We start from the raw sequence: 288358 nt of genomic DNA, 5'->3' as shown, positions 1-288358 counted from the left end.
TAAAAGTAGTCCCAGGAAAATAAATTCAAGGCCTTTATTTCAGATTAAAGAAAACAGAAACCTCAGAATAAAATAAATAAAAAAGTGCAAACAGAGTGGAATAACTCCTTTTTCTCTTAAATTAAAGAGGTTCCTGAAGAAATTCCTGAAGAATTGAAGGCCTACACTTCAAGTAAAAAAGTCAACTCAGGAAACGTTAACTAAAAAGTGCAAACAAAGCATTGACTTCACATTTTCTCTTCTTTGTTCTTAAAATAAGGAGGTCCCAGCCTAAAAAAAAAAGAGGGCCTACTTTTCAAGAAAAAAAAGTCCACATTTTCAGAAACAAGTGGCTTTTTTGGGGGGGGGAAATGCAAACAGAACATTTTTCTTTGAACTTTTCTCAATGAGAAAAATGGGCATGTGGCTGACCTGCCAGTAATTTAAATCTTGGTTGGAATGGAGTTAGTGCCATTCTCATGCAGATATGTAGGTGTTCATTGTTGAGCCTAGAACGGTACTTGGTTTTGGCAATGTTCATAGTGGAAAAAGCTGACTCACAGCTGTAAGTCGATCCAAACATAGTCAAGGTGTGCAGTGCTCCTTTGGTTACACCAGGGAACACACTCTCAGAAACAATCTGTAACCAGAAAGTAGCAGGGTCAGTTGTCTCAAAATGCTCTCTTATGCAGCATTTCCTTGCAGATCAATGTCTCAGCAACGGCGTTTAAGCACTCCTTCACAACTGTCCCATCACTAAATGTTTTTTTTTATGTTGCCCCAAAATCCACGCTACTTTTAAGGAACATTCGTTTGCACGTTGCTGGGCTGTAAGTGTGTGTGTGATGAGTCGGGTAGACCTGTCATACTGTGCTTGCAGTTCGGTTATTTTGCGTGCCCTCAGCTCAGACTTCAGGGGATAACTTTGCTCAAAAGAGCTGTGCTTCGTTTTGTAGTGGCGCTTCACGTTGCCGCTTTTAATTAATGCCATGTTTTCGGAGCATATGAGGTACACTGGTTTTGAACTGCTCGCCGGAAGAATGAACATATATTTCTCCATCCATTCATCTTCAAAACAATGATTTTCCTTGTCTACTTTCCGCCGCCTTTTGGAGCAAGCCATGTTGTCTCGGTCGGTTGTCTCTTAACTTAACTCTCTTCCTCTCTGCTTGTTGCTCTGCTGTGGTGCGCTGGGTAAACTAACGATTTTATTGGCTCAACTGAGTGAAGCTGTTGTTGTATTAACTGGAGTAGCAGTGCCTGCTGTCAATAGCCACGACCATCCAAAATAATGCTCCATGAAAATTACTTAATCTCGTGAATTTACCATTGGTCACGGGTCCGGTCAGAACCATCACTGGGTCCGGATCCGGACCGAGGTCTGCCATTTGGTGATGCCTGGTATAGAGAGCGCTTCAGATCTTTTGAACTCGACACGCCACATGTGAGAGAGGTGTCTCTGATTGAGCATGGGGAACTACTCGATGACTATCCGTTAGCTGTCTATTCAGTGGGAGGCTTGCGTCTGGTTACACTAAAGAGACACATTACTCCCATCTTCCAATTAAGTTAATGTTTGTAAGTATTTTTTCCCACATCATGTGGCACAGTAAGTCGTAAAATCATGCAAGGTATACTTTAATGATGAATGAATGTATTCATTTATTATTTTTAAGTAATCAGTCAAGTAATCAAGTCCACACCAAAATATATTAATTAATTTACATTATAAGACAGAAAATGATCAAATTTTAGAAGCTTGGACCAGAGAATGTTCAGAATTTCTTTTGTGGAAAAACAGGTTAAATCAGAATAGCTGTTAAGCAGAGTAATACACTGTGTGCACAATTATTAGGCAAGTGAGTACTCTGACCCTACCATTATTTCTATGCATGTTTTCCAACCGCAAGCTAGATACACTTGAATGCTAATTGGATTTAAGCATTCTCAGGTGGTATTTATTTGTGTAATGAGGGAGGGTGTGACCTAAAGTCATTAATACCCTATATTAAGGTGTGCATAATTATTAGGCAGCTTCTTTATCTCAGGCAAAATGGGCCAAAAAAGAGATTTAACAGACAGTGAAAAGACAAAAATTGTAAAATGCCTATCAGAGGGATGCAGCACTCTTGAAATAGCTAAGCTATAGAAATGTGAGCACAAAACAATCAAACGTTTTGTTGCAAATAGTCAACAGGGTCGCAAAAAATGTGTGGAGAAGAAAAGACACAAATTAACCGCAAAAGACTTGAGAAGGATTAAACATGAAGCTACCAGGAACCCATTATCCTCCAGTGCCACAATATTCTAGAACTGCAACCGACCTGGAGTGTCCAGAAGGACAAGGTGTTCGGTGCTCAGAGACATGGCCAAGGTAAGGAAGGCTGAAACACGACCACCACTAAACAAGACTCACAAGTTAAAATGTCAAGATTGGGCCAAGAAATATCTGAAGACAGATTTTCCAAAGGTTTTATGGACGGATGAAATGAGAGTGACTCTGGATAGACCAGATGGATGGGCCCATAGCTGGATAACTAATGGACACAGGGCACTTTGACTCAGACACCAGCAAGGTGGTGGAGGGGTAATGGCATGGGCTGCTATTATTAAGGATGAGCTAGTTTGACCATTTCAGGTTGAAGATGGACTTAACATCAACTCCCAAACCTACTGCCAGTTTCTAAAAGATACATTCTTCAAGCAGTGGTATGGGAAGAAGTCTGCATCATTCAAGAAGGCCATGATTGTTATGCAGAACAATGCACCATCACATGCACCCAAGTACTCCACTGCTTGGCGAGCCCACAAAGGCCTTAAAGATGACAAAGTAATGACATGGCCCCCTTCCTCACCTGACTTAAACCCTATTGAGTACTTGTGGCCCCTTCTTAAGCATGAGATTTACAGCGAGGGAAGACAATACACCACTCTGAATAGCATTTGGGAGGCCATGGTTGCTCCTGCACAAAAAGTTGATCGTCAACAAATCAAAAAACTAACAGACTGGATGGAAGGCTCATGGCAGTTATTGAAAAGAAGGGTGGCTATATTGGTCACTGAATATTTTTGAAATGCTAGAAGTGTTTATTTGTTAATTCTGAGTTGTTTATTTGTTACACTGAAAATTAAAATAAACAAGTGAGATGGGAAACTTTAAGCTTTTCATTTAGTTGCATAATAATTCTGCACACTAAATGTTGCCTAATAATTCTGCACACTTGTATATTCCCCTGAGAATGCCTAAACTCCCCTTTCCTTTGTTAATCATTCTGGTTTTAGGTTTATTAACAATTTGGATTGACTGAGAGCACTGTATTTGTTCAACGATAAAATTAATCATCAGGAATACAACTTGCCTAATAATTGTGCACACAGTGTACATATCACATAAGATCCTAGTTTTGATTTAAAAAAAAAATAAAACTTGCCTAATTATAAATTATTGTAAGAGACTGTTTTTTCATTGTGAAATATTCAGCCAGTATTTTTTTGTTTTTGTTCAGGTCCACACAATGGCCCAGCCCATAAGACTGAGGGTTATCCTTGGTGAAGATGATGCCAGGAAACTAATTCTGTCAGCAGGGATATCGGACTCCATACAGGAATTGTGCCAGACAATGAAGACCAGTTTTGGATTGCAAGAAGATTTTTGGCTTCAATATCAAGATGCTGATTTTGGAAATGAGTTCGTAAACCTGTTGGTGACCTCCGAAATACATGACAAAGCAACTATAAAGGTTGTATACTTAGGTATTCACAACAATGATGACACAATGACACGTCAACCTCTAGCAGTCCAAGGATCAACAGATTCTTTGTCAGTCTCCTCGGTTGAAATGGATAATATGGAGCCCACTTCATCTTCAGGTTCATCACCATCTACAAGGCTGTCAGTTTGGCCAAGTGTCTTCACAATCCCTAGTTTCAACTATGACGCTGAACTGCAACTTGACAAGGCCGATGCTGAGTGCAGTGTTAGTGGAACTCATTTGAGCCCCTCACCGAAACTGAAATCACACATTTTGGAGAAACTGGCCAAAGAAATCATTAAATTCAAAGCCTACCCAACTGACAATGATCTGAATGATGTTGCAGAAGCTCTTGTGAAAAAGCATCCATGTCTGAAGGAGCAGGGATCCTTCAATGGCTGTTACGGGTGGAAGATTAGCCTCAAGTATAAGATGGCCAACTTCAGGACCAAACTAAGAGGCCTTGGATGTCATGAGGTGACCATAAATTCACTGAAGAACAAGGCCCAAGACAAAGCAGCCTTGAATGTGAAAAAGCCCAGAAGGGCAGAAGTCAATTACTGTCCACAGCATCCAAAAGGAGAAACGACTGACACTCTGGAAAACGAGAGAATTGCACTGCTTTCAGAGATTAAGAAGAGAAATAATGACCATGTAGTGGCACTGAAAATGGAAAAGACTTTCTCATATAGAAGGCCAGAAGTTCTTCAAGGACAGCCCCTCGTTGCAGACTTCAAAAGCAGATGGCCAGCTCTGTTCACTCAGAAAGAGGTGAATGTCCTATATGTGCTCAGGTTTTATGTATACCTCAGAGTGTATGCACACAAGTGCAGGAAGATAATGACAAATCAAATATAGTGTTGACCAGTTGTTTGTCTTCTTTTAACACCAAACCATGGAAAAAAGTGGAATGATGATGACATTATGCTATACAGGGCTGTACATTTACTTTATTATGTGGTAGCACTGCGTGATTCATATAAACTTGTTTATAATATCCAGTTTATATTTTTAATATGAAAACTAATTAACATTCTTTTCTCCTTATTGACAAGACCCTTAGGATAAGCTTTCATATTGTTGAACTGATTAATGGTTGAAGCCTCAGACTCTACTGTTTAAAAAAGCTACAGGTCTTTAAACTGGTTAACATTCATCCTCTCTCTGTCCTCCCTCTTCTCTCTCCTCCTCCCTCGTCTCTGTCCTCCTTCCTCCACTATCGTGAATCAATTTTTTTCTCCCACCCCTAATATCATGATCGAACAGCTACAGTAGTAGTTCACTGTTCATCCTTCCTGTGTTGTATCTTGTTGTGATGTTCAAATAGGATGAGTAACAAGTGTATTGTTGATGTTTTTCAGATCGACAACAAGTTCATGCGCATATCAACTGTACCTCTGATGTCTACATTCTTTGCTGAGCTCGACCAACACTCTCCACGCATGATGGAGCTCTTTCAAGGGAAAGGTGGAGCAGCTGGGAAAAAAATTAGACATATCATGGTGGCCATTTCCAAGGTTTGTATTAAAATGTGTAGACCTATGCTTAATACTTTTTATGTCCCTGTCATGACAATTGCGTGAGCATAAATCTCTATGCATGTAAGCAAAAGTTCCACAAATCCATTAATACTGTGGAGTTCTTTTTTGGAACTACTAAAATGCAGAATATTGTCAAAATTGGTTCCCTTTTTCCCTCAGGATGACACAATACATAGAAGACGAGCATGCATCCTCAAGTCCTTGTGCGTCTACCTGAACAAAGACCATGAGAAACTCATGAAGGAATATATGGTGAGTTACATACTCTAAAAAAAACTGCAGGTTAACATGGTGCTTTGGTAAAGGCTGGCCAATTTTATGCAGTGTTCTTGATGTGGTTGATTGATCCATATTTTCTCGAAGCCTGTAGCTCTTGCATAGTGATTACTGGTCTCTGTTACTTCCTTTCCCAGTTCTCAAATGAATAAAGCATTCATTTGGACATCCCTGTAAGCACTAAAGGCCGGTGCTCACAGGGATTTCCAACCTTAGAGTTCACTTTGTACCATTTCCGTAATGTACACATCTGTATTACTTCTGTACATCTCCAACTGTACGACTGAATTTGTACTTCTTTTCTTCATAAAATTCTAAGTCTATTTCCACACTGTCTAGACTCATATCAAATGTATTTATTGTCATATTTTACTCCATAGGACACAGACACTGAGGCCAACACTTCAATGGAGCAAACTGTGATGGGAGTGTACAGTGGTGCTTGAAAGTTTGTGAACCCTTTAGAATTTTCTATATTTCTGCATAAATATGACCTAAAACAACATCAGATTTTCACACAAGTCTTAAAAGTAGATAAAGAGAACCCAGTTAAATAGAGACAAAAATATTATACTTGGTCATTTATTTATTGAGGAAAATGATCCAATATTACATATCTGTGAGTGGCAAAAGTATGTGAACCTTTGCTTTCAGTATCTGGTGTGACCCCCTTGTGCAGCAATAACTGCAACTAAACATTTCCAGTAACTGTTGATCAGTCCTGCACACCAGCTTTGAGGAATTTTAGCCCATTCCTCTGTACAGAACAGCTTCAACTCTGGGATGTTGGTGGGTTTCCTCACATGAACTGCTTGCTTCAGGTCCTTCCACAACATTTCGTTTGGATTAAGGTCAGGACTTTGACTTGTCCACTCCAAAACATTAATTTATTCTTCTTTAACCATTCTTTGGTAGAGCGACTTGTGTGCTTAGGGTCGTTGTCTTGCTACATGACCCACCTTCTCTTGAGATTCAGTTCATGGACAGATGTCCTGACATTCTCCTTTAGATTTTGCTGGTATAATTCAGAATTCATTGTTCCATCAATGATGGCAAGCCATCCTGGCCCAGATGCAGCAAAACAGGCCCAAACCATGATACTACCACCACCATGTTTCACAGATGGGATAAGCTTCTTATGCTGGAATGCAGTGCTTTCCTTTCTCCAAACATAACGCTTCTCATTTAAACCAAAAAGTTCTATTTTAGTCTCATCTGTCCACAAACCATTTTTCCAATAGCCTTCTGGCTTGTCCATGTGATCTTTAACAAACTGCAGATGAGCAGAAATGTTCTTTTTGGAGAGCAGTGGCTTTCTCCTTGCAACCCTGCCATGCACACCATTGCTGTTCAGTGTTCTCCTGATGGTGGACTCATGAACATGAACATTAGCCAATGTGAGAGAGGCCTTCAGTTGCTTAGAAGTTACCCTGGGGTCCTTTGTGGCCTTGCCGACTATTACACGCCTTGCTCTTGTGGTGATCTTTGTTGGTCGACCACTCCTGGGGAGGGTAACAATGGTTTTGAATTTCCTCCATTTGTACACAGTCTGTCTGACTGTGGATTGGTGGAGTCCAAACTCTTTAGAGATGGTTTTGTAACCTATTCTAGCCTCATGAGCATCAACAACGCTTTTTCTGAGGTCCTCAGAAATCTCCTTTGTTCGTGCCATGATACACTTCCACAAACGTGTTGTGAAGATCAGACTTTGATAGATCCCTGTTCTTTAAATAAAACAGGGTGCCCACTCACACCTGATTGTCATCCCATTGACTGAAAACACCTGACTCTAATTTCACCTTCAAATTAACTGCTAATCCTAGAGGTTCACATACTTTTGCCACTCACAGATATGTAATATTGGATCATTTTCCTCAGTATATAAATGACCAGGTATAATATTTTTGTCTAATTTGTTTAACTGGGTTCTCTTTATCTACTTTTAGGACTTGTGTGAAAATCTGATGATGTTTTAGGTCATATTTATGCAGAAATATAGAAAATTCTAAAGGGTTCACAAACTTTCAAGCACCACTGTACATCATACAGAAGGAGGCAGACCCTGGAGATGATCCAGAGGACATCGGTGTCCTGATTGAAGATGTGGAGGTCCTCAGTGGTTTGGGGGACACTGCGATTGCCTGTGCTCTGTTATTTGGACTGATACACTGTCTGAACCTGAGCTACCCACCCAAGCTCAAATGTACTTTTGAAGTCCTGCAGAAGATTCTACTGAAGCTGGATGGGCAGAGGTTGTCATCCAAGGCACAGTTCCTGAAAAACAAGCTTATAGGGTGAATAAGCTTGATGAAGACTGATTTAAGCATGGCATTTGTCCACATCTCTGCCAATGCAGATTTTTGTTTTTGAAAGTTCAAAATTAGAAGAAAAATGTTCCAAAAGAAAATTTAGTTTGCACAATGGACTGAGATTAAGATTGTCATCTCATATGTTAAAAATGGAGATGACACAGAACAGTGTTTTTGAACACACATCCACACTGGTTTTACTACAGTAGATGGACAGTTGTGGCTGGAGCAGTTGTATTCATGCGGGTTTTCAAAAACAGTTTCTGTGAGTGGCGCAGTCATACTTGCACTTTGAGCTCCTAAAGTTGAGTATTATTTACAAAGATTTTCTGACATTCCTTTGACAGTAATTTTTCACCATTTCTGATTTAAAAAAAAAAAAAAACTGCGCATGTGTTGATTGTAATAATTCAGTGTTTAAAATGATAACATGCATATTTTTATAGTTATGCACACATCGTATTGCATTTTTACAAATGTTTGAAGAAGTTTAGTTGTTGCACTTAGAATTTTAAAACTTAAAATGACACCAGTCATGCACAAATCCTGGAAGATTGTTTTAAGGCTGTTTTCTTACACAGTCTCAATTATTTTGTTCATAAAATATTCTACAAGCATTTGTGACAAAGGTTGAAAAAAAATGTTGCATATTGAATGTTTAAATTTTGCAAGACTGTAAATGCTGAACTCTGAATACAGCATTCCCAAATGCATCATATGGTTAATATTTGACACAAACAACTTGAGTCTTAGAGAAAATTGGTTTAATTGATGCTGGAAGGATTTAAGACATTGTTTTAGTCAGCAGTTAAGTTGTACTGTGGCATATTGTGGAGCTGCATCAAAAAAATAAGACAATGGTAAAGATCCGGTGTCAGTTCTATGTTGCACCCAAATGTTAAATAAAAATTGTAAACGTTTTTGCATGTTCTTTATGTATGTTAGTGGATCTTTGGTAATTTAATTAAACATACTGCTTACACTAACTGTGAAAAGAACACTAAAACAAGATTTACATTAGTATAACAGACAAAACCAATATTAGTTCATCCAAAAAGATTTACATTAGTATAACAGACAAAAGCTATATTAGTTCATCCAACATGACTGAATTGATAAAAAAGATAAAACTTTATTGATCCCTTTAGGCGGGTTCCCTCAGGGAAATTAAGATAATTGTGTTGCACTAACTTAATTTACTTAAATCAGACTAACACAGTCAAGATAGACTGACTTAACATGATTTCTTTAGATGGAATATAGGTGGCAAGATAAAATTACGTTCATCCAATGAATTCTTTTTGAGTGTAGTGCCCCCTAGTGGTAAGAAATGCAGTTTTCCATTCATCACCTTCCTTTATGAGGACTAAATTGTATGCACTTCTTAAGTCACATTTTGTGAATATAGATGCTCCACGAAGTTGTTCTAGCGTTATGGGGACTAAAGGCAGCCGGTAAGAATAGGGTTTAGTGATCTGATTTAATCCACAATAATCAATGCAGGGCCCAAGTCCCCCATCTTTCTTGTTGATGAAAAAGAACCCTGCAGCTGCAGGAGAAGTAGAAGGATGGATGAAACCCTGTTCTAAAGCCTCCTGAACATACTCCTCCATCACTCTCTCCTCCGCCTGAGTGAGTGGATAAATCCTAGACTTAGGTGGAATAGCATCATCTATTTACTCAATGGAACAGTCATATTCTCTGTGAGGGGGAAGTTTGGTAGCACTTTTCTTGCTAAATACTTCTAACAGGTCACTGTATTCGGGGGGAACGGAAACTACGACATTGGCATTGGGGTTTTCTATAGTCGTTGATGATACCATAACCGTGGGAAGCGCTAGACAGTGGTCATAACAGTAACTGGACCATGAGAGTATTTCTTTATCAGACCAAGATATGATGGGGTTGTTTTCGGAGCCAGGGCAAACCTAAAATGATAGCATACAAGAATTCTCATCTCATCTCATTATCTCTAGCCGCTTTATCCTGTTCTACAGGGTTGCAGGCAAGCTGGAGCCTATCCCAGCTGACTACGGGCGAAAGGCGGGGTACACCCTGGACCAGTGGCGGCTGGTAGTCTTTCAAACAGGGGAGGCTGGTCGGTTACGATATTTCCAGATTTTAAAAGAAAAAACATCAATTTTGCCCATACTCTTGCCTCTGATCTGGCTGATTGTTGGCAGGGTCACAAACTGTGAAATAACAGGTTCTTTTGGCCCATTAGCCTACTGCCCAATATACATGATGGTGGTGTTGGGGGGGAGGGGTATATTTTAACATTTTATATTTTAAAATTGTGGCATGTTGTTTAAAAATTGATCATTATTGAAAGCAGCTCTTTGTCAGGAACCTCAGCAGTAGAGCTGGGTGCCACACATTTCATTCAATGACACTTTCCCTATATTTTACTTATTTTAACTGAGAAGTTTTATTGACAATTTTGATAACCCTTCACTTTTAATCCAGGTCTGTAGTGTGAAATGTTCTCGGCTGTGTTTTTGTTTAAAAATGTTTTCCAAATTGTAGCTGTGTTTAATTCATATCCAGAAAAATATATATTCCAATATAATATACTCAGCATAAACATTTTAAATAGATTCTATATTTTTGGTCCATCCATGACATATTACTAAAGTAGCCTATTTACTGTTGTTGATGTGGGTCACTTGCTGTTAGCCAATTCACTTTCTCATACCAGGAGAGCTGAAAGGAATGAGTATTATTCCCTACCTTTTTCACCAAGTCAATTTGAGGTGTTGGTCTACCCTGCTCTTTAATTTTAATTTTTTCCTCGAAAGGAAGACTGGCAAATGGCTTCGCCAAAATTAAATCAGCAATGCTTGGCATCCGTGTGCAGCTTTCTTGCTAGCTGACTAGCCCCCTCAAGTTCAGTCACTCAAATAAACGAAATTTCTGGAACTAAGATAGCAAACTTGACAAAACTATATTTACACTTTATTTACAATGAAAATATATACAAACTAAAAAAGCTGGTAGAAACCGTATGTAATGAATGAAATCGAAATGTAAGCTGATCTCTTACAATACACCACAGAACTTGCGAATCCGCATGGGACTGAACTGAGATTCACCACTGCCTGTCTATATTTGAAACGAGCTGTCAATCAAAGAAAATATCCGTCCGCTTTCACCAATCACCAGTCTCCTCGCGGAAACTGCCATGTCCCTCCCATGTGAGGCTGGGAGTCCGTGGGCGGGCATTTTCGCAGTATTTGTCCAATAACCGTCTTGCATTTTGAGATTGAAAAGCGCATAGCTCCCAAATGCCATTGAAGTCCACTGAGGCTGGGAGTCCGTGAGACTCCGTGGGCGGGCGTTTTTGCAGTATTTGTCCAATAATCGTCTTGCATTTTGAGATTGAAAAGCGCATAGCTCCCAAATGCCATTGAAGTCCACTGAGACTGCGCTGCATCACGCTGTCACGAGGGGGAAAAACTCACGCACACATTAAAGTTATAAGGGAATGATTTCGCACTGTAGTGGGTTGAGCACATATATTTCTATGATTCTGGATCTGAAATAGCAATGTTATAAGGTCGGCTATAACATAAGCCTAGCACAATTCATCCTACACAATGTTCGTCATTTTTAGAGGAGGCTGAGCCTCCTTCGTTGTCTTAGAGCAATCGCCCGTGCCCTAGACAAGTCGCCAGGTCATCACAGGGCTGACACATAGACACAGACAACCATTCACACTCACATTCACACCTACGGTCAATTTAGAGTCACCAGTTAACCTAACCTGCATGTCTTTGGACTGTGGGGGAAACCGGAGCACCCGGAGGAAACCCACGCGGACACGGGGAGAACATGCAAACTCCACACAGAAAGGCCCTTGCCGGCCACGGGGCTTGAACCCAGAACCTTCTTGCTGTGAGGCGACAGTGATAACCACTACACCACCGTGCCACCCACTCACAAGAATTCATTACAAAAAACGAATCTCTTCTGAATGTAAAGCACTGACCGTCATCTTAACGTGTTTCGTGACCTGGTTAACAAGTCCTTCTCCCATGGGATCCCCATCGACAGCAGTCAATCTCAGCGGCTTTTCCAGTGGCTCCACAGGAATCTGGAGTTGCTCAACCAGCTCGGCGTGAATAAAGTCCCCTTCAGCTCCGGAATCAATTAATGCTGAGAACACAAAGACAGACTGAGGGCAGTTAACGGTCACAGGTAGGAGGAAGGACTTGGAGACCAACCCCTTAGTGGGTGTACTCACCACATTAGCGCATGGAGTAGGCTCCACGTGCTTTCCCAGGGTCAGTGCCGAAGTTCTGTGTCAATGGATTTGACAGCCACATAGAATGTGACCGGCAGTTCCGCAATAGAGACACAGCCCATCATGGAGACGTCGTTGCTTTTCTTCTGCAGACAAATAGAATGAGACACACTGCATAGGTTCTAGGGATTCTGGATCTTCATGAGTCCGGGTCGGTGGATTCGAGCAGTGAGGAGTCAGTGCAGCAACTGGGACCATAGGTGATTTACGAAGACCTCTCCCATGCTTCAGTTGGTCTAGGCAAATGGGTAATGAGATCAGCTTCTCTAGTGAAAGACCGTCATCCTTACAAGCCATTTCCACTAGGATGTTGGAGTTCAGTCCATTGCAAAATGTTACTAGTAATGCTGGCTCATTCCATCCACTCCCAGCCACAAGACTGCAAAATTCCAAAGTGTAATCAGAAACTGAGCGTAGTCGGGTGAGTAATTCCCCTTGAGAGCGGCCCTCATTGGCATGATCAAAGACAGCTCTAAATTCTTTAACGAAGTGGTCATAAGTGTCAGATTGGACTATGGGCCAAACTGCAGTAGCCCAATCTAAGGCCTTGCCTGGAAGGTGAGGAATCACAAAAGAAATATGAGCCTTGTCAGTAGGGTTGGGCGGTATCCAAATTTTGATACCTTTAAACCGTCTCTGTGTTTTCCCGGGGTATACGGTATTACCGAGAAAAAAATATTTTGTTTCGGCCTACTGTGTAACGTGCGCCTATGCCTCAAATGTACTATTTAAAAGCAGCATAGCGAATTGTGTGCATTGTGGTATGGATTAAGCAGCAAAGCGAATTTTGTGCATTGATGAATGGATTAAGAGAGATTTCAAAGCATCACGCAACTCTTCCTTCATCTTGAAAATAGCATTCAACTGTCGTTTACACATGTCTGCGTTGAAACGCAATTTGCAGCACTATTTCACCTACTCCATCAAAAAAAAGTACACGATGAGCAGGATCATACCCTTTCAAGCATGGGAAATAAAAAAAAGAAAATCAACCAACACCCAAGTCCGTTTAGACTGCGCGATAAACCATATTCTTCAGCGCAAATGAGGCGAACCTAATTCAAATGCGTGATAGCTGCACAAGGCAAAATCATATGGGCCCACGTCATGCCATGGCGGGGAAATTAATAATCAAATGGCCTTACCTTGCTTAAAACGTTGTCTTGATCACATAACTCCTTACAATTATTCCACTTAAATCCATACGGTTTAACACACCCAACAAAGATAGCAAGCGCATTGCTAATTCCCACCAGAAACCTAACAGTTTACGCTACGATGTTTTCTTCCGTTTCTTCAGTAGATGACATTTCAAACGTTTATTACCCACATCCCAAATGTCATACGTTATATTATTTTACCTTGTTGTTACTCATGTAACCTACTCAAAACACAACTCATTGGAGAGATCTCGTGGAAGTGGAGTACCCCAGGCTATGGTGTGCCTTAGGGGACATAGTAGATTTTTTTCAATTTTGCGCGGTTATTTACATTATTGCTGGCTCTTCCTTTTTGTTTGGTTCGAAACCAAAATACTGCCACACTGCCGATGTTGTATTTTTTTTTTTTTTTTTTTGCCACTAACTCGTTATCTTGACTTGCCATCTTTCAACCGCGGTCTCAGTCTCTTGCGAAGCTTTCTGTCAGACTCCCAATGTCACGCAGGGTTGCCATGGTAACGACAAACAACCCTGCACGCGATGAGAACTTCTTTAGGAAATTGATAGAATTAGTGAAAATACGATCACACAGTTATTCGGGATGATCTTCAATTTATTATTTTATATTATGACCTCATGTACTCCATATTTATTTAGATATTATATATATATTTTTTAAATGACGGTAATGAGACCGATACCGTTGGTACTTTTGGATACCTCGGGATACCTTCTTACCGTAATACCGCCCAACCCTACTTGTCAGATCTCGGAGGGGAATTCATGAAAAATATCGAACATTGTAACAAAAATCCTTTACACTGATTAGGTGAGCCATCAAATGTATCAGGTTTACTGACAACAAATGAATTGGTAACATCCATGGGGGGAGCAGCTTGGTTGGTAACCATAGGCGAGCTGGAGGAGCCGAGTCGTTGGAGTTGGGTGGTTATTTCTCTCATGCTTTCAACAATCTGCACCAACTGTTTTTGCTGCTCACCTTGCTCTTGCATAAGAGTCTGGATGGACTGAGTCACTACGCTGGTGATGTTGTCCCAGCATCTGTCCTTGGCTGCTAAGCGCTACCTGTAACTCCATGTAATCCGCCGTCTGCATGATGGCACAGTATTCTGTAACGCGGCTATGACAAACCAGACACTCGTGTATTGTGAATAAATTCAAGGTTTTAATGAGTACAATGAAAAAAGACAGTGTACAAAAGCCAGGCCAGGTCAATACCGAGAGATTCAAAACAGTAATGAGGGCTCGACAAATCGTGCTCAGGAAACAGGCAATAGTCCAAGAACCAGGAATCAGTAGACATGGGCAATCTATACACAAGGGCTAGGCAAATCATAATCAGGAAACAGGTGAGGATCAAAAAAACAGGAAGCAAGAGAAACGGGCAAACAAACACAAGGGCTAGGTGAAACGGGGAAAAAACAGAAGGCAAGAAGGGTCATATACAGGTAAGCAATCAGAATAATAACGCTCAGTAGGCTCATGAAATGTAGAGGCAATACTGTGCAAGGAACAGAACAAACAAAGGGGTATAAATACAGGCATAAACAAAAAGGTACAGGTGATGGTGATTAGAACTCGGAGGAACCACTCCTAGAAAGTGACTCCGGGTTGGCTGATGGAGTGTACGTGGTAGTGACTGGGGTGTGAGGGGGATTGTGGGAAGTGGAGTCCTGAGTGTTGGGTGAGCCCAGAAGCGTGACACAGAAAATGCATTATAAAACTAAGGGAGTTAGAACAGAGCTATCAGAATACAAATGATTCAAAGATATATCAACAAATCAAGGACGTGAAAACAAAGATATGTTATCTATTATTAGATGAAGCAAAAAAAAAAAACAAAAACAGGATTTTGAAGCAAAATTACTACGAAGCTGGCTCAAAGGCCACTAAATTGCTAGCAAGGCAAATACATAAACAACAAGTATTTAACAATATACATAACATTAGAGACCCCCATACAAATGAATTAATGGACATACCAGAGAGAATTGGAGAAATCTTTAAGAGATACTATGAGGAACTATATGCCCAACCCACAGCCCCGGACGAACAAGAAATGAAAACATTCTTAGATTCACTGGATTTACCATCAATTGGTAAAATACAAAATGCCACATTAACAGCCAGTATTACACTGGAGGAGGTGAAAAATGCAATAAACACACTAAAGAATAATAAATCACCAGGTAGTAATGGATACCCAGTAGAGTGGTATAAGATATTCAAAGAAGAACTGGTACCACTATTTGTGAACTCTTAATTGGACACTTCAAAATAACAAAATACCACCATCATGGACTGAAGCTATAATCTCAGTCATTACAAAACCAGGTAGAGATGAGGAGCAATGTGGGAACTATAGGCCAATCTCAATATTAAATGTAGATTACAAGATTTATACAACAATTTTTTCTACATGATTAACTAACTTTGTTACAGAGCTAATAGAAGATCAAACAAGATTTATAAGAGGACGTCAAACACATAACATTAGAAGAACCCTATAATGGACCAAGCTCAAAGGATGAAACAAAGTACCTTATTAGTAAGCATTGATGCAGAAAAAAGCATTTGATTGGGTGAATTGGAAATTTTTTTATATCAAGTGCTAGAGCGATTGGGATTTAATAACAAATCAGTACAATGTATTAAGACATTATACCAACAGCCCACTGCCAGAATTAAAATAAATGGGAGTCTAACAGATAAATTTAGTTTACAGAGGTCAACAAGGCAAGGCTGTTACTCATCACCCACTCTATTTGCCCTCTTTATAGAGCCTTTAGCACAGGCAGTCCACCAAAGTACAGAAATTAAGGGAGCTATGGTAAATGACACGGAACATAAAATAGGACTCTTTGCAGATTATGATATAGCCTATCTTGAACAACTGAGTAAATCACTTCCTGCATTTATAAGAATACTAGAAGCATATGGGCAGCTTTCGGGATACAAAATTAACATTGCAAAAACACAGATACTAGCACTTAACTACACACCACTAAAAGAAATCCAGGAATCAATCAATCAATCAATCAATCAATCTTGATTGGAAGCTAAAAAAAAAATTTAAATATCTGGGACTTACTATCACCAAAGGACTAACAAAACTATACAAAGCAAATTATAACAAGATAAACCAAGAGATACAAAAAGATATTGAAAAATGGTCTACCCTTCTTCTAGATCTTAATTCAAGAAGTGAAATTGTTAAAATCAATGTGTTACCTGGACTTCTTTATTTATTTCAATCGCTCCCAATAGAGATCCCCCAACACAATTTATTCCATGGGACAGATGATATCAAGGTTTATATGGGGTGGCAAGAAGCCTAGAGTTAGGCTTGAAACTCTCCGGCTACCAAAAGATAGAGGAGCTGTGGGCTTACCGAAATTAAAGAATTACTTTTATGCAGCCCAATTAAGATATGTTGTGTGTTGGAGCAACCCAGATTACACAGCAAAATGGAAAGAGATGGAAAAAGAATTTGGAGAATACCCAATTCAGAATACAATTGGAGATAAAAGATACATACAAAAAAAAAAGTCAAGTGGATCCAGTTACACAGTTTTCCCTGGACCTATGGTTCAAAATATTTAAAAAATCTTAATATAAAGAAAGATAAGACTCTGCTTAAATGGGTAGCATATGACAGTAAGTTTAAACCAGCCGGACATGATAAAGGATTCAAACAGTGGATAACCAAAGGAATAATGGCTTGGTGCACTTTAGAGAAAGGAGGGGAACTGGAGAGCTTCCAAACCATGAAAGACAAATATGATTTGAACAAGCACAAATTCTATAGGTACCTGCAACTAAGGGACTACCATAAGAATTAAATTAAAAGAGACCCCTCCATGGAAATGAATGGTGTGTTACAAATTATAATAAATTCATATAAAGGAATCAAAATTAGACTTATATCTGCAATATATCGGAATTTGATGACAGATAAATGTAATACCAAATATATAAAAGAAAATGGGAATCAGAATTCAACATAAAAATCCCAGATAAAGACTGGGAAAACAAATGGAAAACACATCAAACAACCACCAATTTACAGATATGGAGGGAATTCTCATGGAAAATTTTGATCAGGTTTTTTTGATCACACCCAAGGTCAAGAGTAAATACACGAACAAAAATCTATCATGTTGGAGAGAGTGTGGTGTTTCCCGAGCAGATCACTCACATATATTCTGGAAATGTCACAAAACTGTAAAATTCTGGAAAATGGTACACAGATTGTTACAGAAGATAGAGTAGAGTGGGGGAAAAGCCCCCCTTAAGGAAAATTCAGTTTTTCTCCAAGTTGAAATGAACCATGTGTTTAGTTTTAATCATAGTTTTTGACAACAGTGACATGAACAATAATGCCACCTAAAGTTTGCCTAAAGTTAATACTTAATTTTTTTTTTTAACAAAAACAAACATTGTGCCAAGGGGGCCTTTTACCCCCCCAGTGGGGTAAAAGGCCCCCTGAGGTGGGGCAATAGGCCCCCTCACTCAAAAAAAGTTGTTTGGATAGCAAAAGTGTTTACTTAAGCCTATAATGTGAAAGAAACAAGAAAATATCCCTGAATTAATGAATAGATGCATTATTTTATTATATTTCGCATTTTAATTTCAATATAATTTTGTGTGGATTGAACATGAATTAACAAAGAACAAGTGCATCAATAAATAATGCTAATTGAATCAATTAATTCATTACGTTAACATTACAGTGAAATGTAACGCTATCTAAATAAATACCCCGCAGCTGAAAACCCCCAACTAAAACAACACATATGCCATCACACACACACACACACACACACACATATCACCATGTTATATGTAACTATAAGAATCTGATGAGCATCAATTAGCCAAACATGATGTGACTAATCTTAGGCTACTGTTCTAGCTAGCTACATAGCTATCTAGGCTAATCTGAAGTAATATTTTTAATATTAAGTTCAAATTACTTGCTTTACTCAACCAGGTAAGTGAGATGTTATTAAAAACTATGTATCTGCTATTCAGAAATGTATGAAATACAGTAATTATGATAAAAGGAAACAATGCCCCCTGGGGGCCATTTACCCTGCCATTAAGGGGGCGTTTTACCCCACAGACTACACTTTTACAAAAAAGGGTCTTACTTTCAAAATGTGATTCAACTTTTTATACCTAATGTATTTTTTTTAACGTACTGACTTGTCTACTCATACCACATACACAGCTGTGATATCTGACAAAATAGCAGCTATCTAAATACAGTTTTACTGATATCTGAAAATTATATCACTTACCATGAAATTTGATTTCTCTCCGCTGCGTTGCTGATATGCGATCCACAGTGGATATTTGTATATCCCCGTTGTCAAGCCAGTCCATAGCAACAATAGAAATGTAACTTTGCGCCATCTGGTGGTTATTTTGGGTAAAACAGGCCAGGGGCGTATTACCCCACGGGGGCTTTTTCCCCCCACTCTACTCTACTGGGATATGATATTCCTATGAATTGCTTGGTACTTTATTTGTGCAATTTCACTGACGATAATGTCCAAAGAAGAGATGGTTATCTTGTCAAAATTATGTTAATAGCCTGCAAAAAAGCTATTACTAGGAAATGGGGTAAAGTAGAATCTCCCAACCAGGAACAATGGACAGAGATTGTAGAGTAAATATATATAATGGAGAACATAACACATTAAATGATATTGCATGAGGCACAACATGAAGAAAAATGGCAGAAATGGACAACATTCAGGACCCATAACTGACAATGACTATAACATGGACAGCTAATTAATAATTTGGAACTGAAAGAACTGATGGACTGTTAGATACAGCTTCCAAAAACCTCCTCTGGTTTCTTTCTTTTTTCCCCTTTCCTTTTCTTTTTTATCATCTATTTTAGTGTCGTTTTGTTGTGTATATTTACCCATTTGTTCACATGTTCCATTGTTGGCTACTGTATAACAAAAACAGTTGTTATAGAAGGTGGAAAAATAATTCTGTATAAAAATGTAAATCAACAATAAAGATTAAAGTTAAAAATAAATAAATAAACATTTAAACCCCAGGCAATCTGTCCCCAGGATTAGTGGGTGGGTGAGGCGCAGGCTAACTGCCATCTCTACACTATGTTTTACTCCCCAAAATTGAATGTGGATGGATATTAGCGGATATTCTTGAATAAAACCTTCACCACTCGTGCTCTCCCCAGTGCTTTACCTTGAACCAGGCTTTGGTGGATTGAGGGCTGATTACAGCCAGAATCCACCAGCATGTGACATATATCCCCTTGAATACTCACCAGTATGCGATACACTCTGGCCCAATCAAGGGCAGTCTCTGACATATCAGGGATCAGGACCATGGCCCCCACCTCCATCTCTTGGCACTGGTCCTGGAAATGCCCAGGCTCACTCGCAGCACCAGCATACTGGCCCAGGCTTCACTTCTGCACTGGCATTTCAGGGATCACTCGCCTGAAGGGAATAAGATACAGAAACAGAAGGGGAACACACCATGGGCTCGACAAGCTGGCTGCAGGAGGGTCAGCGCCCATTTCCATGCTGCGGGGACAGGGTGGGGATGAGAAGAAGGGGTAGAGAGAGGGAGAGAAGAGGCAGGATATCCTTCTGCCGCTGGAACTGCCGCCAAATGGTCCTCCACCAACTCAATTGCATGATCCAGCAATGCCGGGTGGTGGCACTCGACCCACTCTGCTGTCCCTTCAGGCAGCTATGTGATGAACTGCTTCAGTGCCACCACATCGATGATCCCTTTGGCGTCATGGTCTTCTGCCCTCAGCTACCGCCAGCAGGCGTCTTGGAGCTGTTGCCCAAAAGCGACCAGTCGGCCGACTTCCTCCAGTGTCAGCATGCGGAAGTGCTGATGGTGTTCTGGGGTGTGACTGACATGCTGCAAGATGGTTCGCTTTAAGTCAGCGTAGTTGAGCTGACTGTTGAAGGGGAGTTGTTGGGTGGTGAGCTGGGCTTCTCCAGTCAGGATTGGCAAAAGATGAGCCGTGCATTGCTTGACTGACCACTCCCACACATCTGCAGCTTGCTCAAAGAGTGTGAGGAAGGCTTCTGGGTTGTTCTGCAGCCCCATCTTTGCAGGGGTGATGTGGGGGAGGTCTGCAGATGCAGCAGCTGAGGACCCCGCCGACGTGAGCAGGTGCCGGAATGCCTGGTGATCTTCCTGTTGTTCCTGCAGCAAGGCCTCAAAGCGCTGTTCCTGTTCATTGTGTGGGGCTACTAGCGCTTGGTGTTGACTTTTCTTGGCAGCGGCAAGGGCATGGACAAGGTCTTTGAAAGGGGAGACTAAGACTCGGGGCAAGGGAGAATGGAAACATAAGGAGGACCTGACACCAATTCTGCCATCTGTTTGCTACCCAGACATTGTAAACTATTTGTTGTTTACACCCAGTGCCTACACTCAGTGTTTGAACTATGCCGATATTTTCGGGGGGCCCCTTTTTTTCCCTTGGGTGTGTGTGTGCTTGCGCTTGTCTCGGAGCGCGGATCTCCAAACACATGAGAAGCCTCTCTTATGCACATATCACGCGGACTCCACACACGCATCGCGTCTGAAGTCATAACTCATCAGGGGAAATCGTGTCCGCATTGGCATGTTCAAAAAACAACCTCGCGTCAACAATGATACCACACGCAAGGAAAAAAAATAAAAAAAAAAGTCAGGCTACTCAACAACCAACCTGGCAGCAGCGAGCAAGCCCCAAACCATCCTAAATTATTATTAAATTGTAGAAGTCTGGGAGGCTTGCTCCTCATACAGTTATCAACTTGGGGCCAATTTAGCATGTTTTAAATCTGAATTTCTTGCGTTTGCTTACCTCAAAGTGTCTGCAGATCATGCACAGACTTATCCATTATATCCACAGTTTTTTGCCAAGTCTCACACAGGTTTCTTTCAAGTCTACTGTTGGGCCAATAAATCATAAATAAAACAGCTCAGATTTGTTTGTTTAAGTCGTTTACCACTCCACTTTATTCTCGTGGGTTCACATACCGCTGCCGTTATTATCCCCTAATCACGAGTTTGTTGGTCTTCCAAAATGGCGCAGGGTCTGTTTACTTCCGGTTTCGGGTGACGTCAGTGAAAGGGGTCTATACTTGGCAGCAGTACTGAAGGTTGCATTTCCGGACAACTATGAGACCCCTCCTGGTGTGTATTCCAGACACGTAAAGATGGAAAGTTGTTCAACCTCTCTCGACTGCACGCGAAGAGTAAATGCCATGAGCTAGTTGTGCCTGATCTGCTATATGCTGATGACACCGCTCTTGTGGCACAATCCCATGAAGAGCTTCAGGTAATGCTGGACCGCTTTGCCACATCATCAACAGCCTTTGGTCTCAGTATCAATACTGTGTGGCCTTGGGGAGAAAAGCGACGCGTTGACTAAATTGGACCTTAAACAGAGCCAAAGAGCAATTACTAACTACGCCACCAGGGGACTTTCACCCCAGGAATATTAACCAGAAAACACTTCACTATGTTGACACGCAAGGTTCGTTTGACTAAAGACACCAGAGACCAAAGTTATGAAAATACAAAAAGGCTATTTTATTTTGTTACAATATTTACAATGTTTACAAAATAATTCTTTCCTTTACTTCACAATCACTTTCATTCACACTTCAAAGGACTAACCAACATGCATGTGGGGCAAGGGTAAGGGAAAAATCAATATTAACAGGGCCGAGGCCTACCAGCAGGGGGCAAGATACCAGGAGACGGAGAAGAGATCCAAAGAGGCACACCATGCAAGCCCACGTGTCACACTCACTACAAACCAAATCAAAATAAATCAAATAAAATAAAAAAAAACATAAAAGGAGAATTCCACACAGGCACACGTGAACACACACACGGACAATAGGAAAACACCACCACCTAAGGAATCAACTGCCACCCCGCCTTGGGCACACAGTACCTGAAAAGTAAATAAACAAAAAAAAAAAGGTATGAAAAGAGAAAATCAAACAAAGAAATCACACAGCTAGATCACAAACTAACCAATTAAAATGCACAACCACACACGATGTAAACTAAGGGAGGGGAACTACGTGGACCACTGATGATCCACAGCTTGCAATAGCCTCCCACCAGTACTGGCATACAATCGGCAACCAAAGGCTGCTTGCCGCGACAGAAAAGGTTGGCAGACGTGGTTATTAGCCACACACAAATTCACATAAAATAAGCTCTCATGAGCATTAAACCAAATAAACAAAATAAATAAAAAAATAAAAAAGGCATTAACATAAATCAGGCCCAATAAGATAGCCCACTGGCTATCCACAGCTATAGAAAAAGAGCCTCCTGCCAGCAGATGAAGCCTGAGCAGGACTAAAACAAATAAACAAAAATACCCAATTTAACAGAAAATATCCCTCATACCACACTCCAAACACACACATTGATTATAAATGAATGATGATCAGGCACACAAACAGTCTCACACACATACACACACACACACACCCTACAAAAGTTAAAACTAGTGTTAAAGGGCTGTGGTGGTTTCGCAGCCCTCCTCATGCAGGCAGCTGCATCAATCAGAGAAAACATCACTTAATAGAAACGCGCTGGCAAGAACAGCAGCAAACCCGGACCAAAACCGGCAACACCTAAAAAAACACGCAAAATACTCAATTAACGCCACGCTTAATAAACTCAGAGTAGTAGGAATTCAAGGGGGAAGGGACACATACCACACGATCCAAAACTCCTAGCCTAATCCCAGCGAGGCTCACAGAATTCCATGGGTCATCTGCGCTTAATACAGACGCCAAGAGAACATTCGGAAGTCACTGCACACAAAATGCACAGCTGGACAAGACCGGGGGAAAGCCAAACAGTGGATACACTGAAAAGCAACCAAAGCCAGTCACAAATAAACCAAACGAAAGTTAGCCAGAGTAACAGAGTTCCAAACAAGCGTGTTTACCGGCCACAGGTAAACGGGAAGGAGTGTGACAAGAAACAGCAAGGGAGGGGGTCGTCACACCTCCAGAGTTCAAAATCACTCTACCATAAATAGGCTCGTGACGCACGCCATTGATTAATTGGACTGGCCCCTCCCAATGCAGCCAGATCCCAAGGAAACTGCGGAGCAAGAGGTAATTCCACCTGCTACATTCTATCCCCCCTTTTTAAGTCGTCGCCCCGACGATGACACACAAAAGCAGCAGGGCCACTATTCACTCGGGGGCACTAGTGGTTGATGCTAGGGAGACTTGTTCCTCCGCCTAGGTCACTACAAGCCCAAGAAGATGGTTGGCCTTGAACTCTATACTGTATACCATAGGCCGAGGGGACTGAAAAACTACGCCCCCTAGCGCCACCAGAAAACCCCTCTCGTTCCCATGTGATGGCCTCACTGCGTACCTCAAGAAGTGTGGCTTGTGGCTGCCGGCGAATGAACTGTTTCAACTCCCGTTGGAGTGCACTGTCCAGGACATGCTCCACAAACTGATTGCGGAGAAGGACATCCGCATTAGTCATACTCTCAGGGGCCCTTTGCTTAACCTGCTCCATTAAAGCCATTAAGGCTAAGGAAACTCATGCAAAGTCTCCCCTTCTTGTTATTGCCTAGAAAAGAACGATTGCTGGAGAGTCATATACGACTGTGTACAGCCATACAAATCCTTTAAGATACCCAAGATCTTTTCTGGGTCCATTCTCTCTGCTCTAGGACAGTATTTGATTTCTTCCTTCGCTTCTCCCTCCAAGTGATCAAAAATAAACAATGCTTGATCACTAACTGCTAGGTAGCGAGCACGCATACAGACCCGGACTTCTTCAATCCACTCCAACACTCTTAAACCCATTTTACCATTAAACATTGGGCACTTACGATCTCGAAGAATGACGACCAGTCACTCTGAGGCTACCACACTATTTCCAGCTCCTGGATTAAACCGGCCGTTCTCCATAACACCTGTGGATGGACCTACAGAGCCACTTACCCGACTGGCAGCCCGCTCCTATCGCAATTGCTCATTGTCAGCCTTCAGCTGTATCACCAAGTTACGGAGTTCCCGCAATTCCTCCTCCATGTATATAATCAAAATCGGCTCACTGTATCGCCAAGGGTTTCAGTCCACTGCCAAAGGAACGCAACAGCCAACTGCCACACCGGGCCCACTGCTGCTCTTGCCAACACACTCACAAACAGAAAAAGAGAAGTTAATTGAAATGCCTAAAATGAAAGCAAAACAATTTTAAGTTTTAACACCAACCACCATACAAACAACCACTTCTACAAATTCAAAACAATAGTCCCTGGTGTTTAAAAAGTCAGTCCTGCTGGCTACACCAAATGTGGCCTTGGGGAGAAAAGCGAAGCGTTGACTAAATTGGACCTTAAACAGAGCCAAAGAGCAATTACTAACTACGCCACCAGGGGACTTTCACCCCAGGAATATTAACCAGAAAACACTTCACTATGTTGACACGCAAGGTTCGTTTGACTAAAGACACCAGAGACCAAAGTTATGAAAATACAAAAAGGCTATTTTATTTTGTTACAATATTTACAATGTTTACAAAATAATTCTTTCCTTTACTTCACAATCACTTTCATTCACACTTCAAAGGACTAACCAACATGCATGTGGGGCAAGGGTAAGGGAAAAATCAATATTAACAGGGCCGAGGCCTACCAGCAGGGGGCAAGATACCAGGAGACGGAGAAGAGATCCAAAGAGGCACACCATGCAAGCCCACGTGTCACACTCACTACAAACCAAATCAAAATAAATCAAATAAATTAAAAAAAAACATAAAAGGAGAATTCCACACAGGCACACGTGAACACACACACGGACAATAGGAAAACACCACCACCTAAGGAATCAACTGCCACCCCGCCTTGGGCACACAGTACCTGAAAAGTAAATAAACAAAAAAAAAAGGTATGAAAAGAGAAAATCAAACAAAGAAATAACACAGCTAGATCACAAACTAACCAATTAAAATGCACAACCACACACGATGTAAACTAAGGGAGGGGAACTACGTGGACTACTGATGATCCACAGCTTGCAATAGCCTCCCACCAGTACTGGCATACAATCGGCAACCAAAGGCTGCTTGCCGCGACAGAAAAGGTTGGCAGACGTGGTTACTAGCCACACACAAATTCACATAAAATAAGCTCTCATGAGCATTAAACCAAATAAACAAAAATAAAAAAATAAAAAAGGCATTAACATAAATCAGGCCCAATAAGATAGCCCACTGGCTATCCACAGCTATAGAAAAAGAGCCTCCTGCCAGCAGGTGAAGCCTGAGCAGGACTAAAACAAATAAACAAAAATACCCAATTTAACAGAAAATATCCCTCATACCACACTCCAAACACACACATTGATTATAAATGAATGATGATCAGGCACACAAACAGTCTAACACACATACACACACACCCTACAAAAGTTAAAACTAGTGTTAAAGGGCTGTGGTGGTTTCGCAGCCCTCCTCATGCAGGCAGCTGCATCAATCAGAGAAAACAGCACTTAATAGAAACGCGCTGGCAAGAACAGCAGCAAACCCGGACCAAAACCGGCAACACCTAAAAAAACACGCAAAATACTCAATTAACGCCACGCTTAATAAACTCAGAGTAGTAGGAATTCAAGGGGGAAGGGACACATACCACACGATCCAAAACTGTGGTTCTCAACCGGGGGGGCGCGCCCCCCTGGTGGGGCGCGGAGGTACTCCAGGGGGGTCGCGAGTAGGCTTCATGTATGGAGGAAAAAAAAAAAATCTGGGGCTAACAGGCTATAGTAGCTAAGCAGATGCAACACATTTACCCATGTCAAAATGCAGGACATTGGACTATTACATACAAATCAATACTATTATAAAATCTATCATCAATCTATCATAAAATCTTGTGTGTGTGGCCGCATCAGTCGGGGGAACTGTGATATGTTCCCAAGCCTTGCAGACTTTATCAGTAATGCAGGCACTTCCCACGATTTCTCATCTGTCTTTCAAGCAGCGTCAGAGCACCTGTCGGTAAAGGCCCGGTCACACAGCACTCCGCGTCTATATCACGTACAAAAAGATACAAAAATCTGGTGGACGTGGTCGTAAGTGGTAATTTTTGGTCAATTTTGGCTTTGCCGTGCTTTGTACGGGGTATGGCCGTCGGCGGCTGTTTCACTGCCATAGCACTGCCAAATCACGGGTAACCGCGGCTCAGCGTCGTTGGAAGAGCGGCTTGCTGCGCATATAAAAGCGGTAGGATATGTTGAGCCTGTATCAGTTGGTTCTGTTGGTGCTGGAGCATTAAGATGAGGACATCACAGCGTTGAGGGTTCATGTTCACCCCTTGACATCTAGACTGCAAGTGCCGAGGTCTCAGAAAATTACGGTATTTATACATGCCGCAAATCAGAAGTGATGCAGAAGTGATTAGACAGTGATCAATCGAATTTAGAACTTGTTTGAGACGTCGTTTAACGGGCTTAGACAGTGCTATGTACGCGGAAAAATCCATTTCTCAGTGATAAGCCGCTAAACACACGCTATATCCCGTGATACCAACGCGTAACACCCGTCCGATGACCGTGCTCTGCCCGTGATAGACCGCCAAACTTTCGCGTCTTACCACTTCTCCCCAAGATTTAATAACGGCCGGGACACTGATTATCACGTGTTTTTCACATGTGTTGCACGTCTTTACCACGTGTGCCGGCCGTGGTTGTCCGCGGTCTAAAGTTTTGAGCAGTCCAAAACTTTTTGCCACGTCCGACGCCGTTCCGATTTTCCCCTGCGTCCTGTCACGTCTGTATATCGACTGTAACACGTCTTAACTTCGACATCAACACGAACAATATCGTCTGCTTCACGGGAGAGCACTTTTTGACGGGTTTTGGCCGTGATAAAGTCGTAAAGCGCTGTGTGACTGGGCCTTAATGAGAAAACAGTTTGCGGCATACTTCACAGAGGATTATCGCTCTTTTGCGTGGGTTCGAGATCCATTTGTGTGTACTGCTGACGAACTTCCAGTTGACATGCAGGAACAGCTTATTGAGCTGAAGAGTGACAGTAGACTTAAGGCAGTCTTCACCTCATGCCCTCTTTCGACATTCTGGGCAGCATTGATGCAGGAGTACCCGCAACTGTGTGACGTAGCCTTGAAACTGCTCATCCCATTCGCATCGACCTACTTGTGTGAGGCAGGATTTTCAAAAATGACTGCGCTCAAAACGAAATATCGCAATCGTGCGCAAATTGAGGATGACTTGAGACTGTGCTTGTCAAACATTTCGCCAAGAATCGAGGATCTTTGTAAGGCAAAGCAGGCTCAGGTCTCGCATTAACGCAAATGCAGATCACAAAGGCACAGTAAAAAGTAAAACCTAAATTCAGGCCTGGTCCCAATTCCCAATGATATCAATAGCCAGCTAATGATAAGCCTAATAAAATACCTAATAAAAACACTAATAATAATAATAATAATAATAATAATGATGATGCCTATTAATAATAATAGCATAATAATAATAATAATATCAACAACCAACAACAGCAATAATAATAATAATAATAATAATAATAATAGGCCTAATAATAATAATAATGCCTGAAAGAACATAAGTCTTGTACTACTGCCAACAGCTTAGTAATGATAATAGGCCATAATAATAATAATAATTATTATTATTATTATTATTATAATAATTATAATAATGCCCGAAAGCAGATTAGAAATGTGGTGCTACTGCCAATTATAACAATAGCCTAATAATGATAATAGGCCTATGTAATTCTATGGAATGGATAATGCTACTACTGCTGCTACTACTACTACTAATAATAATAATAATAATAATAATAATAATAATAATCTAGCCCAGGGCTAGCTATCTATCTATCTATCTATCTATCTATCTATCTATCTATCTATCTATCTATCTATCTATCTATCTATCGGTCGATATAAGGTGCTGTAGGTCGGGTGGCGTCACTGCGGGTGAGTGTGTTTGGGGGGGGGATGGGGGCAGGGCGAGAAGAGGGGCCCCCAACTGCAATGAACCAGCTTTGGTGGGGCCCAGGTTGCAAAAGGTTGAGAACCCCTGTCCTAGCCTAATCCCAGCGAGGCTCACAGAATTCCATGGGTCATCTGCGCTTAATACAGACGCCAAGAGAACATTCGGAAGTCGCTGCACACAAAATGCACAGCTGGACAAGACCGGGGGAAAGCCAAACAGTGGATACACTGAAAAGCAACCAAAGCCGGTCATAAATAAACCAAACGAAAGTTAGCCAGAGTAACAGAGTTCCAAACAAGCGTGTTTACCGGCCACAGGTAAACGGGAAGGAGTGTGACAAGAAACAGCAAGGGAGGGGGTCGTCACACCTCCAGAGTTCTTCTTCTTCTTTTGGGTTTACTGGCGGGTTACGCTTAGTTTGCGCATACCTCCACCTACTGGTTCCTGGGAGACTCTGCTACCCTCTACTACTTAAATGCGGGCATATAGCCCTGTTGTTGTTAAATATCTCAGAATTGCCCTTATATTGGCCTCCCTTCCCAGTACTGCGGCCTGATTAAAGTCAGCTCTACCCTCTCTAAGAAGCTCACCTTTCCAATGTTTCCTTTCCTGCTCATATACTAGGCATTCAAACAAAACATGTTGGACTGTTTCCTCCTCCAAGGTACAGCCTTCACACTGCCCTGATGCCACTCTTTCAAATCTGAACTGAGTGCTGTTCAGTAATGAGTGGCCTATCCGTAATCTAGTTATCACCACCTCATCTCTCCTGCTACCACTCACCTTAACTCCTTTCCCCACCTCCCTTTGGATATTGTACAAGTGCCTTCCCTTACTCTCCCTGTCCCATATCATCTGCCACTGCTTCATCACTGCCCTCTTAATTAGCACTTTCATTTCCCCCCGGCCCAAGTGGACTGTTAGGTCGGGTTCTGGTCTCTCTAGCGCTTCTTTGGCCATGTTGTCAGCCCTTTCATTGCCCCACACTCCAACATGTGCTGGAATCCACATGAATATTACAGTGATTTCATATCTTTCCAAATGGTATAAACCCATATACACTTCATACAATAAGTCCATCCTACATGACTTAGATGACTGTATGCTGTTTATCACCGCAGCAGAATCTGAACATATAACTACCTTTCCTGGCCTGGCCTCTTCCACCCACTCTAGTGCTTTAATTATTGCTGTCATTTCCGTGGCATAGACTGACAGCTCATCTGTCAGTCTCCACATCAGGCTAATTCCCCTTCTCCTGACGACCATGGAGGCCCCTGCTCGCCCTGTTACTGGGTCCTTAGAGCCATCTGTGTAGATTTCAGTGCAAGGATGGTGTGTGTCTTTAATGTACTGATTAACATATCCTGCCAAGGACCCTACTTCCATCTCTGTCCCCTCGTGCACATACTGCAGTATTGCCATGTCAACTGTTGGTTGAGGAAAGAACCATGGCGGGACTGGAGATATTGGAACAGTTGGGGCAATTATTTATCTTTGGAGCCCTGCCTCTTGTGCCCAGGATCCTATGCTCCACCCAAATCCCCAGCCCCGTTTTGCAACATACTCCCAGCACTGCTCCAGGACTGTCTGTGCAATGTGTTCCCTCTCATGGCCCCCCAGATTTGCCCAATAAGCTAGGGCTAGCTTCTTCCTTCTTAATGCCAATGGTGTTTCCCCCAGTTCCACCTGTAGGCTGACCACAGGGGAGGTCCTCAGTGCTCCACTGCAAAGCCTAAGTGCCTGAGATTGGACTCTGTCTAGTATTTTCAGCTGTGTGGTCGCTGCTGATCCATAAACCATGCACCCGTAATCAATTGTTGAATGTACCAATGCATAATACATAGTCATCAGGGAGGCTCTATTGGCCCCCCAGTCCAGTCCACTTAAACATCTGATGACATTTATTACCCTTTTGCATTTTGTCTCAACTTTCTTTATATGGATTCTCCATGTCAGCTTTTTGTCAAACCATAGCCCCAAATATCTCACAACCTCCACTCTTTCCAGTGGCTTGCCATACAAATACAGCTTCACATTGCTGCCCACCTTCTTATTGGTGAAAAATTCACAGCACGTTTTTGATATGGAGAACTTAAACCCCCATTCCCCTGCCCATTTCTCCACCTCCATTATAGCCTGTTGGATTTTGTTAACTACCAGGTTAACATTTCCTCCCCTTCTCCACAGTGCTCCATCGTCTGCGTAGAGTGAGACCACTATATCTGAACCTACATTTTTAAAAATGTCATTTATCATGATGTTGAACAATACTGGGCTAATGACGCTGCCTTGTGGAGTTCCATTTTCTACCTCTACAACCGATGATAGATCTGATCCTACCCTGACCTGTATTGTGCGTCCAAACAAAAAGTTCAGTATCCAGTTGTACATGCGCCCCCCCACCCCAAGCCTATTTAACTGCATCATGAGTCCTTCTTTCCATAGCATATCGTATGCTTTTTGTATGTCAAAGAATACTGCCACTATCACCTCTTTCATAGCCAGTGCTTTCTTAATATCGGTTTCTAGTCTTACCATTGCATCTATGGTTGACCGTCCTTTCCTGAATCCGCACTGATAGCTGGAAAACAAACCCTTACTCTCCATATAGTATGACAGCCTATTTACCAGTATCCTCTCCATAAGTTTACACAGGTTCGAAGTAAGTGCAATCGGCCTGTAGTTAGTTGCCTGAGATGGGTCCTTCCCTGGCTTGGCTATGGGCACTATCAGTGCATGTTTCCATGTTACTGGGACCCTACCCTCTACCCATACTTTGTTGTACAGCTCTAGTATCTTCCTTAGCACTGTATCAGACACATGTTTCAGCATTACATAGCACACACCATCCTGCCCTGGCGATGTCTGAGCTGTGCTAGCCAAGGCGCTTTTAAGCTTGAACAATGTTATCTTGGCATCTAAAGGGCTCTCGAACTCAGTTCGTTTCTTACAAACATCTCCCCACTGCCTTATTAGTGTCTGCCGGTGTGTTGCCCACTCAGCGCCTAAATTGGCGGAGCTATGTGCCTTCACAAAAGCATTTTTTAGCATTTCTGCTTTTTCTTTAGTGGAGCTGGCCACCCTGTCCCCTTCTACTAACACTGCCATTTTCTTTGTTTTACTTGCCCCCATCATTCTCTTGATCATGCCCCACACTTCTTGTACTTCTACCTCCTGCCCTATTTGGGAACAGTACTCTTTCCAGCATTTTCTTTTTGCATCCTTGATTACCTTCCTTGCTACTGCTCTTGTTCTTTGGTACTCTAAAACTTTCTCTGGAGTAAGTGTCCTTCGTAACACCTTGAATGCTCTGTTTCTCGTCTGTATGGCTTCGGTGCATTCTTGTGTCCACCATGGCACTGCTTTCTTCCTTTGTTTCCCTGTCGACCTTGGTACAGCAGCTGATGTGGCCGCTAGTAACATATTCGCTAAAGCCCTTGCCACTTCGTCCACCTGCTCTCCTACTGTGATATTCTCTACCTGTGCCTCACACATTTGGTTGAATTTTTCCCAGTTTGCCTTTTCCCAGCACCACCTCCCTGGGTACCAGTTGTCTTCCTTACCAACATCCACTCCTATTCTACACACTATTGGGAAGTGGTCGCTACCAACTGTAGACTCACTTAACAGCTCCCATTCACACACTCCAGCTATTGAACTTGATACACATGTGAGGTCTAAGGCTGTAAGGGCTCCAGTGCTGCTATTTATCCTTGTGCCTGTTCCATCATTCAGACATACTAGTGCCTGGTTATCCAAAAAATCTTCTACCGCCTCACCATTCTTATTAGTGGTTTCACTCCCCCACAGCGTGTTGTGAGCATTAAAATCCCCACACCACACCACCTTTTCCCTACCTGTTTCAACTATTCCTTCTAGGAGCTCCCTAGATAGTTCTTTACATGGGTTATAGAAGTTCATTACCACAATATTCACCCCCCCCCTGTCCACCCCACCTCTACAGCCACACATTCACTCTCGCCCCTCACTTGCAGTTCCCTATATACCAGTCTTTCTCCTATAAATGTGCAGCAACCACCTCCGTGCCCGTCTACTCTGTCTTTACGTACTGCCATATACCCTGGAATTTTAAACTGCAATTGCGGTGCCAGCCACGTTTCTTGTATACATAGGAGGTCAGGGAGTTCATAGACAAATTTTTTAAACTCTTGGCCGTTAGCCACCAAACTCCTTGCGTTCCACTGTAATATTGTCAATGGTTTTGATGTCATTCACCTGTCTGTGCAAGCTTCTTCTTGCCCCCCTGCAGAGCTCCTGTAACCTGTTCTACTGTCACATCAGTCATATCTAGGTATGTCTTTGCTGCAGCTACAATTGCTTCAATGCGTTCAGTACGGGTCTTTACTAGGGCTCCGACGTTAATCACATATGCAAGAAATGCAAGGAAATGTGTTTTATCCACCAACATTGTGTTTGGTCCCACCTGGCCTCTGCTCAGGGGTCCCTCTCCCCCTGATGTCCTATGCTGAGTTTCTGTCATTCCCACGGCTGTTCCAGGGCTCTGTACTTTCTTGACTTGTCGAACTGCCTCTGCGTATGATACCCCTTTAGCCACCTTAAATTTCTGTACCTCCTGCTCCTGCTGTTGAATTACGCATCCTTTATATGCTGCACTATGTGCCCCTCCACAGTTGCAGCACTTGGGTGCCACTCCCTCGCCACATTTCCCGTAATCGTGATCCCCTCCACACCGGCAGCATCTCCTCCTCCATTTACACACTGCAGCCACATGTCCTAGTCGCTGGCATTTAAAGCACCTTAACGGGTCGGGAACATACTGCCTAACAGGGTAACTAACAAATCCTATCATAACCCTCTGGGGTAGACATGAATCACTAAAGCTCAACAGTATTGTTGTTGATGGTACCTTCTTCCCCTCAATAGTAGTGTTAAATCGAGTTGCCTTCTCTAGTGTGCCACCTTCCATGTATGATTTCATTACCTCCTCCGTAATGGATAGCGGGACTCCAGTAATGACCCCTCTTACTTCTGTTCATGATCCTGGTTGTGAGCATTCAACCTCCTCCTTCCCTAACTGTGTCACTCTCAAGGCGTTTACCTGTTGCTCCTTAGTTTTACAGAACACCATCACCTTATCTGCACCTACGTAACTTGCCGATGCTATGTCACCCATAGCGTCCTTCAACACTTTCGTAAGTCTCATAGGGTTGGAGATGTCATGCTTACCGATATCTCCCTTGAACTTGATTAACACTTTAAACTCTTCCCCCTCAACCTTTCTCCCCTTACTTATGGGGCTCCCTCCTCCTCCCTCCATCCTCCTTTTTCTCCGGTCAGCGACTTGCCTGTTCCCCTCATTGCTCCAAAAGTTAGCCCGCGTATCACTCTGAGATTCAGCTCTTACCTCCCCTCCTTCCTCGTTTTCAGCCTCCTCCATAGTGAAGCGATGTGGGCAAAAGAATGAAATAAAGCAGGAGTGCAGGCCAGCCGACGGCCGTCGGACCTACACCCCCGCTCTACCAAAACAACTCAAAAAACTAATAAAGTAAACAAAAACTTGCCCACTCGTCCTCCACTTGGATTTTGGCTTTCACTTCCAGCTAATGCGCTCCAACACAAATTACCTGCACAGAAATAACGCAAAACCAGCCTTAATCTGATCAGAGAATAAATATACAGCTACACTCTCAACAGACTCTCTATCGTCTCCTCCTCCCACCCACTCCACCTCCAGAGTTCAAAATCACTCTACCATAAATAGGCTCATGACGCACGCCATTGATTAATTGTACTGGCCCCTCCCAATGCAGCCAGATCCCAAGGAAACTGCGGAGCAAGAGGTAATTCCACCTGCTACAACTGGAAAGACAAAAGTGCTGTACCAGCCACCTCTGGGTGTTTCACATGAACATCCTGAAGTGCATATAAATGGTGAGATCGTCGAATCGGTGAAAGAGCTTACATATCTTGGAAGCATCATCTCTGCAGACAACTCAATTGACTGAGAGATCTTGCAGAGAATACAGAGTGCCAGTGCAGCATACGGAGCCCTGCAGAAGCAGGAATGGGCACAAGAAGGAATTAAACTGGAGACAAAATGTAAATTATATCATGTCTTCATACTACCGTGCTTCCTGTACTCAGTTGAAATGTACACTAAGTTGCCGGCATCTGAATAAGCTCACTACTGTGCAACTGCAACATCTCCGAAGAATCATGGGCATCAAATGCTGGCAGCATATTCCTAACATGGAAGTGTTAAACTGTGCCGACATGAGAAGTGCCAAAGCAATCCTCACACAGTCACAACTACGCTGGGCCGGTCACGTCCTCCACATGCCGATTGAACGACTTCCACAAAACGTCGTCTACAGTGAGTTCAGAGATGGAACACGCCCAATCGGAAGGCCAAAGCTGCAATATAAAGACACACTGAAAGCAAACATCAAGCGTACAGACAAGCAGTTAGTCAACAACTGGGAAAAGGCAGCAATGGACTGACAGCATTGGCATGGCATCACGAAATCTGCTGCGGAGATGATTGACAAGAAAGTGCAGCAAGACATGCCAAACGGACACTCCTCCAGTCATAGTCGGCAGTGACTGATGGCCAGAGAGAGAGAGGAGAGAGTAACTTGCATTTGTGGATGCAGTAATGAACTGTTTTCATAGACAATGATTTTCTGAAGTGTTCCTGAACCCATACAGTGATTTCCACTACAGACACATCTGCTTTTAATGCAGTGTCCCCTGAGGGCCTGAAGATCACAGGCGTTCAATGTCAGTTTTCAGCTTTGTCTCTTGCATACAGAGATTTCTCCAGATTCTCTGAATCTTTTAATGATACGTACCATAGATGATGTGATCCCCAAGTTCTTTGCAGTTTTACATTGAGGAACATTATTCTTAAATTGTTGTACCGTTTGCCCATGCAGTCTTTCACAGAGCAGTGAACCCCTCCCCATCTTTACTTCTGAGAGACTCAGCCTCCCTGGAATGCTTTTTTATACTCAGTCATGTTACTGACCTGTTGCCAGTTAACCAATTTTTTGTTAGCATTACAGAACTTTTTCAGTCTTTTGCTGCCCCGTCCCAACTTTTCTGAAACATGTTACTGACATCAAATTCCAAATGAGTATATATCTTTCCAAAAAACAATAAAATTTCTCAATGTCAACATTTGATATGTTGTCTTTGTCCTTTTTTCAATTAAATATAGGGTTTCCGTGATTTGCAAATCTCCACATTCTGTTTTATCTTTTACACAGTGTCCCAAGGTGGCACAGTGGTGTAGTGGTTAGCGCTGTCGCCTCACAGCAAGAAGGTCCGGGTTCGAGCCCCGTGGCCGGTGAGGGCCTTTCTGTACGGAGTTTGCATGTTGTCCGCGTGGGTTTCCTCCGGGTGCCCCTGCAGTCCAAAGACATGCAGGTTAGGTTAACTGGTGACTCTAAATTGACCGTAGGTGTGAATGGTTGTCTGTGTCTATGTGTCGGCCCTGTGATGACCTGGTGACTTGTCCAGGGTGTACCCCACCTTTCGCCCGTAGTCAGTTGGGATAGGCTCCAGCTTGCCTGCGACCCTGTAGAATAGGATAAAGCGGCTAGAGATAACGAGATGAGACAGTGTCCCAATGTTATTGGGGTTGTATGTCACAGCCCGGCTCAGAGACTGCAACAAGAATGGGAGAAAGACGAGTAGGTGGCTAAAAAAATACTTTATTTACCAAAAGAGTAATAAAAATCAATCACAGAATAACTAGGAATCAACAAAATAAAGAAGAATAACTAAAAACACAGCAGCTACCATGGGTGCTGGTGGGGAGAGGGGAAGATTGCCCCTAAGAGAGAATCCGAGCCTAGAAAGCCACAGAATGAAGGAAGATTTAAAGAGTGGAGCACACTGGGCCCAGGTGTGACTCATTTGGCTAATAACCCTACATTCAGCTTCCTGCAAGACAAAGGAGAACAAATAATTACAGGTACACCTAGTGCCAAAGTGGACTGGTCCCCCACCCCCGGAATCCCAGTTACCATGCTGACAGCTCAGAACACACACAAAATATTTGTCAGTCTCTAAAATAGAATAAACCTAACTTTTCTGACACAACGGCTAAATTCAATCATGCTTGTACAGTTTCCATTTTACCAGCTCGTTTTACAATCATTACATTCTTGATCCATATTCACCAACTCTGGAATGACCCCCCACCCCCAGCCAGCCAACCAACCAATCCCCACCCTGCTACTCAGCAACCCCGGTGCCTGGAGAAGCAAATTTAAGAATGACAGGAGGAAGAGAGGGGAGACCAGGAAGACTACCCAGAAATTGTGAGCATCTTAAGGGCAAGGTGCTCTTGACAAAGAATTGGCCACAACATTTTCAGAGCCTTTAATGTGGCAAATATCCAAACAGTACAACTGCAAAAATAAGAACCATCGCATCAGTCTACGGTTTGGGCAACATAGGGAATGAAGAAAAACTATTGGATTGTGGTCTGTATAGACCACCAGAGGAGCACCAGAGTCAACATAAACCTCAAAATATTGCAACGCCCACACAAGAGCAAGAGACTCCTTTTCTACCACAGAATAATTCAGCTGGTATTAATTAAACTTCCTAGAGAAGAAACTCACAGGATGTTCAACACCAGATCTGTCAGTCTGGAACAACACAGCACCTGCAACTACGTCACTTGCATCTACCTGCAGCTGAAATGAACGGTCCATACAGGGTGTTGCAAGGACATGAGGTGAGCACAAGACAGCCTTAACATTATCAAAAACCTGCTGTCTGGAAACTCACCAGATGCATTTTGCCTTAGTTTTCAACAGATCAGTCAAAGGAGCCATGACTGTTTAAAAGTTCTTACAGAAACCTCAATAATAGCCCACCAAACCCAAGAAACGCATAAGCTCTTTTTTTGTGGTGGGCACTGGATATTGCTCAGCTGCAGTCACTTTCGATTGTACTGGCCACACCTGCCCCTGACCCACTACCTTACCTAGATAGGTGACCATAGCCTTGATGAACTCGCACTTTGCCAAGTAAACTGTCAGGAGTGTCTCACAGTCGATCAAACAACTTCCTGATATGATAAACATGCTCTTCCCAGGTATTACTGTTGATGACTATGTCATCCAGGTACACAGCACAGCCTTCCAGCCCAGACACAACCAAATTCATTAACCACTGGAACATTGCCGGTGCATTCCGCAACCCAAAACTCATCACAGAGTAGGAGAAGAGACCAAAGGGAGTTATGAAAGCTGAAATCTCTTTAGCTCTTTGGGACAGTGGAACTTGCCAATATCCTTTTAGTAAATCAAATTTACTAACAAAGTGGGCTGAGCTGACCTGGTCCATCCAGTCCTCTATGCGTGGCAATGGAAAAGCATCTGGTTTAGTTATGCCATTCACTTTACGATAGTCTGTACAGAACCGTGGGCTTTCATCTGCCTTGTCCACCAACAAACAGGGAGATGCCCAGCTGGAAGAGGAAGGTTCAGCATATATTTTATTTCTTTTTCCATTACCTTACGCTTGTCTTCAGACACTATAAAAATGTTGGCGGATTGGCTGCGCATCACCCAAATCAATATCATGCTCTATTAAATGTATGCATGTTGGCACATCATTAAACAAACACAAATATTCATTAATAAAAGCAGACAACTTGGCACACCGCTCCTCAGACAAATGCCCAAACCAAGATTCCAACTTACCCAGCTTTTCAGAGTTTTTTAACCGGCCCTATAACAGACTCTCATCAGGCAAAACCACCCCATTATCCTCATACCAAGACATGCTACCAGACAACTGCCTTCCTACAGTTTCTTCCACTACTACAGGTTTAACAGTTTGCTGTTACACACTCCACCCCCGCTGAAGACTGAAACACATGGGTGTAATAAGGTTTTACCAAGTGAACATAGCAAAGTTAAGTCTTCCTTTTATGTTCATGCACCTCCAAAAGATAGTCCATGTCAGAAAGCTGACACAACACTGCGTAAGGACCATGGAATTTCATCTGAAATGGAGAACCAACCAGAGGCAACAAAGCAAGCACCTGATCATCTGAGCTGAACTGATATTTTACAGCCTTGCAATCATAAAGATGTTTCATTTTTGCCTGTGACGACGCCAAGCTGTCCTTAGCCCTCTCCCCAGCCACATATAATTAATGTCGGAATCCATTGACAATGATATTTTGAGGTGGTTCAGGTTGTGCCACCTGGTCATGCAGCAAAGTTAGTGGTCCATGCATTGTATGCCCAAACACCAGCTCATTCAGTCTAAACCTAGTGCTTTCTTGTACAACCTCTTTCTCTTTTCTATTTACAATTTCTACTTTATCAATTTTATCACTGTAATTGTTTAAAAGAAAATCAGGTGTAAAATATAAATATGTATACACACTACATGTTGTTTAAGGGGGGCGGCACGGTGGTGTAGTGGTTAGCGCTGTCGCCTCACAGCAAGAAGGTCCGGGTTCGAGCCCCGTGGCCGGCGAGGGCCTTTCTGTGTGGAGTTTGCATGTTCTCCCCGTGTCCGCGTGGGTTTCCTCCGAGTGCTCCGGTTTCCCCCACAGTCCAAAGACACGCAGGTTAGGTTAACTGGTGACTCTAAATTGACCGTAGGTGTGAATGTGAGTGTGAATGGTTGTCTGTGTCTATGTGTCAGCCCTGTGATGACCTGGCAACTTGTCCAGGGTGTACCCCACCTTTCGCCTGTAGTCAGCTGGGATAGGCTGCAGCTTGCCTGCGACCCTGTAGAACAGGATAAAGCGGCTAGAGATAATGAGATGAGATGAAATGTTGTTTAGGTGGCACGGTAGTGCAGTAGTTAGCTCTGTTGCCTCACAGCAAGACAGTTCTGGGTTCGAACCTCATGGCTGATGGAGGCCTTTCTGTGTGGAGTTTGCATGTTCTCCCAGTGTCTGTGTGGGTTTCCTCCCACAGTTCAAAGACATGCAGATTAGGTAAAAACCCAGCCACTGAGGTTGTACAAGCCAGTGCATAATTAGCACTGGTCCCAAGAATGGATAGACTGAGGAGGGTTGTGTCAGGAAGGGCATCTGATGTTTAAACAAAAAAACCCCAGCTATACCAAATCAAATATGCGGCTCATGATGATCTGTTGTGGTGATCCCAAATGGGAGCAGCTGAGAGAAGATGATAATATAAATGTTTATTTGACCAATTTGATTTAAATTGCATTTTGTTCCTGAAATCAACCCTACGGCTAGGATCAGAATAACCCTGATTTTTTTGGATCAAAGTTATCCCAATACTAGTAAAAGATTTCGAACAATGCAAACAGAGGGTTTTATCCAGATTAAAACCAAGATTGGATTACATGACCTAACCCAATATCAGAATCCGTTTTTAGTTCTGAACAACCCATTTTCAAGATATGATCCAATCCATTATCTAAAATCTGATCAAATTACTTTTGAAGACCTGAGCCCTGGGTTTCAAGTACCGTCATCAAGACTTTTACCTGTTAAGCAAGTGCAACTCTTTGGTCAAACCAGTGCCTGTATACATGATATACAGTACTGTATGAGTGGACTACATTGCACCATTTACTACCATTGTGCGGTTTTAAAACTGTTTTTGGTCGAAATGGGAGTTGCCACCTGTACAGTAGATAAGGCCAGTCTTACAGTGTGTCCCTCTTGTCTGCCCATATTAGTAATGGACACGGTGCATGTTCCTGTCACGAGCGTGCAGGCAAGATGGTGCATCGGCTAACCAAAAGTGACCAATACAGCATTATTAATTACAGTTTTTCTCCATTGGTTTGGCTCATTTCTTGAAACTGAGATGACATTCTCATAACTATAAGGCAATTTGGCCAAACAGACTTACAGTTCTGCACAACACTTCAGATAACCAGCAAAATGTCATTTGTCTCCCAAAACTACTCATCCATGCTTCAAAATGAAATCCCTTTCCCATCTAAATAGTCAGTACCATAAAAATGGCATAAATCCTTCTCAATTGCTTTGGCACATTTTCATTCATTCAGTTCTTCTGTCAAAATAACTTGGATGGTACAGCACAACTACATGGATCACCTGGCAATGTTTGTACAGCTCCCAAAACAGTTTACCCATCTGTCAAAACTACATTCCCTTCTCATATAACTAGTCAGTGCCTCCAAAATGCATTGTCCCTTTGGTATTGTGTAAGTACTGCGAGTCAAAATGCTTAGACGCTTTGTCATGGCATATGTCTAACTATAGGAATACAGTTTTCACACCACACACACACGCTGCACTCATTCTGCCGAGGAATTTTCATTTTTATTCTCAGCTAACGTGAATTGTACACATTACTGTAGGTAGGGAACAATAAAAAGGAAAATGTATACGCTGTGTATACTGTGTACACAAAATACAAAAACCCACAAAAACAAACAAAAAATGAATACTGTAAATAAAGAGTCACAAATGAAGACATTTTGTTTAGTCGCGGTCACTCCCCTCTCTCGCCTGGTCACCATCCTCATCTTCCTGGCCATCCATTCTCTGTGCTCTGTTCGGCCACAGATTCTCATCAACATCACATCTGATGTTTTCTCTTGAGATGCAGCGTGGGAAGAAGCGTCATGAATGCCTGAGCCATCCTCTACACTGATCACCTGTTATATCCTCACAGGCAGCATCCATAGCATTGAGGAGAGACCTCTGGTTTTCAGCATGGTGTTCATATACTCTCCATCTCCAAGCAGAGAAAAAACTCCTCGATAGGATTCAGGAATGGAGAATATGGTGGTAACAAGACATTATGCATTCTTGGATGCATGTTGAACCATGCCCGGATGCGTGGACCACGGTGGAAATTAACATTGTCCCATACAATGACAAACTGGGGTAGGTGGGGCCCTTCGAGACCCCCCTCATTTTCTGGGACCAAATATACATATAGTTGGTCCAGGAAACGGAGGAGTTTCTCTGTGTTATAAGGGCCCAAGCTTGCAGTGTGGGTGGCCACACCATTTTCTGAAATAGCCGCGCACATGGTTATATTTCCCCCCCGCTGGCCTGGGACATCCACTGTGGCCCGCTGGCCAATGATGTTTCGGCCACGCCTGCGGCCCTTGGCCAGGTTGAAGCCTGCCTCATCAACAAACACTAGGATGTGTGGTGTTTCACTCCCCTCCAGTGCCAGGATTCTCTGGAAAAGAGATAAATAGAGTAAAAAAAATCAATCATGTAGATGGGTCATATGGTCACAGCAATGCTACACAATATGTTCTTCACAAAGTCAATATAACCCACTGTGGTTCCAATCCTAGAGTGCAGACTTATGCAGATTTTCCGGGGTAGTTTTTGATACAAAGAGAACAGAGACATACTGTTGACAGTGTTCTGTTACAGTTCAGCAAAATGCTGTGGTCATATATTGTAAAGCTGGAATCCAAAGGTAAAGAGGAGGATACTGAAACCCTCAGAAATTGGAACCTCTGCAGTGTTGGCTACTTATAGGTTACAAAATGATAGACAATGAATAATTGACTTACCTGCACATACTGGTACCACAGCTCTTTTACTCTGGCAGTGTTCCTATCAAATGGTACTCTGTATATCTGTTTCATGGTGATTAGGTTCTTCTTCAGAACCCGGTCTATTGTTGATATGCTGATGGAGTTGATGTTTTGGAAGATGCCATTGTTTTGGAGGACTGCATCCCGGATCTGTGTCAGTGTTATGGCATTATTTGCTATCACCATGTTACAGATCTCCTGTTCTTGGCGATCGGTTAGAAGTTTTCTTCTTCCACTCGCATGAGGTTGTCGGCCAATCCTGCACATAGACAACATAACTATTTGTTGTCCTTGCCTTATGTGTTTGTTACAGATTATCAATCACTGTACAGTAATGACTGCATTACACACCACTTTACAGTATTTGTAGGCTACTGTACTTACAATTGCACTGCCATTCTATTGCGAATTCTTGCTGTATTTTGTCCAATTTACAACAGTATTTCCTTTGTCATTCTACAGTAGTGAACTGTATAATACTGTGACTTCACATCGAGGTAAGATTTTCAGCCTGGGTCTAAACACACACACACACACACACACACACACACACACAGTCAAACAGTTGTCATTGCCTGAGTGCATACCTGTTTTCCCGCCGAAAGGTTTGAATGATGGAGGAAACTGTGGAGCGTGGCACGTTAGGCTGCACTCTGCGCCCTGCCTCTGCCATTGTGAGGCGATGGTTGATGACATGATCAATAATGGTGGCCCGAATTTCATCTGGGACAACATGATGTCTGCGAACTCTATTTCCTCCTATTCCACCACCACGAACCCTCACTCCTCCTCCTCCTCTTCCCTCTCCTCTACCTCCACGCACCCTCAATCCTCCACCTCCTCTTCCTCCAAGTGGAGATTGCCCTGGTTGATGCACTTGCTCTCTCTCCATGTTGACATAGGAAAAAGTACTAGCACCAGGCCAAGCTGTATATATACAGCAATGCCAGCACTCCAAAACATAGATAACACCTGTCAGGTAACTCAACAAACAGATGGATTGGTCACCTGCAAAGTGGGACACTCCTCCTTCGTTAGTCAGAAACTGATTTCACCTATTACCTACTAACCTAAATTTACTATGACATCTTACAAAATATGTACTGCATTCTATTCCAATTTCCTAACACTATTTTGACAATTGAGCAGACTATTCTGCATATGATGACTTATACGATGAAAATGTGCTGACGTGTTTTGAGGACAATGACCATTACACTGAGAACCAACCAATTGGGATAGATCAGCAAGATACATTCATTTGAAAAATGTACTAAATGTAGGCTGATTGTGTTAACTGTAGGATACTTGTACATAGCCATTTGCATGGATGTACTAAATGCTTGAGACATGTACAAAGCATTTGAAATATTGATGAAAGCAATGATAAATGCCATTCTGTTGTGAGAAACTGCAAGTTAGTTTGGGGATTTGTCCATGTTGTTTTGAGAATGTCATCTCAGTTTCAAGAAATGAGCCAAACCAATGGAGAAAAACTGTAATATGTAAAATGGCAAATAGTTGTAAACTTCCAAAGTAACACAGTCATGGGAAAAAGAAAAGTATACCCTCCTTCAGTTCTATGTTTTGTATTTATCAATAACCTCAGGTGACTACAAAAAAAGTTTTTAATGTTATTTCCCCAAAAATAAACTAAACCAGACGGCACGGTGGTGTAGTGGTTAGCGCTGTCGCCTCACAGCAAGAAGGTCCGGGTTCGAGCCCCGTGGCCGGCAAGGGCCTTTCTGTGTGGAGTTTGCATGTTCTCCCCGTGTCCGCGTGGGTTTCCTCCGGGTGCTCCGGTTTCCCCCACAGTCCAAAGACATGCAGGTTAGGTTAACTGGTGACTCTAAATTGACCGTAGGTGTGAATGTGAGTGTGAATGGTTGTCTGTGTCTATGTGTCAGCCCTGTGATGACCTGGCGAGTTGTCCAGGGTGTACCCCGCCTTTCGCCCGTAGTCAGCTGGGATAGACTCCAGCTTGCCTGCAGAACAGGATAAAGCGGCTAGAGATAATGAGATGAGATAAACTAAACCAACAAGTACACCCTAACATAAGAACCTGAAGTAAATGATTTCTGTAGGAGTTCACTATAGCACTCTTCTTTACAGCATTGCTTCGTTTAATTGATGTTTGAGGGCATTCACTTATGCATAGCTCTCTTTAGATACCGCCATAGCAGCTCAATGGAGTTGAGGTTTGGATTTTTTCCTTTTTAGCCATTCAGATGTTGATTTGCTGGTATTTGGGATCACTGTCCTGTTGCATGACCCAATTTCACATAGACTGATGGCCCCACATTTGCCTCAAGAATATTCTGGTATAAAGTGGAGTTCATCTTTGTCTGAATGACCCTATCGTACATCCGGTACAAAGCAGTGCCAAGTGTAATGCATGCGTCTTTACTAGCTTAAGACCGACACAGCTCTCATTTTCCTGTTGAGCCCATGTTTTAATTGCAAATGCACCTGTGCCCATGGGGATGATGGTCGTAAAATGAGGTATAGTCAAGCATATTGTTGGTGTGCTATCTTGTTTCTATCTTGAGGCAGCAGAAAACACTGCAAGACTGACCGACAAAAATCTTATGGCCTTATAACCCTTCACAGATTGATGAGCAGCAACAATTACTTCTTTAAGACTGATGTCCTTTCTTCTCAACATGATTGACATATACCTGAGTGCTGCAGAGCACCAAAATGCAAAAAATTGTGCTTTTATAGAGGTGATCACATTTATGGATGATTGACTAATCTTGTGCATTTCATTAGCAACACCTGGCTGCTAATTACTCTCTTAATGATTGTGGAAGTATTTAAGGCATACTTCATCTTTCCCACCTCATTTCTACTGGTGCAGCATTTACACTCAGCACAACCTTTAATTTTTTTATTTTGGAGGGGGGTGTTCCTATTATTTTCATTAAACTGAGACCTGGAGCAAGTTACTCATCTGATTGGAGAAGTGCTCTCATGCTCTGCTTCCTCTGCTGAAGTTTGCTTTAAAAAAAAAAGTACACTGGCTAACCTTTTCAAACTACAAGTATTTGCTAAGGTCACTTATGCAATTTAGCCAGTGTCAGCTGCCTTGATTCATGCATTTGCTTTGTTCATTTGTTTGTGATCTCAGCGGATGTATTGAAACAGCTTCCTGGTCTGCATTAAACCTTAGATATGTATCCATACTCCACCATGAAGTCAGCTGTGTACTGTAATGTAAATAACTCCTATACTTTAGAGGGGGTTTGTTGTAATATGCTATGCCTTTTCTATTAAAGGCATTTTCAGTCGAAGTGAAGTAATGGGCCTTCATAACAGTCCAACTAATTATTAAGGAAATCAATTGCCAACTATTAAGTTTTATTGATTAGCTGTTGCAGCCATACTTGATTGTGGCTAGCATCATTCTCATTGGTCATCATGCTAATCGGGACCATGAGAAATTCCAAAAAACTAGGCTTTTATACCACAATCAAAACTACAAAACGAGTGTGAAGCTATGTCTGTGAAGATTCTCAGTCATCCAGGTCATGGTAAACTGTAGGTGGTAAAAGAGAGCAACTGGACTTGCTTGAAGATTCTTGACGTTTCACCTCTCATCCGAAAGGCTTCTTCAGATCTGTCCGATGCCCCTTTTCCACCAAAGCAGTTCCAGGGCTGGTTCAGGGCCAGTGCTTAGTTTGGAACCGGGTTTTCTGTTTCCACTGACACAGAACTGGCTCTGGGGCCAGAAAAACCGGTTCCAGGCTAGCACCAACTCTCTGCTGGGCCAGAGGAAAGAGCCGCTTACGTCAGCGGGGGGGCGGAGTTGTTAAGACCAACAACAATAACAAGACCGCGAAAGATCGCCATTTTTAAGCGACGAGAAGCAGCAGCTGTACAAACTCGAAGTCATCCATTATTATTATTATTATTGTTGTTGCTGTTTCTTCTTCGGTGTTGTTTTTGCTTTGATATTCGTGCCAAGGTTTATGCAAATGTAGCGACGTAACTGACGTATACAGCGACGTAATGACGTGGCTTCCCTTAGCACCGCAAGCTATGGAAAAGCAAACTGGTTCTCAGCTGGCTCGCAAGTTGAACGAGTTGTGAACCAGCACCGGCCCCGAACCAGCCCTGGAACTGATTTGGTGGAAAAGGGGTATGACTGGTAGGGAGCATCGGGTATTTATCCTCTCATGGATGAAAAGCTCATCTAAGGTGTCACTCATCACGTTTACATGCACATAGAGAAAATCGAATTTCTGCCGTAGCTCGACTGAAATCGAAGTTCTAAATGCCATGGAAACACCTTAGCTCGGCTGAAATCGAACCAAACTGGATTTCTCGTAATCGAGCTACGCGACCTAGATTATGCGATTGTAGCCGAGCTACTTACTTCAGCACTGCCCCTTCCGGGAGTGACGAGACCACAAGCGGGAAACAACAGCCTCGGTCGGCATGACACTTCACCTTAGCCGCCACTTTATTAGGAACACTTGTGTCTGGGCATGTACACACCCATTTCCAATTAGTTGGTAAGTTATTAGCATGTTAACAGTTAATATGTTCACCATTACAGATCAACTTCAACTTAGTGGCCATTTTATTAGGAATACTTCTGTTCATACATACAAACACTCTTCTTGTGAACACGGAACTGATAACTTTGTTTATACTAGGGTTGGGCGGTATCCAAATTTTGATACCTTTAAACTGTCTCTGTGTTTTCCCGGGGTATACGGTATTACCGAGAAAAAAAAAATATTTTGTTTCGGCCTACTGTGTAACGTGCGCCTATGCCTCAAATGTACTATTTAAAAGCAGCATAGCGAATTGTGTGCATTGTGGTATGGATTAAGCAGCAAAGCGAATTTTGTGCATTGATGAATGGATTAAGAGATATTTCAAAGCATCACGCAACTCTTCCTTCATCTTGAAAATAGCATTCAACTGTCGTTTACACATGTCTGCGTTGAAACGCAATTTGCAGCACTATTTCACCTACTCCATCAAAAAAAAGTACACGATGAGCAGGATCATACCCTTTCAAGCATGGGAAATAAAAAAAAAGAAAAAGAAATCAACCAACACCCAAGTCCATTTAGACTGCGCGATAAACCATATTCTTCAGCGCAAATGAGGCGAACCTAATTCAAATGTGTGATAGCTGCACAAGGCAAAATCATATGGGCCCACGTCATGCCATGGCGGGGAAATTAATAATCAAATGGCCTTACCTTGCTTAAAACGTTGTCTTGATCACATAACTCCTTACAATTATTCCACTTAAATCCATACGGTTTAACACACCCAACAAAGATAGCAAGCGCATTGCTAATTCCCACCAGAAACCTAACAGTTTACGCTACGATGTTTTCTTCCGTTTCTTCAGTAGATGACATTTCAAACGTTTATTACCCACATCCCAAATGTCATACGTTATATTATTTTACCTTGTTGTTACTCATGTAACCTACTCAAAACACAACTCATTGGAGAGATCTCGTGGAAGTGGAGTACCCCAGGCTATGGTGTGCCTTAGGGGACATACTAGATTTTTCGTTTGGTTTGAAACCAAAATACTGCCACACTGCCAATGTTGTATTTTTTTTTGCCACTAACTCGTTATCTTGACTTGCCATCTTTCAACCGCGGTCTCAGTCTCTTTTTTTTTTTTTTTTTTAGATAGGACAGTATAGAGAGACAGGAAATGAGCGGGGGAGAGAGAGACGGGATCGGGAAATAACCTCGGGTCGGAATCGAACCCGGGTCCCCGGATTTATGGTACGGTGCCTTAGCCATCTGAGCCATGACACCCCCGGTCTCAATCTCTTGCGAAGCTTTCTGTCAGACTCCAAATGTCACGCAGGGTTGCCATGGTAACGACATAAACAACCCTGCACGCGATGAAAACTTCTTTAGGAAATTGATAGAATTAGTGAAAATACGATCACACAGTTATTCGGGATGATCTTCAATTTATTATTTTATATTATGACCTCATGTACTCCATATTTATTTAGATATTATATATTTTTTTAAAATGACGGTAATGAGACCGATACCGTTGGTACTTTTGGATACCTCGGGATACCTTCTTACCGTAATACCGCCCAACCCTAGTTTATACTCTTGAATAGCTCTTCTTCATGACGACAACTGGAAGTGTACCAACACGATGGGGCGTGTAGCGCCACCTGTGGGTCGGGTACACAATGTACCTCACACAATAGCTCGATTTCCTTGTGTGCATGTAGGATTGGATTTCTCTGGCACCCCTGCTGGGACCCTTAGCTCGATTACCGACAGTAGCTCGATTTGGATGTGCATGTAAACGCACTGACTGAAGCCCTGTCCACACGGCAACGGATTCAGGTGACTCCGATACAATTGCTTATCGTTTAGGCCTGGCGTCCACACGGCACCGGCGTTTTGGGTGCCCAAAACGCAATCTTTTTGAGAACGGGTTCCAGAGTGGAAAGATCTGGCAACGTTGCCGTTGCGAAGTCGTCTGGATGAGAAGAACGGATTTGTTTACGATGACGTCACAACCACGACTGTCAGTGCTTCACGCCGGGTAGAAGTGTAACGAACTCGATGCGAGTTGTCAACAAATCCTATAACTTGGTTCATGAAACGCGCTTACAAAATATTTTCACTGTGAATATTTGTGTAATGGTGCAAAGTGTGTGAGAGAGAGAGAGAGAGAGAGAGAGAGAGAGAGAGAGTGTCAATCCCGCCAGCAAAAATAGGGAAAAAAAGGAGCGATCTCACCTCTTCAGATGTTGGTTTAAGTCCTACAATACATTCCTCAAAAAGGGCGTAGAAGAACAAATTAATCCATCAACGTGTAGCATTCAATTTATTCCGGACCATTAAAGACGCTGCCTTCCGCGTAGAATCATACGTCATCCTCACCGCCATATTGGATGGGTCAAAGCGGAGAATAAAGATTCATGTGCTGCGTTTAACTGTACCAACAGGTTTACCATCCAAACAAGGTCACATGGGATTACCTTTCACAGATGAGACTGGAAAAATACTTTTCATTGTATTTGGTCATTATAACAACTTTACGAACAGATTTTCCTGACCCTTGTGGCTAATATGAAGTCTCGCGCATAATAGTTTATGCGCATGTGTCCTTACTTCTATTGTCCTGGTGTCTCCCATGGGACCGTCTTACAGCGCACCTAGAGGTGTGGCATGTGTATTGCATTGTTTTCAGCAAGCGTTGCGTTGCCATATGTACCTGATATTTTACTGATCCGTTGCCCATGTGGACGCGATATTTTTTTTAATAACATCTCGTTGCCGTTGTCGTGTGGATGTAACCTGAGTCATCCTGTTGGTGTGGGTCACTGGGGGCTGGTTGTGAACGGCCTCGAGAGTCGTTAGGATGATCAATGGATTGCCCGCGGGCAATCCATTGACATACCTGCAAACTCGTCAGAGAAAAAAAGGTGTGGGGGGGGGGGGGGGGGGGGTGCGGATAATGGTGATGCCGACGCCGACACTGAACTCAAGTAAGTGTTAAGAAATAAGAAAACAATAAAAGAACCAAAACACAAATTATATTATACTGAAAAACATTTATTTTTTCCTTCTCTAGCCTGGACAAGGGCTTCACAAACACTCTTACGCACGCAAACACCATGGAGGGAAACTGAAAAACACTATTTTTCAGTATGTTTTGCATGAATAATGAAAATGAATGAATACTGATGCACGAGTTTTAAAGATCATAGGATGAATCGCAGCTCCCTGTGCGTCTGTTTTGCAACAATGAGACTGTTGCGCAACATTTTATGTAATCTTGCAATGTTTTACTATCAGTGCGCGATTTATCAGCTTCAATTTGCCACGCTTTGTCACTAGTATATAAACTCTGTATAGTCAGCTGCTTCAGACCACCACTGACCATGGATGCTGCTGCACCAATACCTCCTCGCCGTCTATTGGGATTGCTGAATGTCCGAGTACAACTCCAAGAACTCCAGCAAAGACGTTTGGGCGTGCTGGCATTACTTATCTGTCGTCGACTCTAACCTGACTCGTACGTGCACTCGTACCATGGATTCGTTAACTGCACGAGCGCCGCGCGTTCAATTGTCCAATTACCAGATGATTCGCGCCACCCTATCGCACTATCTTACAACACCTGCTTTCATTATATAACAGTCGCAAGATATATCGCAAGATTTCATGCTTTTACATTGCACAACGGTCGCTTTAGACGTGCAGGTTTTGTACGACTACTTTTTCATATGCGATTATTTCGGCAACAGTTAACGATCAATATGAAAATGTATCGGTCGCACGAATGTTTGGTGGCTTCTGATCGTGATCCAATTGTGAAACATGCTTTAGCAAACAAATATCTGTTGTTTTAGCTCCAAAAAGGCTGACTTACCTTCAATTACCATCAGAGTTTCCACATTAGGTTCAGGGGTCTCTTAACAAGCGCGAATATAGATGGCAGTGTGTTTCAAGATCCTGAGGCAAAGGCTGAGATTCCGATTGGTCCAGAAAAAATGTCAATTATAAGAATTGTCCAATAATGGCCTATAACCAGGGTCTCTGCACATTTCTGACCAGCAAAAATAATACTTTTTAAGACCATTTTAAGACCACTGAGTATAAAAAATAAGACCACTACCGCGGAACAAATACGTACAGTAAAAAAAAAAAGCACACTCTAGGTTAAGTTCAAAGAATTTTTTTTAAATAAATAAGTGCATCTTCTGCAGAACCCACAGTATTTCTGCCTTCAGCGTAGCGGTTGGGGCGAATGCCGCGAAAGCACTTGTGCTGGGACCCGGAGACGCTAAAGCTGGCGTTGCACTTTTTGTGACCGTAGAGGCGAACATTGGCATGGGGACTGTTGTTGCCCGACTAGCAGCATAGCGCATATGCTTTTCCCCTTTCGAGTGAGCGTCAAGGGCTTTACAGCCCATTGTTGTTAACTTGATGTCTTTCCGACATACCTTACATCTCGCTTCATATTCTGAAGTTGCTGTTGTTAGCCAACTTTTGTATTTTGGCTCCTCAAGCCACTTGTTACTAAACTTACACTTCCCCATCTCCGTTCATGTTCAAGTTCAACCACTTCTTCCTCGTCTGCTCTACTCTCAATGGTTCTACTACATGGATAAAAGAACACACTGCCCCCTGTGGCGTGGTTCCTGCGCTATTAGAACTAGTGCTAGACACACAACGGCTCTTGTGCTACTTGTTCAGCATCTTGATAACAAACGACGCTGGTTGAATAAATAACGTTAGCGCGGAAAAAAAATCCAGACATATGTTTGTTTTTTTTCCATTTACCGTAGGCTACCCGGATGAAATTTAATACCTCCCATGTGAAATTTAATACCATAGCTCAAAAAATAGCGAAATATAATGCTTTTTAAGACCTTAAAAAACACATATTAAAAATAAGACTTTTTAAGACTTTTTAAGGATCCGCGGAGACCCTGTATAACATGGCAGCAAGCCCACCCCCCCTCTCTTGACAGGCGCGAGCTGAGTTGAGATTACGATCGGCCCAGATGCCGCCCCCCCCCCCAAAAAAAAACTCTGGTTCTACACGATTCACGTGAATGACCCAATTGACAATGAAAAAGGTGACTGTCGCCAAAAAGCGACAAGTTTGCAGGTATGCATTGATCATCCTAACGACTCTCGAGGCCGTTCACAACCAGCCCCCAGTGACCCACACCAACAGGATGACTCAATTGCACCTTTTCCACCAAAGCAGTTCCAGGGCTGGTTCGGGGCCAGTGCTTAGTTTGGAACTGGGTTTTCTGTTTCCACTGACAAAGAACTGGCTCTGGGGCCAGAAAAACCGGTTCCAGGCTAGCACCAGCTCTTTGCTGGGCCAGAGGAAAGAACCGCTTACGTCAGCGGGGGGGGGGGGCGCCGGAGTTGTTAAGACCAACAACAATAACAAGACCGCGAAAGATCGCCATTTTTAAGCGACGAGAAGCAGCAGCTGTACAAACGCGAAGTCATTCATTATTGTTGTTGTTGTCGCTGCTGCTTCTTCCATGTTGTTTTTGCTTTGATATTTGCGCCAAGGTTTATGTAAACATAGCGACATAACTGACGTGGCTCCCCTTAGCACCGCGAGCTATGGAAAAGCAAACTGGTTCTCAGCTGGCTCACAAGTTGAACAAGTTGTGAACCAGCACCAGCACCGGCCCCGAACCAGCCCTGGAACTGATTTGGTGGAAAAGGGGTAAATGACACCTTAATCCATGAGAGGATAAATACCTGATGCTCCCTACCAGTCAGACAGAACTGAAGAAGCCTTTCGGATGAGAGGTGAAACGTCTTCAAGAATCTTCAAGCAAGTCCAGTTGCTCTCTTTTACCACCCACAGTTTAGTGTGAAGCTATTTAGGCAAGCGATGGTCAATAAATACAGAAAAGGTTCATACTTGAATTTATTTTCTGGACATCTGGAAACAAAAGTTAACAAGATGAATGAGTCTTCTGAAAAAGTAATTTCTGAAACAAACAAAAAAATTGCAACCTAATCCAAACTATAACTGATGGGGAGGAGGAGGGGTGGAAAGAACCAATGCAAAAACATTTCCAGTCCTTCACAGTACACAACAGTGATTTAACAAAAAAAAAATCCATGAGCGTTTGTTTGTCCCCAACCGGGATCTGTAATAATATTAATATCAACATCAATAAAAAATAATTACAGGTTAAAAAGTGAGGCCTGCACCACTGGGAATAGTGGTCAGCAGCTGTAAGTGTGTGTGTGTGTGAGGAAAAACAAGGAAACTGGGCACTGAAGAAAGGGGTTGGATTTTCTTTCCCCCCCAGTCTATGCCGAGAGATCGCTGTTGTCAAACCGCTCCTGATCATAAACCTCAGCAATGACCTTTCGACCTCCAAACCAGCGGTTGTTAAGGGCCTGAATGGCCTTGTTCATCTCGGATGCTGCTGAAAACTCCACAAATATCTTAACGATGACCTCTGCGTCCTCCTCTTCACCCTGTTTCTCCTGGTAAATAATCACTCTGTTGACAGCACCAAACTTTCCACATTCTTCCGTTACCTCACCTTCCAGGTCATCATCTATATCTTCAGGGCCGACCATGTTCCTGAGCACCATAACCGTTGACTGTGGGTAGAGAGGAGCAGAGTTTTAACATGACAATGACAAGCGTGTGCTGTTAGCGCTCACTGAAAGCCCATTCCTGTCAACATTAACACAAAGGTCATTTAAGTCAACATTAAATAAACAAACATGTCTGTGAAAGAAAGAAATATGGATAGGAAATAAATCCTTCAATAAAATGTCACTATAGATAAATAAAATAGATTTTGATTTCAAAAGGACAGTCAGAAGCACATTTATTTCAGGGGAATTTAACTTTCTAAAAAGTAGCCAGTTATAGACGTTTGAAGGGAAAGGCATGACAGCTTAAAGTCGCAGCCGGTAACCCGTATAAAAATAACGGTCATATCTGCTAAAACTGTCAGAGTGTCCTGACAGGTGGACATGAGACAGATAATCAAGAGGGGGAAGGGGGTTATCTATTAGACACTAGATAAACAGTCAGGAAGAGTGTCTGATGGAGTCGATCACTGCTCATACCGTCCCACCCCCATGCATGCTCTCACTTGGTCAAGCTCAATAAAGCGAATTGCGAATCTCGGCCCGTGCAGTGCATTATGGGATCACTAATTTTTTTGGCTACCAAACAGCACTTCAAAAATGGCGGAAAGCAGTATTGACAACTACGATTTAGATCAGTTTAAACTTCGGAAAGTTGACGATTTGAAACGGTTTTGCAGTCGTCGTGGACCGCCTGTGACAACCAAGACCACGACTGGCACTAGGGCAAAACGTAAAGAAGAACTTGTTGCCCTTGCCTATGCAGCATCAGTCCAGAACTTACCATACGTTTTAACGAAGGATGAGGAGAGACAAACTGTCAAAAACGACTACAAGTCCTTGCTGACAGTTGAAGGCAAACAAATTCCCGACCCTCTGCAGACAACCGACGGGTGGTTGGACGAAGCCCAGGGGCTTAAGCTGTGGCCACCATGCATGTCAGTCGATATTGCCGAACATCTACTTGACAGGGACGAAAAAGCGCTACTCCATCGGCTTCGAAATGACTACAAGGAAGGCGAGTTGTTTTGATACGTAATATTTTTTTTAGAATTGCCAAAAATAAATGACAAACTAAATATCTGAACAAACTTACAACTGTTTGCCATCTCTTACGTCCTTCTGGGTCTTTTTTTTCGATTGGAAATGTAATCAAAACAAACGGAGGTTCACATTTACATGACCCGTCTTCAGATGTAGGCCCAGTACAATTGTGTTTTCTTCCACCGCTCAAGTTTATAACTTCCGTTAGTACATTGGTAAAAAGCAGTGTGCACCGGTCATAGTTTTACAATTCACTTAAGGCTTAAGGTCTTTAAGCCAATCGCTATAAAAGCTTTAAAGTTCACGGTCCGCTACCTGTCTTCCTATAGTAACTTCAGCGCCTCGGTAGTTCGTTTGGTAGCCGAAATAGTTGACCTAGAAAAGCCGCGCATGCGTACAAGCATTGCGCACTTTGCTTATACCTACAGTGAGCGGGGAGGGGCTTCGGAGGCAGGGATGGAGTGCAGCAGAGGGGGAGGGACCTGGAAGTTGTACTTGTTCAAATTTTCAAACTCAAACCACTCCTCAAATTCTACTGACTTATACTTTCAAGCACACTCGACTGCATTAGTGCAGGTGGTGAAACTTTGCAACTTGGCAAAAACTTTTCTCCACTCCTTTATAGTTTACTTTTCTATGCATTATATGGTGTTGAATACTTTTTTTCCCTTCAAAACAAGTACAAACTAGGATCGACATCAAAACTGGTAATAAAATGACTAATTGGCTTAATATCAATCAGGGACATCATGGACTATTTTATTTAGCTCCGTGTATGTTGACTGCTGCCATCTGCTGCTAGCAACAAACAATACGTTTAGAGAATGCGAGGGAAATCGACCTCAGCAAGCTGAGCCTGATCAACAAGCGTGCTCCTTTATATTTAAAAATAAATAAATAAAATTTTAAAAATTTTAAACCAAGGCACTTTGAGAAGAATGTGTCTTAGGGCTTGCAGAACATCCAATGGTTTCTGAAACACTGGAGGAATCGGCCTCTACTGGGGTAACGATGAAACTTTAGCAAAGGGGAGATTTAGAATCCTCAGAGACACTCAGGTTACTTGCATGTGCATTGAACGAAGTTAAATCCATAACACTGTCTCCAATTAACCTAATGCTCCGATGAGAAGTATGGTTGGTTGTTTTATCAATAGCAAATTAACACTTTCACCACTGCAAACGTCTGGAAAACGTGGAACCTTTCAACATGACAGATTGTGAAAATGAGCTCACGTATTAAAAATCACCATTATCACGGCAGACCGCTATTCCACTCTCAGTGTAGTAGGGAAACCCGTGTGCATTGCATATGCTGACTGGATGAGAAGTCAGATTCGCCAGGATTTCCTATGATGTAATTTAGATAAGCAATGTTATTTTATGTTAATTAAGGTTACGCATCTTTCTTTCAGTAAATATTAGTGGATAAAACACGACTTTGCACGTGCGCCGTTTGTCGTAAGTGTTACGTATTCTCAAAAGAGAATTCCTCCAGTTTGTAAGAGTACCAAATGTCACTGTGGCAGTGGGGGCGTGGTCAAGCGTCGGTCTGTGACCGGAGGGCGGAGTCAGGGAAGGTAAGTGGCAGAATCACTACACCTGATGTGAATTAACCTTTGTTTTTGTGTCTTCCCAGCAACCACGCCCTATATAAGGAGAGAGAGAGCAGAGGAAGAGAGCTCTCCCGAACCAGATGACTTATGTGTGTGTGTATGCGTGTGGCTGGGAGAGTGCATGTTTGTCACTGAAAACTGCAGAAATACTGAGTTTTGGAAACTCGGTTCTGGCCTGCCGTACCTCTGTGCTCGGATTCCCGGGTTTCGGCACCACTGTGGAACTTTGAACGGGTGGGTGGAGCACAGAGGTACGGCAGGCCAGAACTGAGTTTCCAAAACTCAGTATTTCTGCACTTTTCAGTGACAAACATACACTCTCCCAGCCACACACACACACACACGTCATCTGGTTCGGGAGAGCTCTCTTCCTCTGCTCTCTCTCTCCTTATATAGGGCGTGGTTGCTGGGAAGACACACAAACACAGGTTAATTCACATCAGGTGTAGTGATTCTGCCACTTACCTTCCCTGACTCCGCCCTCCGGTCACAGACCGCCGCTTGACCATGCCCCCACTGCCACAGTCACTATTGTGCACTAGTTTATATTACATTTATCCCAAAGTTACTTAGTGTTAATGGCATTTATCGTGTATATAACCGTCTGCATGTGAAGTTACACAGTGGTGAAAGAGTTAATAATCGTTCATTTTGTGTTTATCGGTCATCCCCTCACTGAAAGCCATGATTATGAAGAATCGTATTTTAACAAAATGTGGTCATGAACAAACATTTAGCAGCACCCAAAGCCCCACCTCCTGTTTCCTCAGCAGTTTCTGCATGACCATGTGTCTGGCACTGCTGCCCGAGATGCTCATGTGCTCCTGTTCGCTGAGCATCTCCTGGCCCGTTCCATCTAATGCGGCTTCCTCCTCTTCCTTCTCCTTCTTCTCCTTGGCCTCCTGCGCGGCAGCCACAGCAGCAGAGATCACTGGTGGAGAGGCCAGAACAGGGTTCACCAGGCCCACCTGGGGTATCACAGGCCGTGCTGGAGTCACGCCTGCAGAGGAGGTGCAGTTAGAACATTTGCTGTTGACACCAAGTACAATACAGAGCCCCAGGATGCCTACAAAAGCCCTCTGAAATGTGTGTAAAAATCAGGGATTTTTTTTTTTTTAAACCTGGGGAGCTCCAATACAAGCCTAATCACCATCCTGCCTTAAAATATTTCCTTTACACTTTTACACCATTTTAAAAAATTATTAAAAGCATTAAAATGAAAAGGTCCTCAAAAAGAAGGGCAGCTGGTGACTTATTTAGTGTTAGCTACTTGCCTCTGAATACATTTGCTGACTAACAGTAAGCAAGTAAATACTCAAAAATATTGCAAAAAAGAGGGACATTAGATGTAGATTTACAAACGGGGTCAGTCTTCCTCCTCATGGACCGACGAACGCCACACAACCCTGTACCATTAAGAGTTCCCCCCCACCATGTCAGTCAGTTCAGATGAAATGTTACCTAGAGCAACTCCATAAAATATACAGCACTCACTGGCCAATGAGAATGAGAGATTTGATTATGAGGGGAAGGGCTAGAAACAATCCTCTTCACACTTGGTTGGTGGGGGGGGATAAGAGGCCACAGTCAGGGTGATTGTGGAGAGTAAAGACAGGGAAGGGAATAGAGAGAGAGAGAGACAGAGAGAGAGAAAGAAAAAAGGAGACAGAGAGAGAGAGAGAAGAGAAAATAAAACAGAATCTATTAGTGGACAGGTCCTATGACAGACCATATTCAACTATGTAACTGTGTAGAAAACTAAAACCTGGGGAAGAGAGTGGTCTGAACACAAGTTAGCTAGCATGTTTTAACAAGATATTAAATAACTACAGAAGAAACAATACAAAACAAGGTCTGCTTGAAACTGGGTACCACCAGTTTCACATCATGAGATCACTGCACACCAATACTTTCATTATAATATCAGTGTAAAGATAATTACACCCAAAAAAAAAAAAAAAGTGTTTGAAATTTGTTTGTAGAGTGGCAAGGATTAAAGAAAGTTTCTGGAATTATGTGCAAGTCTGCCTCCTAAAATACGATTAGACGTCATAATTAACAAACCAACAGAACACTGAGGTTGTTTGTTTTTTTTTAAACAGGAAGTAGTTAAAATATAAAAATAAAAGATGACAGATCACTAGAGACCATTCATGCAGATAATTCCAAAGGGTCCACAACTTTTTGAACACATATCAGGCATACACGATACAATGATATAACGTCGAGCCTAATTTTCTTGCCAGTCTTCAAAATCAGGCGAGATGAAAATCACTTTGTTTTAATGTTCTGCAATGCATGATTAGTTGGCCAAACATCCTTGGATTAGGTTGTTGGAAGAAGAGATGAATTTGTGTAACTAAATGACAGTTCAAGTCGTCTTGCTGATCGATTTCTCAGAAAGTCGGGAAACTTTGCATGCACCCGTGTCTGGCATCAGTAACAGAATGCTATAAATAGAGCACGCGTTATGAAGCGCACGCCAGGGCCATGTAGGCAGAGCCGTAACACTAACAGTCCTTTGTTTAATGCCCTAGCATTCATAGATGTAACTGAAAAACATACAACTACTGTACTGTCCTTATAATTGAGTGTTGAGCATGTGCACGTTTCTCTTTCAGTCCAACAAGGCTGAGAGAGAAATGCTGCAGTTTTTAAACAGGCAGAATAAGGGTCATGTCTCACATGTAGTGTGAATTCAGACCATGGGTTTGGGGGTTTTTTTTTGGTACAATATAAATGCATAAATCACAGGCTGTGGCTGTACGTACGATTCGTCAGGAAAGATTACACATTTAAAAACTGTACAGTGTATGCCTGGGTAGCACCATTGGACCTGCAAAGAACTAACACCAATTTGATTTCCTACTTTGCAGCTGAATAACTGTAGGACCCCATTCACACACAAACACACCACGTGAACAACATGCTGAGACTCCATGCATACAAAAGGCATGCTAGATGTGAGATACAATAAGTGACAAAGCTAGAAGCATGATTATGCTTCTGTCATGTACACTAAGACAGGAGAATTGTGAGACCCAAGCCTACCTGTGATGACCCCTGGGGCCTGGGCTGCCATAACGGCCTGGGGGAGCTGTGGCAGGTTCACCGAGCCGGCTGACATTGCCCCCAGGATGGACGCACCAGCCACCGCTTCCTGGAACAAGAGGGGGACATATAGGAACACCGCCCAGACAGCGCCCGTTAACCAGCACACACAGGGTACGGACAAGATATGACGAGACAGGACAAGGAAAGGACAGACAAATTCACATGGACAAGACCTGGGCCTGCTGCATGTAAGGAGTCATGGAGGGAAAAAAAAAAAGTCTGTCAACACTTCACTTGAACCTTTCTCTTCCAGATCTTTATACACCGAATAAGGTACCCAAAAGCTGCAGAAGTCTTGATTGCCTGACTAAAGCCTAGGTCACAACCGGACGTACGATTTTTTGGTGTTTCCCAAATCGCTGCGTTTTTTTTTTTTGTTCGTGGAGAAAGACGCATGTTGGCCGCAAGTTTGTCTTGCAACCTGAAAAAAAACGTAAGCGCCTGTAGAGTTTGTTTGACATGACAAAGAACCTCTGCGGCCAGTCTATGGCTCGAAAATCAGCACGTCACACGCGCGCCCTCCGTGCATTTCTTGCACGTAGACCGGCTGTAGGAGCACGTACGGCTGGTTGTGACCGAGGCATAAGGTGTGTTACAATATACATATGTGCGTGCAGGAGGAGCAAGCAGTAACTTTCATCAGTCAATATCCCACGTTACATTGCACTGCCAACACTGGGGCCTGCATTATACTCATTTTTGTGACAACATGCATGTGTGCATCTGCAGTTTTATGCAGAAAACAAACATCAAATTCTGTTTCAAACTCAGGAAATCAGCAACAGTGACCCTTGAAACGCTTCAGCAAGCCAACAACAGTGAAGCAATGAACCAGGCAAGGTGTTTTGAGCAGCATTCATGCAAGAGGGGCAGAAATCAGGAAGATCTGATGTGCTCAGTTTCTTGGGCGTTTTCAAGGGTCGTACTCATGAAGCTTTTCAAGGGTCTTCGTTGCTGATTTCCTGAGTTTAACACAGAATTCGATGTTTCCACAGTTCAAAGACATGCAGTTAGGTAAGGCCAAAAAAAAAAAAAAAAAAAAAAAAAAAAGATAGTGTGTTTCAGGTTACATGAAATACTAAAATAAGGTCGGTAGGTAGGAAAAATTTTTTTTCTCTTAATTTTTTTTATTTTGTTCGAAAAAATTAACACAAGTAAACATCTTACAAAATAGTATTTTGGCACAGAATCCTTTATACCACACATCATAATAAAATATAAGTGTTTTAAATCTTTAAACGAATAAAAAAAATATCGCAAGAGTTCGAGTTATGATCTACGGAAGCGTATTGCTGCCACACAAAAAAATTGGCTTAGAATCAAGTAATTACGTGAAAAGATATTGTTAAAGTTATCACGTTTTTACAACATATTTATTATGTAATAACATCACGTAATTTCATGATACGAAATTATCACATTATTTCATGATATTTTTATGTAATAACATGAAAACACCTTATCAAGAAATAACGTGAAAATAACGTCCTAGGCTAGGCTACTTCCATTAAAAGCAGACGGCCTCGCCTAGCCTACTGTAGAACTTGGGTCGAGCAAAAACACCGAGCAAAAACATGGCTGAATCCTGAATGACTCCTATTTGTATAAATAGGGGACTACATAGGCAGCAAAATGTAGTGTTTTTCCCTGCCATGGAAGTGCACTTGTATACTGAAGAGGAAGCAATTTGCATTACAGCCTTGAATGAAGATTCAAAATGGCGGCTTGGCTCAGTTTTCCCTTCCTCCTTCAGTATACAAGTGCGCTTCCATGCTTATGCAGGAGGGCTGATAGAAGTGGCGAAACATTTTACTTTTTATCGTTTCTTTCACAACTTGAATGCATTGAAACAAAAAATTATGACAAACTAACGCCGCTTACACTAAAATATCGAGGGAAATTTGTAATAAAAACTTTACGGTCGGCAATTTCGCCGCCGAAATTCTCGGTCAGTCGGGTTACCGGAAACACACTATTTTTTTTTTTTTATTTGGCCTAATATGGGACGGCCTTGGGATGAGGTGCCCTTGAGCAAGGCACCTAACTCCCAACTGCTCCCTGGGTGCTGTTAGCATGGCTGCCCACTGCTCTGGGTGTGTTTTTTTTTCCACTGCTTCGGACGGGTTAAATGCAGAGAGGAATTTCACAAGCGTGTGATGAATAAAGTTCTTCTTCTCTCTGCTCAAGTTTAAGGTCCATAGCAAAACTGCATTGCACGTGTGCACGTTGCTACAAATGTGCAACACAGGTAGTAACACGCAGCATAATGACTCATGAAAGTTACTGCTCGCTCCTGCATGACTGCGCTGCGCTCTGTTCGTTTACGACAGGAAGTGTCTCTGAACTTTTTGATCGCACCTTGTATATACAGGACCAGTCAAAAGTTTGGACACACCTAGTCATTCAGAGGTTTTTCTGGATTTTAACTATTTTCGACATTGCAGAACAATACTGAAGACATGAAGCATCTTAATAAAAATAAATAAGATACGCTGAATTAGAAGCTGCGTCTGAACTTTTGACTAGTACTATCAAAAGTCTGAGACCACTAGTGAAAGTGTTTATTTTGCATTCTTTTCCAATTTAATACAGCTACAACTTGAGAGAAAAGTACAATCGCAGATATATTTACATGAACATCAGGCTCTTGTTTTGGCATGCTTTCATGACAGTGTGCACTGGAGCTGGCAAGGACTTGTAATTTGTGTAAAATCTGATCCATGTTAAGTCAAATCCATTTGGCATGTAGTCTGAATGTCCACACTTCAACGGAAGGGATAAGGCTTAAGAAACCCTGACCTTTGGTACAAACATGGTCAGTATCACAAGTTCGCCTTCATTTAAATCATGTGACTTAGAAATAATGCAGAATCTTGAATATTAAATGCTCATGATATTCAACATTTTAAATTTTTCAAAAATGATACTTTAAATTTGCAGTTTAAAAAAAAAAAAAAAAATTATTTTCATGGTGATCTCAGACTTTTGAACTCCACTCTAAGTACCGTATGTGAGAGAGAGATTTGATTGGAAGCATCTGATTGGAGGTCAGTTTTTACCTCCGCCAAGGAGGTTATGTTTTCGGTAGCGTTGGTCTGTTTGTTTGTTTTGTCTGTTAGCAACATTACGGAAAAAGTAATGAACGGGTTGCTCTGAAATTTTTTCCAGAGGTGTGACTGGGCACAAGTAACAATCCATTAAATTTTGACGGTGATCCAGATCACCTTCTGGATCCCGGAATATTTTTAAAGGATTCTTGACGGAGGTCTGCGCTCTCCAAGTGCTTTTCTAGTTTTTAGTTGCATTTTAGTTTTAAAACCGAAAAACGTAAACGTATTTGATTTTTGCAGATGCGTCATTTTGATTAATTTGTTAACAAGCCTATATATTGTGATATTATGCACTGTACAAATGTTTACAAGTGCAGTGATGCATTTTATCACCTCCCAGATCTACTGGCAATGGAACTCTATTACATAAGATGCCTTTTACAAGGTCTCCACTGCAGCAGCATCGCAAACAAACCCAGCATACTTTTACTTCCAAAGGTAGATTTATGCCTCGTTTTGTGATATTTTGGAAAGAGATCCAGTTCCTTGGCTACCTTTTTTTTTTCTCTCCGTGCTTCCACAGAAGGCGGTCACATTTTCTGCTCTCCCTCGCCCTCCTTTTTTTCCCCTGCTCGTGCTTCTGTGTCTTGTCTCATCTGCTGTACTTTTTGAAGAGACTCTCCCTGCATTACTTTCTAAACTAAAAAAAAGCATGGAATTGATAAACTGGTCTCCTAACGAAATTGACAGTTTTCTCGACGAGAAGCCTGGGTTCGGGGGAACCTATCTGTCCTGCTGGAACGTTTGAGGCTGGTTACACAATGGACGCGTGGGAGCGGTGGCGGGTCGTGTGCCTGGCGATTCTTTCTGTGGAGGACATTGAAGATATCTACCTATTCGGAACCATGATTACAGGACTTTTGCTGGTTGGATTAGGCATTGTCCTGGTATATCGAGGAAATCACACAACGGTGACAGTTGTTCAAAGCCCCACAAAGCTGCCCGATATGATTGGAGTGGTGGGCAAAGCTGTTGGCACTCGGACTGTGGACATTCAGAACTTTAAATCACAAAATGGTTGTTATCTCGGAGCAGCTTTCAGCTTTGCAAGGAATACATTTTTCAGAGATCAATTTGAATAGAATGGACAGATATGGACGAGCGGTGTGGACGTGCAAAGCCTGCGTCTGGAAAGACCAAACAATTTATATCTTATCGACATTCGGCTCCCTGAGACAGCACTGGCCTCGGTTCAGGCCGTTGCTGAGGCAACATTTCCCCCTGAAGGTCACTGCCGGGAGACACTCTCGCATTCCTTCTCTAACTCTCCGCGGTCGCCATTTTTACCCCCAGTGTGACAAGCGGGTGCGTGACCACCGCCTTCATGGCTGCAGGAGCGGACGGCTGCTTGCTTGCGCTGGATTACCTCCCCCCCTCACCCCTGATTCCCCCCTCAAGTCCCGTGTTTAAAGTGTACTTGTGTTGTTGTGTGCTTATGCAAAGGTTTTTTAAAATGTTCCCACACTGTACTCCTGACAGGAGCATAGTGTGGGGGTGTTCTTTTTTTCCTTATCTCTCCTCATGTTGTGTTTCCTTTTTCTCTTTATCCCTGTCTTCCTGTCCTGTCTACCCTCTGTCAATTGTATGTTGTATATGTACGGACAGGTTAACGGCTAATTTCGCTGGTACATGTGACTAGTGACAATAAAGGGCATCATCATCATACCTGCCACCATACATCACTAAGGATGGTGCTTAGCCAAGCATCCCAAGAAAATATGCTTTTGCCTTTACTTGTCATTAGGCAAGTCAAACAGCGTGTTAAGCCTGATAATTTACCAAATGGTCAGACTTGCAAATTTTGATCTGGAAGAAGAAAAGGACTACGATAAATTTAGTTCCATCGGTGTATGGAAAGCAAGTTTAGGCTCCAATAAGGTAGGACGTTCAACTAAGAAGCCAACATAACGTCCTGCAGCAAGCAGTTTGGCATCACCACAACAAGCCAAATTAAAAACACTTACAGTGTTCTATCTGAAAGATGTTTAAGCACTACTGCCTGTATATACAATGCAATCAGGCCCAAGCCAAAAAAAACACAGAACACCATCATGACAAGACAAAACTAGCTAATCACAATGCTTAAAACTACTCATTTTAAGTATTATACAATTACATTACAGGTACTATTCTTTTGTGTGTATATAATCTATACATGAGAAGTATATAGCAACATAGGACAGATTCTGGGTTTTCACTGGCTAGGTAAAGTGTTTTAAAAGATGTCTATAGGTCAATGATTTATGCTCTAGCATAGACTTGGTAAAAGTACATGTTATAAAATGGACTGACAATCCAGAAAAGGAAATGCAAAACAATTAAGTTATTAAAGCATTAAAAAAAAAGTCACACTCGTGATTAAATGGCTATTATTGAAAACTACAGATAAAGTGGATATCCTGATACATCCACTTAAATGTTAATTAGGCCTAAACACATGCATATCTGTATTTGCCAAACTGAAATAAAGAGATGCAGGTAATAACTCAAGGGCCAAGGTACCCGGTTGGATAGAAGGCATAATGCTGCCTTTGTATTATAGCAGTGTGGGCTACTTGGGATCTTGAGTCACCTGACACTACAGCTGCCCAAATCAGCATCCTGAATTTACATGACTGTTCAATTAACATTCTCTATCTAGCAGACATCTATGGCACAATGATTACCAGCATTACTGGGAGGTCCTGAAGACAAGTCTCTCCGCACACTTATAAATCTACACAAAACAAAGAAGCACCAGCGTGCTTGGAACAGAATTGCCTGAAGGATTTACCAGACAGTTGAGGAAGTCTTCTGTCCGATTCTCCGGAGTGGAAAGATTCCATGCCATCTGTTTTTGGAGTTTACACGCTATGTTATCTTTCTGCATGTAAAAAGCTCTGTCTCATATAAGTAATGCTGTCTTCATGCCAGTCAAAAGCTAAACTGACAAAGCAAGCCCTCACATACAGCACCATGTATCTCCTCTAGCCTTGCTAAGCCCATTACAAAAATAAAAATTCACGCTGCCTTACTTTAAAATCAAGGAACCATTCTAGTGCCAAATGGAAGCAGCTGATCTCACACACACACACACTCACTCACTCACACACACACTCTCCTGACTAACAATAGATGGTAAAGAAGTAAAAGGGGCTCACCTGGGCGGTGATTTTGGCAGTGGCTGCGGCAGCAGCCACAGCAGCAGCAGGGGGCAGGCCCCCAGGTGCGGTGGGCGTCAGCATCGGGATGGGCGGGGTCACTGCCTTGCCCACGCGCAGATATTGACCACCCAAATCAAACAGGTTCATAGAGGACACTGCGTCCTGCGCTGACTGGGCCTTGTCATACTCTAGAGAAGAAGGGAATCACAATATAAGACCCAAAAGGCCCAGGAGAAAGGTTCAACTTAAATCTTCTGGCAGAGCACTGTGTCATTTACTGTGTAATTACCAGAGGGCACTTATGGCAAATTGTCCGCAACTGAGCCTAAGGAAAATAACGACAACAACAAAAAAACAAAAACTTACTATGAAAGCATGTGAGGAACCTGCCCCCACCCCTCCTCTATCCCCTGCGAGACATATGTAGAGAACAGCATTCCGCTATGACTGACCGCTCACGGCCGCATACACAGTATTTACAACCGAACAAAAGCGGAGGCCTAGTTCTCACCTATGAAGCCATAGCCCTTGTGTTTCCCTGTCGTGGGCTCCCGCGCCAGCATACAAGACTTGATTCTCCCAAAGGCCTCAAAGACGCTCTTGATGTCATCGTCTGACAGGTCAGGATGTACGGACGCTACGTAGATTCTGTTAAACGCGCGGGCTTCTTCGGCTAACTGGTCTATGATTGGCTGCGCCTGACCAATGTTGCTTGGCCGTCCCACCTTCGAGAAAACATAAAAAAAAAACAATGGAATATCTCTAGCTATTTTTAATCTGTTGCAATTATTTTATCCATCATCTCAGTAAATCTACATTAACACAATCTGATTCGTTATAACAAATGTAATAGTCATAGTATAAAAGACCAACTTACTTTAATGTTTCTCCCCCCTAACATGACAGAGTTCATCTGCTCTAAAGCCAGCTGTGCTGCCTCCGGTACCTCATACTCTACAAACGCAAAACCCTGCAGAGAGAGAGAGAGAGAGAGAGAGAGAGAGAGAGAGAGAGAGAGAGAGAGAGATGGACACCTTCTGGTCACACTTTGGGGGAGGAAAAAAAAACATCACTCAATCAGGTACACTGAACATGCATGGATTCATACCTTGTGCTTAAGCGTAACTGAGTCCCAGGACATGTCGATGCTCTTGATTGGCCCAAAAGGCGCAAATGCTTGTCTAATAGTATCCTCTCCAAGCTCATAGTAAATCGAGCCCACGTAAACACGGCACATTATAGCAAGTGCCCGCTGCCGCTGTGCAGCAACCTGAAAGGAGAAAAGAAAAACACCCCACACCTCAAACTACTCGCAAAGAACAAATAAAACTTACGAATTTAAGAAAGTATGTACTTCAAGAGTGTTTCAGTGATTGAGGATAGAACCAGCATACTCTCAACATGTTGGCACCGAAGACATAGCACTGGTTCTGCTTTACCTCCTGTCATTACACACACGAGTACTGAGCAACCACATGTATGCCAAGAAATGGAGGGAGACTACGTTCCTGCCTTATTAATAGTCCATGTGTCTGTTTATAAACCCCTAAGAAAAGTGCTAAATATTTGCTTTTGCTTACCGACTGTAAGGGTGAAAGCGGGTCACCGAAGCCAGCCATGCTCAGTGAGGCCATCTGTAAGGAATTGGGGAGCTGGTTGGGAAAAAGTAGAGTGAGCGAGAACTGCAATGATTAATCTAGTTTGAGATTTCTCACAAACGGCTCAGCAATTCAACCAACTTACTTCATAGCAGAACAATGAGATTTTCACAAAAGACATGCAAGTTAACTACAGGTACCTGGAGGTTGTTGATTGGCTGTTGCTGGGCAAGGTTCTGCTTGACCAGCACGCTTTTGATGCTCTGCTCCATGGCATACTTCTTTGCCTGCGATAAAGCCAGAATAATTCAAGACAAAAATCAGTAAAAATTGAGATAAACCCCTTCACAGCTTGAAGATGCTTCCTGTGTTGGTCACTATACACTGTTAAACATCAGCGACTCATTGAGAATGTACAGCGACGAGCCACCAAGTTCGTCCTTAACTATCCCAAGGACTTGACATATAACGATAGGCTGTTCATACTGGAACACAGACGTCAGATATTTGACTTGGTCCAACTATACAAGTTTAAGAACGCACAAGCTATCACGGAAGAAGGAAATCATCTCCTGGTTCCCAATAAAACAAGGTACCAAACAAGAAATTGACAAGAACAATCTTGTTCCAATGGTGAAGTTCAAGCAGAATTACTACAGGTCTTCATTCTTTCCAAGATCGATCGATCGATCTGTGGAGCAGCCTCCCAAGCGAAATGACATGTCGAAAGTCTCTGTACAAAATAAAAACCTGCATTAACTCTTTCTGCTACACAAAACAAGCATTTAACCAAGCTCCATAAACTGTATTAGTTATATGTAGATTGTTTAGACATTTTATATCTCTCATTATTATTTAGACACCCAAATTAAGATTGACTTTTTTTTTAGCCTAAATGAACTCCTTTTAAAGTACAAATTTTTCCTTTAAATTCGGGGAAGGGTTGTCAATTGGGACGAGAATCCTGTTTCCTTTTCCAGTCACAAATTTTTTTGTTTAGTTTTGTTTCATAGCATTTTTACCTCCACCAAGGAGGTTATGTTTTCGGTAGTGTTGGTTTGTTTGCAACATTATGGAAAAAGTTATGAACGGATTGCTCTGAAATTTTTTCCAGGTGTGAGACTGGGCACAAGTAACAATGCATTAAATTTTGGTGGTGATCCGGATCACCGTCTGGATCCTGGAATTTTTTAAAGGATTCTTGGCGGAGGTCTGCGCTCTCCGAGTGCTTTTCTAGTTTTCTGTTTGAATTTTGCTTGCGTGTATAGATCTTTTTGGTCTGTAATATTTTGCAACCGTAACAAATAAACTAAACTTCACCTCAGAAGAGATCTACATTATTAATAATCCAAAACATGTGCCAGCAGGTGAGAATAGTACTAGCAGACAAAATCACACACACTAGTACTGAAGGCATAGCTCTGGCTTTTCTCTTTCTCCACTGAACACGTACATATGCACTCAACAAGCATAGGAACGCCCAGCAGTAGAGAACAAGTCCTCAATTATCAACTCAGCCAAACTGACAGGAACATCACTTTAGGCGACTCATTTTAGATTTTTCGGATCACGGATCCGCCAACGGCAGTTAAATACTACCGCTAGAAAAATAAGTCTGTGCGTATTTTTATTTTAACCGCCGAAACGTACAAAAAGACATGTAAAAAAAAAAGTCACATATTTTTCTTGTAACAGCACTGTATCCCTGGTACTAGGTCATATTTCTTTAAGTAAAAAGTATTAGAATCGCAAATACAAACGACAATGTGCGTTGTAGATATCCACTTCAGCCGAGTCCGAAAACGAAACTATTTACGACATTGAGTATTCACTTGAATGTTTTTATGGTATTTACGACCGCGTCAACCTCGTGCTGACCATGGCCGACGCTGACAGCATGGATTCCGAGCTATCGCCTCAACTGTACGTAAGCATAAAGTGTGGTAAAGAAAAGTCTTTTCACTGTCTCACTAACCAAAACGTGGGCGATTTCGTCTCTCAAGCGTTGAAAGTAAACAATGAAAAGATCAAAACGATCTTTGGTTCTCAGAAAGAAGGTGGTGATGTAACGAGCGCGATGCCGAATATGCCTGCCATAACGTTAGTTCGCGATTTTGGCTGCAAGTATCTGACTGTGGAATTAGAAGAGGATGGTGCCGCAGAGAGTCCTATCGAATCAAGTAGCACGAACGTATCAGCCTTCGATGTGCTCATGAGAGCTCAACGGTCATATGACCACATACCTTCAGAGAAGTAAGTACTGGAATGCTAGTCCGTGTTATAAACTTATACACAAGAACACACACGTGTATGTGTGTATATATGTGTGTATGTAAAGTGTGTCTCTTGAATTTAAATTATTTTATCATCTTAATCCGACATTGGAATTTTGCCACGCAAAAAAAAAATTGGACAAGGACACTTATTTTTATTTCGAGCGACATCATCAAAAATATGTTGAAAAAAATCTGTGAACCTAAAGATAAAAAATGGGTGGCCTTACAGAGGTACTGTTGTGAACGTTAGATTGCACATGTATGTGTATAAAGAAGTGGTCACCTTCTGCAGGGCCTCCTGCTGTTCAGGGGTGAGGGGCGGCAGGCCAAGCTTCGAGGCTGTGCTCTGTCCATTCTCCATCATCAGAGCCTTGCCTCCCTGTGGAGAGTACAACTGTGAGACCCAAAGCTTGGCTTACGTAACCCTTAATTTCATCATCATTTAGTCTCAGAGCAAACACAGCCTTACATTTGGGGGGAAAAAAGGGACAATTCAGGTGACGGTACATTTTTATACTCAAATGTGAATCTAATGAATTTGAACACATGCATGTATTGCTTCTTGCTTTTCAAGCTGCTGTACATGCTCTGAAAGGGCTCAACATTTTCAAGATACTGTTTCCATGACTAAAACAAGAGTGCTCTGAGAGCACAATATCCCCTGCTGGCAACTATAGCATAACTCTGGTAAAATGCGACTGAATTGAACGAAACTACAATGTGTGCATCACTGACATACAACAAAGAATCATGTCAAGTTTTGTGAAATTCCTCCAAAAATTGCGAGAGGAGTTGATTTCAGAAGGCGAGTACCCTTCCCGGGACGGACATCACCACGACATAATCCCCCTTCGGGCCTTTCAGCCAGCGGGGGAAAAAAATTGTGAGGGAAGTTGAGTTCAGAAAGCAAGCACACCTTGATGAAATTGCCAAAGTACAAGTTTGTTAATAAATCAAGGGCATAACTCTGGTAAAATATGCTCAAATTAAACAAATTTTCAATGTGTGTATAACTGTCATATAACAAGGCCTTTTGCCAAGTTTGGTGAAATTCCTCCAAAAATTGGGAGAGGAGTTGATTTCAGAAGGAAAAGACACTCATGAAACTGTCAAAGTATAATTCTGTTAATCAAGGGCTGTAACTCTGGTAAAACGTGACTGAATTTAACGAAATTACAACATGTATATTACCGACACATAACAGGATCCTGCCAAGTTTTGTGAAATTCCTCCAAAAAATTGTGAGGAGTTGATTTCAGAAAGTGAGCACCCTTCCTGGGACGGACGGACGTCGCCACGACATAATCCCCCTTTGGGCCTTTCGGCCAGCAGGGGCTCTCTCCAAAGACATTACACTGAACAGCTATGCTCATCAGTTTGGTAAAGTAAAACTGCAACACACTGCAGTTCTCTGGAATGTCGCTTATAAAGATTACAAAAGGCTGCAATTTTTTCCTTCCAGCAAAAGTTCAAAGCATACTGGCGTTCAGTAGAGGATGCTACCCACTTTTCCTTAAAAGTGGGAATGCTACAGTGATACCCCTTTTCCACCAAATCAGTTCCAGGGCTGGTTCGGGGCCAGTGCTGGTTCACAACTCGTTCAACTTGCGAGCCAGCTGAGAACCAGTTTGCTTTTCCATAGCTCGCGGTGCTAAGGGAAGCCATGTCATTATGTCGCTGTATATGTCAGTTACGTCGCTACGTTTGCATAAACCTTGGCACGAATATCGAAGCAAAAACAGCACGGAAGAAGCAGCAGCAACAATAATAATAATAACGGATGACTTCGCGTTTGTACAGCTGCTGCTTCTCGTCGCTTAAAAATGGCGATCTTTCGCGGTCTTATTGTTGTTGGTCTTAACAACTCCGCCCCCTGCTGACATAAGCGGTTCTTTCCTCTAGCCCAGCAGAGAGTTGGTGCTAGCCTGGAACCGGTTTTTCTGGCCCCAGAGCCAGTTCTTTGTCAGTGGAAACAGAAAACCCGGTTCCAAACTAAGCACTGGCCCCGAACCAGCCCTGGAACTGCTTTGGTGGAAAAGGGGCATAAGTGTGATGGTGAGCTGCCTGATTCAGTACTACACAGAAGAAAGCTGAAGTACCTTTGCTCAAATGAACTCCAGTGATGCAGAGCCCCCCTTAAGGAGGTTTGAACCCAATTTGTTCTGCCATTGGTTTTGGAATTATAGTACAGTCAAGAGATATGCTCTACAGCACAGACGACACAGAGAGAAACGACATAAAAAAAAGGAAAAGAAAATCACAAACCTACTTAGAACAGGAGATACTTAATAGCGACAGAACAGACTGAGAACACACATCAGAAATCAGGGAAAGCTCTTCTCCAAACTCTCCTACCATGTGTTGGACTTCATGATGACCTACATGTTTACTGATTGACTTCCTATCTTTTATTACATGCAAACTTACATTCGTGTCAGACTGATTGGTTTCTCTTATGACCTGACGAACAGCTTGAATGGAGGAAAAAAAAAAAGGAAAAAAAAAAAACTTTGTGGAAGTGATGTGGGTACAGGCCACATCTCTGTGATGAGACTCAGTGGGAAAACTCATGATGTCCATAGAAAACGTACACTTTAAAATGACAATGAAAATTTGGATCACTTACTTAGCGCCTGCTCTCTTCTGAGGTATCCTAATGCACGGTACTTGTAAAGAAATATCCAGGGAAGCCTTTTGTTGGTTATTTATTGTTCAGAATCTAGAAAAAATAAAACAAAAAAGACCTCATACAACATTCTACAAAGAAGCACAATGTAGATTAAAAACCTTCTTAAATTATGATTTTTTTTTTAAAGTGGGAGGATATTTAAAGCAGCCAAGACACATTTAAAACAATATCCCCCCCCCAAAACAAACAAACAAACAAACAAACAAACCCCAACCCCTGATGCATTAAAAAAAGTGAAATGCTTTATATATGCTTGTGAGAATAGATCGAACACCATATCCAGGCAGGATTACATTAATATGGGGTGCTGGTGTAATTTCCTATTTTACAGGTACAGATTTTATTTCCATCCAGATCTAGATCTGCCATATCAAAGTTTTTCTCTGCCCTCCTCTGAGAAAACTCACAAACCAAACTACCTATTGTTTTTCAACAAACTCAACAATCATCTAATAAATTCTGGTACAGTCGGGATTGCACGTCTTATTTTCTTGCAAGCATCACCTTGCATTGGAGGAGGGGGGGGGGGGGGGGGGGAGGTTGACTGCAGCCACTTGTATAAAAAGTGTGTGTGTACCAATGACTGTTCCTCGGATACCAAGACACCGAGTCACAAAATCAAAAATGGACACTTCTTGTATTCTTTGTCATTCTTGTTTTATTGGATTTTCAGTTTGTTGCTGGAAATTTGGCCGAAATAAGAGCGAGCATTTCTTCTCTAACCCAGTCACATGGTCGTATGATCTTGCTCCAAACATTTGAGTTTGTAGACACTCGCTCCTCCTGTGGAAATGTTATTGCTGTCCTCTCGATAAACTAATCCAGTTCAAATAGGGATTAAGACAATAAAAACGGTTCCTGAAACACCGATGTGGAAGAAATCAAGTCAAATCTTTTGATGGAACACAAATTGAGACAGCAAACAGAGACAAATATTTAGGTACTTGGCTGGACAGCAAAAGTTCCTTACAAACCCACCGCTGGCTTACTTAAATTTGGGTTACTGTCCAGCAATAAGGCTTGTTTTTCCTTCTTCTGTGCTGGATTGTAATACTATCTACACTCGGGTCATTCAATCCATCATAGTGCCTGGTGTTTTATTACCGATGTTAAATTCAGATCTCACTGTGATGTTATATATGGAAATATTTAGCTGGCTCTCCTTGATAAATCAATGAAACACAGTTCTGTTTATACCACGTCTCAGGATCACCTATTTTTACAGACACTCCCATGTTAAATGTGGGATTTTTTGCTTGTTTTATATGGAACAACCTGAAAGTCAGCGAAATTCAGTAATTTCACGTCATTAAATGATTTATCAAGCTGATTGTTCTCATGATAAGAGCTTGTATTCTGTGTTCAACAGTAGGTCTCAAATTATACGAATTACATGATACATAACTATCGTTATATTATAATCATAATATATTCTATTGTATATTATTTATATAGTTTATGCATAGATATTGCATATTATAGATTTTAGATTACAGATAGACATTGTGTACAATATAGGTATTTATACTGTATATATATTTACACTAGTTATTGTAGATTGTATATTGTGTAACGCCTATATTGTACATTACATAGACATTTTTCTTACGTGACACACAAAGTGCATATTCTGGACCAATTTCATGTTTTGTTTTGTATATGAAAGTATGTCCCTTTACACACTCATCCAGAAGGGTAATTTTGCACAAGGCCATCTGTCTACAGCAGAAAAAAATAAAATAAAACGCGTCTGGAAAAATCCCAAGCGAGTCTGGAGCCAGATTCGTGATGTCACCTGCGGAAGCGCCAGCAGGCTGCGCGAGCTTGTGCAGTTTCGGTGCACAGCCTGTGTAGACCAAGCGCTCCCATTTCTCTCTCATTGTCCGGTCTTTTGGGAAACGATGAGTACTAATCCCATCAAGATTGGTGTTGCTACACCCTCCTACGATACATCTGTTAACCATTTTAATAATTACACGATAACGTTGAAGAAATTTGCAGAAAACCACCAGGTCGTTTTATCATAAACAAACTAGCGTCCCGCACGCGATGTCACGAAAATCAATGTTTGCCGAGAAATCCAAATGCCAAGTTTTTTCAGAGGCGGACCAATTCGCCTCAAATGGCTTGATTTCAACTGAATTTTTCTGGTATTGCGCAAGGTAAAAAATTTGCAGAGAATGTAGAATGTGACAGATATTTGACCAAAGTTTAATATAAAATAGGAGAATTACATTGATCTCGCTCCTGAATTTACCTGTGATATGCACTTTAAGGTATGTATCTTTAGACAGACTGTATCTATAGATACCTGTATCTCTAGAGAGACACCAACTGCCAGAACCAAATTCCTTGTGTGTGACGACACACTTGGCCGATAGATGACTTGCAACCACGCGATCAAAATGTGCGATGTCATGAGCGTCCGCCATGTTGGTGGATATACAAAGTAACTAGGATGGCAGCCGCTGAAAGCGTGTCTGTAAACAATGCTAAATTTTTTCAGCATTACCACGATTTGAACGGTCCAGCGAAGAGCCGATACAAAGAGAAGATAGATGTGTGTGGTTTTGACCCATATTATTTTTAAAAAAAAGTCAACCTTTTCTGGAGATAAGAGTTCTAAGTGGTCGCTTCTACCAACCATCGAGTACCCAGATATCACGTTTTATCTGGTTTGGCTGCCAAAGAATCAAGTCCGACCTTGGACGAAACATTGCCCATTTTCTGAGTGGGTGCCCAGTCTGGATTGTTCCTATCGTGCAATTTTGCTAGCGCTCCTAGAAGTGAAATGGTAATACACGCATTAAAAGTATAACAACGACCGAGTGAACCATGACGAGAGAACTCATTTAAGAGCAAAATTCTAGCAAACATGAAATAAAGTGATATGATATTATTGAGAAAGCTTTTAAATCTCACCTGAGATAAAATGATTACTGCAAACACAAGCTGTTTTGGTTTTAGTCTCTGTTAGATCAGCCCTGCCGATGTTGTTCAGCCCTGCTCGTCTCCTCTCTGTACTAAGCTTCAGAGTTTCCTCGCCCTCTTTCCGAATCACGGACAGAATTCTTAAAAAAAAAAAAAAAAAATCGGTCCATGTCACAATCACATGACCACAAGCATATACGGCACAAAGATATGGCATAGCTAAAATAACACTTAAAGCATATATGCAGAGCCATGGCCTCACTCTCGTTTATAAATGCCTTGAGACCTCAAGAATGGCACAGGAATAGTTAAGCGTTAACAATAAATCTAATATAGTAATTTTTACAATTAAAGTGATTTATATAGGTAGCGGTCTGACTGAATGATCTTGACGTCCGTAACATCACAACAGGAAGTCTATCGGTCTCATCGCTATTTACGCTATACTAAAAAAAAAAAAAAAGAGCTGACTGCAGCTCCGATCCTCCATTTTGAGCTAATTTATCGCCATGCCACGTAAATGTGCCAGCAAAACGACAGAAGGTGGATTTACGTTGCATTCATGGCCCAAGAATGTTCAAACTGCAAAGATTTGGACGCGCTTTGCGAGAAGTTCACGGGCACACTGGGCGCCTACGAAGTGGTCTCTCCTCTGCTCTGCACATTTTACTGAAGACTCGTACGAAACCTCTGATCTGTTGAGGAGCGTTGGCTATAAGCCCGTATTGAAAGAGGGTGCAGCATCAACAATTAAATAAAACTACAAGAAAACGAAAGCATTTATTTAATTTATTTTTTAAAAGGAAACTAAGTTCAGTTGCACCAGTTCTTCAGGAGTGAGAGCTGAGAGTTGTTGGTAAAAACCCGGGACGGAACAGGACGGGACATATCACTCGGGCAGTGACCTCCCAGCGGTTGCTGCTAAAACCAGTGACATTCCGTTCTGTCCCAGGTTTTAGTAATTGCCTGAGCTGAGCATTAATGGCAGAGTACACAGTATGGGCAAAATATAGAATGAGTGGAGCAACCATCTGATTTCTAAACTGGATATCACTGCCATCTCGCCCTTATGTGGAAGGAGCGAATGAATGGAGAACTGGACAAACAACTGAAAGTCAGATTGTTTCAAAACAATCGGCCACAAGGTCGGCCTTCAAGAAGCGAGAACGCAGACGGGTAAGCTCCGACTCTCATTTGGAAGCAAAACAACAAAAACATGACTCGTTGTTTACCTGCATTTAGATTAATCCATGTAACTTGTATTGTGTGTTTAATTTGCTTCAGAAATGTGATCGTCTCAGTTCATCTGATTATTTAATCAGCCTTTTACGTTTTCTCAGTGAAAACACATGCAACATACATGTGCATGCATAAGTTATAACACCCATCCTGTTTTAATGAGGGTCAACCCACAATCAATGAAGTCAAATCCGTCTTAGTTGAGCGAGTCAGTAATGCTATTTCTTACTTTCACCATACATTTTTATTTATATGACTTTGGTCTATAGCTGTCAAAGGCCTCGGCCTTAAAGTGCATATCCTGGACCAATTTCGGGGGGCTTTTTATATGAAAGTATGTCCCTTTACACACTCATCCAGAAGGGTAATTTTGCACAAGGCCATCTGTCTATAGCATAAAAAAAATTAAATAAAATGCTTCTGGAAAAATCCCAAGGGAGTCTGGAGCCAGATTCGTGATGTCACCTGCGGAAGCGCCAGCAGGCTGCGCGAGCTTTGCATGGTTTCAGTGCACAGCCTGTGTAGACCAAGCGCTCCCATTTCTCTCTCATTGTCCGGTCTTTTGGGAAACGATGAGTACTAATCCCATCAAGATTGGTGTTGCTACACCCTCCTACGATACATCTGTTAACCATTTTAATAATTACACGATAACGTTGAAGAAATTTGCAGAAAACCACCAGGTCGTTTTATCATAAACAAACCAGTGCTGACGTAGGATTCAGAGGAAGGCGTCCCGCACGACGTCACAAAAATCACTGTTTCCCGGGAAATCCAAATGCCAAGTTTTTTCAGAGGCGGACCAATTCGCCTCAAATGGCTTGATTTCAACTGAATTTTTCTGGTATTGCGCAAGGTAAAAAAAAATTGCACAAAATGCAAACTGTGACGGATATTTGACCAAAGTTTAATATAAAATAGGAGAATTACATTGGTCTTGCTCCTGAATTTACCCGTGATATGCACTTTAAAACCGGTTACCACTGATACCCCTTTTCCACCAAATCAGTTCCAGGGCTGGTTCAGGGCCAGTGCTGGCACTGGCTCACAACTCGTTCAACTTGCGAGCCAGCTGAGAACCAGTTTGCTTTTCCATAGCTCGTGGTACTAAGGGAAGCCACGTCATTATGTCGCTGTATATGTCAGTTACATCGCTACGTTTGCATAAACCTTGGCGCGAATATCGAAGCAAAAACACGGAAGAAGCAGCAGCAGCAGCAACAACAACAATAATGGATGACTTCGCGTTTGTACAGCTGCTGCTTCTCGTCGCTTAAAAATGGCGATCTTTCGCGGTCTTGTTATTGTTGTTGGTCTTAACAACTCCGTCCCCCCGCTGACGTAAGCGGTTCTTTCCTCTGGTCCAGCAGAGAGTTGGTGCTAGCCTGGAACCGGGTTTTTCTGGCCCCAGAGCCAGTTCTTTGTCAGTGGAAACAGAAAACCCGGTTCCAAACTAAGCACTGGCCCCGAACCAGCCCTGGAACTGCTTTGGTGGAAAAGGGGCATGTGATGTCACGCACTCAGGGCTGGCTCAGCTCGAATCCCAATTTTGCGGTCGATTTTAACTCTCAAAAATATATATATTTTTAATTCCCATTTATGCAGCATACAAGAGTCAAGGATGGAGATACTATCCACTCAGAAATGTATTTAAAAATAAAGGTTCTGCGTATCTGCTTTAAAGCAGTGGAAAAACAGGAGTTGCACACGTGTGACTGTTTTGTATGGAATATCGCTTGATCCCGCATTTGTATATACACCAACATGGCCGACATCCAGGTTTCTATTTTGTTTTGACGTCACTTGCAAATATATTATAATATGACCAATTATTTAACCAAAATTATTTTGGCTCATATAAACAAGCAGACACATTCCCACCAAATCCTGTATTAAAGGCAGTGCTGTGGTTTGTATCCACCAACCATGTAACGACTCCTTCAATTTATCATCTTACTATAAAAAACTAGTAAAGTGAAAGTGTGCAGCGATTTTACTCGACATTTGTGCCTAAATACAGCCCATGAGTGAAAATCAAGAAAGTCAGCTACAAAAGTTGGCGCAACTAGCTAAATTTTATTCCCACTCGTATTCCGACATTTTTCGTCCAATACGTTATGATTGGCCAGGTGACTCCCACCTCCTGCCTTAACATTGGTGGAGCACTCGCAAGTTGACATAAGAGCCAATCACCGAGCAGGGGCGGGACTTGGCAGAATTGAAGCGTGTTTAAAAAAAGCAGCCACGCTAGCATGAAATCTAACAATATGAAGGCGCGTTATATTAGCTAGCTAAAGAAGTACCTCAGCATAGGACTGATTTTAAAGGACTGAACTTAACCAGATAGCTTTGTTATCGAAGATAAACCTTAATTTTAAAAGTTATTCTAAAGAGTAGACAAGAATTTCTGAAACTCCAGCGACCTTTAGCTTTGAATGTTAAGCCCGCTCGGCAGCAACAGGCCATGACCAGAATCCCGCTCACAGCGAGCTAGCAAGATTAGCTAACACCGCGCATGCTAAATTAAACCTAAACCTTATTATATAGCCGTCTATAGAAACATAACCATAGATGAATGTACAACATGTATTTCTACACTCCATAGCAAATAAATAACTCTGAAAACACGAAGGACGGTTGTTAATTTACCGCAAAAGCCGCTACCGCCATGAAGCACACTGTCCCACTCGGCCGCCCACAGTGGCGATGAAGACTACGAAATATCGCGAGATGGTGAGCTAACGCGCCTACAGTAGCTTACATGAATCTCGCGAGACTTCACCCCTAAAAGCGATTTGCTGCTGCATCGTGTTTCTAGACCATTCCCTCTGCTTCCAGAAGAGCAGAGAATGTGCTCGTTAGAGTGGCCGAAAAAAATCATTTTATAGATATTGTTCAAGACACCCCCTAATTATTTTCCTTTTCCCACAAAAAGTTTCAGGTTTTTAAACAGTGGATGCTCACTGATGCTCCGATTTTGCTGATTTAGCTCATAGACAGCAATGCTTACTGGCAACTCCACACTCATATCCAAAGAAGTTTTTAGTAGGAAACAGGAGGACTGACTTCAGTGACTTGCACATAAACTGTGTAGTGTAACAACAGCTCAGTTTTCTTGTCCACAATTGATATTACTGAATACTAAGACCTTTGGTGGTGTAGTGGTTAGCACGGTCGCCTCACAGCAAGAAGGTTCTGGGTTCGAACCCAGTGGCCGGCGAGGGCCTTTCTGTTTGTAGTTTGCGTGTTCTCCCCTTGTCTGCATGGGTTTCCTCTGGGTGCTCAAAGACATGATGTTGACGTGGGGCGGCCTTGAGCAAGGTACCTAACCCCCTGGGTGCTCTAGTGTGGCTGCCCACTGCTCTGGGTGAATTTCAATGTGACAAATAAAGGTTTCTTTAGGTACTTTTCTGTGTGGAGTTTGTGGGTTTCCTCCGGGTGCTCCGGTTTCCCCTACAGTCCAAAGACATGCAATTAGGTTAACGTGGGGCGGCCTTGGGCTGAGGTGCCCTTGAGCAAGGTACCTAACCCCCTGACTGCTCCCCGGGCGCTCTAGTGTGGCTGCCCACTGCTCTGTGTGTGTGTGTGTGTGTGTTCACTGCTTCAGATGGGTTAAATGCAGAGGATGAATTTCACTGTGCTTGAAGTATGCATGTGACAAATAAAGGTTTCTTCTTCTAAAGCATGCTACAAGACACTGCCAAAGATAACATAGACAGTGTTTTGGTGGACAAGTTAGGATGGCCACTACAAGACTAAGTAGGGACATTTTTCTGATTGGTTTATGTGAGCTAAATGCACTTACATGCCTAAGACAGCTGCCAACAACAAGACAGGTTCTAGAGAGATTTCATCAGCACCTAAAGGATAAAAGGGATGTAAGAAATGCCAGCCTGGCAACATCAGTAGAATTGCTTGGCATTTGGGAAAAGGCAGCCATACCAACAATGCTTAAGAACCATGTCATTGAAAAAGCGGAGAACATTCACAAGAACTGGCTTCTGCTGAAAAAGAACATCTCATTATCTCTAGCCGCTTTATCCTGTTCTACAGGGTCACAGGCAAGCTGGAGCCTATCACAGCTGACTACGGGAGAAAGGCGGGGTACACCCTGGACAAGTCGCCAGGTCATCACAGGGCTGACACATAGACACAGACAACCATTCACACCTACGGTCAATTTAGAGTCACCAGTTAACCTAACCTGCATGTCTTTGGACTGTGGGGGAAACCGGAGCACCCGGAGGAAACCCACGCGGACACGGGGAGAACATGCAAACTCCGCACAGAAAGGCCCTCGCCGGCCACGGGGCTCGAACCCGGACCTTCTTGCTGTGAGGCAACAGCGCTAACCACTACACCACTGTGCCGCCTGAAAAAGAACAAAGGAAGAAAATCAGAAACCCAGCAAAGACAATGAAAGCTACTGCCAAGGTCAGGACCGACTAAAGAAACTGTGCGTTGTGAATGACACTGCCGAACGAGGTGTCAAACTCTTCTAGGAATACAACACAATGCTTACAAATGACGAGGAAGAAAAGCAGATTGTGTTACAAGTTGTGGAAGCGCATCGCAAAATAGTCCCCACACAAACCACTAGTTCTGCTTTGCAGAAACTGTAACTGTATTAGACATTTATTCAAATATGGACCATTTTATTCATCACTGTTTCTGATGTTACAAATTTTACAAAGTAACTTTATTCAAATGTATATTTTAGATTTAGTTCATGTTTAAGAAAGCTGTTTCAATAAAACAATGTATATAAACTTTCATTGCCAGTGAGTACTCACTTCTATTAAGAATAAAAAGCTGAAAATTTGCCTACATATTTGTGGTAACAAATTTGGGGGGTGTCTTGCACTTTAGCAGAATTTTTATTTTTTCACATACATACATGGTGCTCAGTCATTTTACTGATTAAACTTGTGAAGCGAATATACCAAGACAGATATATTCATGTTTTTTTTTATAACTTTAAAAAAAATATAACACAATATAAACAGTTTCATGGGCGGCACGGTGGTGTAGTGGTTAGCGCTGTCGCCTCACAGCAAGAAGGTCCAGGTTCGAGCCCCGTGGCCGGCGAGGGCCTTTCTGTGCGGAGTTTGCATGTTCTCCCCGTGTCCGCGTGGGTTTCCTCCGGGTGCTCCGGTTTCCCCCACAATCCAAAGACATGCAGGTTAGGTTAACTGGTGACTCTAAATTGACCGTAGGTGTGAGTGTGAATGGTTGTCTGTGTCTATGTGTCAGCCCTGTGATGACCTGGCGACTTGTCCAGGGTGTACCCCGCCTTTCGCCCGTAGTCAGCTGGGATAGGCTCCAGCTCGCCTGCAACCCTGTAGAACGGGATAAAGCGGCTAGAGATAATGAGATGAGATGAGATGCGATATTTGTGGTAACAAATTTGGGGGGTGTCTTGCACTGTAGCATAATTTTTATTTTTTCACATACATACATGGGCCAACCTAATGCTCAGCCATTTTACTGATTAAGCTTGTGAAGTGAATATACCAAGACAGATATATTCGTGTTTTTTTTTTTATAACTTTTAAAAAATATAACACAATATAAACAGTTTCATATCAGGAACTAGAATGTAGGTTTGAATCTAAAGAGAGAGCTAATGATGAAGGTGTATAATTTAGTTTCTCATTCTTATGTTATTCCATTTAACCTCTAAACGTAAAATCACAGAGTATGGTGCTGTGATAGCTCGACGTGGTTTTATTATTTACTGGGGTAAAAAGGGTTGGGTTGAACGTGGACAAAACTAAAGAGATCATTGTTGACCTGAGGAAAAACCAACCCAGCCACGCTCTACTTCTCATCAACAACACGGCCGTGGAGGTGGTCAATAGCACCAAGTGCCTGGGGGTGCACATCACAGACAACTTCACCTGGTCTGTGAACACTGCGTCACTGGTCAAGAAGGCACAGCAACGTCTGCACTTCCTGCATAGGATGAGGAAAGCCCACCTGCCCCCGCCCATCCTCACTACATTCTACAGAAGCACCACAGAGAGCGTTCTAACCAGCTGCATCTCTGTGTGGTGTGGAGGCTGCAGTGCCTCTGACTGGAAGAATGTGAGGAGAGTGGTGAGGACAGCAGAGAAAATCATTGGGACTTCTCTTCCCTCCATTCAGGACATTGCACCAAGGCGTTGCATGTCTCGAGCCAGTAACATCATCAGTGACCCCTCACACCCTCACTATAGTCTGTTTTCCCCTCTGGCCTCTGGAAAGAGGTTCCGCAGCATTCGATGCAGGACCACCAGGTTCTGTAACAGCTTTTTCCCCCAGGTCACCAGACTGTTGAACTCCAAATCCAAACTTCTATTTATAACTTGAACATTTCCTAATTCCACAGGTCACTTTATACGATTGCACTTTATAATATTTTTGCTGCTGCATAAGTTAATTTAACACACTTCATATTTAATTCTGTGCTGAGCCAAATTGCAACGAAATTTTGTTCGGTGTACACCTGTTGCATACTGAATGACAATAAAGGTTGTTTAAGTCTAAAGGTGCCATAGAGTGGAAATCTGTATTTACCTTGGTATAGTTGAAAAAGGAACTGATGTTCTGTGAAACTGAAATGCTTGTCTCCTTCAGATGCATATCCCACATATGAAGAAGACGACAGTAAAACGGGTCAATTCCAAAATCCTGGAGTGTTTCATAACAGTTGAGACTCAGTAATATTCACACTCCAAAATTTGCATACACCAGCCCACGATTTAGCCCAGGGTATATTACTCCTGCTTCTGCCACCAATGCCAGTGGCTGCCTAGCCAGTTGCTCCCATACCTATCAACCTATAAGGAATATCTGTAAAGCTTACAGATTTTTCGATTTTTGTCAGGCTTACAGGTGTATTCTTATAGTCTTACTGATTCCTAGTTTTTTGCCAAAATGTTTTTATTCTGCAAGTATTTATTAGTGGTCACAGTGCGCATTACAAGTGAAACAAGCAATAGACCGGAACTGGAAACCATCATGTTCTGCAAGTGCAGAACCTCTCTGCATTTAACATTTTCACACCATTGGATCATGAGTTGAACAAAAGGGCCCAGAGCCATACTGTTTTTCCAGTCAAGTAATTTTGAAAGATTATTCAACACAGAGAGAGAAGTAATGGGAAACCCAGTAAAAAGAATGACGTACAGCGGGAGGTTTCTTCCTGAATGGTTTGCCCTATTGAAAGGGCACATTGTTCCCGCAAAAGATGAACATTATGCTCACTGCACAGTGTGTAATTGTGAGGTGAAAGCAGCAGTGTCTGGGGTTTATGATATCAAGGAACACATGAAATCAAATCTCCACCAGAGAAATCAACACCATTGCCCGAACCAGCCAAAGATGACTATGTTTGTGAAGAAAATGACTTACAAATGCACCAGAACCGCACAAATAATCAAGAGATGCCTGGCATGGGATGCAACACAGAGAGATCCGTGTTATCTAGAGCAGCGTTTCTCAACCTTTTTTCAGTCACGGCACCCTTCAGAAGTATGTAAATCCTCAAGGCACCCCCATATAAAATATACGCAGTCACGTTGACCATACACTGACCCCGGCAGTGACATTGTGACATGGGAAAGGGGGCCGTGAGACAAATTTTTGATGATGCATGAGGCAGCAATGATCTGCATTAGTGTAACTATCGTTTTTTGGAATTTTAATTCATTTTATTTATTTCAATGTTAGAATATATAATTTTTTGACGGCACTCCTAACGAAGCCAGACAGCACCCCAGGGTGCCGCAGCACCCTGGCTGAGAAAGGCTGATCTAGAGACCCACTGACCCATCTTTTTGACGGCCAATACTAGAAGTCGACGGGTAATTTTCTGCAACGAGAGGCTTCAAAAGTCCTATTAGAGAAAATTATGATGAAACAAAAACAAGCAACATTAGTTGCACTGGCAGATCAAAATAAATGCCAGTGGATAAGTGGGGAACCCAAACAACACAATAAATCTGCATCCCACGTGCGTGTTTCTCCAGTACAATGTTTGCTTGATCTCCCTTATTTCTGAAGTGGGATGTGATTTGCTGCTCAGAACCAATAGCATGCTCCCATTGGCCAGCATCTGGCATGGCAACCGACCATAGTCCTTGTTTGATACTACAGCCAGGTTCAGCTGTAGCAAAAGAATAAAGGTTGGCCTCCACAACCAACTTAGCATGATCTGTACGTTGGACTGCCTTGTTTGTCTAAGCTATGCCAAGATAGCCATTGAGGACTTCACATTTGAAGAAGCTGCAGAACTTTTCATGCAACCTCATCTGAGGCGCGTGTGAAATCTCTAATCAGAGATGTCTAGAAGTGCTGGCGACCGGCGGTTTTTCCACCTACACAGATGGTCTGTGCAGCTACTCGAGCCCAGAAAAAAATAAACACTTGCCTTTCAATGTTCAAGCAATTTGTATAATCTCCGCTGCCCATAATTTGCTGCAAATCCAATGATTTCACCACAAAATTGTCTTCAATTCAGGTCATGACTGGAAGCAGTGCCATACTTGTTGATCGATTCTTGTGCATGCTCTGATTGGCTGAGCTGGACCATGTGATCACACTGTAGCATATGTAGTTATGTTACAGAGCCAGGCAGAATGGTTAGTAATTTAACTGAAAGTGCACCAAAAGCCACCAGAATGTATGTAAATTTCAAAATTTTCTAGAGGAGCATGCCCCCAGCACCCCCCCCCCCCCAGCATTAGCGCATTAGCATTAGCCACCTACTACTTTTTTTTTTAAACAGCTACTTCAGGTTTTCTGGAGAACCCTGTCTGTTTCCACACACGCGATATGTACATGTAAAGGTTACTGTAGCTTCTGTGGTTGGGACAGCCATTACCAATTTACCACACCGTGCTAATCAGAACCGACCATTGCAAAATTAGGCACAAAGGCTATGTGTGCAATAAAATGGCATAAAATAAAGGATTTTCTTGAAATGATTTGACTTGACTGATTCCTTTTTCAGAAATTCACTACCTAAAACACCTTATTTTAAGAACTTCTCCCAACTGCTTTTTCATGGCAAGATTGCACCAGAGGGCCCCAAATTTGGACTTCCATCTTCCACTGAGGGTGCTGAGGAACTTTTACTCCTGCACCACTGAGAACATCCTGATGGGAAATATTTCCACCTGGTTTGGGAACAGCACCAAGCAGGACAGACGGGTTCTCCAGAGAGCGGTGCGATCAGCCTAACACATCACCCACACTGAACTCCCTGACCTACAATCTATTTACACCAAGCAGTGCTGGACCAAAGCCAGGAAGATAATGAAGGATCTCAGCCATCCCACCTATGGAATCTTCTCTTTGTTGAGGTCAGGGAACTGCTTTCGCTCCCTTAAGGCTAACATGGAGAGAATGAGGAGGAGCTTCTTCCCTCAGGCCATTTGGGCTCTTAGCCAGGACAATAATGAACAATAACTGATGATAACTAGGTCTCATCACCACTTAAAGCTGTCTAGCCTTTTGATTTCATAAAATCAGTGAAATTTAGTTCCCTTTGAAATTTGGTCATTGTAATATATGTTTATTTCTGTAATATCTAAAAAAAAGGCCATTCTGTGGCTGGGAAGTTATTTAATTTGAGGGGATTCCCTAGCAAATAATGTGCATGAAATCACTTGCTTTGTGCAGTCAAGCAGACAAAGGAAGTCCATGTGTGCATGCGCAGGTTTACCACCTTCTTCTTCTTGAAGAATAAGATGGCGGCACCCTGTTTGGCTGTGGCTACACTGGCTTACAATAGAAACAAACTTTTGATAAACCACTCAAACCGATGAGACCAACTGCTTATGTTCAGCGCAGAAATGCTGAACTAGTGTACGATCATCAGGTAATGTTGGAATTACATACAGCCACTAGTTTAGGGACTGTAAATGTGAACACTTTGGATGCGCTATATAGTCTCAGACTGCAAAGCCGATGAGACCCAGTGGCCCAGTAAGCAGCGGAGTCTCCCACCAGTACTGGCTGTTCCTGAAGGAGATAGAAGAGGTGTGATAGAAAGAGGAAGCGCGGCAGTGGAGGTGGGCTAACAGCCAAGCAAAAGGCTAACCCTTTTTGGATGGTGCTTCCATCCATTCTGCTCGCAAACATCTGCTCCTTAAAGAATAAATTGGACTATCTGAGGTTGAATTTAACAACAAAATGGGAGATGAGGGACTGCTGTGCTATAATTCTGACAGAGACATGGCTAAACTCATCCATTCCAGATGTTGCTGCTAACATGGAGGGGCTAACAACATTCCGATGGCACAGGAACTGCGCTCTCAGTGGTAAATCCTGGGTGAAGTGCATCTACACAAATAACAACTGGTGTAATAATGCAACAGTGGTCACAAGTCATTGCTCTCCAGACACTGAGTTTCTGACTGTTAAATGCAGACCATTTGATCTGCCCAGGGAATTTACAACTATTATCATTACAGCTGTGTAGAGTCCCCCCCCAGTGCAAACACCAAAGAGGCCCTAAATGTGCTTTACCACTCCATCAGTGATCTATAAACCACAAACCCGGAGGGTTTTTCATTGTAGCCATGGGCGCTGCCAGGGGGGGAAAGGTTAGAACAATTCTAGGGGCCCAGCACTGCCATGGGGCCCTTTAAGAGACTGATAATATGCTTTTAATGATTTTAATAAGACTTTTGAAATAGCAACAATGCAATATTCCATCTGGTAAAATGAGCTAATTGAACAAGGTTGTCTATTTCTTGAGTTCTTCAACATATTGTCATTTAACCCTCCCCCTTTTGCAAAATGGTATGGTCCAGTTCTGGTAGAAGCATGATGCGTTAAATCTGTGTGCTGATCAGTGCAATGCTACTTGCTGCTGTGTCGCAGTGCAGCAGCCAGCCAGCCAGCAGTGGAGTGCGTACAGTCTATGATCGCTAAATATGAAGAGTGGCTGTCAAAAACGTAAAGAAAGGCAGCTGAAAGCTGAGAGGGACCGGAGAGGCAGGCAACTGGTCACTCAGTTTTTCCCAAAGAAAGGTAGCTATCGCTCACGTGTGTTCTAAATATTAGCAAATGGTAAATGAACAGTATGAACGTGGTTGGATTAGCCTATCAAGAGAACACTTTTACAGTTTGTACAGTGACATTTTTTCCATTTTAATAACTGAACTGACTTGTGTGATAAACAAGATGAAATATTACGTTATGCTGGTGCTAATAACTAGTGCTAATAACCAGTTTCATAACTAATGGGGTGCCCTAAATATGCACAGATTCAGCCTCAGGGGGACCTCCGCCCTACCAAATCACTGAACCCCCCTTTGGAGAAGGAGGTAAGCAGCAATACAACCCATAAATGCTTTAGGATTGCTACTTTTGTTGAAAGTTGGGGGGCCCAAAATTCTAATCTTTCATGGGGCCCAAAATTTCTGGTGGCGCCCCTGATTGTAGCACAGGATTTTAACCAGGCCAACATGAAGACAGTCCTCCCTCATTTCCATCAATATGTAGATTTTGCAACTAAAGGCACAAGCACACTGGACTTAGCCTACAGAAACGTTAAGGAAGCATTTAAGGCAGCCTCCATCTTGGCTCCTCAGACCATCTTTCTGTGATGTTGATCCCCGCATACAGGCTCATGCTCACCAGGAAAAAACCCCACCAGGAAGCAGGTGAGGGTCTGGCCCAAGGGTGCTATGTCAGCATTACAGGACTGTTTTGAGTGCATGGATTGGTACATGTTTGGGGAGGCAACGACTGAAAATCAATGCATCAATGTGGAGGAGTATGCTGAATCTGTGTGTGTGCATACATTTGGAAGTGCATGGAGGATGTCTGTGTCATGAAGTACATCACCACATGAGCCAATCAGAAATCATGGATGACCAGCGAGGTACATGAAATGCTGAAGGTGCATAATGCCGCATTCAAAGCAGAGGATATGGTAGCACTCAGATCAGCAAGAGCCAATCTGAACTGTACCATCAGAGGTGCAAAGTGTGCCTGTAGCCAGAAAATCAAGAGCTTCTTCCATGACTCTATGAATGCCAGGCGCATGTGGCAGGGCATACAGTCTATCACAGATTATAAGGCTGATCCACCACTCTGTGAGGATAACATAGACTTCTTAAGTGAACTCAACAAACATTTTGCATGTTTTGAGGCACAAAATAGCATTCCTGCAAGAAAAACTGTCCCTAATTTAGATGAGCAGGCATTTAGTCTTGACACAGCTGATGTACGCAAGATCCTGAGAGGAGTTAACGTCCAGAAGGCAGTGGGTCCCAATAACATTCCAGGACGGGTGCTCAAGGAACGTGCAGATCAGCTGGCTCCGGTCTTCACAGACATCTTTAACACCTCGCTGAGCCAGGCTGTAGTTCCATCATGCTTTAAGGGCGGCTACTATAACCTCAGTGCCAATAAGACCCACAATTACATGTTTAAATGATTACCGTCCAGTTGCACTCACACCCGTAATGATGAAGTACTTTGAGAGACTGGTTAAAGCCCACATCATCTCCAGGCTCCCCCCCACACACACACACACACACATTTGATCCATTCCAGTTTGCCTACCATCCCAACCACTCCACGGAGGACACTACATCCACTGTACTCCACCTGAGCCTGGCACATCTGGAGGGGAACACCTATGTGCAAATGCTGTTTCTGGACTTCAGTTCAGCATTCAACATGATTATCCCCCAGCATCTGGTAGGAAAACTAGGCCTCTTGGGTCTCAGCACGCCCCTGTGTAACTGGCTACTGAACTTCCTAACAAACAGACCCCAATTTGTACAGGTTGGAAACAACATCTCCAACGCCATCGCCCTGAGTACCAGCTCCCCTCAGGGCTGTGTCCTGAGTCCATTCCTGTTCACCCTGATGATCCACGACTGCTGTGCCAGGTTCAGTACAAATCACATTGTGAAGTATCCAGATGGCACAACAGTGGTGGGCCTCATTCAGGATGAGAACAAACAGGCCTACAGAGAGAAGGTGAGACAGCTGGTGGACTGGTGCAATGGAAACAATCTGGTCCTGAATGTAAAAAAACTAAAGAGATCATTGTGGACTTAAGAAGAAATAGGCACAGTCACACACCACTTCTCATCAATGACACTGTAGTGGAGTTAGCCAGCAGCACCAAGTTCCTGGAGGTGCAAATCACAGACAGTCTGACTTGGTCCCTCAACATTGCCTCTCTTGCGAAGAGAGTATGGAAGTGCCAGACGAGATGATCATACCTCTCCCCTCCCATCCTCACCACTTTCTATAGGAGCACTATAGAGAGCATACTGACAAGCTGTATCTCTGTCTGGTTTGGGGACTGCACAGCCTCAGACTGGAAGATCATGCGAAGAGTGGTGAGAACAGTGGAAAAGATCATCGGGATGTCTCTGCCTTCCATCCAAGACATTGCAGTTGAATACTGTCTGACCAGGGCTCAGAACATTATAAAAGTCAAGTCAAGATTATTTGTTTAGCGCTTTTAACAATAAACATTGTCGCAAAGCAGCTTTACAGAATTTGAACGACTTAAAACATGAGCTAATTTTATCCCTAATCTATCCCCAATGAGCAAGCCTGTGGTGATGTTGGCAAGGAAAAACTCCCCCAGACGACACAAGGAAGAAACCCCAAGAGGAACCAGACCCAAAAGGGAACCTATCCCCATCTGGGCAACAACAGATAACATGATTATAACATTAACAGTTTTAACATTAAGTCAGTTTTGTTGATGTTTGTGGCAGCGGGGGCGTGGTCAAGCGCTGGTCTGTGACAGGAGGGCGGAGTTGGGGAAGGTAAGTGGCAGAATCGCTACACCTGAGTGTAATTAACCTATGTTTTGTGTGTGTTCTCCCCAGTAAACCGCGCCCTATTTAAGGAGGGAGAGTGAGAGCGGAGGGGAGGATTGCCGAGAGGAGACTACAGTCTGTGTATGCGCGAGTCAGTCTCCGAGTGATTGGTTTAAGTGTTAGACTGAAAAGTTTGGCAATAAAAGCCAGTTTTGCATCCTGATCTCTGTCCTGCCGTCTTCTGTGCTCCACCCACACATTATACCCGCTACAGTGGTGCCGAAACCCGGGAAGGTGGAGCACCTGTCCTGCAGCCCCATGGAATCCTCCCCATTCGCGGACTTGGTCCACGCCCTCGCCACAGCTCAGCAGAGCCAGCACCAGGCACTCGTCACACTCTGGAAGGAGCAGGAGCGCCGCTTCGAAGCCCTGGTGCTGGCTCAGCAGGAAGACCGAGAGGCATTCCGGCGCCTCCTCACGTCGGCGGGGTCCACCAGCGCCCCAGCCGCGGGCCCATCTCCCATCACCTTGACTAAGATGGGCCCGCAGGACGACCCCGAGGCGTTCATCGCGTTGTTCGAGCAGGTCGCCGAAGCCTCGGGGTGGCCGATGGAGCAGCGCGCGGCGCGCCTCCTCCCCCTCCTGACAGGAGAGGCGCAGTTAGCCGCACTACAGCTCTCCGCCGACCACCGGCTGGCCTACGCCGACCTTCGCCGGGCTGTCCTCCAACGTGTGGGGCGCACACCGGAGCAGCAGCACCAGCGCTTCCGCGCGCTGTGGATGGAGGAAGTCGGCAGCCCGTTCGCGTTCGGCCAGCAGCTCCGGGACGTCTGCTGGCGGTGGCTGAGGGCCGAAGATCGCGACGCCGAGGGAATCATCGACCAGGTGGCGCTGGAACAGTTAATCGCCCGCCTACCCACCGGAACCGCGGAGTGGGTCCAGTGCCACCACCCGGCGTCGCTGGATCAGGCCGTAGGACTGGTGGAGGATCATCTGGCAGCTGTCCCGGCGGCAGGACAACGGATGACATCATCTTCTCTCTCCTCTTCTCTCTCTCTCTCTCTTCCCCCTCCTCCCGTGTCCCGTTCTCGCCCCATTCCCCCACCACGGAGGCGGGGGCCGGCGCCACCCCAGCCGGCCCGCTGCACCCATGGTGCCCTCCCGTTTCTCCCTTCTGTGTCTGTCTCTCCCCCCCCTCAGGTGAGTGACCCTCAAACCACAGCTGCAGAGGGGAGGCCCGGGCCGGTTTGCTGGTGCTGCGGGGAACCGGGCCACCTGCAGCAACAGTGTGCCACGATGGAGGTGGGGGCGGTGGTGCGGATCCCTGATGCGCCAGAGGCTGCCCTCGATCAGGCCGGAGCGTATCGCATACCGGTAAGTGTACAAGGGGCGACATATCAGGCGTTGGTGGATTCGGGTTGCAATCAGACCTCGATCCGCCAAAGCCTGGTGCAAGACAAGGCATTGGGGGGAGCACAAGGGGTGAAGGTGTTGTGTGTGCACAGGGATATTCACTGCTACCCGTTGGTGTCTGTCCACATACATTTCAGAGGGGACAAATCCATAGTGAAGGCGGCGGTTAATCCTCGCCTTACCCACTCTTTGATCTTGGGGACTGATTGGCCGGGATTTCGGGGGTTGATGGCACGCCTAGTAAAGAGTGGGTCCTGACGGTTATCAGGGGAGGGTCCCGGTGTCGCTTTGGCTGGAGCTGCAGTCGCAGAGCCGTCTACGTCATCTCCACGACAGAGTGAGGAGCCCCCCGGCCCCTCCTCTTTCTATTGGGGAATCCCTCACGGATTTCCCACTGGAACAGTCACGAGACGAAACTCTGTGACACGCGTTTGACCAAGTGAGAGTAATCGATGGTCAAACGCTCCAGCCGAACGCCACCCCGTCCTTCCCCTATTTTTCCATTTTAAAGGATAGGTTATACCGAGTGATGCAGGACACTCAGACGAAGGAGCGAGTCACCCAGTTGTTAATTCCAAAGAGCCGCCGGGAATTGGTATTCCAGGCGGCTCACTTTAATCCCATGGCAGGACACCTCGGGCAGGATAAAACACTCGCCCGGATAATGGCCCGATTCTATTGGCCGGGGATTCGCGGCGACGTCTGTAAGTGGTGTACGGCATGCCGCGAATGCCAGTTAGTAAATCCAGCGGCCATTCCAAAAGCGCCCTTGCGCCCCCTACCATTAATCGAGACCCTGTTTGAAAGAATTGGGATGGATCTCGTCGGGCCATTAGATCGGTCAACACGAGGGTACCGCTTTATATTGGTTCTGGTGGACTATGCAACGCGATACCTGGAAGCGGTGCCTCTTCGCAATATTTCCGCACGTAGTATTGCAGAGGCCCTCTTCCACGTCATTTCCCGGGTCGGAATCCCGAAAGAGATTCTGACTGGCCAAGGCACCTCGTTTATGTCACGAACACTGGCCGAACTGTATGGGCTACTGGGTATTAAGCCGATCCGCACCAGCGTGTATCACCCACAGACGGCCGGTTTAGTCGAACGGTTCAATCGCACCCTCAAGAATATTATCAAAAAATTCGTAAGTGAGGACGCACGTAACTGGGATAAGTGGCTCGAACCCTTGTTGTTTGCAGTGCGAGAGGTCCCCCAAGCCTCCACGGGGTTCTCCCCATTTGAATTATTGTATGGGCGTAAGCCGCGCGGCATCTTAGATGTACTGCGGGAAAATTGGGAGGAGGGACCTTCACAAAGCAAAAATGAAATTCAATACATTATGGATCTGCGCGCAAAACTCCACACGCTCACCCACCTAACTCAGGAGAATTTGCGGCAGGCCCAGGAACGGCAAACCCGCCTGTACAACAAGAGGACGCGCCTTAGAGAGTTCACTCCGGGAGATAAGGTACTCATCCTGTTGCCCACGTCGAGCTCCAAATTAATCGCCAAGTGGCAAGGGCCCTTTGAGGTCACACGGCGAGTCGGGGACGTCGATTATTAGGTTAGGCGAATGGACAGGGAGGGGGCGCTACAGATCTACCACCTCAATCTGCTGAAGCTCTGGAACGAGGAGGTCCCCGTGGCGTTGGTGTCGGTAGTTCCGGAGAAGGCGGAGCTGGGGCCGGAGGTCCAAAAAGGGTCATTGGCATCTCGCACCTCTCCAGTCCCCTGTGGAGACCGCCTCTCCCCGACCCAACTCACGGAGGTCGACCAGTTGCAGGCTGAGTTTTCGGATGTGTTCTCGCCCCTGCCCGGTCGTACCAACCTCATAGAACACCACATAGAGACGCCCCCGGGGGTGGTAGTGCGTAGCTGTCATTATAGATTACCCGAACACAAAAAAAAGGTGGTTCGGGAAGAACTTCAGGCCATGCTCGAAATGGGCATCATCGAGGAGTCCCACAGTGACTGGAGCAGCCCGGTGGTCTTGGTTCCCAAGGCCGATGGCTCGGTCCGGTTCTGTGTGGACTATAGAAAAGTCAACGCGGTGTCTAAATTCGACGCGTACCCAATGCCTCATATTGATGAGCTGCTCGATCGACTAGGCACGGCTCGCTTTTATTCGACACTGGATTTGACGAAGGGATATTGGCAGATCCCCTTGACTCCATTATCCTGGGAAAAAACGGCCTTTTCCACACCGTTCGGCTTACACCAGTTCGTCACACTTCCGTTTGGGCTGTTTGGGGCGCCCGCTACGTTTCAGCGGCTGATGGACCGGGTCCTCCGGCCCCACGCCACCTATGCGGCCGCTTACTTAGACGACATCATCATTTATAGTAATGACTGGCAGTGGCACCTGCAACACCTGAGGGCCGTCCTTAGGTCGCTGAGGCGGGCGGGGCTCACTGCCAACCCGAAGAAGTGTGCGATTGGGCGGGTGGAAGTACGGTATGGACTTCCACTTGGGTAACGGGCAGGTGCGTCCCCAAATTAAAAAGACAGCAGCGATTGCGGCCTGCCCGAGGCCCAAGACCAAAAAGGGGGTGAGAGAGTTCCTGGGGCTGGCTGGCTATTATCGTAGGTTTATACCTAATTATTCGGACGTCACCAGCCCGCTGACTGACCTCACTAAAAAGGGGGCACCAGATCCGGTCCAGTGGACGGAGCAGTGCCAGCGGGCTTTCTCTGAGGTAAAGGCTGCACTGTGTGGGGGGCCACTTTTGCACTCCCCTGACTTCTCTCTCCCTTTTTTGTTACAGACAGATGCGTCGGACAGAGGGCTGGGGGCCGTTTTGTCCCAGCAGGTGAGGGGAGAGGATCACCCAGTATTATACATCAACCGAAAGCTGTCAGTGCGTGAGGGGCGCTACAGCACCATCGAGAAAGAGTGCCTGGCGATCAAGTGGGCGGTCCTCGCCCTCCGTTACTACCTGCTGGGGCGTTCTTTCACCCTCTGTTCGGACCACGCGCCCCTCCAGTGGCTCCACCGCATGAAAGATGCCAACGTGCGGATCACCCATTGGTATCTGGCGCTCCAACCTTTCAACTTCAAGGTGGTCCACAGGCCGGGGGTGCAGATGGTCGTGGCTGTTAGGGTTTTGCTGGGATTCGAACCTGGTTCGTTGGTGTGATGATCCAGCAAACCCCCACTAGGCCACCAGGGGAATGACTCAAATGCAGAGGCGTGAGGCGGAAGTAGAAAAAGTAACAAAAGGTTTATTTATACTATGTACACTATATACAATCCAGGGCAAAACAAAAAAAACAAAAACAAAGAGTATAATTCAAAAAGAAAAAGGCAAAAATGCAAAAGCTCAGAAGATCCACAAAACACAGTACAAAGGAAACTGGAGATAAACATAACAGCACAAAGACTCCGTGACAAGAGGACTGAACTCAGGGGTATAAATACACAAACTAATTAAGGACACAGGTGAAGATAATTAGGACTAACAGGCAATTAACAAAAAAAAACACAAAACACAGGAACAGTGGCGGCCTCTAGAGGCCAAAATAAATATGACACGAAAAGGAAATAACAGCGGCCTCTAGAGGCCAAAACAGTCCAAGTCCTAACAGGACCCCCCCCTCTAGGAGCGTCTCCTGACGTTCCCAGGGCGATCCGGATGGGCCGAATGGAAGTCCCGACACAGTTCTTTATCCAGGACATCCCGAGCAGGAACCCAGCAGCGCTCCTCAGGACCATAGCCCTCCCAGTCCACCAGATATTGCAACCCGCCGCGGACCCGGCGGGAGTCAAGCAGGCGATGCACAGTGAACACAGCCTGCCCCTGGAAGATGCGGGGGGGTGGGGGGTTCCTAGGGGCAGGGGCATATGTAGACGTCAGTACAGGCCGCAACAGGGAAACATGGAAAGTGGGGTTGATCCTCAGAGTCCGGGGCAACTGGAGCCGGTAGGAGACAGGGTTCACCCTGCGCACCACCTTGAAGGGGCCAATGTAGCGAGGAGCAAGCTTGCGGTTCTCCACCCGCAGCGGAAGGTCCTTAGTGGACAACCAAACCCGCTGCCCAGGGCGGAAAGTGTGTGCAGGTCTTCTATGGCGGTTGGTCTGAGTCTGGTTGGTTCTGGAGGTCTGTATGAGGGTCTTCCTGACCTTGCTCCAGGTCTTGCGACACCGTCTCACATAGTGGTTGACCGAGGGCACCCCCGCGTCCTCCTCCTGGTCCGGGAACAGAGGTGGCTGGAACCCGAATTGGCACTGGAATGGCGACAGCTTGGTGGCCGATGACTGCAGGGTGTTGTGGGCGTACTCTGCCCATGGCAGCCAGGTGCTCCACGATGTCGGGTTATCCATAGCCAGGCCTCGCAGGGTGGTTTCCAGGTCCTGGTTGAGCCTCTCCGTCTGACCATTGGACTGTGGGTGAAACCCAGAGGAGAGGCTGGCAGTGGCTCCGATGACCTTGCAGAACCCATGCCACACTCGGGAGGAGAACTGGGGCCCTCGGTCTGAGACGATGTCCTGTGGAAGACCAAAGACTCGGAAGACATGATTAAATATAAGTTTCGCTGTTTCAAGAGCAGAGGGGAGTTTGCACAGAGGTATGAAGCGGCAGGCCTTGGAGAATCTGTCAACAATGACCAAAATGACCATGTTACCTTGTGACTCAGGGAGACCCGTGATGAAGTCGACTGCCACGTGGGACCAGGGACGCCGGGGAATGGTCAGAGGATGCAGGAGACCCTGGGGACGCTGTCGTGGGTTCTTGGTTCTGGTGCAAACCTCACAGGACAGGACAAATGACCTTACTTCCTGGTCCATGTTAGGCCACCAGAAGCGTCTTTTCAGGAAGTCCAGGGTCCTCCGAGCTCCCGGGTGGGCAGTGAGAGGGGAAGAGTGACCCCACTGGAGAACCTTGGCCTGGGCTTGATGTGGGACGTACAAGAGGCCCGGTGGCCCCGTCCCAGGACCGGGGTCCTGGCGTTGGGCTCGTCGAACAGCCTCCTCAATACCCCAGCGGACAGGGGCCACAATCCGGGACACCGGGATAATAGGCCCGACTTCATTCTCCCTGTTAGTGGCAGAGAACAGCCTGGACAGTGCGTCAGGTTTGGTGTTCTTGGAGCCGGGATGGTACGAGAGGGTGAAGTCAAACCGACTGAAAAACAGGGCCCACCTAGCCTGTCGAGGGTTCAGTCTCTTGGCTTGCTGGAGGTACTCCAGGTTCTTGTGGTCAGTCCAAACCAGGAATGGATGTTGCGCTCCCTCCAGCCAGTGCCTCCACTCCTCAAGGGCCAGTTTGACCGCTAGCAGTTCTCGATCCCCCACATCGTACCGGGACTCCGCAGGACTCAGGCGGTGGGAGAAGTAAGCGCAGGGGTGCAGCTTTCCTTCCGAACGTTGAGAGAGTACCGCGCCGACACCACTGTCCGAGGCGTCCACCTCCACGATGAATGGTTGGGAGGTGTCCGGGAGGACCAGAATGGGTGCCGTGCAGAAGCGGGCCTTGAGGTCTTTGAACGCCTTTTCTGCCTGAGGAGACCAGCCATAAGATCCACCTGTCCCTTTGGTGAGGTCTGACATGGGTGCTGCCACAGAACTGAAGTTCCTGATGAACTTGCGGTAGAAGTTAGCGAATCCTAAGAACCGCTGAACCTCCTTAACGGACTTGGGAGTAGGCCAGTCCCGGACGGCCAGGGTCTTGGCAGGGTCCATTTGGAGTTGGCCTGTCCGTACAATAAATCCCAGAAAGGAGACCTCGGGAACATGAAATTCGCATTTCTGGGCCTTGGCGAACAGATTGTTCTGTAGCAGCCTCTGGAGAACCTGGCGGACATGGTGGCGGTGCTCCTGCACGGTCTTGGAAAAGATAAGGATGTCATCGAGGTAGACAAAGACGTACAGGTTAATCATGTCCCTTAAGACGTCGTTGATTAGGGCCTGAAAAACAGCTGGTGCGTTGGTGAGTCCGAAGGGCATCACCTGGTATTCGTAGTGCCCAGACGGGGTGTTAAAGGCAGTCTTCCACTCGTCTCCCTGTCGGATACGGATGAGGTGGTATGCGTTCCGTAGGTCCAACTTGGTGAAGACGGTGGCGCCTTGGAGCAGGTCGAAAGCAGTGGACATCAGCAGAAGGGGATATCGGTTGCGCACAGTGATCTTGTTCAGGCCCCTGTAGTCAATACATGGTCGAAGCCCCCCATCCTTCTTGCCGACAAAGAAGAAGCCGGCACCAGCAGGTGAGGTGGAGGGTCGAATGAACCCAGAGACCAGGGCGTCTTTGAGGTATTCCTCCATAGCCTTGCGTTCTGGCTGAGAGAGGGAAAACAGTCTGCCATGAGGAGGGGTAGTCCCAGGGAGCAAGTCGATGGCACAGTCGTAGGCCCGGTGCGGAGGAAGAACGGTGGCCCTGCTCTTGCTGAATACCTCCTTGAGATCCCAGTACTCTGTGGGAACTTGAGATAACTCGGTGAGATCAGGGGGCTCGGCAGGAGACACAGGAGAGCTAGAGAGCAGACAAGAGGCATGGCATGCAGGGCCCCATTCCACAACCTGGCTTGTTACCCAGTCTATGCGAGGGTTGTGGCGAGTAAGCCAAGGAAGGCCTAGAATAACTGGGAACTCAGGTGAAGGAATCAGGTGCAGGGATATTTCTTCCTTGTGACCTTGAGACTGGAGGAAGACTGGAGAAGTAACTTGAGTGACTCTTCCATCACCTAACGCTTGGCCATTGAGGGCAGACACAGACAGAGGGACTTCAAGAGGTGCAGTAGGTATATTGATGCTTTGGGCGAAGTGAATATTCATAAAGTTCCCAGCCGCCCCTGAGTCTATCAAAGCTTGACAAGAGTGGACAGACTCACCCCAGGAGATGGAGACCGGGATGTAGATTCCTTGGCCAGGGAGTCCGGGAGAGAGGGTAGGCCCCGTCACAACCCTCCCTCGGCTGGACGGGGTGGTCCTTTTCCCAAGAGTTCGGGACATGATGCTCGGAAGTGACCAGGCTTGCCACAGTAGATGCAGCACTTGTCCCTCCTTCTGCGCTCCCTCTCAGATGCGGAGAGGCGAGTACGACCCACTTGCATGGGTTCTGGACAGTCACTGAAGGAGGTAGACGGTCTCCAGGTAGAGGTAGGGAGGCTGGGGGGGCTCAAGGCTTGGTGGCGTTCTCTCATCCTGTTGTCCAGACGAATAGCATGTGAGATGAGGGTTTCGAGGTCACTTGGGCATCCAATAGAGGCCAGACCGTCCTTGATGGGGTCAGACAGACCATGGTGGAAGGCTGACACCAGGGCAGTCTCGTTCCATCCACTTACTGCTGCGAGTGTTCGGAACAAGATGGCGTAATCTGCGACGCTTCCTCCTTGCCGGATGGACATGAGCTTTCGGGCTGCGTCGGTACTGATGTCTGCCTGATCGAAGACCCGAAGCATCTCTTCAGAAAACAGCTGGAAATCAAAGCACTCAGGTCCCTGTCTTTGCCAGATAGCAGTAGCCCAGGCTCGCGCCTTACCAGCTAAAAAGGTGATCACAAAGGCAATCTTGCGGCGATCCGTAGTGTAGGTGGTAGGCTGAAGCTCAAAGGTGAGTTGACACTGGGTAAGGAACTCTCGGCACTCACTGTGCTTGCCGTCATACCTCTGTGGTGCAGGAAGGCTGGGTTCGCGAGGTGAAGAAGGCAGCATGGCAGGAGGCACTGGAGCAGGAGTGGGAGCTGGATCAGGAGCAGGAACTGGATCAGGAGCAGGAGATGCAGGCAGAGATGTCAGGTGTGCCAGGGCTTTCCCAATTTGCTGAAGTAGTTCCTCGTGGCGAGCAAGGGCCTCACGTTGGCTGGTGAGCGTACGTCCATGAGCGTCCATGGTCGCTCCGAAGCGTGTCAAAGCTGCCATAATTCCCTGAAGGTTGGCCAGGTAGACAGTTGAAGCAGCCTCTGCTGAGTCGGTCATGACGGAGTCTTTCTGTTAGGGTTTTGCTGGGATTCGAACCTGGTTCGTTGGTGTGATGATCCAGCAAACCCCCACTAGGCCACCAGGGGAATGACTCAAATGCAGAGGCGTGAGGCAGAAGTAGAAAAAGTAACAAAAGGTTTATTTATACTATGTACACTATATACAATCCAGGGCAAAACAAAAAAAACAAAAACAAAGAGTATAATTCAAAAAGAAAAAGGCAAAAATGCAAAAGCTCAGAAGATCCACAAAACACAGTACAAAGGAAACTGGAGATAAACATAACAGCACAAAGACTCCGTGACAAGAGGACTGAACTCAGGGGTATAAATACACAAACTAATTAAGGACACAGGTGAAGATAATTAGGACTAACAGGCAATTAACAAAAAAAAACACAAAACACAGGAACAGTGGCGGCCTCTAGAGGCCAAAATAAATATGACACGAAAAGGAAATAACAGCGGCCTCTAGAGGCCAAAACAGTCCAAGTCCTAACAGTGGCGGACTTCCTCTCCCGTCAAGGGGGGGTGGAGTCGGCTGCGGGCCGGACGGGCGCCCGGCCTGAGTCGGGCGGTGGGGGTATGTGGCAGCGGGGGCGTGGTCAAGCGCCGGTCTGTGACAGGAGGGCGGAGTTGGGGAAGGTAAGTGGCAGAATCGCTACACCTGAGTGTAATTAACCTATGTTTTGTGTGTGTTCTCCCCAGTAAACTGCGCCCTATTTAAGGAGGGAGAGTGAGAGCGGAGGGGAGGATTGCCAAGAGGAGACTACAGTCTGTGTGTGCGCGAGTCAGTCTCCGAGTGATTGGTTTAAGTGTTAGACTGAAAAGTTTGGCAATAAAAGCCGGTTTTGCATCCTGATCTCTGTCCTGCCGTCTTCTGTGCTCCACCCACACATTATGGACCCTTTTCACGTGACGTCACGACAAACGCGGCCGCCATTTTGGACGTGTACTGCCAGTAGTTTACCACAGCCAGCAATGAGGAACGGCAGCAAAGAAAGTGTTTATTTTCAGCAAGACTTCCATCATGCCACTATATTGTTGTGCACCTGGATGTAGTAACCATCAACAAACAAGGCAAGGTTTATCATTTTATCGGATCCCGACGGAGAAGACGGATAGCGGCCATAAACAGGAAAGATTGGCAGCCCTCGGCATACCAGCGCTTGTGTAGTGACCACTTTGTTGGAGGTAAGACGAATAAAATTAGCCAGAAAAGGCATTACATTGCTGTTAACATTCTGTGGCGGCGAGTGTGTAACCAAATAGGCTAAAATAACCCATTGTAACCTCTTTGTTCTTCTGTAGTAGCTATTAGCTAACGACATTAGCTAGCGTTGTGTTCCTTTGCTGTTGGTAGACTGTAGGACAGATCAGAGGCAGTGTCCTACAAACAGCGCTTAATTTGAGGGGGAGCAAGCCGGAGCGCGCTCCGGAACCTCGGGCGTTGACTCCGGCAGCTATTTACACTGGATCCGGTGATCTGACACCTCTTTTGACTATGTAACAAAAAACAAACAAATAATTAAATAAATAAATGCAAGTTTATTTAGTGTTAATGTCTGATTTTGATATCTGTCTTGTTGGTGATTTCTCTCATGAAATGACATCCACAAAATATCTGCAGATGAACTTAATTTGCAGTGTTATTACAAAACATTCCCAGAAGCGCAGCGCCGCGCCCCCCCCCCCCTCTTTTTTTCCACACCGGAGCCGCTCATCCTCTGCGCTCCGGGACCTCCCACTTTACAAATTAAGCACTGCCTACAAATAAGTGTTCAAAACAATAGGAGCATGTATTTGTCTCTTAAATCCAGGCCGTTCCCTGTAATCTGTAACAACGGTTGGAGAAAGTAATGGCAAATAGTGAGTGCACAAACCATAGAAGGTAAACTGTACACAGCGCCAGGGCAGTGTGATGGTATGTCTACTTTTAGATTGTGTTAGCTGATCAATGAACACACTCGTCACTCGACGAGTTTCACGTCTTTATGACGGATACTTAAATGTGTGTTAGGTATTATTGTTGCAGTCTAAGCAGTCATTGTAGCAGCTAGATGAGCGAGAACTGAAAGGGTCTGTGCCATAAACCGTTATTTCTGTACGGCGTTGCTAATGTGTCGTTACTGTTGTTATTTCTCCCTCTGCTCGCCCTGTAAATGCCCTATGTCGCTGGATGGCGAAGGTGTTTTCTGTATCTTGCTCCTTTTTCTTGTATGTTCTCCGTTTGTCGCCTTCCTCGCATTCAAACCAATTCGAGCCGAAGTCCGTTACATGTCCAAAATGGTGGTCGCGTTTACGAAGGTCACGTGACTGAAAAGGGTCTATACCCGCTACAATGTTATAAACTCTTCATTGATGGAAACTTGAGTGCAAAACTGTTCATGACAACTGCAGTCCTAAAGTTAGCAAGTCAACCATAGTCCTCAGCCATAAAAGCATTACTGTATTGCCGCTTTTCCACTACAAACGCGGCTGAGTTGGGCTGAGCCATGCCGTGCTGAGTCGAGCTGAGCGGGGCTGTTGGAGTTGCATTTCGACTACAACCGCGCTGAACCGTGCTGGCTGGAAGTGGGTGGACACATTGGGTGGAGTTAGCGAAAGTGGGTGGACGTCACGTGATGTCGTTAAGCAGCGCAAACAGTGACATCAGTGAGCTTTTAAGCGGTAGTCTCACGACCCGGATAGTAAACAATAAACATGGAGGACATGGAGTCGTTAGTGTTGCTGGTCTTGGTGCTGTGGCTTGTTGTCACCGACAACGCCAACAGATACTGGCAAGAGCGTATAGATGAGGCGAGGCGCATAAGGCTTCATAATTCTCGTAATTCGTAATTCTTCTCCTTCCGGGTTTACGGTGTTTACAGATCCCAGCGTGCTCGCGGGGCGTGTGTGGGCATGTGAGGACACTCCTCCTCACCAATCAGTGTACAGGGGAGTGTCTGCTCACGCCCCCAGCCTCACTCGGCACGGTTTGGCTCGCTTCAGCCCCACTCCAAAACGGTGCGAGTTTTAGGGGCTAAGCAGGGCTGAAGCGAGCTGAGTCGTGCTGTTTTTTGGTAGTCGAAACGCGAGCCGTGTCGGGCTGAAGTGAGCTGAAGCGAGCTGAAGTGAGCTGAAAAAGGGTAGTGGAAAAGGGCCATAAGAGTCCAGAGCGTCCTCCAAGTGTGACTTTCAACTGTCCACATGGGGCCATCCTCCATAGGAGCGATGTGATGAGACTCCAACCAGACACAGGGTACCAGGATGGATCAGGCAGGTCTGAGGAGCAGAAGAGGTCAACATCTCGATCTCAGGACCGACATGTAACTCAGAGGGACAGATTTTGGGGGGAGGGAAGAGGGAGAAAACACAGGTTGTTAGGTATGCCCAATGTCACCTGAATAAGTAGGAACAGTATACATATTGCACTGAGTACAAGCAGGGACTCTGGCAAAACTAACTATGACAGCATAACTAAAAGGGGAGAGCCAGAAGGTAACACAGGCATGAGGGAGCCCCGGGACATAAAGCAGCCAGCCACTACACCATCAACAAACTCGAGTGAGCAAGCGAGTGGGGGACTGACAGCATCCATACATCCCAGTTTACCAAAACACACTATGTCTGAGGACCCTCCAGATCTACTCCTTTACCTCATAAACACCATTAACACAAGGCTTGACTAAACAGATATGTTTTCAGCCTAGACTTAAACGCTGAGACTGTGTCTGATTCCCGAACATTACTTGGAAGGCTGTTCCATAACTGTGGGGCTTTGTAAGAAAAGGCTCTGCCCCCTGATGTAGCCTTCACTATATAAGGTACTAGCAGATAGCCTGCACCTTTTGATCTAAGTAGGCATGGCGGGTTATAGAGGAGCAGAAGTTCACTCAGGTGCTGTGGAGTGAGACCATTCAGTGCTTTAAAGTTCAATAGTAGTATTTTGTAATCAATACAAAATTTGATTGGGAGCCAATGCAGTGTGGATAAGACAGGGGTGATGTGGTCATATTTTCTAGTTCTAGTAAGGACTCTTGCTGCTGCATTTTGAACTAACTGGAGCTTGTTTATGCACTTATTGGAACATCCAGACAGTAAGGCATTACCATAATCCAACTTGGAGGTAACAAACGCATGAACTAGGTTTTCCGTGTTACGTAGTAATTTCTTATCTTAGCAATATTTCTGAGATGAAAGAAAGCTATCCGGGTAATGTTATCAATGTGATTTTCGAATGAAAGACTGGGGTCAATAATCACTCCGAGGTCTTTTACTGCTGCACGTGAAGAAACAGAAAGGCCATCCATAGTTACTGTGTAATCAGAAAACTTACTTCTAGCTGCATGTGGTCCTAGTACAAGTACTTCAGTCTTGTCAGAGTTAAGCAGAAGGAAGTTAATAAGCATCCAGTGTCTAATGTCCTTCACACATTCCTCAATTCTATTAAGCTGGTGTCTCTCATCAGGTTTTGCAGAAACATACAACTGAGTGTCATCAGCATAACAGTGGAAAGTAATACAATGTTTACGAATAATATCACCCAGAGTTAACACATTGTGGCAGCGGGGGTGTGGTCAAGCGCCGGTCTGTGACAGGAGGGCAGAGTCAGGGAAGGTAAGTGGCAGAATCACTACACCTGAGGTCAATTAACCTGTGTTTGTGTGTCTTCCCAGTGACCGAGCCCTATTTAAGGAGGGAGAGTGTAGAGCAGAGGAGCTCATCCCCGAACCAGACGCCAGTCGTGTGTGTGTCTGTCTAGTTAAGAGTTGTTCACTGAAAAGTGTGGCAATAAAACCCCTATTTCAGAACCTGATCTCTGTCCTGCCATCCTCTGTGCTCCACCCACCCATACGAACCATTACACATAAAGAAAAAAGCAGTGGGCTCAAGACAGAACCTTGTGGAACACCAAACTTTACCTCAGTATGTCTAGAAAAATCACCATTTACATCAACATACTGATAGTGATCAGTTAAATAAGACCTGAGCCAGGAGAGGGCTGTTCCCTTAAGCCGAGGTCACAACCGGACATACGATTTTTTGGCCATGCGATTTTTGGCGTTTCCCAAATCGCTGCGTTTTTTTTGTTCGTGGAGAAAGACACACGTTGGCTGTAAGTTTGTCTTGCAACCTGAAAAAAACATAAGCGCCCGTAGAGTTTGACATGACAAAGAACCTCTGCGGCCGGTCTGCGGCCAGTCTACGGCTCGAAAATCAGCACGTCACACGCGCACCCTCCGTGCGTTTCATGCGCGCCCTCCATGCATTTCTTGCGTTTTTTGCACGTAGACTGGCCGTAGGGGCAGCACGGTGGCGTAGTGGTTAGCACTGTCGCCTCACAGCAAGAAGGTCCTGGGTTCGAGCCCCGTGGCCGGCGAGGGCCTTTCTGTGCGGAGTTTGCATGTTCTCCCCGTGTCCGCGTGGGTTTCCTCCGGGTGCTCCGGTTTCCCCCACAGTCCAAATACATGCAGGTTAGGTTAACTGGTGACTCTAAATTGACCGTAGGTGTGAATGTGAGTGTGAATGGTTGTCTGTGTCTATGTGTCAGCCCTGTGATGACCTGGCGACTTGTCCAGGGTGTAACCCGCCTTTCGCCCGTAGTCGGCTGGGATAGGCTCCAGCTTGCCTGCGACCCTGTAGAAGGATAAAGCGGCTAGAGATAATGAGATGAGATGAGATGACGTCGTTGCTACTACATACTACAGGTGTGCGTGTGTCTACAGTGGACTTATTCCTGGTTAATTTTGCTACAGTACTAAATAGGAATCTAGGATTATTTTTATTATCTTCTATTAGGGGGGAGAGATATGTTGATCTAGCAGCACTAAGAGCTTTTCTATACTTCAGGAAGCTCTCCTTCCATGCTAATTTGAATGCTACCAATTTTGTTTGATGCCATTTACGTTCCAATTTTTGAGTGGTCTTTTTTAAAGTGCGAGTGTCATCATTATACCAGGGTGCTAATTTTTTGTCTCTGACCATTTTCCTTTTAAGAGGAGCTACATTATCTAAAGCAGGGGTCACCAAACTTTTTTCTCTGGGGGCCACATTGTCGTTCCTGACTGTGATGGGGGGCCGGGGTCGGGTCAGCTATATAACATAGAATTGTATGACCCAGACAAATATGACCACCAGCAGGCCTCATTGTGTAGTAGAGATTACTAGCCTGGCACAGCCATCCCCACTACTATATCCCCACTACTATATCCACACTACTATATCAACACTACTATATCAATACTACTATATCCCCACTACTATATCAACACTTGATTCCTGGCACATTTGTTTATCTTTACTAGTGGTTTGCAAAGTAGTAATTGAGTCTTCACATTTTGTTTTAATTTGAAATACCATAGATATTCCATTTATTTATTTTCTAATAAAAATAACATCAAAGCTGTCAAGGTAAGAAACATCTGCCTAGTTGAGGTGATTGACACTGGCAAAGGTGAGTGGAAAATTATAAATTGTAGGTAGGCCTGTTGATATTATTAATAATATTAATAATAATTGTGTGCAGCACTTAATAAAGGTCAAATAAATAGGCCTATAAAATAAACACATTTTAAAAAACAGTGAAATTATAATAATATGAGCAATAGATTAATAGATCACAGCAGTTGTGCTGTGTCCTGCACGTCATTGCTCTCATCCATGGCCAAAGCAAAAAACTCGAATTCTGACGCTTTCTCATTCAGCTGGTCATACACATTGTCCCCCAAATCTTCGGTTCGCCTGGTCATAGTAGGTGCGGAGAGACTCACCGGGTTGAGCGCATCCTTCTTGTCGGGACACACCTCCCCGGCCACAGCAAGCATGCATACTTTAACAAAGTCCCCATCAGTAAACGGCTTTCCATGGGTAGCTAGTAGGTGAGCTACCTTATAGCTAGCTCGGACAGCAGCCTGGTTGATCTGGGTTTGGTGAAGGAATACATTCTGTTGTGCAGCCAGTCTGCATTTCATCCTCCGAATCCTGTCTTCTCTTGTTTGCCCTCGCAAACTAGCATACTCTTTGTGGCGGGTTTCGTAGTGACGACGCAGATTATATTCTTTGAAAACCAACACACTTTCTTTACATACAAGACAAACTGCATGGTCCTTACACTGAACGAAAAAATAATCGGTGGTCCACTGTTCTTTAAAAACTCTGCACTCTCTGTCAGCTTTTCGCTTACCGCTCGCCATTTTGCTGTCCTGAACACTGACAGTTCTCTGCGCGTGCGCTGCCTGTCACTGCTTGATCGCGAGCATATGACAAAAATTCGGAAAATATGAACAGTTCATTTTATAACTAAATATCAATTTTAATTGATAAAATCAACAAAATACAAGATGCAGACATGTTATTATTTGCTAAAAAGCAATTTTAAAAAATAGGTCATGACCACTTTTGGGGATTGCCTCATAGGGCCGGTTCAAGTGGTGGGGGGCAGAGGGGCTGGGGGGCCGGTCAAAGGGGGGTGGTGGGCTGGAGTCAGCCCGCGGGCCGTAGTCAGCCCGCGGGCCGTAGTTTGATGACCCCTGATCTAAAGTATGGCGGAACGTTGACTCTAAGCATTCATTTGCCTGATCAAGTTCTGCAGTGACCCAATCAAAGTTGATAACTCTGGGAGATCATTTATAAAGCTCTGTTCAGTAGTTGACGTGAATGTACGTTTCATACAGTAGCGTGGTGAGGTGCATATATTATTACTCAGACATATTTTGAATGAGATGAGATAATAATCTGAGATAACTTCAGACTGTGGAAGTATGACTATATTTTCTAAGTTTAACCCGAATGTTAGTATTAGATCGAGGGTGTGACCACCATTATGGGTCGGTCCTATGACATTATGATTAATCCCTACTGAATCTAAAATGGACACAAACGCTGTTTTCAAAGGGTCTTCTGGGCTATTGAAGTGAATATTAAAATCTCTGACAGCTAAAGCTTTGTCTAAGGAAATAACCAGATCTGAGATAAAATCTGCAAATTCAGAAAGAAACTCAGAATATGGCCCCGGGGGCCTGTAAATAATAAGTAATGGAATTAACTGGGTAGACCTATTTTTTGAGGCTACGTACATTATATGAGTATGAAGAACTTCAAATGTATTAAATTTATAACCAGGGTTTTTTTTTAAAGACCCCACCCATCTGCACCATAGACTGTTCTCCCTGCTGCCCTCTGGCAAGAGGTTCCACAGTATCTGGAGCAGAACAACCAGGCTCTGTAACAGCTTTTCCCCCCAAGCCATCAGACTCCTGAACTCTAAATAATCACCGACCATATATATCTGGACAAGTACCTCACTATCTGGAATATGTGCAATATCCTACATGCTACTATAAATCCTTTATTGTGCAATATATTTAATATTTAATATATATAGCATAGTTAGTATATTTTATTCAAGTTTTTTTTTTAATTTTTAAAGTATCTAAACATAAAATTTGATAGTGTGTTTACTGGACTATGTGCAATAGTTATATGCAGCAGTTTTATGATGTAAGTCAGTGGAACGAAATTCCGTTCAAATGTGCATTCTGAATTTACAGGTGAATGACAAAGTTATCTATCTATCTTCTTTTGGGTTTTCCGGCAGCTGGTATCCACAGTGTTATATTACTGCCATCAACAGGTTTACCTTGATTGTGCAGTGACAGTTAGATCATTCTTTCGCTAAACGAACAACTGATCACGCCGAGGTGCTCGCGGACTGCCGATATTTATTAGTTTGTTCCTGCGTTTCCTTTCCTTTGAAACATAACATCTTTTCTTCTCACTTTCCATTACTGTAGTCGGTCTTTCATATTTCATTTGCACACATCCTCCATTTTTCTCTCCCATTTAAAATTTGTATCCCACAATGCCTTGGACAAATAGGGATAGCCCACCATGTGATGCATGGTGTAGTATTTTGAATTGGGTCATGGTGAAGCAGGAAAAAACAGCAGAGAATTTAAGGCCATGTGGCCCTAAATTCATTAATTGTTCTATTAAAAAAACTAATAAAATTGGAAGTCTGTGATTCAAATCCAGTAGCTTTCAGTCCACTAAACAAAAATAATTGGGTGTCAGAGAAAATTCTTTTTATGACCTACACTTGAAAAATTTGAAAGGCAGTCTACCTTTAACCCTCATTCCCCAATCTCTTACACGTCTTCATGCAATTCCAGCTCACAAAAGTGCAATATATAAAGTACATTTGTATTGACGTTGTACCTCTTTGTGCCACTTCAGTCATTACAGTGCAATATATATTAAAATTTTTTTCTTTAGTGCAATATATTTATACATATTCTGTATATTGTGTATATTCTGCAGAGCATCATTCTTATTTTCTATTCTATGTATTACTCCCCCCTCAAAAAAAATCTCTACTACTTACAAAGCATTGCAATAAACATTTCACTGCTTGTTGTACTTTCGATGATTGTGTATGTGACAAATAAAATTTGTATTTGAATAATTCCCTGCCAAGTTAACCGTATACAAAACAGCTCATTTATGATGTAATTTTTTCATGTTAAATCACAAAATTGGTTCAGAAGATTACTTCATAATGTCAATATACCTGACCATGGAACATGAAAAAGATACACCAATGAGCCATAACATTATGATCACTGACAGATGAAGTGAATAACATTAATTATCTCATTACAATGGCACCTGTCAAGGGATGGGATATATTAGGCAGCAAGAGAACAGTCAGTTCTTGAAGTTGGAGTGTTAGAAGCAGGAAAAATGGGCAAGCATAAGGACCTGAGCAACTTTGACAAGGCCAAATTGTGATGGCTAGATGACTGGGTGGAAGGCAACTGGAAACCACTACTGGAATTCTTCCGTAGAAACTTTGATGGCTGAAGCCATCAGAGCAGACCTGCCACCAGGCAGAATACTAAAGATGACGATGACTGGGTCAGAGCATCTGCAAAATCTTGTGGGTGTTCCTGGTATGCAGTTGTTAGAAGTCTGTGTTCAAATAAAGAAAAGTCCTTTTACAATGATTTTAATAGGAGCTGCCATTTTGTTTTGGGGTGATTCTAGGATGAGTCCCTTGTTGCAAGACAGTTTAAAAATTAACAATATCCTGGGTATTGCTCAGTGCTTGGATTGTTAATGCAATAAAAGCATTTCAGAAGAACAACTTTATTCATCACACGTACACTTGTGAAATTTAACCAGTCTGAAGCAGTGAACACACACATGCACATAGATGTGAGCAATGAGCACACACACATACCCAGAGTAGTGGGCAGCCATGCTAACAGTGCCCAGGGAGCAGTTGGGAGGTAGGTACCTCGCTCAAGGGCACCTCAGCTTAAGGCCACCCCCATGTTAACCTAACCGCATATCTTTGAACTGTGGGGGAAACCAGAGCACCCAAAGAAAACCCACACAGACACAAGGAGAATATGCAAACTCCATACAGAAAGGCCCCCGTCAGCTGCTGGGCTTGAACCCAGAACCTTCTTGCTGTGAGGCGACAGTGCTAACCACTACACCACCATGCTGCCCAAGGTGACTTCTTTTGTGCAAGTTTGGCTACTTTTGAGGCTCAGACGTCTACGCCATCCTGGACCCTGCCAAGAGGACTCATTTGCAGTATGCACTTATTATTGTACAACCCCGATTCCAAAAAAGTTGGGACAAAGTACAAATTGTAAATAAAAACGGAATGCAATGATGTGGAAGTTTCAAAATTCCATATTTTATTCAGAATAGAACATAGATGACATATCAAATGTTTAAACTGAGAAAATGTATCATTTAAAGAGAAAAATTAGGTGATTTTAAATTTCATGACAACAACACATCTCAAAAAAGTTGGGACAAGGCCATGTTTACCACTGTGAGACATCCCCTTTTCTCTTTACAACAGTCTGTAAACGTCTGGGGACTGAGGAGACAAGTTGCTCAAGTTTAGGGATAGGAATGTTAACCCATTCTTGTCTAATGTAGGATTCTAGTTGCTCAACTGTCTTAGGTCTTTTTTGACGTATCTTCCGTTTTATGATGCGCCAAATGTTTTCTATGGGTGAAAGATCTGGACTGCAGGCTGGCCAGTTCAGTACCCGGACCCTTCTTCTACGCAGCCATGATGCTGTAATTGATGCAGTATGTGGTTTGGCATTGTCATGTTGGAAAATGCAAGGTCTTCCCTGAAAGAGACGTCGTCTGGATGGGCGCATATGTTGCTCTAGAACCTGGATATACCTTTCAGCATTGATGGGGTCTTTCCAGATGTGTAAGCTGCCCATGCCACACGCACTAATGCAACCCCATACCATCAGAGATGCAGGCTTCTGAACTGAGCGCTGATAACAACTTGGGTCGTCCTTCTCCTCTTTGGTCTGAATGACACAGCGTCCCTGATTTCCATAAAGAACTTCAAATTTTGATTCGTCTGACCACAGAACAGTTTTCCACTTTGCCACAGTCCATTTTAAATGAGCCTTGGCCCAGAGAAGACATCTGCACTTCTGGATCATGTTTACGGTAGATACGGCTTCTTCTTTGAACTATCAAGATTTAGCTGGCAACGGCGGATGGCACGGTGAATTGTGTTCACAGATAATGTTCTCTGGAAATATTCCTGAGCCCATTTTGTGATTTCCAATACAGACGCATGCCTGTATGTGATGCAGTGCCGTCTAAGGGCCCGAAGATACATATTACTTGGTGACTTTAACATCAACTGGGACATCAAGTCAGACCGAAAGAAAATTAAACAACTTATGGATAAATTCAATATGACACAAATTATAAAAGGACCAACAAGAATAACAAATACGTCAAAAACAACGATTGATCTAATATTTACTAACAAACCAGACAGGATCTATAAGACTTTTAATCTACTATCTGGTCTGTCAGACCACAATTTTATTCTGTGTATGAGGAAAATTTCAAGGAAGTACTTAGCAGCATCTACCAGGGGTCATGATTACTATTTCATACCCAAAGGCCAACAGCATATCCTGAAGGAGGAGATAAAACACACAGATTGGTCTAATATTCTTGAAAATAACAACATTGAGACTAGCTCAGATAGTTTTATCAAGAAAGTCAATGACATTATAACACACTTTACAAAAAAAGGTAAATCTAAGAAACAGAGAAATAATCTGCCTTGGCTGAATAGTGAGATTTTAAAATTAATGAAAAGTAGAGATAGTGCTTTAAAGCAATCTCTAAAAACAAAAACTACGAGTGACAGACAGATCTTCACATCATTACGAAATAAAGTCCTAAGGATGACCCGTAAATCAAAAGCAGAATTTTACATTGAGACAATTAAAGAGGCAAATGGTAATGGAAAGCTAATATGGAACAATCTAAATAAGCTATTGGGAAGGGACAACTCTAATTATCTTAGTGATTTACAACTCCAAGTACATGGTAAGCTAACCGACAACCTAGACATCATTGTGAATGACCTTAACAGATTTTTTATTGAGTCAATACAGGAACTCACAAAACACTTAAAATGCTCACACATTCCTCATAATCCTGTCGATGCAAGTAAACCAGTATTTATCATAGAAGAAGTAACTGTCCCAGAGGTAATAAAAATAATATCATCTTTTAAAAGTTCAAAGGCCAAAGACACATTTGGTCTTACTAGTGATTTTTTAAAGACCCACAAGGAGGCACTTGCTGACCCAATTGCACATTTTGTAAATCTATCCATAAAGCATGGTATAGTACCATCAACATGGAAGATTGCTAGGGTCACCCCAGTCTTTAAGTTGGAGGACAAGACTAAATCTGAGAACTACCGACCAATAAGTATTTTACCCATCATTTCCAAAGTAGCGGAGAGATGGGTTACTACAAAACTGACAGAACATTTAAATAAAGATTATGCCACTCTCCATCCAATGCAATTTGGGTTTAGGAAATTCCATTCCACAGAGACAGCTACCTGCTATTTCCTAGAAAACTTAAAGAGCATGTTGGATCAGGGTGGCTATGTTGCCAGAGTATTTCTTGATTTAAAACGTGCTTTTGACACAATTAATCATGATTTGCTTATTGCAAAATTAACATATTTCAATTTCTCAAATAGCGCCCTCTACTGGATGAAGTCATACTTGTCAGACAGAAAACAGGCAGTTCAAATTGGTGACTCATTGTCTTCATACCTCACTTGTTCTGCTGGAGTTCTGCAGGGCTCAATACTGGGTCCTATTTTATTTAGCTTATATGTCAATGATCTACCTGATGTCTGTAGAAACATAAAAATACAACTATATGCTGATGACACTGTACTATACTGTCATGCAAACACTATGCAAGAAGCTGCTACAAGACTCTCAGGAGCCATGGTGCCGGTGTCCCATTGGCTCCAAAACTGTTGCCTACATCTGAATACAAAAAAAACTGTATGTATGTTTTTTTCACGACAACCAACAGGGGGGCAGCAACCATCAGTTATGGTAGATGGAGAGAGACTTGATGTGGTTGATCATTTTAAATATCTTGGGGTAACCTTTGACTCTTCTCTTAATTTTAAGCAACATGTTAAAAAAGTAATACATAAAGTTAAAGCTAGTTTATCTAATTTTAAACACATAAGACCTTTCCTACCCATGGAGGCTGCAAAGACCTATATGCATGCAATGATATTTACTCACATTTCCTACTGTTACACTACATGGTCACATACATCAGAGAACATTTTAAAACCAATTAAGTCTCTCTTCAAGAGAACACTTAAAGTTCTTGATAAAAAGCCCATATATCACCACTACTGTAACATTGTTAAGAAATACCAAATATTGGACTTTGATAGTTACCAGTTGTTTTTAGATGTCTGTCTCATTTTTAAGGTTTTGAATGGACTAGCCCCTCCACCATTACAGGATTTCATAAAGAAAAAATCTTCACGAGTAAACACAAGAGCACTGACAAAAGGGGACTGTGAAGTGAAATGGCATAGAACTAAATTCAGCCAAATGGTGGTGTCCATTAGAGGAACGCAGTCCTGGAATACACACTGCCAGCTCATATCAGACTGTGTGACATCAACACCTTCAAAATGACCCTTAAACAGTGGCTGAAGATAAGTCAGACCTGCTCCCATTAATGATCTTAATTTCCAGGTGTATATTGTGAACTTGGTTTTACTTTCTGTACTTTTATATGTATTTTGTGTTTGTGATGTATGAGTATAGTGTCTGCATGTTCTGTGATGTTGTATTATTTGTTTTATTGTTGTTTGGTTTATGATACCTGCCTTAGGACAACGGATGAAATTTAGCAATTATGCTAACTCCGGCATATTTATATTGATGTTTTTTACTGATGTATTGATTAATGTGCAATGTCCTAATCAAATAAATGGAATGAAATGAAATGAAATGATGATCACGGGCACCCAGTATGGTTTTCCGGCCTTGACCCTTATGCACAGAGATTCTTCCAGATTCTCTGAATCTTTTGATGATATTATGCACTGTAGATGATGATATGTTCAAACTCTTTGCAATTTTACACTGTCGAACTCCTTTCTGATATTGCTCCACTATTTGTCGGCGCAGAATTAGGGGGATTGGTGATCCTCTTCCCATCTTTACTTCTGAGAGCCGCTGCCACTCCAAGATGCTCTTTTTATACCCAGTCATGTTAATGACCTATTGCCAATTGACCTAATGAGTTGCAATTTGGTCCTCCAGCTGTTCCTTTTTTGTACCTTTAACTTTTCCAGCCTCTTATTGCCCCTGTCCCAACTTTTTTGAGATGTGTTGCTGTCATGAAATTTCAAATGAGCCAATATTTGGCATGAAATTTCAAAATGTCTCACTTTCAACATTTGATATGTTGTCTATGTTCTATTGTGACTACAATATCAGTTTTTGAGATTTGTAAATTATTGCATTCCGTTTTTATTTACAATTTGTACTTTGTCCCAACTTTTTTGGAATCGGGGTTGTACAATATTATACAAGTTACACAAATTCCCTCATAAATATGTGTATTCTATGCAGTCAGTGAGCAAGCATTGTCTGATCTCTGCTTCCCCCCCCACCTAAGAGACAGAGGAAAACTAATTCCCCCCGAGTTATCAGGCTGCCTTCCAAATTCACACCCAAGTAGACCAGGAGAAGCTCAAGGATGAATTTGAAGATTTGTTCCTTGATGACACCTGCATCAACCTGATGGACAAGGAGGGAAAGTCAAGGAGTATAGCTAACTAGACAGTATGACAACCTAAGCTTATATGAATGGAAGATCATTTTATTTTCCTGCCTGTGTCTAATTCAAAGATATAGCCTGTATCATGTTAGCACCTGGTTGCAATTCTGGACCGCATTTTCCAGAGTGCACTGCAGCGGCCATGTCCATCATCACATGCTAATGATACAAACCTGCTGCAAACCAGCCAATCCATGTAGAGCTCATCAACATACTGTATTAATGATCCCACCAAAAAAGCAGCTTGTTTAATTCTAGGGCCAGGTTATATGGTCTTAAATAGGCATGTAAAACCACATCTGAGCATTTTTTGCACTGACCAAAGACACACAAATTCTATTTAGACATAAGAGAATAATTTAAATACTACACATTCTATGGCACCTTTAAGTGCATGGAAAAATCAATCAATAGTTTTATTCTGGTCTATCTCAGAAAGGCAGGAATATTCAACTCAGTTGGGTGGCAGTCCATCTCACACACCCACATGTTTACACACTCATTCAAACCTACTGTAGGGGCAGTTTAGCATAGCCAGTCCACCTACTGACATTTTTGCACAGTGAGAACATGCAAAACTCCACTCAGAGCTCCAGCTCAGTAGAGCTGTGAGGCATGAGCTCGACACCCTGCATCACTGTGACACCTTGTGTTTCGAGATGTAAAAGCCATTATTTGGGGAAAAAATTAAAAGAGTACAAATAAATGGAAATCCCTTCTAAAGATGCACTCTCCTGAATATAACCTAGCTTGTGTATGATGAACACTGTTTCTAAGGCAGTGACATCACCACAGTTAAAATTTTGTGCTAATGACCAGAGACCTCAACTCTCATTTGTTCAGCCATGTGCTTGGCTTGTAATTCTTCCTTACTTGTAAGTTGCACTGGTAAATAATGTTCATCTTGTGAATAATTGTCAGATGCATATGACCTTGCGTCCACATTCTCAAATATTTTATAGCTTTTAAGTTCAAATAAATTACATAAACCCCTTAAAACATTTTTATATTATGAACATTTTATAAATTTGTATAATATTTTGTCTTTTTTTTTTAAGAGCAGTAGAGCTTTCTATTCCTTATATTTATACCCACAGGACACATTAGGTCCATCTCATCTCATTATCTCTAGCCGCTTTATCCTGTTCTACAGGGTCACAGGCAAGCTGGAGCCTATCCCAGCTGACTACGGGCAAAAGGTGGGGTACACCCTGGACAAGTCGCCAGGTCATCACAGGGCTGACACATAGACACAGACAACCATTCACACCTACAGTCAATTTAGAGCACCCGGAGGAAACCCACACGGACAACATGCAAACTCCACGCAGAAGGGCCCTTGCCAGCCACGGGGCTCGAAGCTGGACCTTCTTGCTGGGAGGCGATAGCACTAACCACTACACCACCATGCCGCCCCATTAGGTCCATGTTAAAGTGAATTATAGACTACATGTTTTTGAGTTATTGAGGTTTGTATTAAAGCTATTCATAGACCAGACAAACAGGCTAATAACTATACAAACTCAATAATAATAAATATAACATTAATAATGGTTTGCTTGTGATTTTCACGGTTGAAAGCAAAACCAAACAAAAGAAAACCCAGACCACTGGCTATGTTTCATGGACCTGGCTCATGGAGAGCCAGTGGTTTAAATGGGTGTTACAAATATATATTTGTTCCTATATACGGTATTTAGGTTACTGAACAAACTCTCTTGCCATCTTGAAAGGGGGGAAAAAAAAACTTTATGAAAATGCCACAGATGTATTTTATGATTCTTAAGATTTTATTGAGCAATTTGAATAACAGACATTATTTGACACAAATAAAAAGTTGCATAAACCAAAAAAAGCAGAATGTACAGTAAACTATCTAACCGAGGCCGTCACCAATCATTGTGCATGTTTAGATCAGCCATAAAATTAATGCTGAGAGGTAAAGTGAATTACATGGATTATGTTGTTACAATGGCACCTGTCAAGGGGTGGGATATATTAGGCAGCAAGACAACAGTCAGCGCTTGAAGTTGTGCTGGAAGCAGAAAAATGGACAAACGTAAGGATCTGAGTGACTTTGATGAGGACCAAATTGTGATGGCTAGATGACGGAGTCTGAGCATCTCCAAAATGGCAGGTCTTGTGGGGTGTTCCTGGTATGCAGTGGTTAGTACCTACCAAAAGTGGTCCAAGGAAGGACAACGAGTGAACCGGCGACAAGGTCAAAAAAGTTAATGCTGGCTAAAACAGAAAGGTGTCAGCATTACCTTTTCAATAGTTTGTGCCACAGTAGTTCTTCTGTGAGATTGGACCAGATGGGCTAGCCTGTGTGCCCCATGCAAATCAATGAGTCTTCGACACCCATGACCCTGTCGCTGGTTCACTTGTTGTCCTTCCTTGGACCACTTTTGGTAGGTACTAACCGCTGCATACCGGGAACACTCCACAAGATGTGACATTTTGGAGATGTTCAGACCTAGCCATCACAATTTGGTGCTCGTCAAAGTCACTCAGATCCTTACACTTGTCCATTTTTCCTGCTTCCAACACATCAACTTTAAGAGCTAACTGTTCTCTTGCTGCCTAATATATCCCACCCCTTGACCAGGTGCCACTGTAACAACATAATCCATGTAATTCACTTTACCTCTCAGCTTTTTTAATTTTATGGCTGATCGGTGTATGTGGTAATTTCTTCCTTTATCTATATATTGTCCTGTATCTACTTTACACAATGTCCAACATATCAGGATGACACTAAATGATTCAGTATATAATTGAGAACATATTTCCATGTGTGACTCCATTGGTATTTTAAATCACCTGTCCTACAGGAAAATGATCAGCTGTCACAAGTATTTCAGAAGGATGTGGTGGCTGCTCATATACTACACTTTACCAAAAAATCCTGGTAATAACATTCATGTTCTGACATATAAAATCATTTCTATTGAGATAATCTGAAACCTTTCAGAGCCAAAGCCATTCACAAATGTGGTACCATCACTGAAATCTCCCTGGAGTCCAAATGAGTGCAGTCATTGCTGGATTAACCAGGTTTAGCTTGTACAGTTTGAACTGTTTATATACCGTAACTCTACATTTTAGCAGGGGTAATATTGTTGTACTTGGCCTAAAACTAAAAAAAAGCTGGTCTGGGGGCGTCATGGCTCAGGTGGCTAAGGCGCCATACCATAAATCTGGGGACCCGGGTTCGATTCCGACCCGAGGTCATTTCCCGATCCCTCTCCGTCTCTCTCTCCTGCTCATTTCCTGTCTCTACACTGTTCTATCCAAATAAAAAGGTGAAAAAAGCGCCCAAAAAATATCTTTAAAAAAAAAAGCTGGTCTTCTAGCTAAAACAATTCATGGCCAGCACTTTAAATTTTTGATAGTGTTGGCATAAACAGCATGAGAGAGAAAAAGAAACAGAATATTGAATTACAATTATACGACAAAACAAGCCCTAAACCAAGAGTCATAGTAAGATTTTCCAGAGACAACGTGTTAAATTTCTCCATTCATCTGACCCAACCCAAGCTGCCAGCACTGATTCCAGTGTTCTTCAGTGTTTATTTGGCATGTATCTCACTTGGTTTTTATACGTGCATGTAAACGGCTCTTTAACGGAACATCAAACATTGCAAATACTGCTGCATATGGTGCAAACTCAAAACTAAGAACAGCCCTTTTAACCTTGATGGAGGGATTCCTTCTCATCCAACATGTTAAATATCACAACTTGGAGTTTTGTTAATTATTAAGAATTAAGGGTCTATATTTCATATTATTAAAGTGCCTGTAGGCTTGGACTGGAAAGTCCAGTATACAGAAAAACTGTCACTTTGGTCACGTCTGATAGTGCGTGGTAAGTGTTTCTAAGTCAAAATGTTCCATTTACAGTTGCAGAAATAATTTACTAGATCATAAAGGTTGCTACAAAACCATTCTTTCATCCAGTAACATCTAAGAATAGAGCCGAACAGTTGGGGTTAAAGGTCTTACTCTGCTACCCCTGGGTTTTAACCCCAGAAGCCATTAGTTAGTTAGTAGTGCAGAAGTAATTAACCTGGTAATTATCCAATGAATTGATCTACACTCACCATTGACTATAATAGGAACACCTGTACCCCTGCTCATTCAAGCATTTATCCAAATCAGCCAATCGTGGCAGTAGGACAATTCATAAAATCATGTAGATACAGAGCTTCAGTTCATGTCCACATCAAACATCAGAATGGGGGGGGACAATGATCTTAGTGACTCTGATCATGGAATGTTGTTGGTGCCATGCCAGATGGGCTGGTTTGAGTATTTCAGAAACAGCTGCTCTGATTGTTTGACAATGATGGTTGATGTGAGAAGTCAGAAGAGAAAAGCCAGACTTGTTTAAGCTAAGAGGAAGGCGAAGGTAACTCAAATAACCACTCTTTACAACAGTAGTGAGCAGGAAAGCACTTAAGAATGTACAAAATGCTGTTATTTGAATTACCATAGCCTTCCTGTCAGTTTCAACCTGGCCTTTTCTCCTCTGAGCTCTCTCATCAACAAGGCATTTCCACCCACAGAACATAGTGGGTTCTCCCACTATTCTGTGGAAACTCTACAGACTGTCGTGTGAAAATTTGCAGGAGATCAGCAGTTTCTTAAATATTCTTCAATCCACCCAGTCTTGAATGAGCGTCAACGAGCAAGGTACTCCTATTAAAATGGCTAGTGAGTGTAAGGGTGATTACGTAGCAGAACCTTTGTTCTAAGGATATTACACAAATAGTATTAAGAATATTTAGCATACGTTACATGCAGATAAAATCATGCTCGCTAAATTTCACAAGTCCAAGGTTATTGCAAGTGAACCACCAATCTGTATAACTCAAGCTCATGGATTAATGGCAATACCATTCCATGTACTTTTGACATTCATTTCTTACTTAGGCACTTTGTGCTTTGTAAGAACCAGTCTTTTGCGATATTTTAGGTCTCACTTTGGGAGAAGTACTCTAACCATAACAAAACTAAAGGGCACTTTGCTACAGTACATTCATCAGCTCCTGGTCACTCATTTATTTATTCAATCAGTTTTTTTTTTTGCAGGGAATAAAACATTTCACATATTTGGAAATGGGAATTTGAAGTGTCATACTTTTTTCATGTTTAATTCTTAAACAATAAATAAATACACACTGTAGTTATCTTTTATATTTAAAACAAAAAAAAAAAAAAAAAAACACCCAACCTTGACACTTCAAGAGACATGGGCTGGCAGACCCATGAGAACCAACTATTTGTTCTTATAGTATCCTTTCTTGTTTCCTCCCCAAGTTCTTTTCCCCCCCCAAGACTTTACTTCTGTGGCATTTTCCTTTGCCAAAAACTTCTTGGATGGAAGATGGACATTACCATCCAGCATGGTAAAACGGCATTGAGAATGTCCACAAAAATCCATCAAACATATAAAGGAATACATGGTGGATTCATCACCGGTGAAAGAGCAACATGCCTGTTGTGGGTTTTTTGGATAATGTTAACGGTCAGTTCTTTACAGCCTTGCTACCATGGAGCTATTCAATTCTATCACTTCAAGGCATGTCGTGCCCTTTCCCATTTAGAAAGTGTTGCACTTTTGGTAACTCGTCAGCTCCCTGTTTCCTTTCTCTTAGACCGGCTCCAGCCAACTTCTCTGCTTCACAACAGCATTCCAGTGTGACTCAGTGCATTAGCACGATGGATGAAGGAGACGTGGAAGCCCCACCCCAGTGTTTCCCTAGTGCCTCTTCCAAAAAGCATGCCAACTTCTCACAGTCATCCTGTCCAAAATCACCACATAAGCAGATTATCATTAATGAAATCATGAAATAGAAATTAAACAGAGCACATGCACAAAACTGCCTGCTGGTTTTAATGATGTCAGACATCTGTGTTGTAGAAAAGGCTATTCAACCCACCTCGCTGATAAATGCATGGTGAACCAGCTCACTGGCCAGATCTCTGGGGTGGTCAGCTAAAAAACAAAATAATTAGATTGTATTTAGTCTCTAATTAAAGAGTTAGCTAAAGATATGAAGACCATGCTGCCCAATAGTGTGGTCTTTTGTATATCACGCTATCTGTTTGCAGCTTTGCTTTTTCAAAGCCCTAACAGTCATAGGTGTGCATTTTAATTAAAATTATTAGTTTTACCTTTAAAAATTATATAGTCTACAGCTGGGCAATAGAATGAAAAAGTAATTTTATAAAGATTTTCTATTTTATATAGCTGAAATAAACCTTTTATTTCCTGTTATTACTGTTTTGCAGGTAGAAATGTTTTACATGATCGTAATTTTTTTTTTTGTCATATCGCCCACCGATTACCCCATTCGCACACAATTCACACATCAGCTTAGCAGAACCGTCTCCGTCCTATTAAAGATTTCCCAGTTTAGTGTTCAAGTCTTAAGCACCAAGATTAGTCAATATGTATGGCACGTGTTGATGATGAAAATAAATGGTTCCGAATTGTCTAAATACAATACATTAACAGATTCCTTTGTCGAATAAGATGCACAATATTACAATCATGCCTTACAAATAACACAAAAATGTTTACATTGCATGTTGCATGCATCATGTAGCAGTAATGTGAATAGAGTTTAGCACTAAATTTGAACTATAATAAAACTTAAGTCCTTGTTAGTGTAGTGAAATACAGTTTGCCTCATTATTCTCTGGTATGTACTGTATACATGCATGCATGTTCTAGAAAACGTCTTTGGAAAGTTATAATATTTAGAAAAATCTCATAGCATCTTTTAACACTAGCTCAAAGCTAAATATACAACCCCGATTCCAAAAAAGTTGGGACAAAGTACAAATTGTAAATAAAAACGGAATGCAATAATTTACAAATCTCAAAAACTGATATTGTATTCACAATAGAACATAGACAACATATCAAATGTCGAAAGTGAGACATTTTGAAATTTCATGCCAAATATTGGCTCATTTGAAATTTCATGACGGCAACACATCTCAAAAAAGTTGGGACGGGGCAATAAGAGGCTGGAAAAGTAAAAGGTACAAAAAAGGAACAGCTGGAGGACCAAATTGCAGCTCATTAGGTCAATTGGCAATAGGTCATTAACATGACTGAGTATAAAAAGAGCATCTTGGAGTGGCAGCGGCTCTCAGAAGTAAAGATGGGAAGAGGATCACCAATTCCCCTCATTCTGCGCCGACAAATAGTGGAGCAATATCAGAAAGGAGTTCGACAATGTAAAATTGCAAAGAGTTTGAACATATCATCTACCGTGCATAATATCATCAAAAGATTCAGAGAATCTGGAAGAATCTCTGTGCGTAAGGGTCAAGGCCGGAAAACCATACTGGGTGCCCGTGATCTTCGGGCCCTTAGACGGCACTGCATCACATACAGGCATGCTTCTGTTTTGGAAATCACAAAATGGGCTCAGGAATATTTCCAGAGAACATTATCTGTGAACACAATTCACCGTGCCATCTGCCGTTGCCAGCTAAAACTCTATAGTTCAAAGAAGAAGCCGTATCTAAACATGATCCAGAAGCGCATACGTCTTCTCTGGGCCAAGGCTCATTTAAAATGGACTGTGGCAAAGTGGAAAACTGTTCTGTGGTCAGACGAATCAAAATTGAAGTTCTTTATGGAAATCGGGGACGCCGTGTCATTCGGACTAAAGAGGAGAAGGACGACCCAACTTATCAGCACTCAGTTCAGAAGCCTGCATCTCTGATAGTATGGGGTTGCATTAGTGCGTGTGGCATGGGCAGCTTACACATCTGGAAAGACACCATCAATGCTGAAAGGTATATCCAGGTTCTAGAGCAACATATGCTCCCATCCAGACGACGTCTCTTTCAGGGAAGACCTTGCATTTTCCAACATGACGATGCCAAACCACATACTGCATCAATTACAGCATCATGGCTGCGTAGAAGAAGGGTCCGGGTACTGAACTGGCCAGCCTGCAGTCCAGATCTTTCACCCATAGAAAACATTTGGCGCATCATAAAACGGAAGATACGACAAAAAATACCTAAGACAGTCGAGCAACTAGAATCCTACATTAGACAAGAATGGGTTAACATTCCTATCCCTAAACTTGAGCAACTTGTCTCCTCAGTCCCCAGACGTTTACAGACTGTTGTAAAGAGAAAAGGGGATGTCTCACAGTGGTAAACATGGCCTTGTCCCAACTTTTTTGAGATGTGTTGTCATAAAATTGAAAATCACCTAATTTTTCTCTTTAAATGATACATTTTCTCAGTTTAAACATTTGATATGTCATCTCTGTTCTATTCTGAATAAAATATGGAATTTTGAAACTTCCACATCATTGCATTCCATTTTTACGTACCATTTGTACTTTGTCCCAACTTTTTTGGAATCAAGGTTGTATAAAACTGTTAACTTTTTCATAGATAACCATCTGTATGACATGCTTTAATCAAGAATTCTTGAATACAAAATTGTGAAAGAATACTTTTAACCGAGGCTGAATAAGGCTACTGAAGGTGGTGATGTAGGTTGACTTACTTGGAAGAACATCGCAGCTAAGCTGGCGGTGAAGTTTATCGTCCATCTTCAAAAACAGAGAAAGCTGAAGAGACAGAAAACAATGTTTCAGGTAATGTGGGTAAAATAAAGCAGTCACGGAGGTATGTGTTCAACTTACATGACTCCTGGTACCTTCCTCATTAGCCTCTAAATTACAGTGCATCTGGATAACCTGCATAAAATAGTTCAATTCATGAACACTCAATAGAATGTGGCAATATAAGGGCTTTAAGTGCATATTAGAAAACCATTTAACTCTCAAAATATAAACCCTCCCAGAAAACCAGATCCAGTTTACATATCGGTTACTATTTTCTGCCTCTCTTGAGTAATTTGCAACCAAGAATTTACAAACTGCAAATTTTTGCCTACCTTCCTAGTCTCTGTTTCTTGAGGCTCTGGAGTTGGTGTTTTCACTGTCTCCATGTGCTCCTGGGACAGAGAGAGGGCACGTGGAATAGGATGCGGCCTCTGTGAGGCAAAGTTCATTAGGGGGTAGATCCCATTCCTGACAAACGTATGAGAAAAGGTCATGAAACACATTCAAATGCATATAATAATGGATTAAAAGCAAAAGCATATCTTTAATTATCTCCAGACTCACTTAACATCTTCAAGGAACTTGTCTAGCTCCAGTGGAGAGACATGAGAGTACCTTTCAGATAAAAGAGAAAGCAGTGAGCAAGAGAAGTCAAGTGCGATGAGCAGAAATGTGGCACAGAGACATGAGTAACGTACTTTAGCTGGATTCCCGGCCGGTCGCTGTGGTTTATCTCTGCCATGATGCCATTTGGGTCTATAGCCTTGGTCTTCTCCTCTACACAGTTCTCAGGAAGCAGATCTGTTTCATAGGGGATAAGGAATCTGTTTCATAATCAGACAGTTCTTAAATAATTATACCAATATTTTTGCATAAAGAAAAAACAACTATGTTTTCTAAAGACCTTCTACAACTTCACGTTCCCTATTTATTTATTTATGCTTACACAAGATCTTACAAGCTACGACCCTAAGTGTTGGCAGATAGACTCACGATTCAGATCAATCTTATGGGTTTATAGAGGCTTTGCACAGTCACGTGACCCCATAGCAACGGTAAATACGCCGCCATGACGGGGGCACGCTTGTAGCACTTCATTTAGCTGAGTTAGTTGTTATTGATTAGTATGGGAAGGTTTTGCTGCATTTTTGGATTGAAACAAAAACATCAGATTTTTTTTATTTACCAAATGTAATTCATTATTGGGGGGAAAAAAAACCTAGAGAAATTTCTTAAAGTATGGGGGGGAAAAAAACATTTAGCTGGACTCTGTGTCGAAAGGAAAGGTCAAAAACCCTATGGTATGCTCACTTCATGTCCACGAAGGTAAGAATTCAAAATAAAAAAATAAGTTAAAAAATTTCACAACTGCAGCGCGGTGCTCATTCTTATACAGTGAAGTGAACATGAGCCCTCAACACAGCGGCTCTGCACAGCCCAACCTTCACCGAGATTTAAAGTGCATTTACATTCGGGGATCCTTCAGAGCGCGTTGTGCACATGCTTGAGACCCAGTCATTATGGGAAACAAACACCTGATGCTGATTTGCACGCAATCAGCATGCGGTTTTCAAAGAGACTTTCAAGTCTTCTGTTGGGCATGTGACGGTAGGCGGGTCCAAGTGCAGGAAGGATGTTTACAACCCCGATTCCAAAAAAGTTGGGACAAAGTACAAATTGTAAATAAAAATGGAATGCAATAATTTACAAATCTCAAAAACTGATATTGTATTCACAATAGAACATAGACAACATATCAAATGTCGAAAGTGAGACATTTTGAAATTTCATGCCAAATATTGGCTCATTTGAAATTTCATGACGGCAACACATTTCAAAAAAGTTGGGACAGGGGCAATAAGAGGCTGGAAAAGTTAAAGGTACAAAAAAGGAACAGCTGGAGGACCAAATTGCAACTCATTAGGTCAGTTGGCAATAGGTCATTAACATGACTGGGTATAAAAAGAACATCTTGGAGTGGCAGCGGCTCTCAGAAGTAAAGATGGGAAGAGGATCACCAATCCCCCTAATTCTGTGCCGACAAATAGTGGAGCAATATCAGAAAGGAGTTCGACAGTGTAAAATTGCAAAGAGTTTGAACATATCATCATCTACAGTGCATAATATCATCAAAAGATTCAGAGAATCTGGAAGAATCTCTGTGCGTAAGGGTCAAGGCCGGAAAACCATACTGGGCGCCCGTGATCTTCGGGCCCTTAGACGGCACTGCATCACATACAGGCATGCTTCTGTATTGGAAATCACAAAATGGGCTCAGGAATATTTCCAGAGAACATTATCTGTGAACACAATTCACCGTGCCATCCGCCGTTGCCAGCTAAAACTCTATAGTTCAAAGAAGAAGCCGTATCTAAACGTGATCCAGAAGCGCAGATGTCTTCTCTGGGCCAAGGCTCATTTAAAATGGACTGTGGCAAAGTGGAAAACTGTTCTGTGGTCAGATGAATCAAAATTTGAAGTTCTTTATGGAAATCAGGGACGCCGTGTCATTCAGACTAAAGAGGAGAAGGACGGCCCAAGTTGTTATCAGCGCTCAGTTCAGAAGCCTGCATCTCTGATGGTACGGGGTTGCATTAGTGCGTGTGGCATGGGCAGCTTACACATCTGGAAAGACACCATCAATGCTGAAAGGTATATCCAGGTTCTAGAGCAACATATGCTCCCATCCAGACGACGTCTCTTTCAGGGAAGACCTTGCATTTTCCAACATGACAATGCCAAACCACATACTGCATCAATTACAGAATCATGGCTGCGTAGAAGAAGGGTCCGGGTACTGAACTGGCCAGCCTGCAGTCCAGATCTTTCACCCATAGAAAACATTTGGCGCATCATAAAATGGAAGATACGACAAAAAAGACCTAAGGCAGTCAAGCAACTAGAATCCTACATTAGACAAGAATGGGTTAACATTCCTATCCCTAAACTTGAGCAACTTGTCTCCTCAGTCCCCAGACGTTTACAGACTGTTGTAAAGAGAAAAGCGGATGTCTCACAGTGGTAAACATGGCCTTGTCCCAACTTTTTTGAGATGTGTTATGAAATTTAAAAATCACCTAATTTTTCTCTTTAAATGATACATTTTCTCAGTTTAAACATTTGATATGTCATCTATGTTCTATTCTGAATAAAATATGGAACTTTGAAACTTCCACATCATTGCATTCCGTTTTTATTTACAATTTGTACTTTGTCCCAACTTTTTTGGAATCGGGGTTGTATTAGCAGGTGTGATATTTACAAAAACAAAACACAAACAAAACCGAAAGCAAAAAGTCATAACATGGCTAGAAACAAACGTGACCGTGATAACGATAATACTTCCCGAAGCCTCTGTGTCCTTGAACACGCGTGCTGATTGTGCTCAAATCATCAGGTGTTTCCCATAATGACTGGGTCCAAAGCACGCACACAATGTGCTCAGAAGGATCCCTAAATGTAAATGCACTTTAAGTCTCAGTGAAGCTGTGCCGAGCCATTGTGTTGAGGCTCATGTTCACTTCACTGTACAAGAATGAGCACCATGCTGCAGTAGTGATGATTTTTTTTTTTAAAATTCTTACCTTTGTGGAAGTCAAGTGAGCAGACCATAGGGTTTTGGACCTCTTTATTCAACACAGAGTCCCGCTGAATGCCCCCCCCCCCCCCCTCTATGTTAAGAAATTTCTCTTGTCTTCCCCCGATAATGAATTACTTTTGGTAAATTAAAAAAAATCTGAATCCTTTTTTCATTCAAAAATGATTTGCGTATCCAAAAACGCAGCAAAACCTTTCCATGCTCATCAATAACAACTAACTTGTCTGAATGAAGTACTATACAAGCATGCTCCCTGTCATGGCACCCTAATTACTATTGCTATGGGGTCACATGACTGTGCAAAGCCTCTATATGAACATGTTTTGCTCTAGCACTTTAAGTGAATTTGCTGTGCAAACATGAACTACAGACAGGTGACAAAGGGGAAAAAAAGAAAACACTAAACAGTTTTTGATAAGGTTTGGGCTGCTACGAGCAGCCAGAACAATGTCTATGCATCTTGGAAAAGATCTTACAAGTCTCTGGAATTGCACTGTTAGAAGAACAACTTTCTTCCAAAAGATATTTTCTCAATTGGTGTTTTGATGATGGAGGTGGAGAGCAGAGTAACCCTTCACTCCAAGAGCTCCCGTAGGTTTTCAACTGGGCTGATGAAGACCTTTTAATATGATTTACATCACGTTCATCTTCATCAAATCATTCAGTTAGCCTGCATGCTATTTGGATGGTGGTGGAGTCATCCTAGAAGGGACCACTCCCATCAGGAGCAAAATGTTTCACATGGACAAGTGGACCGAACCCAGGCCAGCAAAATGTCCTTCACAACACGACAAAGTCACTAGGTTTTCCTTTCATTTATCACCCGTCTGCCTCGCTTGCATCTTTGTGGTGTACTTTAAAAGTTGCAATTTAATTTATATGTATAAATAAGTAACTTAAAGTTATAGCACCTGTACAAAATATCAAACAAATAAATGTATACAAACGGGGGGGGGGGGGGGGGGGGGACTTATGTACTTTTCCCACGAATGCAATTCAGTATTAAAACATGCAGTGAGGGAGCAACAGCGCATTCTTCGATGCTTAGCCACAGCAAACAGGTCTGTAACTTCCCAACAGCTCCGACAAAGACCAGTTTTACTACACAGTAGTGTTAATGATCAGGCCAATTTATCTGATGATGGAATGATCTTTAAAAGAAGTAAATGCTAAAATCTCAATGGTCATTCACATACTTGTACAACCTCTGCCCATTTTTATAGTTATATAAATATTTTCCTCAACCACTCCCTGAAATTAATTCCCGTAACCCTATTCAGATTATCTTGTGAAATCCAGAGACATATCTACACTACCGTTCAAAAGTTTGGGGTCACCCAGACAATTTAGTGTTTTCCATGAAAAGTCACACTTTTATTTACCACCATAAGTTGTAAAATGAATAGAAAATATAGTCAAGACGTTTTTCTGGCCATTTTGAGCATTTAATCGACCCCACAAATGTGATGCTCCAGAAACTCAATCTGCTCAAAGGAAGGTCAGTTTTATAGCTTCTCTAAAGAGCTCAACTGTTTTCAGCTGTGCTAACATGATTGTACAAGGGTTTTCTAATCATCCATTAGCCTTCTGAGGCAATGAGCAAACACATTGTACCATTAGAACACTGGAGTGAGAGTTGCTGGAAATGGGCCTCTATACACCTATGGAGATATTGCACCAAAAACCACACATTTGCAGCTAGAATAGTCATTTACCACATTAGCAATGTATAGAGTGCATTTCTGATTAGTTTAAAGTGATCTTCATTGAAAAGAACAGTGCTTTTCTTTCAAAAATAAGGACATTTCAAAGTGACCCCAAACTTTTGAACGGTAGTGTACATGAATTTTTCAAATCACAAGAACATGAACTGGTGCCCAATTAGAAGAAATTCTCCCACTGTCAAACGCGAATCAATCATTCTTTGACTGCGTGTCTACGTACACTGGTTGCTGATGAAGCAGTGAGCAGCGAGCAGCTTCAAGGAGTGGACTTCGAACAGTACTCTGTGGAAGAGCAGGTCATGAGCTGTCGGCCTCATCTTGGCTTCTGTGCACACACACGACTGCGTAAACTCCTGAGTAAGCACAACAGTGAATATGTTTCAATCGATCGTTACTCATTATATTCATCATCATATAAAACAAACATATTATAAATAACAGAAATATTTATATTTATGAATGCTTTGTTCAATAACCTTTTCGGTTTATAATATATGCGCCCCCTTTGACAAACCTGTGCAATGGATGACTGTTTTAAAGGGGACATATTATGAAGAACTCACTTTTTCCAGTGCTTATGCACATACCTTTGGATATCTAAAGCCTACCAAGCAACAAACTCTGAAATAAGACTCCCAGCCAGCTTTTGTTCTGGCTACTTCAGAAAACATGCCGTTCAGATTTGGCTCCACTTTCTATGTCACAAGGGGAGCTCATTAGAATTATCCCGCCCCCTCATCTGAGCATCTCTACTCATGGTTTGAAAACTGCCTTTGTGAATGTTTATTCATGAGGACAGTGCTACCTGATTGGCTGACAGAAGAAGGGGGTGGGGTGAGCAGAGGCTCACTATCATTTAAAGGAACAGTTTCTCAAATCGGCTGTTTTGAACAGGGCTGCTTAAGGGGTGTTCACACGGCACATATTTGCATCGATGCTGCACCGATGTATTTTGTTGCGATCTATCTTACACCGGTGTAAATTTTGTGGAGCGTTCACACGTCACAAACCTACTTACTAGAGAGAAGCGTGTTAGCACCGGTGCAGCCCCACTTGCGTTCACACGGCAGTTTTTGCGACCGTGTTATACGATAGTAATAAATGTAAAATGCGGAAATGAAATATGCGCATGCGTGAAAATGTACTTCCTTTTCCCGGTTGTCATGGCATCACCAAGCGCCGGGAAAATAACGTGGATGAAGACACGCAGTAGAGGTCTGCACGGGACAGAATTTTCAGTCCCGCTCCCGCATTGTGCAGTCCCGCTCCCACAAAGAATTATGATTTTCAGTCCTGCTCCCGCCCGCGCCTGCCATATTTTGTCCCGCTCCTGCCCGCAAATCCCGCATGATGCAGACGTTCGCGTTATTTCTCACGAAAGTTCTTGTCATTGGCTTGGGGAATTAAACATGCTGAGCTTAGCTGAGCTCTCCACTGACCGATCCTTCATTTATTGTAAGTTTATTGTTTAGACTCTGACATTCTGCTGACACATTCCAAATTGAGTGCTGCATGCGCTCATGATTGACAGCTCTCGCTTTGCGCACTCGCACTCCCAAGTCTGTGGCGTTATGATTCCAACCGCGATTTCATTCTTCTCTCATATGAAGTGCTGCGCAACCACAACCAGCTCCTCAGATTATACACTGTCTATTTCTAGCTTTAAATTGAACAATCTGTGCGATACACAGTCCTTTTTAATACTAGTTAATACTTTTTAATACTTAGGACTAATACTCGACTTAACGGTAAATGTACCTCTTTTTAAAGCAGCACTTGCTTCTGAAGCACTGTGAGCTTCACTAGAGGAGCTCTGCTCTTCTGTCATGATCGGAGATCTCAAACACGGAAGAGCGGAAAGGAATCGGAAACGTACGTGAGATTAGACCACATCCGCAAATTTAGGCATCTTAAAATATTTTTATTAATGCCAAATAAAATATCCAGCACAAATTATATACGATAGACATAAATTAATAATTTATAAATTTTATTTTAAACACGTTTTTAGTTAGCGGGACTGCAGCTTATCACCTTTCCCGCCTGCGCCTGCATTGTGCACTCCCCCTCCCGCCCGCAATGAGCTTTCAAAATTTGTTCCGCGCCGCACTGCTTTGCGTCGGGTCCCGCGGGAGTGCAGGGCTCTAACACGCAGTTCTGTTGTTGATATTCGCCATTTTGGAAGCGCAAAATACCAGGATACAAATTATGCAATGCCCGTATGTAATGAACTCTCTTGACGCGTAGTGAGTCTACCCCTGTAGCGTTCAGATGTCCCATTTTATATCGGTGCTGCCCCGCAAACTAGCATTTACTCCGGAGTAAATTTCTTAAACCACCTCCCGAGCAGGGTTAGATTTGCACCGGTTTAAGCAGCTTTCAGGGGCTACACCAGTATAACTTTGTACCGTGTGAACACACTACCGGGGCAGCCCCGGTGCTACACCGGAGTAAAAGTTGCCGTGTGAACACCCCTTTAGACAGGTGGAGAAGGGAGCTGTGGTGCTTTATCCTTGTGGTATTTTGATCAAAGCATGCCATAGATATTTCATTAAGACCTCAGGGAACTGTGTAAACTTGTGGAAAAGGGGTATAATATGCCACCTTTAAAAGGCATACATGTTTTAAGGAATAGAAACTTTAATTTCCTGAAGTCTATTAAGACAGAAGGACTAAAATGTGACCAAGTCTGTCCATAGTGAGTTTACCGATTTTACCCTACACTCTCCTGTAAGTTTACCAAGGCGACGAGATTATCATTTCAATCAAAAAAGTGTCTAGAATAAGGCACAAGCTAGCCCGGCATCTACTGAGAACCTAGTGTGATACTGAGAAAAACAATTTGCTTTCATAACCTCTAGACTGACCTCTTAATGTTTGGCCAGCTGGCTGTTTTGTTTTTCCTAGTTCAGAATGCATATTATCTTATTCAAGCTATACTGGCTGCATGTTAGGTTTTCCACATCATGTTTATGATTTTAAAGCTCTAAATTGTCAGCTATGGGATGATATCCTAGTCTCTTGGAGTATAGTCCATCCCAAGCACTTCAGAGGCAAGTCTATTGGTCTATTTTTTTTTTTTAAATTAAACAATACGTATTTTCCTTATATCATCCCTAATCTCTTGTTCCAGAGAATGTGAAATCCATATAATGTGTAAATAAAACTAGCTGCGTTTATTATGCACTTATTTTCCTCACACAATTTTTATTAATAGCATTTATAAGTGTGTCACAGTGGTTTGCAACCAGATAACAGGTTTACATATACAAATGCATCTTAAAAAAAGTAGAATGTCGTGAAAAAAAAATAACTGTTGTCGTAATTTAATCCAAAAAGGTAAACTTTCAGATGTTCATTACATGTAAAGTGAACTAATTCCAAACCTTTTTGTTTTAATATTATGGTTTATAGGTCATGAGAACCAGAAATCCAGTTTCTCAGATTAATAGAATATTTCCTAAGATCAATCAAAAAGGAGTTACAATACAGAAATGTCCAAGTATGTTCATTTATACACTCAATACTTGGTTGGGGCGCCTTTACCACAAATTACTACATCAATGCAGCGTGGCATGGAGGTGATCAGTCTGTGGCACTGCTGAGGTGATATTGAAGCCCAGGTTGCTTTGATAGCAGCCTTCAGCTCGTCTGTATTTTTGGGTCGGGTGTTTCTCATCTTCCTCTTGACGATATCCCATAGATTCTCTATGGGGTTCAGGTCAGGCGAGTTGGCTGGCCAATCAAGCACAGCAATATCATGGTCAGCAAACCATTTGGTAGTAGTTTTGGCACTGTGGGCAGGTGCTAAGTCCTGCTGGAAAAGGAAATCGGCATCTCCATAAAGCTTGTCAGCAAATGGAAGCATGAAGTGCTCTAAAATCTCCTGGTAGACGGCTGCGTTGACTTTGGACCTGATAAAACACAGTGGGCCAACAGCAGCAGATGACATGGCAACCCAAATCACCACAGACTGCAGAAACTTCACCTTGGACTTCAAACACCTTCTATGCCTCTCCACTTTTCCTCCAGACTCTAGGACCTTGATTTCCAAATAAAATGCAAACTAACTTTCATCTGAAAAGAGGACTTTGGATTACTGAGCAACAGTCCAGTTCTTTCTCTCCTTAGCCCAGGTAAGACTTCTGATGTTGTCTCTGGTTCAGGAGTGGCTTGACATTAGGAATGTGACAGTTGTAGCCCCTTTCCTGGAGATGTCGGTGCATGGTGGCTCTTGATGCACTAACACCAGCCTCAGTCCACTCCTTGTGAAACTCTCCCAAATTCCTGAATCAACCTTTCTTGACAATCCTCTCAAAGCTGCAGTCCTCCCTGTAGCTTGTGCACCTTTTCCAACCAGCCTTTTCAGCAACAACCCTCTGTGCCTTACCCTTCTTGTGGGGGGTGTCCGTGATCGTCTTCTGGACAACTGTCAAGTCAGCAGTCTTCCCCATGATTGTGGTTGTGTGTACTCAACTAGACCAAGAGACACATGGTATTTCTATTGTTTTACTCAAACTTGAAATGAAATATTCTAATATTTCGATATGCACTTTTTTTTTGCACTGTCTGCCATAATTATCAAAATTAAAACAGAAAAATGCTTGAAACATTTTAGTTTACATGTAATGAGTCAAGAATGTATTAAATTTTCCACTTAAATAACTGATAGAAAATATTGAACTTTTTCACAATGTTCCTTTTTTTGAGACGCAACTGTATTATGTAGGTGTTTAACTAACTCTTTTCAACTAGTGTTTTTTTTCCCCCAAGTTGTGAGAATTTCTCGCAGTTGTTTCCTGTAGTAGATGCACATACTGCTTTTAATAAAATGATGAGCATGCTGTTTACCCTCATGAGAGGGTCCTCCAGTGACTGTCCAGCATGTGCTATGGCCTCTTTAGAAACAGCAGTGTCACCATTGGCCTGAATCTCCAAAACTGCCATCTTGAGCGGAGTGAAAAAACAAAACAAAACAACAACAAAAAAAACAGATCATCATCAGCCACTGCACTCGAGTTGTGACTGCGCAACACAATTTTCATTTTTCAAGTCAGATTTAAGTTTTGTACCTCCAAAGCACAGATACCAAAAGAATAGATATCAATAGAGTAGTCGTCCTCAGCAACTGCAGGAAAAAATAAAGGCAAAAAGGAGAAATGAAATACTGGAATGGGGTAGAACTAAAGAGATAAATACAGGAGAGAGAGCGCTACAGATCTCGAGGGACACTTACAGCCGTACTCTGGAGCAAAGTAGTGCTGATTACGTGCCTCGTCCCGGTGCTGGTGTACATTCCCATGGATGGCCTCTGGGAATACTGGGAAAGGCATACAGATGGACAGCCTCATCAAACAAGACTGTCTGCTTGTTTGTGCATAGATATAAAGGCAGGAAGTCTATGTAAACTGCAGATGGTAATCATTTGTGAGGACTAAGACGTACTAAGCCACGAGGCATCACACTGCTGAAATGTTTACAGTACTCTAGCCCTATTTACAGCAATTCAAGTAAAATAATAGGGTACACAAATTATGCAAAATACTGAGGTAAAATTACAGTATAAATGTAAATGCATGCATATACATGTCAGATTTAAGTTTTGTACACATGCACTTCTTAACTGTGCATCATTGATGATTTTGTTGTGAATTAATGTTATGATGAGGTATGAATACACACTAAATGACTGGGTTTTAACTCTGATCTTTTTCAGAGAATAGACATTGGATGGAGCAACACTATAAGAAAAGGAAAAAAAAATGGCAGTGAGCGCAGCATATTTGAACCCAGGACAAATATCTCATACATCTGCCAGCCAGTATCACAGAAAACACTGCATATTCATGTAATTATCCAATCAAATCAGCCACTTAGCTGGCAGCAGTACAAAGCGCAAAATCATGCAGATACAGATCAAGAGCTTCAGTCAAAGTGCAAAGAGCACATCTGCATTAATGAATATGCAATGAGAGGCGTTTCTACCCAAGGCTGAAAAAAAAAAAAAAAAAATACAGGGTGTACAGCAGGGCTATTCAAATACATTTGCAGGGGGGCCAAACTAGAAAATTACAAAATTTGTGAGGGCCGGACAGACAATTGACATAAAATTGATATCAGCTAAAGGCAATTGAAATATACTACAGTATACTAAGGTACATAATATATGAAATAAAATAAGGTACATTATTCTTTTCCTTTATTATGAAATATAATGAAAAATGTTACTTTTTTTTAATAGATGAGGACACGTTGTCTTTCATTTTTTGGTCAACAATCATTTTGTCAACAACCGCCAGCATGCAGTCTTTAATAGTTTCCGACTTGGTGAAGGGTCTTTTTTTTTTCCTTGTCAGTATCCACGCCGGCGGCACGGTGGTGTAGTGGTTAGCGCTGTCACCTCACAGCAAGAAGGTCCAGGTTCGAGCCCCATGGCCGCTGAGGGCCTTTCTGTGCGGAGTTTGCATGTTCTCCCCGTGTCCGCGTGGGTTTCCTCCGGGTGCTCCGGTTTCCCCCACAGTCCAAAGACATGCAGGTTAGGTTAACTGGTGACTCTAAATTGAGCGTAGGTGTGAATGTGAGTGTGAATGGTTGTCTGTGTCTATGTGTCAGCCCTGTGATGACCTGGCGACTTGTCCAGGGTGTACCCCGCCTTTCGCCCGTAGTCAGCTGGGGTAGGCTCCAGCTCGCCTGCGACCCTGTAGAACAGGATAAAGCGGCTACAGATAATGAGATGAGATGAGTATCCACGCCACTCATAGAGATGCAATAAAAGCTCTCTCTTGTTCTGTGCAAAAGCCACCAATTGCACGCTGACTTTGTTCAAAAGAAGTTAGCAGTCTGTCTATTTTCCTTCGTCTCTCCTTGGAGCTCTCTCAGTATTGCTCAGAAAATGAAGCATGTTTTGTTGTAAAACGTCTCTTCACGTTGTACTCTTTGGCCACAGCTACAGATTCGTTGCACAATAAACACAGGTCTATCGCTTGCCGTAGTTGGCAAAGTAAATAAGTACTTTTCAGTCCATTCGCTTTGAAATTTACGGTTTTCTCTGTCAACTTTGTGATGTTGCTTGGACAGTGCCATGTTGCCACTGCTGCAGCTGCATGGAGTGTGTCATTGCGAGAATCGGCGAGAATGAGTGTTTGTCGCCATGGACATGACCTGTATTCTGGTCTGTGCCAGAGCGGTAGAGAAAACTGTGCACCCTGGCAGATACGTGGATATGTTTTTTGTTTTGTTTTAAAAAAATCTGCCGCGGGCCGGATTAAATTTCAAATCGGGCCAATTTCACCCCCGGGCCGCTATTTGAATAGGCCTGGTGTACAGAGTCAATGCAGTGAGTGAGTGACTTATTTTTATTTTGTTTTTTAAAAAAATTCCATGTCAGCACCTGAGGCTATATCATGGCAAACATTTTTTTAGCATATATTACAATTACTTTATAAATAAATAATTAAAACAAAATTATATAAAATGTATAAAAATAAAACGTGACAGAAACTAACACTTCTGGTGGTGGTACATTCTTAAAAAACATCATCCAAGGTATTTTGCGAATAAAAAAAAAGTTCTTTTGTGTCATTTAGCCCAGGGCAACAAAGTAAAATATGCTTGACTGGCAACAATGTCTTGCAAAGATGGCATGTTGGCGGTTCTTCACCTTTTAAAACCGTGGGCGAGCCTTGTATATCCAATCCGACACCTGGCGTATACCACTTGGTCATGTCTATTTTGGAATGGGGATAAAAGTGTCTTTTTAATAACAGGGTTAATTTCGTGCAATTTGTTTCAGGACATCTATCCCATTCAATTTGCCATATCTTGAAAATATACACTACCGTTCAAAAGTTTGGGGTCACCCAGACAATTTTGTGTCTTCCATGAAAAGTCACACTTCTATTTCACAACATAAGTTGTAAAATGAATAGAAAATATAGTCGAGACATTTTTCTGGCCATTTTGAGCATTTAATCGACCCCACAAATGTGATGCTCCAGAAACTCAATCTGCTCAAAGGAAGGTCAGTTTTATAGCTTCTCTAAAGAGCTCAACTGTTTTCAGCTGTGCTAACATGATTGTACAAGGGTTTTCTAATCATCCATTAGCCTTCTGAGGCAATGAGCAAACACATTGTACCATTAGAACACTGGAGTGAGAGTTGCTGGAAATGGGCCTCTATACACCTATGGAGATATTGCACCAAAAACCACACATTTGCAGCTAGAATAGTCATTTAGCACATTAGCAATGTATAGAGTGGATTTCTGATTAGTTTAAAGTGATCTTCATTGAAAAGAACAGTGCTTTTCTTTCAAAAATAAGGACATTTCAAAGTGACCCCAAACTTTTGAACGGTAGTGTAGGACGGTAGTGCAGGTCCGAGAATCGAAGCTGGGATTCTGCATTCAGTGATTTCTCCGGTGAGGGCTACGGAGTCTAATTCTGATTAGATTAATTTTGCATCGTACGTTATGATTGATTCAGCCGAAAAGGCACTTTGGGAAAGTTTTCTTCAATTTGTGGAAGATCATTTCAGCCAGTTGAAGACAAAATCTTACCATTTATTAATGAGAAAGTTTCATAAAGTGGGTGTGGTAAAATTTTATATTAGAGATTTGTTGCGCATTTGTTAATGCAGATTCACAATTACCTGAACAAAATTCACTCAAAGTTGACATGCTATTATTTTACAATTATGGTGTATTTTGAACAGATTTTGTATGTATGCATCACGATCAGCGTTATCCAAGGCTGTGTTCGAAATCACTCTCATTCACTACTCCCTACTCACTATCTAGGGAATTCTATTTAAAGGACTATATCGTGAGCTCATTGGTAAAATGGAGAAAAAAAAACAACTTTCAGACACTACGGAAGCCGCGAGAGGCGCTTCATATAATCTTTTATTATTCACCTTGTTATCCCGAGATAACGACATAATTAATTCAGGATGTCGAGAAAACACAACTAATTCGAGATCTCGAGAAAACAAAATTATTTCATGATCTCGAGAAAACAGCTGAGATTTCTAGCAGTCTTCTGAGGGGGTGCCGCGGACTAATTTTGAAATTATCCCTTATTAAAAGGCTTGATGCAATCTCTCCCTGTGTCAACCCCTGATCAAAATATTGCCTTATTAGGTGATCGATTATTCCAGACATTCTAATGACCAAAGTTGCGTCTATACAGAATGAGAAATAGCCCCGAAGTCAGCATATCACAAGTCTCTTGGCGCACCTGAATGAACCATTTCTCACCTGTTTACTCGAGATCATGAAATAATTGCTTTGTTTTCTCGAGATCACGGAATAATTTTGTTTTCTTGAGCTCTTGAATTAGTTGTGTTGTTTTCTCGAGATCCTGAATTAATTATGTCGTTATCTCGGGATAACAAGGTGAATAAAAAAAAGGATTATATGAAGGGCCTCTCTCGGCTTCCGTACAGACACTACTCCACCGCGCCGTTATTAACGTCATTACTGTCGCACAATTAAAATGTGCCAGATCAGTCGGCTGGTGGGTTTTCAAAATAATAAATACATGCATGTATTTTTGTGATAAATCCATATTATACTGAGCGCATTTCTGACATTAATAAATACAAAAGTACTTGTGTTCGCTGCATCTTTCAGTTCTTTTAAATCAAGGCTGAATCCTTCCTTCTTTGTCGCTGTCTTTTATTCAATCAAATTTAAGGCTTTTGATTAATTCCTCGCTCTGCACTCGAACTTTTATTCTTGTATTTTATCTTTCTATTCTCTTACTATTTTTAATTGTACTTGAATGTCCGTTTATAATGTGTTTCTTCCTCTGTCCGTTCAACCCAACACACTTTTTTTTTTTTTTTCCCCTTTCAGCGCGACCGCAATGCATGATGGTATATATATTTCTTGGTTAGTGACAATCGATTGTCCACTACTTTTCACGATGCATTGTGGGATACTACAAGTGCACTATGTAGGGTGTGATAATTCTCACTATACATTCGGACAGCACTACAAAATGGCGAACTCACGATATAGTCCACTATACAGGAGTAGTGAGTGATTTTGGACACGGGGCACGAGTTTCCGTTATCAAGAAGATTTTGTGCATGCAAAAAACTCATTCCCGTATTGTTTCCTCCCATTTCATCATTCACACAGTTATTCTTTACGAGTCAACTGCAACACATCCACTGACCGCAGATTGCTCATTATTTAGGTTCTTAGTAAATCAGGGCCATAATGTATAATGGCAAGCAAACGAAGACTTACCATTGACGAAAAGCCTGTGCCACACTGTGGAGGAAGACAGAAAGAAAGATTAACCACAAACATGGAATTCTGTTTCAAAATGACACAGCGAGGAAGCTCTACTGCACCTGAGCCGATCTTTATGAGGCCATTGTGCTGGATGAAGATGGTGTCGCAGGTCAGGTTACCGTGGACGATGGGTGGATCACATGAGTGCAGGTAACTGTGTAAAAGTATAAAAGTGATAGAATCACTGTACCGTCCACAGCTGAACAGCAGTAATAAATAATTATGATCATTCTTAGGGTGCTTCCACATATGCAGGATTTGGTCCACCCGAATCAAAGCGTGATGCGTTTTCCCTTTTAGTGCAAACTGCCGGAACAGGTGAGAACACCGTAATAGCACTCGAATGTGGGCTTACTTAACTGAACTAAAAACATTTCGTACAACCCCGATTCCAAAAAAGTTGGGACAAAAGTACAAATTGTAAATAAAAACGGAATGCAATGATGTGGAAGTTTCAAAATTCCATATTTTATTCAGAATAGAACATAGATGACATATCAAATGTTTAAACTGAGAAAATGTATCATTTAAAGAGAAAAATTAGGTGATTTTAAATTTCATGACAACAACACATCTCAAAAAAGTTGGGACAAGGCCATGTTTACCACTGTGAGACATCCCCTTTTCTCTTTACAACAGTCTGTAAACGTCTGGGGACTGAGGAGACAAGTTGCTCAAGTTTAGGGATAGGAATGTTAACCCATTCTTGTCTAATGTAGGATTCTAGTTGCTCAACTGTCTTAGGTCTTTTTTGTCGTATCTTCCGTTTTATGATGCGCCAAATGTTTTCTATGGGTGAAAGATCTGGACTGCAGGCTGGCCAGTTCAGTACCCGGACCCTTCTTCTACGCAGCCAGGATGCTGTAATTGATGCAGTATGTGGTTTGGCATTGTCATGTTGGAAAATGCAAGGTCTTCCCTGAAGGAGACGTCGTCTGGATGGGAGCATATGTTGCTCTAGGACCTGGATATACCTTTCAGCATTGATGCTGTCTTTCCAGATGTGTAAGCTGCCCATGCCACACGCACTAATGCAACCCCATACCATCAGAGATGCAGGCTTCTGAACTGAGCGCTGATAACAACTTGGGTCGTCCTTCTCCTCTTTAGTCCGAATGACACGGCGTCCCTGATTTCCATAAAGAACTTCAAATTTTGATTCGTCTGACCACAGAACAGTTTTCCACTTTGCCACAGTCCATTTTAAATGAGCCTTGGCCCAGAGAAGACGTCTGCGCTTCTGGATCATGGTTAGATACGGCTTCTTCTTTGAACTATAGAGTTTTAGCTGGCAACGGTGGATGGCACGGTGAATTGTGTTCACAGATAATGTTCTCTGGAAATATTCCTGAGCCCATTTTGTGATTTCCAATACAGAAGCATGCCTGTATGTGATGCAGTGCCGTCTAAGGGCCCGAAGAGCACGGGCACCCAGTATGGTTTTCCGACCTTGACCCTTACGCACAGAGATTCTTCCAGATTCTCTGAATCTTTTGATGATATTATGCACTGTAGATGATGATATGTTCAAACTCTTTGCAATTTTACACTGTCAAACTCCTTTCTGATATTGCTCCACTATCTGTCGGCGCAGAATTAGGGGGATTGGTGATCCTCTTCCCATCTTTACTTCTGAGAGCTTCTGCCACTCAAAGATGCTCTTTTTATACCCAGTCATGTTAATGACCTATTGCCAATTGACCTAATGAGCTGCAATTTGGTCCTCCAGCTGTTCCTTTTTCGTACCTTTAACTTTTCCAGCCTCTTATTGCCCCTGTCCCAACTTTTTTGAGATGTGTTGCTGTCATGAAGTTTCAAATGAACCAATATTTGGCATGAAATTTCAAAATGTCTCACTTTTGACATTTGATATGTTGTCTATGTTCTATTGTGAATACAATATCAGTTTGTGAGATTTGTAAATTATTGCATTCCGTTTTTGTTTACAATTTGTATTTTGTCCCAACTTTTTTGGAATCGGGGTTGTATATTTTCTGGGTGTAGTTCTTTATGAATCAGTGATTTAGCCCTGGCTCGGTGTTCTCTAATGCTCCAGTAGGTTTTATGATTTCTATATACACTTGGTTTTGCCATATTTCTAACCAATGAATGACTTTATTAAGGTTTTCAACCCTTTATACCTCTCACCCACTTTTCTCTTTTTGGTTTGTTTAAATCATATTAAAAGAAAAAAAAATCTGGGATTTTATTTATTTATTTTTACCTGGGTCCTATTTCCTCATTTCTTTGTGGAAAACATTTACGAGAGAGAAAAAGGATTGAAATTGGTCCAGTATTGAGTTAGAACAGTATAACTGGCAACCGCAAAGCAGCTATACAATATAAATCAATCCATCAATGTAAAATTGGAGAAGCCATGGCTTAAAGGTTAAGCTGGGCATACACTGTGCGATTTTTGGCCCGATTTTTTTCACTCGTGTGACTATTTTGGAGATCGAGCCGAGTTTTGGCTCAATCGTGCGTCTCGGATCGTGTAGTATACATGGGGTAACGACAAGCGATTAACACCTCACGACCTCCTCCCGATCGATCGGATGAAAATCAAACCTGTTTGAAATCCTGAGCATCGCATCCGAGCATTGGATCGTATAGTGTGAGAACAGGAATCGTAAACTGCGTGCTGTTTACCCCTGCGATTCACTCGTACAGTGTGAGCAGCAGCTGAATACCACGACTGAAAAAAAAAAAGAAAAAAAAAAAAAATCGCACAGTGTATGCCCAGCTTTAGAGAAGCAGCTTTGGGACCAAAAGGTCGCTGGTTTGATTCCTTGGACCAGCAGGAACAGTTAAAGGGCCCTTGAGCAAGGCACCTAACCCCCATCTGCCCCCCCAGGCTGCTCTGGGTATGTTGTACGTCGCTCTAGATAAGAGCATCTGCTAAATGCCTGTAATGCAATCCTATGAGGCAAACATCTGCTTGTTTTCACCACTGAAAGCCTCATAAACGTTCTTATAAGTGTCGGACAACACGGAAAGGATCCCTACAGAGATGCACCTGTGTCTGTTTACCTCAATGACTGTAAAGAAACTCTAGAAAATGACTGTTTCTACACTCACTCGTTTCACCTTTCTCTTCTTCCGGTCTCTGATACAGCACCCGAGTCAGCACTCATTACTCGATTATCACACTGGGGCCGTTTTCTGTCTGATGCCTTTCTTTATAAGTTTATTCGACTCGCAATGTTCATCATGACCATGTGTGAAGCTTACAATATTGAGTCAAAGGCGATTAAAAAAACCAACCCTTTAAAAAATACTTTATAGCGTACAAATATAAAAAAATTAAATAGAAGTTTCTGCTACCTTATGGCCCTTCATATCAGTTTTAGTATGTTAAATTACTTAATTTTCTGAGTAATAAATGAATTAAACACAATTTAAATCTGTAGAGATGTTTAATGGATATGTTTCAATGTCTTCTCGTCAGAGTAATTGGACTGGCCTGGTGTTTTACCTGAGGGCAGACAAGATCTGTGTGCACCAGCGTTTCCATGCCTACAGCACAAAACACACAAAGAAAATGAGATGCGCACTCACAAAACTGTGGTTCCTTCTTTACCACTGGGTGGTGGTGTAAACCCTGCTTGAAAACGAATGTATAAAAGGAAAAACTGGGGACGGTTTCAAAAATATGTCCTACCTTAACATTCATAGTCTTGTGATTTTTCTTCGTCTTCTTCAAAAACTGCTTAAGACTTCCAGAAGACATGTACTCCGTGATGAAAATCACCTGTGACGCAAAGACTGATGTTAAAAAGCAGCCGTCTGTCTTTATAGTTAACATAAGAATGTACGTAGTTAATGTATAGAACGTAATGAAAGCAATTTGTATGCATCACTGATCACCAGAAACAAAAAAATTAGCTGTCTGATCACCATGGTGGCTACAGAAATGTGTAATTATAATATTCAAAACCTATTGATTAAAAAAAAATGAACCTTGAAAACAGCCTATGGTTTAAAGTAGTTAATTAAAATTGTACTTTTTGGTCATTTATGAATGAATATTTCCCACCCTGGCTCGGTTCTCCCTCATGTCCAGCCAGTATTTATGAAACTTGACGATGTTGGGGTGCTCCACCTGCATGAGGTTCTCGAACATTTCCCTGATTCTGTCCTACACACAAACACACACAGTACATTTATCCCATTATATACACACCTTGTCCATAACACACTGATTTTGATTTACATCCTCCTGTGTGACTGAACACGACACAGAACTTACAACTGCTGAGCAGAACAAAGCCTTCGTGAACTAAAGTACACATTGAGAAACCAGTCTAGGGATCTGATGGTATCTCATGCCCCTTTTCCACCAAAGCAGTTCCAGGGCTGGTTCGGGGCCAGTGCTTAGTTTGGAACCGGGTTTTCTGTTTCCACTGACAAAGAACTGGCTCTGGGGCCAGAAAAACCGGTTCCAGGCTAGCACCAACTCTCTGCTGGGCCAGAGGAAAGAACCGCTTACGTCAGCGGGGGGACGGAGTTGTTAAGACCAACAACAATAACAAGACCGCGAAAGATCGCCATTTTTAAGCGACGAGAAGCAGCAGCTGTACAAACGCGAAGTCATCCATTATTATTATTGTTGTTGTTGCTGCTGCTGCTTCCGTGTTGTTTTTGCGTCGATATTCGTGCCAAGGTTTATGCAAACATAGCGACGTAATGACGTGGCTTCCCTTAGCACCCCGAGCTATGGAAAAGCAAACTGGTTCTCAGCTGGCTCGCAAGTTGAACAAGTTGTGAACCAGCACCAGCACTGGCCCCGAACCAGCCCTGGAACTGATTTGGTGGAAAAGAGGTAACGGTTTCCATGTTTCAAAGACAATGTTCACTATGGTCTTTGAGGAAATGGCATCTGGTAAGACCACCACCTTCTCATATACAGTGTAAAACCGTGACAGAAAACAAGTGTTACTTTATTATCGTAGTTATAACATTTAATTATTTTGCTTTATTCCACAGCACTGTTGAATTCTCAAGTCTGATTGGTCAGATGGTGTTGATTAATTTTGTATAACAGCAACTCTAAAATTTGTAAAGTTTTTTTTTTTTAAGGGGACATATTATGAAAAATTCCTTTTTCGGTACTTTTGCACATACATTTGGGCATCTTTAGTGCCTTCAAATCCACAAACTCTGAAATAAGACTCTTAGTTTCTTTTACGCTGCCCATTTCAGAAAACAGGAGCTTCAAACAAGCCGTTCAGATTTGGCTCCACTTTCTGTCACAAGCGGAGCTCATTAGAATTATCCCACCCCCTCATCTGAGTATTTCCACTCACTGCTTGAGAACTGCCTCTACTGGTGATGATACACGGGGCAACTTTTTGGGCAATGTTGCTGGCAACGGGCAACTAGGTGAGACACAGGGCAACTTTTCAGGGCAACTAACAATGGGCAACAACAGTTAGCAACGGCAGTTTACAGTTAGCTTAAAAAAAAAAAAAAAAAAAAAAATCGATGTCTTAATTTTTGCTGTGACCATTTAATCAAGCTGTCTGTTGTTTTTTAGAGCTTTGGTGAGGTAAATTCCTCCATATAGAATATTAAAATAACAACTTACCGGCGTAAAAACAGATGAGGAGTCTCTCCATCTCTTCACTCCAGTGACACTGAGCGGCCGCCATATTTGTTTGAAATTTCTGATCCGAACCTCACCGGAGGTCACATGACTCGATACTCGTGTTCTGATTGGCTTATCTCAAAAAGTTGCCAGAGATTATCAAAACCATTCAGAAAGAAACAATGTTGCCCAATCTCAATAGAAAAGAGTCAAAACGCAATTGCCCAGCAACATTGCTCGGCAACACTGCCCAAAAAGTTGCCCCGTGTATCATCACCATATGAATGAATATTCATGATGAAAAGTGCTAGTTGACTGGCTGGTGAAAGCGTGGGTAGGGTCAGCAGTGGCTCATTACCATTTAAAGGAACAGTCCCAAATATTTCATTAAGACCTCAGGGAACTGTGTTAACTTGTGGAAAAGGGTATAATAAGTCACCTTTAAATTACTGCGCTCATTCTAATAGTAACAACTCATGTGTAGTCATCGATTATAGTCATTGATAAGTTTTCTATGACAAGATGTCGATTTCGCAGTTATAACTCCAGTAATAGCACTTTTTAACAGTCGGACGTAAAGCATTTTTTGTTTTATTTCATTCCAAGAGAGGCTTGAGATGGAATGGCTGTTTATAGCTGTTATAATGTAAGCAATAACAGGAACCAACTTGTATCGTGAATGTCCCACAACATTAAACGTAACTGTAAACCCAACATGTGTCAATCTGAAATAAATAAAACTGATAGCACTTGCAGACTGCTGCGGTACAAGAGGGAAAAAAAAAAGAAAAGGAAATAAGCAACTGGAAAGTCGTAACAGTAGCATGATTCGTGATTTATTCCTTACTCAAGGTCATTATCATAGATTAATCCCTCTGACTTGTACAGACGGGAAGATCCTGATTAACTAGTGTAGATGCTTCCAGACACATGTACTCCATGATATACAGTAATTACGCAAATAACGCAATACCACACAGTGTGCTGTTTGGCACGTATACAAATGCTGAGCAGACATAGTTGACCTTGATTTTGGATGAAAATGCCTAGAGGAAAAGGATTTACTGGAAATGACTTTGAAAGAGGGTTCATTATTAGGGCTGGTTGGCAGAAGCTTCAGGCACAAAGACTGCTGGACTGGGCATGTTTTAATAAGAACAGTGACTAAAGTGACTTCTGACGTTTAGATCTATGGGAAAGACACAATCAGTAAATAGGGTTGGAAATTGTGGTCAAAAGTGCACACCGAATCAAATGATGCTCTTGCATTAGTGTATGGTCTCTCTCCCCCCCTTCATTGTCACCAGTCTGAGAGTTTGTACCATTCACAGTCTGATGCTCTCATACCCCTTTTCAACCAACAGGGAACGGGTTCTTGAACCGGTTCCGTTCAGGATTCTTTGAACTTTGGTGCCCACCAAATTGTGATCAAGGATGCATCATGAATGGAGGGCATCGCGCAATATACGAGTAAACAGTAGTAACACAGTCCTGGGTATGACTTTAAACTGTAACTGGTGGAGAGTCTCCGGTCCAGGAGGACTTGAGTATTGGAGAAAGTGGAGTTACCCCTTAATCACCATTGCTCCCAGGTCTGCTCTGACCCGGAGTGGTAGCACCTGCCTGGGTTCCAGCTACGGGTTAAAAATAGTTCCTCACCAATAAGGCGCTGGCAGCAGGGCGCTTTTCAGCGCAATGTAGCAGATGAACCCGACAGGGTCAATGGCACACCAACAGATGGCATGTGAAAGAGCCACTCAAATGGCATCACTCAGCAAGTTGGTTGTCACTGCGGGGCAACTTCCATACCCGTCAGGTCTGTGGCACTTTTGTGCACCACTTGGCATCAGGTCTGGAGGTCCAGAGAGACAACACGATGGGGGCATGACATTATTTGTCTTACCTTACTGTGCAAGGCGCTTCGTTAGGAAAGGAGAATAGTATACGAGAGCTTGCGAGGCTGGGCATTCCGTGGCAGCTCGGCCGAGCCATTGGCTTTGGTGCGGGCCATCTGCGTTTCTGCACATCCTAATAAAGCAGTAGTCATGGCTAATGATGGACAGCCGACGAAAGAAACAGTAGTAACAAGATGGCGGTGTGCATTCATCACCTCTGAGCTTTTGTTCCATTATTGCAGATATTTGTTTTCAATCCATTTTTTCTGAAGATGTATCCTTTTTCGTTGGGTTCTCCATTCCTGCGCTCCACTTCCACTCCAAACTCATGACACGCTCATAACGGTTCACACTGGAAAAAACAGCGATATTTTGGTTCCAGCTGGGAACCAACTTTTCAGGTTCCAAACCAATTTATTTTTGGTCAAAATGCTCTGAACAGTTCAAGATTTGGTGCACAAATCAGAACGGAACCCGTTCCCTGTTGGTTAAAAAGGGGTTTGACTGACTGCTTCATGACTCATGTTTATAGAACTCCTGAGTGCCAGGATTTGTTCCAACCTTTATGTTTAAGCTGCAACACTCCCTGACCTGGGGGTGAAATGGTATGAAATTTATCAGGGAGATGAGTGAGTGAGTGAGTGAGTGAGTGAGTGAGTGAGTGAGTGACTGGTTGCACCTCATGAGCTTTGAAGACCTTCTTATCAGAGAACTGCACCTCATTCCACACCACTTCCACTCCTTCTTCTGTGTCCATAGCCAAGGAAGCACTCTCGATGCCAGGAACGTTCCCCTGACTGAGCTGAAAGAGATGAAACATTAGAAATAGAGTTAGAAAAACACATTGTTTTGAATGCACATTCTGATAGAAGACAAAATATGCAACAAGTGACTGTTGTTTTTATCCAATGCCAGTGTGGGAAATAAGGCCAGGATGGAGGACATTTACCGGTAATTTTCGCATTTGTCCATCTGCATTTCAAAAGCATCAAACCGGATGGCTCATGAAAAAATTGTAAAGATATGGGTCTAATCTACTTCCAGCTTTCTTCAAAATGGTTCACTGGGCGAATACATTCTGTTGTAACACGGCCTGTGAAATGGGGGGTCCCCGCGGGCACGAATTTAAAAATTGATAACTCAGCCACCGATGGTCCTAGTCCCGCCAAAATTTACAGGCACCTCCCTCTCCCCAAGCCCTTTTGAACCGGCACAGACTTGGCCAGCTATGACCCCGCCTCGGCCCGTTATTCACCCCCAAAACCCCCACGCGCCGAAATCTTTAATATGAGCCCTGGCTTGAGCCAACCTTTAAAAATTCATAACTCAACCACCGATAGTCCTAGCCCCGCCCAAAATTTACAGACACATCCCTCTCCATGAGACCATTTGAACCAGCCCAGGCTTGGGCCGATCCGATGTCAGGAGCGAGTGCGGCTCACGGAAAGCTTTAGCATGAGCCCTTGCTCCATCCGCTCTTGCGCATAGGGATTTAAAAATTCATAACTCGGCCACCAAAGGTCCTAGACCTGCTAAAATTTACAAGCACCTCCCTCTCCCCGAGTGGCATACTAAATAAGGCAATAATAATACACTCAAATGTTCACTGTTTTTATTGCACGATGCAGGTGAACTAATGTTTTAGGGTTGACAGTATCTCATTGATCCAGTCAGCTGATTAAGAGTTCAGCGACCAAGTTAGACTCCCTACTTTCAGAAAAACACTCCCAACCTTCCCAATCTTGACGAGGCCCCTGGGTCCCTCTGGTGTGCTATAATCACCCAAGAGAATTCAGGGACGCTAGTTGATCGCTTCCTGTGTCACAGACCCTCAACTATGAGGACGGCAGCAGACAGATGGACAGAATAATAATGAGAGGTCATATGCTTTGGAGGATGTAGCTTTATATTTGAATAGAGTTTTTATTTTCTTCTATTTTCCAAGTTCTAGTCCAGCAGATTTTAGTCTGAATGCCAAATGATATGACCATGTCTAGTTTTGAGTCATTCTGTTCCAGAGTTACTTGGAATCTTGTACTCAAAATTTTAACTCTATGTAAGAATGGTTGTATTGTTAATGACTAAATTTCTTATAAACTTACTATAAACAAAGTATAAAAAAATTCATTGTTGACATAATGTTTCATGAGGAGTGTTATTATAGTACCTATACAGGAGTCCCGGTAAGTTGTAACCAACTGGAACATCCTTGGCCCACCGTACTTTTTTCTAGACATGGAACTGACCTGTGTGCGCTACAGTTTTCTTGGGTATAACTTTAAAGGTAGACTGCCTTTCAGATTTTTCAAGTTTAGGTCATTAATAAGAAAAGAATTTCTCCTGACACACAATTATTTTTGTGTAGTGGCCCGAAAGCTACTGAATTCAAATTACAGACTTCCAATTTTATTAGGTTTAAAATAAAGCAATTAATGAATTTAGGGCCACGTGACCCTAAATTCTCCACTATTTTTTCCTGCTTCACCATGACCCAATTCAAGATACTACATCATGCATGATGTGGTGGGCTTTCCCCATTTGCGCAAGGCATTGTGGGATACAAATTTGAAACAGGAGAGAACAATGGAGGATGCGAATAAAACGTGAAACACCGACTACAGTAACGGAAAGTGAGAAGACGTCATGTTGCGAAGGAAAGGAAATGCAGGACCAAACGAATAAATATCGGCAGTCAGCGAGCACCTCGGTGTGATCAGCTGTTCGTTTAGCGACAGAATGATGGAACTGTCAGTGCACAGTCAAGGTAAACCTGTAGATGGCGATAATGCAACACCGGATGCCAGCTGCCGTAAAACCCCACAGAAGGAAGAAAAGACGACGACGAAGGTAAACCTGTCCGTGCGCACATCGGACTTCTTCGATCTGCTTGACTGCGTGATTTCATGTACATTATTTGCTTGGGAATCCCCTCAAATTAAATAAATTCCCAGCTACAGAATGGCCTGATATTTTGTGAGATATTCCAGAAATAAACATGCATCACAATGACCAAATTTCAGAGGGAACTAAATTTCACCGATTTTATGAAATCAAAAGGCCGTCTAGGTTTAAGCATGTTTTTCTTGAATCTTCTGACATTTTCTTGTAAATTATATTTTCAATTTGTAGGTGTAATTAGCAACTATGTCTAGTGTAATCTGGCCTTTAAAGATCACAAAAATGTGCCTGGAAATAGCTGAGAAGCCATCTCCAGGCATCTAAAGCCCTTCAGCTTCAGCCCCGGACCCCCGGCCGCATTGTTCTGGGCCTTTGGCCAATCATACCCCTTTTCCACCAAATCAGTTCCAGGGCTGGTTCGGGGCCGGTGCTGGTTTACAACTCGTTCAACTTGCGAGCCAGCTGAAAACCAGTTTACTTTTCCATAGCTCGCGGTGCTAAGGGAAGCCACGTCATTATGTCGCTGTATACGTCATTACGTCGTTGTATACGTCAGTTACGTCGCTACGTTTGCATAAACCTTGGCGCGAATATCGAAGCAAAAACAACACGGAAGAAGCAGCAGCAGCAATAATAATAATGGATGACTTCGCGTTTGTACAGCTGCTGCTTCTCGTCGCTTAAAAATGGCGATCTTTCGCGGTCTTGTTATTGTTGTTGGTCTTAACAACTCCGCCCCCCCCCGCTGACGTAAGCGGCTCTTTCCTCTGGCCCAGCAGAGAGTTGGTGCTAGCCTGGAACCGGCTTTTCTGGCCCCAGAGCCAGTTCTTTGTCAGTGGAAACAGAAAACCCGGTTCCAAACTAAGCACTGGCCCCGAACCAGCCCTGGAACTGCTTTGGTGGAAAAGGGGCATCATTCAGACAGACTGAAATTTGGACGGACCAACAACATTTCAGACTTGTCTGTCCTGTGACAGTCTGCTTAAAATCCCTTATTTCCCACACTGCAACGCGGTTTACAATAATGTCCATCATTATATTCAGGGCATATTTAATTTTTCTGTTTTTATTTGCATAAAAGTTTACGGCTTTATCATAGTGCTGTTAAATTCTCAAATGTGATTGGTTAGAACGACAGGGACTTATATGGCGGATGCACAACATAACCCAAGCCTAATAATAAATGGATTAAGAAAAACATATAATGATTAACATAGTGAACCGTTCTCTTGGGAGATGTTCAAACAAGTCTATGAAGGAATCTCCAGTGTCAGCTTAAAAAGTCAGTAACTATTCCGCTACTGGAAAGTCTTCAGGATAGAACGAGGACTTTGCACCTTCTGGTTCTCAGCTGCTTTTTTTGGTCTTATTAACTTTAAGTGAAAGGAAAGACCGGTATGCATGTATTTAATGCAAGTGATAACAGGAACTAACTTGTCTCATAAACATTCCAAAACAATAAATGTAGCTATAAACAGACAAAGTATGAGGAGTCATTGTTTATTGAATAAAAAAGTAAATGCTTTAGGACTGTAGTTGTCATGAACAGTTTTGCACTCAAGTTTCCATCAACGAAGAATTAGAACATCAATGAAGCTGTCTTCATGTTAAAACTGTTAATGTTATAGTCATGCTGTCTGTTGTTGCCCAAATGAGGATGGATTCCCTTTTGAGTCTGGTTCCTCTCGAGGTTTCTTCCTCATGTCGTCTGAGGGAGTTTTTCCTTGCCACCGTCGCCACAGGCTTGCTCATTGGGGATAGATTAGGGATAAAATTAGCTTGTGTTTTCAGTCGTTCAAATTCTGTAAAGCTGCTTTGCGACAAATGCTTATTGTTAAAAGTGCTATACAAAAGGGGTGTTCACACGGCAACTTTTACTCCAGTGTAGCACCGGGGCTGCCCCGGTAGAGCATTCACATGGTACAAAGTTATCCCGGTATAGCCCCTGAAAGCTGCTTAAACCGGTGCAAATCTAACCCTGCTCGGGAGGTGGTTTAAGAAATTTACTCCGGAGTAAATGCTAGTTTGCGGTGCAGCACCGATTATAAAATGGGACGTCTGAACGCTAGGGGTCGACTCGCTACGCGTGAGGAGAGTTGATTACATACGGGCATTGCATAATTCGCATCCTGGTATTTTGCGCTTCCAAAATGGCGAATATCAACAACAACAGAACTGCGTGTCTTCCAGTGTTGCCAGATTGGGCAGTTTTAAGTGCATTTTGGCGGATTTTAACATATTTTGGGCTGGAAAACGTCAGCAGTATCTGACAACACTGGTGTCTTCATCCACGTTTTTTTCCCGGCGCATGGTGATGCCATGACAACCGGGAAAAGGAAGTACATTTTCACGCATGCGCATATTTCATTTCTGCATTATTACTATCGTATAGCGCGGTCGCAAAAACTGCCGTGTGAACGCAAGTGGGGCTGCACCGGTGCTAACACGCTTCTCTCTAGTAAGCAGGTTTGTGACGTGTGAACGCTCCACAAAATTTACACGGGTGTAAGATATAACGCAACAAAATACATCGGTGCAGCATCGATGCAAATATGTGCCGTGTGAACACCCCTAAATAAAACTGACTTGACTTGAAATGCTGACAAATAGCTGTTGTGCAAGAAGAATAAAACACTCTGATTCGAGTCAATTCAACTGTCAAGATAAAATAAACGTTTTATTTTAAGAGCAAATCAATTCTGGGAAAACTGACTCCTCACATTTAGTTTTTTTGGAAACGTGTTTAAAACAGGCTATCGAAGTCTGTAAACATAAAAAGCCATCTTATTACTCATTTATAGGACACCATTTATCATCTCTACCCACCCCATGCTGTCCTTTTCTCTGCCTCACTATAACTGTGCAAATAAATTTAACGTGAAATGGGCAAGGAAACAGGTTTAACTTTTCCCAGCCCCATTTCCTTCCAGTCAGAATATAAAAAAACACACCATAATAAATACAAAAAAAAAAAAAAACTACAGAAAACAAGCCCCCCCACCCCAATGTATAAATAGTGCTCTTTTTGCAGAAGGCTACAGTATGAACCGCTCCTGCTGGGCAACATCTGCCCAGTCAAAGACCTGGAACTGTTTTTTCCTCATCAATAATCCACACTGCTTACATCTTTTTCACTTTGTGTATGTGGAAGTCTCAGGTTGGCGTGGAATGTTTGTAGAGTGACTGCTATGTGCACAAATTCGATAACGAGAGTAAACATTTGGTGAGGTCAAGCAACTGATTACAACCCAACCTTGTAAATACAGAAAGGGCCCATTGTGGATGATGAGCACTTCTGGCTGAATGGCTTGAGAAAACATAAGGAATTCCTAGAAACGCGTGTTTTCACAGCGTTTCCAGGACCTGGAGCATTTGGCGACTGGTGGATGTATAATTAGTCTACTCTTAACCTGGGAAACTTTTAAATAAATACACCCACTGTTTGCTAATAGTAGTGGTGCCCACAGGCCAGCAGTAGCCATGAGTGGAGGCCTGATTTTCAATTCCTACTGTAGAGATGCTTAAAATTCTATGACCATAATACTGAAAGGTTCGATCTGGGTTCAGCATTAATACATTACAAGTACATTTCTTCCTCCAAAGATCACACGCTCACTTGGAGACAAAATGACCACCTTCATGCAGAGCAGGGGTTTTTCGAGAAAAATTTAGTATGAGGGCGCTCACCATGGCGAGGGAGCGGGGGGGGATGGTGCCGGTTGTCCATCCCCCCCCTCCGCCGTGTGAAGCCTTTGAAAAATTGAGGCTACAATGGGACATTCTGAGGCTATCTGACAGCGAAATTGTAACAAATCTTTGGCTTTCTTCCGTTTCGTGCCACGGGATGACATCTTTAAATGCCCAAGTGTCAACAAAAACAACTTGTGAACTACTTCTGTCAAAAACTCCCGCGCCGGTGGGTGAAAGGTCATTCAGTCTCGAGAAATCTCGCTCTACAAGTCAGCTGACCTTGTATGTAACCCATGTCAAATCTCACGAGAGCAGCCACGACAAATAAACATGGCGCCTCAGTCTGGAAAACGCCAATTCGGATTGTTTTTGCACCATCTGGCGGTGTATCTACTATGATTGGAATATTTTTGGAGTAATTATAACGTATTTGATGATCAGACACATTGTCACGTGGTGTTGCTGGGATGTTTTCACGGAGAAAAGATCGTTTTGAGAAAGACTGCATGTCGTGCAGTAGCATATAAGTGCATGGCCTAAGTGTGACTTGGGGTTCAATCGGCATTTCGGTAAGGGGGCACACGCCGAGAGTAAGAGGGCGCAGCGCCCCTGTTCCCCGATTTAGACGAAAGCCTGATGCAGAGTGAGGTGATTTTAGTGCCTGATACCATTACATCATATTTCTGTTCGGTAGCATTTCTGTACTGCCAAATGCTTTTATCAAAATTGGCTTATAATTCTCTCACACACACACTGCACTTTAGGAGTTACATGTGATGCACAAGAGTAGCCCCTTGGAATTTAAACCTACAACCTTCTGGCCAGTAATGCAGAAACTGGCTGAGACATTATTGCATTACAAGAATGCCCATATGCTAGTCACATAAGCCAAGAAATAATTTATAAAGCATGAAGAAAGCATGTATTTCTTGTATCACATGTACAAGTAGAGTACAGAGAAATCCTTTTCTTTGCAAATCTAGCTGGTATTAGAGTGAAGAGATGGACATGATACAGCACCCTGGAACACCGAGGGTTAAGGAGCCCAACACCGGCAACCTGGCAGAGGCAGGTATTGAACCTTCTGATCAGCAACCTAGAACCTTGAACCACTAAGCCGCCACTTGAAATATTTCTACCATCGTGATTCATTTACATCAGGGCTTTTCAAAGTGTGGGGCGCGCCTCCCCTAGGGGGCGCCAGAGTTCTTCGGGGGGGGCAACGTGAGGAAAAATAAACCAGAATAAGTTACTATTGCAGACATTTAGTGAACTTCAGCTAGCCTTTGCCAGAGACAAAATGGATCGATTTTTGGTTCCTAAAGCTGCAGTGAGTGAGGAGACAGAGTCTGGGCCAAGCAAAAAAAGAAGGAAGTATGACCACGATTATTTAAAGTTTGGATTTTCATGGACTGGATCTGAAGATGCTCCACTGCCACAGTGTGTTGTCTGCCAAGAGGTGCTAGCTAACGATGCTATGAGATGTTTTAAAAAAGCACAGATGTTTAAAATGTGTAAAAGAGAGGTTTTAAAAAGCACAGATGTTTAAAATGTGTAAAAGAGAGGTTTTAAAAAAGCACAGATGTTTAAAATGTGTAAAAAAAAGAGGTTTTAAAAAGCACATGTTTAAAATGTGTAAAAAAGAGGTTTTAAAAAGCAGATGTTTAAAATGTGTAAAAAAGGTTTTAAAAAGCACAGATGCTTAAAATGTGTAAAAGAGAGGTTGTAAAAAAGCACAGATGTTTAAAATGTGTAAAAAAAAGGTTTTAAAAAGCACGTTTAAAATGTGTAAAAAAGAGGTTTTAAAAAGCAGATGTTTAAAATGTGTAAAAAAGAGGTTTTAAAAAGCACAGATGTTTAAAATGTGTAAAAAGAGAGGTTTTAAAAAGCACAGATGTTTAAAATGTGTAAGAGAGGTTTTAAAAAAGCACAGATGTTTAAAAAATGTGTAAAAAAAGAGGTTTTAAAAAGCACAGATGTTTAAAGTGTGTAAAAAAGATGTTTTAAAAAAGCTCATGTTTAAAATGTGTAAAAGAAAAAAATTAAAATGTGTACAACAACCATTTTTTTAAAATACGAATGGAACATTAAGTATAGCAACAATAAAAATTGTAAGGGAAGGGGGGGGTGCTGTTGTTTATTTGCTCTCTGAGGGGGGGGGGGGGGGGCTGACTCTCCCACACTTTGAAAACCCTTGATTTACATCAAAGAACCCCCTTTCAGGCATCAAGGCTAATTTTAAGTTCTTTGCGCACGCTAAGCCTTCTAACTCCTGGAATCTATGATGCACAGACATGAAGAATGATCCGATCTGCCCGTTTGTGAAGACAATGTGTTCAACTTTGCATGAAGGAAATTCAAGACCCAGTTAAAAACCGATCCAAACTCCAATGGTCCAATAACCAGGAACAGCATTCCCATAAATCCAGCCTTTTTGTACTAGGCTCTCGTAAACCCAACTACTATGAACCCATGCCGTTACTTCCTAAATGAAAACAAATAGCGCCTTTATATCCTGCCCTGACATGCTCTCTTAGTTCAGTATCACACATTACCTTGCATGGTTACACCCTGTTTTTACATTCATTCATTGTATATTATGCATTGACATTGAGCGCATGGACTTCAACAATAACCGTTTGAGAATCATTACAGACGTGGACGTGTTGAGTGCAGGTCACGGCATGTCTTCATGCTTGTGTGAGTCAGGAGTTTGTCATATGTCTCGAAAATATCAGCTTCGCTACATGTTCTAACACAGGACTTCCTTCATTCTCAAGTGATACTCCAGCCTCGCCATTTACGCATAACGTTGCACTGTTTTAGGCAGAGGCCTGAATTCTTATCCACAAAATGGCCACAACTGATTTCCATGGGTTTAATCAGTTCATCTTGGTCTCAAATCAGTTATCAAGTGTACCTCCTAATTGGGTGGCATGAAAGGGCCGGTGCAGCCGCAGGTTATGTGGATAAGATTGAAGACTCCTGGTGTAAGACATCTTTTGTATTAGTTTTCTATTACTAAAAAGGCTTACGGTATTTACTTTTTTTTTTTTCCTCAAAACATCTTGGATGTGTACCTGTTGCCTCTTTAAACTCCCAGGACCCATCCAGATGTTTCTCACATTCCTATTAGTTTTCTTGTAGTTATTTAAATATTTACAGTAGTTACTCATTTATGATGGTTACTGAGTAGCTGTGATTTTACATGGTTAAGGGAGTGTCAGTTTGTGTCTATTTTAACACCACATGAATCAGAGGCGCGTCATTATTTCTTGGACTTTCTCACCATTTTGAAAACCAAAACCTTTCCAATCTGATGTCACCTGACATGACGAGACAAAGCAACCAATCTTTGCACAATTCTTAAATGTTGCCCTAGATCGTAATCAAATATCATATATGGCTGGTATTTTAAAAGCTTGGAGTAGTAACAAGTGTCCATGTATAAATCAAAACAACTACCTATTTCCACAAAAATAACAATTCTTATTGTCAGCATCTATAATGGTGATGCCAGGGGTGTTTGGAATGTTACTAAAGGGGGTGTCTTCATGATTAGCGCTAAACCAGTCCATTTTTACTGCACAGTGGTTATGGAAAGTCCGTACACCTCTTTGATGTCTTTTGTTACCAGGTCCACCAACCTGTCATGCCGTGCTATATAGAGACCTTTATAAAAGTTGCATCCATTTAAAATGTGTGCAAATGTCTCATTATGATGGGTAGTGAAATGGAGAATGCAATGTGGATGATGTCTAGATGGACACCAGATGGCCAGATTAGATTTAGTCGGTAGCACTTGAAGACGGGCTTTGATGGTAAAAATGAGGATATCCTCACTGACTGAGGTGTTGGAGTATAGAGTATGAGACAAGGAGTGATTTGCGGATGGTAAACACGCCAGTTTCCCTTGTAGCCTGAGACCTGTCCAATGTTCTGCGCTCTGAGATCGCCAAATTTTAAGTATGGCTGCTCTCGCGCCTTCAATTGGTAGCTCTTGTAATGTGTTGGAGTTTGTAAGTGACGTGGGGGTAGGTGAGCGGGTCTGTTACAACGTTTTGAAGCGCCACTGGTGCGCTGTCTGGTCTCGCCCACTTCAGGTTTAATCCCATACGATTACATAAATCGTTTAGATCAAGCCAATCAGATCGCACCCCAAATCCCGCAGCTTTGATGTTTAGTTTGCCGTTGTTTTTAATTTGAAACCCCAAAAACTGCTCTTCACCCTCCCTGGCGACTGGAACTTTGCGCCTGTTAAAGATGTTGTATAAGAGATGCATGAGCCATCTCTCTCACTGTCAGGTCCCTATTATGTAGCATGTTCAGGAGGTGGCTGGTTCTCGTGGCCGTGTATACCTACTCAACATTCGCAATACCCAGACCACCATCCTTTTCGTGACTGAAAGATGATGTCTCTAGTTGAGTGCGTATTAAGGCCAAGCCACTTCCTTACCAGTTGCACCATTTTATTGTTTAAATCTATAAGTGTCTTCTGTAGAATATGGACATTGGCGAATAAATGATGAATTTTCGCCAAGGCAATTTCTCTGATGGCCTGAAGCTTCATGATGGGTAAGGGGCTGGAGTCAATGAGATCCAGCCTATTTGAATATTCGCTGACAGACAGACACACACACACAGAGTGAGAAATTACAGCATAATACACTACATGGTCAAAAGTATGTGGACACCTGCCCATGACACCCATATGTGCTTGTTGAAGATCCCGTTCTAGATTTAGTTCTCCTTTGCTGTTATACAGTACAGTTCTCCTACAGTGACAACAGTCACCCCAGAGGCAGGCCAAAACGTAAATTAATTAGCCTGCTGAACTCAAGGTTGGACTGCGTGAACCGTTTCGCTTGCTCAGATGTGACCCCTAATAGATTTGCAATTTTCAGCCAGTGGTTTCTTTCATATTTTCTTGCTGGCAATGCAAATAAAACCTTTTTCTTGACTTTTATATTATCCATTTCAGATACTGCACAGTGACAGTATCTCCTGATGGCCACTGTCTTATTTTCAAGATGTCTTCATTTGAATACACGAAGTGAAACGTTTCATCCTTCTCGTTGGAAACCAACCATCTATCACCATACTACGCAAGCACTGCACCCAGCACACTTCAAGCTTTGCCATTTGCTGCTCATTTGGGAAGTTGCGACTGAATGTGCTGCCATAGGTCAGTCGCGATTGAACGCGTGCTTCTGCTATCTTTCGTCTAGTGGACATGGATGCCCTACAGTCTGTTAACACATTATGTAGCTTATTGAACTTAGCTGTCACACTTGCTACACGATGTTCAGTGAAACCACCATCTTCTGTATTCGTTACAACTGCTCCCTTTAGGGGTTGCTACAGTGGATCTGTTACGTATATTTTATCTGGCATAGGTTTTTACATCGGATGCCCTTCCTGACGCAACCCTTCCCAATCTATCCAGGCTTGGGACCGGCCAAGTATGCACTGGCTTGTGCAACTGGGTATTTTACCTAACCTGCATGTCTTTGACAAGTGGAAGGAAACCCACAGGGAGATCACGCAAACTCCAGACAGAAAGACCTTCTTGCTGTGAGAAGACAGTGCTAACCACTGCACCACCGTGCTGCCCTTGCCCAAGATATCTAAATTCCCCTCACATTCTCAATGGTTTGACCATCCATACTGAACAAAACTTAGCTCCTTTGCAAGCACTTGATCGTTGAATATCTTGGGATTTGGTCTTTTTGAAAGATGATAACCTCAACTCTTCTAAGGCTTTCCACTAGATTTTGGAGCATGGCTGTGGGGATTTACTTGCTCAGCTACAAGAGAGTATTAGTTACTCATGTAGGTGAGGAGGCCTGATGTGCAACTGGCAGTTCCAGTTCATCCCAAAGGTGTTCAGTGGGGCTCTCTTCAGGACACTTGAGTTCTTTCACTCCAACTTTGCCAAAACAGTGTCTTCATGGAGCTTACTTTGTGTAGAGAGCCATCGTCATGCTGGAAATGTTTGGGCCTCTTAGGCTACATCCACACGACAACGGCAAGGAGATTTTTTTTTTTTTTAAAATATCGCGTCCACATGGGCAATGGATCAGTTACATTTCAGGTCCATATGGCAACGCAACGCTTGCTGAAAACGATGCAATACACATGCCACACCACTACGTGCGCTGTAAGACGGTCCCATCGGAGACACCAGAACAATAGAAGTAGACGCATGCGCATAACTGCGCATGCGCACAGTGACTATCCCTGTCACCGTCACACGCACACACTTTCTCACTCCCTATCCTATGGATATAGTCCCTTTAAATCACGTGATCGTTTTTTGAATGGAGACGCGGAAAGAGGAATGAACGGCCCTTTTTGAGGAATGTATTGTCGGACTTAAACCAACATCTGAAGAGGTGAGATCGCTCCTTTTTTTTCCCCTATTTTTGCTGGCGGGATTGACTCTGCCCTAAGGGCTATTCTCTCACACTCACTCTCTCTCTCACTTTGCACCATTACACAATAAATATTCACAGTGAAAATATTTTGTAAGCGCGTTTCATGAACCAAGTTATAGGATTTGTTGACAACTCGCATCGAGTTCGTTACACTTCTACCCGCCGTGAAGCACATGTGGTTGTGACGTCATCGTAAACAAATCCGTTCTACTCATCCAGACGACTTCGCAACGGCTCCGTTGCCAGATTTTTCCACTCTGGAACCCGTTCTCAAAAGATTTCGTTTTGGGGCACCCAAAACGCCGGTGCCGTGTGGACGCCAGGCCGAAACGATAAACAATTTTATCAGATTCACCTGAATCCGTTGCCGTGTGGACAGGGCCTTAGTTCCAGTGAAGGAAACCATAAAGCTACAGCATACAAAGACATTCTTGACAAGCATGTGCTTCCAGCTTTGTGGCAACAGTTTGGGAAGAATCTCACATGGGTATTATGATCAGATTTCCACATACTTTTGGCAATATAGTGTATAATTTGACACTATATCAGGCTATTTCTTGGTATGCTGTATGTTCATAGAGGGAAAAAAAAATGAACAAAGGTTGGTTGAAACTACTTTGAACTTCCTACAATAAAGAACACACAAAACTTCTTGAAATGAGGTGGCGGTCATCACAATAGAGCGGCTTCCTAGGTGTTGCCCGAAATGCAAAGCCATGGTTCTTGTTGACAGACATGACATGCTCTCTTCATACACACAATAACACAAGCTTTTCTCCGTTCAGCTTGCACCAACATTGAAACAATGCAGGTTGTGTAAGCTCTCAAGCAAGTCGGAGGGTTCGGGAGGCTGGCTCCATGATCTGAAAACAAATAACCCTTGTTAGCAAGCGTGGCAGCGTCATTTAAGCCTGGCAGAGTGGAGCAGTTTTAGTCCGGATGAGGTGCCCGGGTGCTTGGGGCAGGCACAATAAGCCTGAAAGCAGTGCCAGCAGTCACCTCACGCTTCCTGAAAATGAGCAGGATTGCAAAAGCAAAGTTGGCAGAAGTGTGGAAAGCAATCTTGCCTTTCACTTTGCTCCTTCTTGATGGCTTTAAACAGGAAACAAGGCGCCAATGATGCACAGTAGTCGTGATTGTGTTAAGCTATCTATTTCTTGGCTGAGGGTTTGGTCTTACTCTAGGCATTCAGACTAAACACTGGTGGCTGTTTTGAGATTGGTTCATCCTAGCTTCTTGTTTGTATGTGAAGACTCATCACTGCTACTGTACAAGCACAGGGTGGAGAAACAAGACTGCACCCAAGACCCATCCTACAGGGATTCACACACTTGACAGTAAGCACTCTTCGTCCTGAGACCCATTAAGCTTAAAGTGTCATTTCACAGCGTACAACTAATCAGCAGTCAGAGCACTGCATTATCCTTTCAGCTGACATTAGATGAGGATGGGCATAGGTTCAGATTTGCATGAATTTAAATATTCTGGTGACTGTGCCTGGACTTGTGCGAGTGTCTGCATAAAGCATGCTAATGGCCTTGGATGGCCAAATCCTTAATTTTACGCCACTCCAATTGCCACTTCAAGTCTGACCTCAGATCGCATCTCGGAGAGCTCTATTACACCTGTAATTCACAAAGACTTTCACACTTGCAGTTTTTTGGGACTCGCTGCCATTTGACCCCTATGTTTTTTATGATTGGTAAAGTGTGAACACAGCTTTCGAGTCTTAAGCCTAGGTCACAACCGGGCGTACGATTTTTTGGCCGTGCGATTTTTGGCGTTTCCCCAAATCGCTGCATTTTTTTTGTTCGTGGAGAAAGACGCACGTTGGCCGTAAGTTTGTCTTGCAACCTGAAAAAAACGTAAGCGCGGGGGCGTCGTGGCTCAGGTGGTTAAGGCGCCATACCATGAATGCGGGCGACCCAGGTTCGATTCCGGCCCGAGGTCATTTCCCGATCCCTTCCCGTCTCTCTCTCTCCCGCTCATTTCCTGTCTCTACACTGTCCTATCCAATAAAGGTGCAAAAAGCCCAAAAAAATATCTTTAAAAAAAAAAAAAACGTAAGCGCCCGTAGAGTTTGTTTGACATGACAAAGAACCTCTGCGGCCGGTCTACGGCTCGAAAATCAGCACGTCACACGCGCGCCCTCCATGCGTTTCTTGCACGTAGACCGACCGTAGGAGCACGTACGGCCGGTTGTGACCGAGGCTTTACCTGCATGACTAAAAATCTTGTTACACAACATGACCTATAATCTTCTTAAACGAAATACCTATGCCTTGCACAATGAATCACACACCAAGCAGCCAAAATGTGCTATTCTTTACCACTTTAGTGCTGGTACCAAAGGAAACTAATTTAAAAAAAAAACACCCCTTCCCACACAGCAAATAGTGTCTATGTGCACAAAACTCTAAGTACAAACCTAATAATCTCAGGGCCCGTTTACACGAGGACGCTGTCGGGTAAAAACGACTAAATATTTTACCAGAAGTGCCTTTCGTCTACACGGGGATGGCGTTTCCGAGGCTGAAAAACGGAAAAAAAATTGAAAACGCCTTCCAGAGTGGATAAGTTAAAAACAGCCCCCGTTGCATATCCGTCTAAACTACCCAATACGCGAAACTCTGCTCGGATCTGCTCACGTCGGGTACGCGTTTACGTCATGCATGTGTCATATACTGCACATGCCAGCCCGGGAAGTAAGAAAGTAAGTAAAAAAGTAAGAGCATGTCTGATCACATCGATCCAACGGACCTTCAAGCTGCTCTGGCAGCTTTAATAAACGTCCAGGAGTCCTTCGAACATCTATACCGAATCTGCACATATACCGTTAATGAACAGAGGCGGGTATAGTATGCTCTTACTTTTTTTTACTTACTTTCTTTCTTGAAAGGCGCTATATAAATTTAACTTTATTATTATTGCATGAAATGGACATAACATACTGTAATACTTCATCCAAAGTTTTGAAAACTGACTCCGCTGTACCAATGTTACACACTGGCATGTCCAAAATTCTGGATCGAGCCCCAACATTCACATCAAAAATTCGGACAAGCACGGCCAGTCTCTTGTCACTCTTTTTATCATTGCTTTCATCAATCATTACAGAAAAGGGCATAGTCTTACAATGATCCATCACTGGAGAAGTGGCCTCTGGTGCTAGACTTCGTTTTATAATCTGAGTCGCCTTGGTATGTTTACAGCTGAATTTCTTTGCTAGATCACCATCTGGAAATAGTGTAGGGACGAGTTCCGTGAAATGGTCTGCGACGGACATCGGGAGGTTGTGTTGAGCAATGAAATTGCAAAATGCCACTTCTGATTTTAAGATAGTGTCAGATACAACCTTTGTTGGCTTTTGCGTGAAGAAATTAATTGACGGCTGTCTCTTTTTCTGGTTTGCATTTTTCACATGCATTTGAGATTTCACGCGTTCCCTCACGTCGTAAATTCCAGAGGCAAACACTTTCACTTCTCTACAACAAATTGTGCAGTTGACATACTCAGCACCCATTTTGGAAGCGATAATTATTCCATTGAATGTTTCTGTCCATTCGGGAAGAAAGCGACCTCCAGTTTTAGATGTTTTGAGTTTTTTTCTTCGGTGGCGCTGACATCTTGACCTGTCTATTGTTACGCTACATGTGCTGTTATTTCCCACTCCGTGTGCAGGAAAATCACAATTGCGCATGCTCAGACATTCGGAATGGCTTGTTGGTACTAGCGGAAGTACCGGTTGAGTAATTCTAAATGTACAACCCCGATTCCAAAAAAGTTGGGACAAAGTACAAATTGTAAATAAAAATGGAATGCAGTGATGTGGAAGTTTCAAAATTCCATATTTTATTCAGAATAGAACATAGATGACATATCAAATGTTTAAACTGAGAAAATGTATCATTTAAAGAGAAAAATTAGGTGATTTTAAATTTCATGACAACAACACATCTCAAAAAAGTTGGGACAAGGCCATGTTTACCACTGTGAGACATCCCCTTTTCTCTTTACAACAGTCTGTAAACGTCTGGGGACTGAGGAGACAAGTTGCTCAAGTTTAGGGATAGGAATGTTAACCCATTCTTATCTAATGTAGGATTCTAGTTGCTCAACTGTCTTAGGTCTTTTTTGTCGTATCTTCCGTTTTATGATGCGCCAAATGTTTTCTATGGGTGAAAGATCTGGACTGCAGGCTGGCCAGTTCAGTACCCGGACCCTTCTTCTACGCAGCCATGATGCTGTAATTGATGCAGTATGTGGTTTGGCATTGTCATGTTGGAAAATGCAAGGTCTTCCCTGAAAGAGACGTCATCTGGATGGGAGCATATGTTGCTCTAGAACCTGGATATACCTTTCAGCATTGATGGCGTCTTTCCAGATGTGTAAGCTGCCCATGCCACACGCACTAATGCAACCCCATACCATCAGAGATGCAGGCTTCTGAACTGAGCGCTGATAACAACTTGGGTGGTCCTTCTCCTCTTTAGTCCGAATGACACGGCGTCCCTGATTTCCATAAAGAACTTCAAATTTTGATTTGTCTGACCACAGAACAGTTTTCCACTTTGCCACAGTCCATTTTAAATGAGCCTTGGCCCAGAGAAGACGTCTGCGCTTCTGGATCATGTTTAGATACGGCTTCTTCTTTGAACTATAGAGTTTTAGCTGGCAACGGCGGATGGCACGGTGAATTGTGTTCACAGATAATGTTCTCTGGAAATATTCCTGAGCCCATTTTGTGATTTTCAATACAGAAGCATACCTGTATGTGATGCAGTGCCGTCTAAGGGCCCGAAGATCACGGGCACCCAGTATGGTTTTCCGGCCTTGACCCTTACGCACAGAGATTCTTCCAGATTCTCTGAATCTTTTGATGATATTATGCACTGTAGATGATGATATGTTCAAACTCTTTGCAATTTTACACTGTCGAACTCCTTTCTGATATTGCTCCACTATTTGTCAGTGCGGAATTAGGGGGATTGGTGATCCTCTTCCCATCTTTACTTCTGAGAGCCGCTGCCACTCCAAGATGCTCTTTTTATACCCAGTCATGTTAATGACCTATTGCCAATTGACCTAATGAGTTGCAATTTGGTCCTCCAGCTGTTCCTTTTTTGTACCTTTAACTTTTCCAGCCTCTTATTGCCCCTGTCCCAACTTTTTTGAGATGTGTTGCTGTCATGAAATTTCAAATGAGCCGATATTTGGCATGAAATTTCAAAATGTCTCACTTTCGACATTTGATATGTTGCCTATGTTCTATTGTGAATACAATATCAGTTTTTGAGATTTGTAAATTATTGCATTCCGTTTTTATTTACAATTTGTACTTTGTCCCAACTTTTTTGGAATCGGGGTTGTAGAAAATGACGGCTCCCATGCATTTTCGTATTTCATGACGATTTTTTTTTGATGGTAATAAATCAAAAATAATTTTAAGGTGAAAATGTAGAAAAATCCGTAGTCGAATACCACTACGCCCGTACCATTTTTAAAATGCCAAAATCCGTAGGGAATACGGGAAATCCGTAGGGGTTGACATCTATGCTGTCTAGACGGTAGATTGTTAACAGACACACAAACAAACCGCACTGATTACAATACCTCACCCCGCTTACTCCGTCACGGGCAAGGTAATACATCATCCCAAACAAGCCCCAAATTGGTCCCGAGTGCACAATTGGACATTTGGACCAAGTGTGCTGTAAATCACTATATAATTGCAGATATTAGTATTAGGAACTCTCGAGCATCTATGAAACCATTTATGAAATAGCCAATTGATGTAATTATGTTCATTCAAATTAAACATCTGCAAATATAACCTTGCCCTGCAAATAATGATGTGGTGCCACCCTTGGCACCCTTTCACCCCATATCTGAAAACCTGGACATACCGTACCACAAGCCAGATCGTGGGGAAAAAAAAAAAAAAACGGAGAAGAATGTGCAAGAAACATGCAGATTAGTTCAACACGTGGAGGGCGATGACTCCCCATTGCTTCTTACGCTCCATGTTCATTACCCTGCTCTCAAACCTGCAGCAATATGACAAAATGGCCAAAAGTCAGTCAGTCATTCAGTGAGGGCTGGTAATTTACAGTGACAAGATGAGAAGCGACCACTGACAAAGCAAAGCTGTGTTTACTTTTAAATATGTCGACTAGCCCCAATGGTAGAGGGGACACTGGCCTGCTTGTTCTTTCCTCAGAAATCTCTCTCAGTATTTTTTTTTCCTCAGCCAGACATCTAATTTATGGTTAAACTGGTAGCCAGACACCACTAGGAAAACCATAGCAACTAGCAGTAACGAGCAACAAAAGTAATGGGACATTAAAAATAACGCTGCCAGTTTGAACACAGAGTTAATGTAATAATAAGTCTGATGAATAGATGAATAGGACGTGTATTACATTAGTTTTTAAGTATACTGCATTGTTTTTTTTCCCTCTCTCTCTCTTTTTTTTTTATATAACTGTTATACCAATGCAGTGGAGCAAATAAAAAGATGGAACAATTCCACCACACCACCAGAGATTTTCTTAAGCGCCGTACAACTCTTGCTCACACACACACACACACACACACACACACACACACACACACACACACACACACACACACAGAGAGCACGAGCACAAATTAAACACTTAAAAAAAATAACCACTACTACACTCTAAACATTACAGCTAAACCTAGAACAGCACAGTCTCAAGTGTTTTATTCCTCTTCTACTACAGCAATTTGCCCACGATTACAATTTATTTATTTATAAAGCAAAACAACATCTCATACTTTTTCTGTCATCATGTTTAATGCTGGCGGCACGGTGGTGTAGTGGTTAGCGCTGTCGCTTCACAGCAAGAAGGTCCGGGTTCGAGCCCCGTGGCCGGCGAGGGCCTTTCTGTGCGGAGTTTGCATGTTCTCCCCGTGTCCGCGTGGGTTTCCTCCGGGTGCTCCGGTTTCCCCCACAGTCCAAAGACATGCAGGTTAGGTTAACTGGTGACTCTAAATTGACCGTAGGTGTGAATGTGAGTGTGAATGGTTGTCTGTGTCTATGTGTCAGCCCTGTGATGACTTGGCGACTTGTCCAGGGTGTACCCCGCCTTTCGCCCGTAGTCAGCTGGGATAGGCTCCAGCTTGCCTGCGACCCTGTAGAACAGGATAAAGCGGCTACAGATGAGAACGAGATGAGATGTTTAATGCTGAACTGCCATTAAACGTTAGTTCGGATGATCACTTGCATTCTAACAAATCACTCCATCACCAACCTCTCTCTCACTTCTGTCTCGTTAGAAATGCACAAAACAAAAAACATGGTTAGTCACGTTGAACTGCAAAGTAAGTAGTCTTCTGTCCTAAATACTTTCCCCGCAGGGTATGGATGCACAACAACGGCACACTTTCCTTGACAAAATAACTCGCATTAGAATCACGTTTTGTAAATATCCACCATACAAGGAATAGGCTGTTACTATAGAAACAACAACGTATCAGATGAGCAACTCGCTTTGCAGCTGACATTATTTCAGTTATAGAAAATTAAATCAACACCTTCTGCCAATAAACTGGTTATACAATGTAAGTGGAATCATTAGGGTGCATCAGTTGCCCTCACTTTCATAAAATCTGATGCATTTTTGTTTGGGTGTTCCTTTTCACCAATAAAGACATCCTGTAAAATTTTGACCATATTCAAAAGTCTAATGGTGGCACCATGAGGTTCATTTTTTGCCAAAAAACGCTTATTTTATGTTTTCGCGTAAGGTTTGAATCACAATGTTGGACTCCATTTATTGATTTCTTGTAACCCAGAGATCATGTTAGGAACCTTTGCAAGGGATTGAGAAGCATTAATGTGATTCATAATACATTTGTATTGTTCAAAAGTAGTTGAACAGTGATTCAATGAACAGCTAAAACTCAAACTGTGCTTGATAATATATTTAGAATATGTACTAAAAATGTATATCTATTGCCGCTTTTCCACTACCAATGCGGCTGAGTCGGGCTGAGCCGTGCCATGCTGAGTTGGGCTGAGTCGGGCTGAGCGGGGCTGTTGGAGTTGCATTTCGACTACAACCGCGCTGAACCGTGCTGGCTGGAAGTGGGTGGACACATTGGGTGGAGTTAGCGAAAGTGGGTGGACGTCACGTGATGTCGTTAGGCGGCGCAAACCGTGACATCAGTGAGCTTTTAAGCGGTAGTCTCACGACCCGGATAGTAAACAATAAACATGGAGGACATGGAGTCGTTAGTGTTGCTGGTCTTGGTGCTGTGGCTTGTTGTCACCGACAACGCCAACAGATACTGGCAAGAGCGTATAGATGAGGCGAGGTGCATAAGGCTTCAGAAATTTTCGTAATTATTCTTCTTCCGGGTTTACGGTGTTTACAGATCCCAGCGTGCTCACGGGGCGTGTGTGGGCGTATGAGGACACTCCTCCTCACCAATCAGTGCACAGGGGAGTGTCTCCTCACGCCCCTAGCCCCACTCGGCTCGGTTTGGCTCGCTTCAGCCCCACTCCAAAACCGTGCGAGTTTTGGGTGCTGAGTAGGGCTGAAGCGAGCTGAGTCGTGCTGCTCTGAGGTAGTTGAAACGCGAGCCATGTCGGCAGGGCTCGAAATTAACTTTTTTTCTTTGTGTCCCCCAGTGGTCCCGAATTCTGTGTTGTATTGTCCCGAATGGAAGCAATAGTGTCCCCATTTTTTTCCTCTCTGAAATAACCAGTGGTTAATATTATCATATGAAGTCTCATCTCATCTCATTATCTCTAGCCGCTTTATCCTGCCCTACAGGGTCGCAGGCAAGCCGGAGCCCATCCCAGCTGACCACGGGCGAAAGGCGGGGTACACCCTGGACAAGTCGCCAGGTCATCACAGGGCTGACACATAGACACAGACAACCATTCACACTCACATTCACACCTACGCTCAATTTAGAGTCACCAGTTAACCTAACCTGCATGTCTTTGGACTGTGGGGGAAACCGGAGCACCCGGAGGAAACCCACGCGGACACGGGGAGAACATGCAAACTCCGCACAGAAGGGCCCTCGCCGGCCCCGGGGCTCGAACCCAGGACCTTCTTGCTGTGAGGCGACAGCGCTAACCACTACACCACCGTGCCGCCCATCATATGAAGTTACTATTATATTTGTAACTATGCGATTTTGAACCCTTTATATCATTTTTACAATAAGTCACAAGACACAAGCGACACATGTCCTGTACATCATCTACTTCAAAATTAGTTATTGCATTTTCAGTTTATTAAACTTTGGCGATCTCACTGTATGAATAGATACCTGTTTATTTAAAGGGGCCAACTAGCTCATTCAGAAAATGTTTCAACTCCCTACATCTGCAGTACACTTTAGTTGAAAATAAGACCCCTTTTATGTTCATTTCATCTACTTGTACCTTGAATATCTGTTGGCACTTATAAGGCCAACTTATAATTTTCACCATTACCGTTATCCATTTTTATGAACTTTCCGTTATCCATTACCGTTATCCATTTTTATGAACTTTCCGTTATCCATTTTTATGAACTTTCCGTTATCCATTTTTATGAACTTTCCGTTATCCATTTTTATGAACTTTCCGTTATCCATTTTTATGAACTTTCGCTGCCGGGTGCAAATGTTAGCAACATCAACATAGTGCCAGCAGGTCCGAGCCTAGTTGTGCTGCTGACTGACTAAACTTTCTGAACTAGAAAGACACCAAGAAAACTCACTTATTCTGTTGAACGGTATCTTCCGTCAATATCATCCACATCATTCCTGTTGTATTTTATAACGTGTCTAACAGTGTTCATTAAGTTCATTCAGTTGCTAGCGTTGCCTGCAGACCAGGCGATGACACTTTGGATCCTGAAGGTCCCGGAGACGTTATGTCTGGGCTTTCAGTTTCTTCCCCGCGGTCGGTCCGCTTCAACCACTTAAGCATTTTTGTTCTGGCGAGAGTCGGCGCAGCGTGTGCGGTAGCAATTCCATTCCAAGTCCATATAATGCGGCCTCCGGCCGGAGATTCTAGAACAGAATGCGCTGCTCTGTAGCCTACGGATGCAGGGGCATCGAAAGTGTAGCTACTATGTATTTTTCGCTGTTAACGTTTTAAAATTAAAATTGACAAATTAGGTGAATGTCTACGTATGTGTTACGGCTTTGTAAATAATATTAATGTAGAACTTTTTTCTAGATCTATTTTTTTCCATTGTCCCGGGATTGTCCCAGATATGATAATGTTGTGTCCCGATGACATTTTTTATGGTCCCCGGGACGTCGGGACACCGTTAGTTTCGAGCGCTGCATGTCGGGCTGAAGTGAGCTGAAAAAGGGTAGTGGAAAAGGGCCATAAGATATTTGGTACTCTATAAGGTGCCATAATGTTTCATGAAAAGTGATCGAAATTTTGTCATAAAAGTCATAAAATAGCAGCTTTTTCCATAACTTTGAGCTCCTGGTGCCACCATTAAACTTTTGAATTTTGTCAAAATATTTCACCCAGTGTGTTTTCTTACCAAAAGGAACATAAAAACAAAAATGCATCATGATCGGAGGAACTTTTCATTTTTAGGGGGCAACTGATGCACCCTAGTAATCATTATATATACACACAGGACACTTTTTCCATGGAATAAAAATGTGTGTTCTATTCCGTTCTAGCAGGTTTCATTCATTTGGTTTGGTAGCATGCAATATTGCTAGCATATCGCTTATCCTACATGTATTACGTCACTCTACCCAATGTACGATATTGCATGGTTGTCAAGACGTCGTCACGTCAGAGCTGATGCGAATATTCAGTGAGAAAGTTATCTGCTGCACATGCACGGAGTCTTTTTTTTTTTTTTTCCGCTGGCGGCACCTGCAGTAAACTGCTGCAATGAATTGAAAATGCCGTAAGGTACAGTGGTGCTTGAAAGTTTGTGAACACTTGAGAATTTTCTATATTTCTGCATAAATACCTAAAAGATCATCAGATTTTCACACAAGTCCTAAAAGTAGATAAAAACCCAGTTAAACAAATGATACAAAAATATTATACTTGGTCATTTATTTATTGAGGAAAATGATCCAATATTACATATCCGTGAGTGGCAAAAGTATGTGAACCTTTGCTTTCAGTATCTGGTGTGACCCCCTTGTGCAGCAATAACTGCAACTAAACGTTTGCGGTAACTGTTGATCAGTCCTGCACACCGGCTTGGAGGAATTTTAGCCCGTTCCTCCGTACAGAACAGCTTCAGCTCTGGGATGTTGGTGGGTTTCCTCACATGAACTGCTCGCTTCAGGTCCTTCCACAACATTCCGGTTGGATTAAGGTCAGGACTTTGACTTGGCCATTCCAAAACATTCACTTTATTCTTCTTTAACCATTCTTTGGTAGAACGACTTGTGTGCTTCGGGTCGTTGTCTTGCTGCATGACCCACCTTCTCTTGAGATTCAGTTCATGGACAGATGTCCTGACATTTTCCTTTAGAATTCACTGGTATAATTCAGAATTCATTGTTCCATCAATGATGGCAAGCCGTCCTGGCCAAGATGCAGCAAAACAGGCCCAAACCATGATACTACCACCACCATGTTTCACAGATGGGATAAGGTTCTTATGCTGGAATGCAGTGGTTTCCTTTCTCCAAACATAACGCTTCTCATTTAAACCAAAAAGTTCTATTTTGGTCTCATCCATCCACAAAACATTTTTCCAATAGCCTTCTGGCTTGTCCACGTGATCTTTAGCAAACTGCAGACGAGCAGCAATGTTCTTTTTAGAGAGCAGTGGCTTTCTCCTTGCAACCCTGCCATGCACACCATTGTTGTTCAGTGTTCTCATGATGATGGACTCATGAACATTAGCCAATGTGAGAGAGGCCTTCAGTTGCTTACAAGTTACCCTGGGGTCCTTTGTGACCTTGCCGACTATTACACGCCTTGCTCTTGGAGTGATCTTTGTTGGTCGACCACTCCTGGGGAGGGTAACAATGGTCTTGAATTTCCTCCATTTGTACACAGTCTGTCTGACTGTGGATTGGTGGAGTCCAAACTCTTTAGAGATGGTTTTGTAACCTTTTCCAGCCTGATGAGCATCAACGACGCTTTTTCTGAGGTCCTCAGAAATCTCCTTTGTTCGTGCCATGATACACTTCCACAAACATGTGTTGTGAAGATCAGACTTTGATAGATCCCTGTTCTTTAAATAAAACAGGGTGCCCACTCACACCTGATTGTCATCCCATTGATTGAAAACACCTGACTCTAATTTCACCTTCAGATTAACTGCTAATCCTAGAGGTTCACATACTTTTGCCACTCACAGATATGTAATATTGGATCATTTTCCTCAATAAATAAATGACCAAGTATAATATTTTTGTCTCATTTGTTTAACTGGGTTCTCTTTATCTACTTTTAGGACTTGTGTGAAAATCTGATGATGTTTTGGGTCATATTTATGCAGAAATATAGAAAATTCTAAAGGGTTCACAAACTTTCATGTACCACTGTACATGCCTTAAAATGCTCATATCCACTGTTGGGGCAATAATTACATCTTAAACATTCAGGGTAGGTTTCCCAATAACATTGCCTTTTAGGGCTAAAGAGCGAGTTAAGAGACTTCAGCGACAAACATGGTCTCTGTACGTGGTTTTCCCGAACTCACTCATAAGAAGGAGTCTTAATAGTAACGTTACGAAGAGCTTCTTTGCAATGCGTGTTACCGATCTAGGCGTTAGTAGTTCATTTTTTACCAAAAAACAAAGTGTTTAAAATATGTTAAAATATTGTATTGTCATTAAGCATTACATATATAATGTGTATCGAATATGTATAATAATAATAGCTTTTTTTTTCATGGTATATCAGATATATTCCATTCAGCTACTCGTCTTCAACTCGGTCAATATCATGCTAGCTGAATGGAAAATATCTGATACACCACCCAAAGCCAGCCAATATTATTTAAATATTCAACACTATTATTGTGGATACTCAAATGTTGCCAATTTGGCGACATTCCAGCTAGGAAGAGGTTCTTCTTGGATTTCTTATTTCGGCAAAATTAGAAACCTGCCTTCACTGAGGTGGTGATGCTCTCTCACAACTGTGGCCATGTTGTATGCCTGAATGCAGAAATAACAGTAAAACATTGTCCAGTAGGAATTTATGCAGGTGAATGTGCATCAATGCAAGATCATAATGAGACGGTAAATCAAAAAGACAAAGGGTTCAGCAATTCCTGTGCTAAGAAAAATTTATAACTGCAACCATGCACTTGGCAGTCATCTGAAAGCTGTGTGCGTGTGCGCGCGCATGCATGCATGTGTGTGTGTTAGCTCAAGATGGACTATCTGCAACTCATGTGACTCACAATCCCATCTACTTTCAGCCAGCAGGCAGACACACACAGACACACACACACACACACACAGAGAGAGAGAGAGAGCGAGAGAGAGAGCGCGAGAGCGCTCTCTTATGTGCCTTTTACATAATACCGTGATCATCACAGCAAACAGGCAGATCCTACTGCAGTCTGGCTCAGCAGATCTAACACAGCAATACAACAATATCTGGCCAGTATCACAAAAACGTGTTAAAAGCTACAGATGGATACCGATAAAGTTGTTGGTTCTGATTCAGTACCTCCTGGATACACTTATGTAAGATTACACCAAACACGTACAAGCTGCAAGCCATTTTTTTTAATACCATTTCCTGTTTCCATGTCTCTCAGACTGACTATGGATTTCTGAAATACGAGACTAAGCAGGGCGGCACGGTGGTGTAATAGTTAGCACCGTCGCCTCACAGCAAGAAGGTTCTGGTTTCGAGTCCAGTGGTTGACAGGGGCCTTTCTGTGAGGAGTTTGCAGTTCTCCCCGTGGGTTTCCTCCGGGTGCTCCGGTTTCCCCCACAGTCCAAAGACATGCAGGTTAGGTTAACTGGTGGCTCTAAATTGACCGTAGGTGTGAATGTGAATGGTTGTTTGTCTCTGTGTGTCAGCCCTGTGATAACCTGGTGACTTGTCCAGGGTGTACCCTGCGCCTCACCCATAGTCAGCTGGGATAGGCTCCAGCTTGCCTGCGACCCGGATGGATGGATGGATGGATGGATGGACGGACGGACAACATATGATTATTTTATTTTGTCTTTGGCAGTCAAATGAATTTCCAGTTGAAAAGAAAAAGAAAGACAGAATCATCATCCTAGCATCACTCAGTGCATTTACATGCACGTCCAAATCGAGCTACTGTCGGTAATCGAGCTAAGGGTCCCAGCAGGGGTGCCAGAGAAATCCAATCCTACATGCACACAAGGAAATCGAGCTATTGTGTGAGGTACATTGTGCACCCGAGCCACAGGTGGCGCTACACGCCCCATCGTGTTGGTACACTTCCGGTTGTCGTCATGAAGAAGAGCTATTCAAGAGTATAAACAAAGTTATCAGTTCCGTGTTCACAAGAAGAACGACGACGAGGACCGCAACATCAATATATATATATATATATATATATATATATATATATATATATATATTCAACTCCTTAAGCTGAATGAGCATGAACTCTATCTCCTCATTGCTCCAGAAGTGCACGTTTCTACTACTGTTGTCATGCCGACTGAAGCTGTTGTGTTTCCCGCTTGTGGTCTCGTCACTCGTCACTTCCGGAAGGGGCAGTGCTGAAGTAAGTAGCTCGACTCCGTAGCCCGATAGGGTTTACATGCACTAAGTAGCTCGGCTACAATCGCATAATCTAGGTCGCGTAGCTCGATTATGAGAAATCCAGTTCGGTTCGATTTCAGCCGAGCTAAGGTGTTTTCATGGCATTTAGAACTTCGATTTCAGTCGAGCTACGGCAGAAATTCGATTTTCTCTATGTGCATGTAAACGCACTGACTGATTTTCCCCCAATATTCAGAACGACTGTCAAATGTCAGACTCTTCAGCTGAAAAAGAACGCACCACTTTTTTATTATTATCATTATAAAAAGTGAACCATTTAAAATATTTAAACCAACCATAGGTACACCTACTGCTTTCTAATCTAATCTGCTGTGCCATTTGATTATAATTTGCATTTATATTTATTCATTAGGCAAAATGTAATCCAAACACTGAGCTGAGCAGGTCAGCAGCTCACACAGTCTTTAAAACCCCATTCTATTCAATGAGACTATTAATACAGCTCAATCCTGTATGCTGCTCTGATGAAACAAATGAAGGTGGGGAAGAGGACGAGGACGAGACGCTGAAAGCACAATGAAAACGTGACCTTATGTAATTTCATGTCCATGCTGGAGAGTGATAGCTGGCACTCTTGCAGCATGTGAATGGCTCGCATTATGGCAATGCGAGACCACTATCGCTTCCCTCATCCATCCATAACACCACCCTGCTCTACGTTCCAATTGTGTCTTAATCCAAGTTAGACTTCCCCGCAACGTTTTTCTGTTGAGTCACCATCTTAAGGAGCCTTCCAATAGTAAGGTGCTTAAACATCCCCCAATACACACACGTAATCTAACTTGGAAGATATTGTGGCCTGATGCATTTCCTTTTCAAAACAATAAACACAACAGCAAAATCGGCAGTATTGGTTACTCTCAAGTTGATTAAATGCAGATGTTGTTAAAATCTGCAAAAGATGGTGCTGGTTACAAGTGCGTCAATCTTGATTGTTTTTTTTTTTTCCAGCCTGAGAACAACAGCAATGAAAATGAGTGCTCTGAGAGCACAATATCCCCCGCTGGCAACTATGCCATAACTCTGGTAAAATGTAACTGAATTGAACGAAATTGCAATGTCTGTATTACCCACATATAACAATGGAGCCTGCCAAGTTTCATGAAATTCCTTCAATAATTGTGAGAGGAGTTGATTTCAGGAGGTGAGTACTCTTCCCGGGACGGACATCGCCATGACATAATCCCCCTTTGGAAACAAACAAAGGGAACTCGCACACCTATATGCCGATGTAATAATGTACTTTTATTGCATATTAAAACAAACAAAAAGTGCTACCCAAGTGAAAAGTGCAAATGTTTTGGTCACAATCAGACCATCCTCAGTGCAAACAATTAAAAATAAAGACACACCCATATATAGACAAGGCCACGTACATGGAAGACAGGTAGTAGACCTCCAACCAAGCTTGAATACAGGTTAGGGTGCATAGAAAAAGACATCCTCTCATCAGTACCATTCCTGTTATGATTTAACTAATGACATAATTTATAGTCATAATAAATGTCATAAGAAAAGAGAACAACAAAAACGTTTGCACTTTTCACTTGGGTAGCACTTTTTGTTTGTTTTAATATGCAATAAAAGTACATTATTACATCGGCATATAGGTGTGCGAGTTCCCTTTGTTTGTTTCTAGTTATTCTATTGGAACTTGCGCACCCACCAGGTATCAAATTTAAAGGCGCGGTACCTTCATTGGAAAGCATAATCCCCCTTTGGGCCTTTCAGCCAGTGGGGGATAAAAATTGTGAGGGAAGTTGATTTCAGAAAGCAAGCACACCTTGAATGAAATTGCCAAAGTTTGTTAATCATCAAGGGCATAACTCTGGTAAAATTTGCCCAAATTAAACGAAATCTCAATGTGTGTATAACCGTCATATAACCAAGCCTTGTGCCAAGTTTGGTGAAATTCCTCCATAAATTGTGAGGAGTTGATTTCAGAAGAACGTACATCCTCATGAAATTGTCAAAGTTATTTAATCAAGGGTCAAAACTCGTAAAAGAGCAATTCCATGTAAACGTCAACCTCACCATGCAAAAATAAAGCAACATGTAATACATCAAAACCACTCCCAGAGATATCACCTAGGCCTGTATTTTACAGATGTGAATAAGTTGAACCAATTTGTCACAAGAATTGTTCCCTTCGCTTTCACTACTTTAGCTAATGGCACTAATAACTTTGATCATGTACAATTGTATATTATTGCCACAAGCCACAGAAATGTATGCTAAAATCCACAAAACAGCAAAACAATAGCCATCCTAAATATTATTTAAGAACTGAGTTTTAGCTGATATTTAGAGAGTTTTTCAAAGGGTTATGGTGGTTAAATTGCTGATTTTCTAAACATATGCCATGTCTATTTCAGACGCGTCACATCCATAACGGAATTTCGTCACATCCATAACGCTGACTTTTCCTTCCGAAACTCTGCATGAAATACAAAATATTTTAAAGATTTTTTTTAATATTCACCTTGGACCCCTCTATCAAATGGATATCTCCATTTCGACATTAGGTTTACAATTTCACAGAGTTTGATAAAAATGTACAGTCACCCAAGAAAAGTGATACTTTTTCTGTCACATCCATAATGCATCTTTTATTGGCGTTTTCTGGCATGCCCTAAATGTACTATGGGAACTGTTCTTGTTCTATCACTTCTCCAGTATGGTACAGCCTTAAAATATGCAACACCTGTTTAAATACTGGGAGACAATAAAACATGCACTGGGTCATTTGTTGCCATTTTGAGTTCAAGTGTCACGTCCGTAACGCTGGAATTGCTCAAAATGCAACCAAATTGAACAAAATATCATCTATACTACCGACATATAACAAGGCCTTTTGCCAAGTTTCGTGAAATTCCTCCAAAAATTGTGAGAGGAGTTGATTTTAGAAGGAAAAAACACACTCATGAAATTTTCAAACTATAATTTTCTTAATCAAGGCCTGTAACTCTGGTAAAATGCGACTGAACTGAACGAAATTGCAATATGCATATTACCAACATATAACAAAGAATCCTGCCAAGTTTCATGAAATTCCTCCAAAAATTGCGAGGAGCTGATTTCAAAAGGTGAGTACCCTTCCCGGAATGGACGGATGGACAGACGGAAATCGCCATGACATAATCCACCTCCGGACCTTTTAGCCAGCGGGGGATAAAAACCAGTTGAGGTAAGAAATGTTGCCAACATTGAGCTTTATTCAGTTGAATATTCAGTTCTTTATGTAAATAAATAAAGAGTTTATATTTGATATTACTTTATTGTACGCTCTAGCCAAGTTAATAAAATAGAATTGAGCACAATAAGGAACCAAGTTTGCCTTATTGTGCTCGATTCCAAGGGCAAGCGTCTTCGGACTGGGCCGCTTCCTGCTGCAACCTCCTCATCTCCTTTCAAGTCACGGAGAGAAGTTGACAAGGGTGTTGAATACTGTATTAGAATGCAAAGACTGTTCTAAGATGGCTAAAATGTCCATACACCAGCTTTCCAAGCGCAGATCATATGTTAAAGGTACCACATGCATCACTCCAAGTGGGGAAGGAGGTTATGGATTTTTTTATTTTTCTTGGTGCGAGTCTTCATGCTGTGGGTTTCTCAGACTGTTGCACAAGACTAGGGGTCGACCGATAATCGGCCTGGCCGATATATCAGGCCGATATTCTGCATTTTTAGGGTTATCGGTATCGGCCATAATTTCCACCGATATGCCGATAACATGCCTTTTTGCAGCCATTTCGTTCCTAACGCGACTGTCACTGCATGTCCTTTCCTGCACTCGCCTCTCTGAGTTCAAGAACACGGTCCCGCCCACCACAACATCTGATTTGTTTGGCACAAGAGATATAGCCAATCAACACATGTAGCTAAACGCTGTGAACTGTTTCAAGGCAGCCGTACGGGCACTTGGGCAGAAGCGGCACAAGGGATACAGCCAATCAACACGCGTAGCTAAACGCTGTGTACTGTTTCAAGGCGGCCGTATGGGCACTCGGGCAGAAGCAGATCCCACTTCAAGGTAAGGACACGCTGCTTTTGCCGCAATAAGTCACAAACACACAAGTTGCAAAAGAACAACATCATTATATGTTTACATTCTTCATCTACTACTCGTTAAAATTGTCCATTTGCATCTGTGTAGCCAGGCAAACTTAGCTTACGGAAGGAAGCACTTGAATTAGCCTACAACCAACTAGTCTCGCTGAAACTACATGTAATGCTTCCTTCACTACAATATAATCCTCCTAAATTGGGAATATTAGGCTTGGGCATTAAAAGCATTAGAATGTAGACGGTTACTTGTTAAGTTGTTACATAATAGGGAGTGATAGCCGACTTTATGTTTCTCTCATCTCATCTCATTATCTGTAGCCGCTTTATCCTTCTACAGGGTCGCAGGCAAGCTGGAGCCTATCCCAGCTGACTACGGGCGAAAGGCGGGGTACACCCTGGACAAGTCGCCAGGTCATGCTGCAGGCAGCTCCCTACACTTGATTTGTTCTTTAAAAACTACTTGAAGTTGGTAAGTCTTCCTTAGTTCTTAGTGTAAAAGAATCCGGAGTGTATTTTCATTTATTTTCCACTGAAAATGGTGAGCTGTAATATAGTAGGGAGTGATTTATTTTTTTATTGGTGAATATTTATTTTATTATTATTTCTCATTTTATTCTAACTAATGTTTGACTTCATTGTACAAATGCTGCTGGCATCTCCCTGCACAAAATTTCATGTTCAATTTTACAATTAAACATGCATTTCATGGATATGAAGGTCTGTGTCACTGTGTGCTATGTTTAATTTCATGTGAATTATAATGTTTACATTTATCGGTTATCGGCATCCCAATTCCATAATAATTGGTATCGGTATCGGCCCTGAAAAAAAACATATCGGTCGATCCCTACACAAGACAGCAAATGTTTCCCATAACCGACACCGTCAGGAAGGAACACGGATTAGGGCTTGGGTCTAAAATAAGATTTTGCACAATAAACATTTATTCTATGCTTTAATGCCTTCGCTCATCATTGCCCTCAATCAAATGCGTACAAAAGCTATGTACAAAATGTTAACGTCCCAAGGTCTCTAAAGATGACTAGCACTAGTTGCTAAAACAGCTGTACTGTATCGAGTGGTTTATTTCTGCTTAAAAGCTTTTGGGTTTTGAACAATCATAATTTTAAGGATGTTACATGGACATGAGGTAAATGAGGCTTAGATTATAGAGATTAGAGACTGTGATGGACAAAGATTGGGGTTTTATATAATAAGTCTCTCTCTCTCTCACTGTGTGTGTGTTGTTGGAAGTTTAGGGCTGGGTGAGCTGAGTGCTCGGTCTGGTTTGAATGGTTACGCAACCAGGGTTGTTTCCTGCCATCTATACGCTTGGGGTAAAAATCAAATGTACAACCCAGCATTTGTACACAGACACACACAGTCTGACCCAAATTAACCATGCGACTAGGGGACTCTGTCCAGCAGTAATCAGATAAAAATGCCTTTGAATGTACCCACTACAGTAAAACATGTTGAACGTAGTCGATTAGATTAATCTTCGTGCTACTGTGCTTTGTTCGCTACACACATGATTCCTCAAGTTGTACAAGTCAGCATTTAATTTGACCAGAATTATCAGATTTCATGAGATGAGAGATAGGACAGTCATGCGGTCATCAATTCCACACTGACACACACAACGGTGATTTCATGCCACCCATAGTGCCATCTAGCTTCCTGTTTTACTGGAACCTTTGAACGCAAGAGTTACTCAAGTGAAAAAGCAGATTACACAGAAATCTTCCACCTCGAAAGAACGCCACGTTCTAATTTATCCCCCTGAGGCTTGCTTACTTATGATCTAAGCTTGTCCAATATGTTTTATATGCAGTTTATAAAGTTTGTTTTGTAAGCATAGAAGCCTGTGGACTTTTGCTAAAAGCATTATTATTATTATCATCATCATCATCATCCATGGTGACTATTTACTTATTAGGCATATGATTTTTTTTTTTTTTTTAAGATGTATTCCCCAATAACAACCTCTAATTACTTCATCGAAATGTAAACAAATTACGTCTTTTCTTAGAGCTTGGAACAGTGGTTTGCAAAAAGCATTCATTTTACTCCCTCACTATCACAACATCTGCATAACATATGAGTAGTTCTTTGGTAACGGAATTACATTCACAGCAAAATGTGGTAACTTTAGTTGCAAGTACTCAAGATAATGATATTAAATAAAAATTTCACACTGTATGAGGTATCTTTTGACCCTTTAAAAAAAAAAAAGCATAGCCAATTTTTCTATGTTTAAGTCTGAACGCAAAATTGTTTATGAGGAAAGGAAAAAAAAAAGTCAGTAACGGAATTATGTCAGAAAAAAAACCCTGAACTTTCATTTCTTAAAATTCAAACCAAGCTTTCTTTGAAGTGATGTTGCTATAACAGGGGTGGTGATATTTAAATATGTTTTTTAGTACATTTTGCCTTGGATTGAGCGGACAAGTTAAGGCAATCTTAATAATTTCAGAATTTTGGCCTCACTGCTGAAGAATTGCCCATATATATCTTGCAAATTTCCAGGACTCTCTTGCAGAAGAGATATTTTTAATCTCAACAAGATCAACTGTGAGCTACTGCTCTCTTATGTATCCCCCGGCTCCCAATTATATCAGAATGCAAGTAATCGAAAGAATAGGACCCTTCTTATGAATCAAGCAGTTGTGATTTGTAGTTGCTAAGAAAAGTGTTATGAAATTTTCTAAATCCACGCTATAAGGTTCATAAATACAGTCAGCCGGTAAACAGGAAGTCAATGTGTGACAGACCTGAAAATGGTACACACGGAAAAGAACCCCAAGCTGAAGCTCGGTACCAAACATCAAGCAGTTGTGATTTGTAGTTGCTGAGAAAATTGTTACGAAAATTTTGTAAATCCACGTTATACGTTTTGTAAATACATTTAGCCGATAAACAGGAAGTCGATGTGCGACAGACCTGAAAATGGTACACACGGTATAGAACCCCAAGCTGAAGCTTGGTACCAAATATCAAGCAGTTCTGATTTGTAGTTGCTGAGAAAAGTATTATGAAAATTTTGTAAATTACATTCAACTGGTAAACAGGAAGTCAATGTGCGACAGACCTGAAAACGGTATACACGGTATAGAACCCCAAGCTGAAGCTCGGTACCAAATATCAAGCAGTTGTGATTTGTAGTTGCTGAGAAAAAAAAAAAAAGGTGTTATGAAAATTTTGTAAATCCATGCTACAAGTTTCATCAACGCATTCAGCCGGTAAAACAGGAAGTCAATGTGCGACAGACCTGAAAAATGGTACACACGGTACAGAAGCCCAAGCTCAAGCTCAGTACCAAATATCAAGCAGTTGTGATTTGTAGTTGCTGAGAAAAGGAAGTGTTATGAAAATTTTGTAAATCCACGCTATATGTTTCGTAAATTCATTGTCAGTAAAACAGGAAGTCGATGTGCAACAGACCTGAAAACGGTACACACGGTATAGAACCCCAAGCTGAAGCTCAGTACCAAATATCAAGCAGTTCTGATTTGTAGTTGCTGAGAAAAGTGTTATGAAAATTTTGTAAATCCATGCTATACGTTTCGTAAATTCATTGTCAGTAAAACAGGAAGTCGATGTGCGACAGACCTGAAAAACGGTACACACGGTACAGAAGCCCAAGCTCAAGCTTGATACCAAATATCAAGCAGTTGTGATTTGTAGTTGCTGAGAAAAAGAAGTGTTATGAAAATTTTGTAAATCCACGCTATAAGTTTCATAAACGCATTCAGCCGGTAAAACAGGAAGTCGATGTGCGACAGACCTGAAAAATGGTACACACGGTACAGAAGCCCAAGCTCGGTACCAAATATCAAGCAATTATGATTTGTAGTCGTTGAGAAAATTTTGTAAATCCACGCTATATGTTTCGTAAATTCATTGTCAGTAAAACAGGAAGTCGATGCGCAACAGACCTGATAACGGTATACACGGTATAGAACCCCAAGCTGAAGCTCGGTACCAAATATCAAGCAGTTCTGATTTGTAGTTGCTGAGAAAATTATTACGAAATTTTTGTAAATCCACGCTATATGTTTTCTAAATACATTTAGCCGGTAAAACAGGAAGTCAATGTGCGACAGACCTGATAACGGTATACACGGTACAGAACCCCAAGCTGAAGTTTGGTACCAAGTGGCTATGATTTCTGGTTGCTGAGAAAAAGGGTGTTTCGGACTGACGGAGAGAGGTAAACCAGTATCCCCCCCCCATTGGAGCGGGGGTATAAAAACACCTAGATAATTTTTTTTTAAATGTATAGGAGGGTAAAGTGAAATGCGCCATATACATATGACAACAAACGTGGACAGGAATGCGTGCACACAGCTGAAGCCGATTCATTAGTCACCACTTTGCCAAGACTCTGGGAAGGATCATGCATACAGAATCTGGAAAAGGACAAGGTCGTTACAGAGGGCTTGAATAGTAAACGAGAACAAGCAGCTCATACAGAGGAAGCCTAGAGGATCAAAAATGGGCATGCTGAATGTGGAATGCCAATGGGGTCATAAATGGGATCGACAGTCACCCATTATATTACAATGAACCCTCGTTTATCGCGGGGGTTACGTTCCAAAAAGGACCCGCGATAGGCGAAATCCGTGAAACTTTATTTTTTTACAACTATTATACAATACAAATGTAAAGCATTTGTTTAAGAAATTTAAAAAAAAAAAACGTTCTTGCAAATAACTATGACAGTTTTTAATACTTTTAAAATAATAATACTGTAATAATACTGTAAAATAATATTTTTAATAATGAATACGAGGTTAGACACATTGCGACTCACGCGTATTTCACAGTCCCTCTGACTTAAATCCCGGGGCTTTGGCTTCTTCCTGCATGATAAAGGTGCGAGAGGGCATTCGTTTCCAAAATAAGCCTGTCTCATCCATATTAAAAACTTGTTCAGGCTTATATCCCCCTTCCTCAATGATCGCTTTAAATCTGTTGTTCACGTATGCCTCTGCTCCAGCGGTATTCGCAGAGGCAGCCTCTCCGTGCAGAGAAACATTTTTAAGTCCAAAACGTTTCTGAAATTTCTCAAACCAGCCCTTGCTGGCATTAAATGGGCTTGATACTGCGTGAACAGCACTCGTCGATGGCCCGAGATCCACATCCTCCTCCTCTTCGCTGTCATGAATGTCATCGCTGTCAGCAAAGGTTTCATAAAGTTTTTTAGCTTTTGTGCGGATAACGTTGGTATCCAGCGTAATGTTCTTTTTCCTGCAGTCTTTAATCCACAAAGCTAAAGCAGACTCCATCCTTACGATGGTCTTGTTGCGGACAGTCACAACCCTTTTTGCATCCTTGTTAAAACTTATTGCTGCTGTCGTCCTTATTTTATTTTCCTCCTTCTTTATGGAATGAACCGAAGATTCATTTATTCCGTAATGGCGCCCCACAGCAGCATAGCTTCTACCTTCCTTCAGCATGTCCAAAAGTTTAACTTTTTCTGCGATAGTTAGCATCCTCCTCTGCCTTTTGGGCGCGTCTGGAGGTGCCTTTGTCGGTGCAGGACGTTTCGTCGACATTGTGGGTTTTGGCATGGAAAAAAATTGCAAACGTAAATTTGGCAGGCTGTACACAGACGAGGCACGGAAACGGTTGACACTGGTGTAAGTGAAAGACCAATATCAACTTTTTTCACTTCTAGACTACAGTCCCTTAGCCAATCAGGATTCTGAACACAATGGACTGTAAAAAAAAAAAAAAATCCGCGAAACAGCGAAGCCGCGAAAGATGAACCGCGTTATAGCGAAGGTTCACTGTACTCATACATCAGTAGCTTGACAGGTTGCTCCAAGTGCAGCTCATGAAATGAAATGATCACCACCCTAGTTATTCACTTTAATCCTTTTCCCTCTAGTAGGTTTCAGAGTCGGGTCAAATGAAAGCCATAAACAAATTAATAATATAAAACACACAGGTTACACCTCCCCTCGAAGACATCCAACATTCAGCCACCAAACATGTTCAACTGAAAAAGGACAAAAACGAGACGTTTAGCAGCATTACTTAATTTTATGACGAAATACGGTTCACTATTTTCATTCTCCTGCTTCCATTATTGACGACTCGTTCAAACAGCAATGGCACAGCGCCAGAGAAAATCTCCACCGTACGAGAGGAGGACACCCAAATCAATAAGCCATGCAGGGTTTAACACAACACTGAGGCTGCATCTGAATTCTCAGTACGTACTAACGGCAGTTAAGTACCTACTACCAAACAACTGCAACTGTTTACAGACGACATACCCTCGAACGTTGCAATTTATTTATATATCCGCAAAAGCAGAAATGTTTAAACAATTCCTGATGCATTTTTCCACCACTGTAATAACCAGCTTTGTTTCAGACAGCCATCTTCTTTCGATATTTCATGGAAATTCTTCTTTGGTTATTCGGAGGCTCCAGATGAATTATATAGAGGATGTGCAGTCACGTGACCCGTCCGTGTTTACTTCGCCTACTCCGCCATATTGGACGGCTTCAGGATTGTTTACCTTGCACGAGCGTAATGGATCCAGGGAGTAATCCCCAAGAAAATTCGGAAAATACCCCATCTACATCGCGCGATTACTTGTCTAAGTTTGTTCAGCATCTTGAAGGTGACGTGAGGCAGCGTTACGTGGAAAAGTGTTCCAGGTTGGGGATTGCAGATCCGTACAACTTGCCGCAATCCTTGTTCAGAGAAATTCGGAGCTGCGGTGCCGGCGATTTGCCCGATCTGGCCTACCACGACATTTACAATTTTCTCGTTAATCGTGAATCGTGTTACACTGGCAAAGCCCTCAAAGCTTACAAGAGCCTGGAAACTTGTAATTTGTTGCGGGATGCGTATCTCAACTATACCTCTGGAAGGTCCCGAAGAAGAACGTCTACTTGATAACCTCACGGGTAAGTGGCATCAAGACGTTTATCATAAAGAGAATTTACTCTGATGAAATTATTCAGACACTCCAACGCCCCCCCCTAAAAAAAAAAAAAAAAAAAAAAAAAATCAGATCTGCGCGATTCAGCCGTGAAAAAGGCGCATCCGTCGTTTGCATCCCTGTTTAAACTCATAGGTTAACTGACTTTAACCGGCTAATGAGGCTCGGTGGTCAGTCAAGATTTTTTTTTAGTTTTCGCCATCCCTACTATGGATTGGCCTTTCAAAGGCATATATGAGCCAAAGAGATAAAACATTGTCATAGACTAGGCCAGGGTAGTAGGGCTAGGCATAGCCATTTTAAACGTTAGAGACGGTCTAGTTTCTAAGTATGCAGTTATCATTCAATCCGAAAATCAACTTAACAGATATACTAGGAGTATTGAATTAGAAGATTACACCTACCTGATATGTTCACTACAAATTCGGCTGGTAGAACTGGGGTACCAGTTTTCTCTTCGCACAGTGAGTCTCTCCTCGTCTGCAGGGAATCTATAAAATGACAGGCCCTCCTTTTGGCCCTGTCTATTGGTACAACCAAATGCTGAACAAGATATAACCATTCTTGAAAGATCTACTCCCACACACTTGATAATTAGAACGGGTTCGTCTAAGTTCTATGCGCGACCTTGCCGTCCAAAATGGCAGATAAACAAATATCACGTGACCTCGTGACGTCACGTGCACGCTCTCTATAGATGTGATAGATCATCCGGATACCGTTTGACGGCTATTAAATGCCTACCGAGTACTCGGACACCCTACGTGGTGTAGTGGTTAGCACTGTCGCCTCACAGCAAGAAGGTTCTGGGTTCGAGCCCAGTGGTCGGCGGGGGCCTTTCTGTATGGAGTTTGCATGTTCTCCCTGTGTCTGCGTGGGTTTCCTCCACAGTTCAAAGACATGCAGTTAACATGGGGAGGCCTTGGGCTGAAGTGCCCTTGAGCAAGGTACTTAACCCCTGACTGATCCCCGGGCGCTGTAGTATGGCTGACCGCTGCTCTGGGTGTGCGCGCACGCGCGTGTTCACTGCTTCAGATAGGTTAAATGCAGAGGATGAATCTCACTGTGCTTGAAGTGTGCATGTGACGAGGCTTCTTCTTTTCTGTACTAATAGTATGGAAGTATGCATATTCGGATGCAGCCAGAGACAGTTTTTGTTTCTGAAGCCTGTTCATCTTCGAAAAAATATGAATTGAAAAATTATCTAATTAGACACCAAATATTTACAGGAAAAGGGAACAAAAAACCGTTCTAAAGTAAAAAAAAAAAAATTATATATATGAGTGATTCCACGCTTATGGGTACTGAAATGGGGACATGAACTTAAATTCACCTAAAACCATTTCTTTTTTTTTTACCATCAGGTCACAAAACATGTAATCTTTAATGAATGATATGTTAAAAGATAACTTTAATTTTCTGAGATGTAATAAAAACATATTTATATGCCAAAGTCAGAACGTAACAGAAGTGTTGTGGACATATATATTCTCAATTTTAACAATGTAGAATTACTTTTTGAAACATAGGAAGGTGATGTTTTAGCAAATATAATTAATAAACATGTGTAGTAGAATAAACATACACATTCTTTCAATAAGATTAACATGGTATATAGCTGGATTGTAATTAATTTGTAACAGACGCGAGATGGACAATCGTAACAGAAGTAATGTAACAGACATCATTTTGGAACTCGTAGGCTTGACTTTGGCATATAAATATGTTTTTATTACATCTCAGAAAATTAAAGTTATATTTTAACATATCATTCATTAAAGATTACATGTTTTGTGACCTGATGGTAAAAAAAAAAAAGAAATGGTTTTAGGTGAATTTTTAAAAATAAGTTCATGTCCCCATTTCAGTACCCATAAGCGTGGAATCACTATATATATATATATATATATATATATATATATATATATATATATATATATATAAACTGACATTCCCCAAATTGTTCATTTGCCAAATCCCATCCATCAGCCACTTCTGCTATCAAGCCCATCATGTGCTTCCTTTGAGCCATACAAAGCCAACCACTGTATCTTTCCAAACTATTGCTTATGTTGCGTCACAAGGCAGCACAACACACCCGGAGGAAAGCATTACCTGCCCTCTTCTGCATGCGTAAGCTCACAGACACCATTGATTGACTAGCATCACTGTGACTGATAGAGAAAGAGAGAGCGAGAGTACGTCATCCCTCCGATCCCACCCAAATACCGAAAGTACGGCCAATTTTGCTCTCTTGGGCACAGATGGCTGGGGCATTGTTGGGATTTGAACGTGTGATCTCCGGGCAATAAGGAAGGTTTCTTTGTTGCACTGTGAAATAAAGTATTTAAGTAAAATGCAAAAAGGGAACAGGTAGACGGTAATGGATGGAAACCGATTTTAATCAATATAAAAAAAAAAAGTCAACAGTGAGGTAATGGTTTGTGACTAAACTGTGAAAACACGACAGTAACACCCCCACAGCAAATATAAACATAATATATCTTTAAGATATGCTTTGGCTAATCTGATCTAGGTGGCATGTTGTGTACTCATAACAACCCCTCTTTCTTAGAAACTAGCCAAGGGAACATGCAGCAGGAGGGTGAGGAATACCAGATGGATGGCTTCATGCAGTAAGGCGAATGGCTCTCGCTGGCTTTTCTTTAGCCTGGCTGTAGCCCAAAGTGCACTCTCCCTCACATCTGACTGAACAGAAATTGCTGACCAGAGATCAAGCATGCTTAAGATAAGCAGAGGTTCATTCATAGTCAAACTATAACTACCACAATAAGCGTAATCTGTCATCCGATTGATCCCATCTTGCATTAGTCAGTGCGATACAAAAACATTCCTCCAGGCTGCAAATCATATGCAGAAAGAACACTGTATAATAGCGTGGCTACATTTTAAATGCTACAATCAGCCTGTCTGAGGAACAATTTTTTTTCAAAGGTTGTCTGGATTTGCATGTTATAAATTATCCGGCTTCGCCAGTATAGCTCTGTCATCTGCTTTATGTTGACGCATGTGCTCGATAGCAGATATTTACAGACCCTGATTTATAACATCTTAAAAAAAAAAAATGTGCAAGCTGATTTAGTAACCAGGTCCACACAGGATTGGGTCATTTACATCCTATAAAACATCATGCGTTATCCAGCTTTGCTTGTTTGCCTGAATGAACGTGCAACTGAGCAGTGTTTTTCTACTGAAAGGTGCAAAGTACAAGGTTTAGCCAGCGCATTATAGATTCTACACCAACAGGGCGATTTATGAAGCCTGAACAGAGGTTGTGGGTGCAAATACAGTTCATTCATTCATTCAAGTTTATTTGTATAGCACTTTTAACAATAAAATTGTCGCAAAGCAGCTTTACAGAATTTGAACGACTTAAAATATGAGCTAATTTTATCCCTAATCTATCCCCAACGAGCAAGCCTGTGGCGACGGTGGCGAGGAAAACCTCCCTCAGACGACATGAGGAAGAAACCTCGAGAGGAACCAGACTCAAAAAGGAACCCATCCTCATTTGGGCGACAACAGACAACAACATTAGCAGTCCTAACATAAAGTCAGCTTCGTTGATGCTATAAACCCCCACCAACGGAAACCCGAGCGCAAAACCGTTCACGACAACCGCAGTTCTAAAGTCAGCAAGTTAACTGCAGTCCCCATCCACAAAAGCACCACTGCAAGAGTCCAGAGCGTCCTCCAGGCGCGACCCCCAACTGTCCTCATGGGGCCGCCCTCCACAGGAGCGATGCGAGGAGACTCCAACCAGACACAGGGCACCAGGATGGATCAGGCAGGTCCGAGGAGCAGAAGAGGCCAGCATCTCGATCCCAGGACCGACATGTAACTGTGCAAAAGTCTTAGGCACATGTAAAGAAATGCTGTAGACCAAAAATGGCTTAAAATAATGAAATGTTTCAACATTTAAAAATAAAATAGCTTTCTGATACCATGTCCACGTTATCAATTCTACTCGCATCATCTCTTGCAAGCATCACCAAGCTGTGAGCAGCATCAGGGCTCGTAGTATTTTGGTTACCAATTTTGTTTACTGTCTTTTGTTCAAAATACAGCGCTGTGAACTATATCTATTCTCAAAATAGTACGAAAGCACTTGTTCATGAATTATCTTCGAAGCATTATTTAGTACTAATGAGCACGTTTTGTTTCACAAGTGTAAAGACTAATAAAAAATAAAATAAAAAAATTTAAAGCAAATAGCAGAAGTTTGATACCAGCTTCTCAATATATCGGCCAAAAAGCTTTAAAAAACCTTTCATTTGACCTTTCAGAAGGACTGAACAAAAGCTGTGATAATCAAAAAGTAAATTTTCTTAAAATAAACACCACTTACTCGATATCGAATCCGTAGCCTTGGCGAACCACGAGGTGAATTTCGTTGATCTTTTTATCTTTTTATCTTCCGATACTACGAAGTTATAACGAGGTTTCTCTTATTTCGTTTCTGGTTCCGAAGTTTATCAAGAAGTAGAACGGGTAATCGAACTTGATCAGGATAAGTGCTGATTGGTTATGAAGTTTCACTATTGTTACACACATTCTTACAACACTTGTTCTTGTGTACTTTTGATAACGCGAGATCAAGTGTTCGTATCGCGAGATCATGATTCACCGTTCTGGTGATTGTAATGTTTATGCGTAGTGCACTATTGTTACACTCATTCGTACAACACGATGACATACTCTAGTGGCTACTGCCTCACTTCGCGTCTATGAGGCAGTAGCCACAAAAAACAACAACTATAAACAGCAGTAAGCCATAATAAATGAAACGATGTTTGGTGTGAGACGACCCTTTGCTTTAAAAAATAAAAAAAATAATAAAAATGGTCTCCGGTACAGTGAGTGCAGTTTTATACGGAAATGAGCTGTAGGTTTTACTGAGCATCTTGCAGAACCTGCCACAGTTCTTCTGAACACTTTAGGGGTGTTCACACGGCACATATTTGCACCGATGTATTTTGTTGCGATATATCTTACACCGGTGTAAATTTTGTGGAGCGTTCACACGTCACAAACCTGCTTACTAGAGAGAAGCGTGTTAGCACCGGTGCAGTTTTTGCGACCGCGCTATACGATAGTAATAATGCGGAAATGAAATATGCGCATGCGTGAAAATGTACTTCCTTTTCCCGGTTGTCATGGCATCACCAAGCGCCGGGAAAACAACGTGGACGAAGACACCAGTGTTGCCAGATACTGCTGACGTTTTCCAGCCCAACATATGTTCAAATCCGCCAAAATGCACTTAAAACCGCCCAATCTGGCAACACTGGAAGACACGCAGTTCTGTTGTTGTTGTTGATATTCGCCATTTTGGAAGCGCAAAATACCAGGATGCAAATTATGCAATGCCCGTATGTAATCAACTCTCCTCACGCGTAGCGAGTCTACCCCTAGCGTTCAGACGTCCCATTTTATATCGGTGCTGCCCCGCAAACTAGCATTTACTCCGGAGTAAATTTCTTAAACCACCTGCCGAGCAGGGTTAGATTTGCACCGGTTTAAGCAGCTTTCAGGGGCGACACCGGGATAACTTTGTACCGTGTGAATGCTCTACCGGGGCAGCCCCGGTGCTACACCGGAGTAAAAGTTGCCGTGTGAACACCACTTCTGTCACACTTGCTTCTTAATTTTGCAGCAAATCCCAGTAGCCTTCATTATGTTCTTTTTTTTTTTTAAATCTGAAACGTGGTCTTATATGCTGTAATATGCTGCTCAGATACAAACTCCCCCCCCGTAACATTGAATTTTGCGCTGGAAAACGAACGTTTGGAACGCCAAAATGTTTTTGTACTGACTCGATGATGAAGTCATAAAATAGAAATCCGTAACAAAAAGTTTGTATGAAAGAAAATAGGGTGCCGAAGACTTTTGCACAGTACTTGGCTTTAACCAAGTCAATGTCTGGTAAATCCATCAAAAATGACAGGCAAAATAAAAAACGTTACTCAAAATGACTGCTTAATATTCCTGTGGTCATGCTGAATTCATATTCCATATTCACTCTGCATGTTCACATCTCCGGTGCTTAAACAGAGCCTTGGAAAAGGGTCTGGTTTCACATACATGTTGGTATCCACACTCGTTTACTTTTTTTGAACGGGTTTTTTTTCTTTCATATCCATCTTATACAGGAGTACAAACTTCTAGGAGTCTTTGGAGACCCAAACTTGCCACGGTTATTGAGAATAATTAGCCCAAGCAAAAACCTCATTAAAATACTGTTTTCTCCCTGTTTTACATGCGGAATCATTCATGCGATTCTTCTTGTTAAATTACTGGAAACGCACCAAACCAACTACGCATGCAGTTGATCTGATTGCACAAGAACTTGTTATATTAAACAAGGGCTATTAATTTAGCACGGAAACTATTTCTGTGCTTACACACAGTCAAGTCTTCTGTTCCATTCAATACAACTGTAATCTGCATCTGGCATCACTCTTACTAAGTACTACTGTATATAGGGGTGTTCACACGGCAACTTTTACTCCGGTGTAGCACCGGGGCAGCCCCGGTAGAGCGTTCACACGGGACAAAGTTATCCCGGTATAGCCCCTGAAAGCTGCTTAAACCGGTGCAAATCTAACCCTGCTCGGGAGGTGGTTTAAGAAATATACTCCGGAGTAAATGCTAGTTTGCAGGGCAGCACCGATATAAAATGGGCCGTCTGAACGCTACAGGGGTTGACTCGCTACGCGTGAGGAGAGTTGATTACATATGGGCATTGCATAATTTGCATCCTGGTATTTTGCGCTTCCAAAATGGCGAATATCAACAACAACAGAACTGCATGTCTTCCAGTGTTGCCAGATTGGGTGGTTTTAAGTGCATTTTGGCGGATTTGAACATATTTTGGGCTGGAAAACGTCAGCAGTATCTGGCAACACTGGTGTCTTTGTCCACGTTGTTTTCCCGGCGCTTGGTGATGCCATGACAACCGGGAAAAGGAAGTGCATTTTCACGCATGCGCATATTTCATTTCCGCATTATTACTATCGTATAGCACGGTCGCAAAAACTGCCGTGTGAACGCAAGTGGGGCTGCACCGGTGCTAACACGCTTCTCTCTAGTAAGCAGGTTTGTGACGTGTGAACGCGCCACAAAATTTACACCGGTGTAAGATATATCGCGACAAAATACATCGATGCAAATATGTGCCGTGTGAATACCCGTTATCATAATCAAACACGGTATTCTGGATAGGCAGCGTCCAAAAAACAACAAAAAAAACCCTTCGAATTTGTTCTGAGAACGACACTGTTGCTGGATGAGATCCTGTTTCCCATTCTCACCAAATGACTAATGACTTCTGTCAAAAAACAAAATTGACACGCTATACAAACTAAAAATTTAGTTTCTTTTAAAAAAAAAACCCGTTCCACCATTGATAAAATGTGCAATACAGTGACATCATGTTGACTTATCCAGTTCAGTGTTATGTCTAATTCGTAATCCAGTGCAAGTTCCGAGAGTGAAGCCTTGGTTCAGGTGGAGAACAGTGCAGCTGGAGGATCTACAAAAAACAGTAACAACCACCAGTTCAATCGCGTCTAACTAAAGACACACTCCTATTTCAGGTATGCAAAGCTGCATGGAAGAACAAAAGAAGAACTGCAGCCACTTGCAAAAAAATTCAAAATCACCCACGCAAGGTTAAAGGCGGTGTCATTACAGAAGAAAGATAGTGCAATACTTTTTCTTGGAATTGTGCTTTCCAGTGAATAACCCTCTTGAATAATCTTCACATTCACTTTATAGACAAGAGCTCACCTGAGAAAACTCCTGACAGACATTTTCGATTCATTTGCCCATATCAGCAGCAGTCTTTGGGGGGAAAAAAAAAAAAAAATCTCATCTCGTTATCTCTAGCCGCTTTATCCTGTTCTACAGGGTCGCAGGCGAGCTGGAGCCTATCCCAGCTGACTACGGGCGAAAGGCGGGGTACACCCTGGACAAGTCGCCAGGTCATCACAGGGCTGACACATAGACACAGACAACCATTCACACTCACATTCACACCTACGCTCAATTTAGAGTCACCAGTTAACCTAACCTGCATGTCTTTGGACTGTGGGGGAAACCGGAGCACCCGGAGGAAACCCACGTGGACACGGGGAGAACATGCAAACTCCGCACAGAAAGGCCCTCGCCGGCCACGGGGCTCGAACCCAGGACCTTCTTGCTGTGAGGCGACAGCGCGAACCACTACACCACCGTGCCGCCCTTTGTTCGAGTGTTCTCTTCTTCAAATTTGGACCTGTATACCGTGTACAATAGCCTAGCCTAACAATAAGCAATACCGGACAATGTGCAATATAAAGTGCAATATCTCTCCTACAGTCCCCCCCTTTCTTCCCCATATTTTATTCTTTTTATATTTGCATATGTAAATAATTTATCTAGAAGTTCTCTCCATTTCTTTTCTCTGTTTATCTGTAATGATGCTGCTGGAATCTTAATTTCCCTGAGGGAACCCTCCCAAAGGGATCAATAAAGTTTTATCTAATCTAATCTAATCTACAGATTTTATTTTAAAAAGACCCATGTCCCTTGGTGCGGATGTCTTACTCTCTCCAAGGTTCAAATATCACGCTCCGAGTACAAATTACGCAAGAGAATCCGAGACTGTGAGGTCACTTACACGCTACATGACTTACCTTGGCTGAGATCTAGTGGATACATCACTTCTAAATTGTTGTAAACAATCGTGAAGATGCCCAAGTGTCAAGCTTTTGGGTGTAAAAGTAAACCTGATCACTGAAGTAGTAAAAAACACACCCACACCCTTTGAAAGCCTTTTGCTGCCTATAGAGATCTTGCAGTCACGTGACCGGAAAGTACACAACCGCCATCTTGTTGGTCAAAAACACAGCTGAATACTGCTGCACTCGTGTACAGAATGGATCAATTTCAACCGACGGACTACACGGCTCATTTTTCTAATGAACAGATAACTAGATATATGACTAAAACGATCTACAGATTTGTGACCCTTATGGCTTTCCGGACGGAGTTTTCACGACCGGATTTTGAACTGCCAGCGGAATACCCGGACGTGTATAATTACCTCATTAACTTTCCCTCGCTGTTCAGTGGTGAAGCGCTGCGTGCTTATAAATCTCTGGAGAGTTATCTCTACAGAAATTCAGGATTTGTCAGCGACTCAGATGTGGCATCTTGTAAACAAGAATCCTCATTGGATGAGTAAGTCACTTAAGTAATGAGTATAGCACTGACCAGCCGATTATAGAATAGAATAAGGTAATTCCAAATCGTCCGTCTTGTTTACATGGATCTGGTGTTGAAGAGGTAGAGGCTTGGCAGTGGAGATTTGAGTGGCTGTTTTCTGAGCTTAGTCAACAGGCCGGCTCTGCCTGTAGCCTCGCTTTTGCTTCCGCTCCCGGCACCGCCTCCTTCGCTTTGCTTCCGATAACAATCCACGGAGACCCCGCTGGTCTCGCTATCTCGTCCGGAATGTTTTTTTTTTCTCATCCGGAATGTTGTGCATGCGATGGAAATCGCTACAAACCGTCATTTTCTGCTGGAAACCAATGTCCAGTAAGTCCATACGGCTGTAGTGGATATTGAAGTCCGGTACAGACGAACAACACGCAAAAATACACACAAAAAACATAAAAAACGTGCACAGGTAGGGAGAGCTTGTAGCCGCAGCCGTTGTAGTAGAATTGTATATAGTCGGGTTTTCCAGAAGAAAAGGTAGAAGTAAAAGCAGAAGTAGACCCAGAAGTAGAAGTAGAAGGCGGAATATGGCGTTTGACCGACAAGATGGCGTCTGTCACAATCTGGATCGGCTGTGACGTCACATGCAAGTGCTCCATAAACACTCCATCGCTGGCTACTCTTTTTTTTTTTTTAGTAGGGCATCACCGTACTAGTGTGCCAGTTCCATCACAGGCGGATATCTGGTTTCAGTGGAAATGGTTGCATCCGGGTAAGCTTATTTCTAGCAATATCATCATTTTTAAAATGGATGAATTAAGTTTTATTTTGGGGTTTTGTTTGACTACGAGTTTCCTTTCAGTTTATGCAGCGACATCAAATCAACATGGCTGCGCACAGCATCACCGATAAACAAAGCAAGTCTTTAAATGAGAGTTATGCTGTACTTAAAAGTATTTGCTTTAGATTACTCAACATACTGACATATTCGCTTGTTAAATCTATAACAATGACTATACAGATCACTGTTTGAGGAGGAAAATACACACCACTCATTAGTTACTGTAGCTGGCTCGCTTTTTGCTAACAAAAAAGACAAACACTGAAGCGGCCATGTTTTTTACCCACTTTGTATGCCGAATGCTCCGAGGTCAAAAACGTTGGTCATTCCGACCTGCTAATGGCCACTTCTGAGGAAACTCGAATGCACATCAGACTTTGTTTACTTTATGTGCAAATTAAAAGAGACGGAAATTCAAATTGAATTATTGAATGAACGGAGTTCAGATTCATGAGTTTACCTTCAGTTACTGCATTATCTTGACCAGTGTCACAGTTGATTTGGAGATTGCAAGTTGGCCTAGTGGTTAGCGTGTCCACCTCTCAATTGGGAGATCGCGAGTTCTACCTACTGCCATTTGGTGAGATACGTCAAACTCTCGTGGTTACCAGAGATTAGGGTGACCACCTGCTCATAAGCCCAAGGGGGGACAAGGGGTATGTTTTTGAGGGACAATGTGGGACGCCGCCCCCACTGCGCCGCGCCGGCCGCTGGAAGACTCACAGATAGTGGTTTACCCATTTCTAGCGCATACTACCTTACATGGTATATCAATAATACCCTATTCTGCTGTTATTGGTGATGTATGGTCATGAACAGGCCACCAAATGTGTTTTTTTTTTTTAAATAAACATTCATAATATTTTGACCATTCAATGACTTGACAGACACACTTCCACTTATGCTTTACTGAAGCTACTCAATTTTATTTATTTTCCATTACAATTTATTCACTTTAAATTAGTGCTGTCAAAAATGTCGCGTTATTAACGCGTTAACTTGACTCAATTTTAACGGCGATAATTTTTTTATCGCGAGATTAACGCTCTGTGACATGATGCCACGCCCCGCACAGCCAGAGTCCTCTGCCCTCCCCCGAAGAGCCACGGTGCTCGGCTTAGGTTTCGTTTTCCCATCGACGGCTCCAGCCCCACTTTGCAGTGGCTGTGACAAGACGTGTTATGCTCTGCAATAAAAAAAAAAAAAAACAACATTGGTACAACCAGTGTTCGAACTATGCCGATATTTTCGGGAGGGGGTCCCTTTTTTTCTCTTGGGGGGGGGTGCTTGCGCTCGTCTCAGAGCGCGGATCTCCATCACGCGCTCACTTCGGATATGCAAATGCTTCCCGTTACACACGATTGCTATGTCAATAAACATTTTGCCAATATTTTAGAGACCCCCCCCACATTTCCCACATCATGTTTTCAAGGGATCTCATGTCTGTTTCAGGGGATCTCGGATCCCCCGTGTACCCCCGTAGTTCGAACGGTGAGCAAGCCCATTCACTTTTTTATGCTGATAAGAGAATTACAATGGTTTTTCATGTGACAAAAATGTGCGATTAAATTGCGATTAATCGCGAGTTAACTATGACAGTCGCGACATTATCTCATCTCATTATCTCTAGCCGCTTTATCCTGTTCTACAGGGTCGCAGGCGAGCTGGAGCCTATCCCAGCTGACTACGGGCGAAAGGCGGGGTACACCCTGGACAAGTCGCCAGGTCATCACAGGGCTGACACATAGACACAGACAACCATTCACACTCACATTCACACCTACGCTCAATTTAGAGTCACCAGTTGACCTAACCTGCATGCCTCTGGACTGTGGGGGAAACCGGAGCACACCCACGCAGACACGGGGAGAACATGCAAACTCTGCACAGAAAGGCCCTCGCCGGCCCCGGGGCTCGAACCCAGGACCTTCTTGCTGTGAGGCGACAGCGCTAACCACTACACCACCGTGCCGCCCGTCGCGACATTAATCGCGATTAAATATTTTAATCGCTTGACAGCACTACTTTAAATCAATCATAATATAAAATATTGAGTCTGAGGCTTTGCAGTGCATCAGTACAGCAGGAATAGTGACAAGTCTCCATTTAGTTTTCAGTGGATTAACAGGAATTGTAGTGGCTCAGCACCACAGAAACAGTAGGAAAAAAAAGTCTCTTAACTCACAACCACAGCTTTGTGCCACAATCTCCTGCCCGATATGATATTGCATGTTGGACAGTGTGATACACACTCGTCACCTCTGCCGCAGTCACTTTGTCAGCTAGAGTGTCGTTTTTAGGTTGGAGGAAAGCATCCATAGATTTAGACGTTTCTTTCTGTTGCACACGTTTCTTGTGAGTCTCCGCGAGCCTGTGTCGTTTCACATCGTATTCCCCGCCATGTCCGATTGAGAAAGATGTTTTGCAAAGGTCACAAAAAGCCCTCTCGGTATCCCCCTCAACCCCTTTCAGCCACAAATATTCATTTCCCCACTCTTTCCTGAACATACACCTTCTCTTTTTAACTGGAGGTGGCGGTGCCTCACCTGCCATCTCCCCGGTACCTTTCTCCATTTTTTAATATGAAAGCAATGCATGTGTTGCACCTGCGTCCCTCGTCACCATCTGTGCACGTGAGTGCGGTGTCATGGCAACAACAAAAAGTTGACAACAACCAGTCAGTTGTGAGGGGTGTGTGTGTGGTTTTGTTCTACAGTCCATAGTGGCGACGGTGGTGTGCTGAAATGTCAAGTAATATTCGTTTGGCTGCCTGGGTGGCCCGGGGAGAGCGACATCCCCCTCAGCAAGCAAGCATCGATTATGCGGGACACGTTCTGAATTTGCGGGACGCATAAATTCGGCTTCAAATGCTGTACGCGCACGCGCTATGCGGGACAGGTGGTCACCCTACCAGAGATCCAGTCCCCTGCTGTAGGCGAGAGGCCCAGGCCAACTGGAACCGCCCAATGTGGCATGGGAAAAGACTTTTTTTGATCCTGAGAACACCAGGCATGAGGCAGGAACGTACCATGGAAGAGATGCCAGTAAACTCTACAGCAGTGGTTTTCAAAGTGGGGGCCGCCAGGGGGGCCTCAGAAAGTTGGAGGGACGATAACAAAAAAATTGCGAAAAAAACCCACTTTTTTAAAATTATTATTATTAAATATATTGTAATTAGTTTTTTAAATCATTATTATAAAATATAATTATTAATAATAATACATCATATTGAAACGTTTGCCATGCTCATCTCTCCGATTGCCTGTGACGTTGCGGTTTGCGCCATTTATCAAGCTGCTTTGCTCCTCAAGCTAGCGTATTGCTAGCGCAAAATGGACAGGTTTTTGAAGAAGAGACCGAAGGAACAAACCAACAGCCCTGCTGTGGAGGACACTGCTGCGAAAAAAAACTAAGAACTCCTGGCCAACTAAAATCCGAAAATATGAGGCAGCATACATTAACGGGTCAGCCAAGATCAGATAGACCTTACAGGTTCCAAAATAACAAAAAACCCAAGGTTACCCAAAATGGTCAAAACTGATATTATGGGCTTGAACATATTGGGGTCCCATACCTAAAATTTCATGTAGCATTCTCTTTCCGTTTTGAAAATATACCTCATTTTATACATGCCCCATTCTGCTAGGTTGTTGACGTTACGGACACTACATTAAAAGATATAACGGGATAGATCCACTTAAAACACCTCAAAAGCAAATGTTGATGGGGCAACGAACTTATGCCATAAAGTGCCCTGTCGAATGTTACAATTGAGTATAGTTACATGTATTTGCTGGGTCTTCTAGTTATGTGACACGTTATCAGGGACCCCGATATTAGACAGAGAAACACAAAATTTCACAACACTTTATTAAAGCTCCAATAATTGGGCTCACAAAACATCATTTTATGCATAGTATCGGTTTATTATACTAGTTCCTTAATTAATTTGACAGTTGGTTGTCCTTTCCATCAAAGATTACATAGCTTATATACTTGAACAATGTTACACATAACGTTACGGACACTACACAATGTGGCCAAGTTTACATTAGACCGTATCTGTCTCGTTTTCTTCGCGGATGCACTGTCCGTTTACATTAAAACGCCTAGAAACGCCGGGAAACGGGAATCCACCAGCGTCCACGTATTCAATCCAGATCGTGTCTGGTCCGGTGCTGTGTAAACATTGAGAATACGCGGATACGCTGTGCTGAGCTCTAGCTGGCGTCGTCATTGGACAACGTCACTGTGACATCCACCTTCCTGATTCGCTGGCGTTGGTCATGTGACGCGACTGCTGAAAAACGGCGCGGACTTCCGCCTTGTATCACCTTTCATTAAAGAGTATAAAAGTATGAAAATACTGCAAATACTGATGCAAATACTTCCCATTGTGTAGTTATGATTGTCTTTAGGCTTGCCATCCTTCCACTTGCAAGTGGTAAGTGATATGCGCTGGGATCACACACACAGCGGCTCAGTCCCGAATCACAGCTTGTGCACTTCACTCGCGCGCTCTGTGAGCTGCGCAGGGCCGGAGTGCGCACCCTCCAGAGGGCACTCGCTGTTCAGGGCGGAGTGATTTGGAGCGCAGGATGCCTGCGGAGCCGAGCGTATCCGTGTATTGGCGTTGCTGTGTGCACGCAAATTGTGTATTGGTGTTGCTGTGTGCACGCTAATCGTTTTAAAAACGTTAATCTGATGATCCGCTGATACGGTCTAATGTAAACCCCACCTGTGTCTTGGGTTATTCCCAAAGTCACAACATGGGACGTGTTTCAGAGAAATGTTTTTAGTACAATTATTCATGACACACTGCATCTACTACACATTACACCTTAACGAATTATTAAAAAACAAGGCTGACTACTCGAACATTGCATCATGCAGCAGGGCGAAACCTACCGGGTAATACTAGTATATCAATATCAACACAGGATCAACACCACGTGTTATACATACTTAAACACGCTTTTGGAAAATACTAGTAATTGTAATACCTCTCTAGAGAGGTCACTTATGTGAGTAGCCACCTCTTATGAAAGGCCACATTTGGCTGTCTCACGGATGCATTTGGACCTCTCGTGAACAACCACCTCATTTATAAGGCCACTTTTGGCCGGCAATAGGGGAGGCCACTCAAACGAGGTTCAACTGTACATGAATAGCCGTCTCAAAAACAAAAAAGTGTTAAAAAGCACATTATGTAAAAAATAATGTTATTAACAAGCCAGGGCTGTATCTTGAATGATCAAAATGTGTGTCTTGGTAACATCTTGATTATAATAATTTAGTGTTCAAATAGTTGGCCTGTGGGGTCTTAATTCAATCAGTTACAACTTTGAGAGAAGAATATGATTAATTTGCGTCATTCTGACATGAAGGTTTCATTTAAATTTGTCAAGAAGTCTCAATTAACTGGCTTTACCAAAATATCAATTTGGCGTTACGGACACTACACCCGTTACGGACACTACATATTGCAAATATATCTATTAATATAACAACTAAAGACGTATGAATATGTAACTAGAGCCCTACATGAGGCCAACAGGACCAATGCATGTCATAACCACCAAAAATGGTAAAAAATTCTGCAGCATTCTGTTACAGCAAGACCGTTACGGACACTACAGAAAACAACGGAAATGACACGCAAAATCTTTGGCATGTGAATTTTGCAAACATATGCCCCCAGCAACAAGGGTTTTGTATCAAAATCACATCACATACTACGTAAAATGTCTGTATTTAATTTAAAAAGTGTTTATTAAAATGCATTAAATAAGATTTCTCAGGCCATTTTCAACTTTGCAGTGACAAAGAGAACAAATTAGGTTCAGCACCCCCCATTGACAAAACTATTGTGAAAGATTTCGTTTTTATCGGAATTCCGTGATTCAGCTGTCAATTTGTTCCTCAAAAATCTGCTGATTTACTAAAACAGTTAGTGTTTGACAAATTATTGCCAAGTTTAAGCAGCAATGATGCATTCTGGGGTATTAAATCAAATGAACATGCGTTACATGGTGAAAATGTGCAATATGAAGAGTTTGTCTGATAAAAAAAAAAAACTGAAACATGGATTCAGTGGTGGTAAATTATGATCTGGCTTTGAAACGTCATACATTGGCAACGATAGTCTACCATTACAACATATGAAATAGTTTAATAAACATAAATAGAAGGCTGTTACATAGTGTTACATGATCTCAAACAAGTAGGTACATCTGATTGTGGCTGACCCGATTAAGAATGGCTTTACAGCCATACAGAAAAATGGCCATGATTGCCCGAAATGGGTCCTCTGTCTGGGGACCCTGTCAAACGAGTGCTTAAAACCTTCGAAACTTCAGCGTCACTTGGTACAAAAACATCCAACAGATGCTGAAAAAACAGTAGATTTCTTCAGACGCAAAGAAGAGCATTTGGTCAGGCAATCTGCTGCATTCACCCAGCAAGCTACTGTCCCCGAGCGGGCCCTGAAGGCATCGTTTTTAGCCTCGTACCACATTGCTCGTGCTAAAAAACCTCACTCAATTGGAGAAGATTTGATTTTACCAGCCACCAAAGACATTGTCCGAGAATTGCTTGGTGAGGATGCTGCCAAAAAAAATCGATGCTGTCCCACTCTCTGATAACACCGTGAGCCGACGGATTGGTGACATGGCTCAAGACGTATCTGCTCAGCTGTTGGAGCAGGTGAGAGCCAGCGAATACTTCGCACTTTGCTGGATGAGAGCACAGATTTATCCAATGAGGCCCAACTGCTTGTGTACATCAGATTTATTTCACAGGAAAGATTTGTGGAGGAAAAACTATTTTGTAAAGCACTTGAAAGAAGAACTACTGGGAAAGACATTTTTCAAGTTTTGGACGATTACATCGAGTCTAACGGATTGGACTGGACCCGTTGTGTGGGGGTGTGTTCGGACGGAGCCGCGGCAATGACCGGGAAGATCAGTGGAGTGACCGCGCTCATTAAACAGAAGGCCCCGCATGTAGTGGCCACACACTGCATGCTCCATCGCGAGGCACTGGTCGCAAAAAGGATGGATAACGAGTTGAATCAGGTACTACAGGAGGTTATACAGTTTATTGTTCAGTGCGAAAATATTTGTGTTGAAAACGTGTTAGTTAATAATATTCTTATGCTAAACAAATGGAACAATTATTGAATATTGAATAAAAGTAAGAGAAAACATTCTAAAAGTTGATGTTTCTTTACATATTTTGTAGCATTGTCTGTGGGTTTGCAAAGGGGGTCCCCGGCCAGAAGCTAATGCTGTTTGGGGGGCCTTGGCATGGAAAAGTTTGGGAACCCCTGCTCTAGAGTCCCAAACATTTGTACTCATTGTATAGCTAGGGATGATGAAGACTCCCCAATTTAACTACCCAAGGACCCTTGAACTATAAGGCACCAACACTACCTCCCGAACCATAGTGCCCTTTAGTTTAAAAAGTATAACTTTATATGATACAATATCAATGAAGGAAACACCCAGCCATAAAGGGTACAGCTAGTGCCAAAATGTTACATCTCACAGGTTAATGGAGTATGGAAGATTTACGATCTAAGTGACCGGTCAAACAGTGCCAAGGCCACTCAGTTGGCAATTCACAAGGATACCACAGATGGTTTAAATGTGTCCTCCTATATGTGTGTGTGTGTTTTTGTGTGTCAAAGAGAGAGCTTGAAGAGATGTAGGCTATGTCCACACTAATCTGGGTACATTTGAAAAACACCCGGTTCGTGTTATAGTGAGGACAGAGAAAATAGAGTTTCAGAAACCGTGACCTCTGGTTGCTAGGACACCGGTGAAAGTTTGTGCTCGAGACACCAAAACAAACACACGACAGGCGAAATGCAGTCAGTCAGTCAATGCTGCCATGTCTATCAGATTTGCTAATCTACTGAGAGGCAAATCTTTGTTGTGTTTCCTTGAATCTTCCATGAGTCAGTCCATGTTAAAAAACAAAAAAACACACCACAACACCTTGGCACATCTCAGCTGGGTCATCGTAACAGTAGACTAGTTCATCAACTAGCTGCTAACTTTAGCTTGTTACCTCAGAAAACGACAGCTGTCCGCATGCTTGCAATCAAAAACAGACTAGACTGGCATTGGTGCAACAACAAAACACTAAGGCGTTCCAGCATTCTGGTGTGAACGTAAAACATTTGGAAAAATGGCACAAAAACGATAGTGCTTACCAAGAAGCAGTTTTTACGTTAAAAAACCCCCGATAATAATCTGCATTTTCGGATTCACCTAGCTTAGTGTGGTAGAGCCCGAGACAATCGAGACGGAATCCAGGGGCACATGTCGGCCGAAACGAATCCGAGAAAATCGCAAAAGAAGCATTTTTTTTTTAAATTTGTGATTTTCGTTTTTTTCCATAATGTGCAAGTTGAGACCTTGAAGAATGCAATCAGTATTTCAGATAATAGATTGTTTTGTAGGAAAAGCATACATTTTTTGTTGCAAATTGTCTTGTTTTTGTCAGGACTGTAGCTAGCCTGCTGGGGGGTGTGGGTAAATTACCGTACGGGCCATTCACGTGACGATTTAAGTCTTTTGGATTTTTTTTTGCCAATCGGCTGTATGATACGAGCTGAGCTCATGGCTACTTAAGCTGCATACAGGCATGTAATTTCACTATGGAATGAACATGGAGCAAGTTAAACAGAGCGCAGAGGAGCTGAAACACCGCGAAGCAAACAGACGCACGGTAGTTACATTGGGGATGACCATTTCTAGCAAAAAAAAAAAACGCAACCAAAAGGAAGTGTTCTAGGACTACATATTCCATCGGAGGCATTGATGTGTGCAAGGCGACGTTTCTCTTTCTGATGGGCAGCGCTCGAAACTAACGGTGTCCCGATGTCCCGGGGACTATAAAAAATGTCATCGGGACACAAAATTATCATATCTGGGACAATCCCGGGACAATGGAAAAAAAAATAGATCTAGAAAAAAAGTTCGACATTAATATTATTTACAAAGCCGTAACACATACGTAGACATTCACCTAATTTGTTAATTTTAAAACGTTAACAGCGAAAAATACATAGTAGCTACACTTTCGATGCACCTGCATCAGTAGGCTACAGAGCAGCGCATTCTGTTCTAGAATCTTCGGCCGCATTATATGGGCTTGGAATGGAATTGCTACCGCACACGCTGCGCCGACTCTTGCCAGAACAAAAATGCTGAAGTGGTTGAAGCGGACCGACCGCGGGGAAGAAACTGAAAGCCCAGACATAACGTCTCCGGGACCTTCAGGATCCAAAGTGTCATCGCCTGGTCTGCAGGCAACGCTAGCAACTGAATGAACTTAATGAACACTGTTAGACACGTTATAGAATACAACAGGAATGATGTGGATGATATTGACGGAAGATACCGTTCAACAGAATAAGGGAGTTTTCTTGGTGTCTTTCTAGTTCAGAAAGTTTAGTCAGTCAGCAGCACAACTAGGCTCGGACCTGCCACTATGCTGATGTTGCTAACATTTGCGCCCACGTTTCGGCAGCGAAAGTTCATAAAATGGATAACGGAAAGTTCATAAAAATGGATAACGGTAATGGATAACGGAAAGTTCATAAAAATGGATAACGGTAATGGTGAAAATGATAAGTTGGCCTTATAAATGCCAACAGATATTCAAGGTATAAGTAGATGAAATGAACATAAAAGGGGTCTTATTTTCAACTAAAGTGTACTGCAGATGTAGGGAGTTGAAACATTTTCTGAATGAGCTAGTTGGCCCCTTTAAATAAACGGCAGTGGTGTAGTCTATTTTTTTGCAGTGGGTATACTCAGTGCTTGCCATGCAACCCCCCCGGGAAAAAAAATTTATACTCACACATTTTATATATATATATACATACATATATATATACATACATTATATATATATATATATATATATATATATATATATATATATATACATATATATATATACACATATATATATATACACATATATATATATATATATATATATATATATATATATATATATATATATATATATACACACACACACACACACGTACGTGTGTGTTGTGGCTATACTGTTATACTTGTACTCATCCATTTTGTAACTGTCCGATAACCTGAAAGCAACACCTCATGAGCACCATCACTGCCTAATGCATAGTAATATGCATCTTGAAACTGGTTTTGTGTACAGATCTACTGTATGCAAAACAAATGTGGTTTAAATGTACAAAATTTATTAAATTTTGATTCACCGTTTAACTTGAGATAAGTGGGCTTTTCCATCATTGTTTTTTTTATTTTTCATGTATCAAGAAAATTTGACATATTGACATGTAAATTAAACACACATCACACAATAATATATTTTTAACATATTAAATGCATTTCTTATTTCTCATCTATTCAGCACATCAGCTTAAATGAACAAGAAAACATCCTAGATGTGCTAAAACAAATGTTTGCTTCAAAGAAGAAAAAATTAATTTAATTAACAAATACGCAATGCCCTTCAGTGTGTTAGTCCACAAGCCCTGGTCTACAGGACTTTCCAGGTGTTTTTATATTCTGGCATTTGAGGTCTGCATTGCCTCCTTGGTTGTGTTACAGAGTGATTGCTGAGGACACTTCTGAAAACACTGAAATAGTGTCGTTTGTTTTCGTTTCATGATTTCGCAAGCTTGACTGAATGCTAGATAATGCCGCGTGGTCTGTCATGACTGAATAAGCACTGTTGCTTAGCAACTAGACCCCTTCGCATGTTTGTAAACAAACCGACCATTGCTAGGATGCGCGCGCAGCCTGGACTCAAACAATGGCGCTGCCCATAGACCGGCATTATGAGCTGTCAGATTATGCAAAACAATTGTCGTTACAAGATCGAGAATGCTACATAAATAAGTTAACTCTAACAAGTGGACATCGCTACCGGATCCGTATTTAATTAAAGAGTGGACGGACGATGTTAGTAAGTTCCCTGGTATACAATGGCCAGATATATACTCGTACCTTATTGACAAGACTTCAGTGTACACCCACGAAAAACTTCGTGCCTACATCATCCAACATATCCACAATGATAGTGTAAAGAGTGCAGCTAAGAGAAATCAGAGCGCGTAAAAAGCGAGCGGCAGAGAGCAGAAATGAAACTGAACGGGGCTGGAGCTAGGTTAGAGCAGTCAACGTAAGTTGGCATTTAGAGTGAGGCCACACAATTTTACCTTTCCATCCTTGCTTTAAAATTGTGATTTTCGGCATACACAAATAATGATGGCACAAAATCTGGACTGCTTGAGTCAAGCGAGACCTCTCCTACAAACAAAATTGCATGCAAAGCTAAGTTAACATGCTAACAATATTCATTACATTGTGTAACAATGACCAGCTAATCAGACAAACGTTACCAAAGTATTTTGCTACATCAATAAACGAAGACTAGAAAGAATAAAAAAGAAAGATTTAATAAATAGCCTGATCTTACCTGTGATGAAGTGGGCGCTGCAAACCCGCACATTTTTGATAGTGCTTTCATCCCAGTCTACACGTTTGATGGCTTGTAGCCATAGACGTCGGCGATTTTTTTGGAATGGGTGAGATCCTGCTGGAATTCTGTACATTTTTAACCCCATCACTGCTACGATTCTGACACCCGACAACACAACAACTAGACATTTCTTCCAAATCTTTCTTCTCGTCTTTACCGTCGCTGAGTCTTTTTTGGGTCCAGGTTGCGCGCGCAATTTACTCTTACTTATTAATGACGTTTACTGCGAAGGGGTCTACAGACGGCTGGCTTGACTGACATAGCAACAGTTGCTATGGGGAGCGGAGCTCCCGGAAGGGTCAATTCTCTGCTCTTGGATCAACTCGCAACGGCTTGAGTGCTGAGTCGGGCTCTGTCAGCGTCTAATAAATGAAGCCCATAGGATTTGAATTGAAGAGGCGCTTGTAGCGCTCAAGCGCGTTTGGTGAACACAGGCATCTAGGAATGGAACTGTGGAACATTCATCTGACAATGTTGACGTTGGTTTGGCCAGTTCAAATAACGAATATATTTTTCGGTAGGCGTATGCGCATACGCAAATCACTGAGCTCTTCAGTGAGTATACGGAAATCGTTGAGCTTTTCCAGTGGGCATACGGCGTATACCTGCGTATCACGTAGACTACACCACTGATAAACGGGTATCTATTCATACAGTGAGATCGCCAAAGTTTAATAAACTGAAAATGCAATAACTGTAATTTTGAAGTAGATGATGTATAGGACATGTGTCGCTTGTGTCTTGTGACTTATTGTAAAAATGATATGATATAAAGGGTTCAAAATCGCATAGTTACAAATATAATAGTAACTTCATATGATAATATTAACCACTGGTTATTTCAGAGAGGAAAAAAATGGGGACACTATTGCTTCCATTCGGGACAATACAACACAGAATTCGGGACCACTGGGGGACACAAAGAAAAAAAGTTAATTTCGAGCCCTGCTGATGGGGTAAGTTTATTAATCTAAGGTTGTGTGGTTATTTTTGCATGTAACGGAGAGTGTTGTGGTTTGGTTACATGAAACTAGCATTGTGTTAGTTGTTATCATCGTGCTATCTTTCTTTCTTACGGTGTGAGTAATTTTTCAACCACAAAATGTTAAAAGTATACTTTAGGACTTATTTTTGTACTTCATAATTGTTTTGGGCACACTTTACATGGAAGGAAAATTGACGTGGTGATCTTTGTTTACATGAAAGTAGCATCGTGCTAGCTAGTAGGGGGTAGGGCATTCCTTAATGTCATGCAAATGAGCACCATTATGTGCCCGCCCTGCACCCAGAGTAACTGAGGCTACATCCACACGACAACGGCAACAAGATTTTTTTTTTTTTTAAATATCGCGTCCACATGGGCAACGGATCAGTAAAATATCAGGTACATATGGCAACGCAATGCTTGCTGAAAACGATGCAATACACATGCCACACCTCTACGTGCGGTGTAAGACGGTCCCATCGGAGACACCACAACAATAGAAGTAGTAGACGCACGCGCATAAACCCCTTCTTCTGTAGCATCAGCCACAAAGTTTTGATTATTAATCAGTAGCGTAAAACAAAAGACGCAGAAAGAGGAATGAATGGGGGTAGATGGAAGCCGGTATGCCAACATTCTGATATCCTCCAGAATTCTTTAATGGTCCGGAATAAATTGAATGCTACACATTGATGGATTACTTTGTTCTTCTACACCCTTTTTGAGGAATGTATTGTCTGTCGGACTTAAACCAACATCTGAAGAGGTGAGATCGCTCCTTTTTTTTTTTTTTTCCTATTTTTGCTGGCGGGATTGTTTTTGGAAAGCGCACGGGCGGCGCACGGTTTGGTACTGCTTCCGCAGTGTTTGGACTAAAGACTCTGCCCTAAGGGCTATTCTCTCTCTCTCTCTCTCTCTCTCACTTTGCACCATTACACAATAAATATTCACAGTGAAAATATTTTGTAAGCGCGTTTCATGAACCAAGTTATAGGATTTGTTGACAACTCGCATCGAGTTCATTACACTTCTACCCGGCGTGAAGCACTGACAGTCATGTGGTTGTGACATCATCGTAAACAAATCCGTTCTACTCATCCAGACGACTTCGCAACGGCGCCGTTGCCAGATTTTTTCACTCTGGAACCCGTTCTCAAAAGATTTCGTTTTGGGGCACCCGAAACGCCGGTGCCGTGTGGACGCCAGGCCGAAACGATAAACAATTTTATCAGATTCACCTGAATCCGTTGCCGTGTGGACAGGGCCTGAGAAGGAAAACTTTGAGGGCGATTTTCTCCCTTTCCTGTTTTAAGAGGTATGCACTTTCAAAAGGCCACACATTCTTCAAATATTGTCAGATCTCCACATGGAAGGCATCATTGGAAAGCTTAGAAACTGTACTTTCTGAATCTGTCAATAACTCAAAATGCCCCCGGGTCGACATGTGTCCCTGGATTTCGTGATCTGTGAAAGGGAGGGAGAGAGAGCGAGAGGTACAAAGAAAATCTAAATAGAGACAAAGGGAGAGAATGAGAGCAGAGTGAGCTTTGGTAGTAGACGGCAAAAAAGACATACACAGAGGCACCAAGTGTAACAAAAGGTAGAGAGAGGTAGAGATTTACTGGGCCGAGAGCGAGAGAATTAGAGACAAACAGAGACGAGATCAAAGAGAAACAACCAGAGTCAAAGACCCGGAGACAAAGACAGATGCGTGTGCTATACACAATCGTGACGCTTATGCATTACCAACAGCATGTGTTGGTGCCTGCATGTCCGTACGCACTACAAAAGGCGGCACAATTATGCTGAGAGTGAAGCAATGTGACTGCTTAAGGTTAAATCTAACCAAATCCAAACACCAGCCTGAATAACCATAGGCTCTAAATAACCACTTCCTTCAGACTGGAGGCCGTCTGTACACACGACTGCAAGAGCTCATTGTTTTCCCTGTGCTGCTGGTGTCCTTGACAAAGTGATCACAGTTGACCTTTGCTTAGCTTCAACAAGCTCGTTCTTATTGGTCAAGCTGTAAAAAAAAAAAAGGTGATGCTGATGCTACATTATGGATATAACTACGGCTTCATCATGTCGGACCTTCTTCAGAATAATAAATCAGTTCCTTCAGGATCATCTCCTGACAACAGGCTTGGAGTACTTGACTGTCCGCTTTGCTTAGACAGACTTCTTGTGCAGTGGGGATAAAAAAAAAAAATTAAAAAAAAAATGCACCGCTATATATGTGTTCCACATGTAGAAGAACCATCAAGGAGACGACGGGGACAACCTCGAACTTCAAGAGACACGTTACGTTCATTGCTCTGTTGATAGCGGGGCTTGCCGAGCGATGAACTAGCTAGTGTTAACCCTCTCTCATGTTATTTGCCCTGTTGATAGTGGGCGGGGCTTGCTGAGCGATGAACAAGCTTTTTATCTGTAGCCTGTTAACTAATGCTGTGTTCACACTTATACCGGTACGAAAGTGGTATAACTGTATCGATACAAAGTATACCGGTACAGTTTAGTGCATCTGTCCACACTAGCGAGAAATGTTTGCGGTTTTCTTTCACGGTAGTTGAAATGCACGTGCGCGAAATGTTTCCGTGGTTACCGAGTAACTTCCTTCCGAGAATATATGGCATCTGTTATTTCGAGATCTCGAGAAAACAAAATTATTTCATGATCTCAGCTGGATCACTGTATCTCCGTCGGTAGAGACGAAGCCGGGCCAGTCTTCTGCGGAGGTGCCGCGGACTAATTTTGAAATTATCCCTTATTAAAAGACTTGATGCAATCTCTCCCTGTGTCAACCCCTGATCACAATATTGCCTTATTAGGTGATCAATTATTCCAGACATTCTAATGACCAGAGTTGCGTCTATACAGAATGAGAAATAGCCCCAAAGTCAGCATATCACAAGTCTCTTGGCGCACCTGAATGAACCATTTCTCAGCTGTTTACTCGAGATCACGGAATAATTGTTTTGTTTTCTCGAGATCCTGAATTAATTATGTCGTTATCTCGGGATAACAAGGTGAATAAAAAAAAAAGGATTATATGAAGGGCCTCTCTCGGCTTCCGTACGGATGAAACAACGTGTGTGTGTGCTTTTTGTTGTCAGTGTACAGTCTGTATTTCTGGTGGTCATTTATTCAGTCGAATCGTATAAAACGCGCGAGGCAGTTGAGAAAGAAACAAACGAATCTCCGTTCTTCACTATTTTATTCAGTGAAGACATCGATTGAGGTGTGTGACTTTGCGCATGCGCATTATATTTGTATCGATACAGAACTGCTTCATCTGTCCACACTACAGCGAAGCACTACAGTACCGATACTGTACCGGTACGAAACCCATACATTTGTGGGTTTCGTACCGATACGGTTATACCGCTACAGTACCGGTATAGTTGCTAGTGTGGACAGGTGTTGCGGTACGAAAGTAGTTTCGTATCGGTACAAAATCCCTAGTGTGGACAGGGTATAAAACAGGGCAGTCGAGCAGTAACGTTAGTCCAGCACGGTAGCAGAGACGCTTTCACATAAAGGCAGCAACAGCCACCGTCAAATGGTGCAGTTGGAGTCTGGTTCTCGGACTCGACTTGAAATTTTCTTTAATAACTTGGACTTGACTCAGACTTGAAAACTGGGGACTCGGGGTTTACGGAAAACGTGGCTAATCAGATACATGGTAGCTCAGTGGTTAAGATGTCGGTCTACTGATCGGAACGTTGCAAGTTCCAAGCTCCCACCATTGGGCCCTTGAGCATGGCCCTTAACCTTCAACTGCTCAGTTGTATAAATAAGATAAATGTAAGTCGCTTGATAAAGCACTTGCCAACGCCGTAAATGTAGATAAGGTAAAAAGAGAAGATAAACGTTGTAAATGACATGTGAATCTCAAGGTTATGTTCCCATGCAGTACCAACCAAAGGTTTACTGTATACACACACCTGCTCATTCATAGGGTTTTCTACATTGTAGAACAATACTGAAGACATCAAAACTATGAAATAACACATGGAATTATGTGGTAAACAAAAAGGTGTTTTAAAAAAAAAACCCAACAAAATCATATTTTAGTTTCTTCAATGTAGCCACCATTTACCTTGACGCTTTGCACACTATGAGCATTATCTTAACCAGCTTCATGAGGTAGTCACCTGGAACGCTTTTCAATTAACAGTTGTGCCTTGTTGAAAGTTAACAGGCCATTTGCAGGAATTGGTCACGTGTCAATTTTCCCCATAGCAACAAGCCCGTGGTGGGCAGGCTAGCTTGACATTCCTTGAGAACCATAAGAGTTTGACTGGCGATGCGAAGCAATCCATTTCTATAATAGCCTGTTTTTACCTTTTCTACTGTTTTTTTTTTTTTTTTTTACCCGAATTTTCGTGTGTACTTGGAAAAAGTTGGTGGTTTTAACTTCTTTCGGAAGTTAAAGCGAATCATTGAGTTTTTTGGACTCAAGTTGGTCACCGCCGAAAGAAATTCACGTGCGAAATGGCGGATTTCTCAGGTATGTTTATAACTTATAATTTCTCCTTTTCTACCTTTAATCACTCGCTTAATGAGTGAAGATTCTTGAAAATCGCACGTGAATTTCTTTCGGCAGCGACCAACTTGAGTCCAAAAAACCTCTCTTTTATGGCCAATGATTCGCTTTAACTTACGACAGAAGTTAAAACCACAAACTTTTTCCAAATGCACACGAAAATTTGGGTCAAACTAGATAGAACTCGACGCCAACGGCGTTGATGGGGATGCCTCCGCCCGGTAGACTACACACCTTATTAAGTTGTAATTTGGGGATGGACATTTGACTTCACAGTAATCTTGACCTGGTGAAATTACTTGTATCAGCCTTGGAGATATTGTGTTCACAAGGTTTTCGGACAGACATTTGACCTCACAGTGACCTTGACCTTAGACCTTTTGATCTCAAAATCTAATCAGTTCATGTTTGTCCCAAAGCGCACAAATGGTGAAAGTTTGGTGAAATTCCTTTCATGAGCCTTGGAGATATCGCGTTCACAAGGTTTCGGGACGGACGCACGCACGGACGGACAGACGGACAACCCGAAAACACAACGCCTCCTGCACCTTACGGTGGCGGAGGCATATTAAAAAAACAGTAGAAAAGGTAAAAACAGCTATTCTAGAAATGGATTGCTTCGCATCGCCAGTCAAACTCTTATGGTTGTCAAAGAATGTTAAGTCAAGGCCAATTTATGCTGACAACGCAGTCCTCGCAGATGGCATCTGCGTAGCCCCCTCCCCCTTCGCAGACGCTCTGCACGCACCTCCCAAAAATTGTGACCACCGCAGAAGCCTCGCAGACAAGAGGGCTCTGATTGGTCCACTCTACATCCGCTGTACACGCACTTCCGCTTCCCTACTTTCCCGGTTTGGTTTGTTTTCACGACCGCCATTTTTAAAAACACGAGCGAAGATGGAGCAGCACGAAGAGCGGTTGATCGAGGACGTGAGGAAGTACGTGCATCTATACGACTCCAGTTCTAGTCATTATAAGTAACCGGAGGATAAACACTCCACTAACCACACCCACCAACTACTCCTAGCAATTTCACGACTTCGCGCCCCCTTGCGTTGTGGCGGTGAATAACATCGCGCACACCTATTACTCCCCGCTCAATGATAAATTACAACTGTCTGTGAAAAGCTAACTGCGAAAGCCTTGTCGCAAGAGCATGCAGAGGCCCTTAGCCTGCCCACCACGGGCTTGTTGCTATGGGGAAAATTGACACGTGACCAATTCCTGCAAATGGCCTATACGTGCAATTTCTTGCCTTCTTAATGCATTTGAGATCAAACAGTAAATAATGTACAGTAAACAGCCCTATTCCACAACTGTAGTAATCCATATTATGTCAAGAGCTGCTCAAGTAGAAGATGTGTCCGAACTTTTGACTGGTACTGTATACCTGGAGATTATTATTGTGTTACTGAGGATTCAGCAAGAAACTAATCAAATACATCTAGAAGAAAGGATCAGCTTTAAAGAGTAGTGATCAGCTGGTTCTGCAACCAGTTGAAGCAAGCTAACCTCTACCCTTTTAAATCAAGTCAACTTTATTGTCAAATATGCTATACATGCTCAACATACAGCACAGATTAAATTTCAGTCCTCTCTGACCCACGGTGCAAACAGGCAATGCAATAAATAAAAATAGAATAATTGAAAAAAAACTATATATATATATATATATATATATATATATATATATATATATATATATATATATATATACACACATACACAAATTGGAGCAAATAAACAGTCAAGGGCACTTGAGGTATAGCAGGTAAACATGAAATAAACAGTATAAACAAACTAACAGCTGTTACATGGGCGCAAGTATAAAATTTTCAAAAACCTGAAAAGTCTGACAAGGTCAGACGTGCATGGCACAGCCAGGCAGGGGGGGTTACAAAGGGAGGTGAGCCCCCTTAGGGCTCGAAAAAAATTTAAATTACAAGTTAAAATGGTTGTCTCTCATGCAAACATTTATAATATTAATAGTTATATGATTTGCATTTTCACATCAAATGTTTAATACATTTCATCAATTCATCTAAAAGAACAATATTTCAAGTACAAGGCTTGATATTTCAAAACATCTAGCAACTACTAATTTAAATGTTGAAACAACCATTTTTAATATGCTTTTGCTGTGATACCTTTTTTTACAATATATACACTGGAATAGCTGTGTTGATTTGGCCGAACAAGGTGCTACGTGCGTGATATCACACATGTATAACACCGTGAAACAACGGGCTAGTCAGGACCGCTCGTCGGTGAGCAGCGGATAAACTGAATGAGGTTTGTGGCGAAGACAAGGTGAAAAGATTTGTCTCGTGCAGAGACTGTACTGCGGTAACCCGGTAATACGCCGAGAGTGAGACAGTGATTTTCCGTTTCAAAATCTGGCTTTTTCCATTTTGGACAATGAAAAATTCCGTTTCAAAATTTTAGCTCAAAACTGTTCTGTTTGGCTCCAATTTAGTAATTCTGGCTGGCATAATTTTATTTGGGTTTCAAAGTATCGCATCTCTAGACACAAATGGTCCTATGCATGATGAAGTCATTCACGAAAAAGAATATATAATAAAACAATTACACTGACAGTAAGCTGATAAATTGCATTAACCTCCTAGGGCTTAGCGGTCACATGCGTGGACAGCACTTTATGGAAATTCGGAACAAGAATCCACATATGTGGACATACTTTTTCTCTAAAAGTGCATCTTATCAAAAGATGATGCTTAGTTTTTATTCTAATCAGGTTCTAATAAGCCCAAATAGCAAAGAGAAATAAAAAATGCATGTAAAAAAAACAGCTTGGGCCTTAGGAGGTTAATAAAAAAAAATTAAAGTGGGATCACAAATTGAGAACTCAAAATACTTTACCTGACATACTGATAACAGATAAATCAAGAAACTAGGATCACCGTTAACTAAAACCCCATCTCATATATAATATATGCAATATAATAGCGTATATAATCTCAATATAATATTGAGTACTGATAAATTAATAGGGATAAATTAATATTCAGTAATACTTACTGAGCCTGTAATGACAATACTCATAACTGACTGTTTAAAAATATTACTCTATATCCATCTTTTTTAGTACACCACAAACTCCTGAAACAGTGTTTCCTAACAAAGCACAGAACACGCTCTCAAACAGACTAGAATAGTTTAACTTTGATTAATGACAGTCCTGAATATTCCTTGCAGATCAACCACTGAGCGCTCTGAGTACCTAGAAACGCTGCTCGATATCGCCATTATGACAGAGCATCACAAGTTGTTTAGTGTCGGTCTCTGTGAGACTGAATCTTCTGTCATTTAGATGATGTTTATACATGGAAAAGGAGCGCTCAACGTCCACACTCGCCGCTGGCAACCATATGGCGTCCTTGGCCACCAGATCATTCGTTTCTTTTTTGCGGTCGCCATTCTGGTTGCGACACGGGGAGCGAATCTGTAAACAAGCAGCTCATTGGCTGGCTAAGTGTGCCACAAGCCAATCACAATCACCAACAAAGCTGCCTTGACTGGAAAGGCATGTCGGCTTGGGCGTTAGCAGGAGTTACACTTTGACACGCGAGCAATGTTTTACTATAAAATTTCCGTAATTTCCGTCCGTTTTCCACGATTGCGGAAAATCATTGGCCCTATGAGAGGAGTGAGACAGTGAGAGGGCCACCCCCCCAAAAAAAAATCTTAACGGATTTACACGATTTGGAAAAATGACTTTTTCAGAACGGAAAAAACCGGAGCTTCCGGCACATGCCGGAAAATTTGCACCCATGCTGTTAAGATGAGGTAGTGCGGAATAGTGCAAATGAGCGAGGTAAAGTGAAATGTGCGGTCCCTGAGTTCAGTGTGTTAATGAACGTTGTGTGTGTTGGGGGGGGGGGGGGGGGACTGTGAGGGTGACATGTCAGATGCTGAAGGGGGGGCAGTACAGGGAGGGAGTTGAGCCTCCTGACCGCCTGGTGAAAGAAACTGTCCTTGAGCCTGCTGGTTTTGGCCCGGAGACTCCGCAGTCTCCTCCCCGACGGCAGCAGGCTGAAGAGGCTGTGAGATGGATGGGTGGGGTCACCTGCAATCCTGATGGCTTTGCGGGTGAGGCAGGAGTTATAGATATCCATTAGAGAAGGGAGAGAGACACCAATGATCCTCTCAGCTGCTCTCACGATGCGCTGCAGAGTCTTGCAGCAGGGCACGGTGCAGGCGCCGTACCACACGGTAATGCAGCTGGTCAGGATGTTCTCGATGGTGCCTCTGTAGAATGTGTGCATGATGGGGGCCGGGACTCTTGCTCTCCTCAGTTTGCGGAGGAAGTACAGACGCTGTTGGGCTTTTTTGGCCAGTGATGCGGTGTTGTTGCTCCAGGACAGGTCTTCAGAGATGTGCACACCCAGAAACTTGGTGCTGCTCACCCTCTCCACTGCAGCACCGTCGATAGTTAGTGGAGCATGCTGGGTGTGCGCTCTCCTGAAGTCCACAACAGTCTCCTTCATCTCCTCCACATTCAGGCGGAGATTGTTGTCCTTGCACCACATGACCAAGCGGCTCACCTCACTCCTGTAGATTGTCTCATCGCCATTGTTGATGAGACCCACCGCAGTCGTGTCGTATGCAAACTTAATGAAGAGATTAGAGCTGGATATTGGTGTGCAGTTGTGGGTCAGCAGAGTGAAGAGGAGGGGGCTCAGCACACATCCTTGGGGGGGCCCCAACCATCCAACTATTTTTTTTTATCCATCCATCCATCCATCCATCCATCCAACTATTATCTATACCGCTTATCCATCAGGGCCGCAGAGGAAGCTGGAGTCAATCCCAGCTGACTTTGGGCGAGAGGTGGTGTACACCCTGGACAGGTCACCAAATCTATCGCAGGGCTAACTAACAGACAACCAACCATTCACACCTATGGGCAATTTAGAGTAGCCAGTTGACCTCATCCACATGTCTTTGGACTGTGGGAGGAAACCAGAGCACCCAGAGGAAATCCATACAGGCACAGGGAGAACATGCAACCTCCACACGGAAAGGCCCCAGTCGGCCAGCGCTTGTTTAATCCGATCATTAAAAACCTATTTATGCTCAGTGTCGGTCAATCCACTAGACTAATTTATTCATCTTCATGAAAGCCTTTGGGGTTGCCTAGATCCCAGGCCACACCCCTAGCAACAATGATATTTTAGTGCCACAACAATGTAATTTCAGAAGCGTCAATGCTAATTAAAGTTATGCAACCTCCCGTTTTTAGTAAATATGTAACTTTTTATATGTCCGAAAGGAAAAATGACCCAGCTTCGTGTCAGGCTTGAAGGTCGAAGCTCAGCTTCGCTTCAGTCACATAATGCCAGGTTAAAACAACGTTCTCCTATGGTACTGTTGAACAAACTGCTGCCAGTCCAGTGCATCTTATTACGTTACATACGGTGTTGTATTTGGGACAGAATTACAGGGGGTTTCAAAAAATTTGCTATCATTTCACAATCTAATAACTTTGCCAATTCTCGTTCAACTGACCTCAAAATTTAACAGCATGTGTGGAAACGGATCATAAAATTTTATGTTTATTGGTTTTTATCTTTTTAGGTATAGAAACGCCATTCACTGGAAAGAAAACGGCATTGTGTGCGTTAGAGGACGCATGAACACAGTCGAACAAGACTGTACAGCATGCATTTATGAGAGAATTCTCAAAAAAAAAGGAGAAAAAAAAAAAAAAAAAAAAGCAAGCACTGTTACCAGAAAAGACTCTTACCAAATGCCTCAGTCACAACCGGCCGTACATGCTCCTACGGCCGGTCTACGTGCAAAAAACGCAAGAAACGCACGGAGGGCGCGCGTGTGACGTGCTGATTTTCGAGCCGTAGACCGGCCGCAGAGGTTCTTTGTCGTGTCAAACAAACTCTACGGGCGTTTACGTTTTTTTTAGGTTGCAAGACAAACTTATGGCCAACGCGCGTCTTTCTCCACGAACAAAAAAAACGCAGCGATTTGGGAAACGCCAAAAAAAAAAAAATCTCGCACGGCCAAAAAATCGTACGTCCGGTTGTGACCTAGGCTAAAGACGTGCTGCAGCTGGACTACCGACTTGACGTGTGCCGTGTCTCAGGCGGTGCACATATTGAAAATTTGTGAAATCGTTCATGGAATCTACATACCTTTGAATTTCTCATTCAAATTTTGAGGAATAAATCTAATATTGCTCAACACTAAGCCGGTTCGGTTTCATTTGCCTCGACTATGTAGTTTCTGGGATATTTACATCAAATAATATCAATTTTTTTTGAAACACCCTGTATTTTGAAAACTAAAATAGCCTAAAGTATGCATTTTTTATTTTTATTTAAATACCTTTATATTAATAAGATCTTACCAGGTCAGGAACTGAACTGCAAACAGGTGCTCTAAACTAGCCAAAATTGTCTTTACAAAGTATCCCACAGTAAAATCTACTGAATGAGGGAGCACATAGCCTATAGCGCGCACCGCATTCGGGTTGCCAGGTGCAAGATCACTTTCAAGACAGGTGTAGGTTTCCTGATAACGTTGCACTTTAGGGCTAAAGAGCGAGTTTAAAGACGCTCTTCAAGGGAAACTGAAGGAAAATTTATTATCATCAAAATTCTCTCTCTCTCATTTTATTAAATATAGGAATGCGTTTTTGATAGCTATTTTGTCGCTGCTATAGCAAGTTCTGAGTGTTTGAAATACGTTATGGAATATATCAGTCCATATGTCAAAGCAATGGGCGTAAACGAGATTCGTTGAGACCTGTGCGAGACATCGTAGGACGGAAGTAAAACATACAGCGCAAATCAAAGTGACCGACATCTGCCAACGTTGTCAAAACACGCGCGCGCCCTCTTTCGAATGCCGATGTAATCAAGCCGGAAGTTTTGCTTGTTTTGATAGCAATCAGGAAAGTTTGAAAAAAAGTCGGCAGTAATCGTCATTTAAACTCGTTTTTGTGCAATACTTCGTTTGGAGAACAGTTTTCAAAATGGCGGCACTGACACCTGGCTGACACTTCACGTTTCGAAGTCTCGCACAAGTCTCGTGAAGATCGTGCGGATAAGCGACGCCTGCCGTCGACCAAACGAACTAAATTCAACGTGGCTAAAAACCGAATAGACCGATAAGTATCATATTTAATTGCAATTAGCTGCCAATACAAGGTCACGATATAAGGTTACTGAAACCGAAAATACAACATGTTAATTAAGAAATAAAGCAAGTTTAAAAATGACTTCAGTTCTCCTTTAAGCAACGAACGTTGTCTCTGTGCATGGTTTTCCCAAACTTACTCGTAAGAAGTCTTAAAGTGCCATTCCACCATTGGATGTATTCTTTGGCATAAAATACGACAACATATATAAACGGTATCACTAGATAGAGAAATCTTTTAGCTTCAAAATGATATATCAAACACAATTTTTTGACAACGACAAGTATATTAATTTTGCGACCAAAGTCACCTACCCTTTTAATTTCCGCGCGGTAATGAAACGTGATGTCATCGGCAGGTTCCCCTTCTTGTGTACCACGTGTCGGTGTTCTGTAAAGTTATCCCACCTCTTGGATTTGTCCTACCAAGCCTACTGCGCATGCGCAGAACACATGACGCCATTACAATTAGCAAGTTCTCATGCAGACCGTTTTATTATTCACAACAAGTCATTACAAATTATTTGACTCGGCCAAAGACTCGACCAATACGCACAAAACATAAAAATCGGCAAATGCGTGAAATACTCACCGATTTTCTATCAGCCCAGCTGATCGATAGGACAAAACTACTGTTTAGTGATGTGTCGGTCGCGAACGATCTGGTTCAAAGAGCCGGCTCTTTGAAGTGAACGACGGGAGCCGGCTCTTCGGTGGGAGCCGAATTAGTTTTTTGTCCTTAGGTGCCTCAGAGAGAGAGAGACTTTCACAAAAAAAGTTGCTGTCCGATTGCGTCTTTGTGTTGTCTATTACCATTCAAAGGAGCCCCTGTTACAGCGAAACGCAGACCCACTAAGCTGGTGGGAGACCAAGGCTGCACTCTATCCACGGCTTACACACGTGATGGCACGGAGGATGTGTATAGTGGCAACATCTGTCCCCTCAGAGAGGATCTTTTCAAAAGCAGGACAGATTATAACTGAGAGGAGAAATAGAATCAGCCCTTCCAAGCTGAGACACTTGGTTTTCCTCAATGCCAATCTCCACTAAAGACTTATTCTGGGAGTTTGTACAGCCTTAATGTAAATAGTTTGTTATTGACACTTTTGTAATTTTTACTTCTTTGTTCATTGCACTTTATACTTTTTATACTTCTTTAATATTTTATTTAATAAAATATTTTGTTGCACATTGTTCTGTTTGTTAAAATAATTTCCAACTTTGCTTCATAGTTTCTTAGGCCTGATTTATACTTCATAATTTATTTTGTGGCATTTTGTTCAAGGTCGAGTGTGAAATTAAGCCATAAAGGATAAACAGTTGATGTCTTCTGTGTATTTTATATTGGTAATATAACACAGTTTTGCATTATGTTTGTGAGAAAATAATTTATTAATTGGTAAGTAAGTTTTATTTCTATAGCTAGAACATTGTTACACTGCTATACTTTACAAAGCTTTACAATGGCTACAAAAACTAAAAAATAAAATGGAAAACATCCTATTGATAAAATATAAATAATAATGTAATTAATTAACTAGTTAATTACAGCAATTAAATCAAAAATAAAATCTCAGGAGCCGTTTGGGAGCCGAAAGAGCCGGCTCCTTATAGTAAGAAGAGCCAAAAGAGCCGGCTCCCGAAAAAGAGCCGAAATTCCCATCACTACTACTGTTGAATTTTCCTACCCTCCTGGATTTCGCGCATGCGCAGTAGGCTTGGTAGGACAAATCCAAGAGGTAGGATACGTCACGTGGTACACAAGAAGGGGAACCTGCCGATGATATCACGGTTCACTACCGCGCGGAAATTAAAAGGGTAGGTGACTTTGGTCGCAAAATTAATATACTTGTCATTGTCAAAAAATTGTGTTTGATATATCATTTTGAAGCTAAAAGATTTCTCTATCTAGTGATACCGTTTATATATGTTGTCGTATTTTATGCCAAAGAATACATCCAATGGTGGAATGCCACTTTAAGAGCATCTTTGCAACGCGCGTCCTCGATACAGGTATTAGTGGTTAATAAAGGCATTCGTACTGTAGTTGCTGAAGGCATTAGTAGTTGCTAAATCCAGTTGATGAGGGTCACATGGTGCTCGTTTTTAACCAAAAAAAAAACCCAATGAAAGGGTTAAAATATGTTAACATATAGTATCGTCATTAAGCATTACATATATAATGTGGTAATTACCTCGCCTGGGATGGAATCCACCAGGGGGTAAGGTATTGTTTATGATATTACAGGAAAATGGCTGGATCAATCTTCATGAAGGGTGGCATGGTGGTGTAGTGGTTAGCGCTGTCGCCTCACAGCAAGAAGGTCCGGGTTCGAGCCCCGTGGCCGGCGAGGGCCTTTCTGTGCGGAGTTTGCATGTTCTCCCCGTGTCCGCGTGGGTTTCCTCCGGGTGCTCCGGTTTCCCCCACAGTCCAAAGACATGCAGGTTAGGTTAACTGGTGACTCTAAATTGACCGTAGGTGTGAATGTGAGTGTGAATGGTTGTCTGTGTCTATGTGTCGGCCCTGTGATGACCTGGCGACTTGTCCAGGGTGTACCCCGCCTTTCACCCGTAGTCAGCTGGGATAGGCTCCAGCTTGCCTGCGACCCTGTAGAAGGATAAAACGGCTAGAGGTAATGAGATGAGATCTTCATGAAACTTTCAAGAAAGATGGGCATTGGTCTTAAACAGAACCTCCAATATTTTGAGGGTCATCTGGTCAAGGTCACCAAAAAGGTCAAAGTTGTTTTCGTTGTGGCTACTGCCTCATATAGAGGCGCTAACCACGATGTCATCATGCTGTAAGAATGCAAGAGTGTAACAATCGCACACCGTGCATACACATGTTCCAATTAAAATGGCCGGTGAGTGTATACAGTTCGGTTCACCATTCGAAATAAATGGACTAAAGAAAATCGCTTTCAGAAATGTTTATGCTTGTTACAGAGGGAACGTGCGTTCCACTGAGCTCATATCCCAGAAATGGCCCGGTGCTAAAGAGTTTGGGTCATGGCGATAGCGTGTGTATGTCAGCCTCAGTTCGGAGGGTTCAGTTTCGAAAACTAAGAGGCAAGAGTAGAATAATATAAAAAAGTACAGACACTTGGTATATTTTACTTCTGTGATTTTTAAATTGTTCATTTTTGATTTACACCTCTCATTATCTGTAGCCGCTTTATCCTGTTCTACAGGGTCGCAGGCAAGCTGGAGCCTATCCCAGCTGACTACGGGCGAAAGGCGGGGTACACCCTGGACAAGTCGCCAGGTCATCACAGGGCTGACACATAGACACAGACAACCATTCACACTCACATTCACACCTACGCTCAATTTAGGTGGGGTTTACATTAGACCGTATCAGCGGATCATCAGATTAACGTTTTTAAAACGATTAGCGTGCACACAGCAACGCCAATACACGATTCGCGTACACACAGCAACGCCAATACACGGATACGCTAATCACATGACTAATTCGGCACGCAAGTTGAAATGTGTCAGTGCGGCTCATCGCTTCCTCCTCAGCGGCTGCGCTCCAAATCACTCCGCCCTGAACAGCGAGTGCCCTCTGGAGGGTGCGCACTCCGGCCCTGCGCAGCTCACAGAGCGCGCGAGTGAAGCGCACGAGCAGTGATTCGGGACTGAGCCACTGTGTGCAAGTCACTTACCACTTGCAAGTGGAAGGATGGCAAGCCTAAAGACAATCATAACTACACAATGGGCAGTATTTGCATCAGTATTTGCAGTATTTTCATACTTTTATACTCTTTAATGAAAGGTGATACAAGGCGGAAGTCCGCGCCGTTTTTCAGCAGTCGCGTCACATGACCAACGCCAGCGAATCAGGAAGGTGGATGTCACAGTGACGTCGTCCAATGACGACGCCAGCTTGAGCTCAGCACAGCGTACCCTCAATGTTTACACAGCACCAGACCAGACACGGTCTGGATTGAATACGTGGACACTGGCAGATTCCTGTTTCCCAGCATTTCCAGGCGTTTTAATGTAAACGGACAGTGCATCCGCGAAGAAAACGAGACAGATACAGTCTAATGTAAACTTGGCCTTAGAGTCACCAGTTAACCTAACCTAACAGGCGAAAGGCGGGGTACACCCTGGACAAGTCGCCAGGTCATCACAGGGCTGACACATAGACACAGACAACCATTCACACTCACATTCACACCTACGCTCAATTTAGAGTCACCAGTTAACCTAACCTGCATGTCTTTGGACTGTGGGGGAAACCGGAGCACCCGGAGGAAACCCACGCGGACACGGGGAGAACATGCAAACTCCGCACAGAAAGGCCCTCGCCGGCCACAGGGCTCGAACCCGGACCTTCTTGCTGTGAGGCAACAGCGCTAACCACTACACCACCGTGCCGCCCCTATATGTGTTATATTTACTGTATGGACGTGGTCTCAGAAAACAATTTTATTTCTAAGCAGTAGCCACATGTACCCATAGGGTACCTATGTTTTTCACAATATCTTCCTTCATATTCATCATAAGTGCTACCGGGCGAGGCTTGCTTTGCCTGGCAACACTGGTTAATAATTGAAACTATTTTACATTTTTGCACAACATGTTTTATTCCAAGCGTGCTTTTTTAATTAAGTGAACAAACCTTCACATGAAAGAATGAGCAAATAATAAATTGCAATAATTAAGTAAATGTGTTCTCTGTGTCCGCTCGTTTCACTGTTACCCAATCAAGCGGTCATGATTATTTCAGCTGTTATCCACAATGCCAAGTTGGCAATGTTCTCCCTTTTTAATATATCTCCGTGTTCTCTCCAGGATCAAAATAAAGCCCTGACGTTTGGGTGGGCCGCAGGGCTGCGTGCCTCCCCTGCAAAATTTTGAAAAAAGGGAGCCCATTTGGTGGCATCTGGTGACTTCTCGGAGCATTTTATGGTGGTACTGACATGGGCACTTTTTATTGTCGACATGGTTGATCATAGCTGTCAACCCCGAAATTAAAAGTCAGAAAGCTGGGGTCCAGGGGCTGCAGGTCCCGGGCAAAGACCCCCCTGCTGAAAACGATTTTACCAACTTTAAGAGGGGATTGGTGGCCTTAGGATGAATATTTAGTTTTCACCTTCTGGTTTCTATTAATGGGAGGGAAAAAACGGCTTCATGAGGACACCACATGTACTAACAAAACAATGCCAGGTAAACAACAACACATTTCAACATGATCATGAAATGAAAGATGTGCAATGATCACATTTCAAGAAGCTTTCACCACAAAAACTATGTATGCATGTCACTTCATAGGAAAAGAGGAAACACAATTTGCGTTGCACCCAAGTCATTTCTAAATCAAGGTTTTAACTCGGTCAAAGTGTACGTGCTTGTAATTTACTGCAGCAGGAGTTTGAGCTTTATTTTGTCCTTTATTAAATGAAAACGTAAATAATTATACATCATAACCAAAAAAAAAAAAAAATCTGAATACAACACTACAAGCTGAGTAAATTAAATATTCTGTTCTATGTATTAAATATTCATTAAAATATTTATTACAGATAACGTTAAATAAATTATGGGTTGTTTTACAATCGGCTAAAAGTCACATTTAACACTTATCTTCAATATCAAAAGGCTTGACTAAATAAACTTGGTTGTTTATTGTAGCCCTGTGATAGCTCTATTTACCATGCAAAAAACAATTTGGTGATAACGTTATTTTTGGTGAATGTATATGGAATCAATTTTGTGCCAAAATGTTCATACAATACTTTTGAAATATCAAACAAAAAAAAAAGAAAAAAGTCAATTTTTTTAGATTGGCAAACAAATTATTCATGTATTCGTGCAAAATATATCAGTCTATTACTCTTCAGAAACCTTTCATTTTTCTTCCACGTCTTTCTCAGTTTTGTTTGACGTAATTTATTTTGGTTGCGATTCCAGCTTTCTCGTTTGCGCTCCCTGACTTTTTGCTTGCAGTTTTGGCACAAACTTCACGTGTAAGTCGCCACTGAAGTCCACTCGATCCTCGTTTACTGTCAATGGATCGGTCACTCGTCATAATTTTACATAATTTCTTGTCACGTCATAATTTCGAGACAAGAAAGTTATAGTGCTGACTGAACAAGTGACGGAATGATACTCTGTAATATCGTGTTGAAGTATCAATACTCAGCAAACAGCCAAGGAAGCAAACCAACCATACAAATAAACTGAAAAAGTACAACTTAAAAAAAAAAAAAAGTCATCATGACCACACAGTACACAGCCTGGGTTGGTCAAGACCGAGACGCAGTGACATGGTGGGCAGAGAAGCAGTGAAGAGATGCGTCTTCAGTCTGTGCTTGAAGGTGGTCAGGAAGTCGGCAGCTCTGACCTCGACTGGAAGGTCGTTCCACTAACAGGGAGCCAGGACAGACAGCAGTATTGAGCGGGCTGGGCAGGAGGGGCCAGGCGACCAGTTGTAGTGGAACGTAGGGATCTGGCTGGCGTGTGTGTGTGTGTGTGGGGGGGGGGGGGGGGGGGGGAATCAATCTCTGAAGGTATTCACAAGGACCACTTACAGATTGACATTAAAGTGACCCAAAAGGAAAATGGTCTTGGTTATTCATTTCAATATGTACTAACCTTCATAAATCAGACAATGACTAAAACCAGCTACAGTGGTGCTTGAAAGTTTGTGAACCCTTTAGAATTTTCTATATTCCTGTATAAACACGACCTAAAACATCATCAGATTTTCACACAAGTCCTAAAAGTAGATAAAGAGAACCCTGTTAAACAAATGAGACAAAAATATTATACTTGGTCATTTATTTATTGAGGAAAATGATCCAATATTACATATCTGTGAGTGGCAAAAGTATGTGAACCCCTTGTGCAGCAATAACTGCAACTAAACGTTTGCGGTAACTGTTGATCAGTCCTGCACACCGGCTTGGAGGCATTTTAGCCCATTCCTCCGTACAGAACAGCTTCAACTCTGGGATGTTGGTGGGTTTCCTCACATGAACTACTCGCTTCAGGTCCTTCCACAACATTTCCATTGGATTAAGGTCAGGACTTTGACTTGGCCATTCCAAAACATTCACTTTATTCTTCTTTAACCATTCTTTGGTAGAACGACTTGTGTGCTTAGGGTCATTGTCTTGCTGCATGACCCACCTTCTCTTGAGATTCAGTTCATGGACAGATGTCCTGACATTTTCCTTTAGAATTCGCTGGTGTAATTCAGAATTCATTGTTCCATCAATGATGGCAAGCCGTCCTGGCCCAGATGCAGCAAAACAGGTCCAAACCATGATACTACCACCACCATGTTTCACAGATGGGATAAGGTTCTTATGCTGGAATGCAGTGTTTTCCTTTCTCCAAACATAACGCTTCTCATTTAAACCAAAAAGTTCTATTTTGGTCTCATCTGTCCACAAAACATTTTTCCAATAGCCTTCTGGCTTGTCCACGTGATGTTTAGCAAACTGCAGACGATCAGCAATGTTCTTTTTGGAGAGCAGTGGCTTTCTCCTTGCAACCCTGCCATGAACACCACTGATGTTCAGTGTTCTCCTGATGGTGGACTCATGAACATTAACATTAGCCAATATGAGAGAGGCCTTCAGTTGCTTAGAAGTTACCCTGGGGTCCTTTGTGACCTCGCCAACTATTACACGCCTTGCTCTTGGAGTGATCTTTGTTGGTCGCCCACTCCTGGGGAGGGTAACAATGGTCTTGAATTTCCTCCATTTGTACACAATCTGTGACTGTGGATTGGTGGAGTCCAAACTCTTTAGAGATGGTTTTTCAAGTCAAGTCAACTTTGTCAAATATGCTATACATGCTCGACATACAGCACAGATGAAATTTCAGTCCTCTCTGACCCACGGTGTAAACAGGCAATGCAATAAATAAAAATAAAAATAGAATAATTGAAAAAACAAACAATATAAAACAGTATAAACACTAGATTATAAAATTTATAATTTGGAATTTTGTAACCTTTTCCAGCCTGATGAGCATCAACAATGCTTTTTCTGAGGTCCTCAGAAATCTCCTTTGTTCGTGCCATGATACACTTCCACAAACATGTGTTGTGAAGATCAGACTTTGATAGATCCCTGTTCTTTAAATAAAACAGGGTGCCCACTCACACCTGATTGTCATCCCATTGATTGAAAACACCTGACTCTAATTTCACCTTCAAATTAACGGCTAATCCTAGAGGTTCACATACTTTTGCCACTCACAAATATTGGATGATTTTTCCTCTAAATAAACGACCAAGTATAATATTTTTGTCTCATTTGTTTAACTGGGTTCTCTTTATCTACTTTTAGGACTTGTGTGAAAATCTGATGATGTTTTAGGTCATATTTACGCAGAAATACAGAAAATTCTAAAGGGTTCACAAACTTTCATGTACCACTGTACATGCCTTAAAGGTCATAGGCAAGGGTCGGAGGTGAAATGTAGAATACCAACTTGATTGTCTAGAAGAACGACCCAAAAAGCGAATTCAATCTTCCTGGTGTCAAATTTGCACCCTAAAATTGAATAAAACAGTTAAAATATACTGTTTTGCCCAATTTCCGAAGGTTTGTTTACATCTCACTTATGCGCATTTTCACCGCCGGGGGCCATCGTCGTGACATCATTCAAGCCAAACAGACCAGGAGCAGCTCTGTGTTTACTTGCGAACCGAGCACATGCATACGGACTCTGGTCGTGAGAGGTTGTGTAAAATGTCTGAAAACGATGGCGATTTTGAAGTAGGAACTCTCCAAATTGAATATCGAGAGGTGAAACCATACATGTATGAACCCATGGCCGTTGTGAAGCAATCGGTGAACGTGGCTCACTGGTTTGACCGTGTGGCCTCGGACTGCGACTCGGCCGACTCTGATCGCGGTGACCCCGGACCTCAACAAAGACTCGCGCCCAAAAGATTTATCCTGGTAGTTATGATAAATTCCTACTTTCGTTGTAATACTAAATAAGAGCCCTTTTGAAGAATAATTAAACCGCCCTCCCTAGCGGATATAGGGGACGATTACTGGACAGTGCGTCGGTAGGCCACATTAGCCTGCCGTCCGCGGCATTATACTATTTCTAGCCCACTCTAAGCGAGGAAATATCCCTTTGTCTCATTTCCACAAATGATTGTACAGGATCCCTCAGGATTCTTGACTTACCAATTGCAAGCAAAAGTAAAAATGTTTACCTCCAATCGTCTTCTTTTTGCTTGAGCGTTGCTGCTCCGTTTCTTCTTTGACTGCTCGATTTTGTTTCACATGCACAATCCACTCTCTGCCTCGTCTCCTCTTCCGGAAAAAAACCAACCCTCTGGCTTCACGTGCACAATCCTCTCTCTCTGCCTCGTCTCCTCTTCTGGAAAAAGCCAATCCTCTCACTCCACCTCTTCCCCTCTTTCGGAAAAAGCCAACCCTCTTGCTCCGCCTCTTCTCTTTCGGAAAAAGCCAACCCTCTTGCTCCGCCTCTTCTCCTTTTTCGGAAAAAGCCAACCCTCTTGCTCCGCCGCCTCTTTTCCAGAAAAAGCCAACCCACTCACTCCGCCTCTTTTTCAGAAAAAGCCAACCCTCTTGCTCCACCTCTTCTCCTCTTTCGGAAAAAGCCAACCCACTCGCTCCACCTCTTCTTTTTCAGAAAAAGCCAACCCTCTTGCTCCGCCTCTTCTCCTTTTTCGGAAAAAGCCAACCCTCTAGCTCTGCCTCTTCTCCTTTTTTGGAAAAAGCCAACCCTCTAGCTCTGCCTCTTCTCCTTTTTCGGAAAAAGCCAACCCTCTCGCTCCGCCTCTTCTCCTTTTTCGGAAAAAGCCAACCCTCTCGCTCCATCTCTTCTACTCTTTTGGAAAAAGCCAACCCACTCGCTCCGCCTCTTCTACTCTTTTGGAAAAAGCCAACCCACTTGCTCTGCCTCTTCTTTTCCGAAAAAGCCAATCCTCTTGCTCCACCTCTTCTCCTCTTTCGGAAAAAGCCAAATCCACACTCTCTGCCTCTTCTCCTCTCTTGGAAAAAGGTAAAAACTTCTTCCTGAGCTGGTCCCGTTGTTACAGTTCACTGCACAACAATAAGGCATGGGGTTTTCTTTGGAAATTCCTGAACACACATCTGCACTCAAGCCGAACGGCAATGTAAGTAAACGGAAGTGGACTCAACTCAAGTGGTTTGTTTGGCTTAAATGACGTCACGCGCCGAGTGGTCACGAAAATAGCCGACAGAAATTCGCCACGATCCGCGCTAACTTATTTTAATTATTACTTATTAACAATACTTCTTGGGACCAGAAGAAAATTACGGATTTTTTTTTTAACATATAAAGTTTCAAATGTGCATAAAACCGTTGCCTATGAGCTTTGAAATGCTCATTTCCACTGTTGGGGCAATAATTACATTTTAAACATTCAGGGTAGGTTTCCCAATAACATTGCCTTTTAGGGCTAAAGAGCGAGTTAAGAGACTTCAGCGACAAACATGGTCTCTGTACGTGGTTTTCCTGAACTCACTCATAAGAAGGAGTCTTAATAGTAACGTTACGAAGAGCTTCTTTGCAATGTGTGTTACCGATCTAGGCGTTAGTAGTTCGTTTTTTACCAAAAAACAATGAAATGTATCTCATTATCTCTAGCTGCTTTGTCCTGTTCTACAGGGTCGCAGGCGAGCTGGAGCCTATCCCAGCTGACTACGGGCGAAAGGCGGGGTACACCCTGGACAAGTCGCCAGGTCATCACAGGGCTGACACATAGACACAGACAACCATTCACACTCACATTCACACCTACGCTCAATTTAGAGTCACCAGTTAACCTAACCTGCATGTCTTTGGACTGTGGGGGAAACCGGAGCACCCGGAGGAAACCCACGCGGACACGGGGAGAACATGCAAACTCCGCACAGAAAGGCCCTCGCCGGCCACGGGGCTCGAACCCGGACCTTCTTGCTGTGAGGAGACAGCGCTAACCACTACACCACCGTGCCGCCCACAATGAAATAAAAAGTGTTTAAAATATGTTTAAATATTGTCATTAAGCATTACATATATAATGTGGTTGTCAGCCCTGTGATGGCCTGGCGACTTGTCCAGGGTGTACCCCGCCTCTCGCCCATAGTCAGCTGGGATAGGCTCCAGCTTGCCTGCGACCCTGTAGAACAGGATAAGCGGCTACAGATAATGGACGGATATAATGTGGTAATTAATAATTTAAACTATTTTGCATTTTTGACAATTTTTTTTTATTCCAAGCATGTTTAATTAAATGAATAAACATTCACACGTAAGAATGAGCAAATAATAAACTAAACGAGTTCCCCGTGCGCGCTTGTTTCACTGTTACTCAAACATGCAGTCAGGATTATTTCAACTGTTATCTACAAACGCCAAGTTGAGAGAAAGTTTTAATCTGTTTGTAAAAGGAGGTCAATTATATACATAAAAGGAGGTGAAATCTACACAAGGTCAGTTCAGCCTCCTTAGGTACACACAGATCAAAACCTCTCTCTCTCCCTCTCGTGTGCACACACAGAGGTGCAGAAATGCGTCTCATTTGACACTAATGCCTCGGTCACAACCAGCCGTACGTGCTCCTACAGCCGGTCTACTAGGGCTGGGTATCAACTCAAATTTCAAGAATCGATTCGATTCCGAAGCTTCAGAATCGATTATCACGACTCTATACGATTTGATGCAATCCAATCTCGATTCGATTCGATCCAATATCGATTCAGGTTAGTGTTATTAGAACCATTTTTGACTGTGTAGTTAAGCAACATATTAATACTTGTATTATATTAACATTCAACAGCAAATTAATCAAGTATTGGTAGTTAATGATGGCTGTAAGACTGGTGAAAATGATAATGATCAAACCCCCTCACAGAAAGGCAAATCAAGACAGCAAACAGAGGACGCCAGAGGTCTCTATACCTGCAACAATACTGTCCAAATGGGACACTAACCTGGTGCATTATTAAGATTAAGAATTCACCCAAAAGCTGTTGCTGTTGCACACAAATGCATTTTTATTTTATAATGTGAAAAAAGAGATTCTTAGCCAGTGTAAATGTAAACAGATTGCTGGTTACTGGCTTCAAAGTAAAATAACGGGTCATTATACCATTTGTAAATAAGAACTAAAGATACAGCACCTTAGGAAATGTACAGTGAGAGTAAAAAGTATTTGATCCCTTGCTGATTTTGTTGGTTTGCCCACTAATAAAGACATGATCATTCTATACTTTTAATGGTAGATGTATTCTAACATGGAGAGACAGAATATCAAAACAAAAATCCAGAAAATAACATTTTAATTGATTTGTATTTCATTGAGGGAAATAAGTATTTGATCCCTCTAGCCAAAAGCACTTAATACTTGGTGGCAAAGCCTTTGTTTGCAAGCACAGCGGACAGACGTTTGTTGTAGTTAACCACAAGGTTAGCACACATATCAGGGGGAATTTTGGCCCACTCTTCTTTGCAGATCCTCTCTAAATCATTAAGGTTGGTGGGCTGTCGCTTGGCAACTCGGACCTTCAGCTCCCTCCATAGATTTTCGATAGGATTGACGTCTGGAGACTGGCTGGGCCACTCCATGACCTTAATGTGGTTCTTCTTGAGCCACTCCTTTGTTGCCTTTGCTGTATGCTTCGGGTCGTTGTCATGTTGGAAGACCCAACCACGGCCCATTTTCAACTTCCTGGCAGAGGGGAGGAGGTTGTCCCTCAGGACTGCACGGTACATGGCTCCATCCATCTTCTCACTGATGCGGTGAAGTAGCCCTGTGCCCTTGGCAGAGAAACACCCCCAAAACAATGCTTCCACCTCCATGCTTGACAGTGGGCACGGTGTTCCTGGGGTCATAGGCAGCATTTTTCTTCCTCCACACATGACGAGTAGAGTTTAGGCCAAATAGTTCAATTTTGGTCTCGTCTGACCACAGAACCTTCTCCCAATCACTTTGTACATCTTTGAGGTGATCATTGGCATACTTTAGGCGGGCCTCCACATGTGCCTTCTTAAGCAGGGGTACCTTTCGGGCACTGCAGGATTTTAATCCATTGCGGCGCAAAGTGTTGCCAATTGTTTTCCTGGTGACTGTGGTCCCAGCTGCCTTGAGGTCATTCACTAACTCCCGCTGTGTGGTTGCAGGCCGATTTCTCACAGTTCTCATGATCATTGCCACCCCACGAGGTGAAATCTTCTGTGGAGCACCAGACCGAGGTCTATTGATGGTCATGTTATACTTCTTAAATTTTCTCACAATTGCACCAGTGGTTGTTACTTTAATACCCAGCATCTTGTTAATGTTTTTGTAGCCCATTCCAGATTTGTGCAGGTCAACAATCCTGTCTCTGAGGTCCTGAGAGAGTTCTTTGGTTTTACCCATGTTGGAGAGTTTGGAATCTGTCTGATTGTCTGATTCTGTGAACAGGTGTCTTTCATACAGGTGATTAGTTAGACCAGGTGTCTTCAATTCAGGTGATTAGTTAGAACAGGTGTCTTCAATTCAGGTAACAGGTTGATTGGGACTGTCTAACTGGTCTGTGAAAGCCAGAACTCCTAATGCATACTAGGGGATCAAATACTTATTTCCCTCAATGAAATACAAATCAATTAGTATATATTCTTTAAAGTTATTTTCTGGATTTTTGTTTTGATATTCTGTCTCTCCATGTTAGAATACATCTACCATTAAAAAGTATAGAATGATCATGTCTTTATTAGTGGGCAAACCAACAAAATCAGCAAGGGATCAAATACTTTTTACTCTCACTTAAGTGTCTCTCAGTTTTGTGTAAAATCTTCAAAATATAAAAAGTATAAAACATTCAATTGCCTTTAAAGTGTGAACATGTAAACAGCACATTTAAACTTAAACTTTAAATTTACCTTAAATTTTAAACTTAAATAATAAACCTTAAATTTCAACTTCAGACTAAAAAAAAAACCAAAAAAAAAAAAAAACCGCTGTTTCCTGTTAAAGTGCACACAAAAAAACTCTCACTGGACCTTAAACTTGACCTGAGACAGACTGGGTAAACTGTCCATCAACTGCCATCACTTGGGTACAAAAAGATTCTTCTGCAGAAAAAGGAGCTTTACTGTTTTCTTCTGACACTCCAACGCCGCCACCCCCCCAAAAAAAATCGGATCTGCACGATTCAGCCGTGAAAAAGGTGGCATCTGCCAAAAGGCGCGCCGTTTGCATTCAGACCGCCTGCGCGAATTCAATGACGCGACGAGTGGGGTTAAAGTTCACCGTGAAAAATGTAATTTAAAAAAAAATAATAAAATCAATCTATCTTTGGACGTACGAATCGATCTTCAGGAAATAATATGCAAATCAATTCAGAATCGGAAAATCGATTTTTTCAACACAGCCCTGCGGTCTACGTGCAAAAAAACGCAAGAAACGCACGGAGGGCGTGTGTGACGTGCTGATTTTCGAACCGTAGACTGGCCGCAGACCAGCCGCAGAGGTTCTTTGTCATAAATAAACTCTACGGACGCTTACGGTTTTTTCAGGTTGCAAAACAAACTTACGGCCAACGTGCGTCTTTCTCCACGAACAAAGAAAAAAAAAAAAAAAAAACAGCGATTTGGGAAACGCCAAAAATCGCACGTCCGGTTGTGACCTAGGCTTAAATGAGAATCACTCGCCTAATGGAGTTACAGTACATTTGATTAAAATGTAGTGATAATGTGACATTACCACATCCACACATGATTCCATAGCATTGAAATATATTCATAATGTTTTCCGTATATTTATGTAATAACTAATTCGATGTACTTGCAATTTACAAGGAAAATAATTAAACACTGGCTGCAGATTCAACACCAGTTTCCCCCGTTGACTGTGAGAGTCCATCGGCGGCGCATTCTGTGTATTCGGCTGCGAGTGAGCCGCTCTTTGTTTTGAACGAGTGGTCCGGGTCTCTTGTAAATTCAGAGCAAACTAAAGGACTACTTGGGCTACGATGTTGTTCGGGAAAACCACGTTAGCTTGACGATGGATCTTAGTAGGTGAATTAAAGACACTCTTGGCCTTAAGAGGCTTTGGGGAAACCCAGCCCAGATTAGTAATAAACCTGGCTGGAAGAGGACACCCACAGACAGTGAGGAGGATGGCTAGAGAGGCCAATCCCCCCCAATGATCGTGGTTGGAAATTTACAGAAGATAGCCACCATCTGAGGTCATCTATCCAGAAACCTAAGTATCTCAAGTTATGCAAAAAAAAAAGTCCTGGAACTTTGACTGCAACCAGGTTCCATGCTTCGATTTGACTGAACAGAACTTCTCAGCAACAGTCAAGTTGGGCTTGGCGTAAAAACTGGACAGTCCTACAGATAAGAACCTTATCTCTACTGTTAAGCATGGTGGAGTGCGTACATGATGTGGGCTGTTTTTCCTTCAAAGGCCCTGGGAACCGTGTTGAGATACATGTGACCAGATTTACCAATGGACTCCGTCAGCACAAACCCTCTTTCAAACAAAGAAACAAAAAAAACTACTGTCGGGCAATTTAAAGACATACAGAGAAAATTTAGCAATGGAAAGGCATGGACAGATGTATTTTTGTTACAACTGACCTCACTGTACTCTGCAACCAGGTTCCATGCTTCGATTTGACTGAACAGAACTTCTCAGCAACAGTCAAGTTGGGCTTGGCGTAAAAACTGGACAGTCCTACAGATAAGAACCTTATCTCTACTGTTAAGCATGGTGGAGTGCGTACATGATGTGGGCTGTTTTTCCTTCAAAGGCCCTGGGAACCGTGTTCAGATACATGTGACCAGATTTACCAATGGACTCCGTCAGCACAAACCCTCTTTCAAACAAAGAAACAAAAAAAACTACTGTCGGGCAATTTAAAGACATACAGAGAAAATTTAGCAATGGAAAGGCATGGACAGATGTATTTTTGTTACAACTGACCTCACTGTACTCTGCAACCAGGTTCCATGCTTCGATTTGACTGAACAGAACTTCTCAGCAACAGTCAAGTTGGGCTTGGCGTAAAAACTGGACAGTCCTACAGATAAGAACCTTATCTCTACTGTTAAGCATGGTGGAGTGCGTACATGATGTGGGCTGTTTTTCCTTCAAAGGCCCTGGGAACCGTGTTCAGATACATGTGACCAGATTTACCAATGGACTCCGTCAGCACAAACCCTCTTTCAAACAAAGAAACAAAAAAAAACTACTGTCGGGCAATTTAAAGACATACAGGGAAAATTTAGCAATGGAAAGGCATGGACAGATGTATTTTCGTTACACCTGACCTCACTGTACTCTACACGTATTTGCATTCAGCTTTGGAGAGAGTATTTAAATGAGTGTAAAAAAGTAATGCAACATGATCTACGAAGAGATTTTTGTAAGGGTCAATTTCGTGCTAAATACGAAATTAGTTACCAAAGGACGTTTTAATTTTGCACCCGACATTGAGATATACACTGGGGCAAAAAAGCATTTTGTCAGCCATCAATTGTGCAAGTTCTCCCAATTAAAAAGATGAGAGGCCTGTAATTTTCGGGGGAAAAAATCCAGGAAATCACATTGTAGGATTTTAACGAATTAATTGGTAAATTCCTCGGTAAAATAAGTATTTGATCACCTACAAACAAGCAAGATTTCTGGCTCTCACAGACCTGTAACAACTTCTTTAAGAGGCTCCTCTGTCCTCCACTCGTTACCTGTATTAATGGCACCTGTTTGAACTCGTTATCAGTATAAAAGACACCTGTCCACAACCTCAAACAGTCACACTCCAAACTCCACTATGGCCAAGACCAAAGAGCTGTCAAAGGACACCAGAAACAAAATTGTAGCCCTGCACCAGGCTGGGAAGACTGAATCTGCAGTAGGTAAGCAGCTTGGTGTGAAGAAATCAACTGTGGAAGCAATTATTAGAACATGGAAGACATACAAGACCACTGATAATCTCCCTCGATCTGGGGCTCCACGCAAGATCTCACCCCGTGGGGTCAAAATGATCACAAGAACGGTGAGCAAAAATCCCAGAACCACACGGGGGACCTAGTGAATGACCTGCAGAGAGCTGGGACCAAAGTAACAAAGGCTACCATCAGTAACACACTACGCCACCAGGGACTCAAATCCTGCAGTGCCAGATGTGTCCCCCTGCTTAAGCCAGTACATGTCCAGGCCGTCTGAAGTTTGCTAGAGAGCATTTGAATGAGCCAGAAGAGGATTGGGAGAATATCATATGGTCAGATGAAAACAAAATAGAACTTTTTGGTAAAAACTCAACTTCTTGTGTTTGGAGGAGAAAGAATGCTGAGTTGCATCCAAAGAACACCATACCTACTGTGAAGCATGGGGGTGGAAACATCATGCTTTGGGGCTGTTTTTCTGCAAAGGGACCAGGACGACTGATCCGTGTAAAGGAAAGAATGAATGGGGCCATGTATCGTGAGATTTTGAGTGAAAACCTCCTTCCATCAGCAAGGGCATTGAAGATGAAACGTGGCTGGGTCTTTCAGCATGACAATGATCCCAAACACACCTCCCGGGCAACGAAGGAGTGAATTCGTAAGAAGCATTTCAAGGTCCTGGAGTGGCCTCGCCAGTCTCCAGATCTCAACCCCATAGAAAATCTTTGGAGGGAGTTGAAAGTCCGTGTTGCCCAGCGACAGCCCCAAAACATCACTGCTCTAGAGGAGATCTACATGGAGGAATGGGCCAAAATCCCAGCAACAGTGTGTGAAAACCTTGTGAAGACTTACAGAAAACGTTTGACCTCTGTCATTGCCAACAAAGGGTATATAACAAAGTATTGAGATGAACTTTTGTTATTGACCAAATACTTATTTTCCACCATAATTTGCAAATAAATTCTTTAAAAATCAGACAATGTGATTTTCTGGATTTTTTTTTTCTCATTTTGTCTCTCATAGTTGAAGTGTACCTATGATGAAAATGACAGGCCTCTCTCATCTTTTTAAGTGGGAGAACTTGCACAATTGGTGACTGACTAAATACTTTTTTGCCCCACTGTATAGAGAGCAAGACAGAGACGGTGTGTGTGTGTGTGTGTGTGTGTGTGTGTGTGTGTGTGTGTGTGAGAGAGAGAGAGAGAGAGAGAGAGAGTGAGTGAGAGTACTCCGGTGTCTGTCGGCACACAGGATGAGCGAGCATGCTGGCAGAGTTGACCGAGCATGGAATAGATTTTTGTTTGCTCAGACTAACATTTTCTCTTCAAAAGATACACATTATGTGCTTGTGAAAGTCTGACCGTGAGCTCAGGAATGAGGTACAAAAAAAAAAAAAAAAAAGTGCTTGCGGTAGAATTGAGGGAGTTTTCACTACTCGTTCATTTACGTGGAATGTCAGAAACACAATGTTATCAGAACACATCAATCACCAAGGCATGTTATTTTGTCCCTGTTCGTTACCCAATGCTAATTTGCACTGCTTTTGGTAGTTTGCATTGTCATCATTAAAATTAACTGACTGCATCTGTGTTTGGTAATTTGCCCATTGCTGGTAGAGTTTTATCGCGGACTCTCACCAATTTGCCCTGCTAAGGAAATCTGATCCATGGCATCATGGAATCAATGAAGTACAGTGGTGCTTGAAAGTTTGTGAACCCTTTAGAATTTTCTATATTTCTGCATAAATATGACCCAAAACATCAGATTTTCACACAAGTCCTAAAAGTAGATTAAGAGAACCCAGTTAAACAAATGAGACAAAAATATTATGCTTAGTCATTAATTTATTGAGGAAAATGATCCAGTATTACATATGTGTGAGCGGCAAAAGTATGTGAACCTCTAGGATTAGCAGTTAATTTGAAGGTGAAATTAGAGTCAGGTGTTTTCAATCAATGGGATGAAAATCAGGTGTGAGTGGGCACCCTGTTTTATTTAAAGAACAGGGATCTATCAAAGTCTGATCTTCACAACACATGTTTGTGGAAGTGTATCATGGCACGAACAAAGGAGATTTCTGAGGACCTCAGAAAAAGCGTTGTTGATGCTCAGCAGGCTGGAAAAGGTTACAAAACCATCTCTAAAGAGTTTGGACTCCACCAATCCACAGTCAGACAGATTGTGGACAAATGGAGGAAATTCAAGACCGTTGTTACCCTCCCCAGGAGTGGTCGACCAACAAAGATCACTCCAAGAGCAAGGCGTGTAATAGTTGGCGAGGTCACAAAGGACCCCAGGGTAACGTCTAAGCAACTGAAGGCCTCTCTCACATTGGCTAATGTTCATGTTCATGAGTCCACCATCAAGAGAACACTGAACAACAATGGTGTGCATGGCAGGGTTGCAAGGAGAAAGCCACTGCTCTCCAAAAAGAACATTGCTGCTCATCTGCAGTTTGCTAAAGATCACGTGGACAAGCCAGAAGGCTATTGGAAAAATGTTTTGTGGACGGATGAGACCAAAATAGAACTTTTTGGTTTAAATGAGAAGCGTTATGTTTGGAGAAAGGAAAACACTGCATTCCAGCATAAGAACCATATCCTATCTGTGAAACATGGTGGTGGTAGTATCATGGTTTGGGCCTGTTTTGCTGCATCTGGGCCAGTACGGCTTGCCATCATTGATGGAACAATGAATTCTGAATTATACCAGCGAATTCTAAAGGAAAATGTCAGGACATCTGTCCATGAACTGAATCTCAAGAGAAGGTGGTCATGCAGCAAGACAACGACCCTTAGCGCACAAGTCGTTCTACCAAAGAATGGTTAAAGTCAAAGTCCTGACCTTAATCCAATTGAAATGTTGTGGAAGAACCTGAAGCGAGCAGTTCATGTGAGGAAATCCACCAACATCCCAGAGTTGAAGCTGTTCTGTACGGAGGAACGGGCTAAAATTCCTCCAAGCCGGTGTGCAGGACTGATCAACAGTTACCGGAAACGTTTAGTTGCAGTTATTGCTGCACAAGGGGGTCACACCAGATACTGAAAGCAAAGGTTCACATACTTTTGCCACTCACAGATATGCAATATTAGATCATTTTCCTCAAGAAATAAATGAGCAAGTATAATATTTTTTGCGTCATTTGTTTAACGGGGTTCTCTTTATCTACTTTTAGGACTTGTGTGAAAATCTGATGATGTTTTAGGTCATATTTATACAGAAATATAGAAAATTCTAAAGGGTTCACAAACTTTCAAGCACCACTGTACCAGGAGCTTAAGTGAAAATCTGGCTGCCTTGGCCAAGAAGTTCCAACTGGGTCATGGTTGGATCTTCCAGTAGGACATACAGTGGGGTCCAAAAGTCTGAAAGGACCAGTGAAAATGCTTCCATTTTGCATCATTTTCTAATATAATACAATGACTGACATGACAAATTATATTACTGACAACAACTTGGGTGATCGGTTTTAGATCAAATCCATCGGAGTGTCATCTGAACCAGTCTTGTAGTTGCGTCACTAAACCTCGAGTCCGATTTCAAGTCCAAGTCATTATATATATTAAAAAAAAAAAAAAACTGAGTCGAGCCCAACACTCCAACTGCACCATTTGATGGCGGCTGTTTTAGCGCCATTAACGTTAGTTTGTTCCTGAACGTGACGTATGAACAGGCGAATATGCATTCTCTTTGTCAGGGACTGCGAAGTATTCTGTCAGAAATGGTTGGGAGACGGATGTAAGTGCAGAAGGTGTGTTTATTAATCCAAGTGAAGACGGTAAACAATCCAGAACGCCAGGCAAAAATCGCAAAACAGGCAATAGGTCGAGCGAGGCACAAACAGGCTATCGTAGACTCTGTAGAATCAAAGATGAGAAACAGGAAATCAGGGATCAGGAAACCAAACAAACAAGGAAATAAGGCTCGGTAATGTGTCAGCAACACAACTCAATACTTCGAAAAGTAAATGCGTTTTCACAGTTTTTATATAGGCGCGCTGATTGTGCCTTAATCCCGTGCAGGTGCGAGTCATTTACGCGAGAGTCTATCTGATGCACGCGCCAAGGCGCACAGGTGGGACACTCTTGCACGAAATTAGTACAAAAATTAATGTAGATATAAATATCCTATGCTAAATTATTATGGCATGTTACAAAAAAATAAAGAAAAAATCCGAGTCCTTGTCTCCAATTTACGAGTCCGAGTCATCAATACTCAAGTCCAAGTCGAGTCACGAGTCCTTAGGGAACGAGTCGGACTTGAGTACTACAAGCCTGGTCTGAACACAAGCTGCAAGAACCGGTTCAGTGGAACAGATTTTCACCAGTGGAAGGGGGGGGAGGGGAAAAGGGAAAAAAAAAAAAAAGCCCTTTCTATTCAGTCTTTAGCTGATATTTTGCACCTTCCTGCATGCCCATGAGCCTCCTGACTTCAGGTCACAGCTGGAGTTTGTTACCGGAGGCGAGAAATCACCTGTCTGGTTAGTTTAAGCGAGATTATTTCAAATAAGCCTGAATTAACTCAACTTATTTGAAAGTTAATCCATATAGGATGATGCAGGATCATTTCCAGAACTGAACTTATTCATGAGGACCTTGATTAGGTATGCATAATTTCCAAATGCTACAGTATAATACCCAAAAACATGGTCCTGAATACATGGATTTGAATGTATAGCCCAGGGCTTCACAGTTTTTATTAATTATTTTTAAAATGACACGATGATCAGCAGCTACTATCATCTTAAATCATTATAATTACATAACCATTTGGAGTTACGGTTATAAACCTTACTGACTAGTCACACGAATGTAAGATTAAAAAAAAAAAAAAAAAAAAACCCCTCCTCGCACCAATCCGTTTCCTTTTTAGGAAGTTGTTTTGCTTCTCATTCTCATCTCATTATCTCTAGCCGCTTTATCCTGTTCTACAGGGTCGCAGGCAAGCTGGAGCCTATCCCAGCTGACTACGGGCGAAAGGCGGGGTACACCCTGGACAAGTCGCCAGGTCATCACAGGGCTGACACATAGACACAGACAACCATTCACACTCACATTCACACCTACGGTCAATTTAGAGTCACCAGTTAACCTAACCTGCATGTCTTTGGACTGTGGGGGAAACCGGAGCACCCGGAGGAAACCCACGCGGACACGGGGAGAACATGCAAACTCCGCACAGAAAGGCCCTCGCCGGCCTTTACTTTTTTTAAGGCCTCGTCCAAATGTACATGCATTATTTTTTTTTTTGTTTGGGCTCCATGGAAATGACGGTTTTTGAAACGACTCGCTCAAGAGTCAAGTTTTCATTCTGTTTTCACATGGATGGGGGGGGGGGGGAACATCTCTTTTTGAAAACACTAATGTCACAGCAACAACCTACTGCATTCCTGTTACAGCGCTGCGTTTGTCATGTATGTGCTAGGACTCCTCACAGCTCCTGATCAGGGGTGGGTTTCCCAAAAGCCTCTTAATGCTAAGAACATCTTAACTAGCAGAGAGAGAGAGAGAGAGAGAGAAATTAATTGTGCTACTCGCTCTACCATTTAACGATGATCTTTGTGCTATGATGCTTTTGGGAAACTCAGGCCAGATTGTTATTCTCGGGCTGTAATTTATTTCAAAGTGTGTCTGGAACGGGCGGCACGGTGGTGTAGTGGTTAGTGCTGTCGCCTCACAGCAAAAAGGTCCTGGGTTCGAGCCCCGTGGCCGGCGAGGGCCTTTCTGTGTGGAGTTTGCATGTTCTCCCCGTGTCCGCGTGGGTTTCCTCCGGGTGCTCCGGTTTCCCCCACAGTCCAAAGACATGCAGGTTAGGTTAACTGGTGACTCTAAATTGAGCGTAGGTGTGAATGAGAGTGTGAATGGTTGTCTGTGTCTATGTGTCAGCCCTGTGATGACCTGGCGACTTGTCCAGGGTGTACCCCACCTTTCACCCGTAGTCAGCTGGGATAGGCTCCAGCTTGCCTGCGACCCTGTAGAACAGGATAAAGCAGCTAGAGATAATGAGATGAGATGGAATTTAATTTGGCTTCATTTTATTACTACATGCTTGTGCGGCGCAGAATACAATACGCGCTGTACTGGTCCTAAATCCTCTGCTCTGATGGCTACCTCATCAGTCCACAAATATAAACCCTTTTGTGTGTCATTTTTTATTTTTAGCCCTGACCAGGACTCAGTAGTTACTGAATTAATGCACAAGCTTTTGGAAATGTTGATGTTTCTCATACTCCACAGCTCCTAACGGTATTCCTGAGGCACTTGATGCAACAATGCATGACCATATAATTGCATTAACGTATGAACACCCATCCACCTGCTGTTTTATGCAGTTCTCTAAATCAGCCGATCCCTTGACAGCAGCACAATGCATCAAAATCATGCAGATACAAACCAAGAGCTTCACTTAATGTTCACTTCAAACATCAGGATCTCAAAGTGAGACTTTCGCTGTGACATGGGTGTTGGTGCCAGACGTATTTTGTGTGGCCTGAGTATTTCAGAAACTGCTGATCTCCTGGGGTTTTCATACGGGGTGTTCACACGGCACATATTTGCATCGATGCTGCACCGATGTATTTTGTTGTGATCTATCTTACACCGGTGTAAATTTTGTGGAGTGTTCACACGTCACAAGCGTGTTAGCACCGGTGCAGCCCCACTTGCGTTCACACGGCAGTTTTTGCGACCGTGCTATACGATAGTAATAATGCGGAAATGAAATATGCGCATGTGTGAAAATGTACTTCCTTTTCCCGGTTGTCATGGCATCACCAAGCGCCGGGAAAACAACGTGGACGAAGACACCAGTGTTGCCAGATACTGCTGACGTTTTCCAGCCCAAAATATGTTCAAATCCGCCAAAATGCACTTAAAACCGCCCAATCTGGCAACACTGGAAGACATGCAGTTCTGCTGTTGTTGATATTTGCCATTTTGGAAGCGCAAAATACCAGGATGCAAATTATGCCATGCCCGTATGTAATCAACTCTCCTGACGCGTAGCGAGTCGACCCCTGTAGCGTTCAGACGTCCCATTTTATATCGGTGCTGCCCCGCAAACTAGCATTTACTCCGGAGTAAATTTCTTAAACCCCCTCCCGAGCAGGGTTAGATTTGCACCGGTTTAAGCAGCTTTCAGGGGCGACACCGGGATAACTTTGTACCGTGTGAACGCTCTACCAGGGCAGCCCCGGTGCTACACCGGAGTAAAAGTTGCCGTGTGAACACTTCTATACACAACGGTCTACAGAATGGTGCGAAAAACAAAAAAAACAGAGGTGAGTGAGCGAGCGACAGTTCTGAGTGTAGAAATGTCAGAGGAAAATGGCCAGATTGGTTCGAGCTGCCAGGAAGGATATAGCGACTCATAGCAGCTCTTTACAACCGTGGTGAGCAGAAAAGCATGCAACAGCAGATCATCACATCGGGTTCCAGTCCTGCAATCGAGAACAGGAACCTTAGAATCAAGAACAAGTTCCTATTAAAGTAGCCAGTGAGTATGTATTATACTCATAAAATGACCTGACCTAGGTCAGCGCTGTGCTTTTCTGGTCCACTCCATAGAATGGTGGCATGTATTTATTGGAGACATACAGTAGCTCCCGAGTTACGTCGGAGCTCTCAAATTTGGAAAGTATGCAGCCTTGCACTGCTGTGCAGTCAGCTGAAGCTGGCCATCACATTCGTACATGAACCTCGGGGTTAATAACACAGACACTGAAAGAACGATGAGCTGCAGCACAGAGCCTCTACATGTCACAGCAAGATACGAGGCAGCCAGTCCGTCTGTACGAATCAATAGCTGTTTTCATTGCAAAATTGGTTTCTTTGCTCAGTATAAATATCCCAGCTCAGACACCAGCACACAAGTCCACACACACCGTTAAGAAGCTAGCACTGTCAAGTTGGTTTGCATCATGTTACCCGTGCAAATTAACAGTGGTTTACATATAAAGCAGTAGTTTGCATCTAATAAAAGGTGCTTTGATGACATGCTGATAAAACTGCACCTTGACGTTCCTCCAAGGAATCCGTAACTCTTTGTTGATTTAGGTCTACAACTGGCAAGGTAAGCACTAGAAGAGCCACAGCCCCCCCCCTTTACTTGCACTTCCACGAAAACACTTCCACACCTTCATGCTAGCAGCAATTAAACAGGAAAAGGGATTAAATTTGCACAAGAAAGGTTTGAAATATCAGGATGATTGATGCTGGGAATTTTCAGTAGAACCACAAGCAAACACATTACAGGAAAAGCTTTGCGACACCATTTGAGGCAGCTGAAGAGATGGAGGAGTCACAGAGTGGTTTCTCAGTACATTTTAAAATACACTAACCCCGCTATAACAAATTCTCTTTTACTACGAACCAAGTTTGTCCCCCGCCTTTAGTGACAATGAGTCGGAGTCTTCAAAAAAACCACTGGTGCTCAGAGCATGCAGCACCATTAGGACTAATTACAGTACTATGCACCTGTTCCGGATTAGAGCATAATCACAGCGTGTGTTTGTAAGCACTCTTTAAGCCTCGGTCACAACCGGCCGTACGTGCTTCTACGGCCGGTCTACGTGCAAAAAACGCAAGAAACGCACAGAGGGCGCGCGTGTGACGTGCTGATTTTCGAGCCGTAGACTGGCCGCAGAGGTTCTTTGTCATGTCAAACAAACTCTACGGGCGCTTACATTTTTTTCAGGTTGCAAGACAAACTTACGGCCAACGTGCGTCTTTCTCCATGAAAAAAAAAGCAGCGATTTGGGAAACGCCAAAAATCGCACGGCCAAAAAATCGTACGTCCAGTTGTGACCTAGGCTTTAAACAAACACAGATTTGGCAAAAGTTTACACACTGTACCTAGTGTCTCACGTTACCAAGCCTTGTATTTATGTGTTGCCTTTCTGGTTTTGACTTTGTTTTGTGTATTTGGACTCTGCCATTCTGCTTGTGCCTCGGGTGACCTTTGCCCGTTTCACGACCCTGCCTTTGTCTTACGTTTCTGAACTGTTTGCGTTCCTCTTCCCACAAGAGACAAACGATAAATCAATCAAGTCCACAGTCGTCAAGTTAAGAATGCGTTAATGCCATCAAACAAAGGCTTAACAAGGCTCAATCACTAACAATTATCAAGAACTGTCATCAAAAGATTGATAAGAGGACAAAATGACTGCTGATACTGCGAAACTTAGCACCTAGTTAAAGTGTACCAGTGGTGTTTTTATACCCCACCCCCACTTCGCAGCGCGACATAAATGACATCAGTCATTTGCAACACATGAATTAACTGAATGGTGAAGATTTAGAAAACATAGCAAGTCAGTGGGTGGACACCTCTGTCATTCCCATAACAGACAAAGAAATCATCGCCTCCATCTGTTCGTGATCCTTTAACCTCAGTCAGTGAACTGCGATAGTGACTCAGAAGGAGAAATTCATGATAAGAAGAACGTGTCTACAATCTTGCATATAACGTGAGTGTTTGGTGTGACAAGTGGGTCCGTTTCAGTATTACGAACTTTTCGGTATAACGAATTATTTTGACGTCTCCCAAGGAGTTCGTTATAGCCGGACTGCAGTGTACTTGTTTTATTTACAAGCAAGTACTTTGGAAAGCTAAGACTCTGCAGGTTTGCATAAAACGTCAAAGAGTAATGGTAAAAGAACAAGTAATAGAATAAATGCATGCTGTTTTTTGTACCTCAATATTACTTTCGTGTTTGCAATAATAATAATAATAATAATGTTACAGAAGTCAGAAATCAATAAGAGTAAGACGTCATATACAGGTAGTCGTTGACTTACGACCTATGCGACTTACGACCGATCAACTTTACGACCGTCTGGTTATGACTGGCAAGTGTTTCCCAGCTGAGCGTACGACAGTTTCCGCCCCAGCTCCCGGCAGCGCCTCTCGCCGCGTACAACAGTTTCCGCCCCAGCTCCAGGCACACGCGCAGTCTCTCTCGCACTCCGTCATACAGTTTCCACCCCAGCTCCTGGTTTATGAAACAAGCAAATGCTCCCACCAGCCCGAGCACTGCAACAGCTGATGACATAGACAACCCACAGCCAAGCACCAGTGATGCCAGTGGTCACCAAGTTTTGTATTTTGCTATGTTTTACATTTGTATTTTGGTATGTTCCAAACTAAAATATGTTTTCTATTTTTCACACCTGTATTTCATTTTGTTTTGCACATATTAAACGAATTGTACTGTACGCAGTGTAGTATGCAGTGTTTGACTTAAACCAAATAATGAGCCAAGGTAATGAAATAAGAAAATGTTGATAAAATAAGACTAAGATGATTACAATATCATTACACATCACAATATACTTGCGTTCATTTAACATTGGTCGTAAGTCGGCCTGTCAGTCGTAACCAAACACAGTCGTAAGCCGACGACTACCTGTACTTAATTTTGTGTTTATTACTCAACAAATTCTGTACATGTTCACCCTAGGCACTTTCTCAGCTGCCGTATCATGTTTGTGTGGAATCTGCTCAACATATTTCTACTGGTTCCTGACTTTTCTATATAAAGATGCTTCTATATCAATTATCCAGTCCGATTTAAATGACACAAGTGTAAGCATTCTCCTAGAACAGGGGTTCTCAACCTTTTCTTCTTTAAAGGAACAGTCCACCGTACTTCCATAATGAAATATGCTCTTATTTGAATTGAGACGAGCTGCTCCGTACCTATCCGAGCTTTGCGCGACCTCCCAGTCAGTCAGACGCGCTGTCACTCCTGTTAGCAATGTAGCTAGGCTCAGCATGGCCAACGGTATTTTTTGGGGCTGTAGTTAGATGCGACCAAACTCTTCCGCGTTTTCCTGTTTACATAGGTTTATATGACCAGTGATATGAAACAAGTTCAGTTACACAAATTGAAACGTAGCGATTTTCTATGCTATGGAAAGTCCGCACTATAATGACAGGCGTACTAACGCCTTCTGCGCGCTTCGGCAGCACATTGATATCTGAGCTCCGTATCAATGCGCTGCTGAAGCGCGCAGAAGGTGTTAGTACGCCTGTCATTATAGTGCAGACTTTCCATAGCATAGAAAATTGCCACATTTCAATTTGTGTAACTGAACTTGTTTCATGTCACTGGTCATATAAACCTATGTAAACAGGAAAAACGCGGAAGAGTTTGGTCGCATCTAACTACAGCCCCAAAAAATACCACTGGCCATACTGAGCCTAGCTACATTGCTAACAGGAGTGACAGTGCGTCTGACTGACTGGGAGGTCGCGCAAAGCTCGGACAGGTACGGAGCAGCTCGTCTCAATTCAGATAAGAGCATATTTTATTATGGAAATATGGTGGACTGTTCCTTTAAGGCCCACCTATTCATACTTGGAACGAGTCCAGGCCCATTTAAAAAAAAAAAAGATCCACAATTATTTTTGGCTCATCTATTCTATTAGAATCTAATAACCTATTGTAACATGTATTAAAAGGGATGCGACATCACTCCCTGTTCCAGAGGGACCCCAGGAATTAATTAAATGCAATAAATTTTTTTTTTTTAGATTGTAGGTATTGTATTTAAAACTGTACGGATGTGCCAGAAGCCAAACCCATGCATGCAGGTCATTCTCGGTCAAAAGGGATTAATGATCCAAAAGTGGAGTCTGGTCCATTAACACAATAACTTAGTGCCATGTTTGTGTCCAGCCAACAAACAAATTATTAAAACCAAGAAGTACACTCAAAAGAAGTGGATATAAGGGGTGTTCACACGGCAACTTGTACTCTGGTGTAGCACCGGGGCTGCCCCGGTAGAGCGTTCACACGGTACAAAGTTATCCCGGTGTCGCCCCTGAAAGCTGCTTAAACCGGTGCAAATCTAACCCTGCTCGGGAGGTGGTTTAAGAAATTTACTCCGGAGTAAATGCTAGTTTGCGGGGCAGCACCGATATAAAATGGGCCGTCTGAACGCTAGGGGTAGACTCGCTACGCGTCAGGAGAGTTGATTACATACGGGCATTGCATAATTCGCATCCTGGTATTTTGCGCTTCCAAAATGGCGAATATCAACAACAACAGAACTGCGTGTCTTCCAGTGTTGCCAGATTGGGCGGTTTTAAGTGCATTTTGGCGGATTTGAACATATTTTGGGCTGGAAAACGTCAGCAGTATCTGGCAACACTGGTGTCTTCGTCCACGTTGTTTTCCCGGCGCTTGGTGATGCCATGACAACCGGGAAAAGGAAGTACATTTTCACGCATGCGCATATTTCATTTCCGCATTATTACTATCGTATAGCACGGTCGCAAAAACTGCCGTGTGAACGCAAGTGGGGCTGCACCGGTGCCAACACGCTTCTCTCTAGTAAGCAGGTTTGTGACGTGTGAACGCTCCACAAAATTTACACCGGTGTAAGATATATCGCAACAAAATACATCGGTGCAGCATCGATGCAAATATGTGCCGTGTGAACACCCCTATAGAAACCACTCAATGGGATTCGATCCTTACACGCTAACAAAGAAGGATTTTTCCTATGAAAGAAAATTTACGAGCCAAATTTGACATTAGTAGAATACATTTTGATCCTATTGTAGCTTAACTAAATACAAAGACAATAGTTAGGCATACTATTAATTAACTTAAATGTGAAGATAATTAACAGATAATCAACAGATTTAAGTTTTTTTTTAAAGACTGTGTATATTTTTAGTCTTTTGTATTTGTAATTATTTGTATCTGTACTTGCACAACCCCACCAGCTCTGCTGATCAACTTATCGTCTTTAAATAAAGTCATTCATTCATTCATTCATTCATTCATTCATTCATTAGGAGCTGGACAATTATCCATCTGTTGAGTTCCCCGACATCATTCTACATGGACACACAGATGAAAACCTGGAAGACCACAACTTTTTATAATGTGGCTGGGTTAAAGATCTGGGGATCAGGACACTACAAGATAAAGCCTGTATCATTTTTGCCTGGGTAAATAGGAGTTTCTGGGCTTTTATATGCATCTTTGAGAAGGTTGCTAGGACGCTACAAGTTTTAGTATCGGGTGTAAACAAACCACAGCTGCTCGATTCTCAAATCTCCCTGCTCTTCTCTTCCAGCAGGCATCACAGAGCCATATAATTTACTCACAAACTTTATTCAGCCCACTGCTCTCTCTCCCTCTCTCTGTGTGCGCGCGCGCGCGCATGCGTGGGTTAAATGTGACAAAAATAAATGCTTGTTCTTCTTAATTTACCCACAAAACATATTTATTCCACTTGAAGAGTATACATCAAACCAGCTACTGGATTTGGGACACTACGACATCCTGAACTATTTAGCATTTGCCTTCAAACTTGAAAAAAAAATCCACAGCCCACTAGCTGGTGCTTTGCGGCCCAGTGGTTGAGAAACACTGTCCTAGAAGACAGAATTGAGTTGCCAAACAGCTTTTTCAGAAACCTGGGTTGTGGCTTTAGTCGTGATACACTACCGTTCAAAAGTTTGGGGTCACGCAGACAATTTTGTGTTTTCCATGAAAAGTCACACTTTTATTTACCACCATAAGTTGTAAAATGAATAGAAAATCTAGTCGAGACATTTTTCTGGCCATTTTGAGTATTTAATCGACCCCACAAATGTGATGCTCCAGAAACTCAATCTGCTCAAAGGAAGGTCAGTTTTATAGCTTCTCTAAAGAGCTCAACTGTTTTCAGCTGTGCTAACATGATTGTACAAGGGTTTTCTAATCATCCATTAGCCTTCTGAGGCAATGAGCAAACACATTGTACCATTAGAACACTGGAGTGAGAGTTGCTGGAAATGGGCCTCTATACACCTATGGAGATATTGCACCAAAAACCAGACATTTGCAGCTAGAATAGTCATTTAGCACATTAGCAATGTATAGAGTGCATTTCTGATTAGTTTAAAGTGATCTTCATTGAAAAGAACAGTGCTTTTCTTTCAAAAATAAGGACATTTCAAAGTGACCCCAAACTTTTGAACGATAGTGTAATTCAATCATATACTTGCTTCATTTTATTGGATATTGCTTCACAAGCAAGACTTGTACAGGTGAATATTTCCTGTTTATTCCCGCCACCAACTTTGTTGGAGGTTACATTTTCACCTCTATTTGTTTGTTTGTCTGTCTATCTATCTGTTCCCAACATAAGTGAAAAAGTAGTGAATGGATTTTGGTGAAATTTTGAGGAAAGGTGAGCCATGGGCAAAGGAACAACTGATTAGATTTTGATTCAAATCCGGATATGTATGTAGATCCAGGATTTGTTTGTCTGTTCCCAACGCAACTCCAAAAGTAGTGAACAGATTTGGATGAAATTTGGTGTCCAGCTTTAGTATTATCCTCGGTTCAAATGACTTGATTTTGATGTTGATAATATGTGGCTTGGCAGAGGTATGCGCTCTATTGAGTGCCCTTCTAGTTGCATACGGTAGGTGGTTGGGTTTTTTGAGCCAAATCACTCCGCCACTAATGCCTTTATATCCACCATGGAAAAAAAAAAAAAAACCCACTCACAACTAGTCAAACGCTCCCAATAAGATTCAGACGTCTATTGAGGCACGGTCAGAGCAACCTGAGGAGCAAAGGGACTTCATTTTTTAGCTCCTGTGTGTTGGAAAAAACACATCTGCTGAAAAGGAGGAACATGGGACTGGTCATAAATGGCTTCCTATGGAACATGCAGGTTAGTCTACTATGTAGAACATGGATGTCATTATTTCATAGCCATTCTAAACAAACACGGCTTTCACCTTCTGAGCACGTGCGGCCCAGCTAGTGACGCTGACTCAACCATCGTGTGCGTGCCACTCGCTCCCTTGCATGCATCGTGTTTAATAATTAAATTGAAGTGCTGGACGCACACACACACACACACACACACACACGTATCCCTCCCGCGCATTCCTCTAATTATAGGCTTTATAGCTGCAGTTTACTGGGAAGCGCTATGGGAGAACATGCCACCACAAGCCCACACGGTAACACAGCAGAAAACACTGAGCATGATAGTGTACCAGCGATGCCTTTCTTCATCAGCGGTAGTCCTGAGCACTGAATTGCACAATAATAAAAAACCCAGGTGACATACAGTGTTGCATGAACCCTTACATTTATGATCTCTAACCTAGTGTTAACTCTAGTAGTGTTAAATTAACATTCAGTATTTCACTTGAGGCCATTATTAAAAAATGTTCTGTTTCCGGTCCACCGGCCGGGTGAGTGCCGTTTGTGCGGTTGAAATTTTTTTTTGAACGCCGGTTTTTCGACATTTTTTTCGGGTTCGTAAATCTAAAATCGAACTTGACATTTACGCATTCCGCGCAGAATACAGAATCGAATCAGTTCTGCGCATGCGCCGTGCGTCACAAAAAAAATGGCAGCCGCCATGAAGGAAGGAGATCTGGAGTTTTCAAACACTTGCTTAAGTGTGAAATTGCAAAATGGTATTCTAGCGAACAACAAAATAGTAAAAATTCAGAAAAACAAATCATTCAGTGATCATTTTAATAGTGTAATTTCATCCGAACTAGGCCTAACGCTCGATTTAGGCTACATCCACACGACAACGAGATTTATTTTTAGTTTTTTTAAATATCGCGTCCACATGGGCAACGGATCAGTAAAATATCAGGTTCATATGGCAACGCAACGCTTGCTGAAAACGATCCAATACTCATGCCACACCACTACGTGCGCTGTAAGACGGTCCCATCGGAGACACCAGAACAATAGAAGTAGACACATGCGCATAACTGCGCATGCGCACAGTGACTATCCCTGTCACTGTCACACGCACACACTTTCTCACTCCCCATCCTATGGATATAGTCCCTTTAAATCACGTGCTCGTTTTTTGAATGGAGACGCGGAAAGAGGAATGAACGGGGGTAGATGGAAGCCGGTACGCCAACATTCTGATATCCTCCAGAATTCTTTAATGGTCCGGAATAAACATCTGAAGAGGTGAGATCGCTCCTTTTTTTTTTTTCCTATTTTTGCTGGCGGGATTGACTCTGCCCCAAGGGCTATTCTCTCTCTCACTCTCTCACTTTGCACCATTACACAAATATTCACAGTGAAAATATTTTGTAAGCGCGTTTCATGAACCAAGTTATAGGATTTGTTGACAACTCGCATTGAGTTCATTACACTTCTACCCGGCGTGAAGCACATGCGGTTGACATCATTGTAAACAAATCCGTTCTACTCATCCAGACGACTTCGCAACGGCTCCGTTGCCAGATTTTTTCACTCTGGAACCCGTTCTCAAAAGATTTCGTTTTGGGGCACCCAAAACGCCGGTGCCGTGTGGACGCCAGGCCGAAACGATAAACAATTTTATCAGATTCACCTGAATCCGTTGCCTTGTGGACAGGGCCTTAGAACTACAAAAAGTCCATGTGTCGGACCATCACAAACCGTTACTGGAAAATTCGTTTGATCTTGATCCATCCGAGACGCTACGAACAGCTTTTGAGTTTTGTTATGCGAAATTCATTACCTACTTCGTTAATGACCCTGACAGATCTGTAGGAGAACAGTCCCCAAAACGTGGACCTAAAAACGCAGCTGCAAGAGCAGCAAAAAAATCTAAAAAATAAGCAAGTTTATTACATTGAGGTTAAAATTTGTTTACACTGAAGTTTTGCTTGTCATAGTTTCAAAGAACAAAAACCTGAAAACATTGGTAAATTATCAGTTTCTTTGCACTCTTACATAAAAATTCTGAATGTCAAACGAGTGCAGTGCAGCACAACGTTTAGTGTTCAAAACATTAAGTACCTTTGTAAAAGTTTTGCAAATGTTGCAGTTAGCATTTAAAATGCTAACTTAAAGTTTTTGTACAAGTTTCAGTTGATTAAACGGTCATATTTTATTAAATGTGTCTGCTTTTGTAATAAAAAAGTACTGAAAGAAAAAGCAAACACAGCATTGCGATTTCTTATCCATCCATATATAAAATAATTTTAAAAAATCCCTCCCTCCCTACTGAAAATTTTTTTGCTCACCCGGTGGACAGGAAACGGATTTTTTTTTTTTTAAGGATGGCCTGACTTTAACTTACAATTATGGACTTCTCGACCAATGTTTAACATCATGTTGAATCCGCTTCTTGCGGCACTCCGTGTCCAATTAAACCTGAAAAAGTGTTAGAGTTACAAATGAAAGAATGAATGAAGTCCTACCAACAGGGGCTCAATTTTCTCGCATGTTTTACACGTCTCACAAAGGTTCCTGCTCTGTAGCGTCCCGCTAAATACAGTTGGGGGGAAATACCATGGAGCCTCCGGATCCACCTAGGGTTGGGTATTGAAAGGGTTTCATTCGATACCGGTGCCAAATCGATACTTTCAAAACGGTGCCGGTTCCTAAACGGTATTTAAATCGGTACTTTCTCAAAAAAAAAAAAAGCAGCACACACAGAATTTGTAATGAAGCAATGACTTTTTATTCCTAAGGCAAAGTCCAAGGTCAAATTGAACAATAGATTACTTTAAATCCCTTAAATAATAAATAAAAAAGAAATCAAATTCACATTGTACTGTACTTCAACAATTGTACACAACTGTACAGTACATTAACTTATTCTAATGACTAGCAATGCCAGTGCACATGGAACAGGATAATGAAATGCCGAATGTTCCATGAAATGAAAGGCGTAACTAGAAAGACCACAAAATATAAATTCATTTAAAATATCAATTAATTCATTAATTTGTTTTGAACATGCCACGTAATGCTGTTCTCATAAACTCTGCATTTAGGACTATCGTTATTCATATGCTGAGCTGTTTTTTGCTACCGACTAAACGGCAACATTTCATAGGCTTACAACCAGAGTTGAACGCATTTAATGCGATTGATTCGTTGTGCCTTCTTAACGTGTACAACACTTGCTCATCAAATATGACTTACCGAACCTGCCAGCCTGACAAACGCATTTTCACACAAGCTGTGAGACTGCATCTGCGCTACGCGAAACATTTACGCCTACATTTAACAATAGGAATTAGCATGAATCAATTGTTTAGCAGTGTTAAAAAATACTCACTTGAAGAGCAAATGCTGCTATTATCATCATCATCCAGTATGTCCATGCTAGCTGGGCTGGGAGCTCCATCGCTTGGGCTGGGCATAGGGACTCCCACGTTGGATGCTTCCGATGAACTTGCTAGAGACCCTTCCCACGTGACGTCACAACAAACGCGGCCGCCATTTTGGACATGAACTACCAGTAGTCTACCACAGCCAACAACGAGGAACGACGGCGAAGCATCGAAAGGAATATAGCCATCAAAGAAAGTTTTTACTTTCAGCAAGACTTCCATCATGCCATTATATTGTTGTGCACCTGGATGTAGTAACCATCAACACACAAGGCAAGATTCATCATTTTATCGGATCCCGACAGATGCTGACCGACGGAGAAGATGGATGGTCTCTAAAATACTGGCAAAATGATGTTTATTGACATAGCAATCGTGTGTAACGGGAAGCATTTGCATATCCGAAGTGTTGTATTTACATCAAAGATAAAATAAACCGACATGACAACGACTGCTGCTGCCAGGTTGGGGACACAAACTAGTAGAAAGGAAGTGTGCCAACAGACTTCCTTTGTGGTCGATTCTGCTTTAAGGTAAGATGCATTTAATTATTCGTCTGCTGTGGGTTTGGAATCGGTAGCCTGGCCGATTCGTTCATGTTTGTGGTGCCATTTGTTTGTTGACGCGTGTTGAAATGGAAGATTGGTTGTTGACATGATTTCCAGTGATGCTTTGGTGCTGCTGTGGATCAGATGTGTTGAGTAGCCTGACTGTTTTTTTTTTTTCTTGCGTGTGGTATCATTGTTGACGCGAGGTTGTTTTTTGAACATGCCAATGCGGACACGATTTCCCCTGATGAGTTATGACTTCAGACGCGATGCGTGTGTGGAGGTGTGGAGTCCGCGTGATATGTGCGTAAGATGGGCTTCTCATGTGTTTGGAGATCCACGCTCTGAGACAAGCGCAAGCACCACCACCCCCCAAGGGAAAAAAGGGACCCCCCCGAAAATATCGGCATAGTTCGAACACTGGGTTGGAGAAAGTAATGGCAAATAGTGAGTGCACAAACCATAGAAGGTAAACTGTACACAGCGCCAGGGCAGTGTGATGGTGTGTCTACTTTTAGATTGTGTTAGTTTATCAATGAACACACTCGTCACTCGACGAGTTTCACGTCTTTACGACGGATACTTAAATGCGTGTTAGGTATTATTGTTGCAGTCTAAGCAGTCATTGTAGCAGCTAGATGAGCAAGAACCAAAAGGGTCTGTGCCATAAACCGTTATTTCTTCATGTCCAAAATGGCGGTCGCGTTTACGAAGGTCACGTGAGTGAAAAGGGTCTATAGGGTCACGTTCACGGAGGCTGTCAAAAACGGTGCAAGCTTCGGCCTTTAGATGTGTGACCAAATGTGTGACCAAATGTTTCATGTTTTCGGCCTTTAGATGTGTGACCATGTGTGACCAAATGTTTCATTAAATTTGACGTGTTCCCGCTTTTGCACGAAAATGTCCTCAAACGATTGTTGCAGGTGGAAGTTTCAGCATCCTTTCTTGTAAGATGTAACCATACTTTGGAACGTTTTGCTTGAGACATCTTGACCTTTCTGCCTGCTGAATACGGTGCCGCTGTTAACAGTGAACACCAGAGGGCGCAGCTGTGTATTTTGTGGCACCGAAATTCATGTTGTATTTCGGACTGATTACTACCGTTGATGTTCGCCCCGGTGCCATACCTGTACCGAGTTTCGGTACCCAACCCTAGATCCACCTTGACCTTAACCAGGATAAAACAGTTGCTAATGAACCAATGAATTAATTTCTTGCGAAATCTAGAACCCTGAAGGAGTTCATCAGTTGTCCCTCTGGAGGCGCCTTAAAGGAACAGTCCACCGTATTTCCATAATGAAATATGCTCTTATCTGAATTGAGACGAGCTGCTCCGTACCTATCCGAGCTTTGCGCGACCTCCCAGTCAGTCAGACGCAGTCAGACGCGCTGTCACTCCTGTTAGCAATGTAGCTAGGCTCAGTATGGCCAACGGTATTTTTTGGGGCTGTAGTTAGATGCGACTAAACTCTTCCGCGTTTTTCCTGTTTACATAGGTTTATATGACCAGTGATATGAAACAAGTTCAGTTACACAAATTGAAACGTAGCGATTTTCTATGCTATGGAAAGTGCGCACTATAATGACAGGCGTACTAACACCTTCTGCGCGCTTCGGCAGCGCATTGATACGGAGCTCAGATATCAATACGCTGCCGAAGCGCGCAGAAGGTGTTAGTACGCCTGTCATTATAGTGCGGACTTTCCATAGCATAGAAAATCGCTACGTTTCAATTTGTGTAACTGAACTTGTTTCATATCACTGGTCATATAAACCTATGTAAACAGGAAAAACGCGGAAGAGTTTGGTCACATCTAACTACAGCCCCAAAAAATACCGTTGGCCATGCTGAGCCTAGCTACATTGCTAACAGGAGTGACAGCGCGTCTGACTGACTGGGAGGTCGCGCAAAGCTCGGAGAGGTACGGAGCAGCTCCTCTCAATTCAGATAAGAGCATATTTCATCATGGAAGTACGGTGGACTGTTCCTTTAAAAGGTTGTACAGAGAACCCTACAACACCCTGCATAGCATACATTTGCTTTCTTGTATAATTCACCTTTGCCAGAAGAAAAACGAGACCATGTATTGATATCATTTTGATGCTCGAACTGACAAACAAGGAGTCCTGAACGCTTAATTCAATTAAACCATTAGGACAGAAACAGATGTTCTCCAAAACATGTTTTCAGTTCAGATCCCATTCAACTCAAAGCACAGAAAGTAGAAAGAAATTCCTACTTGCATGTTGCTCCTCAAGACTACACAAAACATAATGCACACATTCACATATCAAAGACAAACACAACACAATACTTCGTCAACTTGCAAATCAGGGATGCCATTTTCACACATCTCATCTCATTATCTGTAGCCGCTTTATCCTGTTCTACAGGGTCGCAGGCAAGCTGGAGCCTATCCCAGCTGACTACGGGCGAAAGGCGGGGTACACCCTGGACAAGTCGCCAGGTCATCACAGGGCTGACACATAGACACAGACAACCATTCACACTCACATTCACACCTACGCTCAATTTAGAGTCACCAGTTAACCTAACCTGCATGTCTTTGGACTGTGGGGGAAACCGGAGCACCCGGAGGAAACCCACGCGGACACGGGGAGAACATGCAAACTCCGCAAAGAAAGGCCCTCGCTGGCCACGGGGCTCGAACCCGGACCTTCTTGCTGTGAGGTGACAGCGCTAACCACTACACCACTGTGCCGCCCAAATAAAAACAGTATGCCATAATAATGAGAAGGTGTCTGTCTTACCATTTCATAATGAGATTTTCTCAAAATTATGACTCGATCTCATTATTAGGAGAATTTAAGTCATATTCATGAGATACAAAGTCATAATTATGGGACACCAAGTCATTATGAGAAACTCATTTATGGGTCATAATTATGAGGGTTTTATTTTTTCATATTTATGAGATAGTCATTATTGAGATACTCTCATAATTATGAGACAGAAAGTCAATTATTATGAACAGGATTTCATTATTATGAGATTGAAAACCATAATTAAAAGGTATTAAGTCATTATTACGAGCACCTGAGCAGCACGATGGTGTTGTGGTTAGCGCTGTCGCCTCACAGCAAGAAGGTCCGGGTTCGAGCCCAGCGGCTGACGGAGACCTTTCTGTGCGGAGTTTGCATGTTCTCCCCGTGTCTGTGTGGGTTTCCTCCGGGTGCTCCGGTTTCCCCCACAGTCCAAAGACATGCAGGTTAGGCTAATATGGTGTGGCCTTGGGCTGAGGTTGGGCTGAAGTGCCCTTGAGCAAGGACACCTAACCCACAACTGCTCCCCGGGTGCTGTAGCATAGCTGCCCACTGCTCTGGGTGTGTGTGCACTGCTTCAGATGGGTTAAATTTCACTGTGTGCTTGAGTGTACGTGTGACAAATAAAGGCTTCTTCTTAATTAACTTAAGTCATAATTAAGGCCTATGAGAAACTCTTTCATTATTTTGGTGGCAGAAACGGGCTTCCATACTTTCCAGCTGTGAGAACTGTGTGTGTGTGTGTGTGAGTGAGAGAGAGGTGTGAATGCATGTGAACAGAGATAAGGTTTCAGTGCTTTCTAACTCCCACTTATCACAAAGTGGAGGTCGATCAGTAAGTGAAGCTGAACTCGGGCGGCGTCTCGGTCTCAGGTTCACACCCAAGGATGATGTCCCCACACCCACATTATCACCATGCACATGTGCAACAGTCCAGTTAGTGTGGGCTTCAAACTCAAACCGGTTTGTTTTTGCATGCTGCGGGAGGAGAAGTTTGTAGCGTTCAAAATATATGTCGAGCAGAGATTAAATTGGGCGGGAGCCCTCCGGAGCTCAGCTCCGCCTCCTCGCCTCGGCAGTACGGCCAGCAGGAGCTGAGCTCCCTCTGCTTCGGTGTTTATAATAATATAATACTTTTATTCAGGGCTTTTCAAAATGTGGGGCGCAACGTGAGGAAAAATAAACCAGAATAAGTTACTATTGCGGACATTTAGCGAACTTCAGCTAGCGTTTGCCAGAGACAAAATGGATCGATTTTTGGTACCTAAAGCTGCAGTGAGTGAGGAGACAGAGTCTGGGCCAAGCAAAAAAAGAAGGAAGTATGACCACGATTATTTAAAGTTTGGATTTTCATGGACTGGATCTGAAGATGCTCCACTGCCACAGTGTGTTGTCTGCCAAGAGGTGCTCGCTAACGATGCTATGAGATGTTTTAAATGTGTAAAACAAGATGTTTTAAAAAGCACAGATGTTTAAAATGTGTAAAAAAAAAAAAAAAAAAGATGTTTTAAAAGCACAGATGTTTAAAATGTGTAAAAAAAAAATGATGTTAAGAAGCACAGATGTTTAAAATGTGTAAAAAAAAATATGTTTTAATAAAGCTCATATGTTTAAAATGTGTAAAAAAAATGATGTTAAGAAGCACAGATGTTTAAAATGTGTAAAAAAAATGATGTTAAGAAGCACAGATGTTTAAAATGTGTAAAAAAAAAATATGTTTTAATAAAGCTCATATGTTTAAAATGTGTAAAAAAAAAAAAGAGGTTTTAAAAAGCACATGTTTAAAATGTGCAAAAGAAAAAAAATAATGTGTACAACAACCATTTTTTTTTTTTAAATACGAATGGAACATTAAGTATAGCAACAACAAAAATTGTAAAGGGGGGGAGGGGGCTATTTATTTGCTCTCTGAAGGGGGGCTGACTCTCCCACACTTTGAAAACCCCTGATTTAGACAAAATAAGCTACAGTGAACTACACCCATCAATTTAAAAAAAAATTTCATTGGAATTATCATTGAATGCGCATGCGCTGCGAGAACGCGTGACATCACACAGCATCATCATACATTTAATGTTAACGCTAACGGACTTCAGCTGGAGAAATTGGCGCCACTGCAGGGATCGAAACGGGCGGTCGCCCACTCGCCAACGCGAGTTGGAAAGGGTACGAGCGACTAGTGACAACATGTACTCGACCGAGTGGGCGACTGGCTCGCCACGCTATACATACCATACTACTCACTGCCTCGATGGTTTCTATCAGCGATTCTTGCCCATTTTAAGCAGAACTTGGTCTATTTTACCGTTTTTTACGATAATTTCAATAGATTTTGAGAGACATTTGTCAAGTTGACATATTCGCGGGCGCCGCCATATTGTTTACGTGCGCAGTATACACCGCTACATGCAGCATGGCTGCGTGAAGTTTCGTTTCTTCCCGTTCATTTTCGTTGCTGCCCGTGAAGACAAATGTAACTTGAACCGCTATTGGTCAGATAGATTAGACCCCCGCGGAGTTTAAAAGTCCTTGGCTTGACATTTCTGACAGCTATCAAAACAAACGGATATCGCTCAACAAGTATGATGAGCCAGAGTGACCTGCAGGTGATGAGAGGGAGTATGTGGCAGGAGATGTCGAGCCACAGGAGAGATGGAACGAGGAGGTGGAAGATGAAGATGACGAGGAGGCGCAGCATGATGTGGTGTATGACCCGATAGAGGATGATGATGATCTGGATGAGGGTTTCGAAGATTGTGATGATAATGAGATGACTGAAGAAGTCGTCGTTTATAGACAGTTGAAACTGATCACTCGTGTATAATATGGTTGTATTATATGAATAAATATATAAAATCGGCTTGAAATTTGTAATTATAAATATGGACCAGTGCTACTCCATTCGGACCAGTACCTCTGAGAGGCACTGGTCCAAATGGACCAGTGCTCCCAAATTCCCGTTTCGATCCCTGCACTGTTTTCTATCACTCCGTCATACTTTATATTTTATGAGGATTTATGTCATACGAAGTTCTAGCTATCTGCTAAACACGATGCCTTAGCAAAGTAGACAGTGGTAAGTCGTGGTTCTTTTGTTTATTTTGTCTTTAGTTGAGAAACTTTCTCAGGCAAAATACACGAGTGCGGCAGATGACATAAGTAACGTTAGCTAACGCTGACGGACAGGATGCGAGTCGAAAAATTCACGCCTCCATTTGCTGAAGTTCAGATCTTTGCGTCTGTAGTTCTGTCATATTTTATCTTCATTTACTAAGTTGGAGCTGTTTTCTGTGTTTTTAGCTTTTAGGTAAATATCAGAAAATTGAGGGGCGGCACGGTGGTGTAGTGGTTAGCGCTGTCGCCTCACAGCAAGAAGGTCTGGGTTCGAGCCCCGTGGCCGGCGAGGGCCTTTCTGTGCAGAGTTTGCATGTTCTCCCCGTGTCCGCGTGGGTTTCCTCCGGGTGCTCCGGTTTCCCCCACAGTCCAAAGACATGCAGGTTAGGTTAACTGGTGACTCTAAATTGAGCGTAGGTGTGAATGTGAGTGTGAATGGTTGTCTATGTGTCAGCCCTGTGATGACCTGGTGACTTGTCCAGGGTGTACCCTGCCTTTCGCCCGTAGTCAGCTGGGATAGGCTCCAGCTTGCCTGCGACCCTGTAGAACAGGATAAAGCGGCGACAGATAATGAGATAAGATTAGAAAATGGAGTTAGCTAATTTAATGGATGCCCGCTAACCTGTCTTTGCACATGGAACGCTAGCAAACCTCCCTCGCGATAGTAAAAACTGGCAGCCTGGACTTTTCCATTGGCTCGCGCACTCCACTCCCAATCCAATGCTGCTTTGGTCGGCCAAAGTTATGAAGTTGCTGTGGGGTACTAAGACTAGACTAAATAAAATTAAATGATTTGGAGATCCCTAGTCTCCCGGATGCTCTGGGAGTCTCCCCGATGCTCTGGGAGTCTCCCCGATGCTCTGGGAGTCTCCCCGATGCTCTGGGAGTCTCCCCGATGCTCTGGGAGTCTCCCCGATGCTCTGGGAGTCTCCCCGATGCTCTGGGAGTCTCCCCGATGCTCTGGGAGTCTCCCCGATGCTCTGGGAGTCTCCCCGGGAGCATGTAGACAGAGACAGGAAAGGCAGGAGAAACTTGATCTAAGTCCTATTTGGAAAGTTGTAAATTAAATTGTAATGACTGGCTATTACTGATATGTGGTTTGATATTGCGACATGTAAGTAAGTTTAGCAAACAACTGATTTGATTGATGTAGACTTAAGGCCAATTTATGCTGACAACCCAGTCCTCGCAGATAGCGTCGCAGACAGTGTCTGCGTACCCCCCCACCTTCGCAGACGCTCTGCGCGCACCTCCCAAAAATTGTGACCACCGCAGAAGCCTCGCAGACAGCGTCACAGACAAGAGGGCTCTGATTGGTCCACTCTACATCCGCTGTACACGCACTTCCGCTTCCCTACTTTCCCGGTTTGGTTTGTTTTCACGACCGGCATTTTTAAAAACATGAGCGAAGATGGAGCAGCAGGAAGAGCGGTTGATCGAGGAAGTGAGGAAGTACGTACATCTATACGACTCCAGTTCTAGTCATTATAAGTAACCGGAGGATAAACACTCCACTAACCACACCCACCAACTACTCCTAGCGATTTTGCGACTTCGCGCCCCCTTGCGTTGTGGCGGTGAATAACATCGCGCACGCCTATTACTCCCCGCTCAACGATAAATTACAACTGTCTGCGAAAAGCTATCTGCGAAAGCCTTGTCGCAAGAGCATGCAGAGGCCTTTATGGCGCGAGATGTAAAGAACTATTGCTAATATGTGAATTGGTGGTGTATATTGTGAATAAGTTTTACAAATTACAGTGTAGACTGATGGTGAAACGTGGGCTTAATAAGTTACCAATCTGTGCATTGATGCGAGATATAAACAAGCAGGCCATAAGTTGATAAAATACATGTATTAAACCGATGGTGCGATAAATAAAAATGTTTTGAGAGCTCTTGACCACTGTTGTCCCTTTTCCACCAAAGCAGTTCCAGGGCTGGTTTGGGGCCAGTGCTTAGTTTGGAACCGGGTTTTCTGTTTCCACTGACAAAGAACTGGCTCTGGGGCCAGAAAAACCGGTTCCAGGCTAGCACCAACTCTCTGCTGGGCCAGAGGAAAGAACCGCTTACGTCAGCGGGGGGCGGAGTTGTTAAGACCAACAACAATAAGACCGCGAAAGATCGCCATTTTTAAGCGACGAGAAGCAGCAGCTGTACAAACGCGAAGTCATCCATTATTATTATTAGTGTTGTTGTTGCTTCTTCTGTGTTGTTTTTGCTTCGATATTCGCGCCAAGGTTTATGCAAACGTAGCGACGTAACTGACGTATACAGCGACGTAATGACGTGGCTTCCCTTAGCACCGCGAGCTATGGAAAAGCAAACTGGTTCTCAGCTGGCTCGCAAATTGAACGAGTTGTGAACCAGCACCGACCGGCCCCGAACCAGCCCTGGAACTGATTTGGTGGAAAAGGGGTGTGTGAGTGAAGGGCTCCCACTCCTTACAAAAGCAAATTTAACCACTGATGTCAAGTATATATGAGTGATTCCACGCTTATGGGTACTGAAATGGGGACATGAACTTATTTTTAAAAATTCACCTAAAACCATTTCTTTTTTTTTTTTTTACCATCAGGTCACAAAACATGTAATCTTTAATGAATGATATGTTAAAAGATAACTTTAATTTTCTGAGATGTAATAAAAACATATTTATATGCCAAAGTCAAGCCTATGAGTTCCAAAATGATGTCTGTTACATTACTTCTGTTACGATTGTCCATCTCGCGTCTGTTACAAATTAATTACAATCTAGCTATATACCATGTTAATCTTATTGAAAGAATGTGTATGTTTATTCTACTACACATGTTTATTAATTATATTTGCTAAAACATCACCTTCCTATGTTTCAAAAAGTAATTCTACATTGTTAAAATTGAGAATATATATGTCCACAACACTTCTGTTACGTTCTGACTTTGGCATATAAATATGTTTTTATTACATCTCAGAAAATTAAAGTTATCTTTTAACATATCATTCATTAAAGATTACATGTTTTGTGACCTGATGGTAAAAAAAAAAAAAAGAAATGGTTTTAGGTGAATTTTTAAAAATAAGTTCATGTCCCCATTTCAGTACCCATAAGCGTGGAATCACTCATATATGAATCTTATCCAGTCCTGTGCAAACGTTTCATACACATGTAAAGAAATGCTGGAGACCAAAAATGGCTTAAAAACAATGAAATGAAATGTTTTAACATCTCATCTCATTATCTGTAGCCGCTTTATCCTTCTACAGGGTCGCAGGCAAGCTGGAGCCTATCCCAGCTGACTATGGGTGAAAGGCGGGGTACACCCTGGACAAGTCGCCAGGTCATCACAGGGCTGACACATAGACACAGACAACCATTCACACTCACATTCACACCTACGCTCAATTTAGAGTCACCAGTTAACCTAACCTGCATGTCTTTGGACTGTGGGGGAAACCGGAGCACCCGGAGGAAACCCACGCGGACACGGGGAGAACACGCAAACTCCACACAGAAAGGCCCTCGCCGGCCACAGGGCTCGAACCCAGGACCTTCTTGCTGTGTGGCAACAGCGCTAACCACTACACCACCGTGCTGCCCCATGTTTTAACATAAACAAACAAAAAAAAATACTATAAACAGCAGTAAGACAATCAATGAAACAAAGTCCATATTTGGTGTGAGACGACCCTTAGCTAAAAAAAAAAAAAAAGTCGTCTCAGGTACAATGAGTGCAGTTTGATAATGAAATGAGCTGTAGGTTTTACTGAGCATCTTACAGAACCAGCCACAGTTCTTCTGGACACTTTGACCATCACACTCGCTGCTTCATTTTGCACCAAAATCCAGTCACCTTTATTACATTTTCTTTCTTAATCTGAAAAGTGCTCCATTATATACTGTAATATGCTGCTCAGATACAATTTTTTTTTTCTTGTAACATTTAGTTTTGTGCTGGAAACCGAACGTTTTGAACTCTAAAATGTTTTTGTACTGACTCGATAATGTAGAAGTCAGAAAACAGAAATCTGTAACAAAAGGTTGTATAAAAAAAAAAAAAAAAGGCGTCCAAGACTTTTGCACAGTATTGTATATATTTTATATTATGAGTGTTTTACTGGGAAATACACCACACACGTTTCATACGAGCTCCATCTGGGACATGGAGAACCAAAATCGTGACATAAATATCTGTCTCTCTCATTATATATATATATATATATATATATATATATATATATATATATATATACACATACACACACACACACACACACACAACCGTTCAAAAGTTTGGGGTCACTTTGAAATGTCCTTATTTTTGAAAGAAAAGCACTGTTCTTTTCAATGAAGATCACTTTAAACTAATCAGAAATCCACTCTATACATTGCTAATGTGCTAAATGACTATTCTAGCTGCAAATGTCTGGTTTTTGGTGCAATATCTCCATAGGTGCATTGAGGTTTTTCACCCACGTGACCAAGTCATGTGATGCATCGTTAGGCTGCCATTTTGGACGTCACGGCTCGAATCAGTTTGAATGCGAGGAAGGCGACAAACGAAAAACATAAAAGAAAAAGGAGCGAGATGCAGAAAACACCTTCACTATCCAGTGATGTAGGGCATTTACAGGGCGAGCAGAGGGAGAGGTATTTGCAAAAATTGAGGTTAGCAGGCTTAGAGAACGACGTTTACCTGCTTCCACCAGGATTGTTCACTGACGTACGGAAGTACACGAAGCCCTCGTCTTTACCTGACTTCGGCCCACATGATCTGTATACCTATGTCGTTAAAAACCCATCGCCATACACAGGTATTGATCTGAAAGCGTATAAGAGTTTGGATGCCTACAAATATTTTGTGTCAGGCTGGGTAACATGCCTACATCAGCGGGTCGTCCCTGGAGCCGGTGGTCGCCATCTGATTACAGCTAAGGTTTGTTCACATTTTCATTTACTTTCGGTCCTCAGGATAAACACAATGTTATTAAATGTCATTGAAATAACTTCTTAGTCTGTTGAGACATGGCCCGTTATAAATTTGCTGTTACCAGGCAATGACCAAGAACTGTATTATTAGGGTCGGTGTCTGTGTTGTAGCAGTGTACTAGCAGCTAGCTGTTAGCACTAGCTAATGTCAACAACATAGTAGCTAGTATGTTACTGTAGCAATGTTTACGTTCAGTCATTTGAATGACTGTTAAAACCTTTCAGTCTCAAGTTTTTCCTTTACTGGATTTACTAGTTTACTGTAATTATGATCCGGCAGCTATTTACACCGGATCCAGTGTAAATAGCTGCCGGAGCGCGCTCCGGCTTGCTCCCCCTCAAATTAAGCAGCGCGCTCCGGCTTGCTCCCGGAGTGCTCCAGGAGCAAGCCGGAGCGTGCTGCTTAATTTGAGGGGGAGCAAGCCGGAGCGCACTCCGGAACCTCGGCCGGAGCACTCCGGGAGCAAGCCGGAGCGCGCTGCTTAATTTGAGGGGGAGCAAGCCGGAGCGCGCTCCGGCAGCTATTTACACTGGCTCCGTTGACATTAGCTAGCTTGACCTTCAAAATGGCGGACAGCGGGGCGTCACATGACCCTGTGACGTCAGGTGAAAAACCTCAATAGAGGCCCATTTCCAGCAACTCTCACTCCAGTGTTCTAATGGTACAATGTGTTTGCTCATTGCCTCAGAAGGCTAATGGATGATTAGAAAACCCTTGTACAATCATGTTAGCACAGCTGAAAACAGTTTAGCTCTTTAGAGAAGCTATAAAACTGACCTTCCTTTGAGCAGATTGAGTTTCTGGAGCATCACGTTTGTGGGGTCGATTAAATGCTCAAAATGGCCAGAAAAATGTCTCGACTAGATTTTCTATTCATTTTACAACTTATGGTGGTAAATAAAAGTGTGACTTTTCATGGAAAACACTAAATTGTCCGGGTGACCCCAAACTTTTGAACGGTAGTGTATCACTTGAAGGAATTGATGAATTGTTTTGATAAATCTGGAGACTTTGTGAACGTCTTTACAATAAAAAGAAAATCAAACGTTGGCCTGAAGATGAGTGAAGTTTAGTTTATCTTCTCGTGTTGAAAAACTCGCATTTTTCATATGAAATACATCACAGATCTAAGGCTACATCCACACGACAACGGCAACGGGATTTTTTTTTTTAAAATATCGCGTCCACATGGGCAACGGATCAGTAAAATATCAGGTTCATATGGCAACGCAACGCTTGCTGAAAACAATGCAATACACATGCCATACCTCGTGCGCTGTAAGACGGTCCCATCGGAGACACCAGAACAATAGAAGCAGACGCATGCGCATAACTGCGCATGCGCACAGTGACCATCCCTGTCACACGCACACACTTTCTCACTCCCCATCCTATGGATATAGTCCCTTTAAATCACGTGCTCGTTTTTTGAATGGAGATGCGGAAAGAGGAATGAACGGGGGTAGATGGAAGCCGGTACGCCAACATTCTGACATCCTCCAGAATTCTTTAATGGTCCGGAATAAACATATGAAGAGGTGAGATCGCTCCTTTTTTTCCCTATTTTTGCTGGCGGGATTGACTCTGCCCCAAGGGCTATTCTCTCTCTCTCTCTCTCTCTCTCTCTGCACCATTACACAAATATTCAGAGTGAAAATATTTTGTAAGCGCGTTTCATGAACCAAGTTATAGGATTTGTTGACAACTCGCATCGAGTTCATTACACTTCTACCCGGCGTGAAGCACATGCGGTTGTGACGTCATCGTAAACAAATCCGTTCTACTCATCCAGACGACTTCGCAACAGCGCCGTTGCCAGATTTTTTCACTCTGGAACCCGTTCTCAAAAGATTTCGTTTTGGGGCACCCAAAACGCCGGTGCCGTGTGGACGCCAGGCCGAAACGATAAACAATTTTATCAGATTCACCTGAATCCGTTGCCGTGTGGACAGGGCCTGAGTGAGCTCTTTAAATAATATTGGCTGGCATTGAGTGGTCTATCAGATATATTCTATTCAGCTAGCATGATATGGAACGAGTCAAAGATGAGTAGCTGAATGGAATAGATTTGATAAACCATGAAAAAGCGCCAGCCATTATTATTATACATACACATTCCTTTCAGGTGTTCAGTGCGTCTTTCTCTTTCAAAATTCTCTCAAAATCTTCTGTATTTAACGAAGCAAACCTGGCGGCCATGTTCATGTTTGTTTCCAAATTGTCACAGTCGCTTGCTAGCACGGAAGTTTTACATTTCTGACATGTGACGTCATGTTGACAACCATGCAATATCGTAAATCATATTCAACATTCATTCTCCATTGCGTAGAGTGACGTAATACACGTAGGATAAGCGATATGCTAACAATATTGCATGCTGTCAAACCGAATGAATGAAACCTGCTAGAAGGGAATAGAATACATGGAAAAGGTGTCCTGCATGTATAATAATTCCTGATATTTCTCTCCCAGTGTTTTCCCGCTAACTAGATGTGCATTGTCAAAATGGTGAACTAGTGCAAAATAAAAATTCTTTTGATTAACTTGTGTATTTTTTTGTGCGCGTGTGTGTGTGGGGGGGATGTGTCCATATAATATAAAGAACATTACATGGTAGTGTGAAGATATGAAGTTTGTCTTCTCGTGTTGAAAAATATAATCACTCGTTCGCTCTGCTGACTTGTGACTATGTTCAGCACTTGAAGATAAACACACACACACACACACACACACACACACACGTATATAAAAAAAAAAAAAGTGTGTGTGTGTCTTGGGTGAAATGTCTGCACAAATCTTTGTAAGTTAATGATCAGTCTTGTTATTCTAAATATTAATCACATCCAAGATGCACTGATTCAGTTATTTTTAAATGGTGTCTATGCTGCTCTTTACAGATGTAGGCCATATTTAACTCTTACTGCCTGTGCTGGTGACGATGCTCCCTGTCGGTCTATAGCGTATGCAATCACAGAATCAGATGCAGTAAGAAAGCCAGTGGACTGTAGTGGACTTTAGTGGATTGTAGTGGAGTTTAGTGGAGTGTAATGAAGTGTAGTGGACTGGTAGTGGAGCAGTAGTGGTGGAGTGGTGGTGTGGTGGTAGTGGAGTGGTAGTGGGGTGTAGTGGAGTGGTAGTGGAGCGGTAGTGGGGTGTAGTGGAGTGGTAGTGGGGTGTAGTGGAGTGGTGCGGTAGTGGGGTGTAGTGGAGTGGTAGTGGAGCAGTAGTGGAGGACTGGTAGTGGGGCGGTAGTGAGGCGGAGTGGAGGACTGGTAGTGATGTGGTAGTGGGGTGTAGTGGAGGACTGGTAGTGGAGTGGTAGTGGGGTGTAGTGGAGCGGTAGTGGGGTGTAGTGGAGCGGTAGTGGGGTGTAGTGAACTGGAGTGGACCGTAGTGGAGTTTAGTGGATTGTAGTGGAGCTTAGTGGGGTTTAGTGAAGTGTAGTTAAGTGTAGTGGAGGACTGGTAGTGGAGCGGTAGTGGGGTGTAGTGGAGGACTGGTAGTGGAGCGGTAGTGGGGTGTAGTGGAGCAGTAGGGGGGCGGTAGTGGGGTGTAGTGAACTGGTAGTGAAGTGGACCGTAGTGGAGTTTAGTGGATTATAGTGGAGTTTAGTGGGGTTCAGTGAAGTGTAGTGGAGTGTAGTGGTAGACTGGTAGTGAAGCGGTAGTGGGGTGTAGTGGTGGACTGGTAGTGGAGCGGTAGTGGAGGACTGGTAGTGGAGCGGTAGTGGGGTGGCAGTGGACTGGTAGTGGAGCGGTAGTGGAGGACTGGTAGTGGGGTGTAGTGGACTGGTAGTGGGGTGGCAGTGGACTGGTAGTGGGGTGTAGTGAACCGTAGTGAAGTTTAGTGAAGTGTATTAGTGGACTGGTAGTGGGGTGTAGTGGACTGGTAGTGGGGTGTAGTGGTGGACTGGTAGTGGGGTGGGGAATAGAGGACTGATAGTGGACTGGTAGTGGGGTGTAGTGGTGGACTGGTAATGGAGTGGGAGTGAAGTGTAGTGTAGTGTAGTGTAGTGGCCTGGTAGTGGAGTGGGGAGTAGTGGACTGGTAGTGGGGTGTAGTGGAGCAGTAGTGGGGTACAGTGGTGGACTGGTAGTGGAGTGGTAGACTGGTAGTGGAGCGGTAGTGGGGTGGTAGTGGACTGGTAGTGGGGTGTAGTGGACCATAGTGGAGTTTAGTGAAGTGTAATGGAGTTTAGTGGACTGGTAGTGGGGTGTAGTGGTGGACTGGTAGTGGAGTGGGGAGTAGTGGACTGGTAGCGGGGTGTAGTGGGGGACTGGTAGTGGAGTGGGAGTGAAGTGTAGTGGACTGGTAGTGGGGTGTAGTGGGCTGGTAGTGGAGCGTAGTGGTGGACTGGTAGTGGAGTGGGGAATGGAGTGGGGAGTACTGGACTTGTAGTGGACTGGTAGTGGGGTGTAGTGGACTGGTAGTGGACTGTAGTGGGCTGGTAGTGGAGCGTAGTGGTGGACTGGTAGTGGAGTGGGGAGTACTGGACTTGTAGTGGACTGTAGTGGACTGGTAGTGGGGTGTAGTGGACTGGTAGTGGACTGCAGTGGACTGATAGTGGTGGACTGGTAGTGGAGTGGGGAGTAGTGGACTGGTAGTGGGGTGTAGTGGACTGGTAGTGGTGGACTGGTAGTGGTGGACTGGTAGTGGTGGACTGGTAGTGGAGGACTGGTAGTGGAGTGGGGAGTAGTGGACTGGTAGTGGGGTGTAGTGGACTGGTAGTGGTGGACTGGTAGTGGTCTGGTAGTGGGGTGTAGTGGACTGGTAGTGGTGGACTGGTAGTGGTGGACTGGTAGTGGAGTGGGGAATAGTGGACTGGTAGTGGGGTGTAGTGGTGGACTGGTAGTGGAGTGGGGAGTAGTGGACTGGTAGTGGAGTGTAGTGGTGGACTGGTAGTGGAGTGGGGAGTAGTGGACTGATAGTGGGGTGTAGTGGACTGATAGTGGTGGACTGGTAGTGGAGTGGGGAGTAGTGGACTGGTAGTGGGGTGTAGTGGACTGATAGTGGTGGACTGGTAGTGGGGTGTAGTGGACTGGTAGTGGGGTGTAGTGGACTGGTAGTGGGGTGTAGTGGACTGGTAGTGGGGTGTAGTGGACTGGTAGTGGGGTGCAGTGGACTGGTAGTGGGGTGTAGTCTTACCTGCTCCTTTCTCTTCTGCCAGCGGCCACACGGGCTCTCCTCCAGGATCTCACTCTCATCCTCACTCTCCTCTTCTTTTCCTCCAGACTCCGAGATCCTCTCCGGGACCGACATGGTCATGTTCCGCGTGAACCCCCCTCCTCCTCCTCCTCCTCCCTCCCCCTCTCCCGGCTCTGTCTGTCTACAGCCCGAACTGCGCACACGCGCTCTGTGGTGAAAGTGCTCTCCTGCTTACGGCGCTACACCACACTGCTGCGCATCTTCATTACACTGCAGTGTGCACAAGGATGTCCGAGAGACGCAAAGACGGAAAAAAGGGAAAATACCCTCCAGACTCAGTGAAAACAATGCGACAGCCAGCCAGCAGCTCCACATCTCAGGCGCAGCAGCAGCTCAGACGCGGTGTGAGAGCAGAGCGCCGATATTCCCTCGTTCTCATCATCATCACCACAGACGTGTGATACGATTCGTGTGTGAGCTGCTGGGTGGCAGATAAACTCCCCCCACTACACACTCACTCCCACTTTAACAGGCTACAGACATCGCCGCGTCCCGTCAGTTCTCCTCACCGTGTTTGCACGAGTGCTTTCACAATTTCCTCTTTTTCAAATTGCTACCGTAAACCTCTCACAAGCAGCGCAGTGTGTGTACACATTGTTCGAGATGGCAACTGAACGAATCTTTTCAAACGATTCTTTTCGAATGCCATGGCCCAATGATTCGAGAAGCAGCTTTGGGACCACAAGATTGTTGGTTCGATTCCCTGGACCAGTAGGAATGGCTGAAGTGCCCTTGAGCAAGGCACCTAACCCCCAACTGCTCCCCAGGCTGTGCTGTATGTCGCTCAGGATAAGAGAGTCTGATCACTGCATGTAATGTAGTGAATGAATCGTTTCAAACGAATCTCCCAAACAAACTGAAACTGAACCGAACACCGATTCATTCATCTGACTCTTTCTCCTGACGCCCATTCGTTTGTCGCCCCCTTCAGGTTATATTTATATATACAGTGGTGCTTGAAAGTTTGTGAACCCTTTAAAATTTTCTCTATTTCTGCATAAATATGACCTAAAACATCATCAGATTTTCACACAAGTCCTAAAAGTAGATAAAGAGAACCCAGTTAAACAAATGAGACAAAAATATTATACTCAGTTATGTATTTATTGAGGAAAATGATCCAATTTTCCATATCTGTGAATGGTAAATATTTTAGCCCATTCCTCCATACAGAACAGCTTCAACTCTGGGATGTTGGTGGGTTTCCTCACATGAACTGCTCGCTTCAGGTCCTTCCACAACATTTCCATTGGATTAAGGTCAGGACTTTGACTTGGCCATTCCAAAACATTCACTTTATTCTTCTTTAACCATTCTTTGGTAGAACGACTTGTGTGCTTAGGGTCATTGTCTTGCTGCATGACCCACCTTCTCTTGAGACTCTTCAGTTCATGGACAGATGTTCTGACATTTTCCTTTAGAATTCGCTGGTATAATTCAGAATTCATTTGTTCCATCAATGATGGCGAGCTGTCCTGGCCAAGATGCAGCAAAACAGGCCCAAACCATGATACTACCATCACCATGTTTCACAGATGGGATAAGGCTCTTATGCTGGAATGCAGTGTTTTCCTTTCTCCAAACATAACGCTTCTCATTTAAACCAAAAAGTTCTATTTTGGTCTCATCCGTCCACAAAACATTTTTCCAATAGCCTTCTGGCTTGTCCATGTGATCTTTAGCAAACTGCAGACGAGCAGCAATGTTCTTTTTGGAGAGCAGTGGCTTTCTCCTTGCAACCCTGCCACGCACACCATTGTTGTTCACTGTTCTCCTGATGGTGGACTCATGAATATTTAACATTAGCCAATGCGAGAGAGGCCTTCAGTTGCTTAGAAGTTACCCTGGGGTCCTTTGTGACCTCACCGACTATTACACACCTTGCTCTTGGAGTGATCTTTGTTGGTCGACCACTCCTGGGGAGGGTAACAATGGTCTTGAATTTCCTCCATTTGTACACAATCTGTCTGACTGTGGATTGTTGGAGTCCAAACTCTTTAGAGATGGTTTTGTAACCTTTTCCAGCCTGATGAGCATCAACAACGCTTTTTCTGAGGTCCTCAGAAATCTCCTTTGTTCGTGCCATGATACACTTCCACAAACGTGTGTTGTGAAGATCAGACTTTGATAGATCCCTGTTCTTTAAATAAAACAGGGTGCTCACTCACACCTGATTGTCATCCCATTGATTGAAAACACCTGACTCTAATTTCACCTTCAAATTAACTGCTAATCCTAGACGTTCACATACTTTTGCCACTCACAGACATGCAATATTGGATCATTTTCCTCAATAAATAAATGACCGAGTATAATATTTTTGTCTCATTTGTTTAACTGGATTCTCTTTATCTACTTTTAGGACTTGTGTGAAAATCTGATGATATTTTAAGTCATATTTATTCAGAAATATAGAAAATTCTAAAGGGTTCACAAACTTTCAAGCACCACTGTATATACTGTGATCTGTATATATTTCTGTGCAGTTTTATTGTGTTACTTGACTGTAATTAAAAGTCAAAAACCTGATATTGATTCTTTGAAAAGGCATCAGAACTTTAGTTATTGATCGAAATATGTTGTTACACACACACACACACACACACACACACACTGCAGCCTACTATAAAACATATTAATAAAAAATTAACAGAAAACAGATGTTGTATTCAAAGAAGTACTTCAGGACATGTGCTCATATAGCCTATTGTTAAAAACTTTTCTGACATGTCAATCAAATACTGCAAATGAACCACTGGAGGAGTTGAAAGATTCAAATGAGCTGTAACATCCAGTATGAATCTTTCCGGAAGTACTGACTGAACAAACGAATGAATGAATCTTTTGAACGACAAGGACTCGTTCACGAGAATTTCCTTCTCGTGTATGTTTGTGTGCTCGTTTTCAGGAGTCCTCTAACTGAATAAAACGAGATTCCTACAAATTTATCAATCCTATTTTCTTCTCTTTTACTGCAGTGTCAGTTAGCGAGACTAAACGACTCGGCTCGTGGAGTCGGCTCTTTTTGGTGAACCTTAAGAACCGACTCGAACGTGCGATTCGTTTTTATCCCTTGATTTATTCTATTTTCTTTCTTTGTTTGTAGGTATATATGCAAAGCCTTTACCCTTGCAGAGTAATTTAATTGAACGTGCTTCCAAGAAAAGCACATTCTCTTTTTTCAACATCTAAACGGTTCATGAGTCGTGTGTTTGATTCTCGAGTCTCAGTCAGCTTTGTTTATAATGAAATTAAGTGCTGTTTTGTTAATTTGAAAGTGAAGTAAGATTTCATGAAACATTATCAGGCATGGTTAGATAATGAATAAAAATGAATCGTTATAATATTGCAAATCTTGTCTCTCTCTCTCTTTTTTATGACAATAATCCGTTTGGGAGTCGAAGGAGTCGGTTCTTATTCCTGAACTGAGCCGAATGATCTGATTCACTGAAGTTATTACTTATTAATTTCCATAGAGTTGTTTTCAGTTAAAAATATGCACAAACCCTAAATTTGTGAATAAAATCACAAGCACCTTTCTGACAAGTTCAGAAAATGACTATTATGTTAGAAATAACAGGGGATTCTGTCATACAGCTAGACTTTAAGACGGTGTTGAGCATAAATGAGTGCACCCCCTTTGAAAAGTAACATTTTAAACAATATCTCAATGAACACAAACAATTTCCAAAATGTTGACAAGACAAAGTTTAATAGAACATCTGTTTAACTTATAACGTGAAAGTAAGGTTAATAATATAACTTAGATTACACATTTTTCAGTTTTACTCAAATTAGGGTGGTGCAAAAATGAGTACACCCCACAACAAAAACTACTACATCTAGTACTTTGTATGGCCGCCATGATTTTTAATGACAGCACCAAGTCTTCTAGGCATGGAATGAACAAGTTGGCGACATTTTGCAACATCAATCTTTTTCCATTCTTCAACAATGACCTCTTTTAGTGACTGGATGCTGGATGGAGAGTGATGCTCAACTTGTCTCTTCAGAATTCCACAAAGAAAATAATTTCTTTCCACCACAAAGGTGAAGGCTACAAGAAGATCAGCAAAGCTTTACTTATCAGTCAGAATACTGTAGCAAAAGTGGTACAAAAATTTAAGAAAGCTGGAACTGCAACCATCTCACAGAGACGTCCAGGTCGTCCACGGAAGTTAACACCTTGACAGGAGCGTCTTCTGATGAGAAGGGTTGAAGAAAATCGGCATGCAAGTTCACTGCAGTTATCTAAAGAAGTAGAAAGCCAAACTGGGGTGACTATTTCCTGTGACACAATGCGGTGTACACTGCAGAGGAATGGCATGCATGGATGCCGTCTACAAAAGAAGCCTCTCCAAAAGCCCAGGCACAAAAAAGCCCACCTAGAGTTTGCCGGGCCCATGCTGACAAAGATGAAGACTACTGGGACTCTATACTCTGGAGTGATGAGACCAAAATAAATGTTTTTGGAACTGATGGCTTCAAAACTGTATGCACAGCAAATTCCTCAGTGTTGAATTAACACTTTCAGAGTTAATTTGTGTCCAATTGGACCTATATAAACACAGTAGGGTGTTAAATCAACACTCTGGGTGTTAATTCAACACTGGGGATTTTGCTGTGTGGCTTCACAAAGGTGAGGAATACAAAGAAAAATGCATGGTGCCTACAGTGAAACATGGTGGTGGCAGTGTCCTTATGTGGAGCTGCATGAGTGCTGCTGGTGTCGGAGAGCTGCATTTCATTGATGGCATCATGAATTCACAGACGTATTGCTCTATACTGAAAGAGAAGATGCTACCATCACTCCGTGCCCTTGGTCGTCATGCACTTTTCCAACATGACTAAACACACATCTAAGGCCACTGTTGGATTTCTGAAGAAGAACAGGGTGAAAGTGATTCAGTGGCCAAGTATGTCTCCTGATCTGAACCCAATCGAAAACCTATGGGGAATTCTGAAGAGACAAGTTGAGCATCACTCTCCATCCAGCATCCAGTCACTAAAAGAGGTCATTGTTGAAGAATGGAAAAAGATTGATGTTGCAAAATGTCGCCAACTTGTTCGTTCCATGCCTAGAAGACTTGGTGCTGTCATTAAAAATCATGGAGGCCATACAAAGTACTAGATGTAGTAGTTTTTGTTGTGGGGTGTACTCATTTTTGCACCACCCTAATTTGAGTAAAACTGAAAAATGTGTAATCTAAGTTATATTATTAACCTTACTTTCACGTTAGGGGCGGCACGGTGGTGTAGTGGTTAGCGCTGTTGCCTCACAGCAAGAAGGTCCTGGGTTCGAGCCCCGGGGCCGGCGAGGGCCTTTCTGTGTGGAGTTTGCATGTTCTCCCCGTGTCCGCGTGGGTTTCCTCCGGGTGCTCCGGTTTCCCCCACAGTCCAAAGACATGCAGGTTAGGTTAACTGGTGACTCTAAATTGACCGTAGGTGTGAATGTGAGTGTGAATGGTTGTCTGTGTCTATGTGTCAGCCCTGTGATGACCTGGCGACTTGTCCAGGGTGTACCCCGCCTTTCGCCCGTAGTCAGCTGGGATAGGCTCCAGCTTGCCTGCGACCCTGTAGAAGGATAAAGCGGCTAGAGATAATGAGATGAGATGAGACTTTCACGTTATAAGTTAAACAGATGTTCTATTAAACTTTGTCTTGTCAACATTTTGGAAATTGTTTGTGTTCATTGAGATATTGTTTAAAATGTTACTTTTCAAAGGGGGTGCACTCATTTACGCTCAGCACTGTATAATATTTGTCGTGTTGGGTGATGTTTTTATTGAGTGGCAGTATTGGCCATGCTTTTAAACAGGAAATAATGGGGTACAATTAATTAATTAATATATACTTAAACAAAAGAGTGTATAATCTATTCACAAAAGAAAACTAAAATGTTATTTCTAATGTGCTGTCATAAGTGGATGCAGCCTAAAAACAGGAAGTCTTTTACTGGTTTCAACATTCTGGTATTTTTGGCATTGACACATTACTTCTCCTGTGCCTGCAATTTTGAGGAAAAAAACCCCAACTGTCATGAAATGATCTTCTTGTTCTTTTTGGAAGTGTTGTATTGCTTAGTTCTAATACAATACAAATGTGCATTAAAAAAAAAACCCTTCATATGCATTTATATATTTAATACTATAATCACTGAGAGGCTGGAAGACAGTTAACAGTTAGAGGGACACTCTTGCCAAAACATAATACCATATAACACATCCATTATAAGTCTCTTACAGCAGTAACACAGCAGTTCTTAGAGAGAAATTTATTTTTTGAATACTGAGGAACCCCCCATTAGAGTCTCCCCCCTGAATATTGTAATTAAACATTGGCGTGTATATCGTATATTGGTGTGATGAGTTGGACCGCAGAGTGAAGGCAAAGCAGCCAACGAGTGCTCAGCACCTCTGGGAACTCCTTCAAGACTGCTGGAAACCATTTTGAGTGATTACCTCATGAAGCTGATTGAGAGAATATCAAGAGTGTGCAAAGCTGTAATCAAAGCAAAAGGTGCCTACTTTGAAGAATCTAAAATCTAAAACATATTTTGGTTTGATTAACATTTTAAAGTTTACTAAATGATTCCTTACATGTTGGTGCATAGTCTGGATGACTTCAGTATTAATTTACAATGTAGGAAAAAAAAATAAAAACATCGAATTTGAAGGTGTTTCCAAACTTTTGACTGGTACTGTATACAAATATAAAAGAGAATAAGATACTGTATGGGGAGAAAAAAAAGAAAAAAAAGTCCAGCAGGAGAGGTATTGCACATTATATTGCATATTTATATTGCACATTGTCCAGTATTGCTTTTTGTCAGGCTAGGCTACTGCCCTTTCCCATCCTCTGTCCTCCCCCGGTGTGCAGAGGGTGACTGGCATCATCCATGATGTTCAGTAGTTTGTCCATAGTCCTCTTCTCTGCCACTGTCACCAGAGAGTCCAGCTTCGTGCCGACCACAGAGCCGGCCCGCCTGATCAGTTTGTCCAGCCTGGATGTGTCCTTCTTGGATGTGCTGCCCCCCCCAGCACACCACGGTGTAAAACAGGACACTGGCAACCACTGACTGATAGAGCATCCACAGGAGTTTCCTGCAGATGTTAAAGGACCGCAGCCTCCTCAGGAAGTACAGCCTGCTCTGTCCCTTCCTGTACAGGTGGTTGGTGTTGCAAGTACAGTCCAGCTTGCTGTCCAGCCACAGCCCGAGGTACTTGTAGGAATCCACAGCCTCCACCTCGACTCCCTCGATCAGAACTGGTCGTGACCTTGGTCTGGACCTCCCAAAGTCAATGACCAGCTCCTTGGTCTTCGAGGTGTTGAGCTGCAGATGGTTCCTGTTGCACCAAATGGCAAAATCCCTCACCAGGCTCCTATACTCCTCCTCTCTGTTGTCCCTGATACACCCCACGATGGCTGTGTCATCGTCGAACTTCTGAATGTGACACAGCTCCGAGTTGTAGCATTGGCTCCCAATCAAATTTCGTCTCATCTCATTCTCATCTCATTATCACTAGCCACTTTATCCTATTCTACAGGGTCGCAGGCAAGCTGGAGCCTATCCCAGCTGACTATGGGCGAAAGGCGGGGTACACCCTGGACAAGTCGCCAGGTCATCACAGGGCTGACACATAGACAACCATTCACACTCACATTCACACCTATGGTCAATTTAGAGTCACCAGTTAACCTAACCTGCATGTCTTTGGACCGTGGGGAAAACCGGAGCACCTGGAGGAAACCCATGCGGACACGGGGAGAACATGCAAACTCCACACAGAAAGGCCCTCGCCGGCCACGGGGCTTGAACCCAGACCTTCTTGCTGTGAGGCGACAGCGCTAACCACTACACCACTGTGCCGCCCCATCAAATTTCGTATTGATTATAAAATACTACTAATGACCTTTAAAGCACTGAATGGTCTCGCACCACAGTACCTGAGCGAACTTCTGGTCCTGTATGGCCCGCCACGCCTACTTAGATCAAAAGGTGCAGGCTATCTGCTGGTACTTCATATAGTGAAGGCTACATCAGGGGGCAGAGCCTTTTCTTACAAAGCCCCACAGTTATGGAACAGCCTTCCAAGTAGTGTTCGGGAATCAGACACAGTCTCAGTGTTTAAGTTTAGGCTGAAAACATATCTGTTTCGTCAAGCCTTTTGTTAATGGTGTTGATGAGGTAAAGGTGTAGATCTGGAGGGTCCTCAGACATAGACTGTTTTGGTAAACTGGGATGTATGGATGCTGTCAGTCCCCCACTCGCTTGCTCACTCAAGTTTGTTGATGGTGTAGTGGCTGCTGCTTTATGTCTCGGGGCTCCCTCATACCTGTGTTACCTTCTGGCTCTCCCCTTTTAGTTATGCTGTCAGAGTTAGTTTTGCCGGAGTCCCTGCTTGTACTCAGTGCAAAATGTATACTGTTCCTACTTATTCAGGTGACATTTGGCATACCTAACAACCTGTGTTTTCTCTTTCTTCCCCCCCAATCTGTCCCTCTGAGTTACATGTCAATCCTGAGATCGAGATGCTGACCTCTTCTGCTCCTCAGACCTGCCTGATCCATCCTGATGCCCTACATCTGGCTGGAGTCTCATCACATCACTCCTGTGGAGGACGGCCCCATATGGACAGTTGAAAGTCACACTTGGAAGACGCTCTGGACACTTACAGTAATGCTTTTGTGGCTGAGGACTACAGTTGGCTTGCTAACTTTAGGACTGCAGTTATCATGAACAGTTTTGCACTCAGGTTTCCATCAGTGAAGAGTTTATAGCATCAACGAAACTGACTTCATGTTAAAACTGTTAATGTTATAGTCATGTTGTCTGTTGTTGCCCAAATGAGGATGGGTTCCCTTTTGAGTTTGGTTCCTCTTGAGGTTTCTTCCTCATGTCGTCTGAGGGAGTTTTTCCTTGCCACCGTCACCACAGGCTTGCTCATTGGGGATAGATTAGGGATAAAATTAGCTCATGTTTTAAGTCATTCAAATTCTGTAAAGCTGCTTTGCGACAATGTTTATTGTTAAAAGCGCGATACAAATAAACTTGACTTGACAAACAAAACAAGTATTCAGAAGAAAAAAAGCTATTTTAAAAAAGTCACATATTTTTATACGAGTATAAAAAAGACATCCATACACAACCACACAAGCAGAAATAGTGCAAATAGTGAAAATGGCTGAATGGATATGGCAGTATCTAAAATGTGTAAATAATATTCTCATCTCATCTCATTATCTCTAGCTGCTTTATCCTGTTCTACAGGGTCGCAGGCAAGCTGGAGCCTATCCCAGCTGACTACGGGCGAAAGGCGGGTTACACCCTGGACAAGTCGCCAGGTCATCACAGGGCTGACACATAGACACAGACAACCATTCACACTCACATTCACACCTACGGTCAATTTAGAGTCACCAGTTAACCTAACCTGCATGTCTTTGGGGGAAACCGGAGCACCTGGAAGAAACCCACATGGACATGGGGAGAACATGCAAACTCCACACAGAAAGGCCCCTCGCCGGCCACGGAACTTGAACCCAGGGGCGCAGATAGGATTTTTGAACTGAGCTGTCAGCAAATGATTCCATTTTGTGTAAATGCATATATATATATCTCATCTCATTATCTCTAGCCGCTTTATCCTGTTCTACAGGGTCGCAGGCAAGCTGGAGCCTATCCCAGCTGACTACGGGCGAAAGGCGGGGTACACCCTGGACAAGTCGCCAGGTCATCACAGGGCTGACACATAGACAGAGACAACCATTCACACTCACATTCACACCTACGCTCAATTTAGAGTCACCAGTTAACCTAACCTGCATGTCTTTGGACTGTGGGGGAAACCGGAGCACCCGGAGGAGAGCCCAGTTATATATATATATATATATATATATATATAAAATGTGTGTGTGTACTGAAGCGTCAATATACATTCGAATTGTGAGTTTTCTAACTGAATGAACATTGGTAGACAAAGGCCTACCTGGTCAACATTGCTCGGTTTTTGAAAAAACACTGTAGCTAATTGTTTTTTTTTTTTTTAATTGTTGACCCCACCAGGGATTGCCTGCAGGCCAGGAGGACAATGTTAACATCTTGAATCTCATAATTTCAGTTAACAGTTGCTGCTTACTAAAATAACATTATACATAAAAATAACAACATTAAAAGATATTCACCTACAGCCTAGAATGCTGTCATTTTACATTTAGCCTACTTCAGGTAAGTCCAAATTCCTTCTTATTATTATCAGACTAGCTACTCAACATTACAAAACAAGTATTTGTCACATCTGGGAAAGGCAACAGGCAACAGGCATAGGATATTTACATCTTTTGGTTCTTGAAACAAACGCTATGATTTTTTCCCCCTCTTCTCTGGCTTAATGTGGCAGAAAGATCACCAGCTCGGTCATTAGACAGTTGTTTATGATCACTATGGTTACCGCGACAGGCAAAGTCCCCAGCTCCCCTTAGGATCCCGGGGTCGAGATGGTGCGTTACATTTACATTGGAAGTCGGAACTTGGAGCTCCGAGCAACATAACCTCAGAACTGAGCGCTTCCCAGTTTGAAAACTGGGACATCATGGAACATGGAATTCGAAAAAAATGGCCAGTTAATGAAATGAAACAAAACCCCAACGTTTATGCTGGGAGATACTGGATTTCAATGCTTTTCCGACTTCAAACTTCCAACTTACAAGTACAACTGAACGCACCATTAGTCGCAGCAGAAACACTGCTGCTATCAAATGGATGAGCTGTGCAGTGTTATTAACCGAGAATTACATGGAAAATGAACACCTTGCTTTCCCAACTCTGCAAGGATCTGCTCCAGCCTACACCGATTCAAGAAGGGGAAAATGTGGATTGATCACTGACAAGGCTGCTGCTGCTGCCATTTCAACTTTGTGCTGCAGTGTAAGTTAGTCTAACTAACGGAACATTAATCCTCACTTTTTCTACCTACAGTGGTGCTTGAAAGTTTGTGAACCCTTTAGAATTTTCTATATTTCTGCATAAATATGACTGAAAACATCATCGGATTTTCACACAAGTCCTAAAAGTAGAGAAAGAGAACCCAGTTAAACAAATGAGACAAAAATATTATACTTGGTCATTTATTTATTGAGGAAAATGATCCAATATTACATATCTGTGAGTGGCAAAAGTATGTGAACCTTTGCTTTCAGTATCTGGTGTGACCCCCTTGTGCAGCAATAACTGCAACTAAATGTTTGCGGTAACTGTTGATCAGTCCTGCACACCGACTTGGACGAATTTTAGCCCATTCCTCCGTACAGGACAGCTTCAACTCTGGGATGTTGGTGGGTTTCCTCACATGAACTGCTCACTTCAGGTCCTTCCACAACATTCTGATTGGATTAAAGTCAGGACTTTGACTTGGCCATTCCAAAACATTAACTTTATTCTTCTTTAACCATTCTTTGGTAGAACGACTTGTGTGCTTAGGGCCGTTGTCTTGCTGCATGGCCCACCTTCTCTTGAGATTCAGTTCATGGACAGATGTCCTGACATTTTCCTTTAGAATTCCCTGGTATAATTCAGAATTCATTGTTCCATCAATGATGGCAAGCCATCCTGGCCCAGATGCAGCAAAACAGGCCCAAACCATGATACTACCACCACCATGTTTCACAGATGGGATGAGGTTCTTATGCTGGAATGCAGTGTTTTCCTTTCTCCAAACATAACGCTTCTCATTTAAACCAAAAAGTTCTATTTTGGTCTTATCCGTCCACAAAACATTTTTCCAATAGCCTTCTGGCTTGTCCACATGATCTTTAGCAGACTGTAGACAAGCAGCAATGTTCTTTTGGAGAGCAGTGGCTTTCTCCTTGCAGCCCTGCCATGCACACCATTGTTGTTCAGTGTTTTCCTGATGGTGGACTCATGAACATTAACATTAGCCAATGTGAGAGAGGCCTTCAGTTGCTTAGAAGTTACCCTGGGGTCCTTTGTGACCTCGCCGACTATTACACGCCTTGCTCTTGGAGTGATCTTTGTTGGTCGCCCACTCCTGGGGAGGGTAACAATGGTCTTGAGTTTCCTCCATTTGTACACAATCTGTCTGACTGTGGATTGGTGGAGTCCAAACTCTTTAGAGATGGTTTTGTAATGTTTTCCAGCCTGATGAGCATCAGCAACACTTTTTCTGAGGTCCTCAGAAATCTCCTTTGTTCGTGCCATGATACACTTCCACAAACATGTGTTGTGAAGATCAGACTTTGATAGATCCCTGTTCTTTAAATAAAACAGGGTGCCCACTCACACCTCATTGTCATCCCATTGATTGAAAACACCTGACTCTAATTTCACCTTCAAATTAACTGCTAATCCTAGAGGTTCACATACTTTTGCCACTCACAGATATGTAATATTGGATCATTTTCCTCAATAAATAAATGACCAAGGATAATATTTTTGTCTCATTTGTTTAACTGGGTTCTCTTTATCTACCTTTAGGACTTGTGTGAAAATCTGATGATGTTTTAGGTCATATTTATGCAGAAATATAGAAAATTCTAAAGGGTTCACAAACTTTCAAGCACCACTGTATGTGTGGCGCCTTACGTAGGGACAGTGGGTGGGTGGGGGGGACAGATGGGGGTCACTATAAATCTGGGGGGGACATGTCCCCCCATCCCCCGTGCTATCTGCGCCCTTGCTTGAACCCAGACCTTCTTGCTGTGAGGCGACAGCGCTAACCACTACACCACCGTGCTGCCCGTGTAAATAATATATTCTGCCAAATTGTTGATGTTACACTGTCAGCTTTATTTTAAAAAACCTAAATTAGGGATAAAATGTTCCTAATTCAGACACAGAAAATATCAGCACATCAACACTTCCAGTCAAAAGAATTCTTGAGCTGATTTCTTAGGTTTTTAACAGTTTTATTCATCAAAGTTTTACATAAAAATGCACAAATATAAATGTTTAACAATTAAACATGTGGGCGGCACGGTGGTGTAGTGGTTAGCGCTGTCGCCTCACAGCAAGAAGGTCCTGGGTTCGAGCCCCATGGCCGGCGAGGGCCTTCCTGTGCGGAGTTTGCATGTTCTCCCCGTGTCCGCGTGGGTTTCCTCCGGGTGCTCCGGTTTCCCCCACAGTCCAAAGACATGCAGGTTAGGTTAACTGGTGACTCTAAATTGACCGTAGGTGTGAATGTGAGTGTGAATGGTTGTCTGTGTCTATGTGTCAGCCCTGTGATGACCTGGCGACTTGTCCAGGGTGTACCCCGCCTTTCGCCCGTAGTCAGCTGGGATAGGCTCCAGCTTGCCTGCGACCCTGTAGAAGGATAAAGCGGCTAGAGATAATGAAATGAGATGAGATGAGAATTAAACATGTACACTGGTACATTGTTTCCAGCTGTAGTGAGGAATTTCCTTCAGAAAACACATTTCAGTCTTGAACTGTACAGGGGTGTTTCTCCAACTCTGGGCACTTTTAAGTCCCAGTGGTTGTTTTTCACCAAAACTAAAAAGATTTTCATTTTAATCATTTCATTTTATGAAGTTTACATGACAACATCCTAATAGACATCTAATCATGCCTGTGTATTATATTTTCACGGCTCTTCAAGTGCCTTTTATCAATGAATTTTGCTGTTTTATGCTTGACCCAGACCCAGACTTGCAATCTAAAAATGTTAAAAACCACGACAAAAGTATCGTTTTTCAAATATTCTTTTACATGCTTGTCTTAAAAAAGCATGAAATAAACGCATACCATTTCAATTTCTAATGCATGGAGTCATTTTAAACTATTTTTCAAATAAAACATCAGTGTCCCACAGTTATCCATCATTTCCACCACAACTAACTATTTTAAACTACTAAAGCCACCTTAAGTAGTTTATGTGGTTACCAAGGAAACAACAGTGTCAGTGAAAAGCAAGGTTGAGGTCAAACATGAGACACATGTGGTGATCAGAAAAAGAGAAAAATCCTATTACTTGTAAACAGAGTTTTTTTATTGTGCGTTATTTCCACCTAGGCTGTAAATCTGTCAAATTATTTAAAATAAGTGAAAAAATAGAATATTTTTTATATATTTTGGATACATTATGCGCTCACACAAAAAGAGGCTTAGCATGGCAAGGGAGTAGGCTAATATAGTGCAAATTATATGGCGGCACGGTGGTGTAGTGGTTCGCACTTTCGCCTCACGGCAAGAAGGTCCTTGGTTAGAGCCCAGTGGCTGGCGAGGGCCTTTCTGTATGGAGTCTGCATGTGCTCCCTCCGGGTGCTCCGGTTTCCCCCACAGTCCAAAGGCATGCAGGTTAGGCTAATTGGTGCCTCTAAATTGACCGTAGGTGTGAATGGTTGTTTGTGTCTGTGTGTTAGCCCTGGAATGATCTGGCGACTTGTCCGGGGTGTACCCCACCTCTCACCCACAGTCACTGGGATAGGCTCCAGCTTGCTTGCGACCCTGTAGAACAGAATAAAGCAGCTACAGATGATGGATGGATACAGTGCTGAGCGTAAATGAGTACACCCCCTTTGAAAAGTAACATTTTGTGACTTTCAACCTATGGGCCGCGGCCCTCTGGTGGGCCGCGGAGGCATTGCAAGGGGGCCGTCAAATCATTTTCTAAAAATCCCATCTCATCTCATCTCATTATCTCTAGCCGCTTTATCCTGTTCTACAGGGTCGCAGGCAAGCTGGAGCCTATCCCAGCTGACTACGGGCGAAAGGCGGGGTACACCCTGGACAAGTCGCCAGGTCATCACAGGGCCGACACATAGACACAGACAACCATTCACACTCACATTCACACCTACGGTCAATTTAGAGTCACCAGTTAACCTAACCTGCATGTCTTTGGACTGTGGGGGAAACCGGAGCACCCGGAGGAAACCCACGCGGACACGGGGAGAACATGCAAACTCCGCACAGAAAGGCCCTCGCCGGCCACGGGGCTCGAACCCGGACCTTCTTGCTGTGAGGCGACAGCGCTAACCACTACACCACCGTGCCGCCCTTTCTAAAAATCTTAATATAATATTTGTGTGTGCCTGAGTGTCCAAAAATAATAAAAAAGTGCTACCATCTCCTGAATTATATTTGTGGTTTTCAAAGTAAAAGGATGAATGTTGCAACCCCTTATTGGCTGTTGACTCGTTACAATCCACGGCAAAGTCAGTGTAAACAGTGGTAGTTGTCATGGTGATCCGCTGTTAACATGTTCAAGGTCCAGCACAAAGTGGAGGGAACGATAAGAAAACTCGCGCAGTGGGATAAGCGTGTCGACCAGTCAAATTATGACTCCTTTGAAAACTTGTCAGATTTTTTGACAAAGGAAGAGAGGCAGCTTCCCATCCATGTGACTAACGCAATCAAAGAGCACCTCCAGGGTTTGAAAACACAGCTGCACGAATACTTCCCTCCCCTCGATGCGCAATGCAGTTGGATCGAAAATCCATTCGGCGTTCACAGTGATGAGGCCATTGCTGCCCTGAGTGCAAAAGAGCAAGACAGTCTTCTGGATCTCTCCTGCGACACCGCATTGAAGCTGGTCTTCTCACAGAAGCACCTGATAAACTTTTGGCTTCATGTTGCTTCTGAGTATCCCGATCTGGCCGACAGAGCTGTGAGATTTCTGATGCCTTTTCCGACAACGTACCTATGTGAGTGCGGGTTTTCTGCACTAGTGGCGCTGAAGACAAAGTACAGAAATAAACTGAATGTTGAGCCAGATCTTCGACTTCGACTGTCATCCATTGTGCCAGACATAAAGTATCTGGTTGGCACCATGCAACATCAGCCTTCACATTAGGTGCAATGCATTGGTTTTGCTTCATTGCAATTATTTTCTTGACAGAATATATGATGTTGTTGAGTAATGCACACTGACCTTCCTGCATATTAATTCAGTTCAGTCCTAAATATTCTATTTTCACATCAAAATAATAAAATATTACCCTTTTATGCTGTTACTGCATTTTTCATAATAGTTCTATTCAGTCCTAAATGTTCCATTTTTAATATTAAAATAAAAATTGGTCTTAAAATGCATTCATTTGCCTTGGTATTATTTATTGGGTCAGTGGTGGGCCGCGGACATTTGTGAGATCTTCAAGTGGGCCCTGACATAGAAAAGGTTGGGAACCCCTGTTTAAACAATTTCCAAAATGTTGACAAGACAAAGTTTAATAGAACATTTGTTTAACTTATAACGTGAAAGTAAGGTTAATAATATAATTTAGATTACACATTTTTTCAGTTTTACTCAAATTAGGGTGGTGCAAAAATGAGTACACCCCACAACAAAAACTACTGCATCTAGTACTTTGTATGGCCTCCATGATTTTTAATGACAGCACCAAGTCTTCTAGGCATGGAATGAACAAGTTGACAACATTTTGCAACATCAATCTTTTTCCATTCTTCAACAATGACCTCTTTTAGTGACGTTTAGTTGTGGGGTGTACTCATTTTTGCACCACCCTAATTTGAGTAAAACTGAAAAATGTGTAATCTAAGTTATATTATTAACCTTACTTTCCCGTTATAAGTTAAACAGATGTTCTATTAAACTTTGTCTTGTCAACATTTTGGAAATTGTTTGTGTTCATTGAGATATTGTTTAAAATGTTACTTTTCAAAGGGGGTGTACTCATTTACGCTCAGCACTGTATATCTATATAGTACTCATGGGCAATCATGTTTTTCAAAGTTAGATATATATGTATACTACACTGACCTACATATATATACCTCACTTAATTACATGACATGGTGGGCATGGTGTATAACATGAACAATGATAGTCATCGCTGATAACATTTTGACGGACAAGTTCAGTAAAAACAACCAGGAACAAAACTTTCGCTGTCATTTCCACCACACACTGTCATGTACAGTGTCTTGCAAAAGTATTCATCCCCCTTGGTGTTTGTCCTGGTTTGTCGCAGTACAAGCTGGAATTAAAATGGATTGTTGGAGGGTTAGCACCATTTGATTTACACAACATGCCTACCACTTTAAAGGTGCAAATTGTTGTTTTATTGTGACACAAACAATAATTAAGATGAAAAAACAGAAATCTGGAGTGTGCATAAGTATTCACCCCCTTGCGTATGAAACCCCTAAATAAGAGCTGGGCCAATCGATTCACTTCATAAGTCATATAATTAGTCGATTAAGATCCACCTGTGTGCAAAGTGTCACATGATCTGTCACATGATGTCTGTGTAAATTAACCTGTTCTGGAAGGACCCTGACTCTGCAACACTACTAAGCAAGCAACATGAAAACCAAGGAGCCTCCAAACAGGTCAGAGACAAAGTTGTGGAGAAGTATAGATCAGGGTTGGGTTATAAAAAATATCCCAAACTTTGAATATTCCAGGGAGCACCATTAAATCCATTATAGCAAAATGGAAAGAATATGGCATCACTACAAACCTGACAAGAGAAGGCTGCCCACCAAAACTCACAGACCGGGCAAGGAGGGCATTAATCAGAGAATCTGACAAAGACACCAAAGATAACACTGAAGGAGCTGCAAAGATCCACACCGGAGATGGGAGTATCTGTCCATAGGACCACTTTAAGCCATACACTCCACAGAGTGGGGCTTTATGGACGCGTGGCCAGAAAAAAGCCATTGCTTAAGAAAACACATTTGGAATTTGCCCAACAGCATATGGCAGACTCCCCAAACACATGGAAGAAGATTCTCTGGTCAAATGAGACTAAAATTGATCTTTTTGGCCATCATGGGAAATACCATGTGTGGTA

At 42.7% G+C, this 288358-nt stretch overlaps 3 protein-coding genes and 2 non-coding genes across 8 annotated transcripts; all 5 read right to left on the bottom strand.

Annotated features, from left to right (window-relative positions):
• Positions 1–40652: 40652 nt before the first annotated feature.
• On the bottom strand, positions 40653–43709 carry LOC132887410 (uncharacterized). Its single transcript, XM_060922889.1, has 3 exons — positions 42303–43709; positions 41895–42177; positions 40653–41548 (listed from the first exon to the last, which is right to left on the bottom strand). Exons 1-3 carry the CDS (start codon positions 42314–42316, stop codon positions 41078–41080), a joined length of 768 nt encoding a protein of 255 aa, XP_060778872.1. The 5' UTR covers positions 42317–43709; the 3' UTR covers positions 40653–41077.
• Positions 43710–52334: 8625 nt separating this feature from the next.
• Positions 52335–78510, bottom strand: puf60a (poly-U binding splicing factor a). Of its 3 annotated transcripts, XM_060931627.1 has the most exons (14): positions 78445–78510; positions 74548–74696; positions 71563–71655; positions 69220–69315; positions 66861–66947; positions 66643–66714; positions 66171–66332; positions 65940–66032; positions 65574–65787; positions 65060–65250; positions 64693–64749; positions 58747–58855; positions 56451–56695; positions 52335–53039 (listed from the first exon to the last, which is right to left on the bottom strand). In XM_060931627.1, the coding sequence occupies exons 4-14, from the start codon at positions 69298–69300 to the stop codon at positions 52740–52742; spliced, it is 1611 nt and encodes a 536-aa protein (XP_060787610.1). In that variant the 5' UTR covers positions 69301–69315; positions 71563–71655; positions 74548–74696; positions 78445–78510; the 3' UTR covers positions 52335–52739. The 3 variants fall into 3 exon arrangements, with proteins under 3 accessions (XP_060787610.1, XP_060787630.1, XP_060787619.1); XM_060931647.1 differs by lacking the exon at positions 64693–64749; XM_060931636.1 differs by lacking the exon at positions 74548–74696 and having other exon boundaries at positions 78445–78505.
• Positions 66422–66558, bottom strand: LOC132896728 (small nucleolar RNA SNORA57). Its single transcript, XR_009656150.1, has one exon. It is a non-coding gene; the product is annotated as a small nucleolar RNA SNORA57 (small nucleolar RNA).
• On the bottom strand, positions 68014–68153 carry LOC132896733 (small nucleolar RNA SNORA57). Its single transcript, XR_009656151.1, has one exon. It is a non-coding gene; the product is annotated as a small nucleolar RNA SNORA57 (small nucleolar RNA).
• A 40710-nt stretch (positions 78511–119220) lies between the features above and the next one.
• nrbp2a (nuclear receptor binding protein 2a) lies at positions 119221–271181 on the bottom strand. 2 transcript variants are annotated; one of them, XM_060931603.1, is made up of 19 exons: positions 270524–271181; positions 146492–146614; positions 142367–142468; positions 141992–142081; positions 141806–141846; positions 138390–138484; positions 138283–138306; positions 135687–135752; positions 133263–133346; positions 133099–133154; positions 132878–132973; positions 128247–128379; positions 123403–123505; positions 123269–123319; positions 123037–123172; positions 122783–122836; positions 122644–122707; positions 120038–120093; positions 119221–119899 (listed from the first exon to the last, which is right to left on the bottom strand). In XM_060931603.1, exons 1-19 carry the CDS (start codon positions 270641–270643, stop codon positions 119801–119803), a joined length of 1593 nt encoding a protein of 530 aa, XP_060787586.1. In that variant the 5' UTR covers positions 270644–271181; the 3' UTR covers positions 119221–119800. The 2 variants fall into 2 exon arrangements, with proteins under 2 accessions (XP_060787586.1, XP_060787596.1); XM_060931613.1 differs by lacking the exon at positions 135687–135752 and having other exon boundaries at positions 270524–271178.
• Positions 271182–288358: the final 17177 nt, after the last annotated feature.

This window comes from Neoarius graeffei, chromosome 1 (genome assembly GCF_027579695.1).
Source record: "Neoarius graeffei isolate fNeoGra1 chromosome 1, fNeoGra1.pri, whole genome shotgun sequence".
NCBI lineage: Eukaryota > Metazoa > Chordata > Actinopteri > Siluriformes > Ariidae > Neoarius > Neoarius graeffei.
This window is presented reverse-complemented; position numbering and strand designations above follow the sequence as displayed.

Coding starts and splice junctions, on each gene's coding strand:
- puf60a (XM_060931627.1), bottom strand. CDS start 69,300: ATGATGGAGAATGGACAGAGCACAGCCTCGAAGCTTGGCCTGCCGCCC. Junction 66,715..66,860: donor AGCCAATCAACAACCTCCAG/GTACCTGTAGTT, acceptor TTTCCCAACCAG/CTCCCCAATTCCTTACAGAT. Junction 65,251..65,573: donor CAAGGGCTATGGCTTCATAG/GTGAGAACTAGG, acceptor CTTCTTCTCTAG/AGTATGACAAGGCCCAGTCA.
- nrbp2a (XM_060931603.1), bottom strand. CDS start 270,643: ATGACCATGTCGGTCCCGGAGAGGATCTCGGAGTCTGGAGGAAAAGAA. Junction 133,155..133,262: donor CTTTGCTCCAGAGTACGGCT/GTAAGTGTCCCT, acceptor TTTTTCCTGCAG/TTGCTGAGGACGACTACTCT. Junction 122,837..123,036: donor AAGAAACAGAGACTAGGAAG/GTAGGCAAAAAT, acceptor TATTTTATGCAG/GTTATCCAGATGCACTGTAA.
- LOC132887410 (XM_060922889.1), bottom strand. Junction 41,549..41,894: donor TGTGGTACCAGTATGTGCAG/GTAAGTCAATTA, acceptor TCTCTTTTCCAG/AGAATCCTGGCACTGGAGGG.